Source organism: Notechis scutatus, chromosome 1, assembly GCF_049901735.1.
Source record: "Notechis scutatus isolate UNSWTSFEM ecotype Mainland chromosome 1, rNotScu1.2, whole genome shotgun sequence".
Classification (NCBI taxonomy): domain Eukaryota; kingdom Metazoa; phylum Chordata; class Lepidosauria; order Squamata; family Elapidae; genus Notechis; species Notechis scutatus.
Genome location: NC_142009.1, coordinates 188,077,473 through 188,336,530, shown reverse-complemented (window position 1 = coordinate 188,336,530; position 259,058 = coordinate 188,077,473). Strand labels below are relative to the sequence as shown.

At 38.6% G+C, this 259,058-nt stretch overlaps 3 protein-coding genes and 2 long non-coding RNA genes across 10 annotated transcripts; 1 reads left to right on the top strand and 4 right to left on the bottom strand.

The window, feature by feature from the left end:
- Positions 1 to 23,680: 23,680 nt before the first annotated feature.
- Positions 23,681 to 146,397, bottom strand: CHN1 (chimerin 1). Its single transcript, XM_087949690.1, has 13 exons — positions 145,957 to 146,397; positions 103,222 to 103,260; positions 89,160 to 89,215; positions 83,168 to 83,199; positions 80,088 to 80,201; positions 61,384 to 61,672; positions 51,024 to 51,101; positions 40,649 to 40,733; positions 32,098 to 32,271; positions 30,453 to 30,530; positions 28,912 to 29,049; positions 28,068 to 28,173; positions 23,681 to 24,563 (listed from the first exon to the last, which is right to left on the bottom strand). Exons 1-13 carry the CDS (start codon positions 145,973 to 145,975, stop codon positions 24,392 to 24,394), a joined length of 1,380 nt encoding a protein of 459 aa, XP_087805816.1. The 5' UTR covers positions 145,976 to 146,397; the 3' UTR covers positions 23,681 to 24,391.
- A 15,701-nt stretch (positions 146,398 to 162,098) lies between these two features.
- ATF2 (activating transcription factor 2) lies at positions 162,099 to 210,644 on the bottom strand. 6 transcript variants are annotated; one of them, XM_087949687.1, is made up of 13 exons: positions 210,286 to 210,594; positions 201,677 to 201,746; positions 200,612 to 200,784; positions 198,070 to 198,166; positions 195,796 to 195,914; positions 193,395 to 193,523; positions 192,129 to 192,307; positions 191,033 to 191,147; positions 189,430 to 189,516; positions 181,521 to 181,664; positions 179,877 to 180,083; positions 168,786 to 168,891; positions 162,099 to 164,975 (listed from the first exon to the last, which is right to left on the bottom strand). In XM_087949687.1, exons 3-13 carry the CDS (start codon positions 200,627 to 200,629, stop codon positions 164,749 to 164,751), a joined length of 1,428 nt encoding a protein of 475 aa, XP_087805813.1. In that variant the 5' UTR covers positions 200,630 to 200,784; positions 201,677 to 201,746; positions 210,286 to 210,594; the 3' UTR covers positions 162,099 to 164,748. The 6 variants fall into 6 exon arrangements, with proteins under 6 accessions (XP_087805813.1, XP_087805814.1, XP_026533460.1 ...); XM_087949688.1 differs by having other exon boundaries at positions 200,612 to 200,745; positions 210,286 to 210,514; XM_026677675.2 differs by lacking the exon at positions 200,612 to 200,784 and having other exon boundaries at positions 210,286 to 210,644.
- Positions 192,840 to 209,979, top strand: LOC148133137 (uncharacterized). Its single transcript, XR_015746508.1, has 3 exons — positions 192,840 to 192,928; positions 203,015 to 203,132; positions 209,912 to 209,979. It is a non-coding gene; the product is annotated as an uncharacterized LOC148133137 (long non-coding RNA).
- Positions 210,645 to 213,504: 2,860 nt separating the features above from the next.
- On the bottom strand, positions 213,505 to 221,892 carry ATP5MC3 (ATP synthase membrane subunit c locus 3). Its single transcript, XM_026677679.2, has 5 exons — positions 221,821 to 221,892; positions 221,540 to 221,676; positions 218,746 to 218,823; positions 217,820 to 218,016; positions 213,505 to 213,754 (listed from the first exon to the last, which is right to left on the bottom strand). Exons 2-5 carry the CDS (start codon positions 221,579 to 221,581, stop codon positions 213,640 to 213,642), a joined length of 432 nt encoding a protein of 143 aa, XP_026533464.1. The 5' UTR covers positions 221,582 to 221,676; positions 221,821 to 221,892; the 3' UTR covers positions 213,505 to 213,639.
- Positions 213,858 to 214,484, bottom strand: LOC148133136 (uncharacterized). Its single transcript, XR_015746509.1, has 2 exons — positions 214,383 to 214,484; positions 213,858 to 213,915 (listed from the first exon to the last, which is right to left on the bottom strand). It is a non-coding gene; the product is annotated as an uncharacterized LOC148133136 (long non-coding RNA).
- Positions 221,893 to 259,058: the final 37,166 nt, after the last annotated feature.

Here is a 259,058-nt window from a genome sequence, read left to right as displayed (position 1 = left end):
CCTTTGCAGCATCCCCATGAGTTACATTTGGATCACATTTATGACAGTTGCAGCATCCTGGAGTGATGTGATCCCCTTTTGCAACCTTCTGACAAGCAAAATCAATGGGGAAACCAGATTCACTTAACAACCAGGTTATTAACTTAACAACTGCAGTGATTCACTTAACAACTGTGGCAAAAAAAGTCGTAAAATGGGGTAAAACTCAACGAAGTTCTCAGCAACATAAATTTTGGGCTCAATAGTGGTCCTAAGTTGAGGACTACCTGTATAAAGCATCTCTCCTGAGGCAGCATGAATTATTATTATTTTAATTTGTAGATGTTTATATTTTCTGTCTATTCAATAACTTGGATTTTAAGTCCTGTGCTTTCAGTTAAATAGACCTCCATCAACAGAAAAAATTGTTTCCAATTCTTCCTAATTCTGATTCCCTGAAACAGGATGAGTCAGCTTGGAATTTTATTCCTTTATATTTATATCTATGCATATTTAATTTATTTTACCTCTCCACGGTGCTCCTAACAGCATTAATATTCCCAATCAAGCACTACAGAACTAAGAACCTGGTGTTCTCAGCATATAAATATAATCCAGTATTTTTCCAAGTTTAATTCAGAGCGTAACTGCTTCTGAGGGAGATCAAAAATACACTTATTCGATTTTCCGGTTTGTCGGCTTTGCGAGCGGTAGGGATTCGCGAGCTGCGCGATCCCTGCCGCGCTAGCCGCTTTGGGGCTCCGATCCGAAAGGGTGCGGAGCAAGGCTGCCCTGCAGGGGCAGCTGAAGGTAGGGGGATCCGGAAAAGGGTTTGGGGTATTGCAGACCCCTCCTGGCCGGCAGAACCTCCTTTTACCAAGACGGTGTAGCGGCGGTCCGTAATGGCCGCCACAAAGAAGCCGGCAGCTGGGCAAGTATGCGCAGGAGGAAGAGGAGAAAGTTTTTAAAAGTGAAAGTCTTCTTGGTCGCTCCAGGACTCTGAGATATATTTAATTTAATTCCTGGAAGTGATGGCTTTTGGATGATTCTTTCCACAAGAGAAAGTAAGCGGCAATTCTGAGGTGCTGAAAGGAAAGTTTACTCTCCCTCCCGACGGAATTAACAAACGGATATTGAGAAACCTGTTGTTTTTTTCAGGTAAAACTAGCTTTATGGGATAAGTCGGAAGGGAGAGGACAAAAATATATTTATCTGGTTGGATTTTGTTGGAGGAGATGTCTTAAGGATTTGGAGACAGAAATAAAATTTTAATAAGGCTTTAAAACACAGATTTGGATTTTCTTTTTTCCTTTGTCTGATACTACCCTGGAAGAGAAAGTGGAAATTTTGGCTTGGCTTGGATTGATTGAGGATTGTGGACTTTGGGATTGTTTTACTTTTCTTTTGGAATATTTTGGTTGGAGTAAGAAGAAAGAGGAAAAAAGACAAGAAAAGATTTATAATGGCTTTCTCCCTTGAGGAACTGAGGGATGAATATGAGCAAACAAAAGTAGCCTGTAAAGATGGTATGGAAAAAGCTTTTCTATTTTTAGAAATGGCGCTGGTTAACTATGAACAGACAATGCGGCAGATGGAACAACAGCAAGAAGAAGACAAAGACACCATCTTTAATGAATCCCAAAATTTATCTAAGGAAGAAGGAAGGAAGAAAGCAAGGAAAATGAAGGACTTAAGATTTAAAAAAATATTTAAGAGAGAGAAAAATATGATGCAAAATAAATACAATGATAGCAAACAAGAGAAAAAGGGAATACAACAGAGAAGAGATGCCAGCAAGACAGAGGTTAAAAGAAGGGGGTAGGAAGATCTGGTGGGGAAGAAAGAAAGGGGAAAGGCGGAGAAAAGCCACAAAGTTTTAAAATTGGATGGGAAAAGAGGAATCTTTTTCAGGGATAAAGGGTAAAACATAAATTTTCTTAAAAAGATTTTGCAAGGTACATAAGACGGTATTGTAATATTTGTATTAGAAATAGAAAATTAGAATGGCTTAAGAGTTAATAAGAAATTAAAATGTTGAAATGTTTAATAATGATTGATTTTTAAAATGTAATAAAATATTGAAGGGAAAGGCAATGAGAATGCTATAAGATTTATTATTTAGATTTATTATTTAACTACGTACTTAGGAGGATACTATGTATTTAAACATTTCCGATTTATTACTCTGTTTTTATTGTTATTAAACGTAAAAATTAATAGATAGAATGTACCAAGCAGAATCAGATTGGATATTAGGTGTCATTTTAAATGTTAATCTAATATTTAGGGAGAGGATAGAAAGGCATCATACTCTGATTAGAGATTTCAGGAGAATTTTTTTTTTTTTTCATTATAAGGAATGAGATAGAGGGATAATAAAGGATGGGCAAAAGATACAAATATAATGATTTAAATTAAGATGGATTGAATAAGATAGAATTATGAAGAGTGAAATGTGTGGAGAAGTATATAGAAGATACAGAATGGTAAACAAAATAGGTAATGATCTCTAAGATGAGCATGAATATAATTAAAGCCCCTATAAAGAGAGGTACTGGGGGCCAAGTTACTTTACTAAAAGATTTTTATATGTTTGTTTGTGTCTGTTTATGTTTTTGAGAAGTATTGGTGAAACCTTTTAGAAACACAGAAAGAGAATGACGATAATCAAGTCAGAAAGAAATAGAGGACAAGAGATGTTTTTATGCTCATTTAGAAATGGTTTAAAATAGAATTGTATTGTATAAGATAAGGGTTTATCTGACTTGTAAAATTTACAATGGAAAAAGGTTCAAATATGTAATGGTTGGTGATGATTTGTTTGTTTTTGAAATTAATAAAACTTGTTTAAAAAAAAATACACTTATTCATTTAGTCTCATCTGAAAAAAGAAAAGCATATCTCTTAGTGATGAACTTGGCAACCTGTTATCCAAGGACTGTATCTTGCCTACATTTCCTACTCAAAGGTCCACATGTGGAACACGATTCCAGTAATTCTATTCAGAATGGGGATGGATTTGAAAACTTGCAAAAAGATAAAAATTGCACCAAAGCACACTTATGCTGCTTTATAGCTAGAATCAAAAGACAATACAAGCGATTCTCATTTAACAACTGTCTTGTTGTATAGCAACCATTTACAGTTACAATAATGAGGAAAAAGTAACCTTACAACCAACCCTTGCAGGTCCATAAATCAAAGGAAAACTGAAGAGTGTAAGCACAGTTGTGGTTTCACTTAGTGATCATTTCACTTAATGACCAAGTCGCTGGTCCCCAATTACAGTCACCAAACATACTACTTTGTGTAGAAAAGTACATAAAACAATTGAGTTTATTAAGGAATAGTATAGCCAATAGATAAACTGCTCTTTCTTTACAAAAATAGATAGATGGTTCCCTCCCTCCTTACTAAGGAAGTATCTGTCATTGAATTTCTCCCTTTCCTGTAAACCCCTGATCCTCTCTGGAGAATTGGAAACAGAGTTGTCATTGTTCAAGGGACCTGAGTGATTTTTCCTTTGCTTTATTGATTCAAAAGGTCTTTATGAAGAATAACATTTTAAACATTGGCCAATTTTTTCTGCAAATCAAATGACTGTTAGAAGAGACCATGGAATGTACATGTTCCATCTATTTTTTGGGGGGGGTGGGGGGGGGGTTAAAAGAGAGAGGAAGGCTCTGGGCTCAAATTCCCATTATATAGCTTGAGTTGTTTTCCATAGGAGCAGTTGCATTGTTTTAAGTTTGTCCCTTACAAAAGACACAGCAAATTCAGACTTTCTGTTGCAAACTCAAAGCATTTTTTAAATTTTGGGCATAAAGTTTATAAGGGTTAGGGTTATACAATATAAATATCAGGGTTAATCTGCTTACTTAGCTTTGAGTTTCACCAGTTTCATGGAAATTACTCACAGGTAAACATGTGGAGAACTATAGGCATATTTTGTGATTGGATTTCCTTTTTAAATGAAGACTTATTTATAACATGTTTGTGTTATTTACTATGGTCTTCAAGTAGGGAGTCACATTCATGTTGCTTCTTTTAAAAGATCCTGATATTTCACTCACAGGAAACATCCTTTGCTTCTTCTGCCAACCGGATAGGTTTCCTATTTCAGAAAGCATGTAATGACCAGTTTTACTGGAATTAATAGCTCTCTTCAACATTTGCAGTTGTCAATCAGTACTGCTCCTTTATAAGAGTTCTATGCAAACAAAAGAAAATACTTTTCAATTCTGATTCATCTAGATATTCTTGTTGGGAAAGCAAATATAGAAGACAAGAACCAGCATCCTCCAAGCTATCATAATTCCTGTGATGCTGTGTTTTTACTCTTTATTCTTAAGAGCGTATTACTTCATAATTCTTGTCTGGTTACAACTTTTTATGAAGTATTAAGTCCTAGATTGCTTTAGGTTAATCTTAAACAAAAAATTTATTGAGTACCTGCTTTGTCTAAAAGCTATTACATAACCACTGGTTGAAAATATGCGTCTTTTCAAAAGGCCCGAAGGATCACTAATGAACTTCTATACCTTTTTCTTCCATTCACATATATGTGGGCTTGCAGAAAAGTTCAAGATCTCACTCTGGAGTAAAGGAAGCTTAGCAGCACATGTTTAATGTGAGAGATGGCAGCTGAAATCGAATACATCAGACTTGGAACAGGAACTGTCCATTTTTATCAAGCCATAGTTTCTCTGACTTCCTCTCAGGTTGGTTTAAGTTACATGCTCCATATTTATTGCTGTGGCAGCATTCATGTTATGAAGTTACATAGAGTAACATCTACTTCTGCTTGGAATGGATAAGTGCCACCGATTCCAATCATCTGCACAAAAATGCTGAACATGTTTGAGTCTGGAATCCATCACCTGTTTCTGGGTTTATGTGAAGTGCAAGTTCAACTCTGAACAGAATGGGAATGATCAAATGTTCTATAAAAATAGTTCTGGTTTTGTGTGTATTCGGTTTTTTAAATGCTGTAAGAGGAGCTACCCTGGTCTTCCATTCATTTATAAGTTCTGCGGTTCCATGCATTTGGAATTCCTGCAAAAAAAAACACCTTATATTCAATGATCAGGAGGAAAATTTCAAGTCACGGACGCATCAAGTACATCTCCATATACCACCACTGTCACTCCTCAAGTCCTCAAAAACATTTTGTTAAGTTACAATAAATACAATGTTATTTCATATTTATGTTATACTTCCCTTTCTCCCAAAAAACTTCTAACCAGTATATACCTATCTCAGCTTGTCATCATAAGGCCTTTGTAAACTAGGTGTTCGGGAGCACATAAAATAACTTAATGAGTTTCGTGGTTATACAGAAACTGGAGCTCAGCTCCTTCATATGAAACTTCATGTACTTCTAGACAACTAGCTTTCCAAAACTTCTAAATCCAGTTTAAACCCCATATGAGATTAATTGGATTTCTTTTTAGTATATTCAGAGTATTTGTAGACCAGGATGAATGGACATTGGAAGAGCAGAATACATGAACCCAGCCATAAATATGTTCTTGGTCTGATGCCTGATACTCAAATGAAACTAAATGGATAAACTAGAATGGTACCCAAAAGGCCTGTCATGGCCCCATCAAAGTCCAGTTTGGAGAAGAAGGGGGAGTTGGAAGCAGGACAATCCAACGGGGATGGCATGTTTTCCTTGGCATGTTTGGAAAGGCCAGGGGCTGAGGACAATGGTGTCCCAGAACCCTCAGCCATTGGGGGAGGTGGTTGACCAGAGAACTACCTGCCCTCACAGACACAGGGGAGGATCGGCTGCTGACAGGAAGTGCTGCTAATAGGCAGCAGGTCCCCTCTGCTGCCTCCCTCACTTGATCCAAGGGCACGAAGGGCAGAGCGTAGGCAAGCCCCAGAGAAGGGATGCAATTGTTACCTAGAAGGGATGCAATTGTTACCTATTTTCTACTGGTGGATTAATCTATAAAATGCAGTATAAACTGCCCCTTCATCACAAGGACACAGCTTTAAAGATACTAAAGTCTCCCCCCACAAGGAATTCTTGCTCCAGGCTACTTTATGCTTTCAAGCCTGGTTCAGCTCCAACCACGCTTCCTGGAACTTCTCCTTGTAGCACTGAGCTCCTTGGTTTTTATTTTGAAATCCAGCACTCTTGGGCTTCAGTACTGGATTTTAAAAGGCAAAGCTCGGTACTACAAGAAGTGCCAGGAAGCCAGTGAATTAGTCAATTAATTCTCTCCCAGCAATCTGGGCTGAAGCAGAATTAAACAATAGCTGCTCCTTTGTGTTGTGAATGGATTTTATAGGAAAGAGGCTTAAATTCGCACGCACGGACACCAGCCACTTCCCACTCCATCTACCTCATTTAGGAAGCATGGAGGACGTGTCATCAGCAACAGCAAAACTCAGTATCTTTCAGACAGGATGGGGTGAGGGGAGGAGAGAAAGGGATTCTTGCTCCAGGCTTAAACAACATACCTTCAGTCTCATCAGAGGCAAGTGGCCAGGAGGGGAAGGGGCGGGGCCAGCCGGTTCTCCGAACTGAGCAGAATCATAACATCCTGTTTGATCGGGTATGAAAGAGACGCGAGACCAGTGTACTTCAAGCTCTTTATTTCATGTATAGATCTGTACAAGATCTTGGAGCCGTGGCAGCCCTTCATATAGGGATTGCTTGCGGCTCGCCGGCCAATGACAGGTCCTTGAATCTCCCGCGATCAGCTCGGCCAATCGTGGTTGATTCCTAGCGAACCAATCCCTGCTGTTTAGTTGACCAATCATAATGCTGTATGTGTGGACCAATCAGAAGTCAGTATTTGGAGTATGTTAATACAGAACACATCCGGTTCTATAGGACCGGATGGAACCGGTAGAATCCCACCCCTGGATGCAAAGCTACTTGGGAGAAGGTCGCCCCACCCACTCCTCACAAGGAAAAACACCAGGAGTGGGACTGACTTAAGGAAAAGCCATAGGGAATTGGCCTTTGCCAGGAACAATTGTTTGCTTTGGCTGACACTCCCCCTGGCTATGACTCGTGCCTTTTGCCTTGCCTTGTGTTGAGAATGGCCTTTTGCCCTGTGGATTAGCTTAGTCAGGTGGACTGGACGTATTTATTTATTTATTTGATTTGTCAATTGCTTACAAGATAATAGATATAAGTATAAACATGAGTAAGAATACAGGAAATAGGTATGAATAAATGGGGACAATAGGACAGGGACAGTAGGCACGGTGGTGCACTTATGCAGGCCCCTAAGGGACTTGGGACCTTAGACCTTGCCCTGTGAGCATGCTCCGACTCAGTGGACTTCTTATACAGGCTGTTGTTTGGGGGACTGATGGTGGCTGCCTTCAGGGTAACATGGGGTGGAGCCCATGGGGTGGAGCCTGACTGACCATTGGAGGGCTGTTTGTTGGAAATACTTAGAGCAATAAAGGATTCTCTAGAGCAGAGATGTCAAACTCCAGCCCCACAGGCCGGATCAGGCCCAAGGGGTACTTAGATCTGGCTCACGGGGCCACCCTGGAAACAGTGAGGGACTGGCCCGAAGTGGCTCTGCCAGTGAAAAAGGAGCTTGGGACGGCTGCGTGCAGCTCTTCTGAACTTTGTTTTGGCTGTCAGAAGGTTGCAGGAGGTCGTCACAGCCAAAACGGAGCGCAAGAGTCTGTTTTCACTGGCAGAGCACTCGGGCTGCCACAGGCGCCCCCGATAAAAGTGATATCGAGCTGGCCAAGCCCACCCGGGCCACACACACCCTGACCCTCCCCAGGTCAAACACAACCCTGATGCAGCCCTCAATGAAATCGAGTTCAACACCCCTGCTGTAGAGGCCTGCATTGCCTTGATGACCTGGGTCATAACAAGGCCTTGCAGATGTATATATTAGAACATATGATAAAACAATAATGAATATAGGACTCTAGGAAAATGGGTCATAGTCTTCCAGTGCTATTGTAATGGATATTAGGCAATATATATTTGAAGTGTTATAAAATATAAAAGGAAAGTGTTATAAAATATACAGGTAATCTCAACGTATGACTATAATTGAGCCCAGAATTATGGTCGCAAGTCATGTGCCCAATTGCAAAACTATTTTTTGGTGGCCATTGTTAAGCAAGCACAGTGATCTTTGAGCAAATGTGATGGTCATTAAGTGAACCCATTTTTCCTAATGGGTATTTTTTTGCCAAAAACCTGAAATAAGCCCCGGAAATTGATAAAAAATCACAACTGCATGACACAGGGTTGCTGCAAATGGCTGCAATTGTGGGCTGGTTGCCAAGTGTCCAGAATGAGATTACGTGACTATGGGGAGGTGTGCCTTTGTCAGAACTTTAAAAAGGCATCCCAAGTAGTTCAGAGTAGGTCTGTCGTAACTTCTAACAACCACAAAGTGACCAGTCATTAAGGGAGGACTACCTATGAAAGACAAGCTTTGAATTCCAAACATATATAGTAGGAAAAAAAACCCTGAAATATACTAAAATAATTCAGTTAATATTCTAGACTTTACAGAGGTTGTTAAAGGTCTTCATTACACATAATTATCAACCTAATTTCCTGTCCATTTTAATGAAGATTCAATCTAATTGGTGCATTTTATTTACTTGATAGTAATGAGTATTTAGTCTTTTTTTTTAAATGCTTCCTTCTCCTTGAAAATCTCTTTTCAGATTCAGTTCCCTGATAATGTCCCAAAAACTAACCTGGAAATGTTCTAATCTAAAAAAAGAAGCCCATTTTAAAATGAGGAATTAACTCCTTACCCATCTAAGACTCAAAGGGCTAGCTCTCATTTCTAAGATGTACCTGATAATGAGAGGTATTGTCTACAGGCAATCTTTTTCAGAGACAGCACTGCTCTGGCCCCTTTTTTTTCTACATCCACTCGTTTGCTTTGCAATGCCCAGCTTACAATGTGGCATATAAAGAATGGTGCGCTTGTGGGGGAGATTATGGCTGAAGGTTGATTATCGCCATGGGCAGGACTCTAAGTGGTATATTTTTCTCTTAGTATACTTTGTTTTTCCTCCCACTGAGTTACAGGCGTATGCAATTGTAGAAATTTAAAAGGTAGCCTAGATCTCCCAAATTAAGCTGGATTCTGTAGTCTTTGGAACTAGACACAAGTAGTTTTTCCTGAATGCTATCACTCTGCTAAACAAATAATTCCCTCAACACTGTCCAACTATTTACAAAGTCTGCACTACTATTACTATAATCTTCTCATCACTCCTTATCACCCCTCTCCTCCCACTTGTGATTGTATGACTGTAACTTTGTTGCTTGTATCCTTACGATCTATATTGACTGTTTCCTAGTATGATTTGATTGCTTATTTGTACCCTATGACTATCATTAAGTGTTGTACCTTATGATTCTTGATGAATATATCTTTTCTTTTTATGTACACTGAGCGCATATGCACCAAGACAAATTCCTTGTGTGTCTAATCACACTTGGCCAATAAAGAATTCATTCATTCATTCATTCATTCATTCATTCATTCATTCATTCATTCATTCATTCGGGTGAGCATGGACTTAAATGCCAAATGGAAACCACCACCAATTTGAAGCAGGTCATTAAAGTGGTCTGAAAAGACAAAAGACAAAATATTGCAGCAAATACCTGTAGCTTACATTAACTGTGAACATTTGCTTGTATACAATAGCCCCTATTACAGTACTGTAGTTATTTAGTAATTACAGTAAAATCAACAATCAGAAGTGCAGTTAGCTTTGGTGATCACATTTATCACTTCTTCAAGTTGCTCTAATTGCTCTATACGTATTTGCTGAGAAAGAGGGGGGGGGATTCACTTGTAGGTTTATAATTATTTTAAGATTCACCATGTTTCCTTCATTCCCTTCTATTACACAAGTTTTCCAGCTATGTTTAACTTTTGTAAGTTGCAATTTCTTTGTTATTGCAGGAAAACATAAAATACTTAAAACCACAAATTGCTAGCTTCATTGGTGGATGTTTTTTCCTGACGTAAAAGCTATACCCAGATTTTTTTAAAAAAAGAAATTCAGAATCTTTTTACCATCCTACAAAAGCTAGTTTAGCAATTTAAAGGAATCAAACTTTTATAATTTAAACAATTGCAAAACTTAGTACCCCTTCTTCATAATCAAACTGCCTCTCCACAATTATTTCTACCTGTCCCACTAGTCTAACAAAAGGGGCACACTCTGAGTCCCCTCAATTAAGAATATTATCTAAGAGAACTTTGGAAATGTGTCTTTTCTTTTGCAGTGCCTACAATAACATATTTCCCGAGATTAGAACTGGCTTTCCCCAAAGCATTAAAGACTTGGGTATACTCCAGAGCCTGGGATCTGGAAGGTTTAATGGCCCTTGAAGGGGTTTCTGTTGATTGCCTTGCCTGGGTTAATCCTCAGTAACCACTGTAGCTGTCAGGGTTCTAAGTAACAGACCCAATGAAATCAAAACTCTGAGACCTGGAGTTTCCTCAAAGTAAGAATTTATTAAGAATGTCATATTGGCACAGCTGGTGAAAACCCAACTCTGAAGGACCCAAGGTTTTCCCCACCCAAATCAAAACCCAAACTTCTTGCCACCCAAGTCACAGTGTCCATCATATGGTTCAATCAGGTCACAGTTTCTTCCCTTCCGGCTGCCTTTGGTCCACGCCTTCCAAACACCTGATAGGGACGTCTTTAGCTCCCACGGGAAAGAATGTTATTTTGGCTACACTTTCCCCCAGGTATCTTTATTCCCCCCCCCACATTTCCACAGCTCCAACCGGCCTTGCTGTGGCAGCCCTGAAGATACTTCCAAAATGGCTTCAGCGCTGACAGTAGCTTTTTGAGATGATGAATGAATGAATGATAGGTAGATAGATGATAGATATAGATAGATAGATAGATAGATAGATAGATAGATAGATAGATAGATAGATAGATAGATAGATCATAGACAGACAGACAGACGATAGGCAGATAATAGATGATAGATAATAGATAGAGATAGATAGATAGAGATGATAGATAGATAGATATAGATAGATCATAGACAGACAGATGATAGACAGATAATAGATGATAGATAATAGAGATAGATAGATAGATAGATAGATAGATAGATATAGAGATAGATATAAATAGATAGATAGATAGATAGATAGATAGATAGATAGATAGATAGATAGATAGATAGATAGATAGATAGATGATAGATAGATAGATAGATAGAGATAGATAGATAGATAGATAGATAGATAGATGGATGGATAGATAGATAGATAGATAGATAGAGATAGGTAGATCATAGACAGACAATAGACAGATAATAGATGATAGACTAGACAGACAGACAGACAGACAGACAGATGATAGATAGATGCATGCATACATACTTACATACATGGAGGGAGGAAGGATGGCAGCTCTTGTAGATAAAAAAGGATGTGATGTTTTTTTCCTGTATTTACTTTTATTAAATTAGCAGCATAATGACCTCATTAAAACAACAAAATGGGATTTGTTTGGGAACTTCCGGTTTGTCGGCTTCGCGACGGCAGGGATTTGCGAAGCTGCGCGATCCCTGCCGCGCTAGCCGTTTTGGGGCTCCGACCCAGCCGGGTGCGGAGCTAGGCTGCCCTGCAGGGGCAGCTGAAGGTAGGGGATCCGGAGAAGGGTTTGGGGTGCTGCAGACCCCCTCCTGGCCGGCAGAACCCCTTTTCCCAGGACGGTGCAGCGGCGGTCCGTAATAGCCGCCACAAAGAAGCTGGCAGCCGGGTAAGAATGCGCAGGAGGAAGTGGAGAAAGTGATTGAGAGGAGAAAGTTTTCTTGGCTCCTAGGACTCTAAGACATATTTAATAAAATTCCTGAATAGTATGACTTTCTGAATAATACCTGCCAGAAGAGGAAAAAAGCGGCTGCTGGAAGGTGCTGAAAGGATAGCTTTCCCTCTTTTCCTACGGAATAAATAACTGGATATTAAGAAACCTATTTTTTAGGTGGAAATTGGATTTAAGCGATGAGTGGGAAGAGAGAGGATTAAAAAGAAAATATTTGTATGCTAAGATTTGTTGGAGCAGATGCCTTAAGGATTTGAAGACTAGAATATATTGTAACAAGACTTTAAACAGATTTGGACTTTCTTTCTCTTTGATTGATATCACCCCAGAAGGAGAAAGTGAGAACTCTGCCTTGGTTTGGACTGATTGATAACTTTGGGACTGTTTTATCTTTTTTATTTTCTTTTGAATATTCTGGTTGTTGTAAGAAGAAAGAAGGAGAAAAGAAAAGAAAAGATTTATAATGGCTCTTTCTGTTGAGGAACTGAGAAATGGTGTGGAAGAAGCTTTTCTTTTCTTAGAAATGGCGCTTACTAATTATCAACAAAAATTACAACAGATGAAGACAGCAGAGGAACAAGAAAGAAAGGAAGGAGCCATCTTTAATGAATCTCAGAATTTGATCCAGAAAAAAGGAAGAGAGAAAGAAAAGAAAAGAAGAGAAAAGAAGAAAACTAAAGGATTTAAGGACTTAAGATCTAAAACAACATTTAAGAAAGGGAAAAATAAAGTGCAAAACCAATATGATGAGTGTAAACAAAGGGGAAAAGAAATACGACAGAGAAGGGAAGCCGGTAAGGCAGAGGCTAGAAGAAGGGGGGTAGAAAGGTTTGTTGGGAAAAGAAAGAAAGGGAAAAGGTGGAGAAAAGCTACAACGTTTTGAAATTGAATGGAAAAAAGGAATTTTTATGGATAATGGATAAAGTATAATTTTTTTTTAAAAAAAAAGATTTTGCAAGGTACATAAGATGAGATGGTAGTATTTCAATGGTTTAAGAGTTGATAAGAGATTAAAATGTTAAAATGTTTAAAAATGATTGGTATTAAAACTTAATAATAGGAGAGGTTTAGAATATTGTTTTAATTAAAGAGTTTAATAAAATTATGGTATTGATGTTATTATAAAATTTTTATTATAGTATTTCTTTTTAATATTTGGATTTATTCTCTAATTATGCATTTAATTGTGTTGGATGTATTAGTTAGATAGAATGTACCAAGCAAAATCTGATTGGGTATTAGATATTATTTTAAAGATTAATTTGATTAACTTAGGGGGAGATAGAAAGGCATCATACTCTGATTAATGATTTCAGGAGAAACTGATTTTCTTTTTTTTTTATAAGGGATGAGACAAAGGGATGATAAAAAATGGACAAAAGATACAAATATAATGATTCAAACTAAGATGATTAATTAAGGTAGAATTAAGAAGTGTGAAATATGTGGAGAAGTTAATATAGAAGGCTTAGAATGGTAAATAAAATAAGTAATGATATGTAAGATGAGCATGAATATAATTGAAGTCCATGAAGAGAGAGACACCTGGGTCCAAGTTACTTTCCAAAAAGATATTTTTTTATGTTTTGTGTGTTGTGTGTATATGTCTTTTGGGGGAGAATTGGTAAAAACTTGTAGAAATATAGAATGAGAATAATGGTAACTAAGTCAGAAAGAAACAGATGAAATAATAATAATGATATTGAATAAGAGTAAAGAGAAGTAAAGAGAAATTGAATAAGAGGTTTTGGTATATTATATGGAAATGGTTTAAAACAGAATCATAATTTATCTGACTTGTTAAATTTATAAGGGAAAAAGGTTTAAACATGTAATGAATAATGATAATTTGTGTGTTTTAAAAATTAATAAAACTTGTTTAAAAAAAAAAAAAAAATGGGATTTGTTTTGTGACCTCAGCCAATGGTGACAAACTATATTGCTTAGTATAGTGTGAACACAGTTGCTGAGCATTCAAGAGTTTTCATAAATCCTTCTTTCCGAAAGGAACATGGGAAAGATACTATCATGTGGGTTGCATAGAACTGTATAACCAGCAATGGCAAATACCGGTAACTATTTCATTAGCTTTACATAGTCCTGGCAAAAAAAGAATTAAGATGTCCAAGACGATGAGATACATTTAAAGCTCCCATGATTGCAATTACACACTTATTAGGGAGTCAGTCCCAATGAACTATTAGGATTATACTATTAGACTCTCAAAGGAAGCATTCAGTATTATAGTATTTCTGAGAGTATTATCCTGGCAATAGATACGGCCCAAGTTTCCAGCAATCTGGCCTCTAAAATGCACACATTAGGGAACAAGAGGGTGACCATTTGGAGGAGTATATTGTTTAACATAAACAACAGCTGTGCTCTTGCAGTTCAGAGATGGAAAAAAAAATAGAAAGAAGTAAATAGATGAGGATCATCAGAAAAGAAATGCTGCACTCTAATCAACCACTTGCTCTTGTGCAGTTTCCAAGTTAGACTTTGCATACGGGAATATCAGATCACTCAGCCCAAAGCAACTCCTCTAGAAAACTGACTTTCTTCCCTCTTTAAAGATTTCTAGGCAGCGGGGAATGTTTCTGGTTCTAGCCAGTCAGATCCGTAAAAAGATTAATTATAAACCCAGCCCCCATCAAGAAGTTGCTCAAAATAACATCAGCTTTCCTTTTAAGACAAGGTCACTGAAGAACTTTCTAGGAGGTCATGGGTGTCAAACTCACGTTGCCATCACGCGACGTTTTGTGACATTTCCCCCATTCATAGAGCGGGGTGTGGGGGGCGTGGCCTGTGCACGACACATCCGGCCCACGGGTCACCAGTTTGACACCCCTGTCTATTGAAACATCTTTGCATTGGGATTTCATCGTCCTGATTTTGGATGGCCCCTTATGGCTGAAGAATGGACATTGGGAGAGCGTTTGGACAATTGGACCAGTTGGAAGAACTGCTTCTTTTTGGTCGGTTCTTATTCATTGTTTGGTAGGCTTTATCAGATGTCAGGGAGATAATGAGAAAAGGAGGAATGGCATTTGTGGTCAGGGAGCAAATATTAAAGTAATAAGTGGTCGGAGGATATACAGGCAGTCCTCGATTTATGACCACAATTAAGCCCAAAATTTCTGCTGCTAAGACATTACGTGAATTTTGTTTCATTTTATGGCTTTTCTTGCCACAGTTGTTAATTGAATCACTGCAGTTGTTAAGTTAGTAACATGGTTGTTAAGTGAATCTGGCTTCCCCATTGACTTTGCTTGTCAGAAGATTGCAAAAGGGGATCACATGATCCCCAGGCAGTGGTGGGATTCAAATTATTTTACTACCGGTTCTGTGGGTGTGGCTTGGTGGGCGTGGCAGGGGAAGGATACTGCAAAATCCCCATTCCCTCCCCACCTCACTAACCTGCTTTCCAGCTCCGTTCTCCTGTGCAGGGCAATAAAAGAAGACCCAGCCAATCAGCTGGGACTCAGGAGGCAGAGAATAGATGGGGGTGGGGCCAGTCAGAAGTGGCATTTGCTGGTTCTCCAAACCAGGGGTCGCCAACCTTTTCGACCTTGGGAATCACCAAACTCATAATTTTAAATCCCGAGGACCACTAATACAATTTTTTAAAAAAAGATAATATATTTAATATAAAAATTCTATTTTCTATTTTCTATTTTATATATATATACACATACACACACACATATATATATATTTGTTTTCGTAGATTTTCACGGGTACGGGTATGTAGGTCTAGGTGTGTTCGGGTCTTTTCACGTGTAAGATTAAGAGTATCTTGGCGACGTTTCAGCGAGGTCCCACTCGCCATCCTCAGGCTGGTGCTTTCGGCTTTGTGCCAGTGCAAGCAGTGTGTGATCGGAGCTGCCATCTCTCTATATATACTGGTGGTGGGGGCTGGTGTACTGGGCTGGTTGGCTGCGCTGCTGCCTCTTGATTGGTTGATGGAGTTGATGTTGCTATAATGGGCTGTGTGATGGCCTTGTGAGTTTTGTTGTGGAGATATCCTGGATCTTGTGCTGTAATCTCCTGGGTCGTTTGTTTTGTAGTGATCTTTTTTCATTGGCCTCTCGTGTTTTAACGGCTTGGGTAATGGGTTGTGTGATGGGCTTGTGAGTTCTTTTGTTGTGGTATCCTGGGTCCTGCATTGTAATCTCCTGGATCGTTTGTGTTTTGATCTCTTTTCCATTAACCTTCTGTGTAGTAACGGCTTGGGTAATGGGTTGTGTGATGACCTTTTGAGATTTATTGCTGTGGTATCCTTGGTCTTGTGCTGTGATATCCTGGGTCATTTGCTGTGTTGTAACTTCTTGAGTTCTCGTGGTGTAATTTCCTGAGTTTTCTGATGTGATGTCCTGAGTGGGTGGCTGTGATGTAGCATTCTGGGTTTTAGTCTGGCTTCGAGTTTGGGGTATGGGTCTGTGCTAATAAATACTGGTGGGGAGGTTGGCTGTGTTGTCATTTCTTGATTGGTTGATGGAGTTGATGTTTGCAGATTGGCTGGCTTTTTCGTAAGAACATGTGAATATGAATCAGATGCCAAGCGCCTGAATTTTGATCATGTGACCATGGGGATGTTGCAGTGATCTTAAGTGTGAAAATTTTTCATAAGCCACTTTTTTAAAGTGCCGTTGTAACTTGGAATGGTCACTAAATGAACTGCTGTAAGTCGAGGACTACCTGCATATTAGGAGCCTATGAAGTGGCCATGGCGGAGTAAGCTGCAGTCTAACCAAGTTTTAGTTAGAGGAGTGTCTCTCAGCCACAGCAACTTTAAGCTAAGTGGACTTCAACTCCCGAAATCTTGCTGGCTGGAGAATTCTGGGAGTTGTAATCCAGATTGAGTAACACAGGTTTAGAGTAATAGAGGGCCTTCTAGCATAAAAACTCATTTGCCAATACCATTTTGTGTAAAAAATAATAATAATCCAGGATTTAATGCAACATGAAACTGCTGGCCTGGTCTATATATAAATTAAAATTTTATTTTACCATAGTGCAGAGAACCACAGTAGATAGTTGACTGCATCACATGACATATTATATAAGACATTTGTAGTACTTTAATCTCCCATTACCCGGCCTGCGGTAAACATAAATTGGAAGATTTTATCATGCTTGACATGTTTTGTTTGTAATCATGATTAGCTACTGGAGAAGGATGGGCGGGGGTGGGGTGGGGGGGGAAGGAACAACAAGAATGTACAGCGAAGTAAATTCTTTCCTACTAATTAATTGTAAGAAAGGATGTAAATGGACATCAGGCAGAACAGATAAACTTTCCAGGGAATAATTCAGTCTGGTTTCCCTTAGTATCTTTTCTTTCTGTGCTACCTTTGGGCAGTTTACTCAGTTTCAGTGCTGAGAGGCTTGAGTTTCTCCTGACCAGGATTGGTGGTTGTCTTCTATTCTTGTTACCGGACGACCCCTCTTCTCTCCCCACACCCAGTTGGGGCTTCAGGCAAGTGGTTCTCGCTGCAAGAGGAGAAGAGCTCTAACCGGTGGTTCCGTTCATTAACAAGGCAGCTCCTATGATCACCTTGAGGGGGAAAAAGATAGTAATCCAGAGTCCAGAAGATGAAATGAAAACTCAAAGCACCTTTGTTTGATCACTGGCTGAAGTTGTAGACAACAAGAGCTACTACCCCCGCTTCCTTTGGGCAAGCAGTTCTGAGCAGTTGCCAGCTGTTGGGAAAGTATCATTAGCACAACAGGTTCACATTGTTCAAAATAAACGTTGCATTGACTTTGCAGCCTTGTGGTTGCATTTTGTACCAACCACAATTTCCAAGCAGATCCCAAGAATAGTCCAATGTAAAGCATATTAGGATACTCCATACCGGATGTCAGCAAGATGTGGCTACCTGTGGCTGGGTTTGACTAGCTCAAGAAGAGTTGCAGTTGGTATATTGTGGCGCTACGCCTCTCACCATGGCTTTCACTAGACAACTGCAGATCTGTTATTTCTGGGGTAGGACAGCCCTGGTCCAAAAGATTTTCCATTTCAGTCGAGTCCACCATTATCCTTGTCCAACAGTAACTCCATTTTATCTGATTTTAATTTCAGCTTGTTCTCCTTTCTCCAGTCTATTTAGCAAACTGAAGCAACATTCAGGGGTGTGGATAGCTTCCATGGAATTAGAAAGTAGAGAGCAATAATGCTGGGGATCCATCAACATACGATAGGATCCCACTCCAAAACTCTGAATTGGATCCCTGGTGATTTCCTAGAGATGTTGAACAGCAGAAGAACAAGACAGAACCTAGTGAGACACCATAGCATTACCTTTCTGGGCTCCTCCTGACAAGATGGACAAGAACTGCAAAAAAATTCTGACCCACAATCCTGTCTTGCTGACCAGTAGGCTATTATGGACGTGGTTAAAGTCCAGAAAAAGTCCATCTCTCAAGGCAAACAAAAAAGTGCAGAATCCAGAACATCCATTTCACCCAGGTGCCTCTAGAGCTGTGAGGCTGTCGCTTTCTCAATCACATTGCCCAAGAATGGAAAATCTGAGGCAGGCCTGCCGTTTGAGAAATCTTTTTTTTTTTTTAAACAAGTTTTATTAATTTTCAAAACACACAAATCATCATTATCCATTACATATTTAAACCTTTTCCCATTATAAATTTAACAAGTCAGATAAACTATAATTCTGTTTTAAACCATTTCCATATAAACATACAAAAACCTCTTTTCCAATTTCTCTTTACTTCTCTTTACTCTTATTCAATTTCATTATTATTATTTCATCTATTTCTTTCTGACTTAGTTACCATTATTCTCATTCTATATTTCTGCAAGGTTTTATTAATTCTCCCCCCAAAAAAAATATACACACAACACACAAAACATAAAAAGATCTTTTTGGAAAGTAACTTGGACCCAGGTCTCTCTTCATGGACTTCAATTATATTCATGCTCATCTTACATATCATTACTTATTTTATTTACCATTCTAAGTCTTCTATATTAACTTCTCCACATATTTCACTCTTCTTAATTCTATCTTAATTAATCATCTTAATTTGAGTCATTATATTTGTATCTTTTGTCCATTCTTTATTGTCCCTTTGTCTCGTTCCTTATAGAAAAAAAGAAGTTTCTCCTGAAATCACTAATCAGAGTATGATGCCTTTCTATTTCCCCCTAAATTAATCAAATTAACCTTTAAAATAACGCCAATACCCAATCCGATTTTGCTTGGTACATTCTATCTAAATAGTACATCCAGAATAATTAAATACATAGTTAAACAATAGATCTAAATATTAAAAACAAATACTATAATATAAATTTTATAATAACATCAATACCATAATCTTATTAAACTCTTTAATTAAAACTCACTATTCTAAACCTCCCTCATATTATTAAATTTTAAAACCAATCATTATTAAACATTTCAACATTTTAATCTCTTATCAACTCTTAAACCATTTAAGTTTTCTATTTCTAATACAATACTACAATATCATCTTATGTACCTTGCAAAATCTTTTGAAGAAATTATACTTTATATCCTTTATCCCTAAAAAGATTCCTTTTTTCCCATTTAATTTCAAAACTTTGTAGCTTTTCTCCACCTTTTCCCTTCCTTTCTTCTCCCAACAAACCTTTCTACCCCCTTCTTCTAGCCTCTGCCTTACTGGCTTCCCTTCTCTGTCGTGTTCCTTTTCCCTTTTGTTTACTATCATTATATTGATTTTGTACCTTATTTTTCCCTTTCTTGAGTGTTTTTTAAATCTTAAGTCCTTTATTTCTCTTCCTTTTCCTCTTCCTTCTTTCTTGGTCGCGTTCTGAAATTTATTAAAAATGGCTTCCTCTCCTTCTTCTTCTTCTGCTATCTTCATCTGTTGTAATGTTTGTTGATAGTTAAAAAGCGCCATTTCTAAAAAAAGGAAGGCTTCTTTCAAACCAGCTTTACCATTTTTTTGCTTCTTCATAATCTTTTCTCAGTTCCTCAATAGAAAGAGCCATTATAAATCTTTTCTTTTCTTTTCCCCTTCTTTCTTCTTACAACAACCAGAATATTCCAAAGAAAAATAAAACAGTCCCAAAGTTATCAGTCAGTCCAAACCAAGGCAGAGTTCTCACTTTCTCCTCCTGGGGGTAGTATCAATCAAAGAAAAAGAAAGTCCAAATCTGTTTCTTAAAATCTTATTGCAATATATTTTAGTCTTCAAATCCTTAAGGCATCTCCTCCAACAAAGTCTTAGCATACAAATATTTTTGTTAATCCTCTCCCTTCCCACTCATCGCTTAAAGCCAGTTTTCACCTAAAAAAAAAATAGGTTTCTTAATATCCACTTATTTATTCCGTAGGAAAGGAGGGTAAGCTTTCCTTTCAGCACCACCAAACTGCCGCTTTTTTCCTCTTCTAGAAGGTATCATTCAGAAAGTCATACTTTTCAGGAATTTTGTTAAATATGTCTTAGAGTCCTAGGAACCAAGAAAACTTTCTCCTTTCAAAAACTTTCTCCACTTCCTCCTGCGCATTCTTACCCGGCTGCCAGCTTCTTTGTGGCGGCCATTACGGACCGCCGCTGCACCATCTTGGGAAAAGGGGTTCTGCCGGCTGGGAGGGGTCTCAACACACCCCAAACCCTCTCCGATCCCCCTATTCTTCAGCTGCCCTGCAGGGCAGCCTAGCTCCGGACCCGTCCGGATCGGAGCCCCAAAAGCGGCTAGCGCAGCAGGGATCGCGCAGCTTCGCGAATCCCTGCCGTCGCGAAGGTTTCGACAAACCGGAAGTCCCCGCTTGAGAAATCTTTGAAGTCAGGCAAAAGTAACATTTAGTGAAATCTTTCCCCCTAAATATTTTAAAACTGCCTCCATTAAGCATGTCAGAATGCACCTGTCGTTCAAGGACTTGAGCACGCAAATGCATAAAACAAGATAAAGCATGGGCTTTAAGAAATGTCTTAAGATTGCATGTCTACCCTTTTTCTTTGAGTGACACATAGGTGGCCTAATTTAAGAATATTAAGTCTATTGTGGAAGTCTGAGGCAGTGATGACGTTGTATGCAGACCCATGGCCCAGCATTAACCTGTACTCAATAATAGCTGAAATATATTCAGCTCAACGAAAATCTACATTAGCCCAATGGAATTTTCCCTGCACAGGATTCCTCTTGGTGCATGTGCCAAGCTATTTGTTTCAGATATTCAGATGAAGAATTTCCTTTCCATACTCAGGGAGAGCTGAGGTCAAACTGGATGAAAGAAAGTTTAATTTTCCTTCTATTTATCATATGCTCACTGCAAGATGCCACCCAATTCCACTTTACCTGGTCTTTCCTTCTTGACAAGGCCTGTGGGAAAAACGAATGGTTTGATCCAGCTCTTACCTAAAATCTGCCTCTCTGCACTTAAAAGTAAATTTAGTAATATGCTGTTGGAACTTGCATGCAGAGAATACATCACTGCAGCACACTTTTGCATTTTTGTTCAATGCGTTCACATGCAATCTTGGGATAGTCACTTTCCATTTAACATGAGAAAATCTTCTGCTCTGGGAATAAGTCTGCACTCAGGAAGAAGGTGCTATTTCCGTATTTCTACGCCTGGAGTACTTTGACGCCAACAAACTCTTTAACATAAAATGAAGAAGACATAGAAAAAGGGGAGGGAAATGGGAATCACGTGAACACACTTCATGGTACTTTTATGCAGGACCTATCTGAAGGGTAAAGCATCTTTTCTATATCCATTTATCAAAAAAAGAAATTGGTAGCTTAAGTGCATAGTGAAGCTCATTTTAATTGATTTTTTTTTCTTCTGGTAGGCCACAAAATTCTGGACTGTACACCACAGTCAGGACAGAGAAGGGTAGCTTATAGTGAATATCTTAGCAGAGGAGGAAAATGTGTGTCCTTACTAAGGAGTTGATCTTCCACTGGGACCTGAGCTACTTTATTTGATTCGTTAACATAATGCAATTTCTCCCCTCTGGGATTTTGACCAGTATTAATTCTTCCTCTAAGGCATGTAACTTTCATTTCCAGCCTTTGAACAGCTGAGTCATAATAAAAGGGAGCAGAGTGACACGAAATGATTTGAAATGTGGGTGAAGGACAAACTTTAATGAAGTAGTTCTGTTATTATAGCTAGTTAATTATTTCGCAGAACTATGCAGTACTTCAATTGCACATGGCTCAGGTGTTCCTCAGTTTGGAAGAGAGCCAGTTTGGTGAAGTGACACAGGTGATGGTCTTGAAACCAGGAGGTGATGAATTCTATAATAGTTCTCCCTTGGAAATGAAAACCGGCTGAGTGATTTTAGGCCGGTCGCTCTCTCTCAGCCCAACCCATCTCACAGGGTTGTTGTGGAAAAAATAGGAGGTGGGAGCATTAGGCATATAACAAAACATAAAGACAGGATAAACCATAAATAAACTGGAGTTGGAGTCATGAAATCCTGCCTCTTTAAGCCCAACTACTGCGGTACTTAAAAGATTCTACATACAACCTTTAGAATTTTCAGTATTTCTACATACATACAACCCCCCTTTTTACCACATACAAATATATAGTTTTGGTTCATTTGATTTGGTTTGGTTCATAAATGAACAAGTATAATGTTTTGGACTTACTTTAAAAAAATAAAATAAACATTTTAGTCAAAAGTCATTTTTTTCGGTACTGCTGTAACTTCAAGCAGTTGGTAAACAAAGGTAATAAGTCTGGGTTTTTACCTATAGACAAAATCTGCATCCAGCTGCTCCCTGGACCAAGTCCACTATATCTGAAATAATCTGAATGAGTCTCTTAAATTTACATTATTTACAATATTTCTGAAAGCCAGAAACTATAGGCCAGTGAGCTTAACATCTGTAGTTAATGGAATCACTTTTTTGGGGGGGGGAAAAGGATTAACGAACATTTAAAAGCACACAAATTGATGGACCCAAAGTAGCATGGCTTTACCAAGTGCAGATCATGTCATACTAATCTGATTGACTTTTTTAACTGTGCCAAAAATGTTTTGGATGAAGAGGGTAGTGTAGAAATAGCTGAGCTGGATTTTAGCAAAGCATTTGATACAATTCCATGTAATGTGCTCATAAAAATGTTGTACAGGTTAAGGCTTAACCATCTGATGTTTGGGTGGATAGAAGTTGGCTCAGGGATTGATTCCAGTGTGTGATTGTTAATGGGGCTCGGTCTGAATAGAGACTAATCATACTTGGTGTACTGCAAGGATCAGTCCTAGATCCTGTTCAATGTATTTGTTAACTGATATACCACTTAGACTTATACATCACTTCCCGGTGCTTTTACAGCCGTCTCTGAAGAGGTTTACAGAGTCAGCATATTGCCCCCAACAATCTGGGTCATTTTACCCACCTCGGATGGATGGAAGGCTGAGTCAATCTTGAGCCTGTGAGGATCGAATTGCTGGCAGTCAGCAGAAATAGCCTGCAATGCTGAATTCTAACCACTGCACCACCACGGTTCATGGATACAACAGAAGGATTATCTATAGAGATTCTCAGTCATCCAGGTCACGACTGTCCCAAAGGTGCATTTTCAGGATGCAACTGGAGTCCAGGTTCTTCCTGAAATAGCACTTTTGGGACAACAGAAGGATTGCTAGACAAGGTTTGTCTTTTTTCTGATGACACAAAAGTGTGTAATAGATTTGATGTACCAGGGGGTTTTCATAACATAGAAAATGATTTGGCACTGCTGGAAAATTAGCCAAAAATGTGGAGACCCTAATCCTCAGTGTTGTTGCTGTGGGGAAAACAAGAGGATGGAGGAGCATTATGTATGTTTACTGTTATGACTTATTTATATATTTAAAAAAAGGTGGGATAAAAACCTAATAAATAAATAAAGCTTGGTAAGGTTCTAAAGCAAAACTTTAATAAATTAATATGCATGCCCAGCAGAAGTACAAAAAGACAACTGAAAACCACAAAGCCATTTTCATTCATTCAGTTGTTGCCATCTCTAGCTGGAAATACACTAAAAGGCTTTACTTAAAATGGCAATCGGAGTATGTTTCTAATACATGAAAATGCATTTCTGGCAGTTAAATAAATGTGATGAAATCCAACAAAAGTTATCCTTCAAGTAGGAAAAGAATGACAGGAGATGTCAATAAACACTTAGAGGTTCTGGTTCTCTGGAGTTTGTTCCCCCCTCCCCCTCTGAAAGACCATTTACAAAACAGAGCAGGAAACCACCACAGATTGACACTGAGAAACATGCTAAATCACAGTCACAAACTATTTCAGAATTCAGATGCTGACTCCTTCTCCTTCTACCCTTTGTAGGAGAAGCCTCACAAAAGAGGTGAGCAAGGAGCAGACCAGGTTAACAGAAATTCTGGACTAGGATGAAACAGCCCACACAGCGATAAATCCTGGGAAGCAGAGCATATGATCACCTCTCCCCAATATTTTCTGTATGGGCAAAAGCAACATAAGAAACACCTTTCACACAGCACAACCTCACAATAAAAATTCAGCCGCAGGAGCTGGCTCAATTATTCACAGTCCTCTGATTTTTCTCACCATCCGCTAAGAAACACTTGCACACGTACTCCAAGTTCAAAATAAAATATCTTCATTTTTTATAAGCATCTCCACCACCAGTCTCTGATAACGAATATCATTCAGGGCAGCCATTGCATCCAGCCCGGGCGCTCGCATCAGGGTTGGTCCGAAAACAATGCCAAGGTTTTCTGCATTCATGAGGTTCTTTTTTTCATGGAGAGTTACCCTGGAATAAGACAGAATGTGATTAAAATGCGAGCGAGCAAAAGCTTGAACGAGCTGCAATCGTGATCTCGTCGACCCAGAAATGAAAAGGGTCACGTGAAGTACAAATTAAAGATAGCTTGGACGGTCATAACCACAATCTTTGTGCAAAATTAGAATTCACAGTGTTCCCTAGTGAACAGTTATGGAAATGCTCCAATAAGGCTGAAAAAAGAATTATGGATAAGGCGAAAACAATAAGGCAAATTGAAGGGAAGAACAACAAAATAAAATATTAGATGTCTTATGAATAAGATACTGGAGGGTGATTCATTCTCCCTCCATCCCTCCCTCTCCCTCTCCCTTTCACACACACACACAAAACCTATCTTAATCTTGATAATGTTTGATTCCTTGCACATCATAGACAACTGCCAACATAGCAAGACATTTCTTCAGCTGCCCATTATTTGTAGTTAACAGGAATAGGTATTTATTTATTTATTTATTTATTTATTTATTCATTCATACATAAATACATTATTTATTTATTTGTTTGTTTGTTGAATTTATATTTGGCAACTCCTTCTTGTATTAATAAATGTCCCTTAAATCAAACTGAATGTCTTAATCGAGGAGATCTTTCCTCCTTGTCTCATATAATAATATTAGAATTCAGGATCATTGAAGAAAGATGAACAATGAGACATTTCATGATACAAGGAAATATTTCACGCATCTACTGGTATCATGGATTGGGCCAATTTGTGCCAGGTGGGGCTTTTAGTGTACTTGCAATGCTAACATTATCTGTGATTGGAAGCAAAGTAACTCTGAAGATCAGATGTTGGTAAAAATGGCAGAAAATTGCTATTGTTCTTTGGCAGAAAGAAGAGACTGAGCTAGGTGGTCTTTTATCCAACATTACTTCACCTTTATTTATCTAATCCATCCATCTTGTACAAGGTTCTTTCACTTTTTGATGCTGGTTATACCATGGTGCAGACATTCTCGCAAAATGTTAGATGTGTTGTACCCGTATACCAGCAGCAAAACAAATTACTGGGCTTCAGCACTCACTATTTTAGTTCCTAACAATGTTTTGGGGTCTAATATCCAAGGTATTACCAGAAATATTTTATTCTTATGACTGGTGCTATGTTTTGCATCATGGTAGCTTCCTTTTCATGAAAATTAAAAGCATTTTACAGAATAAAATTTGGCTGAGAGCTTGATCAACAAAGGTGGCAATGGTCAGTCCATTGCACCCCGATACCACAGCGGGGACTAGACAGACACCCCATTTTCTATATGGTCAGCTAGACTCTTTAAAGCTATGAACGAGGCAGGGAGAAGAGGGAGGGGGTCAAGGAAAGAAACCCCCAACTTTTGCTCTGGTTCTGCTTGGAGAATTCTTCCCTCCACTGAGTCACCTACTTTCCCGCTACACTTTGGAAAGGATCTTGATGATTCTTTATGGAATGGTATTGTTTGGTTTACTGTGCTTTAAAACACGTATTTGGATGTTACTTGTAAACAAGTTTGAAAAGATTTATGTTCGGAAAGTCAACATACAAACAAGTAAAAGCTATTTTGAGACTCTTGTGCCATTATGAATTCCATAGAGGAAGGATAAAAGTCTAGAAGTGAGTAAGACCATGTGCCGTTATAAAAGGTTACCCTTACCTCTTCTACACTCATGACATAAAGCAGTAAAATGTAATCCAACCACTTCCAAAGCCACTAAAGAAAGACGGACCTCCACAGATCCCACACCTTCTGCATCTAGTTAATGGGTACAGTACAAAAAAGCTGCCCCCTCCCTGTTTCTGTTTTAATGGCATAACATACATACAAACTGCTGTCTTGAGAGGCCATGATTTGCTTTATGGTGGCTAATTGCCTATTTCAGAAAAAAACCCTCACGTTTGTAAATTAGTTTTTGAGCAGACTAAACAAAAGCTCTAACGCATATTACTGATTTACAACACAAGAGAAATGCCATTAAGGATTTAGTCATTAAATAACTAAATTTCCATTATTGGAAAGTTCATGAATTATAAAGAAAACATTAAAAAAAACACCATCCCAGAGGCTCTGTTTAATGTGGAATTAAATCATGCCAGACACTTATAATGACAGACAGGAGCTGCAAGTTTGGGAACAAAGAATTCTGAAGTTAGACAACTCTGCCCTGAACTGACTTTTCAAGCTGGTATTTTAAAGGGACGGAGTCAGAACAGTAGCAGGATTCTGTCCCTCCAACTGCAAATTCAGATACCTCCAATTAAATAATTACAATAAGGAACACCCAAAATAAGATTACTCCCAACAATGAAGTGGAGGTTCCATGTTTAGAAAATGCAGCCAATACACCAGCTTAAGAATAAAGCAGATAGAGATGGTGAAGTAAGATCAGACAGAAAAAAATGCAAATACAGAGACAGATTATTCTATGAAACAAGCTAGGTGGATTATTGGAGATGCTGGATGCTGCATGTACCACCAGAAGGCATTAATCTGGTAATATTTATTTATTTCTTGAATTTATTTGATGCCTATCTCGCAGTGGGGCTACTCTAGGTGGCCTACAATAGTAAACAAGAAAACTAAAGAAGTGCAAACAGAAGTAGAATAATTGAACAATAAAATAAACAATGACAAATGTATACATCAATATGATAACAAAACAGATAGATGGGTGGATGGGGGGGGGGGAGGTGGAGTCTGCAATCACTCCCCCATTTGTTCCCCACTGATATGTGATAATATGAATGAATTTTAATCTCCTAGTACAGTTTCATGAAGACCATGTTGCAATTAACCACACTAAGTGACCAAGCCGTGAGTAACTATACTATACGAAGGGAGTCTGGATCAGAAAGGGCAATAATTGGCACACTGGATGAATTTGTGTGGAGACCTTCCTGGTGAGGCTGCTACATGCTTGTCAAGCACAAGCTATGAGTCTAGGAACGCCCCTAAGTTGCACACAACATTGAATGGAGGAGTGCAATCCCATTGAGTGCAATCCCACCTGAACTGAGAGCTAAATATCCAGTTATTTGGTCTTATCAGGTTTGATTTTGAGTCTATTCTTCCTCATCAAATCCATCCCTGAAGAGGCTCCAGGAACTGGAATGTGACTTCAATAGCAAGACTTGGTCAACTAGAGGCCAAAATATACAGCTGAGCATCATGGGTGCTCTGATAGTCAATAGGTGTCTTTGCCCAACAGTTTTATCAATATGTAGATAGGAGAAGTGAGAGCATCAGCATTTCAGGCACTCTGAAAACCAGGAGTTGTGTTGGACATGTCCTTGAAGGATACTAGGATTAATGGCATCTAGGGTTGCTGATAGATCAAGAAAACCTAGGATGGTTGCATTACGCCTATTCTGACTTAGCTAGAGGTTATCAGCAAGAGATCGTATATGTAGGATTTAAAAATGGAAGCAGTTAGCATAAGAACCTGGAACAATTGGTTGGTGGGCTTGAATTGAGGACAGATCCTTTCACTTAATACCTCTTTAAATGAGCCATAAGATAGCGTAATGTTTCGCAGTGCGCAGGCGGCAGTAGCTTCAGTGCTTCATGAAGTATTTCCAGCTGTTCATCAGGATCTGTGGTTTCTGAAATTGAAACATCTGATAAACTTTAAGCCAAAAGATGCACAAAATAAAGTTAGAGGAGCCTCTTCCAAGACCCATGTTTCCTGATATATCACATTCTCAATATTATCTGAATGAATTACATGCAAGGAAAGAAAAAGTAGAAAGCTTCATATTCAACATCAAAAAAAGGTGGCTGTCTTGATGGCTTGAGAGGTCTGTTAGGAGCATCTGGTTGGCCTCCATTCAAAGCTAGTAATAACTCATACATGCCCATGCCTAGGAAAATGCTCAATCTGAAAACATTCTGGTATTTTAGAGGTATTATTTACCTAAATAAGCTGACATACGTGAGCAACCTTGTTTAATCCTGTTGCTTACTAAATCTGAATGGCTGGCCTAGATATTAAAAATACCAAAGCTACAAGCCTATAACTATGAACTGCAGAACCAATGACAGGAGGATTAGCTGTTCTTCATAAATTGAACACACTGTCTTCAGGAATGCTGCCACAAAATCTCTGATAATCGATTGTCTAATATTGTGTACACTGGTAACCAACTTGCTATTTCACAATATCTTTTCTACTACTAAAAAAATGCTGATTTCTTTCAAAAATTGCAATATGGCTAGCTCTTCAAAGATGAGAAAAACTGGCTCTGCAATATACACATATCCCTTGTTTCAAACAAATATAACGTGAACAATTTAGACAAATAAAAGTACCCATTTGAGAAAGGATACAATTTAAGGCTTACTTGCAGACTCTATGAATTTGGGGTAGGCATCATATGTGATTAATGGAATTGGCAAGTCCCTGAAGTAGAGTTTAAGTGCACCAGTGATAATGTTGATATCTTCATACATATTCACGGAAATGTCTGCTTTTTCCCCATCTGAACATAAAGAGGGAGGGAGACCCAAAATATAAAATGTACATAATATCAATGAATGGAATTGTAATTTGCAATGATATTTAAGACAATACACATACTGTTATACATACAAAAGCAGAAAACAAGGTAAAATGCATTTTGAAATGAAAAATATATGTTCCATATGCAGCACTTTTCAAGAATTCTGTGGAATTCTTATCTGCAAAGAATAAAATATAACATAGAGAAAATTGCTTGTGGTCACAACAGCTGGGCTCTGTGATTCAGCTGCAGACCACCGAATGGCCACTTTAATTTCTATTCTCACAGCATTGTAACTGATTTCAATGAGATTTGGGCGGTGTTATGCGTTTCAAATGCAATTATTATTATTTAAATAAAAAGTGCCATGACATAGAAAGTCAGACATGAAACAATAAATTTCTTCTTGTTTTGTTATACCTACAATGAGATTGGTAGAATGAGAGGCTATGGTATCCATAACCTCCAACCATTAGAGATAGTGAGAAGCATAGTCGAACATACATTGAGAATGCCAGATTAGGAAATGTTGCACAAAATCACATTCAAAGACAACCGTCAACGTTTAAAAATGAATAGAAACCAAATTTTAGCCTCATTAGCAAATTAGCACAGATGAAAAAAAGTTATTAATTACAGTCACCTCCTATTATTATTCATAAAAATAAGTGCTACAGTCAGTCAGATGATTGTAAGTAATCAGAGCATGGTGGCTCAAGAGGTTAGAAGGCTGGGCTGGGAAGGCTCATGTTTGAGAACTGGCTGCCACTGCGGGGCAGGGTGAACTCCCGTCACACACCCCAGCTCTTGCTGACCCAGCAACTCAAAAGCAGGTGTGAGTAGATAAATGGGTACCACTTTGGTGGTAACCTTATGGGGACACGAAAGGAGCCCTCAACTGAGTGTCCCTCAGGAAAGGTGAGATCACTAGCAAACCCTTTCATCATGGAAGCATTTTGGGGTTTCCAACATGGAAGTTGTAGTAGTGGTATTACATCATCACAAACTATGTGCTTTAAAAACGTTCTGCTCTTAGAACTCAAATCTAATTCTCCATACTTTTTTTGGAGGGGGGGGGGGAGAATGAGCTGTGAAATGGCTGAGATCTAAGCAGCTACTTAAAGCATGCCCAACAGTTCAAATATATCGAGTTTGTTTTTAATTATTTCTTCCCTGTACCACCGATCTAACCTATCCACCACATCATGCCACAGCATTCCAAACTTATGCAGGTTAAAAAATGCTTCATATTTGGCACTGTTGAGAGAAGTGCTTTCAGAGAACCAAATCAACTTCCTATTAGCCATGCAATATTCATTCATTGGATTCTAGCAAATAGGATAGAGGTAATTATTATGGTAAGCACTGAGTAAAGAACCTACCTCGATCAAAAGCCATTTTGACATCTTCAATTAGGTCGCTGAATCCTGACACTCGGTAGAGTCCTTCAGAATTGAGTCCTTTTAAATTAAAGTCATCGCTAGATTAAGCAATCATTTTTTTCTGATAGACGTGTACTTTTCGATTAACAGTACATAAAACAGAGCTCATTTTTTTAAGCTGCAACTTTCTTACTCAGCATAATTTTATAATCAGCTTTCAATTATTCTGTGCAAACATATTTATGATAATGTTTCCGGAATAAAGATGCCATACATGCATACGTACATACTCATCATGCTTTTCCCTTTTAAGGTAAACAGCTTTACACAAAGTACAGATAAAAAGTAATAAACATTAAACCCAAGAAATTATGTGCAATCGAAGCCAAGATGGGTTCAGGCCCATCTGGTGACATGCATGATGTATAAAAGATTGTGACTGTTTAGGGAATGTTAAAAAAGCATGAATTAACAAAAGAAATGAAACTAACACAGCAGATACTTGGGGTGTCTTTGAAACTAAGAGAAAAGGAAGGGATGTGATGAAGGCTGTCTCTGCTTGTGAAACAGAGCTGATAAATACATATTTTTTTTCTTTTTTTTTTTTTTTTTTTTGTTTGTTTTTTTTTGTTTTTTTTTTGTGTGTGGGGGGGCGGGGGGGGGGGGGGGGGGGGGGGGGCGGGGGGGGGGGGGGGGGGGGGGGGGGGGGGGCCCGGCCCGGGGGGGGGGGCGCGGGGGGGGGGGCCCGGGCCCACGTTTTGTTTGGGGGGGGGGGGGGGGGGGGGGGGGGGGGGCGGGGGGGGGGGCGGGGGGGGGGGGGGGGGGACATAGTGAAATTGTAGGTTTAATAATGAATAAAAGGACTAAAAATATATAAAAATATTATTTGATGTTGGTTGGAATTACATGATCATAAAAAGGGAGGGTTTTTTATGTAGATAGATAGATAGATAGATAGATAGATAGATAGATAGATAGATAGATATAAAATTAAGAATCCACAAGCTGGTGAGAGTTGCATGTTATGCTCCAGGGATAATGAAAGAACCAGGAATACATTTGGGAAAACCAGATAATATTCTGATAGAATGTAATCCAAAGGGTGGTGAGGAATCTGTTAAGTGATATGAACAGATGGGTGAACATGTTATGAAAGAGTATAGAAAAACTGACCAAGCCATTTGTGGAAACCCCAAAATGAATGAGAATATTGACTTTGAGCTATTTGCTCAGAAAACCCCCCCTCTCCTATTGGATATTTATACTGATTTACATATATTTAAAGTTATGTAAGTAACGAACAAGCATAGCGAAGAAAGACTTGGTGGAGGAAATATACAGTATTTCTCACAAAAATGATTTCAAAAAAGGAATGTTAGTTCTCAGTAGCATAAATATCATCCAAATCTAATGGAACAATATTTTTCTATCTCGGTGCTATAGTATCAAAGAAAAGACAGTAATATAGAGATTTGCTATATAATACTATTTTCTAAATGAATGGGATTTAGATTTGTTTTTCTCCAAGGCCACTGATAATTTTAGGACACCCTGGGTAAAACTAGTTAGTTCTAGCCTCCAACTGCGTGAGATCAATTTAACAGGATGATTAGCAAGGCAACCAAATCACTTAAATATGCTTTACCTCTCGACTCAATTTCCCTAATGCACATGTCTACAACCATTGGTCTCTTTGTTAAGTGTACTTTTACCAGCGTAGTGAGATCACAGCTGTACACTTTCTTAACATGCTTCAAGTCCGGCTTGCAGTCATTCGGGACCATTTTGGAGCATTGTTTATGAACATTTAAGCCACAATCTGAGGAAAGGGAAAAAGACAAAAAAGAAACGTTAGCGTGAGATTCAGCGCAATGAAAGCTATACCTGTAAACTACGCAACACTCCCAAAGTTGCGGCTACGGTTGTGTGGATTTATGCAGGATGTGAATCAGAACAGCACAGAATCCATTCTCACTTAATCACGATGTCAGTCTTTGCAGATAACTAGGTGTGGGATACCTGTCGGTTTAATTTCTTAAATTCTACCGCACTAAATTAGGGGACCGGGTCATTCAACACTAGAGCTGGCTGATTTTGCCAGTGGCAAAATACACCTTTTTAGCTCTGAAGCTTTCAAAGCCTGGCAGCAGAACAAATAGGTTACATTTCTAGCTACCTATCATAAATTTTGTGGACACATCCAAAAGACATGTGAAGCTATGCTCAGCGAGCTGCTTGAACATCCTCTAGCTCTAAGCAGACCTTACCTACAGTTACCATAAAGCACGAGTAAGTGGGTTTTGGAAGGGCACCCTGTGTTGAAGTCACCCAATACTGATTCTGGAAAGCCCAACCCAAGGACAGGTCATTCCAAATCCTGCTACTGGAACTCCTTTGAGATTCTGCCAATGGCCTCTAGTCCTTTCTTGATGCAAAGGGCATGTTTTATCACCAACCTTTGTTTCTCTCCCCCCACCGCCCTGTATGTGTGTGCGTGCATGTGAATCAAAGCAGAAACACTATTATGAAAAGGAATCATCTGAATCCATTGCTGCTCTCCTTCAAAGCCTCTAAAACCAGAAATCCTCTTTATCTCATTATCAGGTTACCCAAATGTTTTGTAGTTTCCTCAGACCACCGAGGCAGAGGAGATTAGACCATATTTAATTTTATTAGGTGGCAAAAAGCTTCAAAAACATAAAAAAAAATGCGAAGTGGATTTTCAGATACATTAAGCTAAAACCTCTCAGACGAGCTGCTCTTTCTCTTTCATTTCTAGAGCACTACAGAAAAGGTTTTATATTTAGGAGCAGGGGGAAAAAATCGACGTCAACATTTTCCAATGAAACTGAAATAATGTGCTTTTATGAACGCATGAGCAAACACAAAACCTATAAGCACTGTATTAAGGCTGCCCCAAGAGGATCTATTTCAAATATTTGCTGAGAGTACAAATAAGCAGAGCTGTCACTTTCCCATCTATTGCTGATTTGATTTTTATCATTCCCTCACCTTCAACCTGCTTATAATTCATGAAAATATACAATTGCCAAGTACGCATTATAGAAATATCAGTGTGTGTTAAATACAGAACCATCCTATTTGTAAGTTACACTGGGGAAGAATAAGTACTGTGTCAGGTTTAAGAACTAACATAAATGAGGGGGAAAAAAAAGCTTAAATGCTATTCAAAAAGACAGCAAGAGAGTTCTAATAGTTTTAGGATTGCTGTGAAATCAGAATTGGATTGGAGGTTAAGTGTATGAAATAAGCCATTTCAGATATGCTGCATTCGGGGCGAATTCAAGGGCAATTTAGGATCTGGGAATACATTTACTTGCTCAGAATACAGGAAAAGATGTATTTGCTATTCTTTACACAAGCTTATCTCAATTCAAAAAAAAAAAAAAAATGCTATGAGAATAATCAAGATTTTGTTTCTTCAGTAGATATAACTGAAAACATAGATTTTCAACCAGACCCCAGTGTTAAGTTTGGCGCCTTATAGAAGAATTTCTAAAAAGAAAGCTCTACATTCTCATTTTGAAATAACAGCCTATCATTAATGCAATTCAGGAAATCCGCCTGGCTAACAATTCAGTCTGTTCTGAAAAGTGCAGCGTTTATATTTTTATAAAAGTACAAATGTAAAAGTACAGCTTTTTTAAACAGAGTTGCTTAAGATGGGAGGCCATATATGGATTGTCCTCGACTTACAACACAGTTGAGCCCAAAACGTCCATTGCTAAGTGAGAGTAAGTTGGTAAGTGAGTTTTGCCCCAATTTATGACCTTTCTTGCCACAATTGGTAAGTGAATCACTGCAGGTGTTAAGTTAGTAACACTGCTGTAAAGCGAATCTAGCTTTTCCATTGACTTTGCTTATCAGAAAGTCACAGAAAGTGATCCTGGCAGGATCCTGTAACTGTCATAAATATGAGCCAGTTGCCAAATGTCTGACTTTGATCACGGAATCACGGGGGATGCTGCAATGGTCCTAACTGTGAAAAACGGTCATAAGTCACTTTTTTCAGTGCTGTTGTAACTTTGGTCACTAGGTGAATGGTTGTAAATTGACCACTACCTATAAATCTTTGAAATAAATAAATTGGGGCCTCCCTAGCTTTATCACAAGGATGTGATTCATAGGCTGGCTGAAAGGAGGAGTGCTGACTGCCTGCAATTTGGCAGTTTGATTCTGACTGGCTCAGAGTTGACTCATCCTTCCATCCTTCCAAGGTGGGTAAAATGAGGACCCAGATTGTTGGGGGGCAATATGCTGATTCTGTAAACCGCTTAGAGAGGGCTGTAAAAGCACCGTGAAGTGGTATATTAAGTCTAAGTGCTATTGCTATTTCTTTCTTCCCTCTGTCCCTCCCCACCTCTCTCTCTCTCTCTCTCCTCCCCCCACCTCTCTCTCTCTCTCTATATATATCTTATTCTGATGGAGCTATTTAATGAAGATAACTAACTCAGCTAACTGTGAAAAAAGAATGGATTTCATGGTGTAGCCAATTTTAATCTACACTGGAATACCGTGAACAAGGAACAGTGCTCGCTCGTAGAAGATATTCACAATTTGTCTTAAATGCTCAGTTACCTCAATCTTGATGTTTCCTCCTAGAAACAGACCTACAACCTCGGAGACACCAAAAGGATCTCATGCCTATTCAATGTAGCATTCATCTCTCCTGAGTGAAAGGACAGCATTGGTGCCTTTCAGTGGTAAAGTAAACTACTTGGACTGTAAAACTTTCATCTAGCTAAACTTCCCTTCCAGATCAGTTACAAAGGCTGTCTATGAATCTATCTTTTCAGTGAGGGTTGTTTTTGTCTTTTTTTTTTCATAGACTTCTAACTCTTTAGCTCTTTGTGTATATGAACTGTTCTGGCAATCCTGTTTCCTTGCTCTATCCACCAGAGGTTAGCCTAAATGCAGCCATACTGGCATTTATCCCATTTGAATCCTTTCTCCAAGGAACCCAGGACACTGTTTTGATGCCACAACTATCCTGTAAAAAAAGAAAATGTGATTTGCCCAAGTCATTGAACAAATCTCATGAATGAGAGTGGGTATGAATCCCTACCTACATTTAGTCATTATCCCAATCTGGATAATCAAGTCCAAGGCAGGAAATGGCTGCAAATCTCTCCTCTTAAATATTCCTGATTAGAGATGCATGTGGTGCTTTGGAGGAGGGAAACATAAGAATGTGGAAATCCATGAAATGCTGCACCTTATAACCCAGATATAAGATGAAAATTAGCAGAGTTAAATGTACTTGGCCCAACCCTGGAAAATTTAAGATTGTGATGTAGAGGGACAAGCACATACTTCAAAATAGCTCATATCCATCAGTTTCTTCCTTCTCCTTAGCCTGTTGGTATTACTGAAAGAAAATCTGTGGCCTCATTGGTATGCTCCATTAGAAGAGAGGTGTGACAGAGGTCTTGCAACTTTGAGCATAAGTATGGTGTTTTTGTTCCAGTCTCTCTTCTACTTGCTGTTTCTCACGAAAGCAAATCACTAAAATGTTGAAGTCGATTTTTAAAAAGAAAAAAAAGTGTTCTAAAGTTTATTCTCTCTTTTGCTCAAAATGTATCCGGGACTTCAATTTTTCTTCATCCCACTCAAAGCTTTAGAAAACTCTACCCCTAAAGAATTATTTTAAAGTAGGTGGCTATATGCATAGAGCGTGAAAGTGTGACATTATATAAACCATATCTAAGCAAGAGACAAGCCACCCACATACGGTGATGGAGAGAAATTGCAAGCTAGTTACCATGGTAGGTTATGCTTTGTAGAAAAGATACCTATCATACAAGCTATAAATAAACTTTTAAAAAGGCCCAGTGCCCTTTTGTGTTATACATCTACCTATACCTTATGAGAAAATCTTCCTACAAGTAGTCCTTGAAACTAGCAGTTGGGATTAGAACTTCTGTCACTAAGCAATGTGGTCATGCAACACAACATCACACGACCGCATTGCTTAGCAACAACAATCCCACAGTCCTGGTGGCTTTAGTAGCTCCAGAACCACATTGGCCATTAAGTGGGAAGAAGCCAGAGCCCCAGAAAAGCAGGGTGGTGCCATGTGGGACGAGGCACTCCAGAGCATGGATGTGCCATAGGAGTTGCAACAAACAGGCAGGTGTTACATTAGCATGGCCAGGTGCACGGCTGGGCAAAAAAGCAGTGGCAGCAGGGGTGACTTCCAATTTCCTGTTGACTTTTCCATTGACTCTGCTTGCGGGGAGCTGACAGGGAACAGTGGAAAACACAATCAGGTGATTGCAGGGATGTGCACTGGCTGCAACTTTGCAGACTGGTCGTAAGTCCCCCTTGGTCAGTACTGTTGTAATTTTGAACAGCCGATGAACGGTCACGACTTGAGGGCTACCTGTATTAATTCCTCTCCCCCCCACCACTATTTCTTAAGAGATGCAGCGCTCTAAACTCAAAGAAAGTGGTCCTTCAGATACTCCTCTCGAACCACCAACAGCTGGATGAAAATGATGCAGATTTTATCTTACTCTCTGTTACAAACATAGTTGCTGGTGCTTAATATTCAGTTCTATGCCACCATAGTTTTGCAAACAGACCATCAGTCTCTTTTTAAGATGGGACATTCAGGCTAAACTAGAAAGGATCAGAAGGAGCCTTGAAGTTCTGTAATCTTAGATTGGTTCGTGGGAGAACTGTGCTTCACATTTTTCAGGCTTCCAAACATGGTTCACAAAGTGGTGGCGACCTCATTCTAGCATGGCTTCTCAGAGGGAATGGCTGAAGCAACGTTTTCACTGCTCTCTGTTTAACTGCACACATTTGGCTGTGGTTGTGAAATGCACCTCCAGCTGCCTCTGACCTTTTGGGCTGACTCGTACATAAATCAAGATAAGCTTTTGGGGCAGAAGTAAAACTGGGTTCAACCACTAGATAGATCTACTAGCCTACACTTGTCCACGTACGCTCCTTGTAAATGCTTTCTGCTGCTTTATTCTGTAGTCCAACAGTCCTCCTTACTTTATTCCTGCACAGGAGATGCAGGGCACACCAATGACACAAATAAACAGTTATCAGGTTTAAAACAGCATCTGACTAAAAATTTCTCATTAAGGCATCATGAACAGGGCAGGTTTATGTTTCAGGCAGAAACCGTAGTTTTCAAGTATCAAGTATCTATTATTTTGTATGCTTCCTAAGGCTGGGAAATTTTAGGCTAACTAAACATATTTAGTTTACTTTGCATCCAATATCTGCCAACCTATTCTAGAGCAGGGGTCCCCAACCGCCGGTCCGCGGACCGGCACCGTCCGCGGAACAAGTCTTACCGCGCTGGTTGTTGGCGCCGCCATCTTTTTGTAAAAAGTGCTTCCGTGAGCTTTTCCGGGTAGAAAGCTCACCGAAAGCACTTTTTCATCAAAAAGATGGCGGATTCAGCGCTCGTGAGCTTTTCCGGTAGAAAGCCATTTCTACCAAAAGCTCACCGAAGCGCATGCCATCTTTTGACGAAAAGTGCTTCCGTGAGGTCACCGGAAGCACTTTTTCGCTTAAAAGATGGCGGCACCCAGTTGATGCCGGTACGGGTCGCGCGCCCAGCTGATGCTGGTACCGGGTCGCGGCCAAAAAGGTTGGGGATCACTGTTCTAGAGGTTTTATTCTCTTTTGTACTTTTTATCATTACCACTGGTCTACAAGCTCAAATAAGAAAAGCCAGCTAAATAGAAGGACGTTAAGTGCATTCCATCCATTTTAATTAAAAGTGATCAACATGTTTTAATTTTCCCTTTGACATAAGAGATTTCAACACCTGCATTTCTTCCTTTCACAACTTAAAAATACCGTAGTGGACTTGAGTGAGTGGGATAAATGTAAAGGACAAGAGTACTCCATTTATATACTGCTTTCTACAGCAAGATGTTTTTGCTGAAGGGACTAGTAGACTAATTTATCTGAAATAATTAAATGGGCTAAATTATGGTGGAGTGTTACATGGGCAAATATGGTGAACATTGGCCTTGCAGATGCCCTTTCTTCCTGTCTTGTGTCTCAGGAAAAGAAAATGAGATGCATCCAAACCTGATTTTACTCTAGACACAATCACAGTTGATATCCAATGATCAACATCTGATTGGTTTAAAGCTGCTTGTTTACTATGAACAAGCCAGCCTCATAACCAGTGGTGGAATTCAAATAATTTGACAACCGGTTCTCTTCCCTAATGATTTCTTCCGACAACCAGTTCACCAAACTGCTCAGAAAGTTAACAACCGGTTCTCCCAAACTGATGTGAACTGGATGAATCCCACCTCTGCTCATAACCCACAGTTTCACCTTAGCTTCTCTGATTTAGTTGGAGTTTCATTTAACATGAGTTCCCCAATGACAGATGTATGGGGAAACTGGAAAGTAGTTGCAGCAAAACAAAATTGATAAGCAACAAGCACTACTACTACTACTACTACTACTACTACTACTACTACTACTAATAATAATAAATACATGCATATATATATATATATATATATATATATATATATATATATATATATATATATATATTCTCTTAAGTTTTCATGGTACTTACATGTATGGCATTCAGCTTTGTTCGGGTATTTCCACGTCATAGTAGTGGTGCTTTTAAAGTTGTAGCAACGCTTCAGCAGAATCTCATCTGCCATCATCAGGCTTGAAACGTTGCTACAACTTTAAAAGCACCACTACTATGACGTGGGAAAATACTCCGAACAAAGCTGAATGCCATATATATATATATATATATATATATATATATATATATATATATATATATATATATATATATATATATATATATATATATATATATATATATACACACACACACACATACATACATACATACATACATACATACATACATACATACACACACACACACACACATGCATACATACTTTCCTTGCCTATTTTTCAGTTAGATCATAGTTAGGGAGAACAATTGTTCCATGCTCTTTCAGAAGAACTGTTTTTAGTTCTTTTTGATATATTATGCGTAGATGTGTCTCCCTTCAAGTCAGCATTAACTCCTGGCGAGTGCCTGGACAGATCCTGCTGTTTTCTCTTGGCAAGTTTTCAGAAGTGATTCGCCCTGGCCTTCCTTCCTAGGACAGACAGGGAGAGTAACTGGCCCAAGGTCATCCAGCTGACTTTGTGCTTAAGGCAGGCCTAGAACTCACAGTCTCCCCGTTTCCAGCCTTGATGTCTTAGCCACTACAGTACAACAAACTGGATCTCTTTTTAATATATTATGCTCTATTAAATACTAAACTGCACATTATTCATGCACCAATTACATTGGCTTAAGAAATCAAAAAATATTGAAAGGGACAAAATGAACAGACATTCATTTCAACAATAATGGCTGTGCTACACAATTTCTGCAAGCAAATGATACCACATACCAAGTTAAAAGAAACGTCTTAATTATTGAGACAATTGAAGGATCTTTAGTTTTGCAGAATGAGATTTGCTTCCCCCTCCACCCAAGTTTCCTTTACTTGTGCAAACAGACACATAGAGCAACTACAGAAGGGCTGTTGTTCCATGCACACATGTGGAGAGATAAACAGGAACAGTCTTTAAAGTCTCTCCTTTCAAAGCACCTCTTTTCAATGTTTTGGTCACCCACATAAAACTATACTTATTCTAGACCAGAGGTCCCAACCCCTGGGCCCTGGGCCAGTACCTGTCCGTGGTATGTTAGGAACTGGTCTGTGCAAGTGGCAAGCGAGCAAGTGAAGCTTCAACTATGCATGCAAAGGATCTAGGTTGCGCATGAACACCCTCCCCCCCCCCCCGGTCTGTGGAAAAAATGTTTTCCATGAAACTGGTCCCTGGTGCCAGAAAGGCCACTGTTCTAGACATGTGTTTGTCACACATGGAATATGATGAGGATAAATAGGCTTGATTTGTCAACGCCATATCTTATATCTTTATTTTGCTTTTGCAATTTCAGAAGCTTTTGTCACTTCCAACTCTCTTTCCTGCATTTTAGCAACTGACAATCACACGTTATCACACGAAAGCTCTAGATTTCAGGATTTTTAATCCAGTTTTAGTATCTGCCACTTCAGATTAAATTTAAAGATTAAGGCAACAAATTCGGTTACTACATGGAAAAAAACATCATCTCCAATCTGATTCATTGTTACCTGCACATTTCACTCCCTGAGCAATGAGGCCCCACATGAAGTTGGCACAATATTCACACCAATGTGGACCTCTGAAGGTATGAACCTGAAAAACAAAAGCAGAAAACAATGAGAGAGGGAGAGAGAGAGAGAGGGGGGGAGAGAGAGAGAGTTTAGAAGCATATTTTTCAAAAGCACACCAGCTTTCTTCTCCTTTTCTAAACTATAGCAATAAAATAACAAATTAAACTTGCTTTATTCATTCTGACATTCAAGTCAGATTAACATGTTGCAGCAGAAAACAAAAAGAACACTGGAATAATCCTGTTCAAGGTTAACAATAATCATGATCTGGCCGAAACCTAGAAATCCTACATTTTCAGTCTATGCTTTAGAAAAAAAAAAAAGTATATGCTGTATATCTGCTTACATTACTATTCTAAAAGCTGTTCGAATCAATATTCATTTGGGGCGTCATCTTTCTTAGGCTACAGTTTATTTTACCGAAGATTAAGTGTAGTCAGGAACACTCTTCCCTTAGGCCCATTTTGTTCAAATACACATATTTTAGAAATTCAATTTTCCTTGATTAAAATTAACATAGTTACTTGAATAAGTAAACAGTCCAATTTTTTGTTATTACCTGCATAGTAATTGCCTAACAAAACAAAATTACTTCCTAAATAAAGCTAGTTTATTGAAACCTAAGGGAGAGAGTGAAAGAGAGAGAGAGAGAGAGAAGAGAAGAGAAGAGAAGAGATTGAAATAGTTATTTTAAAGGGTTGACAAGGACAAGGGTTGAATTTGAGTTAAATGACTCTGTTCTTTAAAGAACACAGCTCTTTGGAACAGCTGGTTGGCCTAGCTAGCCATTCCACATGTTTCTCTCTGACAATTGTGACATCCCAGTCTGCCTACATAGGAAGAAGATAAGACTCATTGTTGGTGGGTGCTTTCACATGGGAGATAGTAGCAACTGTAGATCTATGCCAACAGAGTGTATGCCCTAACAGAAAGCCACAGTCCTTCCATTTACTATAGTGATGATAGGGCAGAATAAGAGTGTAAGAAGGACTTGTATAGCATCAATAGGATGGCAGTTCTATTTTTTTTTGGTATTAGACCCCAAATGGGTTGATTATTTATAAACATGGAATTGAATTCATGATCCCACGGGGATAGGTTTCAGCAACGTACTTGGGATGCTGTTAATTTTGCTCTTTAGAAAACTGACTTTTTTTTTCCTTCAAAAGAAAGTTTGGCATTGTACTCAGCATGAGGCTGAATTGCACTGCATTCTTGTGGTACTGCTTTGCCAGTTTAAATTCTTAATATGAAAGAACAGTATTGTTTTACTGTGGTACTTTCCCAGACAAAAATTCTACCCATAACATTCTGGCAAAGAATCCCATATTGAGAAGCCTTCTGAATACACCGAAGCAAATCTTTACGCTAACCCATTATTAATAATAAATTATTTGTAATGAATACAGGACAGTTCATACATATAGAATGAGTACAATATTGTCACTGCAATTTCATAAATCACCTGTGCCAGTGAAAATAATTTTTCTAGTCCTTAGCCATAAAGCCTAAGATTATGTGGGTCTTATCATGCATCACTGCTGTACAGATAGAAAGGACTTTTTATTATTAAATACGTGCCACCATTATAAGCCAGAAGAGATATCTGTATTTATTTTAGCATCCTTCCTGACTTTCTGTATGTTTTAGAAATAGTGCTCTAGGATTGTTAGAATGGCTCTTTTGTTCATTCATAGCAAGATGGTGGATAAAGCTTTCACTCTGCTTTATGCTTCCCTGCTTTTCTGACCTAGGATTATGAGTCGGGGTGCTACTACTTGAGATTATCTTTGTTCTTAAATTACCTAAGGGAATGGAGTGTTTTTCTGTCCTGCATGTGAGGAACTAATTATAGCACAAAAGAACAGAAGCCAAATTAAACTTGAACAAAAAGAGTATGGTGGGAAAGAGATTACTGTTAATATTTCATATTTCGTTTGAATAACAAAAGATGATAGAGATCAAGCATTCTTTTCCTGAAACTATACTCAGATATTTTTGGCATATTGTCCAGCATTTACATTGGAAATAGGCTGGGGCACAATTTCTTTCTGGTTTTAACCCTAGTGAAAATGGAAAGGGAAACCGAGATGGGGGAAAATCTGATTTCCCTCCCCACACCCCAATCTCTGACCCTTTGGGGTGGGAGACCAGCATCCCATATAGTACTGGGGGAACTTAAAAACTGCTAACAGATCGTTTTGGCCTACATCTTTCATCACCCCTGACTGACAACCATTCTGTTTAGGGCTGATGGAAGTAAAGGTCCTACCCTGTATGAAGGGCCAAAACTTTTTTCTAGAGTTCATCCTCCTCCAGGTTCCTTAAATAGGTTATCTAGTCCAGGGATCTCCAACCTTAGCAACTTTAAGACCTGTGGACTTCAACTCCCAGAATTCCCCAGACAGCATGGCTGGCTGAGCAATTCTGGAAGTTGAAATCCACAAGTGCTAAAGTTGCCAAGGTTGGAGATACCTGATCTAGTCCATGTTTTCATATTCACCGAATAAATATCTTCCAGTCAGATATAGGGATTTAACACAGCCAGCTCTGACATGTACTTGCAACTCCTGAAAAAGACTTACAGAGACAGTCATTGCTTAAAATACGCTATGCACAGAATGAATAAACCTGGTCTGCACATCGCACCCAGTGGATGCAAACAATAATATGTTCCTCCTGATAATACCCCAAGATTTCCATCTCCCCAAGGCAGCAATTTTATTAATGCTTCCAGGTACCAGTTTTTCTTTCAGCTGTTTAGATAAGATTACCGCACTCTGCCTTTGCAGCTTTAATCTCCTTCATACAATCTCTGGGTTGTAAAGGAAGGACAAATAATGAGGACAAGAGATGAAAAATTACTCTCACATGATCTGCAGTTATATATAAAACAACACTGGTGGCCCTGGATGTCTTTTGGTGGAAGCCTTGTCAGATTCATTGGCTATGCAGCATTAGAGCGAGGCCAAATGAGCATTATAAAAGAAGGTTGAAGGAGAAAACTAGAAAGAGCCAGTGGCTAAATAAAAGCTGAAATCTCCTGAGGTACCCAGGAGCCAGTGCTACTCTTTGGGCTGTCTTCTGCCCAAAGCTGTCATAGAGTGGGGTTACATTCACGGCATAAGCTATAATGCAATAATACAGAGCATAAGGTGAGTGGGTGAGGGTTTTTTTTACAGCCAGCTCAAAACATGCCAAAATGCTGGAAAACAATCCATTTTCTTCCATGTTCTTCCATATTTCATGAAAAGCCAAGCTCCTACCAAACTCCTGGCCTTATTTTTTTTCTACAAACCAGCACAGAAGCCTAAATCCCAATGCATTATTCATGCTTTTGAAAATGGAGTGCTATCATTCCTCACATAAATATTTTAGAAATGTTTAAAGCAGAAATAGAACACGTGTAAGTGAACGTTTTATGAAGAAAACATTACTCCCATCTCATAAATGAGAAAAGAAAGGAACAAAAGATGAAAAATACTTCCCAAATGATTGGCAGAAATGTAAAGATTGATTTTTATTAAACAGAAACTTGATTAGCAGTCTCAAAGAAGGTGCATGTGAAGGTATAAAAACTTAATTTTTCAGGGGATCTTGATCTAAAACCCGATGCTGAACTTGAAACAACTGAGTTCTGTGTGCATTTAAAAAATTTGGATATGATATCCAGAAACTTTTAAACAATGCTGTTAAATTATAATAGAACCAGTAAAGCATTATATGCATCATTGACAACAATAATGCAAACTGTATTTTTTAAAAATAATATAGAAATGATATAAACTCAATTTTGGTATATTCTTCTTGCTTCAACTCTCCCCCCCACCCCCAATTTGGAGTGCAGTCCCTGGTATGCAGCTCAGTGCTCAAATGCAGTTCTTGATTCAGAGAAAGGTGCGCATTCTTGCTTTAAAATAATCAGCATTTGGCAGTATAATAAATACTTTGCTTAATCTGTTAGAACAGGGGGGAAAAAAAGTTCAGCAAGACTCTTCTGTGCTCCTTTTCCCTCTTTCAGGCAAGATTGAGCTAGCCTGTCTCTTGAAGTTGCCCAGAATCGTGGCTAAACAACTTGCTTGGTTCAGGGGACACTGAGGACATTATGCACCTGGCAGACTTCACTGCTGCATGATTATCAGAAAGGAGAGTGCAGACCTGAATGTCAAACAGTCAAAGTTTGTTTGCAACTCTAACTCATTCCTGGCCAGAAGCTCTTAATGGCTTTCTTGTAGGTATTGAATGTGTCAGCAGGAATGGGAACAAGCGGCAATTGTATTTCACTGAAGGGACCAAAAAACTACTACAGGAAATAGAAAACGATAGGAATCCCTCTCCTGTCTTTTTAAGGATAAATGGTGTTTTACAATGCAGTGTAGAAACTGTAATGTCCAATGTAGCTGAGACACTTGAATTTGCTGGGTTTATATGATGCTCATGTTTTCAGATGCACTTTTTAGCCACCCTTGAAAAGAGTTTTCTTAAAGCAGAATATACAGGAAACCATACAGGTAGTCCTCATCTTACGACCACAACTGAGCCCAAAATTTTTGCTGATGAGTAAGACATTTGATAAGCGAATTTTGCTCCTTTTTATGACCTTTCTTGCCACAGTTGCTCAGTGAATCACTGCAGTTGTTAAATTGGTTAACAGGGTTGCTAAGTGAACCTGGTTTTTCCCATTGACTTTGCTTGTCAGAAGGTCGCAAAAGGTGATCACATGACCCGGGGATACTACAGTGGTCATAAATGTGAGTCACTTCCCAAGCGCCTGAATTTTGATCACATGACCACGGGGACGCTGCAATGGAGGTTGGTGTGAAAAAAGGTAACTTTTTTCAGTGCCGTTGTAACTTCAAATGGTTACTAAATGAATTGTTGTAACTTGAGGACTACCTGTCATCATTATCTTCTTCTTTTAATGACCCCTTTGGGGGTGTAATCTGGGCAGCTGAATGGAGCTAGCAGAGTGTTTACTGGCCGGATGCCTTTCCTGTCACCAATGAGGAGATTTGTTCAGCAGATATATTCTCATTGTGCCCAGAGAGAGAAATATCTCGAGGACTACCTGTATAGGCTGCAAATTATTTTAATCAAGAAAAAAGTGCCAGAAGGTAGCAAAATATATAGCTACAGGATGCTGCAAAGTTGAATATGAATAGAATGAGCTTGGCTATGAAGCTCTAGCTAATCTGGAAAAAAAAGCACCTGCTGAAGACAAGAGGCTGTGACACACCGTATCATGTCCTTGAAGCAAGAGCTTTGGCTGCTTCAGTGCAATCTTTCTATATTTTCTCACATGGAAAGCCATGTGCATGCAAAGGCTGGAGACTAGAAAGCATCGATTTGTCAAAGATAGATTTACCAAGAAAAATATGGATAAACACAGGAGTTTTAGCTAATTGAGGGGAGGGGGAAGTCTATTTTCACAGTTTTGACTATCTTGGAATAGAGGGAAAGCAGTGGAGAATGTTCTTTTGTGTTATACACGAATATTTATTTTGTGTTGTACATGAATGTTTATTTTGTGTTGTACACATAAATAAAGAAATGAAGCGGTAAATAGTGCCATCTTGCCTTACAGGCACTTCCCCAGAAATAGGATTGTCTATACAGGCATAAGTATATGCATAAAAAAAAATCCTTCGGGAATCCTTTTACAAAATTCATTTCATAAAGGGCTGTAGAGAATTGTATCTGAGGATTCTGGGAGTTCTTTAATTAACTAATTAACTGAAGAACTGAAACTGTAAGGGACCAAAATAAAACCTTTCAGATTAAATTGCATAGACGCAAACAGTTACAGCTAATAAATACCTTAAAAGTAATTCCAACTATCCAGCATTCAATTTAACCTTGTGAAGAATGATTGAAAAGCATCTGGACTAAAACAAGAACACCTTTAATGGTTTTGTCACTGATATGTAAGATCATTCCAATTGATTGGATCACCTGAAGAGCTGGGCCCCAAAAACAGCTTGAAATTCAGAAAGAAATAGCTAGCTAAAATCAGATAAAGAACATTATTGAGTGAAGGAAAATGGAAATTAAGTCACCACAGAGCTTGCTCCAGTGGGATTGTCTGTCCCCCCTCACACACACACTTTTCACAGGGCCATTACCCATGAAACCTATTACAGTGGTCTTGTGCTCTCATTCCAGAGAGGAGTAATTACCAATTGCTCTATATCAGGGGTGTCAAACTTGATTTCTTTGAGAGGCGCATCAGGGTTGTGCTTGATCTCGGGGGTCTGGGGTGGGAATGGACAGCTCAAAGTCACTCGTGTTGGGGGCACCTGTGATGGCCCGAGTGCTCTGCCAGCGAAAATGGGCTCCAAGCTCCGTTTTAGACTGCAACGGCCTCCTGCAACCTTCTGCCAGTGAAAACATAGTTTGGGAAGACTGCGTGCAGCCATCAGGCGCTCCATTTTTGGCTGTAATGGCCTCCTGAAACCCTTTGTCAGTGGCCCTCCCGAGTTCCGTTTTCACTGGCAGAGGCACTGTGGCCGGTCCTTCGCTGTTTCCATGGTGGCCCTGCTGGCCAGATCTAAGCATCCTGCAGGCCGGATTCGACCCATGGGCTTTGAGTTTGACACCCATGTTCTATAGGAACAATTTAGGCTGAAAAGATTGTTGAGACCGTTACCTATAAGTTAAGACAAAAGGAGAGAATTCTGGGTGACAAATGGCTCAAAAAGTGGTTTAAAAAGTCAAATACCCCCTCAAACCCCCCCTCACTTTTTAAAGCACAGCTTATGGGTTCATTTTGGGTAATCAAAAGAATGTGTGTGTATGTACCTGGACCTCCATTCAAGGGTTATCATCCACTTCTCCGTTTTGTTCCAATGGTGTCCGTCCTGCAGAAACTCCTCTGTTTAGTTTCCTGATAAGCAAGGACCCTGATAAGGCTGATGACAGGCCTGGCTTATGGAGGAACCAATGGAGGAGTTGATTTGAACAATGTTGGGGGGAGGGTAGCACTTTTGCAAGTTTCTTTGCAAAGGACCAACTTTTAATCCTTTTATGTAGACTGTATCTTGCACACCCACTACCAGGCTTCTGAAAATTCACACGGTGAGTACCTCTCTGCTTTGTGCTACCCTAGAAACACATGCATGCACAGGCATGCCCTGAAACCCTGGGAAGCCCACCAAGTGCTTAAGTCTTCAAGCACTTACAGGCTGTTCCAGTTTTCAAGGAAAGGATGTGGAAACATACTTTGCTCACCAACAAAGGCCTGGCTGAATTGTTTACACAGGAAATACGCACACACACTTATATAACAAATACCACATGCCAAGATCTTTATGGAGTCTTTTGCAGGGCCGTGATTTGATGCTTTCCAAGTGTTTAAACATTACTCTATATAATAATTCTACATGCCAGGGAGCCTAATTTTATATAAACTGTTTATACTATAAGATCAGGTTATAGAAAACTGCATTACTGTATTTAAATGAGTTTTGAACTGGTTTTATTTATTTAGGTTCAAATTCGTCTTGCTATTTGCTTTTAATTTCTTGCCTTTTTTTACCCCAGAGAAAAGTGGATTGCAATATTCCCAAGAGTACTGTAACAGAGTCCCCAAGCTCCATATCTTAGAGACTCACTCTTCACTATGAACGATCATAATTTGTACAGTTAACCTAGGGCAGTTTTTGTGATAATGCCTCCTGTGTATCAGTGGAGTGATATTCTCTACTCCCTTGAAGATCTGCCAAAGGAAGCATTATTCAAACTGCCATTAAAAATAAATGGAGCATATTATTTGGTTGCCAGGGAGATTTTTAAAAAAAGCTGCAGTGTTTCTTTCTAATTTTAGCATTCATTTAAAATAAAACTTTTTGAAATATTGTAAAACAGCCCAAGAGGTTAAAATAGCTTTCACAAACCTAATGCCTTTAATATATGATGGGCTTCAGAAGACTGGCTGGATATAGGAGGTATAAATTTAATACATGTGGAGATTATCAGATTGGGGAAAGTTGAGTTGTAAGAGGCAAAAACATGACAACAATTATCAAAGGTGATGATACCATGTTTTTAGACTCTGTTTTCCATTCTTCTCATAGATTTCATAAATTTAACTGTATTAGGAGACTGCTTTGACAATTGTAGCATTAATTTAACAGGATTTTTGTTCAAAAATTGTATCAATTTGATCTTCATTATGCCTACTTTGATTTGGAAGTTAATGCTGATTGGTTTTAACTAATTATAGGATGGTGGTATGAGGTATGGTGAGAGTTTCATAGCAGAAAAGGCCACCTTGGCATTAAATCTCTTGAACAGCACTGGAGAAATTCAAAAAGCATTAGTCCCAAATTGGATTTTTATTTTTTTGCAGTCAACCTTTTAACTGAAAAGGTAATACACCAACAACATGTGTAATTCTGTCAGGTTTTAAAGCACTTTATATTCAACATGAGATTACAAATCCTTAAAATAATCATATATACTAAAGCAATATTATTCTCTACATGTTACCAATTATGATTGGGGGAATAACTAAGTGTGATTTGCCTAACGGTACTAAGCAGCTTCCTGATACAGCGAAGATTGAAATCAGGAAGCCCTCTAGACCAGGGGTGTCCAACTGTGGCAACTTTAAGGCTTGTGAACTTCGACTCCCAGCATTCTGTAGCCAACAAGGCTGGCTGGAGAATTCTGGGTATTGAAATCTACACGTTTTGGCAGCGGTTTGTTCTCTGAGCTTGCTGTGTAATTCCCAGACGTTTCATTACCACACTAGGTAACATCTTCAGTGGGATTTAGGGTGAAGTGTCCTGTTCAGTTTCCTTCTCTGTTTATAAAGGCCCTGTATGGTGTTGTGGTCAGTAGTTTGCATGACTGGTTGTTTGCGAGGTGTGAAATTCAACTGGCGAGGGGGTGGTCGGTTCTGTCATTGATTGGTAGTTCGGATGGTTCATTATCTTATTGGTTCATATGCTGGTTCTAATTCGATATGTTTGCGCCAAAATCTACAATGAGCTACAAATATTCTCCACAATTGTGAAGTCTACAGGTCTTAAAGTTGTCATGGTTGGACACTTTTTCTGTAGACATTAATACATATGAGGGCAACATGCATGTGTTTACTTATATATCTTGCTATCTTTTGATAAATTCATGTTACATGGTAGAAGGTGGAGTTCTTGTAAACACATTGAAAGGCTAGGACAGGAGTTGGAGTGGGCAAAATGGAGTGCAGAGCATTTTCTAAAAGAAGGAAAGTAGAGATTTGATTTAACTTACGATGTTGGCTAAATTGTTACCCTCACCATTATGGTCAGCATTTTTAGAACATGAGATTGCCTGTGGTATTCCCTCTCCAGTGATAACTGATTGTTCTATTTATAATAACTTATGCAAACTAAACAGACACACATTCAATTAAGAGTTAATTAGATGGGTACAACAAATGCTTACAACACCATTAGCTCAATGAAAAACACTAAAAAGCATCGTTTTTTCAGAGATCTCTCCCCAATAACAGGAAGAATGTCACTTTTTAAAAAGAGAATAGCAATAGACTACAGAAAAATAAGTAAAAACCAAACAAGCAAAGCCTGTATTCAGTGACTCCTTAAGACTTTACCAGCTTTAAGAGAATGGTTATAACAATGTGCCATTTTCAATATTAATGATTAATTAATAGACAGGAAAAACAATTAGTAAGAAAGAGATGTACAGATTATATTTTTTCAGTACTCAATACTATTTTAGAGTTTATAGTGAAGTGGGCCAAATGTTTGATTAAGTATTAGGGGGAAAATATAAAATCTTCTACCAGGAAATCTGCCGAAATATTTCCTAATAGCTTGCATTTATAAGCATATATATATATATATATATATATATATATATATATACACACACACACACACACACACACTCTCTCTCTCTCACACACACACACACACACATATATAAAACAGAGCAATATATAACACACACACACTCTCTCACACACACATACACACACACATATATAAAACAGGGCAATATATAACACACACACACTCTCTCACACACACATACACACACACATATATAAAACAGAGCAATATATAACACACACACACTCTCTCACACACACATACACACACACATATATAAAACAGGGCAATATATAACAGCTGTAGCAAATCAAGCTTGATGCCTTTTACATTATATTATGTGTAAGACATTAAATTTCTGACTTTTTGTTCAGCATAAGAACAACACAGAGACATGCAAATCCATTACATTTCTTAACAAGCTTTCAACATACGACCGGCTAGAAGCATAATGATGCAGTTGAGCATCTTACCTTGAAACTGTGAACCTTCTCATATTTTGGAATGTGTTCGTTTTCTTTCAGAGTTGCTCTTCTGACAAGGGATGTCAGCTGTGAATAAGCAAAGAGTTTAAGAGGTTGCCAGATTGTCACAGATGACTTCTGCAAGCCTAGCCGCATTCCCAAGGCTGCTATCAATAAATCTCTTTGACGGTTCTCCTGTTTCAAGTTGTGAACAGCAACTCTATTAGCTTTTTGCCCTGACCAAGACTCTTTGGAGGGCATTTTGAAAGAGGCAGGAGAGAAGAATATCCCACACAGGGGGAGAAAAAAAAATCACCGCACAAAACCCTAACCCTCTTGGTAATTATTTCAAATAGAACTAAAGCAAAAGAAAAGCAGTATCACCCCCCCAAGTCAAATTGCAGAAAGTATTGTAGTGCTGATGCTACAGTTTCTTTTCATTTGCAGTAGACGTAAAAAAAGGCTTTCTAATTTAAGCTTGAAAACTTGTAGGTCTGAATAGCAAGAGTCACTGTTAACAAAAGACAGGCCACAGTGTCTTCATCCATTTACAAATTCATGTAGTAATTGTCAAATAAAAAGAACTAGGCTCCCCTCTCTCCTATTCAACCATCCTGATTGTGATTTTGTATCAAAAGATGTTCTCATACTGCATATAATCAGTTTCCAGTTAATAGGTCCTTGCTAACCTCAGTCTAGCAAGGGGGGTGGGGGGGGGAGGCGGGCTTAAACTGGCAGCAATGTATCAGGATTGGTTAGATTAGGAGAATATGTAACCAATGAAAAAGCAGAAGAAGAATTTAAGCAGCGTACCACTCAACTCTCTCATTCCCCCTCCCTCATAAGGCTATCTTGTTCGCTCAAAAGAGAAAGAACAAAAAAATAAATCATCAGGAAGATTATGAGAAATAAATGAGTCATACATCATTAGAAAATGGCATCTCTGCCATTTAAAGACTAAGGAGATTGCAGTACACTTTTTTCAGGCACTAACGCTAAAGACCGAGCTGAAAAGCTTTGTATGATAGGGATGATTTACATGAAATTTAACAGAACTATTCTTAGCTTATTCATAGCTTCACACATGAAGTCATCTCCTCTGCTTTGTTTACAGTATACCCTTTCTGTGATATTCACAGCCCTTTCTTGCACTTCAATTAGTCCTTTTGTTATAAAAAAAAGTACTTCACCGTGGTTTTCCTAGCCATTATGTAATGATTCTTAATACTTTTAAAAAATGGGAAAGAAGGAATCTGACATTACTTGTTATATATTTAGCTAAACTAAATATATAAAAATGACTCTTGACTGAAATTCCCCAGACTTGTCAATAGGTTCCCAGGTGCTCAAAGGGAACGCTATATACATTTCCAAGTAGCTGAAGAAGAAAGGGTAGCAGCAGCATGATACTTTATTTTGCAAGCAAGCAAAAGAAATTAAAATAGCCAGAAATGGGATGATAATATATTAATAAAGAAAATTTTAGATTTTATAGAAGCTGTAATACACAGAGATCCAAAAGATCAACCAGGCAAACAGAAACAAGTTCTTTTTGTTACAATGTGATCACTAAATGGAAAAAAAACAACAACCCATGTGCTTTTCAGAGCTTTGTCTTGCGAATAGGATTCTTATGTGAAGAAGCTGATCATGGTCAGAGACTTCTAATCATGTAGAGTTAATCTGCTTTTGTCAAATGATACTTTTTTCCCTCATTGTAAGATGCCGCTCAAGACTACAAAGCAGAAAGCAACACACCAAATCTTTGTATTTGTGCACACACGTAAACACAAAATGCACCCAATCTAGATCACATTTAAATAGCATACCTATCTCTAAATTAATCCTTGTCCCCAAGAATAGTTGTAAGTGGAAGTCTAAGGGTTTGTCATTCATTAATTCTTCATCTATATCCAGGAATATACTGATAAGCATTCCTGGACCATTTATAACTAATGTAGTATATTATGTAAAGCATAGCAGAGTGAACCAATTTTAAAAAATGGGCAATACAGGTAGTCCTTAACTTATGATTGTAATTAAGTCTGGAATTATAGTTGTAAATTGTGGTGGTCATTAAGCTGTCACCATATGACCATGCTTGATTTGATGACATTTTTACGGCATCCATTAAGTGAACTCTGTGGTCATTAAGCTAGCCTGTTTTCCCCAATGGGTATTTTTTTGCTGGAAGCTGGAATTAAATGCCAGCTTCCAGCAAAAATAGGCCACAATCAGAGTCATGTGACTACGGGGTGCTGCAAACAGTTGTAAATGCAACTAGCTCAAAATGTGATCACATAACCACAAGGGGTATGTGGCTACTGGATCATTGAAACCAAGTCATAAATGGCTCTGTAGACATCCATCGTAACCTCAAATGTTTGTAAAGTCTGTATGATTTAATATCTGTGAACTGTGAAATCTCCAATCAGTTCTGCAACAAAATTTCTCCTTTATTTTTACATGATATATGGACAAGCAGAAGAATTCATACCTCCACCATAATAGAAGGGACACTGTCTCTTTTCAGATGGTGTTTGTTATATAACTTTTTAAAAAGCATTAAAAGTCATATAATTGATTTTTTTAATTGAACCCTTGATTAATTAAATGCAAATATTAGAAACTTGAATGTTTGTATATATAAACTATTTGGGAATTTATATTTCAGCTCAGTGCAGCTGGCAAATTAGGTAGAAGCATATGCACAGAGCATATTTGTGGATTGCATGTGATGCAGACAGAATATCATGGTTGAGTCTGTAGACACTGACCCTTAACTTCTACCCATTGTTCAAAACATGTGATTAGCAGTCTATGTGCATACATCCTAATGTCTGAGAAATCCAATATGGACATTCCTTTTCTGTAAGATGTAAAACTCATCTTTCATATGTAATAAAAGAAGAGATTGGTTGTAATCATAATTTCTCTACCACATTCATACTTCTATCTAGCTCTGTACATGGTTTCATAAAATTGCCCTCATTTTTCAGGATAATACACTATTTTCTAATTTGATAAGTAGGAACTAGCAAATTATTACCAAGGTATTTATGTAATTGGGCTGTGTGTTTTAAATTACTTAAAAATACCTAAAGCAACTTTCTAAAATACTTTGTTAGGTTCCTTTATTCCAATGGCAAAAACTATGTTTATATTTTGCTTGGTTTTTTTCCTTCTGTTTGTTTAAATATGATTATCTTCAATCATATTTATCTTATTAGTAGAAAATGTTTTCTGAATTCTGAAAATTAAATCTAGAGAATGCTAAAAAAATTGAACTCAACAATGCCCAGTAAGGAGGTTCCGGTTTGAGCTTCTTCAGCGACAGACTGAAATCTGTGATCGTGCGCAGTTTTGATCTGTGCTCGCTGCTGGAGCACCCCAAGCCAGCTGGTTTCAGGGCTAAGCCACCCAGTAGAGATGGTGAAGAGGGGGGAGACCACCAGCAGGGTCGAGGAGAGGGAGAGTCGCATTTCTCCTCCCCAGCTGGCCATTACTCCCTTTCCCGAAGGCAGTTGCAGAAATGGCCATCTCAAAAAAGAACTTGACCGGAAAAGAATGTGCAGGAGGAAGATAAGAAGAGAAAGTTTTGGCTGGCCAGGTCGAACTGAAAAAGCAACAATATAAGGTACCCTGGAATTTGAATGATAAAGAACAACATTGTTCCCAAAGAAGACTTTGAAGTGGCAAATGAGAGAGGGAAGGGAAAGGATTTGGTTTTTTTTCTTTTCTTCCCTATATTGACAACTAAGAAATTTAAGCAAGAAACCGGCAAAAATCCACTTTGACATTAACAGGTATTTAAGCTGAAAATAAAATGTCAAAGGGATAATAAAGATTTCTGGATTCTCAAAAAAAATTTAAAAGAAGGAAAAAACAAAAGGGTGGGATCTGGAAAAATGGAGGAGACCACCTGGAAGTAAAAGGAATTAACAGTGAAACTTTAACAAGAGTCCTAACAGATACATTTTAACTGAAACTTTGTACCAAGATAAGAGAACCCCAGGAAGAGAAAGTGGAAAAAAGAAGCAAGAAGAAACAGCTTTGGATTATTTGGATTACTTGGTGATTTTTGGATTTTTGGCTATTGGATCTAAAGGACTAAAATGAATCGGGTGGTTGTTTAAAAGTTTTTAAAATGGTATCACTCTTGGAAGAATTGAGAATGGAACTTAAAAAACAAAAAGAAGATGCACAAGAAGGAAGAGGTTCTTTTGGCTTCGTATTTCAATTTTTAGAAATGGAGATCCTGAATTATGAGAAACAACAAGAAATGCCTGTAGAACAAGAAGGGCGGGACAAAGAAGAAGCCATCTTCAATGACCAAGTATTTCTATGTGGGGAAAAGAAAGGAAAGGGGGGAAAAAGAGTGAAAAATTTAAGATCTGAAAAAACAACCCAAAAAAAGAATAGTTTGAAAAGTACGGTCTTTTGGTTTTTTCTTTCCTCCTTTGTTTTATTTTTAGTTTAGCTGTTCGTATGGGGGCGGGGGGGGGGGGGAGGGGCGCCGGATCCCCCCTCCTCTTTGGTGGAGGGCGAGGAGGTGGTTTTCCTCCCCCCTCCTTTTCCTTTTTCCTCCTTTTTTTTTTTTTTTTTTTCCTCAAATACCAATAATAATTACAACATTAGGAAGAAACAGAAGAGAGGATTACAGAAGAGAGAATCAGAATTAGAGAGAGAAGGGGTCAAAAAGGGAAGGGAGAAGAAGAGGGGGAAGAGGGAAAGGAAAAGAAATTATAAAGGACAGAAACAGGACATAGAGAAACAGGGAAAATGTACAAGGATTAAGGGTATAAGCCTATTTAGACACAGAGATAATGGGTGAAAACCCAATTGAAAGGGGGATTCTGCAAGGGTACACAAGATAGTATTGTTATATTAGAAATAGAAATGAACTTTGAAAATATGAAACAAATGTGATTAAAATGATAGATAAAATACTATTGTAATGGAATGGAATGTTTAATAAATAAATGAAATAAAGAGAATGAGAGAATGAAATTAGGAAAGGAGAGGAACATTTTAATTATTACAAATGTGTTATAAAAATTTAAGTGAAGAGAAATATGAAAGAAACATGAAAAAATTATGGAAATATTATAAGTGTTCCTAGAAGTATGATACTCTATTGAAAAGAAATGTTAAAGATATCAAAGATTATAACTAATATTAATGATAGAGCCAAATTGGAATAGAATAAGTATTTTATTTATTATTGTTATATATATATTATCTCCTTAAGAACTTAGTGTGTATTTTAAGAATGTACCAAGCAGAACTGGACTGGAAGTTATGTGTTATATTGGATGTTATAATTGTAAAGGCATAAATTGAGGTTTAAATAAAAGTTGAATGAATAAAAATTAAAAGATACAAAGGTGTCATACTCCAATTAGTAACTATAGGGAAAAATTTTGTTTAATGAGAAAAGAAAATATGAAATTGAAACAGGACAAAGTATAAATATAATGACTAGAAAGATATTGAAACTTAGAAAAAGATATATATATATATAAATATATAATTGAATTTAGAAAGGAATGAGATAATTTAAAGTAAGATTGGGAAAACTAAGGGAAGGGAAAATTATTGAGAAAATGTTAAAATAGTAGTAAGATATGGAATAGAACACAAAGATGAATATGAAATTGAATTTGTGTCTGTATGGAGAAGTGATAACCCGGGACCATGCTATTCTCAAAAACAGAAATTTTACTTGTATTATGTTTTGTGAAAATCCAAATAAAATTTTTTTAGGAAAGGAAAGATTGATGTTCTTTCATCAATCTAGGAAAGATTAGTCCAAAGCTAACAAGAATTTGCTCCACTTTCTCACAAAAAACGTACAAGTTTTGAGTGGAATTTTTCTAAGATGAAGCAACTCACTGTTACCAAGACTTTGCTACACCATAGCAAAATCAGCTCCTATGAAACAGCATCTGAGCCTATGGAATCTGCAGGACAAATCCTAATTGACAAAAGTCAAACTCTTCCCTTCTTTTAGTTAGTAGGGGCTCTCTTCAAATTTGGTTCCACCCTGATGCTGAATATGCCATTGATAGGCTCAACCTCATGCTGCTAAGTAGATCACGAAAAAATCAAGTTAGAAAGCAGAACAATGTGCTGGTGAAAGAGTGTGAAATCTTTGCCCAAGATTTAAAATGTCTGTGACTGCTTTATGGGGATACTTTTCCTTTCCAGATCAATTTTTCAAACTATTTGCCCTTGAACCAATATTAGGTTCTTAGTAGTTACTCCCATGATGATCATCTCTATTTATAAACTCTCTTGAAATCTGCTTCAAGTGAAATGAGAGTACACAAGATATCTGAGGGTAAGCCATAAGGTGTGAACAAGGCTTGGAAATAATTCAGAAATAATGTGACTTTATAACAGAAATATTAGGTTCTTAGTAGTTACTCCCATGATGATCATCTCTATTTATAAACTCTCTTGAAATCTGCTTCAAGTGAAATGAGAGTACACAAGATATCTGAGGGTAAGCCATAAGGTGTGAACAAGGCTTGGAAATAATTCAGAAATAATGTGACTTTATAACAGAAAGCCATAAGCAAGAAAGGAGGTTATAAGAAAATTTTGGGAGTATGGATCTGTACATGCAAGAGATGGAATCTCTCCCCCCCTCCGTATGTATGTATGTATGTATGTATGTATGTATGTATTTGTGAAGTCATTAGTTTGAAACAATAAAAGTGAACAGTTTTTGATCTACTTGTGTGCTATAATTTCAGAAACTGAAGATGATATGAGATGGGAGAGGTTTTGGGACTTTAGAAATAGAAATGCAGCAATTAGTGCTTTATGTATGTATGCCTGGAGCAGTAATTCAATCTAGACTCAGTGCAATTCTGAAAAATTAATATTTCATTCAAACTGAAAATGTTTCTTATTACACCTATATAACATGGCAATTTTAACACAATCATCTTGAATGTGCAGAAATCAAGAAAGCCACAGTAATGTCCACCAAAGTGAACTGCTGCAAATTAAACAAGGGAATTGGGCTTATTATTAAAAAATGCCATGAAATTTAACAGATCTAATATCATCTTTTCCTGTGAAGATGCTTCACCCATATCAAATTTTTGCAGTGTTTTTCACAAGCATATAAATGACCTTAACTAGGATAACATATTTCTATTGTAATTAAAATGGTTTAAGTAAAATTATCTGTTTTGTTCTTGAATATTTATATTTTGTCAGTCAATTTATCATTTGCTAGTGAGTGGCTGGTCTTCCCCAAATAAATGCATACATAAAATTATCCATTCTGTGTTGTATGAAATTGTCACTACGTTGTCATCTTCATTCTGCAAATGAAATGATCTTGTTCTGCCAACAGCTATTGTTTTAAATGATATCTTAAGTTGTCATCAACCAACATGATGAATGATTATGTCCTATTACTTTTTACAAACATCAAGTCTATGACTGCCTTCCATAGACAGATTCTATTGCCTAGTGGGAAAACAAGGTCATATGCACTCAAAAGAATCCTTCCTGTAATATGAGAAACTGATGCAGTGCATGTCAATAATATGTTGCCTAGATACATGGTGCAACTGCACGAACTGTCATACCTATTGGGATATCAATATGAAATGGTCACTTCCTTCTCTCAAATAATTATCTCGATGCTTGAATTTCAAGGGGATCAGGTGAGAGCCTGTGTAATATGTCGATAGGCTCTTAAATACCCTTACTTGATGGAGGAGAAAGAACATTAGGCTCTTACGGCTGCCTGGTAGGTAATTGATGGATCAAACACTTTGGTCCCAAAGAGCTTGAAATTATATTGGGAAACTCTGTATGCACAGAAGGTATCCTGTTGAAGGGTCATGCAGTAGGGTGCTGCTTTTAAAAGAAAAAACCATGAACAAGAATTGAACTTGGCCTTTCCTACTCTAGCACTCTGGTTCTATTTGAAAGCTCTATGCTTTTGTAACGAATCAGATTTGGACAACTGCTTCTCACCCCATCCCACTTTCTTCTGACTTTAGTCCTGGAAAACAAGTGACATCAGAAAGGTATTGGCAGCTGAATATTTTTTCCTTCTTAAGTGGCAGCATCCCTTTTGTCCTCCTTTTTCTCTGAATAAGAACCAGCCAGATTAAACTCTACATGAATCCAGATCCAAGGCTGACTTTTCCTAGGACTCAGCACTATGCTAAACAGGGATACACACACACACACAAACACACACACACAAACACCTGATCAGATCATTCCCCCCCTCCCACACAGCAAAGCCCCCTGTTTGATGAAACAGGTTTTCTCTTGAAGCAGCTGACAAACAGTGCAAAGCTGATTAGACTGCAAGGTGCTGCAGAGCTGGAATGTAAGTAGCTTCAAAGATAAAGGTGTCTCGTAATTAGCTAACAGGGCTGGGCAGAGCTTTGACGGAGTCTTCACTTCAGCAAAGCTCTGACTGAGACATCCCTTTGAAGCAGCTGGCAAAGCAACATGCCTTCTGCTTCTAAAGACTGAAGGAAAGATATTATGTGGGTTTGTTTTTGTCATATTTGGATGCTGGAACTGCTAGTCAAAAGAAGGCAGCATTGGGGCATCTCTCCTAAATTATGCCCCATTACCAAGGAGCAATAATTTTAGGCCCAAAGTAGACAAGTGTTGAGAGGATGTACAGATAATTTGCAGAAATAAGCAAACCAGCTTTAAAGCACATTTGTAAAAGTTATTTAATAAAAGAGTAATTGTTAAAAGTCAATATGCTAGCCAGGTATCCGTGTTATCCATATCTCTCACATCAGTTAGATGTCTAAAGACTCTAAACCATCAAAGAGGTTAGTAGTAGAACAAAAGAAAAATAAAGGACAAGATCTCTTCGACAAGGAGGACCTGCAACAGCTTCCTACAAACAGTCTGCTCCAATGTTTCCAAAGCATTTGCTTGGTTCCTGGAAGTACCAGAGAAATGTCTGTCTGTCTGTCTGTGTCTGTGTGAGAGAGAGATCATCCCTTGAGACTTTCAAGAAGAGATTGGATTGCCATTTGTCAGAAATGCTGTAGAGTCTCCTGCTTGGGCGGCGGGGGGTTGGACTAGATGACCTACAAGGTCCCTTCCAACTCTGTTAATCTGCAATCTCTGCAGCACAAAATTTTGGCCACCTCCACAGATCTGCTAGCTAAGCCGATCTCCTCTTATATTAAAAAAAATAGCTGATTAATTACATCTGCACGATTCTAAAGGATCACCTTTCCAATTATGAAGGTATCTAGATATCCAGCACACAAAGAGCTTTTCCTGGTCCATGATGTAAGACATTTATTTTGGGAGCTGCTCTGGTCCTCTTCCCCTTTTAGTAGAGTAGCCAAAATGTTCACTTGTCTTTTAATTGTTTAACCTTAGTTCTAATATCTGGTTAACAGTTTTAACAGTGGGCAACCTCTGGGTGTTTCATTGAACTGGAAGCAGAATGAAAAGAAAGATTTGCAAACTGGCATTTAATTTAACCTTTTGTCTGGCCTGGAAATTGGTCTCTACTTGTCAACCAGATCGCTGAACTTATTTATTTATTTGATTTTTTATCCCACCTTTATTACTTTATAAGTAACTCGAGGGGGCAAACACCCATAATACTTTGGCCCTGAAGCTCTGCCCCACCCCTTGCAATTGTGTTGCAGCATTTCATGTGCTCAGCAACCAGCCTGTGTTTACGGCCATTTGCAATGTACCATAGTCACATTATCATAATTTATGATATTTTTTTGCCAAAAATGCCCCATAGCAGACACAATGGATTTGCTTATTAACCTGAGAATTCATTTAATAATGATGGTGATTTGTTTAATAACTGCGGCAAAAAAATCATAAAATTGGGTCTGTCATGTGGTGACCTGCTCTATGACCATCAAGACTCATTACTGTAATGAGCAGACACCATTATGGCCATTAAGTCAAAAACTACCTGTATTTGCATTTTGCTTTTAAAAATTCTTATTTTGAAACCCCGTCCTGTTGGATCTATTGTACTTTGATGGCAAACGAATAGTAGTATTAGTTTTCCTTCATGATATTGGACACCTTTACTTCTACTATTTTTAATAAGTAGTTATTAAAATCAGTTTCTGACAATATCCTATGCTTTTAATAAAACAGTATTAAAGGGGGGAAAAGAATAAGGAAAATGTAGCTTTTGTGATTAAAAAAGCAGCAGTCAGAATGAACAATTTCCCCCCATTCTATTTATCATATGATTACATATGTATATCTTTCATCTTCAGTAACCTGCAGGAGAATTTACTATCTTTCAAGGCAGATGAATTAAATGATGAAATATTTTTAAGACTTGGAAAAGTATAACTTTAAATGAATTACTTACTCTTTTTTCTACTATGTCATTGTCTCCCGCAGAATCTTTGCCATCAACCATATCTCTCACAGCCACAGGATGTTTCTTGTTTGCTGGCTCTCTGTTTAAAGTTGTATATCCTATGTGTTCATAAATTGGATTTATGGTCATCTTGGCAATGTATTCCGCTGCCTTGGTTTCAATATAAAGGGTGATCAATCCATCTGTCACCAGGTCGTGGATAGACTCAAAACGTTTCTCTCCGACAAAGTGTTTTCCATCATAGTAGAGTCTGAAGTTTCTAGTTTGATTTCCAAATCTGCCTCAGTGGAACAGAACAATACATATATACATTAAAAATAGACAACTCTGGGCACAATATTTTCTAAAAAAAAAACCTAAGGCTAGTACATTCTCTTTATGGTTTTTGTATGCAGGGTACAAAATGGTTAGTTATTGCCCTCAATCATCAGCTTCTGTTACTTTGCCCAAATCAGAGTCTCATTATAACCATGGACCTAAAATCAAAGAGTTGTTTGGTTCTGAAAAGATGTGATTTGTTAATTAATGATCTTGAAAAGAAATTGACATGCATTTTTTAGAAAAATGTGTTTTGTTTTTCAATAAAAAGAAACATTGGCATAAAATTCTCTATTGCAAAATATTAGTGCTAAAATCTTATGTAGATTTATATTTATAACCCTGTTGTCTTTTTGTAGGGAAACTGGAAAAGGTCATATAGATGGGGTCAAATTCTGCTAGTGTGTCCAAAAGCAGCATACTGTAACAGACTGCTCATGGGACAGTCTAAGCCAGCGGTTGCCAACAAGTGGGCCGCGGCCCACTGGTGGGCCATGAGAAAATTTTGGTGGGCCGCTGAGAAATCTCACCCCTAGAGCACCCCCCAAAGCAATTAATCCAGGCTGCGCAGAAACACAAGTGCCTGCGCCACCCACATGGCCCACGGGAACCCTCCCCGCCCACTCACACCTTACCCGGTAAACTTGCCTGGTAAATTTCTATTTTTCCTTTTTCCGACCATCATCTGTTCTCTATGCCGGGAGATTTAGATTAGCTAGGAAGCAGAAAATGGTTGGATTTCTTGCTTTCCAGCTAGTCTTTAGATCTTTGGCTCTGCTTTTAAGTACAGTCAGACCTCCCTTAGGACTGAAAGTTTGCTTGCAAGCAAATTCAGTGCAGACTCACGGCAAGCAAATTTGAGAGACTGAGCTAGCCGATGGCAGATAGATAGATAGATAGATAGATAGATAGATAGATAATTGAATGATTCTGTGAGCAACTCAATCTGCCTGCTTTGCCTGATTTTGGGTAAAAGTTGCTCTTTTTTATAAAAAAAAAATCAATATTTACATGCATGGTGTGTTGTGAGTTAATTTTGTGAGTTTGCTTGCGAGCAAATTTTATGTCAGACTGAGCTAGCCGATGTCAGATAGATAGATCTCTGAATGAATCTGTGATTCTGTGAGCAACTCAATCTGCCTGCCTGCTTTGCCTGATTTTGGGTAAAAGTTTCTCTTTTTTTAATAAAATAATTCAATGTTTATATAAATATTTATAATATTTACATACAAGCCATGCCCAGCCAGTCACATGACCACCAAGCCACACCCACAAATAAGCCCACACCCACAGAACCGGTTAGTAGTCCTTGGTATCTAAAATTATGAGTTTGGTGGTCCCTGAGGTCCAAAAGATTGGCGACCCCTGATCTAAGCCCATGTAAGCTTATTGAAGAAATTTCTCCATTTGAACATAATATGCTTTTGAAGCTCTATCAAGAAATCTTATTCAGATTTTCATTCGTAGTTTAGAAGAATCTAAATTCTGTCTGTAATACTAAGGCAAATATGATTTAGGCTTTCAGATGGATTTCCAAACCTGAGCTCAGTAAATGTTGCCAACATTTCAAGTCATGAATGAACAATTTCATCAGCCGTTGATACAGGTGATGTTGTTAACCTGCTAAGAGGTTCCTTCAATATAGGGGTCTCCAAACTTGGCAACTTTAGGACTTGTGGACTTCAGCTTCCAGAATTCCTCAGGCAGCCATGCTGTCTAGGGAATTCTGGAAGTTGAAGTCCACAAGTCTTAAAGTTGCCAAGTTTGGAGACCCCTGCTTTAATACCGTGTTTCTCACAAAATAAGGCCAGGCCTTATTTTTTTTTTTGACCCCGAAAAACAGCTAGGCCATCTTCTCGGGGGTGACTTAATTCCTCACCTTGCATCCTCGGACGGGCGGTGACAGCTTGGATGTTGACCTCTGCGTTGGTGGGGCACTTTGTAACGGGAGACCTTCTGCCACCGTTGCTTTCCCTTCTCCCCGTGCTGCCGCGGCGTTTGGCGCAGCCATGCGCAGCCAGCCAGGGCTCCTCCCTGCAACCAGAGCCCGGCGGAGACACTCGGCTTCAGGCGCTCCTGTTGCTGCCTTCCCTTCGCCTTCGAAGGCAAAGCCAATTCTTTTAAAAACAACGCCCTACTACTGGTACGACAAAGCCTCCTCTGCCCGAGAGGGCAGCCCAACCCCACGTGGGGAGGCGAATCTCACAGGGCCGCAGCGCAGGATTGGCCCACCCCGGGAGAAGCGCCCAGCCACCATCCCTGCCTGGCACCGGGCAGAGCGTGAAGAGCTTCGCCTGGGGCGCCCAGTGCAGCTGACAGGCAGGTCCTCCTGCCTGGCGGCAGAGCTCTTGCCAAGGCAGTGAGCGCCTCCCTGCCAGGCCCTCCACTCATCCTGCCAGGGCTGCGCCAGAGCCATGCTGGCTGGGCAGCACTGGGAAAGCAAGCCGCGGGTGCACGCCTGCCTGCCAAGCGAAAGAGCTGGGTCGACCCGAGCTTGGCTTCCTTCCCAAGTCCCTCCAGCCCGAACCCAAAGGGGCCACCGGGAGAGGCCGCCCAAGGCCGTGATAGCGCCCACCCGTCCGTGGATAGGGAGGCAAGGTGACGGCCTGCGCCACGTCTTCCTCTGAGCTGAGCCTCAATGAGTGAGCGCCTCTGCCCGACGCTCGTGCCGCTGCAGCGTTTGGAGCTGCCAGTGCATTTGGAGATGCATGGGGATGGGGACGGGTTGGGCGAGGGGTGGAAAGGACAGGCGGCTTCGGGCTCTCTCCACTGGAACCGCCGGCCAGGGAAGCAGTGCTGCCGTTGGCTCGCCTCCCTATCCGCGGATGGGTGGGTGCTATCATTGCCTCGGGCAGCCTCTCCCAGTGGCCCCTTCGGGTTCGGGCTGGAGGGACTTGGGAAGGAAGCCAAGCTCGGGTCAGCCCGGCTCTTTTGCTTGGCAGGCGGGCGCGCACCCGTGGTTCACTTTCCCGGCTCTGCCCAGCCCACACGGCTCCGGCGCGGCCCTGGTGGGATGAGCGGAGGGCCTGGCGAGGAGGCGCTCGCTGCCTTGGCGAGAGCGCCACCAGGCAGGAGGGCCCACCTGTCAGCTGCACTGGGCACCCCAGGCAAAGCTCTTCGCGCTCTGCCCGGCGCCAGGCAGGGATGGCGGCTGGGCGCTTCTCCCGGGGTGGGCCGATCCTGCGCTGTGGCCCTGTGAGATTCGCCTCCCCACATGGGATTGGACTGCCCTCTCGGGCAGGGGAGGCTTTTTCGTAATGGTAGTAGAGCATCGTTTTTAAAAGAATTGGCTCTGCCTTCGAAGGCGAAGGGAAGGCGGCGACAGGAGCGCCTGAAGCCGAGTGTCTCCGCCAGGCTCCAGTTGCAGGGAGGAGCCCTGGCTGGCTGCGCGTGGCTGCGTCAAACGCTGCGGCGTTGCTCTAAATGCCATGGCAGCACGGGGAGAAGGGAAAGCAATGGTGGCGGAAGGTCTCCTGATAAGAAGTGCCCCACCAATGCCGAAGTCAATGCAGGCAGCACCATATCTGGGTATGCAACAAAAGTACTTCCTAACAGCAAGCCCCCCCCCGCCATTCCCCCCCCATTTTGCATGTTTAATATTGGCCTTAATTTGGGGGGAGGGGCTTAATTTGATTTTATGCCTATAAAACATGCTGGGACTTCCTATTGGGGGAGGCCGTATTTTTGGAGAAACACGATAGCAGGGATTGGGGATATATATTAACCACAAGTTTTGTGATGTATTTCATAAGGATAATACTGCCATGGTATTCTTGTTTATTTTATCACCTTAACTGGAATAATCTGTGGTCAATAAGCACGGTTATATTTTTTACTTTGCAACATTTTTTTCATATTTAATTTTTTTTAACATTGTATAAAAAGATTGTAATAATGTTCTGAATGTGGCAGATTTGAGGCACTATTAAGCAAGAACTTTGACTGCTGAAGAATAAAATCAGAGAAGGAAAAAGCACACTCTTTACTGACAATTACATGACAGTATCTCACTCCAGCACAAGCCTATGCATGCACATATATATATATATATATTTAGTGAAAATACTGTTTCTTCTCCAAAGTATTTCTTCTGTATGCCATTCAAGTTCCAAACTATAATTCCTGCTTTTTATCTACTAAAGTAGAAGCTTTAAAAAAAGTGTTTTTTGGAGATTTCCCCTCAGATAATTTACCTTTGATCTGGCTTATTATATTGGAAGATTGTAAAGAATAAGAGCATCCTCAGCCTATCCAGGAATACAGATTTCAAGTTACATATAAATAGTATGGACAATGCTATTATTAAATAATCCCAATAATGTTGCTATTTCCTAAATCAAATACCAATTTCCAGAAAGATTTAACGTTAATTAGTTCTGTGTGTATCAATGTGTATATGCCCCTGTGATTAGTTCATCAGCTCAGCTCAGAGATTTATATTTTCACTAAAAATATATTGGGGAGATGGCTTATATGTCTTCTTTAAAAATATTTTTAAAAATAGAGAAACAGGAACATAAATTAGCTGTGATCTTCAGATTAATGATTTAGTTCTTTAAGAAGATAAAAATGGATTTGGTAAAATAAACTATGTCAAACCATTAATCTATTGGAAAAGACATATGTCTTAGTAGACATGGCATTGAAGGACAAGTATTGGGCTGTGGTGTTTGGAAACTCTTGTAGGTATATGGCATATTTGTTTTGCTGTCCATATTGGTTATATCAATATGCTTTTGTATATTTGGTTTTATGCTGTGAGTCACCCAGAGTTAGGCTGTGTCCTGGTTGAATAAAATAAAATAATGAAATAATAAAATAGTTTGTATTAGTTCCCCAATTTCTCTCAGTTGATTTTCCACCCACCAATTTTCCACCCACCATTGGTTTACATTAGATTTGTTCAATGGATTAGAAACTATGATAAATACCCACACATGTACATATAAGTATATTAAATGTACTATAAAATATATATTACTACCAACTATTATTGACAAATTTTCACCATGATTAACACCAAATAATAACAGCTTTCACCATATTTTATCTGAATTAATTTAAGATTCCCCCCCACCAATATATATACGTGTACACACACACACACACACACACACACACACACGATGAAGTTTTATGGTCTGGTCTGTCACTTTGTTAATGAAAACAGCTCAAAACTTCAAGCAATCTATCAACAGAATGGCTTAGTCAGGCTCAGAAACAATTTACCCATTCTGGCTGTCCCAGGTCCAGATACAGAATAATTACTTCTTGTACTTTCAACAAGAGGAAGAGTTACTGTTGCTCATTTTAATACTGATGCATTGGAATGTATTCCATGTTTACTAATTGTGGTGCACATGGACATGGATTATATGACATACAAAAATCAACAGAACATGTATAATTATAATTCAATTTTTCACAAATGGCTAAAATAGCACTTTTTACATTGCAACGTTTCCTACAACATAAGTACTCTTTACTCTTTCATACTTTAGTGGCTGAGTACAGTGTTAATTTTTTGTTATTAAATGCTTCCCTTACAAATTATAAGAAAGCATTTGGGAGGAATAAAGTGGGAGAAATAAAGCATGGCAATATATCAGAAATTTGTCCTATTATGTTCATTAATGTAAAATAAAACATTTCATTTGAATGCCATTTATTAGATATCTGATAATTATCTATTAATTATACTTAAAAGCACAAAACAAAAGAAATTCTACTGAAAATCTGAAGTACATATATGTGAAAAAATGTGGGCTCCTTTTTTTTGCTAGCTATAAATGAATTCTACATTTAAAATTGCTGCCATACATACCCTGAGTTCTTACTTGGTACAGAGAAAAAGAACAGTGGAACACTATAAAGCTGCTCCCACTAAAAATAAACATTTTGTAATATCTATTACTACCACGTCAAGGCCTCATAGTCAGCTGGAAGAGCAAGGAGCAAGTGCCTAGAACAAGTTAGGTGAAAGTCAGCAAGACGAAATGCAGACTTGCAGATGAGTAAAGTAGATAGGTTCCAAAAGCTGGCAACCTAGGGGAGAAGAACAGAATGAAGGATGTCATAAAATTCTGTATAGCTACTCTTGCAATAACTTAACTAGGCTGAAGAACCAAGCCTGAACCCACAAGTATATGATGGCAGTCAGTTTCCTGTCGGTAGCCCTAGATCACATGACCTGGCTCAGCTTTGATGTGTTCTACCCAATCGTCCGTTATGGTACGTCACAGCTGCAAAGCAAGTATAAAGCCAATAGGTCCTTCTGCTTGAGAGCTTCCTTAGCAGGCATAAAGTGAAGCTGAGGCTCTGTTGCCAGGATGTTCTTTGGTTTGAGTCCCTTGGTGCCTTACAGTCCAATTCTTTTCATTTGTGGGTACTAACTACAGTATTTCCTGGCAAGAATATTTACTAGAGGAAACTGATGTTGCCAAAACCTCATAGCAACCCCACCATTTGTGCTTTCTCTGAGCTATACAATTCTCTTGACGTCAGTTGAAGTGGGCAGATAGATACTTGTTTTGCTGGAATGGATAACTGGATAAAATATGTCTTAAATGTCATGGGCATTTGTAAGAAAGCCAAATGGCTTGCCCTATTTTTTTTTTTTTTAAAAAAACACCTCGAATACACATTTATAAAATCGTCCCAGCAGAACAATAGAGGAACAGCTTACTAAATGCTTACTAAATGCTTACTGAGATAGAGATTGAGGTCCTTTTCTTCTTTGAAATATTCCCTTCTGAAAATGAGAAAAAAAACCCCCAGCAGGAATGAGCCTTGCTGAAATATATTATTCAGCCTCTGAATCTCTTTGCTAGTAATTGCTAAAGATGTGGGGGCAGGTGGAAGTATGTTGCTAACACAACAGCAAAGGATGATGTAGGAGTTCTGGCCGAAACAAGGCAGAAATTATAATAAATGACAGACTGAAGTGGGTGTCAGCAGCAATGGAAAGAAGAACACGAATGTAGCAAGAATCACATGTGAAGAAAAAGAGAAAAAGTAGTCAGAGGGAGATAACCGGACAGGTAATTCATTCTCCATTAACTTTAGAAAATCTTTACAAAAGTAGGCTAACACACTAGCTGTAATATTAAAGCTGTAATATTAGAACTCTCAAAGGCCTTTTCATAGATGACACATTAGCAAATCTGAGACTGCCACAAATTTGCACTTTTGTAAGGAAATGTACACTTAAAAATAGTTAAGCATTTCAAAATATGTTATTACCTATTTAATTTGTTATGCAGTTGATTAGTGAAGTATTGTGCTGGTGCAAAACATATGACATCTGACATGTTTAAGTTCTAAAGTGTCCTCAGAGCTACTTTCCGGTATATAATCTTAGGGCTCTGCTATCTTGTAGAGGAAAAAGATAAGAGAAAATTGAGAGAAAAGAGAAAGAATCTTCAGACTAACCTCTGAGAACATCAGGCAAGAAGGGTTACCCTATCAGCAATAGCAGCTATCATTAGCTGTTACCATATGAGCTATAATAGCCATCAGTCTCTTCTGCATACAAGGAGCATGTCTGTATTTTTTGGAGGGTTGGAATCAGAGGTGGTATTCAGCAAGTTCTGACCAGTTCTGGAGAACCGGTATCGGAGAACTGGCAAATACCACATCTGACTGGAGATTTTACAGTATCCTTCCCCTGCCACGCCCACCACGCCATGCCCATAGAACCGGTAGTAAAAATTTTTGAATCCCCACTGGTTGGAATATATCAAAATTGAATCCAAAATGGAAGATTGTAAGGGATATGCCAGAGATATAACACAAATGGGACATTGCAGTAATAACAACCGAAGACATATGTCAAATTCTTTCCTGCCAAATTACAGTTATAAACCCTCAATCGCCTGGGTTCCCTTCAGGAAAAAAAAATACAATTTGACTTACATATCACTTATGGCTTTATGAAGCCCCCAAGAAATAAGTGGGGAAAAATATTTTTGCGAGTTCTTAAGGAAGAATGGCTTGGGCATTGTGAGAAAGAAACTGTTGAAGTACATCCAGAGGCCATTCTTTTATTTCTGAATTTTACATTATCCAACTACCAAATACAGCCAGGAGAAAGAATTTGGGCCTGGACAAATAATTCTGACTTTTGTGCTTTTTACATGACACATCAGCTAAAAATATCAATACTTTTTTGGGACTATTATGGCCAAACACTGTAGTTGCCTGTAATCTTCCTAGATGAAGCAGTAGCTGCTTTAGGAAAATACATTTGATCTTTCATATCAAATATATCCAAGCTTTAGGATTCCTACTTTATTATCCAGACCCAAAGACCAATATTCTTTTATTCCTCCCTCCCACCCAAGCAAACAGCCACTTCTGTTCATGGCTGTTGCATCTTCATGTTATGTTCCCCTGCCCTCACCCTCCCTCCCTCACCCCAAATCATAGAGCATAAAGAGTTTACTTCTATGATGGCCTTCAAACCAAGCTTCCTTTTATAAGTAATCTCTACTCCCTCTCCTTCAGTTATTTTCCTGGACTCATTTCTCCAGCTCTCTAGCAAATCCACATCGGCACTTCTGCTTTTCTTTCATGCCCTCATAAGGACACAGTTAAAACTGTTCACATGAAAGGATTCCGCTCCAGCCAAAACCCTGTTACTTAACTCAGCGGTAGCCTATCTCCGCATCATTATCCTCAGCAGTTACTGTTTGCTAACATTCTGTGTCACTTGGGGAACAGCTGAGAGGAATCATCTGCAGCAAAAATTAATCAGCATAAAAGCACCTTGCCTTTAATCTCTTTACAAAGAAGTCTTGAGTGTCAGGGTACTCCTTATATTAAAAAAATCAAATGAAGTTTCCAATCAAGTGAGTTTTCCCATGTCACATTGAAGTGTTTCTCCCCCACTCCTGTAATGCAGCTGTAGGCCTTGAAGAAAAAGCAACCATGGTAACCAGCTAAACACTGTTGAGTTGAAGTGGCAGCGGCAGCAGCCATCATCTCCAAAGAACAGAGAGTGTTGCTGCCCTTCAACGCCTCCCACTTATATTTTCTCTTGGCTTTCCTTTTTATCTTCTCCCTAATTAAACAAGTTTCCAACCACAAAATTGACACTGGAGATGATGTACTATTGTTGTTATCATCTGTTATAGGCCTTGGCATTAAGCAGGCCCTACTGTTTAGTTGACTTTAAAGGCAGATTTAATACCCTCTGGAATTAATTAGAAATTTCCTGTCCCTTTTAGCTGTAAGGAATTTCTGATTTACATAAAATGTTTTCTCTTATACTTTTATTCTCACTTCTAGCACGGATACCTATGCAATAATGTGCTTGGGCTACATTTTCTTTTGTCTTAAAAAAACCCTTTTATTAAACCTTTCTTCTGGGATGCAGTCACTAACCTGCAATATTCTTATTTAATATTAATATTTAATAATACATATGCTCTTTTTAAAAGCTAAAAAGATACATTACTCCTCCCTGCTTCAATCATCTTTTGGGGGGTGGGAATCTGATCTCATAAAAATTATATTAATTTTGAATCCAGCCTGCAATGTTGAGATCTATGCACTTTGCAGCAAATATTCATGTCTGCTGACCCTATTCTCTGCAAAAGAGGATTACTAGATTTGCTCACCTAGTCTAGTAAAACCTGTTATTTGAAATACAATCTTATTTTTCTTTCAACTACAAGTGGATTTGGCTTCTCTTCTTTGGTTATTTTCAAATGGTCACTCTAACCATCTGATCTGCTTAAACTCAGTTGCTTGGACATACGGTACATATTTTAACACAGCATTGCTGTAATATGAGAGCACATAAAACTGAAATGAAAAACTATTTTATTATTATCAAAAGCTACTGTCTATGAAAGCTACCTCACACTAGTCACTAAAATCCATCTCTCAAAATAAATAACTTAAAACACTATGCTGGAATTTTGAAACTACTGGTTATGGGAGTGGAATAAGCACTTAATCTATAGGATGAGCACAAAGATGTAATATTAAAAAACAGGCTGGGGATAAAGAGGATACAGTGCTGCCTTATGTACATAGAACTAAAATCAGCATTTGGCTTTAGAGGCAGAAACTTGAATTTATTTAAGCATTTGTACTCCAGTTCTTCACAAAGCTTGACAGTTCTGAACTAAAATCCATAAATATATACTCTTCATAGAACAGTATTTCAACATTCAGTCTTAAACAACACTAAAAATATTACTAGCAAATCTGAAAGACTCCAAAGCCACGGGAGCTGAAGTTATGATGAAGTTAGCCTACATTTGACTGGTTTGTGAAATAAGGAAAAAAGCAAGTTTGGAATTCAGTAGGATAAAGAAAGAAAAGTACTATAGAATGTCTGTCTACCTGCTTATATCAAAATATAGTAGACATATTTATAGGAGTATGTAAACAGAGTATTTATTCATATTCAATATATATTCATATTGTCACATTACATACACATATTTTCACATAACATTACAGTCTAAATACCAGTACTGTAACATGTTCCTGTTGCTATAAATTATTTAAACTATAAGAAATGAAAAGATTGCATTGGCCAGGTCCCACCACTTTCAAGTACATTTTATTAATACGATTCCCAATATTATTAGTGAAATAATTTAATGGCAGAGTCTTATGAAGGAAGGAAAGGAAACATAAGACTCCAAAATGAAGAGAATCAAGTGGGGAAGTGGTGGAAGGGAAATGGTCCACACTGAAAGAAAGCAGATGTTCTGTTTCCTTCCTCTTGGGAGGGAAAGCGGATTTGAAAAGATGGACATTCCAGCTGCCAAAGAGTGTTGGCTCAATGATCAAACCTATTTATAATTCACTAATGCATATAAGAAAGATAAAAAAAATTAAAGAATAGTAGCCACTTAGTCAGCTTAGGTAAGCCCATCAGCTGCAAGAATATAAGAGTTTAGTTCTTCAATAACATGAAGTAAACTGATGGCAAGTAAAATGGCCCACATTTGATAAAGCAAATTGTTTTTTTTAAATTTAGGTCAAATTATTATGGTTGTCTATTGCAAATTAAGGATTCTGGGCAGCTAGAGAAAGCCCTCATCCCCACAAGCAACCCCCTTCCCCACATAAGACAGCAGCTGAGGTATTAGTGACAACATAACCAGTGTATGGCTGAACCCCACTTCCTGACCCTCAGGCCCAGGATTTTAAGGCCTTATGGAAAGGCCAACAGGGTGGGGCCAATCTGATCTCTGTTGCCTCTATAGTCTAATTATGGTACATTATTAGTCCTTGACTTACAAACATTCATTTACTGACTGTCTATGGAGATTCTCAGTCAACCAGGTCATGGTTGTCCCAAAAGTACTTTTTCAAGAGGCAACTAAACTTTCCGGTTTTTCTTTGAAGACATTTCGCTTCTCATCCAAGAAACTTCTTCAGCTCTAACTGGATGGTGGGAAATGGAAGGATTGATACTCTTTGCAGACAGCTGGTCATTTGCATTCTTTTAGCGGGTTACCTGGGTTTTCTTTTTTTTTTTTTTTTTTGAGATCAGGATCACCTGAGTGGTGCAAATGGATGTGGAGCCTTCTTGGAAGTGTTGAAAGGGCTGTTGTAGATTGGAGACAGATGATAGTTACCCTGATGACACAAATAAACCTCCAGGTAACCTTAACTTATGTCTGGTCCTCACATTTATGACTGCTGAGGTATTCCCAGAGTCAACATTGACATGATTGGCATGTATTTGTGAAGGTTCCAGCATCCTAGGGTCTTGTGATCACCCTTTTCAACCATTTTCAACTTTTCCAGCTGGCTTCTGACAAGCAAAGTCAATATACTTACAACGGTTCTTGACTTACAATGGTTCACTTAGTGACCATTCAAAGTTACAACCATACTGAAAAAAGTGAGTTATGGCCATTTTTCATACTTATAACCGTTTCAGCATCCCCATGGTCACGTGATTTACATTCGGATGCTTAACAACTGACTCACATGTATTTATTTTTTAATATATGTTTTATTAATATACTGACTCATTTATGATGGTCGCAATGTTCCTGGGTCATGTGATACCCTTTGCACCCTTTTTCTGACAGGCAGCCAATTGGGAAACCAGATTTACTTAACAACCGGGTTACTAGCTCAACCATTGCAATGATTAACTTAACAACTGGGGCAGAAAGTCACAAAATGGGGCCAAACTCACTTAACACATTTTTCACTTAGCAACATAAATTCTGGACTCAATTGTAGTGGTAAGTTGAGGACTACCTGCATTTGCTTACCAACCATTGTAAAATGGGGTGCAATTTTTTTAAACAACTGCCTTGCTTATTAATGGAAATTCTGGTTTCAATTGTCGTTGTAAATCATGGACTACAGGGGTAGCCAGTTGTTTATCTGTACACAGTAAATAATATACACATGCTTGAAATGAGTCATGTTTCACAGCTAGCTAGTAAAGTGATGTGCAGATGATCCTTCCTCCTTGAGAAAATCCAGAAGAGCTCATTCAATCCATACTGAGCCCAGGCTACCCAAGTATCATCAAATATTAATACATGAGTGTGAGCCCTTCTTTGTTTGGTTGAGCAAAAGGAAGAGAGGAATGTGTGCTTGCCAATCTACTTATATAACTAATGTCCTGAATTTTAAAGCAGGCAGCCCTTAGGGGGAGAAGATTGCCTAATTGTCTTAGAGCAGCCTTTCAATTTCTAAGGAATCAGTTCAGGAATGGTTGATCTTTAACAGGAATTGAGAAGACTTGGCTAGCAAGTCTTATCCAGCACTAAGCTATCCTATACATAGGTCTTTCCAAAATGAATCACATTCTTTTTATCCTACAGAGATCCAGAATATTTTTGAGAAAATTAAAGGCAGCAAATAGACATAATTTTCAGTCTTGACCTTAATAACCACAACTGGGATTGGCAAGACATTAGATGATTGTGATGGATTTACAGCCTTACTTCTGCCATGGTCATTAAATGAATGACCGATAGTCATAAAGAGCGACATCATATGACCACAATTCATAATTTTACTGCCAGCTTTTCCATTCATTCTGCTTGGGGGGGGAGGCAGCTATGAAGTGCAGAAAGGGTGATCATATAATGGTGGGACACTGCAACAGTTGCAATATCCGTTGTTGCAAAATATTTGAATCTCAGTCACGTGACTGTGGGGATGCTAGAACCGTCAAAAGTACAAGGACTGCCTTTAAAGTTACTTTTTCAACACTATGGGAACTCTGAATAATCACAATACAGCAGGGATGGGCAACTATGGCCCCTTTACGACCTGTGGACTTCAACTCCCAGAATTCCATGCTGGCTCACAAATTCTGGGAGTTGAAGTCCACAGGTTGTAAACGGGCTATAATTAACCATCCTTGTACACAGGGCAGTCATTAATAGAAGACTGAGTGTATATTTCAAGTTGGCCCCATATCTTTTATCATGTAGACCAGGGGTGTTACATTTGCGGTCCGCGGGCCAGATGCGTCACATGCTGGCCACGCCAACTCCGTTTTAGCGAAGGGGAAAATGGTTGTGATCCATCACGACACCCCTGATGTAGAAATTGCTGTAGATCATTCTGAATAAGTTCACTTATGTATTGAGTTATTGCTAATGTGACAAGATAACAGGAAATTCAGAGGTTCTTTTGAAGACCCTTTCCCCACAAATTTAGAAAAACAGGAAAACAAACAGGGTAATCATGAAACAAATTTATCCTCAGAGACCAGTTTGAAAGTAGGACTGGGCAGGATAGACAAATAAGTACAAGGGCAGGGGAATACAAGTCTGTCTATTCTTTCACTGTTCTTGCCCTTGCCAAGTTTAAAATGGATGTCCTTCTTATGACCACTCAAGTGAAAGTAAATGTTTTATAATGGTTAGGAATGTTGCTTTATTAGGGTTGGTAGTCAGGTGAAAAATTTAACCGAACTCAGGGGGTTTCCGGTTTGCTAGCCTTCGGCGGCGGCAGGGATTTGCAACCGCGCGATCCCTGCTGCGTTCGCCGCCAAGGTTCCCCCGATCCATTTGGATCTGGGGGATATAGCTGCCCTGTAGAGGCAGCTGAAGATAGGGGATCCGGCAAGGGGTTTGGGGGTGTCGCAAACCCCTCCCCAGCCGGCTAAACTCCCTTTTCCCGAGGCGGAGGAACGGCGGTCAGTAATGGCCGCCACGAAGAAAGCTGCAGCCGGGTAAGCAAGTGCAGGAGGGAGAAAGCTGGAGAAAGTGAAAGGTGCTTTTAACCGGGACAAGACGGGAGAAAGTGATTTGGAACCTTGAAAGCTGTTAAGGATATATTGTTCCTTGTGAGAGCCACAAGCTGCGAATACCCTAAAGGGGAAAGTTTTTTTTTTCTTTGTTCTACTCTCCTTCCTAAAGTGACAGCGGGAAAAAAAATCTTTTTGGCTGTGAGTGGGAAGGGAGAGTGAAAAAAAAAATCAGAGCAAAATTTGAAAATAAGGAGAAGATTGCCTAGAATTGCAAAGAGTTTAAAAACTTCCAAAAAATATATTTGAAAAGGATATATTTGTGATTACTTTAACCTCAGAAAGAAAAAGTGAAGAAGAAGAAGGTATTTAAAAGAAACAGTCTGTTTGGATTGTTTGGTGATTTTGGAACCTTTGGAAATTATTTCTGATTAAATCATCTGGGTGGTTGTTTGGAAAAACTTTTTCTCTACACAATGGCATCATCTGTGGATGGATTGGAACTTATATATCAAAAATATGAAAGAGAAAAACAAGGAGGGGAAGATGGACTTGGCACTATTTTTCAATACTTAGAAATGGCGGTTTATATTTATGCGAAGCAGAATGAGGATGATGGGGACAAAGAAGAAGAAGAAGCCATCTTTGATGAAAAAAGGACTTTGATTGGAGGCGGGAAAAAGCAAGAGAAAAAGGAAAAGAGGTCTTTAAGATTTGAAAAAACAGCCCAAAAAGAGAAGAATAAGGTGAAAAGGGACATTATGTTAAGAAACAACAGAAAGGGGGAAAGCAGAATAAAAGGGAGGTGGAGAGACAAGGGGTTAAAGAGGACAAGAAGAAGAAGAAGCAAAGGAGAAAGGAAGGGATGAGAAGCTCTAATGGTGGGGAGCAAGATATTAAGAAGCAAAAGTTTTTCAGAGATAATGGATAGATCTTATTGTTAATGGGATTCTAGAAAGGTACATAAGATTGCATTTTTATATCTGTATTTAGAAGTAATTATAGAAAATTAGAAATAATATGTAGCTTAAAATGTGATAAAATATCTAACATAAATAAGTGAAATTTTTGTTAAGAAAAAGAGAGTACTGTAATGAAATATGATTCAAGATTGTGATGTGGGGGTAATAATCGTGGAAAGCATAAGTGTTCCCACAAAGGCATGATATTCAATTGAAATGGATAAAATGTTTAAGATATAAATGATTGTTAAAATTAATGATTAGAACATGGTATACTAGCAAAATCTTTTGTGAAATGAGATTTGAAGTAGAAGAAGGAGGAACATTTCAACGAAATATTGAGCTATAATATCTGATGTGTGTGTGGGGGGGATAATTATGGAAAATAGGGTTCTCATAAAAGCATGTGATTTAATTGAAAAGTAATGAGTTAAACGTCTAAGATATGAATGAATATCAATACTAATGAATAGATTTGTATTATTTTTGATAATATAGTATAATTTTAGAATGTACCAGACAGAATCCCAATGTATGTTATGTATTTTATATTAAGTACTATAAATATAAGGGAAAAAGATAAAGGCATCATACTCCATATAGTGAAGTATTTCTTCTTTTTTTTAAAGAAGAAAAATAAATGATTGGCTGGAATAGAACAGACAAAGAATAATAAATATTAGGATATGAATTGAGAGGAGGAAAAAAAAATTGAGAAAATTTAAAGGAGAGGAGAAGTTATATAGAAAATTGAAAATGTTAATAAGATATGAAATGGTATGTAAAATGAATATGAAACTGAACTTGTATCTGTACCAAGAGTTTTAACCCGGGACTAAGCAACTTTCAGAAAAGAAATTTTTTATGCTTTTATGTTTTGCGTTTATGTGTATTTATGTATTGTTTGTCTTGAAAATAAAACTTGTTTAAAAATTTTTTTTAACTGAACTCAGGTAAATGCAAATATAAATTTTCCCCAGATCTTCCTTTCATCTTTTGGTGTCAGAAATAATATGATATTGCCAATGAAATAAAAATACTATATTGCCTGGCAGATTGTGCACAAAGATAGTTACAGTAACTTATGAAAAAGAATGCATTACAAGATTATACAGCAGTATAAGACTCATTTAAGATGAGAGTTCTATCAGTAAACAAGAGACTCCTGAATTTCAGTGACAAGCAAGTTTAAAACAAAGCCAAATAAAGCAAGGGTGACTGAAAAGAATTATAAAGCCAAAAGCATGTAGCTTGCAAACAGATAAATGACTTATTCAAGACTCTTTAGCTCACAGAACAAAACATTAAGTTTCACACGTGGATGTTCTAAAAGAAGTGGGCATAATTAAGATTTCTGGCTTTCACCCATGGAAAATTGGACCAGTTATTTTGTCTTGTGGTAACAATACAAAAATGGTGTGCCACACCTCACCTTCAGATAGATAGATATAGATAGATAGATAGATAGATAGATAGATAGATAGATAGATAGATAGATAGACAGACAGACAGACAGACAGACAGACAGACAGACAGACAGACAGATAGATAGATAGATAGATAGATCCTTTTAGTCATTGATAGTTTCCTGTTCAAGTATTCAAGTACAGGTAAGTCCTCGACTTACAACAGTTCATTTAATGACCGTTCAAAGTTACAATGGCACTGAAAAAAATGACCTAGGACCATTTTTCACAGTTACAACCTTTGCAGCATCCCCATGATCATGTGATTAAAATTCAGGTGCTTGGCGACTGGTTCATCATGTCCGAGGGTCACATGATCCCCTTTTGCAATATTCTGACAAGCAAAGTCCATGAGGAAGCTAGATTCACTTAACAACCAGATTACTAACTTATCAACTGCAATAACTTAATAACAGTGGCAAGAAAGGTCATAAAATGGGGCAAAACCCACTTAACAAATTTTTCACTTAACAACAGACATTTTGGACTCAAGTTGTGGTCGTAGGTCGAGGACTACCTGTACTTATCAGTAGGAGTCTGAAGCATTTCAGATTCAACCCCAAAAAAGCACTTTGGAAGAGAGGATATAGGAGAACAAAGGTGACATTTGTTTATTACTTTTTTGTGGGATTGTATGGCTGCCCTGCATAATTGTAGATCAGTACTAAATAGGTCCAGTCTAGTTTATTGTGCTTGTTTATTAACTCATTTATTTGGGTTTAACCAAGATACATACAAATATGGCCTTTAATTTAAAAAAAACCCTTTCTAATGGAATTAATTTAATTAATATTCAAAATTTCAGTCCTTACATTTTTTTGGCAACTGCATTGCAACTGAATAAAAAACCCAGCACAATGAATTCCCATCTGTAAGCTCAGGAAGAATCAGTGTAGACTTTCCCAGTACCAGCATGTGTCTACTAGGGAAGGAGAAGGAGATTAAATTTTCAGGATCAAAGCACTGGGAAGCTACCAAGCCACTTATAACCTATTCCACACAGATATTTGATTGTTATCAAGACAACTGAAAGGTTATTATGCTCACAACACACACACACACACACACATACCCCACAGAAGGACTATTTTTTTTATTTTTCCTCTTTTAAAAAATGCCGTCACATGCCAGTGCTATTTTTGTTTTCATTTTGACTGCACTATTAATGCATATTATTTTTCACTGGAAAACACAAGAAGAAAAAATAAGGGTTGCCTGCATCAAAAATGAGCTCAAGAGATGAAAGACAGGAGCAGAAAAAGCAGCAGCATTAGAGGAGGAAATTGAGTAAGAATTTTTTTCAAAGGAGTATAGCCATGTTAGTCTTTTCCAGCAAAAACAAGAAAGAATCTTGCAGCACCTTGAAGACTAACACATTAATTTTTCAGCCATTAAGTTCCCTTTGTTATTTTTAAATGACAGGAAGATTTAAAGCAGCTTTCCAAACAGATGCTTTCCAGAAGTTTGGATGACTCTTCTCAGATTTCTCAAACACATCTGGAGAGCACCAAGTTGGGAAAATCTGATGTAAGTTAACCTCTTGACTATTTTTTTAATACACCAGTGTTTCAACTGCCTATTAAGTTTAAAACCCTTTAAACATGCATTAGAAGTAAGTATTAATAACTGAATTTGGTTGACTATTTCAAAAAGTTCCATAAATAAAATCAGAAAGCAGTAATTTTAATTTTATCCCCTGCAGATGTATTCATAAATATTCTTATACTGTGGAAATGAAGATTAATTACTAACCTTAAAGCCAAAGTATATGTTCCAGGTTGTCGTTGGCTTTCACGAATAAGATAACTTCCCTCTGCTATGCTCAGTAATTGATCTGCTTCTTCTCTTGATATTATCCCATGAAACCTGAAAAAAACAAAGTCTATCTATATCAGGACAAAACCAGAGGAAATTTCTGTAAGAAAACCGTATTGGGGAAAAAAGGTAAAGTCTTATTTTTTCATTAAAAAAACACCTTATAGGTAGTTCTCGACTTAAAACAGTTCATTCAATGACTGTTCAAAGTTACAACAGCACTGAAAAATGTGACTTATGACAGTTTTTCACAGTAATGACCATTGCAGTAGCCCCATGATCATGTGATCAAAATTCAGATGCTTGGCAACTGGTTCATACTTATGACTGTTGCAATATCCCGGGGATCCTTCTCACAAGCAAAGTCAATGGGGAAGCCAGGTTCACTTAACAACCACGTTACTAATTTAACAGCAGCAAGGATTCATTTAGCAACCGTGGCAAGAAAGGTTATAAAATGGGGCAAAAGTCACTTAACAACCATCTCAATTAACAACAGAGATTTTGGGCTCAATTGTGGTCGTAAGTTGAGGATTACCTTTATTTTTAAAAAAATGCATAAAAAAGTAAAGTTCTTTCAAAATCATGTTACTTTATCTACTTAGCCTGAAAACATGTTGTTTATTTTCACCCTACAGATTAAATAAATTCTGTTTATATGAGGTACTTCTGATCATCCTGATTTATAGAAAATTGTCCATATTCTCTTCGATTCTCATCACCATTAACTCCAACATCAAGGCTGCATATATATTTCTCAACAGTGAAAATGTAAGAATCCCTGGGGATTCTTTCCCTTAAGGACAAGTGTTCAATCTAAAAATCATCTCAGTATCATAATTTACACATATTTTTTCCAGCAATATGCAAAGTCACGGAAAATGTGCTTCAGGAGGCAGGAATGAAGCACCTGTCTGAATTCTGCATCTTTTGCAAGACTTGTGTGCTGCTTCAAAAGCTATCCTCAGCAGATTCTACACCAGGGGTGTCAAACATTGAAGGCTGTTTCAGGGTTGTGTTTGATCTGGGGGGGGGGGTGTAGGCATGGGCAGGTTGGGCATGGCCAGCTCAACATTATTCGTGTCAGGCCGGGGGTGCTTGTGGTGGCCTGAGCGCTCTGCCAGCGATAATGACCTCCCAAGCTCCGTTTTTGGCTCCAACGGCCTCCTGCAGCCCTCTGCCAGCGAAAACAGAGCTTGGAAGGGGCACGTGCAGAGGCACCGCGGGCCGGTCCTTCACTGTTTCCAGGATGGCCCGGTGGACAAGATCTAACCATCCTGCAGGCCGGATCCAGCCCGCGGGCCCTGAGTTTGACACTCCTGTTCTACACATATGTGGAGGCAGAGTCACTTTGCTGTGAGCCCCAGCAGATGTACAGTCTTCTGTATGTATGCCCTCCAAACAGCCGTTCAATTCTTGTGAAGATGCAGATGCTTCGAAAAGGAATACTTTGCATGTACTGCTGCATATCGCAAAGCACCTCCTTCAAATACTTCACAGATCTTTAGTTTAGAATAGACCCTCTTTCACACAAACACGATTTTTTTTGTTTTATCCAAGAACAATTTCTTTTGTTTATGTTTGATACCATTTAACTCATAAAAGCAAATTAATCTTATAGCATGTTTCTCCAAGTTTATAAACACCACTACAAGAAATGCCAAGGCAGTGAATATCATGTTGTTAATGTGAAAATTCACATATAAAAATGAAGAATTTCTAGGTGTTGTCCTAGGAACCAGAGTTTCTAATTCAGCCTTAGGCATGAAAGTTAGCTGGGTGATCCTGGGCCAGTCACTCTCTCTCAACCCAACCCACCTCACAGGATTGTTTTTGTGGGAAAATAGAAGCATTAAGTTTGTTTGCCATCTCATTCATTCATTCATTCATTTTCTATAGCTGCTGAACTCAACCAAGTGACTCTGGGCAGCTTAAAATTCCAAAAATATAAAACAGTTAAAAAACATTGAAACAATAAAAACAGTCACAAAATAAATGGAAATGGAACATATACTTTGGCTTAAAGACTGGTAATTAATATTTCATTGCATTCATAAAATACATATATTTTTAAAAAGAGCTGTATATAAATAAACCAGATAAATAAATGATCTAAGTTAAAAATATCGTAAACAAAAAAAGTTAGGAACAAAGTATACTAAACAGATTTTTGGAGGAACTGGAAGCTAAATAATTTTCTCATTCAAGAAGCTTTTAAATTTTTAAATAGCTGATTTTTATTGCTGAAAATATATCTAAATTAAGAGTCTTCTTGATTTCTTGTGGTAATTCAAGAATTTAAAGAAAAACTAGAAAAGAGAGAAAAATAAAAAGCCCCCCTTCTTTGGCTATTATTTCTCTGGCAGTATAGAATTTTTCTTTTTTCTTTTTCAATTTTCTGTATAGCTTTCTTACAATAACAGGTTAAATACAAAACTGCAGTGCATTATATATAACATCAATGTACATTTAATATGCTATTCAAATGATATATAGTACCACAAACTATTTTTTTAAATATTAGTTTATATTTTAATAATAAAAATATTAAAAAGTGTTAACTTCAGGGTGGTAGGAAAATTGAAGCCTTGTTTCCAAACTTGCTATATGAAGTAAGTGTGAAAACGAGCTTGCTATATACTTTTCTAATATAAAGCAACAAAAATGATAGCTCCCCCCCACCCTTTGTTCTTAAAAATAGCACATTCATTTTTATGGAGGTAGTTAAATGGGCCAATAAAAAAATTGTTCCAAGCCCAAAACAGACTGGAAAGAAATCTGATTTGGTTACTGAGATTGTACATGTCAACATTTTATCCTGTGAGCTACTGATGGTTGAACAAGACTGCCTATGCTGAAACCATAAATAAATTATAAAATAATCCAATCTCTCTCTCACTAGCCTAAGATAAATTGAAACATTATGAAGAAAGAACGGAAAAAGTAGCCATTGGGCATATTTTTTTATATTTGCTTTACAGTTCAAGACAAAGATTTGAGGGAATCATACTACTTACTCCCGCCCATAGTATTTAGGTCTGTTCTCCACCTATTGAAAAAGAAAGAAGAGAAATATTTTACTTGAATGTATAGGTATTTTTAAAAAATCAGCTCTATTTATTATGTGATTTGATAAAGAATCAAGACTTTGTACTTTCTCCAATTGTTACTATATTAGGAAATTTGCTGAATTTCTCCAACCATTAATGTTAAGAATTCTTGTTCCATTTAATGGTATTAATTTAAACTATAAAGACAAATGTAGGGTAATTTCTAGTTCATTAAAGCTTTGAATAAAGCTGGATGCCGCAACTTTCTTCACAAAAGTATACTAATATTAAAATGTAATTTCATTTCTGATTTGTGTATAGAAAGTTCTATAGAAGCTACATTCTACCACTGTATAACATATTAATTTGTATGCATGATACATTAAATATGAATGATTGCAATGCGATCCCAGTGGGCTATGATAGGACAGCAGATGAAACAAGATGGGGGGAAAAATCAAACTAGTAACATAGTTGGACCTCAACCCTTCAATCCTTTCATAAGGGCCTCAAGACCTGATTCTACCAGTTGGCTGGGCCTGGGGCTCCAAGAGAGGAACAGCGTAGTGGAGACGGTTGATCGAGTAAGAACAGCTCCCAGCTCCCTCCACCCCACCCCCAGTCTCCCCATGCATCATTATATTTTAATGTTTGATTTTAATTTATGTTTTAATAAACTGTATAAGTATATTTTTATGACTGTAGGCCACCCAGAATTACCCTCTGATAAGATGGGCAGCCGATAAATGTGATAAATAAACAAAAGAGTCCTCTTTCTCTCCTTTGGTTCACATGAAACATTATGAGTCACGATTTCTTTGCTCTGAGTTTCACTCAATGTGTATTATTAGGATTTTATACATATACATGTACATTAGGGTTTAACTCAGATATGAGCTATGAATTTATGGCTTGTTTGTCAAATCATGATTTTAAAGAATCCTAGCAGAAGTCCTGTTATAAGGAATGAGGTCAGTACATTTAATTCCAAACAACAAAGAAGGTAGAAAGTGCTTTTTTAAACAGATCAAATGACAATTTAGTCCAACCTCATTTTTCCCTCTACAAAAGACAAGAAAATAAACTTCTAAAAGCCATCAAAGACATAAAGGCAAGAATCCTTTCCCATCCCCACCTCCCACTCCCTGCAGTATAAGGCATTCAGAAGCACAGTGAATATACCGTGGAGCCTATGAAATTTAAGTCTGAACCAAAATGCAAGTAAAGAGGGAGATAAATGTGTCTAGTGATAAAATCTATTTAAAAACAAAAACAAATTGATTTTTCTCAGAAGTTCACTGTGTCTTCCCTGATGACAATGATGTCCCAGATATTTGTGCTAAAGCTGATTAAGCTATGGGAACTGTTGACAGTAGACACCATGTAGTTTGCATCTTCACAAAGCATCATGAAAAGGTAAACTATGTAAGCCAGGATTGTCCTCTGACTTTGGCAGACCTGAGCTGCTTCCACTGAGGAGTAACTCACTAGAGTGAGCAGATGAACAGAGAACTCTATGCATGTGTGTACACATATATGTATGAAAAGACGGCGGCAAAATTGACACCGAACAGTGTTGAAGTATGCCTCCCTATATCGGTCTCAACTAGTTATTCTGATTGAGGATTCTAAAATATGTTATTTAGCAACACCCAGAGGGCTCCAAGTTTCTAGTCACAACTGCGGTGAGTAAGAAGCAGAATATACAGAAGACAAATATGTAGGGAAGTCAACAGCAGTGAAGTATCTAGCTAAACAACAACAACAACAACAAAACCCTAAAAAGCTATGAAAATAGTTGTAACTACAATCAGGTCATTACATTGTTTAGGAAATGTCAGCTGTTGTCCATTTTTATCACTTTTACACTATATATTTTCTATTCTCTTTCTCGTGAGATAGCACTATTTCATCTGGGCTGGAAAAATCCAGATAATCACTCTAGCCCAGTTTTGGTTGCTCTGTTTGATAACAAAACAGCATAACTGGATTAAAACTCAGCAGTTTACCAATGTTCTGGAGTTACCCAGTAATCTGATTTAATGCCTTGGGCATCATGCAAAAAGGATGTTCATAACCTAATTATCTTGATCAGAAAATAATCTCATTCTCCCAAATGACGAAATGGAAATAACCTATAAATTTATTTATTTATTTTTCACATTTCTGAACCATCTCCCTCAAAGACAAAAATATCTTAGCTACTTTGAAGATCTAGCCATTACATAATTCACCCCCAAATTGGCTGTTAGCTCTCTTTAAATGATAGTTTTACCTCTTATAGGTCTTCTTTGCTGTAATAATTTTTTATGCCAGAGATTAAATTCTACTCATGCCTCAGTCAGTCATGACATACACTGAATCCCTAAAAATGTAGTCATTTTTATAATCTCTTGTCTCTCCAGGTCCAACAAATGTTCCTTGTGAATTCTCAGCACCGGAATCAGCACACAGGTGTCTCTGAGGTAGCATTGAGTAGAAGTACCACAGCAGCTCTGAGGGCTTTAACAGGTCATTTGCATGTGTGTGTATGCATGCACAGTGAACACTTCCCTGTCAGAGAAGAAGCTGTCCCTGCAGCTGAAATGCAGAGATGACCTGGCATGCAAAACCTTTCTGGGAGGAAGGGTACCTTAGTCATTTGGGAAGCACAGCTTCAAATGCTTTGTGTAGCCCCAACTAACACCACATTAACAGATTGCATTCTTGATAAAAAGATGCCAGGACTGTTTTTTCTTCTGAGTGAGATTCAATTATTACTCCAATATATTTTCACAGTGGAACTATTCAATTTCTTTGAGAAGACTGTGCTAACTCGCCCCTCTCTAAGAAGAATGCTAATTGCCAGGCAAAGGGTCAAGAAAGCAAAGCAAATAGGCCAAATGTGCAATAGAAATAGAAGAAAGCTTCTTATTATTTTATCTTTGCCCAGAATGACCCAGGATTGCAAAGTTGTTTCTAAAAGAAAGGGCAGTCAAATTCAAGTGTACATATACAAATTCTATTTCCTTCCTGGAGTATAGTTTAATGCAAATTATTTAATGCAAAATATTCTAGACATTAATTTGTATTACAAATGCCCTTTGTAAAAAAAAGACTGGGATATGATTTTAGCCTTTTCAGGGAACTATTGGATGAAATTAGAATATTTAGTACCACAGCACTAAAGCTCCTGAAATATTCCAATAAGTATAATATAAATGTAAAAAAATTATACTGACAGCTATGGAATTGGGTTTTTTTAAAAAATGGCTTTCCTTCATTTGTGACAATCTGATGTTTTAAAAGCAGAAAACAGGAAGCATTCTGAACTGTTATTTATGAGACCACCTCAATATTTAATATTTAGAAGTGACATGTCAAAAACAAGGGGTATCTTTCCAAATTTGGGTTATTAAGCTTTTGAGAACATTTAGCATCCCCTCCAGATTAATGCATACACAAATCCAATTTCTGAGTAAGCATGCATTTAATTGCTTTCCTGACTTCAATCCTATGGGACTGACTGAACATGAACCAGAAATAAAATAAAGCCCTGGTTTTTAAAGCTACTCTAATCTGCATCTTAACACATTTTGGACATCCTTTTTGTATCTTTTCTACAGCTATAGTAGTCAATCAAGATCCACATCTTAGTGGCACCTCAGTTATCCAGGATATTTGAAAAGTGCACTGCCTGTATTACTTTACATTACAATAGGAATGAACATTAAATACACATAAGAAGTGATTTTGCTTCATTTCACTTCAAGGTATCAGCAAATGTCACACACTGTCAAAACATCATAAAACAACTTTATAATTTCAGTGCAACTGATACTGTGTCTCTGAGATATATTATGAATGGTGATCAGCTTCCACCACTACAAACTTCAAGTATTTTAAAAATTAGTTCTATAATTTAAAACAAATATCAAATAATTACTGGTCTTTGTGTTTCCATCTTAGATGTCTGTTATAACTATTGATAAAAAAGAGGCAGAAGGAACCCGAAGACACGAAGAAAATGATCTCAGAAAGTCTCTACAAAAGATAAGTAAAACTGATATTGAAAGATGCTATTGATATAAGTCCTGATTAACTGACCAGAGCCAAATACCATCTCAGTAGAACTTCTGAAATAAGGAAACCAGAACGCTACATCTAGGAGTACATATCTAGGAGTGCATATCTTTCTAATTATAACTAAGAACATAATATACACGAAAGCCTATACCTTTGTTAATCTGAATTGAGAGTAATGAATACAAACCACTTAATGTGATGAATTACTATTACGGTTAATTGTTACTAATGTGTTAAATTCAGGAATTAGAGTGAACAAGATAGTACGTTACACGTGAAGCTTAGTATCTTGCAGAACCAACTGTTATTGCTAATTTGTTCTAATCACTTTTAACCTTTATGGATGGGAACAAATATTTGCTGGAGAAATATTAAAAATGCTTGCAATGCTGGCAGCAACCTGGGCTTTCTTTAAAAGCATGGGGCTAATTCATATTTACTTGTGTTTTATTCTTCATTCTAAAGGCTGAAGGTATATTTGGAAGAACTGCACAAAGAAGCTCCTATTTAATTCAATAAATTAATCCTGTTTGGTATCTAAGTAATATAAGCTATTAAAATCGTAACAGTACTCTGCACCCAGGATTTAAGTTACATTTGAAAGATTAATTTCCCCTTCTCTTGGGTGTATGATGGCGGCATTGCAATAAAATTATCATTTTCAATACCTATTAATATAAACAGGAACTGCAGTAGAACAAGTCCAAACATGCTGAAAATTAAAACTGATGTTACTTTTTTATTAAGCTGCTTACTATGTAACAAATTTGTGGGTCAAAACTGGTGTATGGCATCTGACAAAAGGTAAAGTGATAATATTTAGCAGTAAAAGAGGCTGTTGGCTAAACCAACAAGTAGATTTATAATTAACTTTTTTTTTGCAGTAAATTTAGATCTAATGAGATGAGAGGAAAAATATTATATTCATTCATTGTATAAAGCTGCCCATCTCAAAGAAGTGACTCTGGGCAGCTAACCACAATTAAACAAACATAACAAAAAAACCTCAAAATTAATAGATACTTATATGAGAATTTTTAAAAAATCAACACAATAGCAAGCATCATTCTTATTCACTTTTGCATGTACACTGAAGATATCAGAGGAAAACGACTGGTTTCCGAAAACAAGCAGTCAGGATTAAAAGAAAGATCATTTGCTGCTTCTCTTGCAGCAATCTTATTATGCGTCAGTTCCTTAAGGATGATCTTGAGAATGTTCTTTGATATTAGTACTGGTAGTCGTTGACTTACACCAGTTCATTTAGCGACTGTTCAAAGTTACTATGGCACTGAAAAAAGTGACTTATCAACATTTTTCACACTTAAGACCATTGCAGCATCCCCATGGTCATGTGATCACAATTCAGACTCTTGGCAACTGACTCATCTTTATGACAGTTGCGGTGGTCACGTGATCCCCTTCTGTGACCTTTTTATATGCAAGGTCAACGGGGGAAACTAGGTTCACTTAACAACTGTGTTATTAACTCAACAACTGCAGTGATTCACTTAACAACTGTGGCAAGAAAGGTCATAAAAATGGGGTAAATTCACTTAACAAATGTTTCACTTAGCAACAGAAATGTTGGGCTCAATTAGGATCTTAAGTCGAGGACTACCTGTACTCCAGGATGGCAGTTTTATCTAGCTGTAGTACCACTGGTACTCTTCCAAATTACACTGGGCAATCATTATTTCTATTTCTCACAATATGACCAACGTCATGTTACTATGAAGAATTGAAATTAAAGTGGGTACAGGGGAAAATTGGGGAGAAAAAAGATTCAGTCTTTTTAAGATCTGGTAGATCTACACTGCAAACAAACAAACAAACGAATGATGATAACTATCACAGCAATAAGCCTGCAATATCTTATTTTCTTCATACCTACCTCAGACGTGCAGGTAATTCTTCTTGGATGTGGAGCTTCTTGCTGCAGCTGGTACACTAAGAAAAGGTAAACAGAGACTTCACTTTACATCTTAACACAGATATGAACTTAAATCAAGCACTTGTTTTGGGGTAGGTTTCCCTTTTCTTTATTTAATGAAGAAGAATCTTCATTAAGGACACAATAACCAAAGAAGTTGTTCCATGCCGTGAGATTTTTAAAGTGATCTGTGTAATGAACAGATGGAATTCTGCATCTGTGCAGTACTTTTGCTACAGCTTTTTAGAGCTGAACATTTTGTTGGGAACCTTTCCCAGAATTGAGTCCCTATTCCCTACTATATAGCACGCATTCCTCTTACTTTTCCTGAGACTAACACTTTGGATATCGCAACACAGAGGTTTGCTCATATTTAGCAGGGAAGTATAGCACAAGTGCACGAAAAAAATTTCAGAGAAAATCTTAGTAATAAGTAACCAGCTTTTCCTCACACTAATGGGAGAGTAAAACATTAGTAGCATGTGGCAGCTTATTGTTAAGAATAGAGATAGAGTACACTTTCAAATAAAACAAACCCAATGACCATGCGGGAGCTTTATAGAGTTTCCCTCTTAGGGATGCATCAAATGTCACCAATGCCATGGTAGTACGGCTTCAAATTTGTGAAAAAGTATTTCATATCCCACCTGGATAATAAGTATCACCAACTGACAAATGTTGGGAACAGGCCTCTCTTTCTTTGATCTATCATGACATACAAATAAAATCATTTTGTTCTTTTCAAGTAAAATGTTAAAGTACTCCAGACATGTTCTAACACAAAGGATAAACAGACCTCTTTACATGAAAACATATAACCTTGACATCAAATCAGATTTGTAGGAGGAGTGACAAAACCTGGGGGTGGAGTCAAGAGAGAGATCAGCCTAGAATCCCTATGTAGCCACAAGAGAACTAAGTCCAGCCTCCCTTAAATTCTGTTAGCCCTTATCTAAACCCAAGCAGGCTATTCTTGTGGCTAGGCATGATTAGCCATAAATCAGTTTAATTGGACTTTCATATATGGACCTCATCTTTCACACTTCACAATATTCCCTTTCTGAGAGATCCTATCAGGGTGAATCATTTGAGAACAAAGTTCCCAATAGCAAATACAAATGCTATTTTTCATGGTACTAAATTAATAATATAAAATGCCAGAGGCTTAAATTCATTTTCAAACTGAGGATGAAGGGAGATAAGTTCAGTTTAGGGAAAAAAAAGGCTAATATATTGGGGAAATTAGATACCATTAATGGGACCATAATATGTTAGAGTTAAACATGTAACAAAGCCACAGATCTACTTTTGGAAACCAATTTAGCAAACATTGAAAAAGAACATCTGAGGACCATCCCAAAACTTCCAGGTTGGCCTGGGTGAGGTGTCTTATTATCCCAGTTCATAATACTTACATTTGGGCTAATCAACCTCACATGATTGTTGTTTTAGGGGAAACAGGAACTTTTAAGAATCTTGTCTTGTCTAAATAAATGTTAACTGCTGTTAAGACACTTTAAAATGGCTCTGATATTCTGTCAGATGACTCCAAGATTGTACATTTCATATTGGATGATGGTGCTTTCTTTTGGTGATGGTGGGGAACACATAGAATCAGAGACTGAGCTAAGATACATATTTTGAAATAAACACACATTTTATCAATTTATTAAATAATAGAATATAACAGAACCACCCTACAATATCTGTATGACCATGGAAAGTCTCAGGAGAATGTCTAATCTCTCCAGAGACCATTGAAAACAACTTGGGCTTCTGGATGCCCACTGGCCTCACTGGTCTAGTATTCTATCAACTCACTGAAAAATGCTCCTTCTGCAACACAACCTCCCCTTCTGTTGCCTTCATAGATTCAAAGCAGCCTTTAATGCAGGGGTGGGCAAACTACGGCCCGCGGGCCACATCCGGCCCGTTGGTCTGTCCAATCTGGCCCGCCCCTGAAAAAAAATCGCTGGGCGTGGCGTATTGCCCTGCGCCACGTGGCCCCCAAAGCTGCAAAACAGTGCGGAGCGCTCTCGGGGTAGGAAAGAAAAGAAGAACTTTGCAAAGGCCTCGGCTGGGAGTTCGAAATCACCTTCGAGTGCGACCTCTCCGAAGGTGAGTCCCCGCCGATCCCCCTTTTTTTCCGGGGCTTCCAGGCTTAAACTTTGCAAAGTTTAAGTGGCCGAGGAGCGGGAAGGGTTCCACCCGGCGGGCGGGCGGGCTGCTTGGAGCCACCTAAAGCTAGGCCGCTGCTGGTGGAGCCTTGCCCTGCCTTGGTGCCCCGTTTCCCGGCTCGGCGGTCCTGCTCAGGCGGCACTTTAAAAGCCTGCTCCCAGCACCCGAGCAACTTCCCAGCAACTTGCGGCTTCCTTTTTCCTCGTGGGCGCTCGCGCCTGGCCCCGAGCCGTGTGGCGGAGGGGAAACCTGGAGCACCGCCGGGTCGCCTCCTCCAAGCAGCCCGCCCACCCGCCCGCCGGGCGGAACCCTTCCCGCTCCTCGGCGGGAAGACGCTCCCGCCTGCAAACTTTGCCTGTGCAAAGTTTAAGCCTGGAAGCCCCGGAAACCCGAGCAACTTCCCAGCAACTTTCAGCTTCCTTTAACTCGCGGGCGCTCGCGCCTGGCCCCGAGCCGTGCGGCGGAGGGGAAGCCCGGGTGGGCGGGCGGGCTGCTTGGAGGAGGCGACCCGGCGGTGCTCCGGCAGCAGCAACAGGCAGTTCCGCCCGGCTCCGCTCAGGTGTCCGGCTGGGGCTGTCAGGAGTTGCTACCGCCGGCGCAGCTCGCGCTGCTCCAGTCCCGCATTGCCTTGGGAAGGAAAAGGCAAAACCAGGAGCCGCTGAGCCTGAGCCTCCGGTGCCGCTGCTGCCATTGCAAAGCACCGCCGCGGCTCTTCCTTTTTGCCTTTCCCTTCCCGAGGCAACGCTGGGACTGGAGCCGCGCTGAGCCACGCCGGCGGTAGCAACTCCTGACTCAGGGGGCCTCCGAGGGGAGGGGAAGGAGGAGAAGATGGGGGGAAAGGGTGGGGGGGCGATTCCCAAAAAATCTTGTGCTGACCCGGCCCGTCTGTCAAATTTTAAAAGTCAATGCGGCCCCCGAGCCAAAAAGTTTGCCCACCCCTGCTTTAATGCCATATCTCAAGCTAAACTATGGGAAAAACTGGAGACCTGCTTGATTGATCAATATTTATTTCATCTTATACCTAGGTCATGAAGGATCCTCTAGGCCATTTCACCAGTGCTGCTGGAACTGAGAAAAGCATCAAACAAAGCTGCATAGTGGCCCCACTCTTTTTTTTTTTAAGTAAAGTTTTATTGAGTTTTAACAAAACAAATAAAACATCTTATTTGAGTACAGCATGGTTCCGGGTTATCACATTTCCATACAGACACAATTTCATATGCATATTCATCTTATGTATTCAACTTCATATCTTATTACTCTTTTTCCAACTTCTCACTATTTCTCCCTTTACTTCTCTTAATTTTGTTTTATGGTTATCTCATTTTCTTCTTATTCAATTGTATTTCTTTTACCTAAATTTCTATATCTTTTTATTCATTGTACTTATACTTTCGTCTGTCTTGTTTACAATTTCATGTTCTCTTCCAACATTCTTTTTTTTTAAAGACAAATTTTATTAGTTTTACAAAACAATACACAAACAAACAAGGCATAATAACATAAAAGATCTTTTCTGAAAAAACCAACAGAACATACAAAATAGTTCCAAATTGTAATATATATATTTACGTTATCTGTTCAACTTCGTATCTTATCCCAACTTCTCCTTTTCATTCTATTATCCAAATTATATTTCTTGCTAATTAAAATTTTATTGCCTTTCAAAAACAATACACAAACAAACAAAACGTAGAACATAAAAACATAAAACATCTTTTCTGAAAGTTGCTTGATCCCAGGTTAAAACTCTTCGCACAGACACAAATTCAAAAATCATATTCACTTTATATACCATTCCATATCTTATTACCATTTTCAATTTTCTATATAGCTTCTTCCCTCTTTTATCTTTCTTAGTTTTATTTTATTTATCTCATCTCAGTTCAATTCATAATACTTATCATTCTTTGTCTGTTCTATTTCCAGCTATCCATTCATCTTTTCTCTTTAAATAAACTTCTCCTGTACACTGATTGGAGTGACGCCTTTGACTCTTTCCCCTAGCTTAATAATACTTAATATAACACTTAACTTATATTGGGATTCTGTTTAGTACATTCTAAAATTACACAATAAATTTTATGAGAAAGGAAAAAACACAACAATAACAAAGAAAAAGCATATAAGGCCACTATCAATACCATTAAGAAACTAATCATACATATTAATACTCATTTATATCTTAAGCATGTTATTCTAACTACACATATAAAAACACAATCTTATGTACCTTACAGAATCCCTTTTTTCAATTAAATTTACCCATTGTCTCTAAATGAGTTTTGTTTCTTTAAATCTTGCTTCCCACCATTAAGGCTTCTCATCCCATCCTTTCTCTCTTGCTTATTCTTCTCCTTGCCCTTTTTACCCCTTTGTCTCTCCTCCTCCCTTTTCTTCTTCTGCTTTCCCCCTTTCTGTTGTTTTCTAACCTTGTATCCACCTTTCATCTCATTTTTCTCTTTTTTGGTTGTTTTTTCAAGCCTTAAAATCCCCCTTTTCTTTTCCTCTTTCTCCTCCTCCCCAAATAGAACCATTTGTTCATCAAAGATGGCTTCTTCTTTGTCCCAGTCGTCCTGCTGCACAGTCAATTTTTCATAAGTGCATACCGCCATTTCTAGAAATTGAAAAAGAGTGCCCAAAGTATCTTTTCCATCTTGTTCTTCTTTTTTATATTTTTGATATTCAATTTTTAGTTCATCCACAAGCAATGCCATCGTGAAGAGAATTTTTTTTCCAAAACAACCACCCGAGTGTTTTTAATCAAGAATAATTCCCAAAAGTTCCAAAGTCACCAAAGAATCCAAATAAACTATTTCTTTTAATAATTTTTTTCTTTCTTCCATTTCTCCTTCTGGGGTTGCTGTTTGATCAAAGAGTTCCAATTAAGATATATCTTTTAGAAGCCGTATTAATATTCAAAGCTCTTTAAAATTCTAGGGAATCTCCTCCTTTTTCAAATTCTGCTCCAATTTTTTTTCCTCTCCCTTCCCACTTACAGCAACAATTTTCCTTTGAATGTTCAGAAATCCATACCTCCAATGCGGGTTTTCCGATTTCTTTTAAAATTCTATCGCTGTCACGTTCGGAAGGAGAGTGAAAAGGAAAAAAAAAGCTTTTCCTTTAATTTACATTCGCCGCTTGACACATTCTGGGAACGATGTTTCTTTAACAAGTTTCAAATTCCAGGATACTTTCACTGTTACTTGTCCCGGTCAGCAAAGATCACTTTCAATTCTTCACAGCTCCTCCTGCACTTTCTTTTCCCGGCTGAGCTCTTCTATGTGGCGGCCATTACTGACCGCCGCTCAGCTGCCTTTGGAAAAGGGGGTTTCGCTGGCTAGGGAAGAGAGGTGCAATATCTCTCGACCCTGCCAGACCCCCCCTGTCTTCGCCACCTTCTACGGAGGTGGCTTAGCCCCGAAGCCAAATGGCTCGGGGCACTCGGGCAGTGAACACAGGCAGGAACCGCGCACAGTCACGGATTCCTGCCTGCTCCGAAGCGCTGCAGACCGGAAATCCTCTTCCAACATTCTTAAGAAGCAAAATTCCCCCTATGATTGCCAATCGAAGTGCAACACCTTTAAATCTTATTTTTATTATCATATGAAATCTCATTAAACATTGAATTTGTGCATTCTAAAATTATAACATTCAAATTGCTAATATCTATTTTATATCATGTAGATCTCATCATTCAGAGTCTGCTAGGTACTTCCCCTTGAAAATGTAAAAAGAAAAATTCTAAAAACATAGCAAAAACAATATATATATATCTTTCCCTTTCTATCTTTCCCCCCTTCTTCTCATCCCTTTTTTAAATACCCTTCTCTCTCTAATTTTCCCTTCTGTAGTTTTCTTTTCTGCTTCTCCTTGCTGTTATACTTCTTTTTCAGACTATTTTTCTTTTTGGCTGTTCCCTTTGATCTCAAACTTTTAACTCCTTTCCCCCTTTTCCCCCTTATTACCACACTTTGCATTATTTGATCATTGAAAATGGCTTCTTCTTTGTCCCGCCCTTCTTCTTGCTCTTGAAGCTTTTCCTTTTGTTTTTCATAGTTCAGGATCTCCATTTCAAAAAATTCAAATACGAAGCCAAAGGATCTTCCTCCCCTTTCTGCATCTTCTTTCTGTTTTTTAAGACTCATCTTCAATTCCTCCAGGAGTGATGGCATTTTAAACACTTTTGAACAACCACTCGATTGACTTTAAGTAAAAACAGAAAAAGAAAGAAAAAAACCAATGCCAAAAACTTTTTTTTAAATCACCAAATGATCCCAGACTGTTCCTTCTTGTTTCTTTCCTTTACTTTTCCTTTCCGTGGGTTACTGTATCTTTTAATAAGATTTCAGTTACAATGTATCCTCGGGAGTCTTTTCAAAGTTTCACTGTTAATCCTCTTTATTTTTCCAGGTGGCACTCCATCTTTCCATTATTCCAAGTCCCACCCTTTTGCCTCCACTCTTCTCCTTTTTAGGGCTTTAAAATTCTCCTTTTGACACTTAGATTTCAGCTTAAGGTTGCCTATTAGTGTCAAAATAGATTAATATAAATTTCTTTCCATACCATTTGTAATTGTTAATATAAAGGTAAAAAAAGGGTTTTTAACCTCCTTTTCTCTCTCCTTCGCTGCTTAAAGATCTTCTTTAGAAGTATCCCTCTAGGTACTTTTAGATTCAGGGTACCTTGCTTAGATGTTCTCTGTTGTTTGGCCCGGTCTGTCCTGCTTTCCTCTTTGTCTTCCTTCTGAACAATCTTATCCAGTCGGGTTCTTCTTTGAGGTGGCCATTTCTGACCACCGCTGCAACCGCGGATTTCGGTCTGTCGCTGAAGAGACCCAAACTCTTATTCAGTTTCTATATGAACTCCATGGTAGGCAATCTCCTCAATATGAACTTTTACTTTCCAAAACTTGCTGGAAGACACATTTATGTTCTGCTCTATGCAGACAATGCAGCAACTCTTTCAAGAACACCTATAGGTCCTAAAAGAGCACTAAAAGCACTAATACAATACTGGAAGGAAAACCAGCTAGAACTCAGAAAACTACAATCAGGGAATTTGTCAAAAGGCCCAAGAGGATACATCATAGATACTCTTAAGATTGAGCACGTCTCCTGTTTCAAATAACTGGTAGTAATCCTCCATTCTGCCAGCAGTAGGGAACCCAATGGGGACTGTGTTGCTGAAAATACACAGAGGAAATAATTTGGCATCCTTAAATTCCTCGACAAGAGGTGGCCACTTTATACCCGTAGTACTGAAATTATTCTAAACCAAGCCAATAATACAACTTTTTTATGGTGCCTACTGGGCCCCTTGTCTAATTTTGCACCATTAGACTTTTTCAATCCAATTTTTTGATTGGCCCTTCAAATCCTGAAATGTGTCTTTCATGCCACCCAGGGACTAGATATAGGCTTCATTAAAATTGAGGCTAGAGTATGGATGATCATACTCAACTATCGGCTCAACTATCCTTCCCCCCCACCCTTGTCTTTGTCCCACAAATTATGAGGGATGATTTTCAGGCTGCATAGAAAAAGACAGTAGCAACATCTCATCCTTGGGCTTCTCTCCTGGTCTTCTATTCAGCATGAGATATGAGTAGGCCAAAGCACTTATTTAACAGCAGGCAGTAGACATGCAGTGCCAACAGGATTTAGCAGATAGTGCCCTATCTTTATTGCCAGTGAATCCAACAGGTATTCTGCCTCCCCTATGACATACTTAACCAAACTCAAGGTACCTAACCACAGGAGGACCTTTATTTTGGCATAATGTCCATGCCCTCCTTTTGGGTATCCTTGAAGGTTGATACAGGAAGATTCCACACCCAATGAAACAATGCCCTTATTTCTAGACAGAAACAACAGAACATGTGTTTCTCCAGCACCCGTATTAAGAGACACTCATACTAGGCTCATCTCACCATTATTACATAAATATCCAGGGCACATTGAATAATTATACACGTCCCTGCTGTTTTCAGATACCAGCCCTGGTATAACATACAGTGCTGCCAGGTTCTGCACAACAGGCTTAAAATCCATCAGGTGAAGGCCTGGGCCATAAACTAGTTTTAATGAGCATCTAGTTCATTATTCCAGAGTGCTCTGTACTATGATAGATTTAGTTTGCCACAATATGTGTGTGTGTGTGTATAACACACACACATGCATATTTTCTGTGTTATATCTTTCAGGTTTTTATAATTATTCTGATGCTTTCTAATTGACTGTACCTACCTTCCTTAGGCTGATCTTTGACTATACTAAAGATTTGAGTTGAGTTAGTATGATTGTGTTCTTTACAAAGGAGGAAAGAAAATCCATTCTTTGGTTCTTATTGACCTCTTAGAACCTGCTCTGAACAGATTAGTTGTATAACCACAAATCTTTACAAATGTAAGAGAACTGGAAATAGTCACACACAAAGGAATAGCATCTTTTAGCTGCAAGCAAGATGTCATGATAATAAAAACCGAACATCCTTAGAGTATAGGTGGTATATAGCCTAACATGAACATACATGCTTTGCAAAAGGTTATTTTTCAGCCATTTATTATTCTTATTTGCAACTGGAGACAGCAGGCATGCATTTCTAGGTGACAACTGCAGGATGTGTGACTGTTGTGATTAATGAGCTTTAATATAAGCGACACAATGAGTGCCAATTTTTATCCTTTAATCATCGTTTTGAAGACAAAAGCCTGCTTCAAGTCATTTTGTGTGTTAATGGTTTTATATTAAATAACTGGCTTGGCATATGACAAGTGACTGATCGAGTAAGTTATGACTTAAAACCTGCACACTGGGGCTCTTAAGTTCTGAAGCAGACAAAGGTTCTGACAATAGCAATTATAAAAGAGCAGCTGTGGGCAGAAGATTTTTTAAAGGTACGTCTGTTCCTTTGAGACTCCAGCAAAAGGAAACCAGGTGCAAATGAAATGAAATGAAGGTTGGCATTGCATAAATGTCGGTGCAGAACTGACATAACTCGAGTTTAATTCAACTCTGATCATGATAGATAGATCTTAGGATTTTGGTACTTGGTTGAAACAAATACACTAGAATGAAAAAACCAAAAATGCACTGCCAACCGCATCTACTTCTTCAAACAAAATAGATGCATCCTTTGTTACAAAATTACCATTTCCCAGTTAATAAGAATAACTTTGCTTTCATTTTTAATTATTCTAAGTTCTGCCTTCATGTAACTATAAGAACCTGGGTTATGTAGCACAGTTTCTGAGGCTTTTTCTTTTTCACACGTCTTGATATTATCAGAGCATAGTCTTCCTCTTCCAAGCTCCCTCCCTCCCACCCCCCACTTTTCTTTTTATTTCTATTACCTCAAGCAAAGTAATAATACAAATCAGTTTGGGCTAATATTCACATACAACAAATAATACCACTATATAAAAAACTGCATACAGTGGAACCTCGGGTTGCAACCTTAATCCGTTCCAGGACTATGGTCGCAACCCGATTTAGTCGTGACTGGAAGCACTACTGACTGCACATATGTGGACAAAAATTTGTGCGGACTGCGAAGAAGGGGAAATTGGCGCGGAAAGGGAATCTGCCGTGGCTGGGTTTGTTCGCCACCTGATTTTTGAATTGTGACCTGATTCAAAAACCGGGTGGATTTTTTAGTTGGAACCCGTTTTGGTCACAAACAGAAGTGTTTGCAACCCAAGGTTCCACTGAATTTAGTAGCATCCTTCCCCACAAGTTCCGCCAAGAAGCAAGACTTATAGAGCAAGGAGAGGCAAGGTAAATATAGGGCCTTCATGGACAGGGCAGTGAGTAAACACAATTTCAGTCCGTATATTTAAATATATGTTTGGGGTAAACTGAGCTTCTCACAAGTTCATTATTTTGCATCAACTAAGGGAGCTAAACCATGAAAGGGAAAAAAGAATTTGATTTACCCCAGAGACTTTCACAACAGTATATTCAACCAAACTTTTGTTATTTTGATTCTTTGGTCCAGATGCAACTGCTGCTTCTGAGGTTCTACAAAGAATTTCTGAAAGAATTATTAGAGGTCCTTAGCCAGTAACCTAGTTGTATGAAAGAATCTCACAAGTTACCTACCTGACCATGGTAATGAATTTAAGGACCCTGTTCTGATAAATCAAGGGAGAATTGAACAGCTTCAAACTGATCCTCTTAAAGTAATTTTTTGTGCACACCTTAAGGATAGTTCAGTTATTTATAACAACTCTACTGTTGGATATGTAATTCAGGAATTGATCATGCACCCACCATGTGGTCTTAATTACATTTAATGTTCTATAATTGCATTTGGAGAGGAGGTCAATAAGTCTGTTGATATGATTCTGGTTACATATGTACCCACTACACAGAAGGATTGTCAGTTGTCTGACCCCGGGATTAACTAATAATTATTATACAATAAAGAAAACTATACCTGCACTTGTTTTGCAGCAATGAATTGTTAATATTGTTAATTTTTTAAAAAAAAATAAATAGCAAGGAAAAAGATTTTCAAACGATGTATGTCATTTTCTTTGAAACATATTTCCCAGGCTCTTTTCTTTCCCTCTTACCAAAAAATGCATTCACATTGGTTCATATCATGTTAGATGATTTACATAATGAAATAAATGAAGCATGCATTAAAATTGGATGATATTTGTCCACACGGATCTCTTATATATCGCTAGGACCTACAAGAAGCGGCAGTAGCATATGGCGGCAAAGAAATGCAAAAATGAAGGAAAACCAAAAAGTCCAATTACTTTTTTCATAGAACCATATGTGCAAAAATGTATTACAGGTAGTCCTTAATTTACAACAGTTCACTTAGTGACCACTTGAAATTACAAAGGCATTGGAAAAAAATGACTTATGACTATTTTTCACACTTACGACCATTGCAGCATCTTCGTGGTCACATGATTTACATTCAGATGCTTGACAACTGACTTACATTTATGACAGCTGCAGTGTCCTGGGGTCATGTGGTCACCTTCTGACAAACAAAGACAATGGGGAAACTAGATTCACTTAATAACTGTGCTACTAACTTAACATGTGGCAAGAAAAGTTGTAAAACTCACTTAACAGTGACATTTATGTCACTTAGCGACATAAATGTTGGGCACAATTGTGGTTGTAAGTTGAGGAGTACCGTGTTTCTCACATAATAAGGCCGGGCCTTATTTTTGACCCCGAAAAACCGGCTAGGCCGTCTTTTCGGGGTGATTAATTTCCCCCCCTTGCATCCTCGGGTGGGCGGGCGGCGACAGCTTGGATGTTGGAGACCTTCCATCACCGTTGCTTTCCCTTCTCCCTTGCTGCCATAGCGTTACAGCAACGCCGCGGCGTTTGGCGCAGCCAAGTGCAGCCAGTCAGGGCTCCTCCCTGCAACCGGAGCCCTGAGGAGACACTTGCTTCAGGCGCTCCTGTGGCCGCCTTCCTTTGCCTTCGATGGTAAAGTGAATTATTTTAAAAACCTCCGCTCATCCTATCAGGGCCGTGCGAGCTGAGCAGAGCTGGGAAAGCAAGCGCGGGTGTTTCCTGGTTCTGCCCAACCCGTACGGCTCTGCCGCGGCCCCTGGCGGGATGAGCGGAGGTTTTAAAATAATTCACTTTACCTTCGAAGGCAAAGGAAAGGCGGCCACAGGAGCGCCTAAGCAAGCATGCCAACAACAAAGGCAAATCCTCAAGGTGGGCTGGGGGAGGTGGCTACGTGCCTCCCGGGCTGCTTCAATGCTGAGGTCCTGACTTGCAGCATCCTGCCCGTTGCCGCCGCGTCCTTTTCGCCGCCGCCTCCCTCTCCGACTGCGAAACTCGTGTGCTTCGCCAAACGCTCCGGCGAGGCGAGCTCTTTCATACATAGAGAGAGAGAGGAAAGCCGCCGGCGTGCTCGAGGCTGGCTCTTTTCTCTGGCCGAGGCTGACATCTGACTGAATCTCTATCCGCTCCTTTATCCTCACGACGGGGTCGAAGCAGTGGCGCTCTCTGGTGCGGCCACCTCAGCTTGCCAGCCTTGCCCGCTATGAGATGATACTGTGACAGCCGCTGCTGCCGCACTCCCTTCTCTTTCTCGCCTCTCCACTCCTTCGCCGGCAGGAGTGTGCGTGCCTGCTGCCACTGCCGCCGCTCCTGAGGCCATCTGGGCGGGCAGGTGGGAAAGCAAGCAAGGTGGCTGCGCTGTCTTCTTTCCCTCAGCGAAGCGCCGCCGCTTACGCCGCCCGCCGCCACCTGCGATGGGCGAGGAGGCGGCGGAGGCACCGAAATGTCACCAAGGCAACGAGTGCCTCCCCGCCGGGCCCTCCGCTCATCCCGCCAGGGCCGTGGCAGAGCCGCGCGCGCTGGGCAGAACCAGGAAACACCCGCGGCTTGCCTGCCACGGCCCTGGAGGCACTTCCTGTCAGCCTCGGCTAGGTCTAGCCCTGGCGGGATGAGCGGAGGGCCCGGCGGGAGGCACTCGTTGCCTTGGTGACATTTGGTGCCTCCGCCGCCTCGCCCATCGCAGGTGGCGGTGGCGGCGGTAAGCGGCGGCGCTCGCTGAGGGAAAGAAGACAGCGCAGCCACCTTGCTTGCTTTCCCACCTGCCCCCCAGATGGCCTCAGGAGCGGCGCAGTGGCAGCAGCGCGCACACTCCTGCCGGCGAAGGAGGAGAGGCGAGGAAAGAGAAGGGAGTGGCAGCAGCGGCTGTCACAGTATCGTCCTCAGCGGGCAAGGCTGGCAAGCTGAGGTGGCCGCACCAGAGAGCGTCACTGCCGACCCGTCGTGAGGATAAAGGAGCGGGATAGAGATTCAGTCAGATGTCAGCCTCGCAGAGAAAAGAGCCAGCCTCTCGGAGCACGCGCCTTCCCTCTCTATGTATGAAAGAGCTCGCCGCTCGGAGCGCTTGCAAGCACACGAGTTTCGCAGTCGGAGAGGGAGGCGGCGGCGAAAAGGACGCGGCGGCAACAGCAGGATGCTGCAAGTCAGACCTTGCATTGAAGCAGCCCGGGGCACGAGCCACCTCCCTCCAGCCCACCTTGAGGATTTGCCTTTGTTGTTGGTATACTTGAGCTTCAGGCGCTCCTGTGGTCGCCTTCCTTTGCCTTCTGGTAAAGTGAATTATTTAAAAACCTCCGCTCATCCCGCCAGGGTCGCGGCAGAGCCGTACGGGCTGGGCAGAACCAGGAAACACCCGCGGCTTGCTTTCCCGGCTCTGCTCAGCTCGCACGGCCCTGATAGGATGAGCGGAGGTTTTAAAATAATTCACTTTACCATCGAAGGCAAAGGGAAGGCGCCACAGGAGCGCCTGAACTGCCAGTGTCTCCTCAGGGCTCCGGTTGCAGGGAGGAGCCCTGACTGGCTGCACTTGGCTGCGCCTAAACGCCGCGGTGTTGCTGTAACGCCACGGCAGCAAGGGAGATGGGAAATTAACGGTGGCGGAAGGTCTCCCGATATGAAGTGCTCCACCAACGCAGGCAGCACCATATCCGGGCATGCAACAAAGTACTTCCTAATGGCAAGCCCCCGCCATTCCCCCCATTTCGCATGTTTAATATGGGCCTTAATTTGGGGGAGGGGCTTAATTTGGTTTTATGCCAATAAATCATGCTGGGGCTTCCTATTGGTGGAGGCCATATTGTTGGAGAAACACGGTACCTATATATTCAAAGAAATGCACATAAACAATTAAGAGAGGCTTGAAAAATGTTACAAGTTCAGGTGGAAACTGGATGAAACAAACTTAGGTTTGATACATGAGAAATAGAGTTTAAAAAAAAGCTAACCCACCCATTCCCCATATCATGAATGGTAGATTTATGAATGGGGTAGACAGTGATAATATCTAATCAAATACTCACAGTAAGATTTCCAAACTGGTGGCCTGTATTCATCAGTATCTGGGGAGAAAAAAACAGAGGAAAGCAGACAGTTTGTATAAAATACGAAACAGAATGAAAATCAGCATTCAGCAGATTTATATGTAGAATAAACATTTAGATTCATTTAAGCAGCTTCATTTTTAAAACTGATTATGTAAAGTCATCCATTTTGCCCATTTAAAGAAAAAAATTAAATCTAAGACTTCAAACGGGAAAAGAAAAAAAGGGAAACTATCATTATAACAGTATTATGGCAGGGATTTTTCCAGGGAGTCACCAGGAGTCAACACTGACTGGAAGGCACAACAATAAATTTAACAATAAAAGATATATATTTTTTAAATGCAGCATTTACATTATTCACACACACAGTACATTGGTTGAAATAAATGCAACATTAGACAACTTGAATGTTTCTTTCACACCTGAATCGGAAACACTCATAAATACTTTTCTCTTACATGCTATTAGAAAATGTTTTACTTTGTGTGTGTGTATGTGTGTGTTTCAACATTTTATTAAATTATATAATAAAATGGAAAAATGCAAAACGTTTTACTGAATGGAATTGTAACAGATTTTGTTCAGCCACTTTGCCAGTTACCTTTACAAGTGACATTACTTACTGATGCAATCGGTCCTTTACAACGAGGGTCCACAAACACCCCCCCTCCAGGGTCCATGGACTAGCACCAGTTGGCGGCATGCCGGAAACCCGTCCGTGTGAACAAGCAAAGCTTCATCTGCAGGATGCAAGCAGCATGTAAAACCACCCCACCTCCACTCCATGGAAAAACCTGTCTCCATAGAACCGGTCCCTGGTGCCCAAAAGGTTGGGGACCGCGACTTCACAACCACCTGTTCAGCAATCATTTAAACTTAAGATTAGCACTGAACAAGTAGTACTTATGACCAGTGTTTGAAGCTGCAGCCACCTTAGTATCCTCATAGTCACAAGACTGCAATCTGGATGCTTGGTTAACCAAATCCAAATTATGACATTGGAGCATCCCACAATTGTCTGATACTATTTGTTGCCAGTTTCCAACAAGCAAAGTCAATGGATAAACCATTGAAGGGAAGTGGCAAATAGTGACTATGTCACGGTACCCTTAACAACAGCCCAGAACTTGCTAAAGAATGGTAATAGGAAATGCTAATCTGCTGATATTGAGCAAGGCGGTCATATAGCGCTGCATTTTACAACCACATTGCTCAGCTTTGGAAATTCTGGTTCCAATTTCTGACATTAACTGAGGAATACCTGTCCCTTCAACTATGGCCCTACACATAGCTTCTTTTATGAAGGTGATTAAAAGTCCCTTGATCAGATTCAGACCCTCACCAATTCATACTAATATATACAATATATTATAGTACATTCCTGCCCATCCATTGTTTCATTACGTTTTCTTAGTCTCTGCCTCCCAGTAGTAGAATGGCACAAGATGATGCATAGATGGCAGCAAAGTGTTAAGAGGTTTCCTGAACGATTTTATTGTCTTCCAGCAATCATGCTGATTTTTACAGCACAACTATGGTGCCCATAATATATGTTATGAACTGTATAAATATACCTATTATTGGAAGATGACTGAGCTTTTTTAACCTATTAAGCCAAACAGCCAGGGTCTATTTCAGAGGACTGTCTATCCAATCTTTGCTTGGAAACCCTCAGTGGGTGTTTCGGTGATTAAGCATAGAATTCTTTATTGGCCAAGTGTGATTGGACACACAAGGAATTTGTCTTGGTGCAAATGCTCTCATTGTACATAAAAGAAAAGATACATTCGTCAAGAGTCAAGAATCATAAGGTACAATGCTTAATAATAGTCATAGGGTACACTAAGCCAGGGGTCCCCAACCGCCGGTCCGCGGACCGGTCCTGGTCCGCGGAACAAGCCTTACCGGGCCGCTGGTTGCTGGCGCCGCCATCTTTTTGGTAAAAAGTGCTTCCAGTGAGCTTTTCCGGTAGAAAGCTCACCGGAAGCACTTTTTCATCAAAAAGATGGCGGCGCCACGCTTCGTGAGCTTTTCCGGGTGAAAGCCATTTCTACCGAAAAAGCTCACGAAGCGCTAGCGCCGCCATCTTTTTGACAAAAATGTGCTTCGGTGAGGTCACCGGAAGCACTTTTCGTCAAAAGATGGCGGCGCCCAGTTGATGCGGTACCGGGCCGCGGCGCCCAGCTGATGCCGGTACCGGGCCGCAGCGTTGAAAAGGTTGGGGATCACTGCACTAAGCAATGAAATCATACTAGGAAACAGTCAATATAGATCGTAAGGATATAAGCGACAAAGTTACAGTCATACAGTCACAAGTGGGGGGATGGGTGATAAGGAGTGATGAGAAGATTAATAGTAATAGTAGTGCAGACTTTGTAAATAGTTGGACAGTGTTGAGGGAATTATTTGTTTAGCAGAGTGATAGTGTTTGGGAAAAAATATCCTTGTGTCTAGTTGTTCTGGTGTGCAGTGCTCTATAGCGTCGTTTTGAGGGAAGGAGTTGAAACAGTTTATGTCTGAGATATGGGGGGGTCTATAAATATTTTCACAGCCCTCTTTTTGACTCGTGCAGTATACAGGTCCTCAACTGAAGGCAGGTTGGTAGTAATTGTTTTTTTTCTGCAGTCCTAATCATCATCTGAAGTCTGTGTCTGTCCTGTTGGGTTGCAGAACCAAACCAGATAGTTATAGAGGTGGAAATGATAACTCAATAATTCCTCTGTAGAACTGTATCAGCAGCTCCTTGGGCAGTTTGAGCTTTCTGAGTTGGCGCAGAAAGAACATTCTTTGTTGTGCTTTTTTGATGATGTTTTTGATGTTAGGTGTCCATTTTAGGTCTTGGGATATGATAGAACCTAGAAATTTGAAGGTTTCTACTGTTGATACTGTGTTGTCTAGTATTGTAAGAGGTGGTAGTTTGGGAGGGTTTCTCCTAAAGTCTACCACCATTTCTACGATTTTGAGTGTGTTCAGTTCCAGATTGTTCCAGTTATACCACGAGGCAAGTTGTACAACCTCCCGTCTCTATGCGGATTCATCATTGTCTTGAATGAGACCAATCACTGTTGTATCATCTGCAAACTTCAGTATTTTAACAGATGGGTCATTTGAGATGCAGTTATTGGTATATAGGGAGAAGAGAAGTGGAGAAAGCACACAGCCCGGGGGGCTTGTGCTAATTATACAGGTATCAGATGTGATTCTGCCTAACTTCATCTGCTGCTTCCTGTCTGTTAGGAAGCTTATGATCCACTTATAAGTGTGTTCAGGTACCGCTAGTTGGTTTAGTTTAGTTAGAAGAATGTCTGGAATGATGGTATTGAATGCTGAACTGAAGTCTATAAAGAGGACCTTTGCGTAGGTATTTGGAGATTCAAGGTGTTGTAGGATGTAGTGCAGAGCCGTATTAAGAACCCAAAACCTCAGGAGGCAAGCTACTCCCTTGCTTAATAGCCGTCACAGTTAGGAAATTATATTTTGCGATGTTTTACAGAAGCCTCTTTAAGGTTTCCACTCACCGGTTCCTGTCTTATTGTTGAAAATGGACGTTGGTAGAAGTTACCGTGAACGCCCTTTCTATCTATGCTGCGAGAGAGCCCAGGATGGGTTGACTCCTTCCTATGATGTCATTTAGCTGAGTCTGTACTAAGATATAAAAGCCAGCCCCCGGGAGAGACCCCAGCTTTGGCGAAGATACTTGACAGACTGAAAGGTGTCTCTGAAAGCCCAAAATAAATACAGAAATATGTCTTACCCTCTCCGGACGAATCAAGGGAGGGGCTGGGCTCTCTCGCAGCATAGATAGAAAGGGCGTTCACGGTAACTTCTACCAACGCCCATTCTCCTCCATGCTGCATCGAGAGCCCAGGATGGGACATACCAAAGCTTGCATGTCCACGGGCGGGTCCTCGTCTGGCTCATCACACTGACTGTGGAACCACTCGTTGAAGCACCTGTCTGCCGAAGGCTGCAGTCGCCGAGGCAAAAGCATCCAGACGGTAGTGTCTGATGAAAGGAGACGGGGATGTCCACGTGGCCGCACGACAAATCTCCTCCAAGGATGCTTGGGTCACCCAGGCAGCAGAAGTGGCCGCGCTTCTGGTAGAGTGCGCCGTCAGACCTCGGGGAACCGGAAGGGCCACAGCTTTGTAGGCCTGCTCAATGCAAGACCTGACCCACCTGCTAATAGTAGGAGAAGAGGCCTTGTGCCCCAAGTGAGAAGGGAAAAAGGAAACAAACATGGCTTCTGACTTCCTGAAGGAGGAAGTGCGCTTAATGTATATTCTAAGAGCCCTTCTTACGTCTAGCGTGTGCCACTGCCGCTCTAAGTCATGGTGTGGGAGAGGACAGAAGTCAGGCAAAACAATGTCCTGGGACCTGTGAAACCAGGTGTTAACCTTCGGAATAAATGAGGGGTCCAGACGAAGAACAACCCTATCATCGTGAAAGGAACAAAGGTCCTGTCTGATGGAAAGAGCAGCAAGCTCGGAAACCCTCCTGGCAGAAGTGATGGCAACAAGGAACACTACCTTCAGAGTCAGGAAATGGAGAGACACTGTTCTAAGGGGTTCAAAGGGGGGCTTTGTAAGGGCATTAAGGACCAAATGAAGGTCCCAGGAAGGATACCTGTGAACCACCGGAGGGTGCAGGTTGGAAGCCCCTTTCAAAAACCTCCTGACTGAAGTGTGATGGGATAAGGAAGGAAGCAAACCCCATGAAAGGACTGAGGAGAGGGCCGCAACCTGCCTGCGTAAGGTGTTGGGGGCCAAACCTTTCTCCAGCCCATGCTGAAGGAAGCTAAGAACTTCTGCCAACTGGGCTGAAGCAGGAGAAAGACCCTCCCTGAGGCACCATCGGGAAAAAGCCTTCCAGGTGGCATCATAGATGCGCCTTGTAGAAGGTTTGCGAGAAGCCAGGATAGTGAGGATGACCCTTTCTGGAAGATCAGCCTCCTCTAGCCACTGCCGCTCAAGTGCCACACGGTCAGCTTGAACCACTGGGGCTCTGGGTGGAGCAGGGCCCCCTGGTGAAGGGAGATTAGATGGGCAGGGATCCTCCAAGGAGAAGCCACTGATAGGTTGACCAGGTCTGCAAACCAGGGCCTCCTTGGCCAATAGGGTGCCAGGAGGAGCTCCGCACGTTCCTCCAACCTCTTCCGAATTACTGCCGGAATGATGGGAAGCGGGGGAAAGGCATAGAGGAGACCCTTGGGCCATCTGCACCGAAGAGCATTGGTCCCCTCCGCTCCCTGGCAAGGAAACCTGGTGAAGAATCTGGTGACTTGGGCGTTTTGAGGAGTGGAGAAAAGATCCACCTCCGGTGTTCCGAATCTGAGGGAAAGATCCCTGAATAGAGACGGAGGAATGGACCATTCTGCCTGGTCGACTAGGCTCCTGCTGAGCCAGTCGGCCTGGGAGTTGCCGACCCCGGAGATGTGGTCCGCCGAGATCAATAACAGGTGTTTCTCTGCCCATAACCCCAACCGTAGAGCCTCTCTCATGAGGGCTTTGGACCTCGTCCCCCCTTGCCGGTTGACATGAGCCTTTGCGGCCATGTTGTCCGTAAGGACTAGAACATGAGAGTCGGTCACTGATTGCCTGAAATGCTTGAGAGCCAGAAAAATGCCACTTTATGGGAAGGTTCTGTTCGGATCTGGACCAAATGCCCTGAGCTATCTGGCCCTGCATATGGGAACCCCAACCCAGGAGGCTGGCATCGGTGGTTATCACTAGCCTGTCTGGGTCCCTGAACAGGAGTCCCCTCCAGATAGATGGGGAATGCCACCAATTGAGAGATCTCCGGATTTGTGGCGGGAGTGAGACCTTGATGGATGAGTGGCTGGTTCCTGCTCATTGGTAGGGAAGCAGGAACCATTGGAGGGCTCGGGAGTGGAGCCGAGCCCACGGGATGATGCCAATACAAGAAACCATCTCCCCCAGAAGTTTGGACAGCAGCGACAGGGGGACAATTTGATGTTGCTGGATCTGGCTGATGATCTCTGCAAGGCTCTTTCCACGAGCTGGGGACAGGAAAACCTGGCACGACATGGTATCGATGACTGCTCCCAAGTGTTGCAATTTGGTTGTAGGAGAGAGCTGGCTCTTTTTGGTGTTGATGGAAAATCCGTGGCTCTGGAGACATGACAGGGTAATTTGCAGATCCCGATGGGTCGCAAGGATGGAAGAGGAAAGAATCAAAATGTCGTCCAAGTAGCATTGGATCCTCACTGGAATAGAACGCAGAGATGCCACCAATGCTGCCAGAACCTTTGTGAAGACCCTTGGAGCCAATGAGAGGCCGAAGGGAAGTGCTCGATACTGGTAATGGGTATTCTGATAACAGAAATGGAGAAACTGGCGATGATGAGGCCAAATTGGGATGTGGAGGTAAGCCTCAGTGAGATCAATGGAAGAGAGGAGGTCGCCCTCCCGAACGCTCTCTAAAATAGAATGCAGAGTCTGCATTTTAAATTGCCTGTATTTTACAAATTGGTTGAGAAATTTTAGATCAAGTATGGCTCGCCACCCCCCTGAGGCTTTGCGAACGATGAAAAGGCGAGAGTAAAGTCCACGTCCACGTTGAGAGGGGGGAACAGGTTGAATAGCCCTGATTTCAAGAAGGTGCTGAATGGCCTGATTCATGAGGGCTTGCCTGGAAATGTCCCGAGACACAGGACAGATCAAAATTTTTTTGGGGGGGTGGGGTTAGGAAGTCCAATTGTAACCCTGACCTAATAGTGCTGAGCACCCAGGCGTCCGTCATTGACTCCTCCCATTTGGAGGCAAAGAAGGCTAGGCGACCTCCGATGGGTGGGGAGAACGAGGGATTACTTAGAGCGACGGAAGGAACGACCCCCTCCCCCCGAAAGGGCCGTTTACCAGTAGAAGGTTGTTGCCTGCCAGATGTTTCCGCCTGTTGGTCTTGGCGTTGGGAGTATGGCCTGTGAGAGCGGGGGAAGCAAGATGAGGTCTCCGCTCAGAAGGCAGGAGGGCGATAAGGAGCAGGGCGATAGTTGGCTTTCTTCCAAGAGGAAGAGAGAATTTTACGTTTATCTCTGGTTTCGATGAGATAAGGTTCCAGAGCATCACCAAAAAGCTTATAGCCTGCGAATGGAACTGAAGCCAGCTTCCATTTTCGGCATGACTCTGCCTGCCAATTTCAGAGCCATAAAAGTCTTCTTGCTGCTACAGAAGATGCCATGGCCTTGGATGCAAATTTGGTGGAATTGAGAGTGGCATCCGCAGTGAATTCCGCCGCTGCAATAATCTTATTAAGGTCTTGGTGAGACTGAAGGTCAGAAGCAGGCAATCTATTCTGGAGTTGGTGCAGCCACCGTATGGATGCCCTGGTGAAGAAGGATGCTGCTGTTGAAGCCCGAACAGCCCAAGCAGCAGCCTGGTGATTGCGCTTGAGGGTCTGTTCGGAACGTTTATCATCCAGTTTCAGGATATCTTCTGGCTCCGTGGGAGTGCCAGAAGATGAGAACGAGGCCAGAACCAGAATGTCAACAGAAGGCACTGCCAGGGCATTGTCCAGAGCTGCGCTGACATTGTAGAAACGCTTATCTAGAGAAGATGGGCGAGGACCTGCCGAAGGAGAAGCGCACTGTTCCTTGACCATGTCCAGGAACAAAATGGGAGAAGGCAAAACCTCTGCATGCACTACAGGCTTGGAGAAGAGCGAATCCCCTTGGCTAGAGGGATTTCCTTGTGGCTCGGGAGCCACTTCCTCTGGCGACAGCTTGGCAGTGACCAAGGCCTTGCTGAGTAATGGTCTGAAGAGAGTAGGTTTGAAGACCAATGCAGAGGATGTCTGCTCTGGGCGAGAATCCTCTTCCTCTGAAAGATTTTGGTCAAAAATCTCACCCTCTTCACACTCTGAATGAGAAGAGTAACTGTGTTCAGATGGTGAAGGCCTTCCTTCCTCATCAACCTCCTCCCATTCTGGTAGAGAAGAATGGACCCTGAGGTCCTGAGGCCTGTGTAAATCAGGATGATGAGGCAAGGAACTTATAGATTGAGAAGGGAGAAGGGCCTGAACCCTTTCCAGAGGTTGAAGAATTTGCTTGAAGCCTTCAGCCAATCCCTGCCTAATGGCTGATGAGACTACATCTTGGATATCCCTTGGTCTATGCTCAAAGGTAGAGGCAGAAGGCCGAAGGCCCGCTGCTGTGGGAGTGAAGGTGGCTTCAGGCCTAGATTGAGGAGAGGTTCGAGGCCTGGAGGGAGGGGGAGGAGCATAGGGCACAGAAGCCTGTTGGAAATAAGGCCCAGATCTGCTTAAATCCTGAGGATCTGACTGTACAGCAAGAGCCTCAGGAGACCAGGATGGAGGATGGAAAGGCTCATAGATAACTTCTCCTCCCCTGGGAGGGCTTGGTTGGGGCCCATGAGTATCACCTGAAACATGCTGTAGTTGCACTCCCTTCTGTTGAATAGTTCTGTTGAACTGCCTCTCTAGAGCTGCATGTCTGCGCTTCTCTGCCCTCAATTCAGCCTGAGTTGCCTTCTTAGGGGCTAGAGCCTTAGCTTTGATTTTTGCAGCCACCTCCCTCTGGACTGATTGGGTGCGTTGCCTACGTCTTTTTCTCCTATTGGGCTTAAGAGACTGTTCCACTGGGGGGGAAAGCTCTGCCTGAGCCTTATCTTGCTCCATTTGTAAAATAAAGGCTCTTGCGTTGGAAAGAAGCTGTTTAGAAATTTTTCTATTAAGCCCCTTAGGGTATAAATGGCCCCCGGGCTTACAAAATGGCCGCTCACCTCGTGGTGGAAGGCTTGAATCCAAGATGGCCTCTGACTACAGGAAAACAGGCTCCAAGATTGAAGAATCGCTCCTTAGGCTATACAGAGCCCCGAGCGAAGTCAGCAAGGGAAAAACACAGCAACCAGCTACACGATCAGCTGGCTGGAGCTCTTATCAGTTTGCCGATCGTGTTTACGATCGCTCCAAACTGCAGGCGTGGGGGAGGTCTGCAGACGCTGCCCAGCTTGCCTGCACAGAGCTCTGTGACGCTGCTCCCAACGTTGCAGGGCTCTCCTGAAAGAGCAGCTGCCCAGATCCCTGGGAGCTGCTTGAAGAGAGGAAAAAAGTACTGAAGATCGCTGGTGATTGCTATCTAACAGAACGCTTTCAGAGACACAGCTACTGACTGAAAGGAGCTGAGTCAAAAGCTGGGGTCTCTCCCGGGGGCTGGCTTTTATATCTTAGTACAGACTCAGCTATGACATCATAGGAAGGAGTCAACCCATCCTGGGCTCTCGATGCAGCATGGAGGAGAATTTTGTAAATTCACATCCTCTTCCCTTCAAGTATTGGAGGGCTACTATCCAGTTTCCCCTTTGCCTTCTTTTCTTAGGTTATCCTTCTTCTGAAGATTTAGCCTCCAAGAACTAGCCATTTTTGCCATTCTTCCCTGTACTCTTAGTTCCTCAGCATTCTTCTTATATTGGGGTAACCAAAACAGAACTGGATCTTAAGTGTTGACTACCTGACAGAAGTCCCTAGTAGACTGACCCTTCCTGGCCTGGACTGTGACATTTACTCTCTAGAAACTCAATATCTGGAGCAACTTGTCAATTACTTCTCTATGCATTTCTCTGGCCATAAATAAAATTAAATGTTAAGTGCTCTATGTTTTTACTGTTTTAATCCATAATTTAGCCTAACATAGGATGCTGTTCATCTTTGATATGTATTCCCTTATTTCAAGGAAAAAAATCTGTTGGTCCCAGGATCAGATCATACACACTATTCACCACTCACTAATTGCAGTTATATATGTTGTTTAATATGTAGAAAGTACCACTGCAGATATTTTATGATTGGCATATACATTTGATATCGAATGCAATATTTTTCAATGGGATACTCTTCATTCTATTGCTAGATTTACACAATACACTATACCTAGTAGCTTGACTAGCACTGATGATGTTACCTAGTTTGGGTAATGAAACATCTGCAAGAAAACAACCAAACTCAGAGAGCACCAAGGACCCCTCATTTCAACCTTGAGCTACAAATATTCTCCTTTATTGGTAGAGTTTGCCAAGTTTCAGTTTAGTGTGTTGTATGAATCCAGCTGGTGTAGTTGATTAATGATGAATTAGTGTAATTTTTACTATCTGGGACATTCTGATCATGGTTAAACTAACCATTCTTTTGGACAATGTGTGAACCTAACCCAAAGATCATCAAGAAAAATGTCTGCACATGTCAACCAAGCTTTGTATTTAATGAAACTTGAATGGTTACTAATTAAGCTTCCAAAGATAACAGTTTTGCAGAACATTCCTCTTTACCAGTAACATGTATACTGAAATTCATTTTCAAGTATATTATTGTAGGTGGAGAGAGCCATGTGTTCATATGAATAAATACACAGTAAAATTACAAATAGTTTTTGTCTGGACTGGTAACACTATAGATGCATCTTCATTAAAAGAAATGAAGATGACTTGACTGAAAAACAAGACTATTTTTCACTAAAGTCAAAACATCTTGATTAAATCTCAACAAAGAAATGTGGAAACTTTGCATATAATGTAATATTTAAAATTCAGCTGCTGGAAGCCATAATTTATGCTATGCAGGTGTTCAGGAATGTTTTGTTTTATAATACTGCCTGTATATTTTACTGCCTTACTGTTGTATATGTAATCTTGGGCCATCCATATTAAGGAGCAAAATACCAAACATTATCTAGTAAACATATATCAATGACAGCTAGGTGAAAAAGCTGCACTGGATTGCTTTTACACTGTCTTCTACAGGATTATTGTCTACAGTATAACAATACAATTTTTATTTTATTTTACGTTCTACTCTGATGCAAAGGAAAAGCTGAAAGATAAGATTGGGTGCCAGGACCTTGTTCTCGGCCCAATTTTTTGCTCCTTAACTAAAAACAATGAAGCCCCAGCAAAACTATGGAGAAAAAAATCCCTATTGTACCAGATCTGAAGAAACAGTGTTACTTTTTGTATGGTAGTAATGAAAACAGCAAAGGAGAAAAGACCATTTGGTCATCATGAAACACTGTAAATCAGGGGTGTCAAACTCACAGCCCATGGCCCAGATACGTCACGTGTTGGCCACGCCCACCCCCGTTTTAGCGAAGGGGGGGAAGTCGTGATACATCACGTGACAATGTGACACCACGAGTTTGATACCCCTGCTGTAAATCATAAGATACCGTAGTCAGCAAAGGAGTAAACACCTAACCACAGATTTGGTTAGATAAAATCCAACACTAGATGAATCTGGTTGCCTCTCTGCTTCTGACTTTTTTCTCTCTGTGTTTTGTAAAATCCACTAATTCTAGGGAAACAAGGAAGAGGGAATGCTCCCCATTCTGCTGATAGACCTTGTGGCAGATCATCTCAGGTGTTTCCCTGTGATCCTGAAAAGAAACTGATAACTGATAAGGGGATTTCTGAAGACTAAAATCAATGCACAGATACTGTTTAAAAGACTTTCGGACAACAATTTTTATTTCTTTATTTCTATATTAAAAGAAGCAATCACTAACAAAATATCAGGAATTTTTTTTTCAGGTGGCAAAAAAGATATTTAGGCATTACCAAATTTATTCAATTGCACGTAGACTTCCATATTTATATACTGCCCCATAATGCTTTACGGCACTCTCTGAACGATTTGCAATGTCAGCTTATTTCCCCCAACAATCTGGGTCCTCATTTTATTGACCTCGGAAGGATGGAAGGCTGAGTCAACCTTGAGCCTGTCATGATCGTACTCCAGGCTGTGGGGCAGAGTCAGCCTGCAATACTGCATTTGATTCACTAGGGCTCTAACTATGCAATAATATAGAATTCCTTCCTTCCTTCCTTCCTTCCTTCCTTCCTTCCTTCCTTCCTTCCTTCCTTCCTTCCTTCCTTCCTTCCTGCCTGCCTGCCTGCCTGCCTGCCTGCCTGCCTGCCTGCCTGCCTGCCTGCCTGCCAGTGCAAGCACCCTCTGCTTGCATGACTGGAGCTTCATGCATGTATGCACTCTTGCCTGCCACTCGAAAAGTGGAGCTTCACGCACACGCTTGGCCATTTCTCCCAGGGCTCAGTTTTGAACAGGCTGCAACTAGGGTAATGGGCCACAATCCAGGAGTTGGGGAATGCTGTAAAGTTGTATAGGCTTGGCTACACTTTTACTGGTTAGAGTATAAAGTAGACCCACCATCTCTTCTATTTTTTCCTAGGTGATTAAAAATAAACATGTCTCTTTAGAATATATTTTAATTTAAAACAATAATAAATGCTAATTACAGAAAGAAAGCAACTTGGGGGTATAACATTTTAAGGCACTGAAATATAATATCAAATATTTTCTCCTACATTCTATCCACCAGAACTGAACCCTCTCTCAAGGCATCTAACAATTAAAATGCAATTCCAGCTAAATAGTAATTAAAACCAAAATTAATCAGTATTGAGCATAGATTTAGAACTCAGGGGATTCTCTTTATAGTAGGAGTACAAACTGGATTCAGGAGTACAAGCTAATTATCTTAAAAGATACAACAAAAGGTTCTAGGCTAGAATTTACATATTACCATATTTATTGTAAATGAAAGAACCAGATTATTTCTTGTCGAATATACAAAATAATTTTGTAGCAAAGTTATATAATGTTCTATTGTCCTCACAAATAGTCAGTTTGGTATACTGGTTAAGGCACCAGGCTAGAACTGTGAGGCCATGAATTTAATCCTGCTTGAGAGGTGAAGCCAATTGAGTGCCCTTGGGCCAGAAATGGCAAACCACTTCTGAATTCTTGTCATGAAAACTTCAAGGACTTGTCTAGGCAGTCACCTGGGGGTCAACACTGACTCAAGGAACAAGTTTAAAAAAAATTAAACATTTTTGCACTCTTTACCTAATAATAAGTCAATACTATTTCAAATGAAGCCCTAGTCTTGGTGATGTCAAATCCATGCAGTTTTCTTGGAAAACATACAGAAGGGACTTGCCACCACCTTCTTCCAAGATATATTTTCAATTTCCTATTCTAGCCTATGGCCCTAGGATTTCCCAGTAGCTTCCCATCCAATTACTATTACAGTCCAATTATTGTAAATTCCAATTACAGCAGTTAGCTTGAAAAATAATAAAACCATGTCACTCAGGTGCTGGCACTTGCTCAGGCCACAAAAAGCGATCTAGTCAGACTTATTAAAATGTCTCTGTCACCTTTGCACGTTGGAGATTATCCAAATGATTAATTACACTAAGAAGAACAAATTGTATGGCCTGAATGACAAACAAAAATCATGACTCATGCATGCACGCACATATAAATACACACATACATTCTAAGCTGATAAGTAAAATTTAATGTCTATATATCAGCAAGTTATTCATAAGTTGCAAATAAAGTAATATCCCTGAAGCCATAAATACATATTTTCAATGTTAAAGAACAGCAAGAAGAATGCAGACAATCTATTTCCTTTGTCCAGCTAAGAATTTTCAGACAGCAGATATCTGAATATATCAAATTAATACATATGACTTCTTCTCAGAGTATCTTATAAAAATCATGCATTTAAATGTTGTCTTATTATTCTCATGGCATTTCCAATAATGTAATTTAATCATTTCTTTTTTGTACAAATGTAATGGAATTCAGTAAGTCCGAAACAGTATTTTTACAGAAAAAGCCATAGACTAAGAACAATTGAAATTTATGATTCAGAATTTTTAAAAGTCTCCCATTGTCTAGACATAATGGAGATCTTCAATTGCTTACTCCATCCAGTCTTTGAAATTGCAAATTGATTTATTGATACCAAGTATATAACACTGTGAGATGTTTAGTCTCATAAGATAATACTGCTAATAATTTTAAGTACCTCCGAATCGAAAAAATCCCACTGTCAATAGATGGTATAAATTGTCTGTAGGCAGCAAAAGGACAAATATATTTGACATTTAATAAATATTCATAATTGCCCTTCAGTTAATTAGTATAAAGTAAAAAAAAATCAGAATCCATCAAAATCTTGCATATAACTGCTTTTTAAAGACCAGTTCTAAGGTCTATTATTACACCATAACTTCAATTTACCAAGGAAAAAAAAAGATTAAAATGATTTTCCAGAAACAGTATTGTATAAAATTCAAATTAGTGTAATTATGAAATGAGTTATATCTAATCTATTATATCCTGATCCTCAATAGACTAGTTAGCTAAATATGCAAAGGTATAACTCTTCCAAAAGGTCCTAGAACAGAATTTATAATGAATGAAGCAATCCAAAATTTGGTATTAGAAGTACCAAAATTAAATTTGTATAATTCAGAATTTGAAAAAAACATTCTTGTCTTCAATTCTGACATAGACCAATTAACAGAGAGTCCTGCAATTTATCCAAACACATTTAAAAAGTGCGTTAAGGTCAACATTAAAGTATGGACTTCTGGTTTGTTTGTTGTTAGAGTCGGAGAGGAATCCACAATTGTGCACGGTTTCACCCCGAGCTCACTTGCTGGGGGGGTCCCGATTGAGACCGGAACCACCCTGGAGGGATGGTGAAGAAAGGGGGAATCACTTGGAGGGTCGAGGGGAGCCACAACGCCCCTCCCTGACAAAAAAAATCTCCTTCCAAAGGCAGGTTGCAGCGGTGGTCTAAAATGGCCACCATGAAGACGAAGAGCAGTCTGGGAAACTAAGATTGTGCTGGAGCGGAGAAGCAGGAAGTGGAATGTGAACCAGGCAAAATACATGGACTTTAAGGTACCCCGGTATTAAGGAATAAAGGACTATTTTGGAGGAAAGTGTGTGGAGGAGGCGACCAGAGAGAGTGAGGGGAAAATTGGACTTTATAAAATTGGTTTGAATCATTGTAAAGGATTAATCTAGAGGAGAAAATTCAGAGAAAAATATTTGAACACAAAAGGCTTGGATATTAAATTGGATAACTAATGGACTTTGGGCAATAAAAAGGCATAAATAAATGATGGAATTGAATGTGTTGAAAAGAAATAATAGCTAATAATTGAAATTAGTGAACTTAATAAAAGTATTATAACTTTTAAAAAAGAAAGTGAAAGTAAAGGAAAGAACCTGATGGTACAGGAAAAATTTCAGTGACTCTTTGAAAAGTGCCTGGTCTTTTTAACAAATTGGATTTTGGAACTTAAAAGAAAATGAAAGAAACTCCATTATAATAAAATAAAAACTCTGGAAAGTGATATCAGAATATTATAAGGGGGAAGATATTTGAAAATATTGTTTTGGAACCACCCAGTGACTTTGGGAAATAGCTGGGAAAGACCAACTAGAAGACCTAGAAACAAAGATTTATGGATACTGACTGTTGAAAATAAATTTAAAAGACACTGTCTGAAATAATACATTGGACTTTTGGATTGGATACATTAATTAAAAGGAAAAAGGTGTAGACACAATGGAGGAACTATTTGCTGAAATAAGACTGGATTTGCAAGATATAAAGGAAATGATGAAAGTGAAACTTGAAATGCGCAACAATACATTACAGAAACTAGATATGGTGACTCAGCTTGCAGAAAGAACAAAGAGAACCAGAAGGGGAGGAGTCAAATAAAGAGGAAGCCAGTTTTGAAGATCAAGTGGAGCAACAATCATTCAAGAATGAGGGAAAAGGAATTAAAATTAAAAATTTGTGGTCTGATGTGATAACAAAAGGGGGACTGGTTCGGAAAATGAAAAAAAAATCGAAGGGGAAAAAAAGCAGAAGAGGGAAATACAAAAGAAAGATTGAAAGAGGGAGGGAGATAAACTAAATAATTCGAATGAGAAATGGAGGGGAATAATAATGGGGAAAAAAGGGAATTAAGAGAAAAGATCTGAAAATAAAGAAAAATAGGAAGGAAACAAGAATGAAAAGGAATTACATTGTTAAGAGAGATAATGGGTAAAAAAAGGATAGGGAAGGAGATTCTGCAAGGTAATATGTTGTGATGTATGCTTATAAGTATTGAAAATAGACAGGGTTGTAACTGATATGGTTTTTTCTTTAGCTATTTTATTCTTTTTTATTAAAGGATTATCGCTACACTAGATATGGAATTCAATGAAATAAATATGGAATGGGAATTTATAATAAGAATACTATATATTAATTGATGATTAGTGATGTATAAAAATATAAGAATTATTATGGAAAGATTAATATCAGTTGAGAAAATGTTATGCAGAATCTGATATAAAATATGTGTATGTGTGATATGTAGTAAATAGGGAGATATTGTTATTAAAGTAGAGTGAAGGTGGATTGCTCGAATTATTAACCAAAGGGGATAATTTTAAGAATTAATAGAATAAGGATTGATAAAATTGCAAATGTGACAGATAAAAGCAATATGGGAAATGAATACAGAAGTGAGATAAGAATCTTAGATAACACTGAAAAAATAAGATATGAGAATATTCCAAGAAAAATGAAATAAGTTATAAGATGAACTGAGATTGGATGAAATAAGTTTAATGAATTTAATATTAATAAGGAATAATGTGATATGAAACTGAATAAGTAAACTGAATAAGTAATTATGGTCATGTTTGTATTGAGATGCTTGCCAAATGAGAATTTTTATTCAAAAAATAAAAAATAAGAGAGGAAAGTGAATAATGAAATTATTAGGTATGTTTAAATGATATGGTGGTTGACTCTAGGAGAGAGTATTGAAATGTTGAAGCAATGAAGGATTATGATTTGTGAATATGTGTATTAAGAGATATGATTGGTATTATCAATTTTGGTTATACTAAATTGTATGATATATTGATGCCACAGTTTATGTATGGTTGTGTATGTGTAGATTGAAATTTTAAAAAAAACTTGATTTAAAAAAAAAGGTCAACATTAAAGTAAATAGTTCAGAAATAAACAATACAATATCAATTAACATACACTCTTACATTCTCATGACTTGTTAGAAAAAAAATTAAAAATATTAAGCAGAATCATTTCTGTTTTATTTAGTTCTGTGTTTGTGTCTATATGCAATGTATGTAGGTGTGTATGTTTGTATTGTGCATATATGATTAGCCAATCTTAGTCACATATGTATTAATCTACTTTGAATTGAATATTTCTGGTGAAAATTCATAAGCTTGGAAGATGACAAACGCCATCTTGTGGATTTTTAAGTCTACAGTGATGTCTGAGTGATACTAACTTTTTGTATGGAAATTCAGCATTTCTTATATTCTTCTCACTTAAGGAAATTATCTGGAGTTGTATCAGGAGACAAGAGAAAATTCACTGAGCATAAGCAAAAATGAGCACTGAGATTTCCTCCAACCTGTCACTCAAAGAGAGAAAATAAAATCTTCCTGGAAACATCAGGTAGCAAAATACGAGTAATTTTATGTCTTTCATTATAGTTCTCCAATATACAGTATAAATGGGAAAGTATTGGCTGGATTCAGTTACCAGAAAAATCACTTTGGGGTTTTGGCTAAGTAATTCTTAAACTAAGGATTGATAAAAAGTTTAAATATTTTAAGCACTTTGAAAGGAATTGGGGAAATAAAATGTTACTGTTCTCTGCATATTTTGCATGAAGCTCATGGCCTGTATCTGGACTTGTCTTGCCCCAGAAAGGATTAGTACAGGGGTCCCCAACCGCCGGTCCGCGGACGGCACCGGGAACGCTGAACAAGCCTTACCAGGCCGCTGGTTGCTGGCGCCGCCATCTTTTTGGTAAAAAAGCAATTTTTCATCAAAAGATGGCGGCGTTATGCTCGGTGAGCTTTCGGGTAGAAAGCCATTTCTCCGAAAAAGCTCACCGGAGCAACAGCGCCCGCCGTTTTTTTTGCGAAAAATCACTCCGTGGCGTCACGGAAGTGATTTTTTAAAAATCAAAAAATGGCGGCGCCGAAAGTACTTGTTTGATTTGCCAGTTCCCTCGATTAGTACACAAGCAACACTCTGTGTTTGTGTACAAACATATATATGCATGTATTGTGTGTTTGTGTGTGTAATAAGTACTCCCCAAAGTACTTGTTTGATTTGCCAGTTTGCCTCAGAGAGGAATTCAACATAAGTGTGTGTGTGTGTGTGTACGCCCTAAAATTCAATGTTAACTCCTTGCGACTGCTTAGCAAGTTCCTGCAATTCTCCTGGCAAGTTTTTCAGAAGTGGTTTGTCATTGCCTCCATCCTAGGGCTGATAGAGAATGACAGGCCCAAGGTGACCCAGCTGACATTATACCCAGGGAGGACTCAGGGTTTGCCGCTTTCTACCCTGATGTTTTAACCCAGTGGTTCCCAAAGTGGGCGGTACTGTCCCCTGGGGGCGGTGGGATGCCTTGGGGGCACTAAGAGGCAAGGGGGCCGGCAGGGGGGCGCTAAGAGGCGGCAGGGGGGCGTTCAAGATGCCGGTCCCGCAGGCTCACTGACTGCCGGCTACGCAGCCCATGGACTGTTTCATCGCTCTGTAGCTGGAGCCTCGAGTGCGGAACCCATGCGCGGTGAGCCTTGCCAAGCCGGGGGGAGAGAGAGGTGGGAGGTGGTGGAAAGGGGATGCCTTAGCTTGCAGGCTGCCCTCTCCGGTGGAAGCGGCAGAGGCGCACCAGAAGGCCCGAAAGCAAAACCCTCCCAAGGCTCACAGTGGAAGGGGTGGGTGGTCCAGTGTTAGGGCCCCCTTCCCCAGAGAACAAGGGAGCGTGCAGTGCCCGCCCGGCCTCCGCCTCTCCAGCCAGCCAGGCTTGCACGCAGGATGCGGGTGAGTGCAGCTGCGGCTCTCCGAGGCGCATGGCTCGGTTCAGTTCGGCTCTACGTGGCCGTCCCGGACCTAGAACCCTCTGCAGCCCAGTTCTTCCGACTGAGCCCTGCACTTGCTTGTTTGCTTGCTTAGTTTCCAAGTGATAGTTCCCTCCGCTTCCACCGGTCTGGTCTGCTTCCGCACACCTTCCTCCTCCCGGATGGAGCATAAAGATGGGCAGAACGCTTCCACAAAGTTAGGAGTCTCTGAGCGTGTGCAGAGTACCTCTCCTTGTTTGGCCTAATGGAAGTGGACCTTGGGTTGAAGCAAAGAGGGTGAAGTCGGCCACATTGCTGCCCCAGGGAGGTTGGCATTGCAAAATTGGATGCCAAAGAAAGAACTGGGGCAGGGGGCTGGAGAAGGGGCAGAGGGGCAGCTGCATTAAGGACCAGGAAGATCTTAGCCATGGTTTATTGACTAAGCTGGAATCAAACAGCATGCTAAACTCTAAACCAGAATGGCTGGGTTGATAAATTCAGCCCGTGTTTCTCAACCTTGGCAACTTGTGTGGACTTCAATTCCCACTCTGGCTTTGCTCTACTTTTCCAAAGTGCCACTGCTATCGCATTCTGTCTGTCTGTCTGTCTGTCTGTCCATCCGTCCATCTATCCATCCATCCATTCATCCATCCAAAAGGTCTGCCTGTCGGTCTGCCTGCCTACCTACCTACCTACCTACCTACCTACCTATCTATCTACCAATATAGATCTATCTATCTATCTATCTATCTATCTATCTATCTATCTATCTATCTATCTATCTATCTATCTATCTATCCATCCATCCATCCATCCATCCATCCATCCATCCATCCATCCATCCAAAAGGTCTGCCTGTCTGTCTGCCTACCTTCCTGCCTACCTACCTACCTGCCTGTCTTTCTGTCTACCTACCTACCTATCTACCAATATAGATCTATCTATCTATCTATCCATCCATCCATCCATCCATCCATCCATCCATCCAAAAGGTCTGTCTGTCTGTCTGCCTACCTTCCTGCCTACCTACCTACCTACCTGCCTGCCTACCTGTCTTTCTGTCTACCTACCTACCTATCTACCAATATAGATCGATCTATCTATCCATCCATCCATCCATCCATCCATCCATCCATCCATCCATCCAAAAGGTCTGTCTGTCTGTCTGCCTACCTTCCTGCCTACCTACCTACCTGCCTGCCTACCTGTCTTTCTGTCTACCTGTCTATCTATCTACCAATATAGATCTATCTACCTACCTACCTACTTATCTGCCGATCTACCTATCTACCTACCTACCTATCCATACATTCATCCAAAAGGTCTGCCTGCCTGCCTACCTACCTACCTGTCTCTCTCTGTCTCTAACTACCTACCTATCTATCCATCCATCCATCCATCCATCCATCCATGTTCTCCCCCCCCCACCCCTCGGCTGGCTTTGTCTACTTTCCCAATGTGCCTGGGTTTTGCACAAGAAGGGACACACATGTCAATGCAATTCAGCAACATAAAATAAAGAGATGCAAATAAAACAAACCAAGAATTGGCAAAGCATCTCTGATTAGATTTTATTCACTAATAGAATCTAATCAGAGATTCTTTGCCGATTCTAGTCCAATGACCTGCTCCAGCAGGGTTAGAAGGGAGTGTGTGTGTGTGCATGGCTGTCAAAACTCCAAAAACACACGCATGGCTGTCAAAACTCCAAAAACAGGTCAAGTATCTCTGGAGAGGCCAGTCATAAATTAGAACACTTGCTAAACAACTGGCCATTAAGTGAGGACCACTTGTTTGCCAGTCACCTGGCCATACCCACCTATTCACATGACCACCAAACCACACCTACCCAGTCATGTGACCAGCAAGCCACGCCCAGCCGGCAAGCCACACCAGCCAGTCACGTGACCAGCAAGCCACGCCCAGCCAGTCACGTGACCAGCAACTCAAATTAGGCCACACCCAGAGAAATTTGAATTCCACCCCTGGGTGGGAGGCACCGAGGATGAGTTTGTAGCACCAAGGGGGCGGTGGACTGAAAAAGTTTGGGAACCACTGCTTTAACCACTACACCCACCTGGCTCTTTTTAATAACATATAATTTTAGGATTTTAATATCTGACAAAGTGACTCCTCCCTTATATACCAGACTGTCAGCTAAGACTTAATGGATGCTGCATCTGTCAGGGATATGCTGTGTGGGAATTCAAAAAGAGGAATGCCATTCCACCTAGGCTCGGTTTTTCTCTTCTAAGTTAGTCAATGATTCCTCTAAGCTTTCGTGACACCTCAGTTTTCCTCTGTTCATCCAAGATTTGGGCTAAATTGGTGTTTCCACACCTTTCCGGTATGCAATTTGATACAGCTGCTATACTGATTTTAGCTATATTGGCCAGTTGGCTTGGGACCCCAGTGGAAGAACAGTGCAATGGATGTGGCTGATTGAATCCCACCTCCCCACCACTCCAACCCCCACTCCCTCCCCATATGTCCTTGGTTTTAATATCTGGTTTTAACTTTTTATGTTTTAACTGTGTATCTAACAGTAAGCTGTTCTGACCTAGGCTTCCCCAACAGCACGGAGCTGAGTCCTCATCCTGATAAACCTCTTTTATTTAATGTACAATGAATTTCCTCTCCAACAAAGTCCTGGCCAACAGTCTTTCAAAATAGTTCCCAATTACAGACCTTTATCAGGCTTGGAGAATGGCCAGGCCAATATCTTTCAGACACCGCAATACTTGGCAAGCATGCCAGAATGAACTAATTGTCTCCTGCAAAGCTCCACTCCCCTTTCGCTCCTCTTTTATTCTCCAGGGGAGGGGCCATTCACCATCCACCTGTGGCTTTACTCCCAGGTCGGCCCTTGTTTCTCAGCTGTTCCCTTCTTCTGGCAACTCTGCGCATGCTCACACTGGGAACAGGCTCCAGCTGTTCTTCTGCCTCACTGATGTCTGACTTCAAAGGCAGCTGATAACTGTCAGATGGCCCTGGACCCATCTTTGCCTGCGACGCAGAGCACTAGTCAAAGCCTTCCCCAGACTCCAGGACTGTCCCGTGTTCCTCCCCAACCTCTTCACTGTCCGAATCTGCTGCCAGCTCTGCTGGGCGCTGTCAGGCCACAACTTAAACTGCCCAGAGTTACCCTATGACAAGGTGGGCTCACAATGAATGAATGAATGAATTATTTAATTAATTTGTGGCAGACTCAGCTCTATGACATCAGAAGGAGGGGCTTAACCCATTCCTGGACTCTCGAGGCAGCGTGGATGAGAAGAATGACTGTTTAATCTTAGGTGTTTTTGTAGATCTTAACACCATCTCCTTCTTCACAATCATCCAATAGTAAACTAACATTTTTGAAATAGAAAATTTAACTGGTTAGCATGCTAATTGTGCATTTTTTTTAACTTAAACTTTCTGTAGGATCCCACAGTTTCTAAAATATTTGGAGCAGAGTATCATTTTGCTGTATTAGCAGAAATACTTCCTGAGCACAGATTGGTTCAAGCGCCCAGCCAACCATTAGAATACAGCTGCATGAAAGCTGATTCTTTCTCCCATTGGCTATTCCAACATCCCTCTTGTGCTGTTACAGGGGATCCTCCAGTCAGATTGATTCGGATGCGAAGAAACCTGCAAAGGAATAATTAATTCAATTTTTCCTTTTTTTTGCACATTTTGCCAACAGTGCAGCTGGATCAGAAGACATTTCCATTTGCAGGATATGAATTCTAGATCCACTTCTTTAAATCAATCTAGATAGAAAAGCCCTTTTGGACCCAAAGGATTTACATACGACTAGTTCATTGGTTATAAAATTGTGAATATTTATCATTTCCCTTGATAGTGAGAAGAGCAACATAAGAAATTTAATTAATAAACAAACAAAAATTCTAGATAAATATTATATTTAGGCACCATTTGTAATATTCTTATCGAAAAAGATGTCTTCACAACTCCATTTTTGCACTTGAATGTTGTTTCATAATTTCTATGTATATATAATTTTGCCTTTTGAAAATTATACAACTCTGACAGAAGAGAATGCCTTTAAACTGGGAAATGCAAGCAATCCTTTCATCCTTTTACTAATGCCTGTGGCAACACAACATCCTGTTATTTTGTGAACCATTTATTTAGATTTTTTTAATACTGTAATTCATCCGTGTTGATTTTAAAAGCAATCTAATGAACAGCTGTATTAATGCTAATTTATCACAACTGTTAATTTTGCATCCAGGCACCCCCTTTTTATTTACTAGGCATGAGTGGAGTGCTTATTTATTTGTTTGTTTTATTTAAAGGAACTGTATGGCTGCCCATCTTGAAACACAGCTGCAAGGCTCAGAGCAACAATAAAAACTTCAAACTATGAAAGCCATAAAACTGTAAAACGCAACCAAATCCTTAGTGCCTTGGTCATCTGCCTGGAATGCCCCAACAATCAACCCCAAATACCCTTACTTTATGGATGGATAAACACATGGATAAAGGGGCAGGTCTTGACAAGAGAAGGATGCTCAATAAGCTAGGAACAGTCATGAAAAAAACAAACACTTCTGAAGTCTCAATATAGATGGTAACATTTCAGGAAAGTGACCTGGAGTGTATTTACACTGTCTGATAAGGTCCTGTGCAGTGTAGGGCTTTAAAAGTGATCATCGGCACCATGAATTGCACCCAGAAGAAAACTGGGATTAGTGCAGCTTGCGCAATAGAGGTATAATGTGGGTGAATCTAGAAGTCCCCAGCTCTTGTACACACTTGCTGCATTCTGGATCAATTGCGCTTTCAAATGGTCCTCAAGAGACCATGCAAAGCACATTGCAGTAATCCAAATGGGAAGAGACTAAGGCATGAGCGACCATGAGCAAAGGCCTCCCAGTGAAGGAAAGGATAAAATTCATGCAGATGAATCTATGGAAAGGATCCCCTTAAGCCATGGAGAACGTCTACTCATTGAACAGGAGCTGTGAGTCCAAGAAGACACCCCCACCCCCACCAAATTGTGCATCAGTTCAATCTGGGAAAGTGCAACCTTATACAGAGTGAAAGATGTCCTATTACCAGATTTGGAAATGTGTGTGTGTGTGTGTGTGTGTGTGTGTGTGTGCGGTGATGGTGGTGGTGGGGAACAAAACCCAAAGCCACTCCATTTTTCCCAAGGTTGAGTCAAAGTTGCTTCCTCTCCATCCATATCCTCACAGCTTCCAGGCATTCAGCCAGCATTATAACAGCATCATCTTCCCAGCCAACATTGGAGATGAATAGCTGTGTATCATTAGTGTACTGATGATAACTGCATTCCATGCTATTGAATGACCTTGTCCTATACAATACTAGTTAGAAGTATTACTTTAAAAAATGCTTAGTTAATTGTATTTCCCTGTTTAACTGTCAGGGAAAGATTATATCAGAGCAGTGACGAGGTCTAGAATTTTGACAAGAATGGAGAAGAGGCTACAGTAAAGATCATCAAAAATCCTCAAAAGACCCTTCAATGGTACCTTTACTTGTGGGGCAGCTCAAGCTGTAAAGCATGGGAAATTCTAAGCAAAGCTTCTATTGTGTAATCTGACTGACCACAATTAAGAGAGGCAAATAATGGGAGAAACCCACTCTTATTTTTCTAACATATCTTACATCTTTTCTCTTCCCAGAAAAACACAAACCATTAAATGCCTTTTGAACAATAGTGCAGATAGTGCTTCACAGGGGAACAATTCATATTAAAGACAAGGAGCTAAACTTTAAATATAAATAACTGCCCTTTCCAGCAATATTACACAGTGTATACAAAGGCCTTTGTTTATAAAGTTTCCTCACTGTTTCTTGCTTAAAATTCCTGTTTGCTTATTATTCTGCTGCAGTTTGCTTGCTTTGCTATAACAAGCCAGGTTATTAATACAAAGGAGTGAGCAGTATCTGGGGGTCTGGCTGAACAATGCCACACTGGGAACTAAGCCTTAAACGGCTACCCCAGAATGTGTGTTCATTAGTCTAGATAAGGATGAGTGCACTCTGGCAGTTCCTTTCTTAGATTCAGGGTTGTTTTTTTTAAGTATAAAACAACTGTTTTTAAAGAGCTCTGAATCCCTCTGCTGGCTACGCTGAAACAAACGCAAGGCAATACTGTATACATGTAATTATGCAAAGTAGCCTCACTATATGAACATTTTCAAAAACCAAATGGATCAAAAACATGCTTAAGGCAGTAAGCCTACTGAAACCTTCTGCTGTGATAGTATTCTAATAGTATTTTCAGAAATTCCCCCTAAAATCTTTACAAACTATCACAAATACCTCTCTGGATTTATGGTTCAACATTTGCAGGCAAGTTTGCATAGAGCATCCACAAATTTAAAAGAAACATAGCACAGACTCTTGATTATTCCCTCATTTTTCAAACACACACAACTCCCCATTTCCTAATGTTAGATACTTCATAATTCCCCAAAAGAAGCTCAGCTGTCATATGCTCAGTGCTATATATGTTAACAGTGCAACATGTTAGGAATTAAGAACCAAAGTTTAAAATACCAGAGGTCTAGATGGAAGGAGGAATTAAATCTGTGAAAAGCGGTATTGATCCTAAGGAAACACAAAAACCTCATTTAGTCCCCCAATCCACAGATATAAGCAGAAAAAGAAAAAACGACATGGTTTGGGTGCACCTAGCTCAATAGTGTTCCCAGTGGTAAGGCAGTAACTTTCCAGCAGAGGCAGAGATCCTTCTGAGCCTTACCTGGAGATACCAGGAAACTGGATGTGATGCTTTCTGCATGGAAAGTGCTATGCTATCTCTCTTCTTTTATTTAATTGCTTCTATTCCTTAAGAGGTGTACACATCACTCTAAGTTAAATAATGCTGGGATATTCCAGAATTATTTGGTGCATCTTCTTGATACCAAAATTGGTATATATCTATTAGGAGACTGTCAGCTGTCTTAGAAGAGATTTTAAAAGCTACACATAGGCTACTCAGAAAGCACACATCTTTTGAACGTTATACTGTACTGTGATCTGTTGAAGAATCCAAAAGCTGTTATCTGCTGAAGAATAATTCAAAGCTGCCAGGTATTCTCCGTTTAAGAGAATCACTATAAGATTCGTGGCCACAAGATGGAGTAGCTGCCTAATGTTTCAAAATTTACCGGATTGGTTTAAGAACCAATACAGTTTCTAGATTACAAAAGATATAGACTATTAATGTTCTGTTTTGAGATTTTTCAATTTTTTTTTTTACAAAGCCATTCTTTACTGAAGAGCATGATTACATTAGCTATTTATTTTTCTGTTGGCTTCCATGTTAGATGCATTGTTGGTATTATCACCAGCCTACCTATATGGAAAGCTGCCAAATATTTTCCAACACTCAAATGTATTTTATTTCTTCTACTTGCTAAAGAAAAATTGAAAAATACAGGCATGTTTATTTTTCTGATGACCTACTAGTGGAAGATAAAGGGAGAAAGATGTCTCTCTCACACACAAACTTTAAAAAGGTGTAGGCCCCCGAATCAAAGCATCACAGAGAAGTTGTAGAACTGGCCAGAAAGCAGAGCTTTCCTGCTAACTGGTGTAAGTTACAGGAACTTATGATAGTAATGGAGCCTGCACATTATGGTGCAGCCATGGCAGTTGTTAAGCGAGGTGCCAACGTGATCGCCTCACTTAATAACTATAATCCCTGCTCTCCCCATTCAAGCTGTTAAGTAACCACACAGGTTGTTCAGAGGAGCAAGGGGTGCCTCAGAAGTGGGGGAGGCCCTAGGAGGCCTAATGTGGGCCAAGTTCCAAACAGGACATGGCCTGGTAGTGGGCGGTGGCTGGGGAGGTTGGGGACCCCGTATTAGAAAATACCTTTTACTCCAGTAACAAATGTGAGCAGGTATGTCTAATTTTTGCCAATTAAATAATGGTTTTCCAATTGCATAGTGGCAGATAGGAAAGCACTCCAGAGGGTTAATGTCATTGCCCAGAGGATCATTGGTTGCCCTCTCCCCTCTTTGGAAGAGCTTTATAGCTCCTGCTGCCTTAAGAAAGCTCAAAACATCCTCAAAGATCCATCTCATCCTGGGAACCCTTTTTTTGAACTATTACCATCTGGCAGACCGTACAGAATAATAAAAACAAGGACAAATAGGCTGAAAAACAGCTTCTATCCCAGGGCAGTAACTCTAGTGAATTCTGCTTTATAGTGCAGTGTTGGTGTGGTGTCATACCTCCGATTCAATGTGTGAAGGGTGAAGGATGTGTGTTTGTGTTTATTTTCATGTTCATGGTCATGATGTGCACTGAAGATGGTGTTTGATTTCGTTGTACGAGGTGCAATGACAATAGAGTAAACTAAATTAAACTAGTTAAATAAGGTAGTAAAAAAGTTCTCACAGTAAAAAAAATAGTGGGCATCATGGCCTTTGGGCAAAAAACCATCCACAGAGGCCCAAGGCAAGCAACACCTAAGGTTTCTTCCTACCAGAAACGTATGATAAATTCTGCTCCCCTCCAGTGGCTTGTAAGAAACCAATAAGTAGCTGCTTAATTCTAATGGTGGGGAGTTAAGAAAAACAATGCCTCTCTTGCTACAATAATATTTAGTGCTATTTCATTTCACTGTATAGATTCTTGCCTGGAAGAATGGAAGATTCTTTGCTGGATGTTGATGGCTTAAGGCAGGGGTGTCAAACTCAAGGTTTAGATCTGGCCCACAGAAAACAACAAAGGACCGGCCCGTGGTGCCCCTCGAGCTCCGTTTTCGTTGGCAGAGTGCTTGGGCCACCACACGAGTGACGTCAAACTGGCCAAGACCACCCTGGCCACACACACCCAGCCCCCCCCCCAGTCAAATACAACCCTGATGTGGCCATCAATGAAATTGAGTTTGACACCCCTGGCTTAGGGGATGGAAAATCCTGGATGTTTGGTATTTCCCCACCTAAGCATTAAAATAACTTCCTCCCTAAAGACTTCCCACTAAAAAAAAAAATAGAATTCTTTATTGGCCAAATATGATTGGACACACAAGGAATTTGTCTTTGGTGCATATGCTGTCAGCGTAGACAAAAAAATATTCATCAAGAATCATAAGATACAACACTTAGTGATAGTCATAGAATACTAAATAAGCAATCAAATCATACTAGGAAACGAAATAAAATAATATAAATAGTAAAGATACAAGCAACAAGATTATAGTCATAAGTAGAAAAGGAGATAGGTAATAGGAAGGATAAGAAGAAGAATAGTAATACATAAAATACATAAAGCATGGAAGATAAAAAAATAGTTGTGTCTTTATTGCACTTCTCAAGAAAATCCCTCAAGATATGACACACCACAAGCACAAACTTTTTCAGTTTAGAAACTGTGACTTCAGATTAGAATTGTGATTTCAAATTCCATTTAGGGTCTCTACAAGATAGAGAAACAAATAAAGAATCTTCCTTTGTAAATCACAAAAAACTGTTGGTTTCTGACCAGCAGTGACCAGAAATAAATGGAATATTTGGTATACCTGTAGGGAACATGCCCTCCATTCTCAGTGGTAGGTAACTCAATGGTCTCCAGATATAATGAAGTACAGTGACTAATAGCTGCAAACAGCGTTGCCAAGAAGCAGAGATCACTGGACATATAATCCAAAACATCTGTAGAGTTCAATACTGCGTGCCCCTATTTTAAACAAGCAGATTTAAACAAGCAGAGCCTGGGGCTCATAGATTAATCTAAAATGCTGAGCATCAAGGCTGCAGTTGAGCTTCCAGGACAGATCACATAATGAAGATAAACTACAATAATCTAGGAGAGGTATACTGAAATCTCTTGGCTACATTAGCTCCATGCAGAGACAGGTAAGAATATTTCCAAGTTTATTTAACCTTCTCATTCAGTTACTTTACTGAATGTAATGTATTTGTGCTGTTTTATAGATGGAATTCTACAGAAAAAAAACACGGAAGGATGAAGAATAGCCAAATCAAGGCATAGGATTTCTTCTCCCCACATCCATTACCCTGTAGATTTGCTATACACTCCAAAAGTTGTTATATCAGTGTATTGGGTTTCCCTTTCATACCTTTCCTCCAAGTCTATTCCTTATCATCTCCTTCTACAAATAGAGGACATGGCCAGAGATGAATATGAAACATCCAGATCGCTTTAACATTCAGCTTATATTTGGGGAAGTTATCCCATCCCTAAACCCTTCTCCACTGGAAAGATAACTCCAGAATTTTCCCTCTTGATCTTCCCCGAAAGAATGGTCAGTGAGAATTTTCTCAACACGATTGCTGCATTTACATGCATTAACTGAAGGAAACTAATACCTTCCATATTCTAATCAAGAGAGGGATGCTGGTCATGGTGAATTATTTCTAGTCAAATGTTTGCTTTCAACTGGCTGGTGCAGAATTTTAATGTTTTAATTCTACAATTAACAGCGAACTAAAGATGATCCACGAGAAGCAGAGCTGATGAATATGGGGGAAAGAGGAGCTGGTGAATAAACTGCCTTCCTGACTTCCTCTCTGGATGGAAGGAGTGGACTTGGGATTGTCCACAGGGCTCCATACAGATGCTCTCGAGACGAGACTTAAAATAATGGTCTCTATTGAATTTCAAAATTCTGGTTGGAAGTGTTCAAAGGGACACGGGGTTCACCCACTTCTTTTCTGAATCATTAATTGGAAATGGCTTGTGGACTGCTTTTTGGATATTAAGAACCCTCAGAAGGACAAGTTTTATTACACTAAATCAGGGATCCCCAACCTTTTCGACGCCTGCCCGGTTCCGGCGTCAGCTGGCGCCAGCGCCCGGTTCCAGCGTCAGCTGGCGCCGCCATCTTTTGACGAAAAATCACTTCCGGTGGCGTCACGGAAGTGATTTTTTGTCAAAAATGGCGGTGTTAGCGCTTCGGTGAGTTTTTCGGGTAGAAATGGCTTTCTACCGGAAAAGCTCACCAGAAGCGCTGCGCCCGCCATCTTTTGACGAAAAATTGCTTTTTACCAAAAAGATGGCGGCGCCCAGCAACCAGCGGCCCGGTAAGGCTTGTTCTGCGGCCGGTACGGTCCGCGGACCGGCGGTTGGGGACCCCTGCACTAAATGATTTTCTTTCAACCTGCAGCAAACAAGCTTTATGTACATTTAAAACTTAAAGGATTTAAAAAAAAAATTGGATATAAGTAGAAAAAGAGTGATTACAATGTTGATTTTGGAAAGCTTTTAAACAGACTAAGAGGTCAGATAAACTGGAAATAAGATTTTGAAATAATTATAAGAATACATCCTGTGATTTGCTTAAAATCTTATTAAAATATATAAAGCTTTTGAGTTTACATGTTATAATATTTTTCTTGGGAAAATGTCCGGGATGAGAGAAAAACATGATAGCAATAGCAATAGCAATTAGACTTATATACAGCTTCATAGTGCTTTACAGCCCTCTCTAAGCAGTTTGCAGAATCAGCATATTGCCCCCCAACAATCTGGGTCCTCATTTTACCCACCTCAGAAGGATGGAAGGCTGAGTCAACCTTGAACTGGTGAGGATTGAACCCCCGACAGTCAGCAGAGTTAGCCTGCAATACTGCATTCTAACCACTGCGCCACCACACCTTTAGATAAGAGGAGACCTTGAAGCCTGGCTACTACAGGCAACCAGAAAGCATTAACGGTTAAAGTGAAGGGAGTAGCCCCACTACAAATAGTGTTGCAAGCCATGATGGTTGTTAAGCGAGTCACCCACATGATCATCTTGTTTAACCACCTGCTCTCTTCCTGATGTGGTCATTAACAACCACGTGGGTCATTAAGCAAAGCATGGGGTGTCTCAGGGGTGAGGGAGACCTTGGAAGGCCTATCTGAGGTAGAGAAGGGGGGGGGAGAGTTTATATCTGGATAGATGTTCTACAAACAGCAGCCTGGTCATTTGTGATCTTGGCGTTAAAACCCATTCTTTTCCTTGAGGTGGGCCTAATTCAGATCTACTAGCTATGCCAGTCCTGTAGCTGATGTAGCTAAATTTCTGCAACTGCTTCAAAGGGAAGGAGAGGCATCTGTAAGCCCATGGATCAAGGGGATTAGGAAAATAGGTCTGTGTTGTCCTCACAGGTCCTATCAGTTTCTAAAGAACTACTTTGTAAAGTTTATGTTATCAAAGTAAATAAGAGAGCTATATGGAATACTCTTTGTCTTTTTAAATTTAGATTACTGTGCAAGGTCAAGATACCTTTTTAAACTGCAAAAGAGATATAAGAGTGATGAACTCTTCTCATACTGCTGTTTCTCCCCCTCCCCTTGAAAAACCTCCCCATTCATCTCACAGCAGATTTATTGGAAGCATCAAAATTTATATGAAGAAAAAGTAATATCATGGGAAGATAATTTTGAGAGGTAAATTGCTGACAAGGTTAGCATACCCTCCAATGTTCTCAGTGCTGCATTATCCTGACCTCAGCAGCTGTATTTACTACTTTTGCAAAATGCTACATTGATCAGTCCTTACTGAATTTTTTTTATCATCGCATGTGGGCTTTATTCTTCAGGTCCCTAATCATTTATTTGTGGTAACCAAATTACCAAACATCAGCAAACATCAAAAACAGTTACTAGGCAAAATGGACTAAAAGGTATTTCTTTATATCAAAAGGCAGAGAATTTTCTGTAGCCACTGAAAATTCTACTATGGATAATTAGTACGGACACTTCTGAAAGGGTTTTTGCCTATTTCAGCTTTATTTATTTATTTTTTGGTACTTGCAACAGGAGAATAACGATGGAAAGTGGGACATCATAAAGGACTATAATGTTATTAGTGATTGGACACCCCTTATGGACATTTTGTTGAAGAAAGAAAAAAAATGAACTGGTGAGTTATATGTTTGATTATTAGAAAGGGTAGACTATGGAATGAAGGAAACTGTATTGTAATCTTGGATCTGGAGGGCAAAATATAAATGCATTTATAACAGTGATTTTATCACTGTTAAGATCAGAAGTCACTTCTTGATCAACCTTTTTTCTATTGTCTTTTTTATTTATTATTTTTATTTTCTTTCTAAAATTTGAACTGTTTTTGTTATTTTTTTTAAACAAAAGTTATAATAAAAAAAGAAAAGTGGGACAATTTCGTGGATGGAGGGGTGCACCCATGCTCCAAGCATCAAACTATGCACTGTAATACATTGTGCCACAGTGCACTGGTTCATGCTCTGGGTGCCAATGCTGCTCTTAATCTATAGGAGTTATTTCAGGACAGTGGCTTGATGAGGGATCTGCCGCCATATTATTAGTTGGGTGTACTTCAGTTTTACTTGTCCATCTTGCATGTGCTTCACCTATATGTTTCATATTGGGTCTAGACTGCTTTGTGTCTAGAGTTTGAGCCCCTTGTCTTCCTCACATAACACGGCTGGGATTGGTTATTTTGAAACTGGGCAATGATTTCAGCAGCCTCACAAGTTTCCTGCATGCTTGTTCCTCATCAGTAAATGACAGGGCTCTCACGTTTTGGGTTTTTTGCAGTATCAGATGATCAGCTTTAACCCATGTATAATATTTGACAATTTATCCAACTGTTTTTCTTCCATTGATTCTTCAAAACATGGTGGCTGGTTCATGTGAATCTCCTCCAGGGACCAGTCCAGGCAATCCTCAGGAGTCAACATTGATTCAAAGGAATAGACAAACACACACACACACACACACACACACACACACATGTGAAGAGTTTCCCTAAAAATAGGTAATTTTTGTTTCAAGTATAAGACATCTTATGCTTTTATTCTTTCTTTCTACAACCCTGTTTTGCTCAGGATTACAACCTTTTTCATAGCTTCATCTGTTCTGCTTCTCTTGGTCAAATATTTTTCAAATTCCCAGTTGCAATATTCTTCCCCATTATCAGACCTTAACCTCTTAATTTTTCTGTTGAACTTGTTTTATGCATACATTTAATAAATTTTGAATTTCTCAATTATTTCACAGCCTATGAATGTAACTTGGTTTTCCCACCATTTATTCCGAATAACCATAAACCTCATGACTGGTTTGTTTGAAATTAATTCTTGGAAAATTGCTCAGTGTAATGTAGTGGCAGTTTGTAACAACAAAAAGTCCATTTTAAGTACAATTTTATAGAAATATTTCATAAGATGGCATAGACCAGTAGTTCCAAAAATGGGCGGTACTGCCCCCTGAGGGGCGGTGGGATGCCTTAGGGGGGCGCTGAGAGGCAAGGGGGCCAGCAGGGGGAAGCTAAGAGGCAGCAGGGGGGCGCTGGAAGTGAGCGGCAGGGCACAATTCAGGGGTGAGGAAAAATCCTGCTGCCGCCGCATTCGACACAAGGCCCTGCAGGATCATCCCACTGACTTGTACGTTAGGAAAGGAGAGCAAAGCCACAGTGGCTTTGCTCTCCTTTTCAAACATCTCACTGCCGTGTTTGGGGCGGCAGGGGCATTGCCCCAAATGCAGCGTTGGGAAAGGAGAGCAAAGAGCAAAGAGCTTTGCTCTCCTTTTCAAACATCCCGCCACCGCCATGTTCCACCCCATTGAGCCCCTTGCACCGGAGGCACCTGACCAAGCAAGTCCGGACGGAGCTGTGCACGAAGTCAATGGGGTGAGCCTGAGAGAGGGAAAGAGAGAAGGAAGAAGAGAAAGAAAAGGGAAAGAAAGAAAAAGGGAGAAAGAAAGAGGGTGTGTGTGGAAGGAAGGGACAGAAAGAAAAAGAAATAAAGGAGGGAGGGAGGGAGAAAAAAAATAGATATCTATTCTAGTCCAATCACCTGCTCCAGCAGGGTTAGAAGGGTGTGTGTGTGTGTGTGTGTTCTCGTAATTTACCAATACATTTTGGTTTTGCCTTCTTCAGAATTGGCACTGTAATACATTGGGGAAAAGTAATTTTTTAGGGTGGAGGTCTGGTCCAATGGATCCTGTTTAAAGCCTCAACAAAATGTGAGAGCTTCCTGATAGTTTTGGCCATGTTTCGTCCATAGAACCTTTAATTAATAGAAGCCAAAGATGTTTCAATGTGCTGGCAAAGATGCTGGCAAAGGTGTTTCAATGTGGAAAAGGGCCTCTAAACTAGGCCTCATTTCAATCTGATGCATCAGGTCTCTCTCTCTCTCTCTCCCCCTCCCCCCTCCATGCGCCCCTTTCTTTGTCCCTTTTTCTTTCTTTCCCTTTTCTCTTTCTTTTCTTCCTTCTCTGTTTCTCTTTTCTCTCTCTCTCTTTCCCTCTCTCAGGCTCACCCCATTGATTTGGTGCACCCCTCCGCTTGGACTTGCTTGGGCAGGTCCCTCCAGTGCAGCGGGCTCAATGGGGTGGATCTGCGGGGCCGGCACCTAGAACGCGGCAGTGCCGGCACGTTTGAAAAGTAGAGCAAAGCCAGAGGTCGGTAATTTTTGCTGCAAAGAATCACAAAAGCTTCTGGGTTGTGCACAAGAAGGGACACGCCAATGCAATTCAGCAACATAAAATAAAGAGATGCAAATAAAACAAATCAACAAGAATCGGCAAAGCATCTCTGATTAGATTTTATTCACTACTAGAATCTAATCAGAGATGCTTTGCCGATTCTAGTCCAATGACCTGCTCCAACAGGGTTGGAAGCAGGGGTGGGATTCAAATTTTTTAACAACTGGTTATGTGGGCATGGCTTAGTTGGTGGGCGTGGCTTGGTGGTCATGTGACTGATGGATGTGGCTTGGTAGTCATGTTATTGGCTGGGCGTGACTAATCAATATCACTCACATCGAGGCATGCATCCCCTTGCCTGGCCTCTCATCACTGTGGGGATGCTGCAAAGATTGTAAGTGTGAAAAATAGTCATAAGTCACTTTTTTCAGTGCCATTGTAATTTTGAATGGTCACTCCACACAAGCAAAGTACCAGCAAAGGAGGGGAAAAAAACTCCAAAGACGTTCCTGAGACAGGAAGTCTAGTCCTGCCAAAAATGTAATAAGGGTTAACGGAGAGGCAGTTTCTGTAAGCAACACCAGAATGTTTCCTTCCTGCCTTCTTTACAGGATTAGGCCAGTAATTTCTTCTAACAACCGGTTCTCCAAACTGCGTAGAATGGTTGTTGTTTTTTTGAAAATTTTATTTGGGTTTTCACAAAAACAATATACAAATAAAACATTTTTTTGGAAAATAGCATGGTCCCAGGTTATCACTTCTTCATACAGACACAAAACTCAATTTCATGCTCATTTTTATATTCTATTCCATATCTTATTACCATTTTATATTTTCTACATAGTTTTTCCCCTCTTTTAATTTTCTCAACTTTTTAATTATCTCATCTCAATTCAAATCATTATATTTATACTTTTGTCTGTCCTGTTTCAATTTCACATTATCTTTTCTTATTAAGCAAATTTTTCCCTGTAGTTACCAATTAGAGTATGACACCCTTATATCCTTTAATTTTATCCATTCAAGCTCTTATTTAAGCTTTAATGTATACCTTTAAGATTATAGCATTCAATATAATACATAACTTCAAATCGAGTTCTGCTTGGTACATTCTTAAAATAGAGACTATATTCTTAAAAAGTATATATATATATATATATATATATATATATATATATATATATATATATATATATATATATAATAAAACACACATTCCATTCCAATTCAATTCTATCATTAATATGCATTAAAATCTTAACATCTTTAACATTTCTTTTCAATTAAATATCATACTTCCTTGGGAACACTTATAAACTTTCCATAGTTAATTCTTTTTTTTCCATATTTCTCACTTATATTTTTATAAATCATTACTGATAATTTAAAATGTTCCCTTTTAATTCTCTCAATCATTTTAATTCATTTATTTATTAACAAACATCCCACTACATTACAGTAAATATTTTATCCATCATCACATTTTCTAAAATTATTTCTATTTGTAATATAACAATGCTATCTTATGTACCTTTGCAGAATCCCTTTTGCAATTAAATTTTCACCCATTATCTCTAAACAAGCTTATGGTTACAATCCTTATATTTTTTCTCCGTTTCTCCATTTCTTGTTTCTGTTTTTTACAACTTCTTTTCCTTGCCTTCTTCCCTCCTCTTCTTCTCCCTCCCCTTTTTACCCCCTTGTCTCTCTACTTCTAACTCTCTCATCTGTAATCCCTTCTTCTGTTGCTTTCTAATATTATACTTATCTTTCAAATTGTTCTTCTTTTTGGTTGTTTGTTCTAGTCTTAAACCTTTCACTCTCTTTCCCCCCTTTTCTAAACCCCCCCCCTTAAAATTATTTGATCATTAAAGATGGCTTCTTCTTTGTCCCAATCTTCTTGTTCTGCAAGCGTTTCTTGTTGCTTCTCATAGTTCCAGATCTCCATTTCTAAGAATTGAAACACAAAGCCAAAAGTACTTCTCCCTTCTTGTGCATCTTCTTTCCATTTTTTAAGTTCCATTTTCAGTTCTTGTAAGAGTGATACCATTTTAAAAACTTTTAAACAACCATCCGGTTAATTTTAGTCATCTAGATGCAAAAACCAAAAATCACCAAATAATCCAAATAATCCAAGGCTGTTTCTACTTGCTTCTTTTTTCCACTTTCTCTTCCTGGGGTTCTATTATTTTGTTACCAAGTTTCCATTAAAATGTATCTTTGAGGAATCTTGTTAAAATTTCACTGTAAGTTCCTTTTAATTAAGTTCCATTCCTTAATTCCAGGCAGTCTCCTCCATTTTTCCAGATCCTGCCCTTTTATTCTTTTTTTTTCTCCTTTCCTGCTTTTAAATTTTTTTAAATGTCCAGAAATCTTTATTATCCCTTTGACTTTTATTTTCAGCTTAGATGCCTATTAATGTCAAAGTGGATTTTTTTTCAATTTCTTGCTTAAGTCTCTTAGCAATCAGTATAAGGAAGGGAAGAAAAAAACCCTAATCCTTTCCCTTCTCTCTCTCCTTCGCAGCTTCAAAATCTTTTTTGGGAACAATGTTGTTAAGTTTAAATTCCAGGGTACCTTATTTGTTGCTTTTGCTGTTTGACCTGGTCAACCAAAATTTTCTCTTCTTATCTTCCTCCTGCACATTCTTTTCCGGTCGAGTTCTTCTTTGTGGTGGCCATTTCTGACCACCGCTACAACCGCCTTCGGGAAAGGGAGTAATGGCCAGCTGGCGAGGAGAAATGCGGCTCTCCTCAACCCTGCAGGCAGTCTCCCCCCTCTTCACCACCTCTACGGGGTGGCTTAGCCCCAAAACCAGCCGGCTCGCGGCGCTCCAGCAGTGAGCACAGATAGAAGCCTCAGAGAGACAAGGTTTCGGTCTGTCGCCAAAGAAGCTCAAACCGGAAGTCCCAAACTGCATAGAGTGTTAACAACTGCTTCTAGCAAATAGGTGCAAACTGGTAGAATCCCACCCCTGGTTGGAAGGGAGTATGTGTATATGTGTGTATATGGCTGTCAAAACTCCCAAAACAGGTCAAGTAGTTCTGGGGAGGCCAGTCATAAATTAGAACACTTGCTAAGCAACCGGCCATTAAGTGAGGACCACTTGTATTTGGTTTGCCAGTCACCAAACCACGCTCACCCAGTCACGTGACCAGCAAGCCACGCCACCAGCAAGCCACACCCTCAAATTAGGCCATGCCCACAGAAATTTGAATCCCACCCCTAGGTGGGGGGCATTGAGGATGAGTTTGTAGCACCAAGGGGGCGGTGGACTGAAAAAGTTTGGGAATCATTGCTTTAGAACATAATTTCAATATTAACATTAATAATGCTGGGAATTATCATTTAGCTATCAAGTTGCCTACCTGCATACGTGAGAACTTTAGTCCAAAATAACAAAGCTTTTTTGAAGGATGCAGAAATGGCATTTTCCTTCTAATCTACAGGTAATGCTCAAGTTACAACAGTTCACTTGGTGACCATTCAAAGTTATGAGATAAGCCCCCAAGTATTTACGACAGTCCCAAAATTACGAATGTTGCAGCACCACAGCAGTTGTTCACCTTTACAAATGAGTCACAAAGGCACTGCAACATTCACCCTGCCTATACCCACCCCATTCCTCACAATTGCTTCCCCCCCTCCTATTCTGCCGTGCTGGACTTACTTACCATGAGAAGATCTGTCTCCTCTCTGCTGCGGTTTCTTTGAGAAATCGCGCTGCTTCAAAGAGTCCCATCAGCTTACAAACATTTTGAGCGGAAGCTTCTGGGCACCATGATCTTGCAGTACTTCAGGCCCAAGATCACGGCCCTCAGAAGCTTCTGGTCTCTGTGCAAAACATTTGCAAGCTGACAGGACGCTTTGAGGCAATGCGATTTCGCTCCCTCAAAGCGTCCTGACAGCTTGCAATAGTTTTGCACAGAGACCAGAAGCTTCTGGAGGCCGTGATCTTTATGTGGCAGAGAAACTGGAGAGGAGACAACTTGCTAGATGTTTGCAAGGTTAAGTGACCTGGCGCAGCAGGGTGGTGGTGGGGAAACAATCACATGAGGTATCTCAGTGGTCAGGGGATGCCTTGAATGGTCTTCAGCAGGTGGCCTGTTCCATCACTAGCCCTTCCTCACATGGGCTTCCCCATCCTGAGATACCTCATGCATTAGCAAATGTGTGGGCGAAAGCAGAAAGGTTTCACATTCATTATACATGATTCACTCCAACGAATCCATGGGTTACGAATGTAATTGGTAGTTACATTTGTAACTTGAGGACTACCTGTATTCAACAAGCAATTCCAATGCAAGACTATGTTGCCAATAAGTGATGCCAGTATCAGATTTAGCCCTTTCTGTTAGTATTTGGTGAGGATGTTTAAAGGGCCTGTCAATTATAGCACTGGGCAACTGAAAAAAGCACTGAAACGTTGGCTTTCCTTCTAAGCCATAATCCTTCTCTTGATGTACACCTCAAGTTCATACCAGTTTTCTGTTCTATACAGTGTCCATAACCATTGCACAATCATCCCAAAGCAAACCTCCTAAGATAGCCTCCTGCAATTTAACCTTTCTGAACACACTGGGACTACACTTTCCAGAATTCTAGAATAGGAACCAATCCTCCCATCCCATTATCTTCACCATGAGTCTTTGTTCATAGTGCAATAGCCCTGATCAAGTTCTAGGAAAGAATATTTTCACAGCTCTTCAAAGCACTAAGATAATCACCATCATCCTGGGATTTCGAACTCTGTAGCAGGCTCCTCAGGAGAAAAAGCAGCAGGAGCGACTTGTTGGGAGTGACTTGCAACCTTCCCTGCCAGCTTCCCCCATTGTCTTTACTTTGTAGGAAGGCAGCAGGGAAGGTCACAAATGGCAATCACATAATCATGGCTTGCTGCAATTTTGTAATCATGAGTTTGGCGCCTGAGCACCTGTCACAATCACTTGATTATGGAGGTGTTGCAACAGTCAGAATTTCAAGGACTTAGCGTAAGTCCATTTTTATAGCACTATCTATCAATTAATGAATGGATATAAGCTAAGGATTGCTTCTATATGTTTGGATAAAGCTACAGGTATTTAATTATTAAATTTATATCCCCTCTAAAATTTCCCCTCCAAAATGGATTTAAGAGAACCAACAATTCTTTGACCTGCTTTTAACTGACCAAGACCACCACTCTTATCTAGTATTTGTTTTCTATCATCTGATTTATAACTGATATCAGACACTTTATTAAAAAGTAACATTTTCTAGAATAATAGCTACATGTATAAAGGTAGCATCTAGAGGTGTTACATTAGATGATAGGAAAAAAGTATGTGATTCACAATATAAAAGTGAAATGAACTCCATCATGCAACCAGCTACTGTTCATCCATTTCTCCTCATCCCCACTGCAAAAGAAATGCAGACTCTTGACTTTCTACAGAATGTTTATCAACATTTTCAAAATTGTCTGGGACTCCGATTTGAGAACACTGAACCGTTTCCTAACAGACCCCCTGAAGGTAAAAAATTTATGAAAAATCCTTTGTTACTCTGGTTTGTGTGCACAATGCCTGTTGTGCCACATCTGCTCATGTTTTCTTTTATGTGTCTTTGAACAACATATTCCATAGTAGAAACACTGTCATATTCCATGGCAGAAATGCTATGTAATAGTTTTAAGAATGTATTGAGCCGTGGTGGTGCAGGGGTTAAAATTCAGTATTGCAGGCAAACTCTGCCCACAGCTTAGAGTTTGATTCTCACTGGCTCAAGGTTGATTTAGCCTTCCATCTTTCTGAGGTCAGTAAAATGATGACCCAGATATGCTGACATTGCAAATCACTCAGAGTGCTATAATAAAGCATTATGGGGCAGTATATAAATATATAAGTCTAAGTGTGCAATTGAATATATTTGGTAATGCCTAATTTTCTTTTTTGCCACCTGAAAAAAAAATCATAACCTTTTGTTAGTGATTGCTTCTTATAATATATTTACTGCTCCCCAGAGCTTTATATAACACACCCAGCAGAGAACAACAGTAAAGTTTACAGATTTTCAGCAACACAACTGTAAATTCAAGAATGAAGGCCAGAAATAATAAAGTCCTGGAAGATTATTAAGACTTCATGGCTGACTCTCAAAGATGGAGTATATGACTGTTATTTTCTTAGTTATTAAACAGATTATTACTTAAAAGAATAACAGTGATCCTGTGAAAATACTGTATATATAACTTTCAGGCCAGAAGAAAGAAAATCCTCAGTATGTATTGAAATACTCTTATTGGTTCATTTCTGCTTGGCTATTCCCATTTGTGCAACAGGTGGGAATTGAGCATACTGAATGGTGGTCTATGAACATAATAAAAAGATTGAATTGAGCATAGTGCTTGAATCCATAGTCCTTGTCTTCTCGCACCACTTACAAGAGTGAATTGCCAATTAGGATTTATGAGGCAGTAAGAAGCCACTGACTGGCATAGAGAAGAAAAGAAAATAAGCCATTGGTCTTTTACTAGCTATGAGATTTCCAGTAATCATATGAGGTCTCTTCCAGCAAAGATAACAATGTACAACATTATGACACCATAATATACCACCACATTTACGATACTTAAGCTTTTACAGTCACAAGTCACACTGGGAATTAACCATGGACAATATTAGTGTGACTTAAACTTTAAAATGTTCACCCATATATTTCGAAGCACATCTTTTGAAGAAAGACCTTTACAAAGTGACCATTATTAAATTTTGTTGCCTCAACAGGTGGCAGCACCTGGCTGGAAGCTAAGCAGGGTGACCACTAGTTATACTTGAGTGTAAGAACCATCAGGGAATACTGGGCCTGTGCATTAGACTAAAAAATTAAAAAACACAATGGGTGAAAACAGTGACAATCTGTTAGTACTGTTGCCAAGAAAATTGCATGAATATGTCAAACTTGCTTGGAAGAAACCACCTGGATAGTTTTATTAATAAATCACTATCAGTACGCAATTCTTTCTCTCTCACCTCTATTCCTCTCCTTTTCAACTTCATCTTTGTCCAGAAAACATAGTCCTTACCAGTTGTTAGATGAAATAGACACTACTCCACAATAAAAAGGTGTCACAAGATATGTTTACTACGGTAACAATATAAACCCATTACAAAACTTCTCAGTCACAGAAAAATTCACCAAGGGTCATTAATTTATACTCTGCAGAATCAATTCACAATACAAGTCTGATGAAATAAATTTAATATAATCATCTTAGCCCTAGGTTAAATTATTTCCAAATATATTAATAATTTAAAAATACATTTCCATGGTTATGTTTCGAATCTCCCAAATGCTTGCTGGAAACATTCTGTAAACAGTGAAATTAAAAGGCTAGACACTCTTGTAAAGAGCAAAGGTAGAAATATGAAAACTATTGCAGCAGTTAGAGTTTGAAGATAAAAGATTAAGAAAACACTTCAATTGTTACTAAATTCTTCATTACTATGGTATCAAATTGATCATATTCATTTTTAAAATATAAGAAACAGAATTTTTACAACTTTATATAAAGACATATTTGGTATAAATTATAATTACACAAAATAAATCAATAGAAAGCAACCCAAATTTAGAATACTGTGAGTTATTTATGTAATGAAATTTGCTTCCCCAAATGATACGTTAGTGTCAAGATTATTTTGCTTCATTTTACTGTTACAGATTGCTTTTTAATTACTGTACTAAGATAGAAATGTGTGCCATTAAGCTTAATAATTAGTTTAAATAAATTAATGTGCCAATATATACAACTTGCCCAAATTAATATTTTATTTATAGGAACATTTTCTTGCTGCTAAAAACACACATAATCAAAAACAAATGATCCAAAACACACATCCTCTGTGTCTGTGCACACACAAACATAAACAGTGTGTTTTTACTATTTGTTTTTGAGAGATGCTTTTTAAATAATTTTAAAAAATAAATTATATACAAATATTTGCATTTTCGCTTGCCATTTATCACATCGATTATCATTTGTTCCGGAAGAAACACATTTAAAAAAAAAATAAAAGCCAGCTTTTTTGCTGCAGGGTCAACTTCTCTCTGACTTCTCAGAAAGGACAGAGAATAAAACTAAGCTAGCTAAGGTGTTTCAATATTGCTTTGGGGGAGAGAATGGATACCTTCTTACAAGCTAGATTTGGGGTGGATAGGTGGAAGAAATTGCTTGAAAACTCTAGTACTTCATACTGCAAATGCCTATCAACCACCAAACCCCGACAGTGACTGAAGAAGCGAGTACACACCCACAGGCTCTGCCTGGAGTAGAAACAATGGGTGAGGAAAAGAAAGAAGGAAGTCTTTATCTCGCTAATGGCCAACCCAAAAGAATCCGGAAAATCCAGCAAGAGACAGGAGAGAGAGAGACAGAAAGAGAAAGCGCTCTCTCCAGCCGCTTCCATCCTCCCTTCAGGGCTGCCTGCCTTTCTATTTATCTACCTGTGGAAGGAGGGAGGGAGGGAGGGAAGAAGGGTGTGTGTGTGAAGGGGGGCAGCGCTTACTCACCGAACAAGGTGAGAGCCATCGTCTCGGCTCCGCTACGAGCGGGATCGCCTCGGAGGTTTTACTGAGCCAGACCGGCGGACGGACCGGAGCTCTGCGGCGCTCCCATCAGCGGCGCGCGCCGAAGAGCAGCAGCAGCCAAGCAACAAAAGAGCCGAAGCAGCAGCCGCTTGCCATAAAAGTTATCGCCGCGATCGCCTTTGCCTGCTGACCGAGGGGGGCGTGGGAGGGAAGCGTTCGGGGAAGCTCGGGGCGGCGTTGAGGCTGCGCCGAGTCCCGGGAGGCCTTGGAGGGAGAAAACTTCAGGAGCAGCGGACAGCTGTTGCCTCGCCGAGCGGCGCGTTTGCTCCCTTTCGGACGGCGCTGCTCCCACCCCACTCCGGCTGCAGCCTTCAAGCTCTGGTAGCCATCTTGCTTCGCCACATGACCGGCTTCTCCTTCTCCCCCCCCCCCACCCCGTCTTCGCGGCTTGCAGTTCCCTGAACGGGTTCCCATGGCAACGGGGGATTGGTGGGCCACCACCTTCCTCCATCCCTAAGCCTCCATCACCCCTCGGAGAGGCAGGCGCCCTCAGCTAAGAAAGACGGGAGCGTGCAGAGAAGGGGTCAAGGCCTCTCGGTTGGGATTGCAGCCTTATAGCGGTTTTGTTTTGATCACTGAAAGGATGCAAAGAGGGGAGCCGAGGTCCCTGCCCCTCGCTGCTCTCTGAACTATATACTTCCTCCAGATAGCGGAGGATTGAGTTCCAAGCTCTGGCTATAGGAAACTGCCTCCCCCTACTTTCGTTTTGATTTAGCATCTTTTAGTTCCCCTTATATGTAAAAACACAGTTCCCATGCACAGCTCACTCCTTGCATCAGCACAATTGGTGGCATAGGTTGAAGTACCTTGCTTTACCTATAACATGAAGAATACATTGGAAAGGGGGAGTGGGAATCACTCTTAACTGACAATGCAATGTATGTATCAAATGAGAATTAACAAAACTTGGGAAGGTAAACTTGAATACATATTAGAACCTGATAAGTTCAGTCATTCGTACATGTTGGCCCAATTTCCCCTCTCTTGGTCTTGAATAATTATCCCCACAAAAATATAGACACTTGTGGTTTTAGGTACATAATCAGTGCTCAGTTTACCCACAGTTTAAAGGCTGTGATAAAACTTCAATGCCTACATCATATTTCTCCATGTATAGGGTCACCAGTGGCCTATTTTTGCCAATTTTTTTGTCTGGTGTCCATCATAATCCTAAAAGAAAATATTGTTGTTGTTTAATAATATTAAAGGTATTGTCACAGGATGTAAGTTGTTCCAAGTAAATGTGATTGATTGGGATAATGCAGAAGGCTCACAGGAAAGAGGAAGCATATTTCAAGTAAAGGAACAAGGCAAGAGACAGCATGGTCCAGAATTGGATTGTGGAAGAGGAAGTGATTTAGGATAGCCACTCGTAGAATCTCCCAGGATAGGAGAATGCAATTTAGGTTAGGGTCGTACTTTACAAGATTCTGTTCATATGGTGCACGCAAATAAAGAATTGTACTTTAGCTTGATTGTTTACGTGGTTCATGGGTTAGGTCTGACAATAGGCCTATCTTTTGCAATTGACTGAAGGTAATTTTGCCACTGCCGATGTTGTTCAAGAGGTGCTCCAGATTTTTGGAATTACACCTAAGGTGCTTACTGCTATTAGTACTATTTTTACTTTTTTTGCTATAATCGTTCTACATCTATTTGTAGACCTTTATATTTTCTTAATTTTTTTCCAGTTCTTTTTCTCTCTCTCTATTCTGGTTTCTCCAGGCACTGCAGTGACATTAGTATTGCTGTTATTGGTTGCACACCCAGCCAGATGTTTAGATTTGAGTCCTTCAGTTTTCATTACATTTCCCCTGTTAATGGTAAAAGTGGCACATTTACTCTTTCCAAATTCAATTACAGCATTTTGGTTACATATATGGACAGTGTTGAGCAGCAATTCTATTTTAGATGCCATTTTTCCATATGGCATCAGATTCACTTATACCTGGCAATAATTGGTTTCTCTGGTTCCTTTTCAGACAGTAAACTCTTAGACTTGGACATGGGATAGAGACAATATTGGTCATTCTTGTGGATGAATTTTGTTGACACCCAGATTAGGAAAGTCTATACATCCTCACACTGTAAATATCTTAGACAGCCTTCAGTACCATTCATCGTGATCATTTTGGGCATCCTGCAGAGTTTAGGCATTGAAGGCACTGTTTTACCGTGGTTCCAACTCCTGGGGAGAGGGAAAAGAGGAGAGATTAATTAACTCACTGGCTGTTATTTGTGGGAGCTGCAGAGTTCAGTCCTTTTTCCTATCCTGTGTGACATTTAAATGAAACTACAGAATGCAGAGGTGTGAGTATAGAATCATTAGTATACTGATGATACCCAATTGCACATTATTACCTCAAACTACACAGGCAATGCTGTCAATGTCTTCAATGTCTAAAGACTATTAAGAGTTTGGATAGGAATGAAACAAAATGAAGTTGAACCCAAGTAAGATGAAAATTATACATTCATCAGGATGCTCTGACAGCTTTGGTAATCGTTTCTTGAAGGGATGGCACTACTCATGAGACATCAGGTTCCTACGTCTCTCCTTGGCTGAATGGGCAAGTAGAGGTCATGGTTAATGGGTCTTTGCTTACCAGCAGCCAGTGCACTAGTTATGAGCCTAAATGGAATAGAAGGAGCTCAGAATGGTGATTCATACCTTCATCGCCACTTATCTGGATTACTGCAATGTGTCTGATATGGAGCTGCCTCTGAAGAGTACTAGAAAGGTTGTCACAGAATTGTGCAGCAGCTGTTCAAATGTAGTCAGAGATGCTGACATGAACTTGTAGTTTTATATAAATAAATGCATTCTACAACTATATATACCTCAAACTAGATGGTCAGGCAAACAGGAGTATCATAAAGTAAATCATCAGGTTAATCACACAGCTTAAAGAAAAAGGTAGGAAAAAGGGGAAAAAACCCTCCACACCCACAGCAACCAATCACAGTGCAGATTGCCTCATGCAGGAGTCAGCACTCTTCAACCAATCAACTACAACTGTGTGTTCTGGCTCTTTGCACAACCCCCACCATTCCAACTACTAAATTTAAATATCTCAACAAAGGTACAATTGGTCCAAAATGCAGCACGCTAGATATTAGTTGGAATATATCATCAAAAGCATATTACACTATTACTACAGACTTTGAACTGGTGCTGTTTAAAAGTTGAATGTTGGGTTTAAACTCAGAAGTCATACATGTGCTTCAGAGTTTAAAAGTCCACTAGGCATGATGAAATGACCTTTCATGATATCCCCATTTCAAACATAAACTTGAAGTACTGTTATACATTCTAAACAACTTTCATCATTTGTACATACAATTTCAGATTCTGTCTTCTGTTCAATTTCAAAACGTTGTTGGTTTTTCTTTAAAAAAAAACTAAGCTATTTTAAACAGGTTTTGTAAGGTGAAGTGATACCCCCTTTTTAGTTTTATATTGGAGTTTTGCTTACTGTTTTTATCACATCTGTAATTTATTTTACTATGGATGTTTTACTTTGGGGTGTTTGCATTGCAAAGTACCAAGACAGGTTCTGTGGGCCCACTGGCATGGGCCACTCCTGGAATAGGATGATAGATCATGGTAACTTTTTTTTTTTAAAGTGTGAATGTTAGCTGGCATATAAGATGCCCCTTTAACTAAATGAAGGTTCTCAGAGCCAATGGGTTTTCTTTATGAAAGACCAAGGACCAATTTTTTGAGGGCACACACATAGAAGGCGGGGAGAAAAGATTAATGTCAATGAGATATGAATACACTGAGCATTGGGAAGTTAGAGAAGGGGGATGTCAGTGTGACAGGAAATGCAGAAGAAGTGAGTAGTCATTGGGGAAAATCAATGATTCTTAGTACAAGGTCAAGGAATTATTAAATCTGCACTTTGCCAGAATGGGGAGAGAAAAAAAGGGAGGGAGAGAGAGGGAGGGAGGGAGGGAGAGAGGGAGAGAGAGAGAGAGAGAGAGAGAGAGAGAGAGATGGCAACCTGAACAAACAAGCTGATCTTGTTGCTTCACACTCCAATTTTGGAAAGGTATAAACAAGGTTATATTGCACATATCTTGAAGATGATCTGCTAAGAGCATGGAAAAGAAAAATAGTGACAAATCAATTGTGGGTGGGGATGGGTGGACCAGGAGGGAGGGCTAGCCAGTAAATGTCTTAGAAAAGGTTTTTGCTCTTATTTACTTTTCCTCTTAAGCTGGGCTCCAACTGTCCAATAAATCATGATAAGCATGCTATGCCTTCAGTGAATGTTATGTTAATACATTCATATGGAAAGGGATTTCATAACTAACGAAAACCAGATACATGTGTATAGAAGCAACCTGCACTTTTCAATTTTCTGCAATTTCCTTATGTAGTACAATGTTAGTCATTTAGCCCACTAGATATTTATTACCAAGACACTGTTGGGGTTTTCAGCTACCAATGTAGTTTGCAAGTGTTCTTCAAATGATTTACAAGGGACTTTTTAAAAGCAAATAATGCTTGAGTGAACCCGAGGAGCTATTTTTGCAAGACACATTGAACCAGGAGAAATTCCAGTATGACTTAATGCCTCTTCATTTTGCAGTAAAAAAAATGGTAGATATTCCTGTAAAAAGCTGCACAATCTTAACACATTGGTAGATATTCTAATCTTGTATAAATAGACTCTCCTGCCAAAGGAGACACCTCATTCTCTCCATATTCCACTTTTTTTGTGCTCTGTATTTATTTATTTCAGCAGTAACTTGTCCATGGATAATTTAAAAAGCAACAGGATAATGCGTTATCTTAGCCTATTGAAAGATTCACTGAGTAGCACAGTATCATACAGTAGCCTACCAGTGCTTGTATACAATGCCTGGCACAATGCTATAATACTGCTTTTTGGCAGTAGAGATATTGCATCCATTTCCTATTTTTAAAATTAAACTTCTGGATGACTAAGTAGGGAAAATGAATCTACCCACAGGATCTGAGCTAGGACAGTATTTAGTCCTGAAAATTATCAGTAATGAATTAGTGCTCCTTCCAACCTAGCAGTTTGAAGCAAATGCAAATAGATAAATAGATATCATTTTGGTGGGAAGATAACAGCGCTCTGTGATGTTATGTTGGCCACATGACCACGGAAATGTCTTCGGATAGTGCTGGCTCAATGGCCTTGAAATGGAGAGGAGCACCACCCGCTATAGTTGACAATGATTAGCATAGTAAAATCTGCAACAACTCCTTTTTTACCTTCTTACTTCAGACTAGCTTTAAAGATACCTTTCTGAAATCTGTTGACTACTAGGGAGGAAAGCAATGACCAAATTAGACAACTTTTAACACCTTGAAATTATGGTTACTGAGAACACCATGAACTATAAGAAATGCAAAGCAGTCAGGCCTAAACTACCTAAAACTGCTCCTTTGAAGGGATGATCAACAAGAAAAATACACAATGAATACACAGTACATTAAGAAATAGTATCTTGGCTTTGCTTCTTTATGTTGGGTAAACCTACCCAGTGTGGTATGTAAACAATGGTTCTAGGACTTGATAATTGTTTATTCAATAAAACCATGGCTTAGTGCAATATGTGAACCTTGGGGCCATATATAGATTTTTGAAGCATGAATTTTAAATCCAACATTGACTTAATAGAATTGTGAGGAGTAAAATCTCAACTCCAAAGTTGCTGGGATACAAAACGATTTTATTGAACTGTTTGCAATATATGCTAGTCTACATTATGGGAAATTACAGTTTATTATATATCTCACAATATTAACTATTAAAACCCAAACACTGAATTAAATCAGGGAAGAGACGGGAAGAGAGTTTCCATTCAAAATCAGAATATTTTATATTTTGATAAATATATTCATTTGGACTTTAAAATAACGAGAACATTTGTGAATGGAAAAAAGGAGTTATATATCAATATTGTATTAGTTTTTTCTGAATTTTCTGAGAGATATCTGTAGCAGTGGTAGGATTCAAAAATTTTTACTCCCGGTTCTGTGGGCATGGCTTGGTGGGCATGGCAGGGGAAGGATCCTGTAAGATCTCCCAGTCAGAGGTGGTCTTTGCCAGTTCTCCGAACTACTCAAAATTTCCACTGTCGGTTCTCCAGAACTGGTCAGAACCTGCTGAATACCACCTCTGATCTGTAGGGTATGACCTAAGTGCACTTTAGAAATATGTGGAACTGTAGTCATAATTTTCTGCTGGCTGTAGCATTTTGGACATTCATGGACATAGCCAATTCCAATGTATTATTACAGACGGTGTAGATATTGGTGCAGAATCATTAAAACTTCATCTAAGTCCATTCTCCAGTGTGAGAGGACAGTCTGTCTAGAAAATGGTCAGTACCAGTGCTGCTGTTGTCCTGTCCCTTTAAGTCCTTTTATAGCCAATAGTCCAGCAACTATTGGCTATAATTACTGAGCAGAGAGGCAGCTTGGAGTGTTAGTGTTGGGGAAGAAGATGTGTGTTTGTTTGTGGAAGTAAAGTTACCTAAAGCAGCTAGAAAAAAATACTGTTCTCCAGCAGTAGGGCTCACAAGGATTAGTAGTTGCAGGAGCAACAGGAGGAGGAGGGCTAGAAGTAGGAAAAAGGAGTAATGCAGTGAGTACTAGCCTCTGAATGCTTGTATGTGTGTTACCTAAGGACCTGTGTGGTTGTGTTGGCTCTCATAGGTTTTGGAGCCCATTGACTTGGGTATATGTAAAAGAACCTGTGATATCCAGAATAAAACTCACTTGGTGATTTTGTGCCTAAATTATTAACCGTTGAATCTCATAGAATTATTACTGTAGAGAAAAATGCTATGCAAGCTACCCTGAAATCCTAATTACAGTTTAGTACAACTGGTTCATAAGAGTGACTGTACAAACACAGAATTTCTTGTTATCATTCTGAACTATGGTGGATTAGAAATGTAGTTAATAAATAAATTGTACTTCCTTATTCCCATGTACATCCTTATTCCCAAGTCCAATGTTCAAGGCCAAAACTTTGGTGGCTTCTGCTCAGAATAGCAGCATATATTGTTTTGAAGAAGAAAAAAAATTATATTCAGGGGAAGATTATAAATACAATATTTCATCTGCACTATAAGAAAAATCCACTTTTTCTTCAATAGCAATTTGGCCATAACGGCAACAACCATAACAGCCAATATACGATGATACATTGGTTTGGTGGTATCTGTATCTTGCATACTGAGGCATTTGGAGATTTCACAAAACTAGGCCGAGGCAGATTACATTACCATCTTAAATCTTATGAGTTTATAAAAACAGCAAGAAGAAATTTACTCAGATCTGGTCCATGATGCTGTTGCTAAATCTTGGAATCCACTAAGGTTACCTTGTTCAGGGCTCTTCTGAATGGAAGCACCTTATTCAAGGGGTTTCAGGATTTTCAGCCAGACCTTTTAAACAGATTGCTTACAAGGAAAGCTAAAATGCCTGTCTTTATGATGAAATAGCCCCATGTAAGAAACTCCTAATCATGGAAAATGCCTAGAAATTTCAAACAAAGATGCATTTCTGTGGAATGTTTTTACTTGCCACTAGATGGTGCTTCATTTCAGAACATGGAGATGTAAGAATATCCAGTTTTCAAAGGAAGAAAACTCTTTAAAGAAAAATACTTTGGATTTATCATGGAGGTTGTTTTCTGCAATGAAAAATAAAGGACATTCCACAATGGGATATCTTCCTTCCTCTCATTTCAGAGGGTAAGGCCCTCTTGTTTTCAACTGTTCAATACCTGGGAGGGCTGGATGTCCTTCCTCTATTGTTTAAAAAAAAAAAGTTATCTGCGTAACCATTTTTCTATAATGGAGCCAGGACAGAGGTGGTATTCAGCAGGTTCTGACCAGTTCTGGAGAATCGGTAGTGGAAATTTTGAGTAGTTCAGAGAACCAGAAAATCCCACCTCTGACTGGAGATTTTACATTATCCTTCCCCTGCCACGCCCACCAAGCCACGCCCACCAAGCCACGCCCACAAAACTGGTATTAAATTTTTTTTGAATCCCACCACTGAGCCAGGGCATTTCACAATGGGATATGGGTGACCCTGGGGGTTGGTGGGACTTATATTGGGGTGTGTGATCCAGTGGTGAGATTCAATTTTTTTTACTACCGGTTCTGTGGGTGTGGCTTGCTGGGCATGGCAGGGGAAGGATACTGTAAAATCTCCAGTCAGAGGTAGGCTTTGCCGGTTCTCTGAACTACTCAAGATTTCCGCTACTGGTTCTCCAGAACTGGTCAGAACCCACTGAATACCACCTCTGGTGTAATCCTTTTTAGGAACAATTATTGGATTTTCTCTGCAACATTTCCAGCTGAAGGAAGCTGTTGCCAAACTATAACAATTAATTTTGTAGGGTTTAATAAATAGGGTACAGAGCAGCCTTACATATGTTCTATATTAACATACTCCAAAAGGTGGAATCTGATTGGTCCACACGGGCTGTTCCCTGATTGGTCTACAGAACTGCTGTGATTGGTTTTCTAAGAATCAACCGCGATTGGCCGAGCCGATTGCGGGAGATTCAAAGCTCTGTCATTGGCCGGCGAGCCGCGAGCAGTCCCTATATGAAGGGCTGCCGTGGCTCCAAGATCCTGAACAGAACTATACAATAAATAAGAGCTTTGAAGTACACTGGTCTCGCGTCTCTCATTGGGACCGATCTACCCAATCTAACAACATATGTCTCCAAAATGGTTATTACTGTAGAAGATGACAGATGTGGCTGTGTTTTTAGTTGAATGGGCCACAATTCCCTATGGTCTTGGTTTGTTCCATATCGCAGACATTTTTAATGACCCAGGCAAAAGGGTTGAAAGGCTTTTGGAAGTCTGTAGGTGATTTTTTCTTTTCTTTTCAGATCTGAATAGAATTTCTGGCTTGTGGATTTTAAATCATGGGGATGTCGGTGAAAAAAGAAAGGTTGCAGTGAAAGAACAAAATCTTTAGACATAAAGTTTGGTTTTAGACCCAAACTATCATTTAGACCCAAATGCTAGTTTCTTTTTGGATGGTGCAGAACTGACTCATAACTCACTTATTTCCAAACTTGCTTGTTAGAAGTTTTGGCTGTTACTATAGGAATACTACATGTTCAATGTTGCATATAGCTATTCCTAGTTTAGTGGCTACCATGTTTGGTGACTGTTTGGGAGTATGGCGATAATTTTTTTAAAAAAATCATTTCCCATCCAATATCTGCATTATGATCAAATTTTGTGCACCTGATAACACATGCCAGAGTAAGAGTAAAGCTGTAATAGCTTATATGAAAGAACTTTATTAAATGAGAAGGCAGCAAACCATGATTTTCTCAGTGTCTGTCTGCCTGCTTGCCTCACTTAGTGACCATTTCACTTCCGATTTAAGGAATGGATTGCAGTCACAAAACAAGCAGTAGAAAGTTTAGTTGCTTCCTGCAACTGGGAATGACAAACAGTATGGACTTAAAAACCCAATAATCTTTTCTCTTGTGGGACTATCTGGTTGCCTGTATGTATGCTCAGATGACTAGGCTTAAGGACCAGGTAAATACTTTGTCACTATGTTGAATCTCAAGGATGGTTGAAGTGAACTCAGGAGATCCTGGTGAATGTGAGATTGCTTGGAAATCCCCCATTCCACCATAATATGAACCAAAGCATGGAGATCGGAAACAATTAATTAAATTACCTAAAAGTGTATTATTCACTGGGTTCTCAGTCAAACTGATTGAGACCCCTGATAGTACATAGGCAGATTATATAGCAGATTTTAAAAAGTTGCATCAATAATCATGAATAATTAATTATATTTGCACAGACACAACTTTTCCTCCTCTATATCAATATAGGAAATTGTCTGAATTCAGACCTTGAGGCTGACACCCATAGTCTTACTCTCACCCCTGATCTACATTCCTTTAATATTGTATTTTGTAAAATAATCCCTTGGCTGCCTGACATTTCTGTGGCCTTCTTATCTGGCTCGCGGCTCCCTTCCTCGGGGTCACTTCAAACCAAGTTACTGGTCTCCAAGGGCACCCTGAATGCCTGCAACTGCTTTAACTCGGTGCAGTTTTTTTACTGCCTCACGAAACATGATTTCAACATAAAAGCCTAAAACTAAGAAAACCTACTTTGAGAGAATTTTAACTTTTAAATTCCTTGTTGTCTTTTGAAACATTCACCTGATGTAATATGGATTCCTTGGTGGGGGTAAATTTTGTCAGCCTCCTGATATCAGGAATTAGAGCCACTTTGGAGTCTACTTTAGGATCTATAAAGCAATTTTGTTTCCTATGTTTGAAAACATGAAAAATGTCCTGTCTTACTAAAAATACTGGGAGCAATAGCTGCTTTCATCACTTATTACCAGCTTTAAAGGGGACTATGGAACTGGATGTAAACTCCAGTTTCAAAGCTGTGTGTGCTGAGGGGTTGTTTTCTCCAGCTTCTTTTTGGAAGCTCTCCATATCTGAGCCCACAGCAAAGCAAGTTAATGTAAATACTGTCTTTTGCAAGATAATGTGTGTGGCATAATAAAAAACCCAACCTGTAATTATTCATTTGCCAATCTTCCCAAATGCCCGCTTTCCTTTTTTCTAAATCCATACTGACTAATTTAGGATGACAGTTGATGAAATGGTCTAATCATAAAAGCTTAGGCTACAATCTTTAAAGAGATTACTTAGATAAATAAAAAAGCACAGACAGCCCTGTGTTTTGTGGGATAAAATTAGGCTTCAATTTGTTGTAAACATTTTTGCAGACAAGCCCAAAGAACTTTCAGCTGAGCACAGGAACTTTGGTGACACAAAGTATTTAAAAATTGAAAACAAATTTAATCCCGTTTTGCTCCTATTAAACTGGCTTCTGTTCAAACACCTTGGCTGTGAGTCTGGCTGGCAGTATTGATCTCTTGCTCTAAACGAGAGCTATTTAGGGAAGCTTTTAACTAGCAAATTCACAAGCGATCTCACTGTCTTTTCTTCAAAAGGTACACTCTCAGAGGATAGATTATACTGCATCAGATACAATGTCAAATATCTTGGAACACTGCTTTATGGTTTGTAACCTTTCTGGGAGGGAAAAAAAGATTTATGACCTTTTAATAGGTGCAGGAACCATTTCTTACCATTTTATCTGACACCTTTACCAGTAGCTAAGAAAGTGATGGAATTATCGTGGAAGGCAAAACTCCTCCCTGACGCCATTTGAAAAGCGTGTAGAGCAGTGATGATGAACCTTTTGGACTCAGTGTGTCAAAAATTCAGAAAATGCCTAACTTGACACTGCTTGGCATGTCTTTCACACACACACATACACCGACAAAAGAGAAGCAATTTATAACAAAGTCATTGTAAATCATGGGTGTCCAATCTTTTGGCTTGTCTGAGCCACTTGGTCTGTATATAAAATATATAATATAGTTAATGTACATAAATGATGTATTAAAAGTTTATAGCCTTGTGGGGCTGCATTATTCGGTGTCCTGGTCCGCATGCATTTAAATAGTGAGATGGATGGCATATAAATTTAACACCTATGTATTTGTAAATACCCTATGACTATTATTGTGATACGATTCTTGTCTTTTCTTTTCTGTGTACTGAGAGCATTTGCACCAAGACAAATTCCTTGTGTGTCCAATCACACTTGGCCAATAAAGAATTCTATTCTATTTTTTTATTATCTGTTCCTCAGAAAAATGTCTATCCAAGGCATCTCTGGGCCGTCAGAGGCCTGGAAACTTCAGAGAATGCTCTTGCATGGCCTTTGCAGCCTCCAAGTGGATGGGAAATCGAACCCCTTTGTTTGGAGGCTCCATAAAGCATACAAGAGCAGGGTCCTCTTGCATGGCTTGCAGGGAGAGCAAAATCTGTTTGATAGCACCCCACTTTCTTGGGTGGCCTTTGGAGGCTCTGATGCTTTTTGGGAGGCTGCACAGGAAAACGATGTGCTCTTGTGCACCTTCTGGAAGTTGTACAAAACGGTCCTGCTCTCTCTTGCAGCCTCTGGAAACTGCGAAGAGCATGCAAAAACATTCTTGCTTGATTTCCAGAAGCTCCAGTGACCACTCATGCAACTTCCAGAGGGTCTCCAGGGACTGTGTGGCCTCTAGGTATGTCACCAAACTTCTAAAAAAAGTTTTGGAAGAAGACACTGGCATTTCTATGTTGTTGTGAAAAAAACTACATGAATGTGACCATGAAGTCATCAGGACATGAACTTGCCTTGAAAATTTAGATTCTTAGTTTTTAACTTGCAAACTTATTGGGGCAGGGTCACCCAAGCAATCTAATACATACCTATGCCAATTTTAAAGGACAGGACACACTGTCTAATTAATATGTTGCAAATACTGTGTGGCCTCTAGGTGTGTCGCCAAAAATAATACATGTCATAGGTTTACCATCATCAATGTAGAGCATCAAGACTATAACCATAAAAATTTATAGTTTCTTCCATGCTTAATAACATCCATTAACACAATGAATTTAAAACTCTGCTAGTTGATACCTTTCCAGGGCAATTTCCCTTTTTATTTAAACTGTGATATTATATCTATGTTACTATAATTTGCAGCAATATTACTATCAGTCTAAAACTAGACAGAAATGGTCCTCATTTCATATATCATCAGTATTAACACAATATTGTTGACATTGTGAAAGATCCTCAAGAGATTTACCTTTACAGTATGTTATACCAAGGAGCTTGGGGAGATTTATGGAATGTGTCATATAGTCTAGTCATTAGCTCAAATTTAGGACTTATCAACACACATTCCTTTAGCCCTGGAGCTGGTAGAAAAGCATGCCAGCATAAATGGTGCTGCCCCATCCACTGAACCCTATCTGGTCTCAGCAGTTAGCCTGATAAAAGGTGCTCTCTGTATAGTTTTAATTCATTTTATTGATTTACACAGCAGCCCCATCTGCCCGTGTGACTCTGGGTAGCAAACATAGGATTCAAAGTGGCACAGTGGTTAGTGTGCTGTACTGCAGGCCATTTCTGCTGACTATCGGCTGCCTGCAATTTGGCAGTTCAAATCCCACTAGGCTCAAGGTTGACTCATCCTTCCAAGGTCAGTAAAATGAGGACCCAGATTGTTGGGGGCAATATGCTGACTCTGTAAACTGCTTAGAGAGGGCTGTAAAGCACTATGAAGCGGTATGTAAGTCTAAATGCTATTGTTATTGCTATTTTTTTTCTAGATGAGCAAGAGTTCTATCTCATAAGAGTGCAGTTTTTGTGTGGTGCATATCTACAGTATTTGAGATGACAAATAAATGAAGGCTGAACCTCAGGATAGAGTTGAGCCACTCCGAATGATAAACTACTTTGACTGGAAATAATTATTGCTCAAATCCAGCTATATATCATTAATTGTTTTTTTCCAAGTGGTACAAATATTGATCTTTTTTATTTTAATTCCGTTTATTGACTGAAGTTCATTCTTTCATGTAAATGAGAAACTAGAGGTAAAAATGAATGTTATTTAAATTTTATTTTTATTTATTAAATTTATAATGCGGTTATTTCACTATCAAAGGACTCTGGGCAGCTTTAATATTTAGTCATCAAATGTTTCTTCTGAGGCCACTTAAATATATTTATTACTATTAGAAACACTATTTTTAAAGCTGGAATTATTGCTTATAAAATTTGCAAGACTTTATCTTCTTTGGCTTCCTTCAGATCTTATGTTTCATTATCTTTGATTTTTTTTCCTACCAATTTTGTGTAAAGCCTCAAATTGACATTAAGCAATGTACAAAAGCAACATTACATTTCACTGATTTAACTAGAATTAAATCATACAATTTGTTCTTAGTTTAAACATACTGCAATCACAATTCGTATTATTGAGTAGAAACCAAAGCAATCATCTGACTTTCTCAGGGGAAAATTGAAGACTAACAAACCATACAAAATATTTAAGTTTTCAGAGTCATTTAACTAACATTTTCTCAAGAGACTACCATCACATCTATTGTTAAATGAGAAATGTAACAATTTTCTCATACTAACACACCAGATTGCTTATCTATAATGGGAAACTCTGTGGTTCCTCTCATTTAGCTAAATTGTCCAATATTACAAATGCATACTTGAAAACAATCTATTTTTAAACCCGAAAGCACCTTTTATGGTTTATATAATGTTTTTTTAAATAGGAAGTCTGATACAGTGAATACTTTGCTCATTCATTCCTCAGGCATTTTGGTTGTCACTCTAAAATTAAGACATTTTAAAAAGTTGCATGCCAGATGATTAACAATAAAGGGAAAGAAATGGAAAGATAGATCTTTCTGTAGTTTAAGAAGGGTTATTTGGAAACAATTCAATTTTTGAAAGAAATGCATAAGTGAAGTATTTAATAACAGAACAGGGCAGTAGTGAAATGGAGCAACATGTACTACAAAGCCCAGCAAATAAAAACTATGCAGGCATGGCTCAGCCAAATTAAAAAAAAACCTTCTTGTTTTCAAAAAAATTTCAGTAGAGAATTATCAATTTGTTTTGATTGCTAGATTTAATTATTAATAAGACAAAGATAAGTATTCAGTATTTTCAAATACATAGCACAGTATTAAAAGAATTGCAGAAATAAACAATGAGATATTAGATTTAATTTGAAAAATCATAAAAATAGGGAACTCAGAAGATATGTTGGGCCATATTTATAGACAGCTGTTGAACTAGGACTCATAATCTGAACAGATAAATGATTGTACAATAAAAAAGCTTCATTAATAGGGATCCAATAGGAGAAATCATTTCAGCGGAAGAAAACGTTAAATTTCTTCAAACATTATTCTTTGAAAAAATTGTTATAAAATGCTTTATCATTGGTATAATACTTCAGGTTTGGTTTCTAAACTTGACAATTCATTTTCAATGACCAGCTTGGATCATTCTTTCATATTTGGTGGCAAAACTGTAATTCCAGAAATGATTCATTCTAGTATGAAACAAGTCTTAAAAGCTGCATTTGATTTCAACCTATGTTTTTATTAAACTTCATGAAACTATATGTCCCCTAAACTAGCTTTGTATATAACTGCTACAAGGATACTATGTGCTTCTTACTGGATCAGTTACCTGATCCTTTCAGTGGAAAAATGGAAAACCAAGTGGAAGCTATGTGCTTTGATACGACATTTAAATTGATAAGCACTGAAACCTTGATATTGATAGAGATTTCAACTCAAACTGGAAACGATTTTTATATCTAATATTCTTTTTTGTCCTTTTTCATATTTGTTTATATATTTTCTTCAAAGTATCCATAAAAAAAAAGAAAAACTTTGAAATGTAAAATGATGGGCAAAATATTGTACTTGTTGCATAACTGAATTGCCTTCCAGTGTTCTACATTCCAAGGGCAATGGTCTTTTACATTAATCCTAGTCTATACACATCTATATAAGATACAGGTAGTCCTCAATTTACGACCACAATTGAGTGAAACAATTATGTTGCTAAGCAAGACATGCTATGTGAGTTTTGCTTCGTTTTATGACTGTTCTGTTGTTAAGTCAATAACTGCAGTTGTTAAGTTAGAACAACCTACATGGTTGTTAAGGGAATCTGGTTTCCTCATTGACTTGGTTTGTCAGGTTGCAAAAGGTGATCACATGACCTCGGGATACTGCAACTGTCATAAATACAAGTTGGTTGTTAAGCGCCTAAATTTTAATCATGTGACCAGGGAGATGCTGCAACAGACTGAAGTGTGAAATATGGCCATGAGTCAGTTTTTTCAGTGGCGTTAGAGCAATAGGAATAGCACTTAGATTTATATGTCACTTCACAATGCTTTACAGCCCGCTCTAAACGGTTTACAGAGCCAGCATATGGCCCCCCGCAATTTGGTTCCTCGTGTTACTGACCTCGGAAGGTAGGTTAACAGCGGGATGGCTTCAGTCAAAATTACACAGGAAAGGAATCCTATTCTCTGGCATTATGCCATGTTGTAGAGAAACAGCAGGACTTGGTAAGGAAATCTCATATCGTAAATGCAAGACAGCAGATACAATGTAAAGATAAATTTTATTCTCTTGATGATTTACTCATGCAAACTGCACAGTGAAGAAAACGGTACAGTTTGTGAAACATGTCAAATTCAAGGAACGCAAATGCAAAGTACAGAAATAGTGACATACAGTTTAAAACGGAATCTATGGTTGTACAACTGTTTTGTTGAACATAGATAGGATTTTCACTAACCCCTCCATTAAAATCATTTTACATATCTCCTCACACGTACTTAGATTTACAACAGCAACACTTTTGTTACTAAAAACACCGTGTTACATTAAATAAGGTTTTAAAATAAGATTGGCTTATATTGCTCCAGGCATTTTTACTGAGGCATCACCATTTAATTCAGTGAGCTGCTTCAGGACAGAAATGAAGATAGTAGAGTACAACACAGCCCATCATATTTAGCAGAGCAAACACAACCAAATTGTTCTTACCCAGTTCATGGAATTCACAATGAGAGAGTAATCACTCCAATTCAGATAGGGATATGAGTCCAGATCCCTTGCTTTTTACATTGTGCCTAAATTGGAGGGAGCACAAAGCAGGTGCGTACATCAGGTGTTCACAAGAACATAAATGCCATCTATCAATGATGCACTGCTTTCAACTGGGGGCACATCCCCACCTCGGCATGGCTAGAATTAGATCAAAGCAATCTTCTGTGGAGGTTTCTTTCAGGGTTTGTATTCGCTCATGGAGACTCTCATTTTTGTTCTGTGTTTTAAATTCTGTAAGTTTGCTTTCAGTATTACAGTTCTTTTAAAACAACCTGATAAAGCAAAGGCAATTAGAGTATTTCTTTGCTAACTATGCAAAAACCTGCTCCTTGTAGTTTTAATACACAAAATATTTAAATTCTTATTTTCAGACTTAAAAGCACTGAAATGATATATACATAATTTAAATCACTGCATCCAGTTTCTGTTCAAGTTTGGTTGTACACCATAAAATTGTTTTCTGTCATTGCCACCACTTAAAATTGTGACTTCATAGATTGATGGCACCCCAGGTTAAAACAAAGCATAGAAGAAACAAGTCACACAATCCACAATAAATGCAATAAATGCTTGTTATATACATAATGGGTTTCTCCTGTTTTTTTTTTTTTTACTGCCAGATATTGCATTGTGTAATTTACTTCATTGTTTTACAAAGTTTTACTGATGTGAATGCACAGACCTATATTTTGAAATTTTACAGTTTAATAAAATAGTATACTGCTGTTGTTTTTAATGTAAATTCAGAATTAAAATAGATAATGGCACATTAAAAAAAAACCCTCCATATTCTACAGATGATTGGATAATGAGATGAACTGTACCTACATCATCTCATCAGAAACTACATCATGGAATGTTAATTATCCAAGTTCACACAGTAAATTACAATTCAAAATTGCAAACACCTATTCAAGCCAGCATCACATTGAAGGCATCTTTAAACATTCAAGCACAGAATGCCGGCATAAAGTACTGAATCATTCTCTTTCTCACTCATGTATCTACATGCACACTCACAAATGCATACTGCACCCACCCATCCACACACACACACATACTGTAATTGTTTCCAAGGTATGGTAAATCATTAATTTCCCCGCATTCAGGTATCAAAATTTCTCTACTAAAACATGACAGTGCTTACACAAGAATAAAGTTAAGTTACCTTGCAACCACAAGACAATAACCAAAAAAAGAAAGAAAAAGAAATCTTGAGTTGTTTGAGGAGAGAATTTAAGTTTTCTGGCACACATACCATACTAGAATGCGCAAACGCTTCTCATTTTAAGAGTCAAAACCCCACAAAGTATCAAGTTATGCTGATTTTGAAAAACAGTTCCATTTTTTAACCCTGTTAACACCTGTCCATTGTCTTTTTTGATTTTTGTAAACGGACAGCTGCAGAATTTATTTCCATGTCAGAAATGAAAGTCCTGATTTTAAAATGGAAGTGTTAGCTAAACTGGTATCAATTAAAAAGAAAATCTAGCTAAAATGACCCTGATCAAGATTATGTATGTGCATAAAAGTACTGTATATCATATACCGTACTGGCCCTGTTGAACAAAATTCTTTTAAAAAAACATCCAAAGTTAAAAAGCCAAAAAAAAATAATGCTACACAATATAATCAAACATATTCTCCCAATGTTTTCTTCTCATAATGTGCAAAACAATACAAAGGCAAAAAGACTAAAAGCAAATTTACCGTTCTGGTCTTTTCCTCCCTTGCCTAGTGCTTTATGATCTTGTCGACTTTACAAAGGAATCTATGTAGAACTTTGGTATAAAATATTATAAGATTATGATCACAGTTTTGGGATGAGTATTTAGCGACTGTTCTTAATTATTATTTTTGGAATACCATCAAATGAAAGAGGAGTACATTTCAGCTGTACCAACACTTTTACATGACAAGCACTGAAAATAACAAACCATCCTAGTTAGGAACCAAAGTGACTACAAAGAGACTAAAACCGGCTGTGCAATTCCTGTTTGCCAACTTCCAAAGCCAAATTCAAGTTTATATTTTACAGATGAGTAATTATTAAGCTACAGATGTTTTCTAGATGAAGGCTATTTCCTTGGTTTCCCTTTGAAGCTGCTAAGGAATATCTAAAAACAAAGTAAGTTTCTGATCAACTTCCTGAAGGCTGTGATTGGGACGGAGGAGCCATGACAATCTGTGACAGCACTGGCTCTGTACTCTGGTCAGGCATCTGGCTGAGAACTGACGTAGCCACTGCTTCTGCCTTGGAGGTGGAGCTCACTCCATTAGAAGTGCTGACGGAACTATGCTGAATAGCTTCGGTGTGAGGACTACTTGGCACGGAAATGTCTTCGGAACTGTCATCTTTATCTGTTGCTGAAAAGAGAAGAACAGCATTTCTATTCCTTGTTCATGAAACACGCACCAACCATCGTGTTATATCCAAAGAACTACAGGTTGAAAATTCTGACACAAAGTTTTAAAAAGTTTTAACAGGCAGCGCAGATCCTCAAGAACTTTTAAAGCAATGTCACGAAATGATGTGGTCCCTTCTTTTTTGAGAAAAGCAGCTGAATGGTTTCATTATGCTTTGCTTCACTCCTCGGACTCCTGCTCTTATAATAACTGGAAATCAAAAGGGGAGTTAGGTATTTACATGAAGGGCCTTAATGGGACAATCACACCTATGCATCTTGCTGTGAAACAGGCTAATCAAAACTGCCCCCCCCCCCCCAGTTTAATATTTAGCCAGTCATACAAAAGAGCAAGCTCCTGTTCTATTAAACTGCTTTAGCTGCTAGTCATATATATTGTGAAGAAATGTTTTATTTTGATAATCAAAAATAACCAGTTAATATCTTTTGCCTTTTTCTTCTCTACTTCCTTTCAAGTCGTGAAATCCTCCAATGAAGGAAACAACTGGCATAGGAAACTAGGGAAGCTAGGGAGCTAATACAGCTCTGTCAAATTCAAATAATGACTTGGAGAATGTCTAGCCAGTAGCATCCAACACAGCTTTGTTGTTGGTAGAACTGCTTCCATCAATGCACTGGGGAGTAAGGCCATTTCTTTCCTCCCTCTAAAAATCTGTCCCAGAGAATGAAGAATACTTTGAAGTAGGTGAGGTGGCTTGTACCAGAGAGAAGACAAAACTGCAGTTTGTGAGCAAGTTTCCACTCAACTCTAAATTTCATTGCCTGTTTCAAAAATGTTAATCATCGTACCTGTAACAAAGTTCTATTTAGCAATTGTGTGTCTTTATTTTAAAAAACCCGACTACATTAGCCTATCTCTTTTGTTCTATTGTAGCAATAAAAACTATAGTTATTTGCCTAATCAAGCATTTGTAAGTTTTATTATTTGATTAACCTTAGGCACAATTCACTCCAACTAATTTTAGATTTACCAAGTAACTTATACAGTAAATACTGTATATTATTTACCTGCTATTTCTAAAACATTTGCCTTTTTGTTCAGAATCAAATTAGGTTTACATTACCAATACTATGATGAAGGTAGTGAATTCAAAAGCACATCTCTGGTTCTCAACAACTATATATAATATTTTGGAATGAATATACAGCTTTACACATTTTTCTATTTTGCCTGGTAATACATAGAATTATATGTTGTGAATGGAAATATGACTGTATACAGAATACACACACACACACACATATATATATACATATATACATACACACACACACACACACACACACACACACACACATATAAAGATTTAAATCTGAAACTTATTAGTAAGTTTTTGGATCTGGAGTTTACAAGTCCTTACACAGCTAATAAACAGATATGGATTTTGCAGAAAAGTTTCCACTTTATGCCAGGTTCCATGTTGGAGAACTGGACCCAATTTACCAGATGAAATAAACAAGCTGGTTATGCTAATTTTATAGAAATATATATTTGGCCAATTGCCAAAAGTAATTAACAGAGATATTTGACTACAAAAGTATGTATAACTAATATAGTTTAAATATTAATTACACACAACTCTGGAAGGAAAAAAGGGTTCCACCGGAAGGCATGGTTATAAAACTAATAATAGATTGTACAGAGATGGACAGGCTAACAATGAAAATAAAAGACAGAGAAGATTCAATTTATTACAGGGCCTGGTATGCCTGGTATGAGTGGTTTAGAAATAAAAAGAAAATGGCAATTAGGAAAAGAATGAGGGAATATGTAAATATACCATGGAGAAGATTGAGATGTAAGGATAAAAGATATTGATTTATAGTAAGAGTAAGATGTAATGGTAAAGGAATAAATAAATACATATACTGAAAAATGTGAGAAGATGCAAAAGATGTCTTGATGTTGATAACAATGTATAAAGTTTTATTTTTTGTTTTTAAAATTTGGAAACTTAATAAAATTTATTTTAAAAAATAAATATTAATTTCAAATTCAGAACACAGGAAAAAGATTTTTATTGGAACATTTGTAAGTATTTAAGATAGAGCAGCTCAATGGACTACACCTTTTTTATTTTTGGTTTCTTTGTATCATTTAAAGACATTGAACACATACTTTTTAAAATGACCAAAGAACTAAGCAGCATTTGAAAAACACTGAAAAATTGTAAGTATTAATCACATAACGTAGATTTCTATTGTGCAATTTCATTCTTGGGAGCAAATGTTGATGCCTTCTGCTAGTAAGAGGAGAAAGTTTATTTTCACTGACTCCCATATTTCTGTCCAATACAGAAGTCTCTTCAAACCCTAGAACAGATTCTTGGGACATTTTATTGCATAAGATATAGGGAAGAATTAGGTAGCAACATTTTGTGATGTTCCTGCCATGGTATCTTTTGGGTTCTTCAAGACTTCAGTTAATTGTGTAGCTTGTGTTCAATTTTTAAATTATAATTTGGCCACTTTGATATGGATATATATTTTAATGGCATACACCAAATTTTTACTTGTATTTGCATTTGTATATTCTGGTTATAGTCTAACTATTTCTTTTGAGTGATAATGCTATTTTAATGCTATTTTAACTGCTGACTTCCATACAGAGTAAAAATAGCATATACTAATGTCTCTGAGATAGTTAAATATGCCAGAGGGGGAAAAGTTATTTTTACATTAATATTCAAGACACCTAAGCTCATTCAGCAAACTAGGCATACAGGAAGCTGTCCTATAGCAGCCTAAATATATGAAATAATATTGCTTTGTCAGATGGGAGCTATAATAGTATCATCCCTGGAACAATCATTGTTAATATAAATTCAAAATATATTTTGGTATGGTTTCAATTTGCTCCAAGATGCCACTTTCTGTCTTGTCAAAATGACTGGGGATCAAAAGGACTGAGATTTATAACCTCAAAACTGACAAAACCAATGTGCTAAATATTTACAGTCAGAGAGTTGCTAAATCTCCAGAATCTTTTAAATTAAAAAATATTGCCCATTCTGATAAAATTGCTTACAATGGCTACAAGTAAAGATGGTGGACATTAAGTTTTATCGCAAGCACCTGAGGAACTGTTCACATGCAATACAAAATGTTCTTTTATTCTCCTAAATTACTGACACTGGCAAATTAAAATGAAGTGGCTACATATGGCAGAAACAATCTTCACATTTACAAATACCCTGAAATATCACTAAATCATAAAAACGAAAGCTGTGGGTTATATATTATGAATGTTGCCTAATGCATTCCCAGCTCAGTTATTTGTTATAAATTTGTGTACAATGGACAAAATTGGCCATTTATTCTACTGCAGTGACTGGTTTCTGGACTTTTTATTATATCCCCAAATAAGATATACACAATTAACCTTTGAAGTGCTGAAAGAATCAGAAAGCCAACAATTTAGTTTCTTACATTTTACCCTTACATTGTTTTATCCATAAATATTAATATTTATTTTTTTCCTTCAACAATATGATACATTGCTCTTTTGGATAAAAATTAATATTCAATTCATCAAACAGATATTCAATATAAATTTATAACATTATCAAGAGGATTTATGAAAATATTTTTTTTAAAAAGAATTCTATGAATTACCGTGTTCCTGAACATATTTTGCCAAAACCATGTAAAACATTTCAGCATCATTTTTCAGTATTAATGTTTTCTTTGGTGCTTCTTGGTATTTCACTGGCACAACCTTAGAGCTATGAAGGAATGGAATATTACTCACTATGATAGCTAGATTTCTTCTGCATGGCGGTAACAGGACAATCTTTATGAGCCAGAAGAAGCTGTTTTAGCTGTGCCACTTCATTTCTCAGCAGGGTGACTTCATTCTAAATTTAAAAAAAAAAGCTGTATTTTAGCTGTATTAAATTATGTGCATTTCAGTCTGAGGTTTACAAGGTCCCGAAAAGGCAAATAAAAGACACACCAGCACACACGTCCGGTATATATTAATACCAAAAAAGTTAGTATTTATTAAAAGCAGGATATACTGTATATACTCGAGTATAAGCCTAGTTTTTCAGCCCATTTTTTGTGCTTAAAAAATCCCCCTCGGCTTATACTCGAGTCAGATTCCCCTCTGAAAAAAAATGGTGTGGAGTCGCGGCCTCCGGCGGCAGCGACTCCCAACAGCCCCAAGCCGGGAAGGGAAAGGCAAAAGCGCTTTGCCTTTCCCTTCCCGAGGCGGCGGGACTGGGGCCGCGCCGGCGGTAGTGACTCCTGACTCAGGGGGCCTCCGAGGGAGGGGAAGAGAGTGACTCCTGCCTCCCGCTGTCATCATCATCTTCTTCTTTTGGGTTAGTGAATCAATTAAACCTTTCATGATAGTGAGATCGTTTCCCAAATTAATTATTTTTATTTTTGAAATTTACCAGTAGCTGCTGCATTTCCCACCCTCGGCTTATACTCGAGTCAATAAGTTTTCCCAGTTTTTTTGTGTAAAATTAGGTGCCTCGGCTTATATTCGGGTCGACTTATACTCGAGTATATACGGTAAATTGAACAAATAACTGAAGTTTGTGGCCAGATAACTTCATTTCCATCCCTTTGTTACACAAAGCCACCCAGTCACTTCGAAGTGAGATGGGCTGTAAATAAATTTAATACATAATAAACAAACAAATCACAGTGGGAATTCTTTCTTCCCTCATAGTATTATTCATATTTGCTAATTATCTTTTTTCTTCATTTTATCTATTTCCTCTAATCTCTATGACTGTACAATATCTTGCACATTGCCTTTTGTTATTTAAAATCCTCACTTCTTATCTTTTTGAAGATTTCATCACCTGCATTCAAGTACAGTATGGCTTTCCTGTTCTTCCCCTTTCTTCACATATTTGCTGTGTAGTGTTACACAGTAGTACTGTGTAGTATACAATCCCATTACATTTAGTTTACTTATGCTTCTCCTTGATATGCCCACTCTCATTTCACATAACAAAGTAGGAATAAGCATTCCTTGTAGCAGACCATATGCTATCCACTACCTTTCTACCACAATGTTTATCTCTTAAAATTTTCCCATCTATTTTAATAAATATTTTATCAAGCTAGAAGCTGCACTAATTGCTCTAGTGTTTGTCATTTATATATAAATTATAACTGATAACTCTGTTTTGTTTTGGCATGAGAAAATGCCATCTCTCCATGCTCCTTTTGGCAAAATAAAGTCTAATATTCAGTGCAAATCATTCAATTTCTTAAACAAAATGGCATTGTCTGCATATCAAAATGCATTCACTTTCTAAACCAACAAGGTTACAGATGAAGTCTTCATGCACACCACACACACACTTTTATTGAACCTTTCATAAATAAATCACATCATATTTTAAGATTTCTCCAATTACAAATCCTACAACTTGAAGCTTGATGATTTTTCAATGTTGTCATAGCATCCACTGGAGTATAATATATTACTGAGTTATGATTCCTATCTTAATAGGAATCCAGAACCCAGATACTTTTATTCATAATTAAACAGATCCTATCACTTCCCTACATCTCTTAATGAACTTCATTCCACAAGCCTGAAAAACATTATTTGCATCAATTTTCTCTCAGATTTCAGAGAGGCACAATTTTTATTTATTAGTTCATATTCCTCTTAATTTCAAGTTGTAATATTTCATGATCATCATCTGATGAACCCCATATTGATGTCCGCTGTTCATCATTAATTGAAGCTTGCACATAACTTGTTAGTAAGACAGTAAAATAGAAACGATTGTGACTAGGTTATCACTATTATTTGCACCCATGCCACATGCACCCATGCCATATTTGTGCTAATTTATGTAAGTTAGGATTTACAATCCACATACTGCCTTATGAGCCTACATATAATCGCCTGAATTAATAAGTATATTCAGTGAAGTGACACAACCAGAGGATATATATGTAACTACTGGTACATATAACTACTGGTACATACAACCAGAGGATATATATGTAACTACTGCCCCCCACCAACAATATCTAAATGGTAGACCAGAAGGTTATATTCAGAATACATTTCCCCATTTAATTTAAAATAATCTGAAACTCTATTAAAGAATACTATATTCCTACTCCATATTACTCAAATTTTTAACTGTGTCCAACTAAAGTTACAGATCCAGGCTGCAAAGTTCAAATGACTCCTAGACGGCAGCAAAGTAAGGATGTGCAAAACATTCTCTGCCTAGACAATATAGTGTAAATCACTGGCAACTCATATCAAAACGCACATATTTTATCTGAGCATGAACCTGAAACACATTTCAGGCAGGACCTGTTCTGGAATAGGAACAGCAAGGAAAACAAAATAAGGCCTTCAGTGGCAGCACATGTGGTGTCAGCTAAGGGAGGTAGTGGAAACAAATATGTTGTGAAGATTGGAGAGGAATGGGCAGGCTGGCTGAATTCAAATGTGACGAACTATGGGGAAGAAAGAAGAAAGGTACCGAGAAGATGACAAGATGAGCAGGCGATGTAAATGTAAACGTGTCAGGGGAGTAAGAGAAGAAAGGTGCTGAATTTGGTAGGAAGGCAAGTACAATTGCCATGGAGGAAGAGAGAAAGGAGAACAATACTACCATTGACCATATTATATCCTTCTGGATTTTGTCTCAGCTGAAACTCCAAACAACTAAAAAGTTGTAGGTTTTGATTTGCATGTGCTTTCAAGCTGCAATGTCTTTGTTTTATGTACTAAACACACTTTCAGCATGCAATATTTGCTACCAATGGTGATTGTCTGGATTTTTGCAGTCCAGACCTGAGGTAGACCTAATTATGACTTTGTGATCAGGTTATTTATCTATCAATAGATATCAATATATATCTCAGCCTTTATAAGTTATACATAGCTGGCTTTTTTTTGTTCTAGTTTTAAGTAAAAAATTAATGCACAGATTTCCAGAACATTTCTGGACCCAAGGTTTTACTTCAGTATTGCAAGAGATAGTAAGGCTAGGACAAAAGCAGAGTTTTAATTTAATTTCTGTATACAGGTGAAACTCGAAAAATTAGAATATCGTGCAAAAGTTCATTTATTTCAGTAATGCAACTTAAAAGGTGAAACTAATATGAGATAGACTCATTACATGCAAAGCAAGATAGTTCAAGCCGTGATTTGTCATAATTGTGATGATGATGGCTTACAGCTCATGAAAACCCCAAACCCACAATCTCAGAAAATTAGAATATTACATGCAATCAATAAAACAAGGATTGTACATAGAACAATATCGGACCTCTGAAAAGTATAAGCGTGCATATGTACTCAGCACTTGGTTTGGGCCCCCTTTGCAGCAATTACTGCCTCAATGCGGCGTGGCATGGAAGCTATCAGCCTGTGGCACTGCTGAGGTGTTATGGAAGACCAGGATGCATCAATAGTGGCCTTCAGCTCTTCTGCATTGTTTGGTCTCATGTCTCTCATCTTTCTCTTGGCAATGCCCCATAGATTCTCTATGGGGTTCAGGTCAGGCGAGTTTGCTGGCCAATCAAGCACAGTAATCCCATGGTCATTGAACCAGGTTTTGGTGCTTTTGGCAGTGTGGGCATGTGCCAAGTCCTGCTGGAAAATGAAGTCAGCATCCATAAAGCTCGTCTGTGGAAGGAAGCATGAAGTGCTCCAAAATCTCCTGGTAGACGGTTGCGTTGACCCTGGACTTAATGAAGCACAGTGGACCAACACCAGCAGATGACATGGCTCCCCAAATCAACACAGACTGTGGAAACTTCACACTGGACTTCAAGCATCTTGCAGTGTGTGCTTCTCCATTCTTCCTCCAGACTCTGGGTCCTTGGTTTCCAAATGAGATGCAAAAGTTGCTCTCATCAGAAAAGAGGACTTTGGACCACTGAGCAACAGACCAGTTCTGTTGTTCTTTAGCCCAGGTAAGACGCTTCTGACGTTGCTTGTTGTTCAGGAGCGGCTTGACAAGAGGAATACGACATTTGAAGCCCATATCCAGGATCCGTCTGTGTGTGGTGGCTCTTGATGCACTGACTCCAGCCTCAGTCCACTCCTTGAGAAAGTCCCCAACATGTTTGAATGGCTTTTTCCTGACAATCCTTTCCAGGCTGCAGTCATCCCTGCTGCTTGTGCACCTTTTTCTTCCACACTTTTCCCTTCCACATAACTTTCTATAATGTGGTTTGATACAGCACTTTGAGAACACCCAACTTCTTTTGCAATTACCTTTTGAGGCTTTCCCTCCTTATGGAGGGTGTCAATGATGGTTTTCTGCACAACTGTCAGGTCCCATGATTGTGATTCCTACTGAACCAGACTGAGAGACCATTTAAAGGCCCGGGAACCCTTTGCAGGTGTTATGGCTTACTTAGCTGATTAGAGTGGGACACTTTGAGCCTAGAATATTGAACCTTTTCACAATATTCTAATTTTCTGAGATTGTGGATTTGGGGTTTTCATGAGCTGTAAGCCATAATCATCTCAATTATGCCACATCATGGCTTGAACTATCTTGCTTTGCATGTAATGTGTCTATCTCATATATTAGGTTCACCTTTTAAGTTGCATTACTGAAATAAATGAACTTTTGCATGATATTCTAATTTTTCGAGTTTCACCTATAATTAAGAACTAAATTAAATATAACCAAAATCATTTCTCTGTATGCATTTAATAATTATCTCCTTCTAGAAATTAGAAACTATAATTTGATGAGAACTTTTAGGAAGCTTTAGGGCTTCAGGATATGTACCCTTGCGGTATGTCGAGTTGAACAAATTAATTTAAATCCAGGTATCATTGTCAACTATTCCTGAAATAACTGATATTTGTATTTTTACATTTAAATTATACATAATTATTTTAGTTATTATAAGCCACTTTGGGAATAATTTGTCCCAAAGGGCAAATTAAATCATTTAAAACGAATATACTATTTCAACAAACTTTTCAGAGCCAACACCTAAAATACCTAGATAATAAACCCCAAAATGTATAGTCTTGTCAGTGTTGCCTGAATTCATAGGACAGCTTTTAAATGCAATAGGAAGAATTAGGATTGTAATCTTTCCTCCACTGCAACTGCTACAGAACTGAACTGAATATTCTAAATGTTATGAATTGTACCAGGAGTGGGGGGGATTTAGCCAGTCAAATATCCTACATGGCCTGAGTATATTCCAAGAAAATGTCTTGGACTCCAGAATGTCCTCTACTAAAAGATTCTCATGCAGAATAATCTCTACCTGCTGCCTGGGAAATGGCAGAATCTCCCCCTACCCCCCCACCCCTTTTCTTGCTCTTAGTTATGTAAATAGCCAGTTGGCAGGCTAATGGTAAGTGTGATAGATTCAAGAATATACATTAAATGAAGAAAAGAGGCAGGAAAACAGTTGGCTCCTTACTGCAACTTAATTGTTGAAGGTAGCAAAAAGTAGTTTTGTCAGCGGTTTCTCCCTTGTTAAATAGCTATTTGAATATATCAATCAGCTAGGCAGTAAGGAAAAACAGGAGTCACACCTGAGGCTGAGGGTCCCTGTAGGGCTTTTTTCCGCCCCTTTCGAAAATATTAATAGCAGTGAGCACATATTATATAATCAACACAAGGGCAGCATTTTTCAGCTTTAAATGATGTTGAGTGAATTTGCAATTTTGAGTGCCATGGGCACAAGCAGATTACTGTGGTACACTAAACCAGCTGCCACACCACATATGGTCATCAGGTGATTTCACCTCAAATTGCCTTATCTGCTTATTCATTTTTTATTTTTTTTTGCAGAATAAACCTTAACCAAATTAACCTGGCTGTTCATCTGAGCCTGGAAGCAAAACAAAAGCGATTGAGATTTGTTAAAAAATACTCTTCCCATTAATTTAGTTACTATTTTTCATAGTGGCTGTAATGATCCAGGATTCTTGTCTCTGAAGAAACTGCTACAGCTGAATCATTGGAATGTCAGCCTCAGGAGACATTAAGCCAGGAATCACCTGAGGCGGATCACAGACAGGCCCTATCAGAACGTCTGAAGCAGTCAATTGATGAGATAGATTCCCCAGGCCCTTGGACTGGTGAGTAGAGTGGAAAGCAGAGGAAAAATACTCAATGAGATGCCTTGCCAAGCAAGAACAATCCTAATTAAAGATAGTTAGTTTCAGCCTCAATTAAAAAGCGACACTGAAACAAGTTTCTCTGTTGGAAGTATCCATCTGATCTACTGCTCTGGTTTGTCAGTTCTGTGAATTGTGTAAAACAAACCTGAAACTTTGACCTTTGGACTGGATGACAAACCTGGTTTTCTGAACTTTGGCCTACATTTTGACTTTTCTTCTGCTTGCTGGAAGCAAAACTATTCAGGACAATTGTCTTTCTTGAGAGATTATGCACTGATTTGTAAGCTGTTTATCTACTCAGCCTTGAGTAAATTGTTGTTTTCATGTAGCAACTGTGTGCGTGTGGCAGATATTAATAACAACTTTAAACAGAACTGGAGAGTGCAGTTAACCAATATCTTCTTACTTTTGCTTCTAAATATGTGTTTGGATAGACTATATGGTTGATATTTTCAAAGGGCAAGAGAGGTGTTCATCAATATAGTAGTACTAAGTACTCATTGTTAATTGGTTCCGGGAGGCGTGACAAGAACTAAAACAACAAGTTCCAATTTTTCTCATAAGGAATAATGTAAATAAATTTAATGCATTTCCAAACCAAAGGCAATGCACATTTTAAGACAATATGTAAAATGATAGGGTTGTATTTCATTATGTGAGAAATAAACCTAAAAATGAACAAATACTTAGATTAAATAAAATAAAAACTTCACTTTACCTGTGCTGATGAGAAATAAGTGCAAAAATGCACAAAATAACAATAGAAACTAAGATAAAACTGCAAGGGGATGTGCAAAGGGCGAGAGTTACCGTTTGACTAAAGCATTACCCTTTGTTTTGGCTGGAAAGGGTAGAGAGTCATGAGGCAACTGACAATGACAAGTTTTAGCTTACATATTAAGTACCAAACATATGAAAAGTACCAGGATAAAATTTTCTTCTCAAAATATGTTGAGTATCAAATTCAACGAATTTAAAAGCAGTCGAGTACCAAGGTATGACTTTATTTGTATGCTTATGAATGCAGTGCTGGAGGTCTCAGCCTCAAAGACAGAAATAATTATATACTGTGTGTTTGCAATCCAAGTAAGCCAGAATCTTAATACCCTTTAATCAAAGTATCTATTTGATATTTTAAACATTTCATTTCCAAAAGTATGTAATTTTCTGATGTCCCAGTCCCATTGTTTTATGTTTGGACCAGTATTTCTTATTTTAAATAGAACCCAAAATAATTAATCAAATTACCGTATTTTTCGCTCCGTAAGAAACCCCTCCCCCCTCCCCCAAAGTCCTTTGCGGTCCTTTGGTGAATAGTAGCCAGGCCGTGGTGGCGGAGTCCTCTTACAGTGCTGAACCCCACTTCTTCTGTCTTTGTCATTGCCCGCCTCTTCTGTTTCTTTTCCGCAGTGCGGGAGTCAATAGGCAGAGCTGGCACATGAGGAGGTATCTATCCGTGGTCCTCTCAGGCTCCCCTCCTGCCCTCACTACACTGCTGCTCCAAATTTTTTTGCTTGTTTTCTTCCTCTAAACCTAGGTGTGTCTTATGGTCCAATGTGTCTTATTGAGCAAAAAATACGGTAATTGTCAAGGTTCCGAGTAATGAACCCAACCAATTCAGCACTCTGAGACTTTTAGCTTTCTCAAAGAACTGCTTTATTGAGTACATCATTTCGGCATGGTGAAAAACAAACCAGCTCTGGCTAATGTTAATGTCTGGTCTGACATTCCAGGCTCACTCCTCCCACCAAAATGTGTCAAGATGAGAAATGCAGAAAAACTCTGCAACAGGCCCAATCCATTTCAAAGTTGACATTAATATTACAGTTGACATCTTTTAGCTTTCAAAACAATAAAAAATCTATGTACATAGTATTTGTATTTTCCAATTACAGGCTTTTAATTATATTTCTGAATCTGTTTATTCTGTAGAATTGGCAAAGTAAAAAAAAAGTACTGAACCTTTGCATTATTTCAGAGTCAGCATACTGTGGAAGACTGAATTTATTATATTTGATACTGAATGTAAGTAATTGCAGATCATCATTGCTCATCCTGATCAGCTCTGCAAACTTGTCAAGTAAAGAATTACAGAAATCCAGGATTAACGTTTCTGTATAAAGCATGGTTTAATTATTTCGTTGACATTTAATTTTTTGACTATACCAGTTTTGCTGATAGCAGAATGCAAATTATGTATTTCTTTTATACATCTATTAATATGAAGGTAATTCCTGAGAATGTGAAAAAATAGTTTCACCTAACTACAGTTCTAAGTAGGAAAAATTGTTAACATGAGCAGAAACCTCTATTAGGTCACATCATTACTTATCACCCATCCCCTCCCACTTGTGTGACTGTATGAGTGTAACTTTGTCACTTGTATCCTTACGATCTATATTGACTGTTTCCTAGTATGATTTGATTGCTTATTGTATCCTATGACTATCATTAAGTGTTGTACCTTATGATTCTTTACTCTTGACTAATGTATCTTTTCTTTTATGTATACTGAGAGTATTTGCTCCAAGATTAATTCCTTCTGGGTCCAATCACACTTGGCCAATAAAGAATTCAATTCAATTCAATTCAATTCAATTCAATTCAATTCTATTCTATTCTATTCTATTCTATTCTAGATAGGTGTGGCCTATTGAGATATATTATTCACCTCCAAATTGTCTTAGATAGCTTTCTGGGTAAAAGTGAAAAAGACTGTTTTTACCATAAATCTATATATTACCATCTCACAGGTGTATTTATTTAATTGCTAAAAGAACCATGAAACAATAAACTCATGAATTTTGACCAATGTTACTGAGGCTCAACAAGATTATATGTATACAAAATTTTGTAATACTTTAAGAGTTTTGAGCTTTCCTAAAATTTGAAAATTTAGTAAGATCCTGGTATCTGAAGTTATTCTAGGTCTATTGTATTGCTAGATGATACTCTCCACTAATTATATTTGTTGGGCAAACTAGTTTAGTTTACTTTATTGTCATTGCATCTCGTACAACGAAATCAAACACCATCTTCAGTGCACATCATGACCATGAAAATAAACACAAACGCACATCCTTCACACTCCACACATTGGACCGAAAACCCCCAACACCGCACCAATACTGCACTATACAGCAGAATTCAAAAGAGCTATCTTGCTAGCATCCCTCTATAAGTTCAGCATGCTATTATGTTTTTTTTAAAAATACAGATAGTCCTCAACTTTTCTTAGCGACCATTTGAAGTTACAACAGCATGAAAAAACCCTGACTTATGACTGTTTTTCATATTTATGACCGCTGCAGAATCCCTATGGATTCTGATCAAAATTATGATCAAAATTTGGACATTTGGTAATTGGCATGTATTTATGATGGTTGCAGTGTCCCAGGATTGTGATCCCTTTTTGCGACCAGATTTATTTAACAACTGTGTTACTAAACTTAACAGCAATGATTCACTTAAGTGTGGCAAGAAAGGTCATAAAATGGGACAAAGCTCACTTGCTTAGCAATGGAAATTTTGGGCTCAATTGTGGTTGGAAGTTGAGGACTATCTGTACAAGTTGCTTGAACAAGAGTGTTCTTAACCATGGTTATTGTTGCTGTTATACTACTGTTATTATTGTGCATTAATATTCAGAAATTTCTCAAGATGGATGATTGGTTTAAAAAGGTCTGACAAACTTTTTCCAGTAGTCCAACTGATAATATCATTTTCATAATGCCCAAACAGACCAACTCCAAAAAATTATATTGAATGGATATTTCAAGAAATATTTTCTTCTGGTACCTTGTGAAAACTATTACAGTTTAAAGTCTCACAGTGTAAAACACCATAAAAAAATAAAAAATAAAAATCTATACTAGAAGTATAAGTCAACTTATTATAGCCTAATTTATCAATTAATGAGAACTAGAATAATAATCTTCTGAACAAAGCAGATGGGATCACCTTTTATGAGCCTAGCAATCAAAATGTGTAGAAAAAGACTGTAACTGCCATTTTCCATCTTGTCCTCTTCTACCTGCCTTTGTTACAGAAAAAAGGAAGTTGGCAATGGTTATCCAAACTAAGCAAGACACCTATTGCTCATATTTTCTTCTGTCTCTGTAAAATCATGCTCAGCTACTTTACATCTACTCCTTTCTTATCAACTCAGTTCCGTTCCAACAATCAGGTCATTAACCAAAATGGTCACTAAGCGAACATGTGACAGAGAGAGAGAGGCTGTGAAGATTACTGATTGCTTCTGTCTTATTCAAATAAACTTCTTGTACACCTACACCAGCATTATCATTCCAGCACGTGTTTTTGTCAGGCATATAAATTTGGTTGTGAGTGTGCACATTAGTCTAAAAAAATTTTTTTTATTACCATATTTGGAAATAGTCACTAATTGAGGTTGTTACTGAACAAGTGCTGAATCTTTTATTAGATTCAGGACATATAATTTTTATTAGTCAGGGGTTTTAGTTTAGTATTCATTGCTACTATTTCAAGTTGTACTGAAATAAAATATGTAACGATTAGGCTGGATTTTACTATGCTTAATACACCAGAATAGATCCACTGAGATCACGCTAGTTCAGATCACTAAGATAGATAAGCAACAGAGTAGCCCATTTCTAAAATTTTATGTTTATTGTTTTAAAAAAAAATACAATTTTTGATTTGACTAAACTTCTCAATAAGAAAACGTAAAACTTGCAAGTCAAAAAATCAAAATACCTGTAATTGACCATTTAGTGAGCTGAGGTCTTCTGCTTTTTTCTCCAAAGACTGGACCCAAACTTTTCTTTTTTGTCTGCACCTCGAAGCAGCTGCTCTGTTCCGCTCTAAGAATTTCCGTCTTTTTTCATCGGGATCTTCATTTGCTGCTCTTCTTCGCCGGCCTCCTGTATTTGGCGTTTGTGGTGCAGGCTGAGCAGGAGAGGCCTAGAGGTACCAGATTATCACAGTTTGTTAGGGCAAGTGCTGCATACTTTTTGATATAGCCACTATAAATTTTAACATTTATTTTGTAAAGGATTCTAGGATTGTCATTAGTCATTCTGTTATTTGAATGTCATGTCACTTAACTGACACTTAAGAATGAGCATGCCTAAAACACTTAAGATATTGGACAATGTGTGAAAGTAATGAACCCACAGAAAATTTAAAAGTTGTCTACCCAAAGCGAGAAGACAATTATTGTCTAATATATAAAACTATTTTCCAACCTAATATAGTTACACAAAGTCACAGTGGAATTCATTTTCATTCATTATCCTCTTCGCCCCAAGACAATAATAAATTTAAAACAGTTAGTCCCTTTTAATAATTTAAACAATACAGTCAAAAGACGAACAGAGGTGCAATAATAAATGTTTAACAATAATAAATGCAACAATGTTGCACTTACAACTGTGATAAATGCAATGAAAAGCAGGTAAATTTAAATTAAATCACTAAGTCCATCTTCATTTCTCCACAAGTACAATAAACATATTCAGCTATCTTACTTGCTTGTAATTTAGTTGACATATACGAGCATCTGTCCTCTTTTTTTATCTAATTATATACCAAGATGAATTCATCTCCTCTCCATATGTTTCAGACAGTGGTCAACAACCGGTGGGCCACGGCCCACTGGTGGTCCGCAAGAAAATTTTGGTGGGCCGCAGAGAAATGTCACACCCAGAGCACCCCTCCAAAGCAATTAATCCAGGCTGTGAAGAAACACAAGGCTGCACCGCCCACATGGCCCACGGGAACCCTTCCCACCCACTCACTCCTTACCCAGCAAACTTGCCTGCTAAATTGCTATTTTTCCTTTTTTTTCCCCTTTACCATCAGCTGTTCTGCTGTGCCCAGAGATTTAAATTAGCTAGAAAGCAGGAAATGGTTGGATTTCTTGCTTTCTAGCTAGTCTTTAGATCTTTGGCTCTGCTTTTAAGCACAGCCGAACCTCTCTTAGGACTGAAGGTTTTATTATTCATTGCAAACTCACGGCAAGCAAATTTTATGTGACAGACTGAGCTAGCCGATGGCAGATAGATAGATCACTGAATGATTCTGTGAGCAACTCAATATGCCTGCTTGCTTTGCCTGATTTTGGGTAAAAGTTGCTCTTTTTTATTAAAAATTCAATATTTATATAAATATTTATATTTACATACAAGCCATGCCTAACCAGTCACATAATCACCAAGCCACACCCACAAATTAGGCTACGCCCACAGAAGTGGATAGTGGTCCCTGGGATTTAAAATTATGAGTTTGGTGGTCCCTGAGGTCCAAAGGTTGGCGACCCCTGGTTTAAGACACATAGCATAAAAGAATTGTTAATAATTTTTTTGATGTTAATACTCCGTCAGAAGCTAAGTTTCCTACCGGTGTTTCAGTAGTAGATGTGGCGGGCTGTTGTAGTGATTGTGGTCGGGCTTCCTCTGACTGAGTTCGAACTAGTCCACTTGTTTGTCCCTTAGCAGTATCTCCATTTGTTACCTGAGAATGCGTCAGTGCAGCTTTTAATCTCTAAAGAGAGGGAGACAAAAACCCATACACACTCCATTTACTCAATGATGAAGGATGCCCTGCAACAAAAGGCATAATCAGTAATTTGAAAAAAATGTAAAGTTATGTTTACCCACATTTTTATCCAATTCTATTATAACTTGCTGCCACATTTCAGAGAATTTCATGAGATCACTGAATTCCCCAAACAGGCTTTTCTAAGATCAGAGACTTTGATGAAAAAGCCCTCGCATACAAGCAGAATTCTTTTCACTCAGCACTGCATACAATCCATAAACAGCCTACCAACCATTCTGCCATTGGTATATTAACCTTAAGACAATATACACGTACCCATAATCATATTACAAATTATGTTACAGCGCAACAGGCTTACTCGAGACCTCTTACTAAATTTATTAAACTTAACAGAGGTTTCCATCATTACACTGCACTAGAGATATAGTAATATATTGGCAGAGCAAAATCAAACATGCTAAAGTACAAGATATTCACTCAAAATGGACTTATAGCTTCTGCTAGAAGAGCAAGTAGCAGCTGTGGCTAGGACGGTTTTTGCACACACCTCTGGGTTGTGTGCCTGTGATGACCCAGGGTGGGATACAAAACAAACACAGTCACAGAAAACAGGTGAAGCCCCTTTTATTCCTTCACTTTGCTTCCAAGTTCCAAATATCTTTGACGGAAGACAAAAAGAACTCGCACACAAAGAGTTACACAAAGAAGGAAAAAAGCAACACAAACCAGGCAAGATAAGGGCTAGAGGATGTCCACAGATAACACACACTGGGAAGGACGCCAAACTCAGAGAGGAACTATAAACTAGAGATATTTATACGCTTTGTTTCCAGCGTTTGCCAGTACGTAGGTCCAAACTCTTATTCAGTTGTCACACCTGCAGCCCATGAAGAGGATCAAGGCCCTCTCTTCCTGAAGAGACCACATCTCTCCCTTATCCTCTCCACCCTGCATGCTCTAGGATGGAGAGGGGATGGGCCTGGATCCTCCTCTGACTGCTCAGCCGGCCTCTGCCCTTCCCCAGCCTCCTCCACAACCTCCGGAGCCACACTTCCACTCCCTGTGGACTGTTCCTCCTCTCCCTTAGAGTCAGTCTGCAACAGGGGCATGACAATGCCCGCTGAACACATTCCTAAACTGGGAGATGTTGCAAATTCATTCATGACCTTGTGACCTTTTGACTGGATTCCTGTAATGTGCTCTATATAGGGGGAGTGCCTTTGGAAAATATTTGAAAGCATCAAAGTGAAAACTGGCCTTGTCAGATGTTTGACACGTAATATCAATACTATGTGAGCTGTATTGGTGGCTAGAGTATTTCCGGATACAATTCAAGGTGCTGGTTGTCACTTTTAAAGCCCTTCACAACCAAATTACCTTTGGGACTATCTTCTTCTAGCTGTTTCTACCCATCTAACTCAGTATGGCTAATAGGACATTTATGGGTCCTATCAGCCAAGGAAAGTTGACTGGTGGAGATTAGGAGACATGCTGTCTCTGCCTTAGCCCCTGCCCTCTGGAACATTCTATCTTCAGAAATCAGGATGACCCCAACTCTACTAGCCTTTTGTAAAGCTGTGAAGATCTACTAAGGTTTGGACCGCAAATGTGTTAAAGATCCCGCTTCTTGGCTATCTTAACCTCAATAGTAATAATTTTATTTGGCAACCATATATATATTTATTCTCTATTGTTTTATTATGTGTTTATGATGTACATCGCCCAGTGTCACTGGTTGGGATGGGCGGCTATAGAAAATTACCAACTGCACAAACAAATAAAATACATTCGCAGTACATCTGAAATAGTAACTGCTATTTAATAGTAAACAATAAAGGTGTTTGCAAAAAAATGCCTCTATCATTGAAAATTAATCCCTATTACATCTTCCTGAATTTGTTGCACTAGATCACTCCATCATGAGTTCACAGAAACAGTATTATTGTGAAAACAATTTATGAAAAAGTCAGTTCCATATTTCATATCTGCCACAAAGCCTCATCAGAGTAATAACCTTCCTTCTCCTGGGTGTTATCTTACCATCTGCTACTCTATTACTTATCTTTATTTTGCAACTAATTAACAGCATAATCTTCTAAATTCAGCAAGTTAATTATCATTATTGTGGTCTTTGCAGCATCATCAGTCCTCCTGAAGTCTTTTCTCCCCCTCCCCCTCTGAGAATGTATAAAAATGAACTTAAGAAAGGGTCTGCTTCTTTACAGCAGGCTCATTAGGTGTTTGCTGATTAGCTTGGCATGCAGAGAGGCAGGTCAGAAGAATTCCACTGAATATAAGGTCCCATGTGGAGCTTAACCAAGTTAATGTGAGTTTCTGAACATTTGCCAAGCTACCCTCTGTCAATTCTCTGTAGTAACCCCTGCGGAAAACCTACAGGCTACCCACTATACACCAGATATCTCTCAGTTTGCCACAAAACGTTGCAGAGTTCTGGGGAATGCCACTTAAGAAGAAAAATGTTTTTCTATCACAATACTTCTAATTAAGATACCTTATTTGTTACCTCTTTCTTTTCCACAATAAATGTTAACTCTTTATTTGCTACAATTCTGGCATTTCAGAAACCATGATTATGCTTTATAACTCATTTGAGGACATTTGTATATTATTACTTCTAAAGCACCATCATTTTAGGTGGCAATTTTAAAAACTTAAATGCATAGCGTCTCAAGGAGTTTACAGTATAAAGTTTAAAAGCTTTTATATTTGTCCAGGCTTAGTTACAATATTCAGCTTGGTTGCTAATACTTTCTAATTTAACATTTTTCTACTTAAAAATATAGATGTATCCCTAACACTAATTTGCTCACAGACTCTTCCAGTGCACAATTATATAAATGTAAACAGGTTTCTAGAAGTTTTACTTGTAACAGATTTTATTAAATAATAAGTATTTTGAAATATTCTTTTCTAAATTCAAGTAACAACTCTAAAGTGGCACAAATGTTTTAGTGGCAATTTTTTGCATCAGGTTTTCACTATAATATTATTAAATTTTCAAGTAGCAAGGGCCACTAAACTAAAAAAAATCAAAAGCTGCTTCAAGTTTATTATTAAAACTAATATTCTACAGTTTCCTAACATTCTCGCTGTTGAAACCTAATTTAACATTACACATCTGATTTATATTTATGTTTATATTTTGTCTTGCATCCTAATAGGGTTAAGTTAATTGGATCAAGCTAGTTAACAACAATGTAAAAATGTTAAACAGAATAAAAATAACACTTAAAATATTTAAACATGCAATATAGCATTATACTCAAAGCAAAATAAACCTTGAACAGTTCAAAAAGACAAAATGATCTTGGACTTTTATTAGTTTAAAAAAATTCAAAAGAGTTCACTGATGAAATGTGTCTTAATTCCTTAAATTGGAGAAAATGGGAAAGAAAGTGGGATCTCAATTTTTGTAATAACGCAGGAGGAGATTTTCTCCCATATACACTTATAGAGAACCATCCTTAAAGAGACCCCAGTTATATATTTTATAATCCAGATAACCTTGTGTAATAACAAATGTTATTTTCAATAATCAGATTATAAACTGTTAGGAAAGAAGAATGGCTTTTTGTATTTGAAAAATGAGAACCAGTATTAGTTTTTTCACCAATATGTGAAGCTTTCATAAAGCTGCATCTGTGAAAAGTTCAGTGCAAGGCCTTTCAAACTCTTCTTCACTGAAGACACTTGTGCTAGAATTACAATTGAAGTCTAGCAACTTCCAGCTTTGGAAATGTTTACAGTAAAACTATTTTCTGAGCACTAAGAGCAGGAGCTTAAAGTAGGCATGCAGTGAGAATCATACTTCCAAATGGTTTGCACATCCCTACTAATTAAGACCAGTGTGTTAATGCTGAAGTCTGACCACAGCAGAAGCAGATGCATCACAGCTGGGCAACAACACTCTTGGCCGAAATTGATGGCTGAACATTTAAGAAAAAGCCTGGATTCAGGGGGATTCCCAATTCAACTCATTATTTAAAGACTCTGCAGATGCCTTCATGTGTAATAATAAAGCTTTAGTGTCAACATTTAAATCCCCCCACTTAACTAAAGCAAAAAGGGGAAAAAATAAATTGAGATATTTAGGCTGCAATGAATAATCTCTAGAATATTATCCTAGTAGTCATATATTTGATAAATTCATGCCTTTGATAAAAGTTCCTTAAACTTCGGCAGAAATTTAGACCAGCTTGTGAGAAGAATGGGGAAAAACCTATTGGGACTGATAGGCAGGATTACTCTGGCAGCCTTTTTGGATGTGGCATCATGGCTTATTTTTGTTTTTAATTTTGCACACTTCAAACTTCATAAAATATAAATTGCTGTAACATTTCTTTTTTAAAAAACAGCATTCTGATAGATATTTATACATCTGGGAATTGTTGCATAGAATACAAAAGTATTTTGAAAATTTAATAGCAAATTATTCTGAAATATATATATGTATGTATGTATGTATGTATGTATATGTATGTATATGTATGTATATGGATCTTTGGTTATTCGGGTTTTCTCCCGCGTAAAATTGGAAGTATCTAGGCGACGTTTCGATGAAGTCTCATTCATCATCTTCAGGCTTGTGTCTTCAGCTTTGTGCTTCTCAGAGTAATGTGAGCTTGCCTCATCCTTCCGACCCATACATGAAGCGAATTGACACCCACCATGAAGATGTGGCACGACCACGAACGCGAAGCCAAACAGCAGGATCACAGCTCACCAGCTCAAATCCCCCAGCAACTAAGACTAACCTGAGCACAACCAAGCCCCCACCTGAACAGAACACACCCCCAGCCAATCAGAACACAGCCAACCCCCCAACCAATCAGAACACAGCCAAACCCCCAACCAATGTGTGTTCTCATTGGTTCTTAAAGGACTCTGGCTTCCCCAATGACTTTCCTTATCTGAAGTTCACAAAAGGTGATCATATAGAATAGAATAGAATTCTTTATTGGCCAATTGTGATTGGACACACAAGGAATTTGTCTTGGTGCAAATGCTCTCAGTGTACATAAAAGAAAAGATACATTCGTCAAGAATCATAAGTACAACACTTAATGATAATCATAGGGCACAATAAGCAATCAAATCATAGTAGGAAAAGTCAATATAAATCATAAGGATACAAGTGACAAAGTTGCAATCATACAGTCACAAGTGGGAGGGGATGGGTGATGAGGAGTGATGAGAAGATTAATATGTCCCCAGGACACTGCAACTATTATAAATATAACGATTGTATTTTATCCTACTCTCATTTTGTTTGTTTAGAATTTTATTGGTAATATGTATTTGAACCTGTACGTTGATATGGCCTATAGGCTACTCTATCTATCTATCTATCTATCTATCTATCTATCTATCTATCTATCTATCTATCTATCTATAATATGAATCAATTGCCAAACGTTGAAATTTTGATCATGTGACCATGGAGATGTTCCAATGGTCGTAAATGTGAAAAATGGGCATAAGCCACTTTTTTCAGTGCCATTTTAACTTTGAACGGTCATTAAAAGAATGGTTATAAGGCAAGGACAATCTGTATATTGAGCTTATTTAGAAGCTTAGTCCTCAATGTGCTATTTTAAATTCTTTTAGCCCCTTTTAAATGTTTTTCTCTCCTAAGTTTCTTGGTTTGTGTGGGTTTTCCAATCAGGCAGAATCTAGAAGCATACTAATGGCCTCTCTGCTGTTTGTGTGTTGTGTAATTAGTCCTGTTATATAATAGAACACACCTACTATTGTTACTATTATAGGTAAGTAGGAGCTTAAACAAATGTGCTGGTAAACTACTCCTAGTCAAGACATTTTATTCCCCTGCTTCCCACTTTTTAATATTCCGTAGGCTATGTTTTTAATATTCATCTCCTTCACTCTTAGCATTTTAAAATATAAATCTGCATACATATTTTCAAACCTGCTTATTATCTTTCCCCTTGTGTATGGCCTGTGTTGATTTGGCTACAAGAACCAAAGAACTATAATTGCTTATCATTATACACGCAATACAGACAATTAAAGATTACAATAATTTATGTACTATGCAAAGTTAAGTAACAAAGGTTTGAATATATAACTTCAAAGGAATGTAACTTTCTAGTTTCTCATGAATAGTTTCATTTTTTGTAAGTACAGTAAGCTACTAACTACAGTCACATTAGTTACTCTGAAATTATATGGCTACCATTAAATTTTGCAGGAATCCCATCCACCATAATCATTTCTAAATGTAATACCTCTGGTATTATAATCAAGTGATCAGTTCGTTCATAAAGAACATCTAAGTTTCGGAAAAGAATCAGTTATTCTGCAAACTATTTTTACAAAACATAGAAACTATGGAATTCAGTGCTATCAAGGGTGATGATGGCCACTACTTTCCAAATTTTTAAAAGGAGAATCGTGTATCAATGACTACAAGTCTTAAAGATTCAGAATGCCTTAAATACAAGCTACAGCAAAGCAATAACAGCAAAGAAAGTGTATTGGCCTCCAGTCCATATTTATCAATTTCCTGACTGCATCTATGTGCACACAACTCTAACCTAGCAGGCACTTACGTTTCAACTATATATATTCATGCAGCTGAGAAAAAACAGAAACTACAATATATTTTACCTCAAGTTATACAAATGTTGAGCTGGTCATGGAATTATTTGAGTTGAATTTGAATTTATTGTAGTCACTCACCAATGCACACTAACAAAAATAGATAAGAATTAACACTTTCTACACTAAAAACAAATAACAATAAAATGAACTCACAACAATGAATTGCTAAATCAGAAACATGTAACAGAACAATTGCCTCAACTATAATTTTAATTTTTAAACTAGCAATTTTTCAGCCACAGCAGTTGATAAAATTGTTATTTTTACCAGGGATTTTGAGGGGGCTTACATTAATTTTCTCCAAATGATGTAAATTACAATACAAAATTACATTTAAATATGTAAATCGTGATCCAGTTTTCATGCTTCCATCAACAAAATCTGGAAAATAATGAGTGGGATTCAGTGTTTGGACAAAACTTGGTGTGTGTGTGTGTGTGTGTGTGTGTGTGTGTGTGTGTGTGTGTGTGAATTCATCTTGGACTGTCAACAAGTCAGTTTGTTCTGTGTCACTAATATGTTTTAATGCCCTGGAATTTTTCTTTAAATCTTCTACCTATGTCCCAAAGGTGCTTTTTCAAGAGGCAACTGGACTTTCTGGTTTTTCTTTGAAGATATTTTGCTTCTTATCCAAGAAACTTCTTTAGTTCTGGATAAGAAACGAAACGTCTTCAAAGAAAAACCAGAAAGTCCAGTTGCCTCTTGAAAAAAACCCTTTGGGAGAACCCTGACCTGGATGACTTGAGAATCTCCATAGACATTTTCTACCTATGGGGACTTAGAAAATGCATTAGCTAACAAAGCAGCCAATAGAGGTTCTCTCCCTTCTGCTATGGGCTGAAATTAATGAAGGAAAAGAAAATATGAAGGAGAATCGAGTTGGTAATTGGTAATTTAAATGTCTTGTTTTCTGAAACTTAAAACCCCACTGCATAATATAAAGGCTTCCTCAGAACTTTCATTTCATTGGAAGTAAAAACAGAGCTGTCGATGATCTAAGAATCAGAAAGTACCAGAAGACTTCAAATCAAAACATGATCAGCTTTGTACTGTTTATTAGTATTCACATACAGTTTTACGTCAGGGAAAATGATGCAGCACCTACCAATTTTGCCTCTGACTGCACCGGTTGTGGAGATGAGGGTCCTGGAATTCCTGGGATGCTAGGCACCATGGTGACAGGCCTGACAAGCTGTCCAACAGAGAGTCCGAGTTAAGAACAAATACAAACAAACTCTACTTCATAAGCAATTAGGATTCACACCTGTGTGAATGAATGAATATCCCCTTACTTTAACTATACCATAATGCTGCTCTACCTCAATGAGATTATTAAGATTTGACTCGGAGGATCTTTAATCCTATCTGCTGATATTAGGTAGGTGGTATCCAGGAAGAAGAACCCCTACCAAGAACAGCAGTCTGTTCAGGAAATAACCTTTCCAGACATGTTTATTTATTAATCAAATATGTGTGCTGATCCCTTGAGGTAGCTAACGAGATTACAAAAATACAATAAAGTATAAAAAACATAACAGTAAAATAAATACTGTTCAAACTTCCCCCTGAAAAGCCAATCACCAGATTTTTATGGAAAGCAAACAATGTGGGAGATGGAAAAATATCCAATGGGAGTTCCTTCCAGGGCCAGCTCTCAAAAACAGAGCTTGTTTTGTTAGTTCATAATAAGGTTTTTATCTGTTGAATTATTATTTATTAATTTATTATTACTATGATCACTTTTATTACTATTAGATTTACAACTCACTTTTTATTTCCTACAACTCAAGGCAGTTTACACAATGCCCTGCTTCCTATATTCTAATCCACAATATCTCCCCCCCCCCGCCCCACCTGTGAGGTGAGTGGCTGAGAATGATGACCCTGAAGTCCCCCAGTTGACTTTCATGACTAAAGGAGGACTGGAACTTATTGGTCCTCCTAGTCCAATCTACTCTTCAGCACAAAAAAATCCAGCATTTTCTCAACAGATGACTATCTAGACCTCCGTTTCACACCTTCAATACAGAGAAGCCCTGTCTCTTGAACATGTTGTGCACTTTCTTACTGGTTAATTGAAAACTAACCTCCTACAGCTTAAGGCACAGCCTATTCCCTAAGAAGCAAAGATGAATCTTTCTCCTCCCCTATCCAGCTGGCCTCCACCTATCATAAGTTATACTATCAAACATATCTCAGTAATATGGACTGCTACTTTTCACTTTTATTTATGGCTTCTGAAGATCCGGATATTCTTCTATATATTATTTATATATAATAAATAAACCTGTATCCAGGCCTTTGGCTACGACCAATTATACATAAGGTTGATTAAAAATGTCAAAAAAATACCAAGCCTGAGCAGAATACTACAAGCAGGGTATGCATTAGGGATGCCTGTAGTACTGTTGATAATCTAGGTAGGGGGGATAGTTAGAGTAGATATGCTACATCCTTCTTTGCCCAAATTAGTTTATATGAAGATTCTCCCCTTACTCCTACTGAGGAATGTCTTTCAGCTTTTTTCTCCATAGGATCCTGATTTAGATCTAATTTCAGTTTCCCAGTGTTAGTACAGTCTAATTATATGCTCCTTTCCTATCATCCTTATTGGTTTTGCCAGAGACAGATGTTCCCAATATAAGGATTCAGTGAGAGAGACTTGTCCAAACTTTGAAGGAAGGTATTGCATCATACAATAGACTTACAGGAACTGCAGTTGGTACACGCACATTAGAATTTGTGATTGAAGCGGGAATAGCAACAGGCATGGTTTGTCCATTAGGAAGATGCAACAAAAGGGGGAAAGGGCCTGGCACCGGTCTAAGAAAAGAAGAAAAAATAATTATAGCACTTATAGTAGAAAAAATATTGCAAATTTCATTAGCCCTCGAAAAAGGTCTAGGGTGCTGAAACATTTTAATCTCCAATGTTAGATTAATTTTAATTTGTAGTTTTGATTCTCTTTTCTAACACCAGAAAAAAATTATCATGAAGTTATTTTAAATTTTTGACCACAGATAAATTTTAAATTTTATTTCATAAATATTTGCAACAATCCTATACAATTACAGAAATTATTAAAATAAGGTTTGTTTGTTTTTTAAAAAAAGAGATATAATCATCCTACAGTCTGAGTTTCACCATTTTAGCACTATGAGATTTGTTTGAGGATCATTGGTATTGGTCATAAATTAGAAATGGTTTATGGAACACTGTAATATTATCTGATGGTTTTCTAGATGGTGGGATTAGTGGGGCCTTTCAGACCTGGAATGTCATTGTAAAGAAGCAGCAGGAGAAGAAGAACAGGAAGAAACAATCTGATCCAGATACGAAGTTCTGCAATCTGAATTAAGTCCTTTGGTTTGCAAAAAAAGACAAGAACCAGTAATGGAAGAAGAAATGTTTTTATCAATTCTTCTCTTCCATCAAAATACAATTAAAGAATCAAATTTCCAGATGGCACCCACAAAAAATGGAGGAATCAATGAATACACAATCTTCCTTTCAGCAAAAATACTTTAAGAGAGGAACTCTGGAGATAAGCCAGAGCTGTTATGTCTTACAAAATAAACATCAATATTTGTTTCCATCATGTCCTCCCTTTAGTCATATAAAGCACAAAACTAAATAAGACTGACAATTTTTATTTGAAAATCTGGATTATTTTTTTCCCAACTTTTCAAAATCCCAGCTAGTCCTTGCCATTTTATTGAATGCTTTGAAGATTATACCAGCAGTTGTGAGGATATATTTACAAGAGACCAGAACATTTTAGTATCTATTTAACACAACACTTACACTATTGGCCTATTGGAAGATGGAGCTTGTGTTATGACAGTGCTAGAAGTTGGTGAAGGTATGGCTTGCTGAATAATGACACTTGAGTCAGAACTTGCAAGCAACACATTAGGAACCTGTAGAGAAGCTGGGCGTACAATTGTGGAAGTAGGCTGGGCAGTTTGCTGCAGACACACTTCCTGCAAGAAACATGAAAGTTTCTCAATTTCCCAAGCCCCATTAGAATCAAAGATAAACAGAATTCTTCAATTATACTTAGGTTTCTTTTAAAGTTTTCTCAAAAATGTTAAAATCCCTCAAATTCTTTTAGTTGTAACTTACTACCATTTCTTACATTAAGAACTACCACATGGATCTGGAATAGGCAACCTGCAGTCCTAAGGCCACATGCAACCCTTGGCCCGATTTCATGCAACCCTCAGCCTAATTTCAAAAGTTCTTCACAACTGATCAATTCAGACCCCTGGCAAGAATCTGTCCCTTCCCCAGCAGTTTGCTGTGAGAAAAGAAAGAGAGAAAGGGGGAAAAAAGCGTCAGAAAGAGATTATGAAAGAAAAAGTATGAGAAAAAAGGGGAATTTTAGAAAGAGATTAAATGGGTCAATCAACTCACTTTTGCTCTGGTTTTCTCCATGACTTCTGCTCACCTTACTGCCTTATTACTGCCTACACCTATATCACTTTCATCTCCCAAAATAGATCACCCACCCCAGCAGAGATTGCTTGGTTGGGACTACAGGCAAAGACAATATTCTGCAAGCATGTTGTTATCAACGTTTGAGGTTTTTTTTCTCACACTTGGTAAGTGTCTCTACATCACTTAAATTTAAATTGTTTTTATCAGATTTTAGTAATAATTTGTGTCTGGAACTCTGATATGGCCCAAGGGCTAATCAATAAAGTAAATTAAGTAAGTAAGTATATCACTTAAATGTGTAATATCGGTATGGATTCTTGATGTGGATAGGTTTGTGTGCCTAGTCTGTTTGAGATACATAGCAGGAAAGATTGTGTCTGCATCACAAACATTGCTATACTGACTTTTAATAGCTATCCAGGATAATAAAAGTACGCTTCAAAAATGTAACAGTTAAAAATTTAATTTTAATGTAATGTTTACATTAGTGTGGGTTTAATTTGCGCTATACAAGGAATACAGATTTGTAGATGAAGTTTAGTAGAGTATTTATGATCTTATGATTATCTTAGATTTACTGGTAATATCTATAGAAATACTATACATCTGAAGTATAAAAAAATCTCTGACCTTCTCGTCACTGGTCGTAGACTCTGGATGAGGTAAGGGACTATCTTGGTGAGTTGTTTCAACCACTGTAGGCTCTTCAATTTTATTTCTTATAATTGGAGTTGCAAGAGGTGATAAATCTAAGGGCATCTGTAAGAATTAATGTTGAGATAAATTTTAAAACATGCAAATTATAAATGTCTCTTTAGAACAGGGAATTCACAATAATGCCAATGTAGTAGCTAAAATATGATTTCTTCAGTTAGTTACCGTGTTTCTCACAAAATAAGGCCGGGCCTTTTTTTTTTTTGACCCCCGAAAAAACGGCTAGGCTGTCTTTTCAGGGATGACTTAATTCCCCTCCCATGCATCCTTGGGTAAGCAGGGGGCAACAGCTTGGATGTTGACCTCGGCGTTGGTGGGGCACTTCGTATCGGGACACCTTCCGTCACCGTTGCTTTCCCTTCTCCCTTGCTGCCGTGGTGTTTAGAGCAACGCCGCGGCATTTGGCGCAGCCACGTGCGGCCAGCCAGGGCTCCTCCCTGCAACCGGAGCCCGGCGGAAACACTCGGCTTCAGGCGCTCCTGTCGCCGCCTTCCCTTTGCCTTCGAAGGTAAAGCCAATTATTTTAAAAACGACGCCCTACTACAACAAAGCCTCCCCTGCCTGAGAGGGCAGCCCAACCCCACGCGGGGAGGCGAATCTCCTGGGGCCGCAGCGCAGGATCGGCCCACCTCGAGAGAAGCGCCCAGCCGCCATCCCTGCCTGGCACCGGGCAGAGCGTGAAGAGCTTCGCCTGGGGCGCCCAGCGCAGCTGACAGGCGGGCCCTCCTTCCTGGCAGCAGAGCTCTCACCAAGGCAGCGAGCGACTCCCCGCCGGACCCTCCGCTCATCCCGCCAGGGCCGCTCCAGAGCCGTGCGGGCTGGGCAGAGCCAGGAAAGCGAATCGCGGGTGCACGCCTGCCTGCCAAGCAAAAGAGCCGGGCCGACCTGACCTTGGCTTCCTTCCCAAGTCCCTCCAGCGCAAACCCGAAGGTGCCACCGGGAGAGGCTGCCCAAGGCAGTGAAAGCGCCCACCCGTCTGCGGACAGGGAGGCAAGGCGATGGCAACGCTGCTTCCCTGGCCGTCGGAGAGAGCCCGAAGCCCCCCGTCCTTTCCACCCCTCGCCCAGCCCATCCCCGTCCCCACACATCTCCAAATGCGCCGGCAGCTCCAAACGCTGCAGCGGAACGGGCATCAGGCAGAGGCGCTGACTCGGTGGGGCTCAGCTCAGAGGAGGACGCGGCGCAGGCTGTCGCCTTGCCTCCCTGTCCACGGATGGGTGGGCGCTATCACTGCCTCGGGCGGCCTCTCCTGGTGGCCTTTGGGTTCGCACTGGAGGGACTTGGGAAGGAAGCCAAGCTTGGATCAGCCCGGCTCTTTCACTTGGCAGGCGGGTGCGCACTCGCGGCTCGCTTTCCCAGCTCTGCCCAGCCCGCACAGCTCCGGCACAGTCCTGATGGGATGAGCGGAGGGCCCGGCAGGGAGGCGCTCGCTGCCTTGGCTAGAGGTCTGCTGCTGGGAAGGAGGGCCCGCCTGTCAGCTGTGCTGGGCGCCCCAGGCGAAGCTCTTCGTGCTCTGCCCGGCGCCAGGCGGGATGGCGGCTGGGTGCTTCTCCTGGGGTGGGCCGATCCTGCGCTGCGGCCCCGGGAGATTCGCCTCCCCACGTGGGGTTGGGCTGCCCTCTCGGGCAGGGGAGGCTTTGTTGTAGTAGGGTGTCGTTTTTAAAATAATTGGCTTTACCTTCGAAGGCAAAGGGAAGGCGGCGACAGGAGCACCTGAAGCCAAGTGTCTCCGCAGGGCTCCGGTTGCAGGGAGGAGACCTGGCTGGCCACGCATGGCTGCGCCAAACGCCGCGGCATTGCTTTAAACGCTGTGGCAGCAAGGGAGAAGGGAAAGCAACGGTGGCGGAAGGTCTCCCGATACGAAGTGCCCCACCAACGCAGGCAGCACCATATCCAGGTATGTAACAAAAGTACTTCCTAACGGCAAGCCCCCCCGCCATTCCCCATTTCACATGTTTAATATAGGCCTTAATTTGGGGGGAGGGGCTTAATTTGATTTTATGCCAATAAAACATCCTGGGCTTTCCTATTGGTGGAGGCCGTATTGTTGGAGAAATACGGTAGAAGGTATCTACTGCTAACATTAAACTATTATAAAGTGATATCCATGAAGTTTAATCTTAGGAAAAACAAGTGTTTCTATTTATAAATAGAATGTAGAACTCTTAAAAGCCTATTAAGAGCTTTATGTTTCAAGCAAAGTAATATTGAATTAAAATAACATTTTTATGCTCATCCTCATTTTGTTAATAAAAAATTTCTAGGTGCAAGTAATCAGTATAAATTGATATAGTTTTAATCTGCTACATTTACATACTTTTTTAATATCATCTTCAGAAGCTTTTTTGAATTCATTTTCAAAAGGACTTGCTAATTCATTGAATAAACCCACTTCTTCACAATTCTTCAAAAATCGAGTTGGCGTTGGAGTTTGATCTGAGATTTAAAAGAGAAATATATGATTTCACCCCCTAATATAAAATACGTGTTTGGCAATCAAAATCAATATTATTAACATCACAAGCACTTTATAAAATTAATATGTTCAAACAAGAACACAGTAAGAACAAAGCTGAACATCTTGTTCTTAATGTCATCATGTTTGTTTTAACAACATTATTGAAAATTCAAACATAATAAAAGGACTTTAAAAATATGAACATTTGATTTGTAGAAATTCAGGATACTCTATATAAGGAAGAATAGAGAAACATTTTTGTATGTGAAGATGTGCTTCATCCATTACTTTGCTCGTGGGCTTTAAAAAAAGCAAATACTGCACTGGAATCTCAAAATTAAATGTAAATGTTTGCTTCTCCAAAATATCATAAAATTCAATTCAAAAATCAGATATTATGAAAAAAAATCTCTTGTATGAGAAGGAATGGCAGAACATAGTGGCGGAATCAAAAGAGAAGTCACCTAAAGTCTCTATTTTGGCACAAATGGACTAAGTCCTATATATCTCTTGAATTCCACTGACCCTTATCTAAAGCCAAGACAGCGCTAATGGTTAGTGGAGCAGTTTCCTGAGCATAGGTATGAGTGATTAGTAATCAATCAAGTTTAATCAGAACTTCATGTGTGGTCCTGATCTTTTCTGCCTGACACTTCTTCATCTATTGTTGAGGAATAGTATCTTTCTATGCAAAATAAATGAAAAGGGAGAAAATGATAGAAACTTTAACAAAACGTGATCAGTACAAATTTTAATTTCCACCACCACTGCAGAATATAAATACCCTAAAAGCCACAATTAATTTTGTACTGATGATAATGATAACATGGGATATTGGCAAGACCCAGATTTGAAGAACAAAATAATCAGAGAGTGGAGAGACACTCATCAGGATAATGTATTGTTCTCCAAACTGTGTATCAGTTGCAGTCAGCAGCACACAATCCTTCAAACACAACAGTGTTTAAAGCATCCCCTAGATATACCTGCCCACACATTGTCCAAATCTCATTTGGTCCTTTGAATCTCATATCTGACAGTTATAATGTTTGAGACTCAGTGATAGGACGATAACATATTTAGGAAGCTATGTTAGTATTTCATTGGTAGATAGTTCATGCAATCACAATTACACATCTTCATAGGGACAAAAGAATAAAATAATCCACATAATAGCTAAACCATAACATTATAAAATTATTTTGCTGTAGAAGCTATGGTCTACCTTTCATACAGGATTTGTGTAGGTATTTATTAAAATTACTTTTGGAAGATAACATTACATGTAACTCCATTGTATTCCATATTGTACAAATAACATAAAATACATTTGAATCAGGTCTATACAAACAATAATTTCCAAATAACATAATAACCTATGCCCTGGATCACACAGTACATTGAGCCATACATTAATCATGATTTACTGTATAACCCCTATGGATCAAATCATATAACAATCCAAATCCAAACAAACCATATTCTGGCTTAGCGCAATGTCAACATAGTCAATGCATAATTCTAGAATGTGAACATCATTTTGATTACAAAATATTTTTTTAAAAAACCCTAAGTCTGTTTACTGTGTTATGCGAATATTGCCTTTCAGACCTTTTTAATTTTATTTATAAACTTTTTTGTTCAAAAGCAAAAATGGAAAGATTTAAAAGAATATTATTGTAAGGGAAAAGACCATCAAAGATATAAAAAGATTAAACAAGAGTATATTCAATCAATTGAAATTTATTTTTAAAGTTTCTTTATCAAACATAATTAAGATCAGTAAAAATGTAAGAAATAATAAGAAATTATCTCATAGCAACATGTACAGATGACTTTGATAAAAAATATACTGTATGGATACGCATTCTCTATATCTATAATAAATTGCTTCTTACAACAATTTTGTGAAGTTTTGTATATTAGACTGCTCTTAATTACTAAGGCTGAAGCATATATAGCCAATAGATGGTTATTAATTTATCAACCAATCAATCTTAAGGAAAAGGACAATACATGACATAACTGTGTTTTGTAAAAAAAAAAAGCTCTTGACAGGATCTCAAGCATATGTAGAAAATACATAAAATCTGGGCATGTTCCAAGAGTTGGATTAATAAAAGATATACTAACCAGCTACAATGACACTGTCATTACGAGCTGGACCAAATTTCAGTGTCATCTCATGTTTATGTTTATGGACAGCCAAATGATCCTCGTTGGTAAAACGCTGCGACAAGAAGTTTTAAAATACAGTTATAAATTTGAATTATGACTAAACAGTGGGAAACATTTTCAGAATGGTTACAAACTATTTGCAATGAAAAGGCTGATTGATTTTTGTTTAATTAAAAGGTTGATACAATTACATACTTCTAAATTTGTTTTTTATTGACCATTTTCTTGAATATTTAAGTAGCATCATCATAAGTAACAAATGATACATATCATTTTAATGGTTTTCACTCTATTTAAATACAAATTTTGACACACAATAATTCAGAGTTTTAACCACTATGATAAATTGCAAATATTCTATAAGACTTCCTTCCTTCTCCTCTCCTTTATTCTGCCATCCATCTAAGAATTCTCTAGTTCAGGGGTGTCAACTCAATTTCATTGAGGCCACATCAGGGTTGTGTTTGACCTCAGGAGACTGGGGTGGGCTTGGTCATCTCAATGTCACTTGTATCGGGGGCGCCTGTGGTGGCCCAAGCGCTTTGCCAACGAAAACAGGCTCCTAAGCTCTGTTTCTGGCTGCAACAGCCTCCTGCAACCCTCCTGAGGCCCTTCCGAGCCCCATTTTTGCTTGCAGGACCGGGGCGGTCCTTCACTCTTTCCAGAGTGCCCCCCCAGGCCAGATCTAAGCACCCCCTGCCCAGATCTGCCCCCCGCAGGCCTTGAGTTTGATATCCCTGCTCTAGTTCTATTCCAGAAAAATTAGGAATTTTAAAAAATAGATTGAGAACACATATAGAAAATAGCCTTATTTTTCTGTGCTTTTTTTCCTTGACACAACTTTGCCATTAAATTCTATCCAATGCTCTGTAATTGCTTGGCACAATTAAATGGAAATTACAAGGAATAGATAATTTCTGTGCAAAATTCTCCAACTGTTATTTGCATTTAAGACTTAGCTTAACATGCATTCTAGTGTATGTTCTTCAGGCTGGTATATATGCTTCTAGCACATACTAGCATTTCTTAGAATAAGACTTTGAAATTACTCAAAACTAAAATTTGATATGTTATAGATCACACCTGAGGATATAGTCTCCTTCACTTAATACCATTGAACGTATCAGTTAAGCACTCTTGGACCATTAGATTATATTTACCTATTTGCATAAGTCTAATGAGCCACGCTCTTGCCCACCTAGCAGTTTCGAAAGCATGCAAATGTGATTAGATACATAGGTATCACTTTGGTGGAAAGTAACAATGTTATGTGTGCTTTGGCGTATAGTCATGCTGTCTATATGACCACAGAAATGGTCTTCAGACAACTCTGGTTTCTTGGTTAAGAAACGGAGATGAGCACTGCCCCCTAGAATCAGATATGACTCGATGGGAAAACCTTTATTTTTTTAATGAGCCTATTTCTGAATTTATATCCTAAGATTCCTGAACATTTTCTCTTCCTTGTCTCTTTCTATGATATTGGATAGAGATTAGATATCTATGATATTGGTTCACTAACTTATACCATTTTTAAAAGGGAGATGGCTTTCTGATCAGTTGTTTGCAAAGCATTGTTGCTATCACATTTTTCAAACTCAGAAGTGTAACAGTGCACCCTATGTAGTATGTGAATGCTACACATGCTTTAGATGAGTTCAGCAATCATTTAAACATTATGCAAAAAAAAGGCACACATATGAAAATAGAATGTTCCATTTTCCATGTCAATATTTCTAAATATATTAATCCACTAAATAGCATAGCTGCAATTTAGCTATCTGTAACACATTAGATCACATTAATTAATGTAGAATACAAAAGAAAACAAATCACAGAATTTAAACTGAAAAACTGCTTTAAGAATTGCATTTTCTTAAATTACTTCAGGGTATCAGAAAGAAGTTAGATCATGCTGAATTTTTCATCTTCCTACCCCCTCTTAGTGTTTACTGTTCTGTTATATTACACCCACGTAAGAAATTTTCTGGGTGTTATACACTCAATTAAAACATGTTATACAATAAATTTAAATATATATATAAATATTACAATTTTAAAACTAACATATTACATACATTTTGAAGCATTATTAAAGAAAAAAATAAATCTTCATTTGGCACCAAAATGTAAGCATCAGGCTAGCATCTCTGCAGAAAGTAATGTCCTGCTTAAGTAATAGAGGGAGACACTGCTTCTGGCAAGACTGACCTTAACTGATGATTAAAGGGACTCATGATCTTATCTAGTTGTTAATGAAATTTCTGCAAGGTAATAACCAAGCTCAGAGAGCATCAGTGATTCCACAGTCTTTGGGCATTATAGGCTACTACCACCACTTTTTTGCAAGAAAAATGGACTGATATGCAGACAGATTTCAAAGCCCTGACATAACATAGTTATGTCAGCCATTCTCAGGTAGCAGCCTAGCTTCTCTATTTTTAAACCAAACTTTCTGGACTATTTTCAAAGGGACATTTATAATCCATAATCCTACCTGGAGTGAAATCAGCATGAATGAGGTTGCTAGGCTATTTTTCTCCTGGCAAGGTCATAGTTGTTGTTATCAGCCCAGTATGGTAAAAGGTATCCTAAGTTCCTGAAGCCATTCAAGCTTTCAAATGAATAATGCTGGGTCCAAAAATGTTATCAAAACCATACCCTTGAACTCTAGTGGAAATACAATTCTTTCCTCAATTAGATGAACACAATTAATCAAACAGGTAGCCCATTTACAGAATGTTTGCTTTCTTTGTACTAAGTGAGAGCTATTCACCTTATTCCAGGCCATCATCTTGCTCAGGCCTATTTATTATTTATGATTATTTTCAAAATAATTCTTCAAGAAAAACTCCTTTTCAGAACACACATGTACTGCAAAATGAGTTCCTCAAGCATATTGTAAAAATATTTATATACACTTAAAAAGAACACAAGAACGGTGAAATCGTGACTTCATATAATTGAAAACATCACTCCATATGGGAATACATTAAAATATTCTTTATATTAAAAGAAGCTCTAAGGTAATTTCTTTTGTTTCCTCCTTTGTATAATTTAGCATGGCTATAGAATAGCTTTCAAAGTTAAGGTAAACAATTTAATAACACTATTTTCTGATTATGAAGCAATTCAAAAAATAAAGCAATTTGATAAAGGAAACAATTCTGTTAACAGAAATAGTTTTTAATATGCTTTTGTAATGTGTCTAACTTTCCACTCCTAAATTACCCACTGATCAGGAACAATTACAATTAATAAACAAATCAATGCACACGGATTGAAGCTTTATGCAGATCCACTGCTGAGGAATCCTGTTCAATATAGCAGTACTCATAATGTATCTTGAGAGAAGGGAAGCTAAACCTGCTGCTCATTCCAGTTCAAGAACCAGATACTGAACAAGCAGGAAGAAATGCATTGTTAGACTGTGGGACAAGTTTAAAAGCTTCTTGTTTAAAAGAATGAGACAGATGCTAATAGGATCGGACATAAACTACTTCTGATGTAACAGATGTTTCTCTGTTGACTTAGATGAACAGATCTAAAATACATATATTACCTGTCCACATCCAGGGGCAGTACATAGAAAGGGTTTGTCATCACTCATATTCTACAGGTTCTTGTGTTACCTGCATTGGAATAGCAAACATAATTAGTTAAGATTCTGCCAAGAATTTATCTTGCATTGATTTATATGACAAAGTCTCAAATAAAAAACAATATTTCAATACACTTAATTATTACAAGCATATTTCTAAAACAATATAATAAAAAATCCCAAATAATTTGGTGCATTCTTTGTCAAAGTGAAATTGAACCTTGAACACGCAATTATTAGTCAAGCTTGAAAACATTTTTATGAAGTACAGCAACTAGGCTTTATTATTTAAACAGAACACAAATGTGTCAATGTCTCCCTTTGGTAGATTCCACACCGATGCAGGTAGCCCTTGATTTATAAGTTGTTCAGTAACTGTTTAACATTACGATACTAAAAAAGTGACTTATGACCATTTTTCGCACTTACCAATGTTACAGCATCCCCATGGTTATGTGATCAAATTCAGATGCTTGGCAACTGACTCATATTTATGATGGTTGCAGTGCCCTGGTGTCATGTGATCACCTTTTGCAACCTTCTGACAAGCATAGTCAATTAGGGAAACCAGATTCATTTAACAACCATGTTACTAATTTAACAACTGTATTAATTCACTTAACAACTGTGGCAAGAAAGATTGTAAAATGGGCAAAATTCACTTAACAAATGTCTTTTGGACTCAAGTGTGGTTGTAAATCGAGGACTACCTGTATGCCAAAGGGATAAGGTGAAGAATCTACTGAGTACAAAAAACTCTTATGCCAGAGATGCTATATTTTATTTCTGGTTTTGGATTGGATGAGTTACTTTTTCCCATTTAGAGTTAATTTAAAATCTGGGAATCCCTGAAGAACAGGTGCTACCTATACATAGAACAGCCTTTCACAGCTTCATTCTGTGCACCAATTACAGTATGGCCTTTCCTGGATAAGAAAACCTTCCTCAAACCACTCATATCTTGATAACCTATTTGTGGGATGTAGGCATGGGACTGACTTGGAAAGTTACTGAGAAACTTTGGATGGTCCACAATGCAACAGCCTACGTTTATCAGCAGCTTGACTTTACAGGTACTAGTCTATCTGCACATGTAACAATGCTATTTAGCCAGTTCGTGGGATATCAGTTTGCTTCCGAGGCAATTCAAGGTGCTGGTTGTCATCTTTAAAATTCTATATGATCCAGAACCTGAGCATCTTTGTAATATCCTACTTAAAGTGGTTCCTTCTATATTGAACAGTTGGCTCCTTTTGGAACACTATTGCTAGGAAGTATAATCTATCCTCCCTTCTCTAGAACCTGGAGGTCAGACTTGGCTTGAATCTCTTGGCCTTTCAAAAAATGATCCAGAACCGGCCTTGACAACAACCCTCTGGGACCTAAGGAGTTTGTCCCTTGAGGAGTTTCCTGCAGAGTAAGTGTTTAATTTGTTCCTTGGTGCTTAAGAGTATATGATGGTGGTAATTTTGTTATTTGTATTTTTACTTCCATTACTATGCTCAGATATGTAAGGTGCTCAGAATCACTTGGATGGAAGCAAGATAAATATATAAACAAAGACATTACTAAGTGGTGACTAATACTAGTGCAACCTAATTGCTATGGAAGATTATAAAACTTAATGGAAACATAAACTGAGAGCTGATTAGATACCATTAATTCAGAGGTTCTTAGACTTAACAATGGAAATGAGGAATATATAAAATATCAGAAAATGTGTCGGTGGAATCTTTAATTAGATCAGATGGGTCTTGAATAATTTTTACCCTATTAAAACAGATCATAATTAAGCCTGACAATCAGTAGACTAAATTTCTATCTTAATGAATACAAATGGGACACTTTTTAAATAAGTTTAAATTTTAAAATGTTCTAACCCATTTTAGATTCTAACGGATTCCAATAAAAAGTGTTCATATTCAGTGAAGTGAATCTCTCTTTAATTGCAGGTGGGTAAGTTTATTTCCATTTATGAAAGATTATTATGTTTACTCTGACTTGGTAGAGTCAATTCTTTTCATGAAATATTAACTTCCATATTTTAGGAAAATAGTTCAACAGCACATTTATATCTTTAGCTGTTGTTTTTCTTTCCAAAATTAAACCATGAAACCAAACCAAAGCTCTAGATGGACAAGATTTAAGTTCTTATAACTGATATTATGATTCTAATTAAGCTAACTAGCCAAACTGAACTAGTTTTTGATGGCAATTCCACAGAAAGCATGATGCAGAAATCCAGATATGGTTAATTCAAATTGGCCTTCTGTGTAGGTAGCACTTGTATTTAAGTTGCTGCACATACACAATGTGAACAATGTCAGAGAATAATGCAGGTAGTCTTTGACTTACAACTGTAATTCAGCTCAGAATTACAGCTGTAAGTTGTCCTGGTTGGTAAGTGATTCAATGTATGACTGCACCTGGTTTTATGACTTTTGTGATAGTCATTAAACAAATATCACAGTTGATTAAAAAATCCACTTTCTGCAATGGGCGTTTGCCAGAAACCAGCAAAAAAATATAGAACATGTTCACATGATTGTGTGATATTGCAAATGGCTGTAAATGCAGTCTGAGCACCCAAAATGCAATCATATAACCAATCATAGTGAGGATGGGGTGGGGCATTAGCTGTAGGAACTTTGAATCCAGGATGTAAATAGCCCTAGGGACCAGTTGTAAATTGACAATTACCCACAATTTCCATCAAAATTGCACTCCGGTTCACCAAACAGTATTGCCCAGATGGACATTATACACTAGGAAGAAAAATCTGGACCCTTGTATACCAAGATAGCATGGGGATAATCAGTGTATGAATTTGTCCTTCCCAACAGGCTACTGTCATATGAGGTCCTTTAAAATAAACATATGGGGCAATCTAATTTCATTATTGGAACATTGACCACAACATAGCTAAATAACAATATTGAAAAGTGCCAGAGTTTATTAACCAATCATAATTGGTTTCATGCCTTCTGAGCTATTGAGCACACCTCAACTCCCTCCAATTTTTTAAGGAAAAAGTCTAATCCCATCTAGAAATGGTTGAAGAGCTTTATGAGCTTTCATCCAATTACTACTTTCATGCAATCAGTACTATCATTAAGCTGCCAAAAAATCAAGAACCCATTTAGTCACAATTTCCTTTTCCCCCACAACCATCCACATCAGGGTAGCTGAGAAAACTTTTGGCCTGAAGACAAGTCAGCATCAGAAATGAAGGCCATTACTTCCAACATAAATTTAGTTTTTGTTTTCTGTTTCCACCATAGATAGAACAAGAAAAGAATCCCATGCTGCTACTTGTTCCATCAAATCAATACATATTTGGTTTCAGACACAAAATACTAAAAAGTATTTTATATGAACCACTTCTTCCTCAGCAATAGATGTGTCTTTTTAAGCTATGTATGCTAATGAAAACATACATCTTGCTCTTTTCATTGAAAAAATATATATCTCAAGACAAGGCATATAATAATTTAAAAGACATCTTTCTCTCTCAAGAAATTCTTCTTTTTGGTCCAGTAGTATAGACAATAAAGTATTGTTACCCATTGATGCAAGAAACAACTGAATGATCACATTCATTAGCTTTCTAGGCTTTTAAAAACAATCATGACAGGTAGCACTATTCTTGCAATTGTTTGAAAGGCACCTTCTCTAAATTGGACAATTTGGAAAAGAAGTCTTTCAAATGATCATGAGAATGGCTCCTGTTTGTAGAACATCACAAGGCAGCTTCTATATAAGGAGGTCACACTTCACGTTGGCTGAGCATGCTTGTCAGCAGCTGCAGAAAAAGGCAAAGGTAAGTAGAGAAATATTGTATGCTGCTGGGCTCTGTAACTGGCAGAGACCTCCTGGGTATGCAAGAGTGGAGAGTAGGCCTGAGTCTCCAGAGCCATGGCAACATTGTGCACACTGGGGCACCAAAGGTTGGCTGCGACTGGGGTAGATATAGGTGAGTGTGTAAGAGGAAATTACAACAGCCTGAAGTTGGTTATGAGGATGAACTGACTGCCAAGTGTCTGAATTTTTATCATGTGACTACAGGGGCTTTGCACATCTATAATTCTGACTACAGGTCACATGTCTTTTCATTCAACATCATTGTAATTTCAAATAGTTGCTACCACACCCTAATTCAAACCTGGGAATTTTACAGTGTCCTAGCCATTTTCTTTGGCTGACCCTATCCAGCCTGTGTAAAGTCAACTGGAAATTAGAAATCAAATGTAAATAAGATGTAATATGTATTACCAGTAGTAACTAATCAAAACCACATAATTTACTGCTCTTTATAAAGTGGTAAAATTAATGTTGAGCGCAATTAAGTTCAGCCTATTGGTTCAGCCCTCAGCAACAGTTCCAGTCTCTCATGTGGCCCCTTGGGAAAATCGTATCCCGTGCTCTAATCAGTCTATTTGAAAAATGAATGCAAATAGAAACTTTTATTCAGTCACATGACACATGACTTGGAGAATATATTATTATATCCATAGCCTGGAAACAAGTATTTCTGAGATGATGAGAAATAGATTTTATTTATTCTTTGAAGACAGAGGTAAATGCATTAATATGTAGTTGTTTCAGGACTTTAGAATTCTTCCTTAGAACACATACATTTTCACTGTTTTTGGGCAACAACTCCAACCTGCAAAACTAGATATTCTGCCAAACATATGGTATTTCATGAATAAGCAGTTTTACAACACAAGGACATTCAAAATGGAATTATCTAAACAAGGTGTTGGTAAACATGTACAGAGGGGAAATAAGTTAATTTTATGATATTTAATAGCCTATTTAATAGTCTATTTCCAAAGTTTAAATCCAAATTCCTATGACCCCCAATGGGATTGATAGGGGCCCATTCAAAATTCTTTTCATAGAAAAATTGAAAACATCTGAACTAGAGGAATGTATTTCAGTATTTCAAAATTACGTGTACAGAGTAACATTTATAAACTTCTTTTTAAAGTAAGTATTTTAAACTACAGGTAGTTCTCACTTAACCACAATTGAGACTTGCAACTCTACCATTCAGAAACATGGTCATTAAGTGAGAAATCACATGACCAAGACTTAGGAATTTTACTGCAGATTAATTCACTCACTCTGCTTGTTGGAAACTGGCTGTGAAGTATAAAAATGGCGATGAAGTGACTATGGAGCACTGCAAAGGTTATAAGTGCCACAACCAACTGTAAAGCTATTTTCAGCACAGTTGCAACTTCAAATGATCGCTTAATGAATGAAGAATATCTACATAATTTCAAAAGAACATATCAAAATCTTTCTTCTTGACTTGGCAATCTTAGTATACAAACATTCAGTATACAAACTACTCAAGGTAGGTTTCAGAACTGATTTGAAATAAAATGAAAAATTAGAGAAAAATGTCACAATAGTAACTTAGTAAAATACACACAGGTAGTCTGCCTTACTGACCACTCATTCAGCAACCATTTGAAGTTGTAATGGTCCTCAAAGTTGTGGCTATCACGCTGTGCTCACGGTCATGTGATTGTGATTCAGGTGCTTGGCAACCACTCGCATTTATGACAGCTGCAGCATCCTGCGATCATGAGACTGCCATCTGCAACTTTCCCTACCAGCAAGCAAAATCAATGGGGAAGATGGCAAATGTCACAAGTGGTTCTGGTAAATCTCCCCCTTTTTGCACACTGCACCCTCCTCTCCTGGCTCCCTGCTCTTGACCCATTCCCTCCTTCCCTCAGCTTCCCTATGTTTGCACTGCACCTATCACATACCCCTGCTCTCCTTACATGGGGCTCCCACCGCTTCCTGCTTAATGACTCACACGTCTTGAGAGTTACAACAGCAACCGTTACTGTTTGGATTGCTGTTGCTGAACAATATGGACATTGCACTTTATGACATTACTTAGTGATGCCAATCCCAGACCCAACTGCCATCACCCATGGACTATCTGTAATCATTCTAAAATAGGGAATAAATAAAACCATGGTATCAAGAAAATGGAATACAGGTAGTCTTCATGCTTGACTACCTCAGCACCCTCACAGTCAAGTGATCAAAATTCAGAATCTTAGCAACTGGCATGTATTTACAACAGTTGCAGCATCCCAGGGTCATGCAATTACTATTTTGCAACCTTCCCAACCAGCTTCTGACAAGTCAAAGTTAATGGGAGAAACTGGATTTGCTTAATGATGCAATTCCCTTAAAAACTGCAATAATTTGCCTAATAACTGTGGCAAAAGGGTTGTAAAATCAGGTGTGATTCAGTTAACCACCTTGCTCAGCAACAGAAATTTTGATCACAATTGTGGTCATAAATTGAGAACTATCTTTATACAATAAGAGACTATGCACTAAACATCTTGATTCAGTTCAGACTAAATTACAAGCTTAAAACTTGACATGACTGTGATGAGATAAATGTCATAAGCATATATAAACATATTCTTTATAAATAATTAGCAGACAGATTCTTCATCTTCCACTATAGGTCCTCTATATAGAATAACTTTAAACAGGACATTTCATTCCAGCTCAAACATTACCCAACTAAAATTTAGGCTTCTTTCAGATGGCCAAATTATAAGTGCTATCCATCAGTATTTGAGCCAGCAGAAAAGCATGTCACATGAATTGTGCTGCCCTGATTGCTGATCCTTAATCTCCTTCTGTAACAAGGCTTTAAAATGGTGCTATGCAAACTTAGTTATTACAGGTCAAGTTTAAAAATGTGATTGGTAAACTCCTCCGGATTTGTTTCTTCTCCGACCCAGCATCAACTCCAAGCAGGAAAAAAATTCTTCTTACTGTGGAGAGGAAGACATCTAGACAGATTTATTGGATTTGTAGGACACTTGACTCCATCATGATTAAGATGCTTAGCATTATAGACCTAGCTACCTGTCAATTGTTCTAATAATAAATGGTAAGCACTTCCCCATGGAAATCAGATTGGTGGCTACTCTGGTTTCCAAAGGCAATCAAGGTAGAGTTAGTACAGCCTTTAGAATCTTAAATTACTCGTTAGACTGATGAAATAATTGTGGCAGATCTCAATCATTACCAAGCAAACTGCTGCATTATGCACCAGTTGTAGCTTTCTAATCTTCAAAGATAACAATACTGGTCCTAGGTGTTGGCATGCTTATCTGTGAATCCTCCAAAATAAAAGTATTAATAATAAAAATCCAGCAGCTGACCTAGCAGAACTTTTGTAATACACCCAACAGTGACTGAGCCAACAACCTATAGTTGGCAAAACACTGTTCACTTTCTATGTTAAAACTAACCCACTGCGCAGCATAGGATTACTAGTCTTTCAAAAGTATCCTAAACTTATATTTAGAACATAAGATTAGCACTTGTGTTTTTTTAAGTCCTAAAACTGTATGTAAAAAAAGCCTGGATGTAAGATTTGAAAATGCATTTTATGAAAGATAACCTTTGCTGGAGGTCCAATATTTTCTACAGCCCAAATCAAAATGGTCATTTGATGACAATTCCCAAGAACCAATAAAATCTGGGCAGACTTAAATTCCTAATTGTAATGGTTACCAATTAACCTATTAACTACAATTGTATCGGCAGAAGAGAGAAAAGTGTTTAAGAATTGAAATGGCCAAGGTCAACCAACCCTTGCTACAGGGATAGGGTGGAAATCAGATGAAGGCAATGTCAGGAAGAAAAAGTTACTTTGGTGTCAGGATTGGAATCCAATGAGAAAGTGTTGATTGGATAGACTATCTGTCCTACAAGAAGGAATAATAGTGACACAATAAAACACCAGCAGCCTCTGCTACAGTTAACTCTCACAACCTCCTTTTGCAACTGAAAAAAAGGAAAGCCTTCTGTGGGCCAAGAGCTTTATTTTGTTCTCAATTTCATTTAACTCCAGCTGTCCAGATGTTTTTCCTTGCAGGACACAGTGGAGTAGATCTGTGGCCATTGCTCTTCAAAAGCGACACTTAAACCATCAAAAGCCAACAGGACCGTGAGGAGGGAATATATCCGGATCCTGGAGCCTTCGGAGCTTCCCTCCCTGCGGTCCCTATATATGTCCCTATGTCTGTATCTCCATATATGCATGTACTTGTCTATCTGCACTCCCAATGCTATATAAGAAAAGGAGGCGGCGGCTCGGGCCCTCCGTGGCACCAGCTCTCTTCTTTCCTCCTCCAGGATTCCAGGAAAAACGGGAGACGGAGGCGTCCGGGCCAAGGCCCACCAGGAACGACAGGAGAAGGTAGGCTGGTATCGGGAGCAGCCAAAACCGGCTCCCGGGAGCAAGGGACGGGTCGAAGGAGGGAAAAAAAGAACACGGAACGGCGGCGCCATGTTACACTTCCCCAGGTTCCCTTCTCTCCTATCCTCCGCCACCAGGGCCCGGCTCTTCTCCCTCAGCCTACCCCCGGGCTAGGGCTACAGCCACACCCCGAGCCGTTATCCTACAACGTCAAGGAGGGGCACGGCCTTCCTCTCCGCCTCCATTAAAACAAAACCAGACCGCCGCGCGCGCGCGCACACACACACACACTCACACACAGCCAACTCACCCCTCACGACCGCCGGCCGAGCCGCACATTAAAGCCCGGGTTTTTTGTCCCCCCCCACTTCCCACCCGGTTCTCGTCACATCTCGCGGGAACTCCGTGACATAGCGGTTTCTCTCTCTCTTTCGCGTTGCCTTCTTTCCCTCCTGCTGGATCAGGAGAAAACGGGGTCACGGGCCGCGCGGAGACGGACCGGGTGCAGCACAGACGGAAGAGGAAGGAGAGGCACGCACGACCGCAGGAGGGAGAGGCCGCGTGGTTGTGGGCTCCGCGAAGGCGGGGCCAGTGCCATTCCGCCGGTGCCTGGGTGGCCGGAAGCAGCCCCGTCCTTCCTTCCTTCCTGCGCTCCTCCTTTTCGCGCCTGCGCGCAGAAGAGGAAGGTGTCCTTTCGAGGGGGATCCTGGGTGTTGCCAAGTGCCGGTGGGGAGGGGCAGGGCTGTTGGATTTGAAATGCACGGAGGAGTGTTAGCTGGAGGCAAAAATCATGGCACATTGATAGTCTCTGCAGCCAGGTGGCTTTTATTTCATAGGGCAGTCTTTTATTGCTTTTGTAAAAATTTTCTTGGTTTTCCCCCTGGATTTTTTTTTCGTAAAGTGAATTTATAAACAATTAAAAATATTATCCTTATGAACCTTCTACATTTGCCCTTTTCAGGTTTACCCTTTTCCCCCAAAATATGGTCACTCTGTATATATATATATATATATATATATATACACATATATACACATATATATATACATATACATACATATACATATACATACATATACATATACATATATAGATATATATAGATATAGATAGATAGATAGATATAGATGTATATATACATACACACACACACACCCCTTATATATTTAGCATAAAATGCACTTGTAAATCATTCCAGTTACAGTTGCTAAGTGAATCTGCCTTCCTCGTTGACTTTGCTTGTCAGGTGGCCAAAGGTGTTCACAAGGCCCCAGGACACTGCAACCATCATAACTGTGAGTCAGTTGCCAACCATCAAAATTTTGATCATGTGACCACGGGAATGCTGCAGTGGTCGCAACTGTGAAAAATGGAAGTTATTTTTTTCAGTGATGTAACTTTGAAGGCTCGATAAATGAACTGTTGTACTAACTTGTATACTTCTCTTTGTCTGATAGGAATTATGGATGTTGGAAATCCAGCAGTTCATCCATACAGGTAATTAACAGTAATTGGAACTGCTATTGTCAAATGACACAATCATAAAGCATGTCATCCTATGACTGCAGATGGCAGACCTGGCTATGGCAATTGTGGCAGTCCTAGTTATCATTAAGCAACAATTGTCTTAAGCAAGGACTTCACATGAGCAGGACTTCCATCTTCTTGCCAGTTTGATTTTGTTTGTGGGAAGGCAGCAAGGAACATTGGAAATTATGATTGTATGACTGAGGATGCTACAATGGCTGGGACTCCAAGGACCAGTCATTAAGCCCCCACTTTATACACTTGAGCAGTCACTGAGTGGACAATACCCAAGGGCCACCTGTACTGCTTTGAGGAAAGCTAAATTAATGCTTGTGGTATAACATGAGTCTTAAATGTTGACATTCATTTTGTAGATTATGCAAACTTTAATACTTGATGCAAGTCTTCTACCAGTTTAATGTTATTAGCATCATCATAATCAATTCTTGGTTTTTTTTGCTTTTTTTTCCAATTGTAAAATCAATTACAGCTAAAAAGAATGCAGACCAAATTAGGCAATTGCATAAATATCAGCCACGTTCCAGTTGTGATTTTCAGTAATGTTCAACCATTCTAACCTATCAGCCCCCCCCCATCCATCTTGAATCGGATTTGGGGCTGCCACAAGGGAGGATGGGTGACCTTGGGAATGAAAGTAAAGTGAGAAGGGAAGATGGCCACAACATTCTTTCGCCAGAGCTCAAGGCCGAGTCACTGAATTTGGAGGGGAGTGACTGGACTGCGGGACTTCAGAATGGAGGCGGATTGGACAGTGTGACTTGAGGGTCATCAGTAAGGGGGTTGGATGTGAGTTTAATCTGGCAGGGGAAAACGCGGGATTTTAGATTTGGGTTTTCCCAGATGTGCCAATATGACTTCTCTAATAAATTCTTACTTGGATGGACATTGTCACTGAATGCTGAATTGAGATGGAGTTTGGTTGGAACGCTGACACCAACATGTTATGTGAATCGAGAATTGTCTACCATACATCATTATCTAAGGAAATGAGATTAAAAAAGAGCAGCTGAAACCACAGGACATGTTATTCTAAAACTCACCTGGCAGCTATAAAACATACCTTTTAAAACATGATAAGCAATAGCACTCAAAATTGCTCATTGCTTCTACCTGATGGAAGGGGCAGTTGCTGAACTGAAACCCGATCAATATTCTGCCAGGAAAAGTCATGGATGACAAGATTGGAAAAAATTAAAATGGTTTCCATTTCCTAAAATAGTAGTCCTTCTTGTTTACATCTGTATTGACTAATCCAACTTCAAGCTTTTTGCACAAATGTAATTTGCATGCATGATCCTCCTGACTTTCCTATTTAAAATGTCTTTCACTTGTCTTGTTTTAACGCATATGCAATTGGATTTGCTTGGCAATTCTCCATTCTTGGCATTATATTGATACTTTATTTTGAATATGAGATATTTTGTTTGTTGCAAGTATGCATTTGTCTGGCTTGTAAGTAATGGATGAACTGATATTTACGAGTTGACATTTTACTTCACTATGTTCTCCTTTAAATACCTCCCTGATTTTTTATTTCATCATTGAAGAGCCATAAGATAAATCTTCCAAATGTTGTATAAAAGGCATTTGTTAAGTTACACCCTTTATTAAATATTTCAGGTAGTCATTTATAATCTGAAAAGCAATTTCCATATGAATATTCCCAGTGGTCCATTTTTGTATTTCTTTAAAGTGTCACACAGGTGTAATTAATCCTCCCCCAAATGATGACTCTACTGGTGCTACTCACACAGCCAACAGCCATTCACCAAAGGGCATTGTTTCCAATTGTGGATATAATTTAGGCCCATGTAAGATAAAGCAAAGTCATATACGCAATTTGAACAGATCACATTCACAATATTATTCCACTGAGCTTCAATACCAATTTTCCTGGCACGAGCTCTCAAAAGATGAATGTCAACCTCTGGTCTCTCAATAGATTTTGAAAAAGTCAAGTAATTAAAGAACAAACCATGGTAAGTTTAAACTTGTTACCATCTTTAATTAAGCTGCTTTGGAAGTAGCATACATTTCCATGATAAACATTTTCCAAGCTCACTTTCACAGAATCACATTGTAGTTCATTAGTGCCAACACTGGAAACAAATCTCTTCACATGGCAAACAGAATTAAGAATGCAACCATGAGACAGAAGAGACCCATGGCTTCGGACAGGGCAAATCCCAGAATAGCATAGGAAAATAGCTGCTGTTTCAGAGAAGGATTCCTAAACAGAAATACAAAATAAAAGTCACATTTGTACAAATAGTAGAAAGTAATTTTAATTTTACAGAGTAGGCATCCTTTCAGAACATATGCTCCTTCTAATCTTTAAAGACCTCGTAGGTAATCAAGAGTAATAGGAAGATCAACAATGTATTTCAACACCTGTCTCTCACATTATGAGGGATGGCCACAAAGGATGATATGATTTCATTCGATTTTCATTTTGAGTTCTTAGAAAAGTAATGGAAAAAATAGCAACCTGTTCCTTGCCTATTAGCTAATAGGTGATCAGCTAAGAAGGGTATAACATGGGTGGAGCTCTGGCAGGCCAATGAGAGGATGGTTGTGGGCCCATGCTAATGAGACCTTAAAGCGAATAAAAAAAAGATGCAGTTCATTTAAGGAGGGGATGACACATACCATGTGCTAACCCACACAAATCTGGATAGCAATGTAGCCTAGGTATATAACAACAATTACCTACATCAAACTTTTTCCAGCTTTCAATAGTCTTCTGAAATCATACATCTGGAAATTAGCACCATGGACAGCCCTAATGATTGCTGCCCACTCTTGAAGGAGATAGCTCACACTTTCTAGTACAGCTGATTACCATTAAACCCATTGACATTTTAAAAAAGAGATGGTGGGATTAGCTTGCTGTAGGGTATGGCTGCCCTTCCACATGCCACCTGTATTTCAAGACAGATCGGTCATTTTGAGATCTTAGCTCAACTGGATGTGGCAACATTACATAGCTCAGGAAACTGGAAAACTTGGAAATTTATTTAATGCTTATATTTCTGATTAAGAAATCAGTTTCTCAAAAGCTACATATGATGATGAAAAGAATCCTAATCCTAGTTTAATGAAATCAGCCATTTTTAAGAGATTTATTTCTATTCTTAAGTGTAACTATCAGTCTCATAATGGCACCAATTTCATACTCTTCAGCTAGGTAGGGAGAGGCAACCTGATGCCTTCCAAAATCTCGGAATATTGGCACATTGGTTGAGATTGTGGAATTAAAATACTAAGAATAGACTTGTTTGACTATCCTAGTCCTGAAGATCCACTGTTTGGTATATTTTTCAGCAGTGTATGTTTTGAAGGTTCGCTATCAACAGATGGCTTCAAAAAAAACCATGACTTGCTGAAAGGACTATGACATTGATTCTGTAACTAGATGTGATGTAATATAGTAGGAAGGAGGGCATATATTCCAGAAGAATAAGGCAATCCAAATATTTTGAATGAGAGAAAGGGTGAAGATAGCCTCTTGCTAATAGTTGAGTACATTGTAGATGCAGATAGTTAAGTTCTCAGTGGGATAAGATTTGTCTATATGTGTGAAACAATCTCCCTATGTCACTTGGTTTTTGGGTCTGGCACAGCTGCTTTTTCTCAAGCAGCCTGTTAATATCCTTGAGGCCCATAAATCTTACTATGAAAAACTTATTTTTAGCTGGAAAGATGGGGTCTATTTCTCTAGTTACTGAATATTACAGGTTGCTCTCACCTTCTGACTTGTTCAGTGACCATGGTCCAAATTACCATGATGTTAAAAAAGATGACTTGTGACCGGTCATGAAAGTTGTGACCATCACAACATTCCTATGGTGATATGATCATCATTTGGGTACTTAGTGCATTTACAATAGTTGCAGTTCCTGCAGTCACATGACCACCATTTGATCTTCAGTCGGTTTCTGACATGCAAAGTCAAGGGGGAATTCAGCAGGAAGTTGCAAGTAACATGATTAATGATCTATGGTGATCTGCTTAACAATGGCAGCTGGAACTGATGTCATACATCCAGTATGGTCATATGACATCTCACTTTATGATGGTGTTGCTTAGAGTTGGAGATACTAGTCCCAATTACGGCCAGTTAATAAGGACTATCTGTATATCTCATTATTTCAAAATCCTCTGACATGGGTTTTATGGTTAATTTACTGCTTTATTTTCTAAATCATAGCCATATTATTATAATAGTTTTTAAACATGAAAAATTTTTGATTGGCATTTAGGAGACATTTTTCCTTCATATCTGTTTTTATGGGAAAGGGAGAAACAACATATTTTAGTGATTATTGGATAAACTGGTATGTAAAAAGAAAGGACATGGATGACAAATTAATCAATTATATGGGAATTTTCAGTCTCTAAATAACTGAAAACTGATTTTTTTCAAAGTTAACTGAATTCTAACTTTGCAACTTTCTATATGGTAGTATACTTGAAGTTCAAGAAAATACAGATTTGTTAAGTATCCACTTTTATCTTCCATTACAGTTTACATTAGTATGCTACAAATACTTATTTTTCCTACAGGTAATCAACGTATCCTATACTCTGTATGAAAGTATGGAGCTTTTTCAATTTTAGAGGTCACTCCTTTTCAGTCAAATACACTACAATTTAAACACTTATTTGAGTTTTAGCTGAGATATATTCTTCTTTATAAGCTTTCCTAGTCCTTGAGGGACATTTTTCTTTCAGTTCTTTTAGTTCTGAGGTATGTTTCATAAACGTGACCAAAGGTCGTCTTAATAAGTGTTTATACCTTTTGGGACTCCCTGAAAAAGGAAATCAGGTTAATATCCTTCTTCACAAGGCTAGTAAAAATGTTAATTTAAAGAAGATTTAATGTCCAAGAATGACTAGTTTAGTTTAGTATGAGAGCTAGTTATGATTTTGCTTGTCACTTTCATGTTTTCCTTTTCAAAAATCAAAGTAAAACCACAGATATAGAAATATATGTAATTTGATATATGATGTGATGATGATCTATTATTTTATGCAAGACTTTGAGACCGACGATAATCATTTGCTATCCCTCATATGGTGTCATAAACAGATAATAAAAAGAAAATTTTCACCTTCCACACATATCCTAAAACTACTGTTTAAAAAATAACCAGAAAATGCAAAGAACCAGAGCTGCTAGACCCTTGCATAGGTGTTTTATTTTCAGCTTGTTCTGTTATGATTCAAACAAGGCCAAACTGTTATGACATATAGACTTTTTAAAAAGTGTGATATATACAAATGCCGGAAAGATACCGTGTTTATCATATAAGGCCGGGTCTTATTTTTTTTTGAGCCCCGAAAAAATGGCTAGGCCGTCTTTTCGGGGTTGACTTAATTCCCCCCCTTACATCTTTGGGCAGGTGGGCGGCGACGGCTTGGATGTTGACCTCGGTGTTGGTGGGGCACTTCGTATCAGGGTCAATGCAGGCAGCACCATATCTGGGTGTACCACAAAAGTACTTCCTAACGGCAAGCCCCCCCATCATTCCCCCCCATTTCGCATGTTTTAATATAGGCCTTAATTTGGGGAGAGGGGCTTAATTTCATTTCATGCCTATAAAACATGCTGGGACTTCCTATTGGGGGAGGCCGTATTGTTGGAGAAACAGGGTATTACATTACAGGTAGTCCTTGACTTATGATCATACTTGAGTCCAACATTTATGTTGTTAAGAAATGTTTAAGTCAGTTTTACCCCATTTTACGACCATTCTTGCCAGAGTTATGTGAATCACTTCAGTTGATAAGTTAGTAACCTATTTGTTAAATGAATCTGGCTTCTTCATTAACTTTGCTTGTCAGGTCACAAAAGGTGATCACATGACCATGGGACATAGCAACAGTCATAAGCATGAACCAGCTGCCAAGCATCTGAATTTTGATCATATGATCATGCTGCAAAGGTCATAACTGAAAAAGGGTCATAAATCATATTTTTGAGTGATGGTATAACTTTGAATGGTCACTAAATTAACTGTTGTAAGTCGGGGACTCCCTGTATCTTCCATTTCTGCATGCAGGTTAATGTAAAGTAGTAGCTTCCACAGCAAGCCAAGATTTCACCAAATCGACAAAGTGTGTATTAAGATGTTGGGGTGCAAAGTTAACTCCTCCTACATCTGTGAAGCTGCAGTGCAACTACGAAGGGGAAGATTATGTATGGGACACTTCATCACACATTTCACCATTCGCCATTGCTCCCCAACAGATAGCCCAGAGTTACTTGAATATCAGGTAAAGGGTAGGTTACCTGGCATAACCAATGATTAGACTCCCAAAGACTGTTCCAATACCAGCACCAGAACCAGCCACTCCTACTGTGGCTGCACCTGCACCAATAAATTTGGCAGCGGTGTCAATGTCCCTGTTGAGAGCACTAGTTTGGAACTCCCTTAGTGCTAGTTGATTGCCAGCATTCTGAGAACCTGTAATGAAAGTAGTATTGCCCTACAAAAAACAAAGAGAAAACTCCAAGGATTAATTTCAGTGTAGTAGCCTGCTATTTGTATTATAAAATTTAAAAAAGCATTCTAGATGGAAGGCAGCAACATTTTTTGAGGTAATCAAATTTAGGAAGTGTTTTTACTTTCTGGATTTAGCCCAGAAGCCCTACCTAAAATAAAATCTGTATTATTAAAAATAGTCACCATCACACCTCTGATGACCATTCATTATTTCTGCCCATATTAGGATATTAATAGCAAGATAGCTAGAATGGACAACTAGTAAGAGAACGTTGTACTTCAGCATTTTTCTTCAATTTTCCCTTTTGCTATTGGGAACCAATAAACCAGATTCTGCTATTCAATGGGCAGTTTTAGAAGCAGATACAATGCTGAGCAATCGGAAAGCACGCATAAAATTTAAAGAATCTGGGTCTGAATAGTAGTGCTATGGAGACCAGTGAGGCTATTACGAGAAAAATAGAGTACTAACTTTAACATAAAACATAAATTGGTTAGTGCTGCTGCTTAGATTATATTCTATTCCATGTTCATTAATGAAACTAACTTGTTCAAAGCGAGTAAAATGTTTAAGGGAAGGAACAGGGAGGTGGGCAGAGAAGGTGGCCTGTAAAGGCAAGGTCAAATTTACAGCTTTACTGTGAGTTATACTAGCACAAGAACACATGGGCTCACCAGATAACTTAGGAAGCTACAGAATTGTTTAAGGTACCTCTCCAGTCCTGACATCCGGCCTAGATAACATCGATGCAGAAATTGGTCTGTATAGGATCCTTGATCCAGTACGCATCTAAAGATCAGAGAAGATTAACGTAATCAAGCATCATAAATCTTAGACTCAAAAAACCTTCAGAACTTTTGGAATTAATTCTGTTTGGGACTTCAGAATAGCCACCTCATCTAGAAAGAAAAACGTATTCTAGCACCAAATCTTTTTACATATTTAACCTTTAACTGATTCTAACACTTTTTAATTGCTGAAAAAGGAGTTGATTGCCAAAAGATATGTTACAATAAATATAAAAGGTTTTTATTCAAGAAAATATTGCCACTCTGTCCACAAAATACAATTGCTGACTACATGGAAATGTCCTGTTTATAATGTACAGATGGATGGATGGGAAAATATATGGTTAAAGGGGTTGAAATTTACATGTTATGATCTCAATTTTTTAAAAATAAAATAATGTATCATTGGTACACATCAGAGAAACTTTATAGAATGTATAAAAAAATTTCAAATGTATGTTGAGAACGTGAACATTTCAGGAGATTTTTCTTCATACTTGGTGGAACTGCAAAAAAGCTAAATAATAATAATAATGGATTTATACTTTCAGAATTTTAATTCAGCTGAAGCCAGGATTTTTCTTTTTAGGATTATTGTATAAAATTAGGGAAAAAACATGGAAGGTTATTTAAACATACTATTATTGTGGTATGATTATTACATACACAGAGTTGGAAAGATTCAACATTATCCACTATGGAGGAATGGTTGCTGGAAGTTGGCAGATTTTGCTGAAATGGAAAAATTGACTTTTCTTTTCTAAAGACATTATCTAAATTTGTTGGTAATTGGAAGCTTCTTATGGACTTTTTGTGTAAAAATTAGAAAAATAAACTTGTGATTTTAGGTTTTGATAGATTAGCTTATGCAATATGATGTAATTTTATGGAGATTAAAATATATTTGTATTTATGACTTTCATGAAGAATAGCAGAAGCCATTTTTATAACTTTTTATACTTTTCTCCAATTCCTCTTCTTGCATTTATTTTTGTTTGACCTTTTTTCTTCTTTATATTAGTTTGTGATATGATAGTTTTTATCTTAACGTTTAATATACATAAAAATATATGGGAATCTTCGTATAATTTTCTTATCAGCAATAGAAAAGTAATTTACACTTCTCACTTTAGGAACATTTAACTTCTCTTTCTAGTTGACACCCCACCCCTATGATTTCCTGTTGGTCTCCCATCCACATACTCAACTTTTTTCAACAAGATCTGCAACCTAAACTGTTTGCCTGTGAAGATATATCAACAACTGACTTCTGTCCAGCGTGTGAGACATCTAATTGCCCGTTGAAGTGTCTTTCAGCATAACTTATCTCTTTTAAACAAATAAATCACCCTTGGGAAAATATAGAAGTGTTTTAGTCAAAACAGAATGAGAAACTATTTGGGCTGGGTCAAAATATGCTTTATGCTTCAAAAGCTCTACCAGAATTTCAGACAGACTAAATCCCAGAATACTTTAATTATTCCAGATTTTGGCTGAAATAAAATTTGCAGTGTCTTACACAGCAAGTGGAACACAGCTGGTGTCTCTCACCCCTAAACCCTTGCATGACCTTTATGCCTTCCTTTCCTTACTTGCTGTTCAGGTGCTTGTCTTTTTCCCATTCTCTCCTCTCGGACCACTTCTGCCTAGATATTAGTACATAAACCAACCCCATGTTTGATTGTTCCCTGTGCCAGAATGGGCTGTACCTTCCTTAAAGGATTTTGCTTCATCTTGGCTTCTAACTCCCTCTCTAAAATGCAGTTAGTTGTGTGTTTTTAGGCTTTCAGTTGATCAATTTGAAAAACACCCTCAGGAAATCCAGTTACTTTTGCACGGCACCGACTGCCTCCTACTGTCTAAAATTCCATCCGAACAGCCTTCCCCATATGGTGCCCTTGAGGTGTGCTGGATTACAAATAATCTATCCCCTGCATTGTCACCCACTACTGGCTGAGAATAACCAACCCATCGAAAAGGCACCCACATTGGAGAAACCTTCCCTAGGAAAAGACTACTACAGGATTACCACACGTGGTGACCTTCAAACGTTCTTCGGGTTACCCAATCCTAAAACCACTTGCCTAAAAGACAGCCCCCGTCTCCTCTCTTGCAGTGCTCTGTCAAACTTGGATCCGAGCAGAGAAATTCCGATTATTTTAAACAGACCCCATCGTTGCAGGGCACCTCACCCCCCCACCCGGCAGGTTTCCCCTCACCCCACTCCCGATTTCCCTGAAGGTAAACAGGCGCCTTCTGAACCCCAGGAACAGTTCACTTCCGACAAGCGGCCTGTCAATTTCAAGGGAAGGCCTAATGAATGAATGAATGGGAAGCGAAAGGGCCCGGCCGCCGCGGCCTGCTTGGTGTCCTTGGGCCTCTTAAGGTCACGCGGATTTCTTTCCCCGTCTGCCTCCTTCCAAAATCAGCTGGGAAGGGGGGGGATCTCGCAAGGCGGGACTTTTCCCCGCACGGCCATGGACCCGTGCCCCGCAATAGGTGCACGGCGGCGGGGAGGTTAAAAGGGGCAAAAGCGACCGCTGCCCCCCACTAAGCCCGCCTCGCCTCCCCCCTCTCTCTCTCTGCCTGATCCTCGCCCGCAAAACCCTCCCAAGGCGTCCCCGTTTCCGGGAGGCCACATCCGAAGGGCAAACGACCCTAGGGAGAGCCACGCAGGCGGCAAGGCTTAAATGCAGCCTCGCCCTGCTGCAACTCACCAATGCGGGGGAGCCGGCGGCGAGCTTGATGCACGCGAACATGGTTGCTGCTATAACGTTGCGCTGCTGGGAGAGAGCAGGGGGCCACGGGAGCTCTGCAGCTCCTTCAGGATCCGGGGGCTGGGCCTGGTAACTCGCTGGGGGGGGGGGAGGAGAAGAAAAAGAGAACTTTAGGAGCCGGTTTTAGAGAGCGCTTCCACGGCAGACGGCGGACGATGGCGCCCCCGATGGAGACGGATCCGTGACCTCCCCCACCACCCTCCGCCGGCCGGATCACTCACGGGATGGTAGCGGCAGCAGCAGCGCCGGCGGCTTTTCCGCCTAAGCGAAGTACGGCTGTAGAGGTCGAAAGGACCGCAAGCTCTTTGCGCAGGCGCAGTAGCCGGAGAACCGGAAGGAGGAGAAACAATTTTAAAAAAAATAGCATCGGGGCGGGGAGGAGGAGAAGCGCGTGCCCAGCTGGGGAAGGTCACTTTGCGGCACGCGCGCCGTCGTTGATATTGGGCGAGGGTCCGAAAGGCGGCTTGGGTGCTGCTGACGGGTGGAAAGGGAACCGGGGAAGGGCTGTAAATAAGGCGCCGTCCATTTTGATCGTGAGGGAGAATCAAGTCCGTGGGGCCTAGTGGGACTAGTTCAAGGTCTTGGGGGTCGGGGGTGGGGGGAGACGCTGCAAGAACCAGTTTTCCCTGATTGGATTTCAGTTAACTGCCTCCAAAAGCTTTCAGTGGGCATACTTGACCTTTGGTTTATTTCAGCTGCAATTGTTGCTTGCTCTTGGAGGCGAAAGGTTCACTTACAACTACTTTCTCTCTTTTCTGGGATTCTGGTAGGAAAGGCAAAAATTAAGTAAGTCCCAGAGTTTACTGGACTGATAATTTGTCACATGAAACTTTCCTCCCTAATGCTGGCAGAGCTTCATTTCCTGGATATTTGCTCCTCAAACAGGCTGTTGTTAAAGGTGCAATAATGCTGACTGGGAAAAGTGGCAATATTATGCGTTAGGAAGCTAGTGATGTCTTGGGCTGGATCGAAGGCTAAGGCAGATTTGGCACCAGCCTTAGGGTTCTGACTGTTTTGGGGAAGAAGGCACCAAAATTGAAAAGACTTCAGAGGACACACAAGAAAATAGCAAAAAGCAATATTGCTGCACTCTGTTGGCATATCCACCCAAACTTTCAAATTGTTGATAACAATGGGTGTTGATGAAATTAAAAATAATTACTATGTAAATAGAGTAAAAATGTATAAGAAAAGAAACAAAATGTTCGGTGGTCAAAATTGTAAGTATACGGCTCTGAGACTCAAAAGGGGGAAAAAAACAACAAGCCACCTTTTTGAAATTCCTGTCTCTCAGCCCAACCCACCTCACTGGGTGGTTGTGAGGAAAATAGAGAAAGGAAGGAAGATAGACAGAAAAATAGACTGATAGATACTGGCTCAGGAGCGTCAAGTTTTAGGGGAAGGGGCCCTAACATTGAGAAGACTTCTGAAAAAGTGAAAAGCAGGAATGGCACATTGAGCCAGCATGCTTGCTCAAGGGTTTATATCTCACTTTATACACTGCTCAAAAAAATAAAGGGAACACAAAAATAAGACATCCTAGATCTGAATGAATGAAATATTCTTATTAAATACTGTGTTCATTACATAGTTGAATGTGCTGACAACAAAATCACACAAAAATTATCAATGGAAATCAAATTTAGCAACCCATGGAGGTCTGGATTTGGAGTTACACTCAAAATTAAAGTGGAAAAAAACACTACAGGCTGATCCAACTTTGATGTAATGTCCTTAAAACACATCAAAATGAGGCTCAGTAGTGCGTGTGGCCTCCACGTGCCTGTATGACCTCCCTACAATGCTGGGCATGCTCCTGATGAGGTGGTGGATGGTCTCCTGAGGGATCTCCTCCCACACTTGGACTAAAGCATCCCCCAACTCCTGGACAGTCTGTGGTGCAACGTGGCGTTGGTGGATGGAGCGAGACATAATGTCCCAGATGTGCTCAATTGGATTCAGGTCTGGGGAATGGGCGGGCCAGTCCATAGCATCAATGCCATCGTCTTGCAGGAACTGCTGACACACTCCAGCCATGAGGTCTAGCATCGTCTTGCATTAGGAGGAACCCAGGGCCAACTGCACCAGCATATGGTCTCACAAGGGGTCTGAGCATCTCATCTCGGTACTTAATGGCAGTCAGGCTACCTCTGGCGAGCACATGGAGGGCTGTGCGGCCCCCTAAAGAAATGCCACCCCACACCATTACTGACCCACTGCCAAACTGGTCATGCTGGAGGATGTTGCAGGCAGAAGAACGTTCTCCACGGCATCTCCAGACCCTGTCACGTCTGTCACATGTGCTCAGTGTGAACCGGCTTTCATCTGTGAAGAGCACAGGGCGCCAGTGGCGAATTTTCCAATCTTGATGTTCTCTGGCAAATGCCAAACGTTCTGCACGGTGTTGTGCTGTAAGCACAACCCCACCTGTGGACGTCGGGCCCTCATACCATCCTCGTGGAGTCAGTTTCTGACCGTTTGAGCAGCCACATGCACATTTGTGGCCCGCTGGAGGTCATTTTGCAGGGCTCTGGCAGTGCTCCTCCTGTCCCTCCTTGCACAAAGGCGGAGGTAGCGGTCCTGATGCTGGGTTGTTGCCCTCCTACGGTCTCCTCCACGTCTCCTAATGTACTGGCCTGTCTCCTGGTAGAGCCACCATGCTCTGGACACTACGCTGACAGACACAGCAAACCTTCTTGCCACAGCTCGCATTGATGTGCCATTCTGGATGAGCTGCACTACTAGAGCCACTTGTGTGGGTTGTAGACTCCGTCTCATGCTACCACTAGAGTGAAAGCACCACCAGCATTCAAAAGTGACCAAACCATCAGCCAGAAAGCATAGGAACTGAGAACCACTCCTTTATGGGGGATGTCTTGCAGAACCACTCCTTTATTGGGGATGTCTTGCTAACTGCCTATGCTTTCCACCTGTTGTCTCTTCCATTTGCACAACAGCATGTGAAATTGATTGTCAATCAGTGTTGCTACCTAAGTGGACAGTTTGATTTCATAGAAGTGTGACTGACTTGGAGTTACATTGTGTTGTTTAAGTGTTCCCTTTATTTTTTTGAGCAGTGTACAATGATTAAGTTGGCATTGGGTATCAGTGTTGAACAAAATACTGAACAGCATCCATAAAAGGGTCTACATTGCAGATGAGATCTCAGTGGAAGTAACTTCCACAATGCTTTATAAAGGTTCCAACCATGAGATCTAAATGTTCAAGTATGTACAGATTGTAGTATAGCAGGCTGGACTAGTATCAGGGAGGCATTTAGTTTATGTATTTGCTTCTCACTGGAAGTCAAAATTGTAGAACTGCATCTCACTTATTGTGGCCATGTTATTTGTGGGGAATTCACTGGAGAAAGCAATTATGTTTGGGAGAGTTAGTGGGACAAGGAAAACAGGCCGCCAAAGAACACTGGTTGGACATCATCAAAGCTGACACCATCCAGAGCATACAACTAAAAGAAATAGTGCAAGATTGGAAAATGTGGAGAGATCTGGCTCATGGAATTGCCAAAAATTGAACACAATGGATAACATAAATCATGTTTGCTGTGTCCATCAGTGTTTCATAACCTATACTTCTTCACAATGGAGGAAGGGATTATGGAGAGAAAGGTGATTGGGTGGCAATTATTACAGCATGATTAAGTTGAAATTGAATGACATGGAAACATTTAATGAAGCCTTTTGCAATTAAGGGTCAATTTGGTCATTACAAAGAGTACAATGGTAAAAGTTATATATATGCTGGATGATTCAGGATAAAAAAACAGAAGAGGTTTTCATACAAGTAATCCTTGCTTACCTACCTCATTTAGGAATCAAAGTAATGACTGCTGAGAAATACGAACAATGACCAAATTTAAGATATTCGCAGTGTCCCTCGGTCCCTAATCACATCACAGTCAGTATGTGACTGACTGTCCTGCGTCTGACCTGTTCCTTCCTTGCAGAGCAAAGAGATTGGAAAAGAAGGATTACAGGAGAGTAAGCAGGTACACAATGGGGAATAAATATTGAAAGTAATGTAATGGCGCCAGAGTTGCAAACATGCTATGCAAACAGCATGGTGTGTTACCAATGTGCGCCAGCCTGCATCTTGTACATTCCTTTCCAATCTTTCTGCTCTGCTGGGGAAGTAGGAGAGATGGATCAGACACAAAAAAATTGCCTCCAAAAATTGCTTCTATTATATAAACTCCGCCCCCCCAGGAAAAATTAGAGAGGAAGGAATTACAAAAGAGTAAGAAAGCACAATGGGAAATAAGCTGGGTTGTTTGCGTAGTGTGCTCTGAGGTGCTGGCACCAGTACATTGCTTTCAATGTGTATTCCCCATTGGATGTCTAGTTACTCTCTTGTAATTTCTTCCTTTCCAATGAATGTAAATACAAATAACAATTCCATTCTTAATTATCCTAGCACCAGGGTGAGCAATTCTTAGGATGGGGGAATGATAGGTGCAAACAAAAGCCAAATGTAGTTTGTAATGTAATGTAATGTAGTTTGAAATGTAGCCAAATGTACCCGACTCTGTAGTCTCTTCCCCAAACCCCAAAAACTTTAACCTTAGACTGTCTACTATTGACCTCACCCCTTTCCTAAGAGGTCTGTAGGGGGCGTGCATAAGCGCACCAACGTGCCTACCGTCCCTGTCCTATTGTTTCTCTTATTCTTTTATTTTTCTTATATGTACCCATTTCATGTATTCACAACTATGTATACACTTATACTTATTATCTTGTAAACAATTGGCAAATCAAATAAATAAATAAAATAAATAAATAAAATGTGTGAAACTGAGTAGTCTTGTTAACTTCAGGCTGGCTATCCTAGTACTGCTGGGTGAGCACTCCAAAAGGCAGGGCAATAGGAAAAAGCATAGCTGCAGATACATGATTCCCAACTTAGCAACTGTTTTGCTTAGTGATGGAACTGCTGGTCTCAATTGTCACTAAATGAGGACTAAATACCAGTATTTTGTTTGTGTTAAATTCTGCCTTAAGCAATTAAGATAGTTTTCCATAATCTGGTGTTCTTTTGTGTTGAACCACATTTCCCATTACTCAGCTAGCATATTGGCTATGCTGTTAGACAGTTATAATCTAAAATGTGTAGGATATGAGGCTGAGAAAAGTTGATTAAGTTATCTTCCTCTATCTGTGTTCTTCAGTGACAATAAAACATTTCTTTTTGCATATTGTTTATTGTATTTTGGGGGGTGACCATTCTGACAATTTATGTTTTGTTGTTTATCTTAGATGTCTTTATGCTTTTTATGCTGCACTCTGTGTGATTTCTTTTTTGATGGGAAAGGTGGCATAAATTAATAATTAAAAACTTGTGACATTGAGGTGTCTGAAAATCAGATAGGTTGGAGATACTTTGGACAGGTATTTTTAATATCACTTTGAAAATCATGAAAGCATAATCTTTGCAGTTGCATAACTTCAGGCTCCAGCCAAATATTTCCATCATAAGATTCATAATATGAATGATAGCTTTCCCCCCAACATACAAATATTTCACTTTTTAATTCAAAGATCTAACACAATCACTTAACCCACAATTTATTTTAAAGCCTCATGTCTGCCTGCAATTTTTACTTTCCTGGAAAGGAACTTGTCCCTAATGTTCACGTTTGATGAACATTCTTGTTTTCTGGCATGGCTAGATTCATTTCCATCTGTTTGTTTGGCATGGTTCCCACTGAAAATGTGTGGTGCCCCTTCAGCAGGGCATAGGTGTTAACTAAACATGATTTTAGAGGGGGGCCTTTATAACACAGCAAGCACCAGTTCTATTGCCAGCAGATCCTGCTGTGTGCAAATAGCTCCAGCTTAGGGCCACATGCTTCATGGCAGGAGATCCCATTTGTAGATGCCTGTAGGCATCATAAAAGCCATACACATGTACTGGAGAACTCTTTCATTCTAGCCTGGACATTTGGAATGTTGTGTGGGAAAATGTCACTGAGTCCGGAGGCAGGAGATTTTTATACATTCAAACACTGATAAGTCTCTCTTTCAATTTGGGAAACTCTTGGAGTCAACATGGTTCAGTGGATTTTAATTGGCCAGGCAGCCTTATAAACCTTATAAATGTTAGAAAGAAGGGAAATATATGACCACATTCCTAATACTGCATCTTGGCTTAAGCTGTAGAACTAATATAAATTTTGAGCAGAGCTGGCATCAAGTAATAATCATGTATGAATCCTAGACATTATTTCTCTCAGTTTTCTGTGTTTATAAACTGATACAATTTGTAGTACCTGTAGTACTCTGAGATTTCAAAGAACAAAAAGAATCATTGTAATAATTTCAAAATTCAGTTTCAGGCTTGAATTCAAACAAAAAGATATGTGGATTTAGGAAGTTTGATAATTATTTGAGGTGATTATTAAACTGTGGGAGTGAAAAGAAATATATTGTAAATAGCATTTGCTGCATTCAAAATGATGCTGGCAATGAAAAAAATAGCCACATTATCTGTATCAGAATAAGAAACGGAATAATGAAATAGATCTAAGTGAAAGAGTCTTGATTTTGTGGAATAGAGTAGATGAATACATGAAAGAAAGGGAAGATGTAGATTTAATTAGGTATGAAAGGTCTAAAATATATGCCAGAATTTATAAATTTCTGTTATTTAGGCTGTTACGAGTACATACAAAAGTAGAAATCCATAGAAATACATATTGTGCTCGAGGTAATAGTGATAACATAAGAACCACATATGAGTTTTAAGAATTGTGCAACTATCTAAATGTGTGCAATCCAGGAGGAAAAATATTTTCCGAAGTGATATTCATGGAAGTGTGGGAACAGAGTACAGAACAAAAGATTAGGCTGTTTGTAGAACAGTGAGAATGGTCACTGTGTTTTGAATAACTAAGAAAAAAAAACCCTTCCTTCCTTCCTTCCTTCCTTCCTTCCTTCCTTCCTTCCTTCCTTCCTTCCTTCCTTCCTATTTTTAACAAATGTATTTGCCTCCCATCTCATGGTTTATTTCTCATACATGAGTTAAGTATGCACCTGTATTATGGACTGTTGCAACTTGCTCTACTTGGGGCTACCCTTGAAAAGTATCTGGAAGCTGCAGTTGGTGCTGAATGTAACAGAGTGGGCAATTACTGGCATCTCTAGGGCTACTAATGTAACATTTCTGCTGCATGACCTGCATTGGGTGCCAGCTTGCTTCTGGGTCCAATTAAAGGTGTTCGTTATGACCTTGAAAGTCTTTCATGGCATGAGCCCAGGTTACTTGTCCTTATTAAGTTGACTCATCCCTCCTGGTCTGGCAAGTACAGCATATTATGGACCCTGTTGGCTAAAGAATTTCAGCTAGTGGTGTCTAGGAGAGTCTTGACTGATCTAGAAAGATAAGCAGGGTAGGCCCTGTATCGTAGTTGGATGGGATCCACCTGAAAATCATAGGGCTATTGGCTGGATGGAGAATTAAAAAAAAAAAGCTATTTGGAAGGCATTGGCAACTATTTCAGTAACGTAAGTAAGATTGTATAGATATGATTACCGAGGACCAAACTTAACATGATCTATTTTCTTTTGAAGGTCATCCCAAGTTTTCTTATAAAAACTTTCAAAATGTATAATAGGGAAGTATAAGGTGGCATTATATAGTTCTTATACAAGTTTTGCATAATGATTGCAGAAAAAATGTAATGTTTCTATCTTCGAATAGTAGTGTATCCAGAAAATATATTCTGTTCATATTTTGGAGGGCAGTCCTACACATTGTTGCTGTTCCTGTTTAAAGACCTTCCATCCTCCAAGAATAGTAAGTTGACTTAACATTAGCTGCAGTCCATGTTTAACACACTACAACAATACAGAAGAAACAGAGAGATGCTCCTTAGAGTGCTGTAACTTTCCTCATTTTTATTATTATTTTAATGCCAGGGCAAGTATCTGATGATTCCCAGATGTTTCTGCTCCCTCCTGCTCCTTCAGCAATGAGTCTGACCATTAAGGTGGGCAGGAACCATAACGGAGGTGATCTCTGATTTCTCATAGACCTCACTTTTAATAGAGCACCAAGCTAATTATCTTCAATTCCTGGAGGAGTCCACTCAAGTATTTGTGTTGACTACCTTAATTTTCATCTCCTCTAATCATTCCTTGCCAGATGGCAGTTAAAGTTTATTGGTCCCTGTAAAAATAACCCCCTCTTTCTTTTTCTTTTAAACTTTTTCTTTTAAACCATTTGTTTAGTAAAGTGTTAACTGCTCACAAATCATGAAAGGACCACCCAAAATAATTATTTCAAAGTTCACTTCCATATCTTGGTTTCAGTGGCATGTGAAGAATGAGTGAGGTCACATTAGAAGAAAAGTTAGCTTAGGGTTCTGTTGCTGTGAAGTATGCTAACTACATGTTGGATACGTATTCCTTTAAATGCAGTGCTGCAAATGTGTGAATGGGGTTATGGCTTGTCTGCTTTTGACTTAGGTATATGAAGATTAATAAATTTGGGTGATATTACACTAGCAAGCAAAATGCCCTGAGTTCATACATTAAGCTGACTATTTTATTTGGTTCTCATTGTAATGTTTTCTTTAAATTCAGCATATATGATTTATAATTCTTTATGGCTCACATGATAGCTAAACCAAGTGATTTTTGTAAGTTATTGAATTGAATATGGCTTAAAGTATGACATAGAGAAAATTCATGTGTGTGCTAGCTTGTTATGGGTACTGACCTGTCATATTCCGGTAGTTAAGATTTTTTTTCAGAGAACCTGTGGAAAATGATATTCTTGTAATGCTCCGAAGAGCTTTCTTCACTGACATTCATTTCATCCTAGAGGAACTAGCTGATTCTGATTGCAATATGGGGATGGAGGAATTGATTGGTTTCTGTATGGCTGTGACATTTATTTCAAAATTATGTTTTATAAACCTTAATGTAAAGAATTTGCCACAGGTTCTGCATTTTAAGCCCAATGATATCTTATTTCACTAATGTTGTTTTTTTCTCCTTTTTTATTGCAGAGGAAAGCAAAAAGTAATAATAATTTTGTATTAAAAACAAAATTAAATGGAAGAGTAATCCAACAACAAAAAGTAAATATTTAAAACAGGATAAGTATTAGGAGTATAGTCATAACATACACATTTTATAATTAAGAAACTCTCAGTTTAAATTTATTCCGATTTCTATTGGTACTTCAGAAAGCCAGCAGATTGGAAATTAAGTTTTAATAGTTGCACATATAAGCTATAAAGACTTTGTTAAGCCTCATAAGCTGTTACGGGTTTAGAAATAACACTCCCTCCATCACCAAATATTGCACTGGTATTTCAAGCCAAGTTTTGGTTGGAGACAGAGTCACATTCAATCATAATAACTCATGGAAAACCTGGTTCTTGCATAATACTATCCCATAATGGGTGGACTCAAACCTTATTTTAAATATAGGTTTCAGATTTAGTACTATATGTACAGTGACCTTATATCCTTTATTATAAAGGATAGTCCTTTATTTCAGAAAGTTGTCCTATAGTAGAATACTGTAAGCATTTTTGCAAAAAGATCTTTATTTTGCTCTTGAATTTTCCTTTGTAAAACAAAGTTATAAACAATTATTTTTTTATCCTTATGAACTTCTTTTAGATATCCCCTTTTTTAGATTTGTCCTTTATTTTTTCCAAGAAAAACATGGTCACTCATGCCTGGCTCACACCTTTGCTTGATAGTACTAAGAAATTTTGAAATATCTTGCACTCTTGGTTTTGGCACCAGCTTTTGTAGGGTATTGTAATGGCATGGAAAATTCAGAAGAATTGACAAGATCAAGCAAAGAGAGGAGATAGATTTGACCTTGGTCCATCAAAAGACAGGAAGGAAGGTTATGCAACAGTGGTGGGATTCAATTTTTTTTACTACCGGTTCTGTGGGCATGGCTTGGTGGGCGTGACAGGGGAAGGATACTGTAAAATCTCCAGTCAGAGGTGGAATTTTCTGGTTCTCTGAACTACTCAAAATTTCTGCTACCAGTTCTCCAGAACTGGTCAGAACCTGCTGAATACCACCTCTGGTATGCAACCTCCATTTTGTTTGTTACATCTATGTTTCTCCACTACAGTAGGCTCTATTCATATGAAATAGTGTTGAGTGTTATCAGCTGTTTTGAATAGAGGGCCTGACATAATGTAAGGCAGGGCTGACAAACTCCTGGTCTGTGGGCCGGATGCGTCACGCACTGGCCACAGCCACGCCTGGTTTAGCAAAGGGGGGAAAGTCCCAATACATCATGTGATGCTGCCATGATGACATGAGTTTGACACCCCTGATATAAGGTGCACAGGGCTACTTCAGTAAAAGAAATGCGTAAGGTAGTGTTCTTGAAGTTTCTTTCAAAGCAATATCTTATCCTTCAGTATTTGGTTTATTAATACTGTTGGTTTTTTTAAAAGTAACTGTTGATACAATGAGCCAAGTATGAGAAAAGTGACTGCAGAGAGGAGATAAAACATGGCAGCTGTTATATTCTGGGCATGGGTGCAAGTAATTGAGACGAGTCAGTGACTTAGTGAACTTCAACTCTTTATTATAATAAGAAAACAGAGAGCAAAAACCCTTGGCAGCAGTAGCCCTTTTATAGAGCTAGCTACTGTCTTGTTAACCAATGACCTGTGTCCACATGCTTAACTTTTGCCCAATGAAAGATGTTAAATTAATAGCCAATCAGATTGCTCCGTGAGGACCAATCCCAGCTAGCTATCTAAGGGCAATCCAAAGTGCAGGATTTCAAGCCTGCTTAGCATAATGTTAATAAGTTTTATTAAATGGTTATTTGTTAGTTCATAACAGCAGCAAACAAAAATGGGTTAGCAAACTTGCAGCTGGTTGACCAGTCATTTTGCTGAGATTAGTGATTTTGTTTTTGCTGCGTGTAAAAAAAAATTCCCACCATTTTGTACCTAGTTTGTGTGCCAACTTTAAAAATGAACTTCCATCAAATACTGTATATTATATTTTGAATTTGTTCATTCCAGAGTAAAGAATACCCAAACAAATTCTTGTTTGAGGCAGCATTGACAGGTGTAATAATTACCAAACATGATATTAGGCATAAGGAATGAACATCGTAAGCATGCTAGATAGTTCAACACAATAACAAGTAAGTGCTAGGAAGACACAGTCCTTACTGAAGTTGGTATTTATTGTTAGGCAGTCTTATCTGGATGCTTTTTCCATTGTAAAAAAAGAAGACATTATATTCTTCTTTTACCTTCCCCTAATGGCATTGTTGCCATGGTGGCACAGTGGATAGAGTGCCGTATTGCAGGCTAAATCTGTTGACTGCTAATTACCAGCAATTTGGTTGTTCGAGCCTCACCAGGCTCAAGGTTGGCTCAGCCTTCCCTCCTTCTGAGGTTGGTAAAATAAGAACCCAGGTTGTTGGGGGCAAGAGGCTGACTCTGTAAACCGCTTAGAGAGGGCTGTAAGGCACTGTGAAGTGAGATATAAGTCTAAGACTATGTTACTTCCACAATGTTTTTCTGTCCCTCCATATTCTAACTTTAGACCATATCTATATTACCTTCATTTTTTCTTTGCTAAAGTTACCCATAATATCTTATTCTAATGAAGGACTCCATGCACACAGATATAAAAATTTAGCATCCCCATGGTTAAGATCAAGACTGCAAAATCAGTTTATCAAGTGGTCCAGCAATGTGTACTTGTGGCTAACAGCTGATTTTAAAACTCATTTGATTTCAAAAACTTGGCCTACAATTGGATGTTATATTAAATTCTGATTTAGCAAATCCTATATACCCTAATCCTAGCCTTCTCCTCCTACTTGCCCAGAAACAGGAGTTGGAAAGTTTTTGATTCTGATTAATAGCATATCTGAAACTTAAACTGAAGTTAATCTTAATCTTAACTATGAATAGTTGAAACAAGAAGTCAACAACCTTAAGATAACAAATAAGTAACATGCTATTTTATTTTTAGTGATACTAATGTATATTCTAACTTTATCAAAATTTAAATGTCAGTAAACTTTAGTGTTTCCAAAGAATTATGTTAATCTAAATAAAACAGCTACTGAATTTCAGTAATACGTAAGCAGTAGATTCCAAATGCTGCAACATATTGTGGATGTTTATTGTCAGTCATGGATTTCTTTCTTAGAACAAACAAATCAGCTCAGTAACATATTAAGCTTGTTTATTTAAAACTTACCTTAAGAATTAACCACATTTAACTGCATTGATTAAGACATCATAAGTGTGATTAATGAAATCTGGAAGCAAATGTTTCTACATTCCTTCCTGTGCTTGTGGACAGAACAGTATATATGTCTGCGTGCTGGAAAGACCAGAGTCAGCATGCCAGGAAATTTAATAATCATTGTCAATGTGTCATATATGCACACATCAGTGAAATGTTGCAGGAGAGTGGAGAATTTCCACAGTTAATCCAGTAATCAGACAAGGTCTGTGATGGGACGAAAGCAAACTTCACAATGTGTGTTTTCTGCTTCTTTGTTTTTTGTTCTTTTAAGCAAGTATAGGAGAATTGATAAACAAATGGGGAAAATATAACTTGGAAAAGTGGCATCCCACTTACCTGCTGTTCATATGGACCACTGTCATCCAACTCTCAGTTTCCAAATCCCGATTCTCCTTTTTCTTCTTCTTTTGGCTAATGGGCAGAATCTTAATTAGAGGCAGAAAAACTGGTTGGAACCATGATTAGAAAATAAACTGGAACCTTTTCATTTTCTTAATTGAAAAAGTTTCCTTTACAAAGCAAGGCTAAGTGGGTTCTTGCCTCACAATATTTACTTGTTTTCTTTTATTACTTTCCCAAGATCCTGAAACTACATCCTTGGGCAGAAGATGTACACTTACAATTAAAAGAGCGCAATTACAATTAATTACAATTACAATTATGTAGAGCGCAGATGTGCTTTAAACTAACAATGAAACAAAGCTTAGAAGCTTCCATTCAAAACCTGTTTTGAGGCCTTCGTGTAAGCAGTGTTAAGCATTTTGTTGCTGATGTTAAAATAATGAGTACCACAACTCTAGGCTGATCTACTGCTCTTCCCTCAGAGATCTAGATATTCCTTTTTTCAACCTCTAACTTAGTGTCCAGTGTCTTGAAAAAGTGATTGCTTAGCTTTAACCTTTCACATGCTCAATTTGTAATACCAAAATAACACTAAATGCCAGGATCGTGAAGATCATATATGTCAGGGATCCCCAAACCCTGGGCCACAGCCCACTACCGGGTCTTGAGCCCTTTGGACCTGGGCCGCGGAAGTGGTAAGCGAGCGTGTACGCATCCCTACTTGCGCAAGCAATGGGCAAGTGTGGGCGCACATGCTCCATTCGCACGAGTGATGGGCATGCTTGTCCATTACTCGTGCAAATGGAACTGTGTGCATACACAGGCTTGCCTGCTGCTCCATGGCCTCTCCCGTCCCCCTCCCCTGGTCCGGTCCACAAAGCCAGAAAGGTTTGGGAACTCTGATGTATGTGATGAGCCCGCAAAATGCTTCACACTATTATAAGGCAAAATTTTAAACTGACTTTGTGCAGTGCGGTTAAATCCCATGCCTCATGAGACTTTGAATAATTGCATGCTGTCCTATTGCCAGATACCCCCACCATAAATTCACTGCCTGATACAAATTTGTGCATTGGAAAATTTATTGGACAAGATGTTACAGGAATAAATATTGGTGTCTGTGTGTGAGGTTTGAGTGGGTAGCAACTGAGATGGCACGTTATAATGTGAGATCCATTTTAAAGATGCTATCACAGTTGTGCAATAGGAAGAATTATAGAAAAACATCAATAAAATTTACCCAAAGTTATAATTAAAGGAAAAATTGGTATAAAATGTTTTACAGATGGTACATAACTCTGTCAATGATTGCCAAGATAGATAAAACATACAGCAAATGTTGAAAATGCCACAACAAAGAAAAGACACCCTACCACATGTGAGGTTATGTAAAATGCTCAAAAGTACTGGAAAGAAATGCATCAAAATATTCAAATAGCCTTAAAAATAAAATTTGAACTGAAACCGCAGATGCTTTAATTAGACATAATTCCAGAAAACATAAATGAAAAATACCACAGTTTACTAAGATACATGTTGGCAGCTGCATGAATAAATCTAGACAAGGGAAACCTTGTTGATGGTTTCAGATTAAGAGACTAAAATTGGAGAATATGCTGCAGTGGCAAAATTGACAGTGTGCATATTCATAATAGAAGTTTAACTAAATTCAAGCAGAAATAGCTCCTGTATATATGACACATTACAGAGCAAGGCAAATTCAGACATCTGGAATATGGCTTCTAGGATTTTCAAAAACCCCAGTAACAATGTCTAATGTTTAATAAAAAGTCAGATATCTAAATTGTGGTTTGCGGTTAGGGACACAAACAGAAGGGAAGGGGAGATGTGTTACTAGAAAGTCTTTTCATTATGCTGTTTGTTGTTATGCAGTATCGTAGTTATTCTTTCATTTCATCGTATTCTTTTTCCCATTCTCTTTTGCATTTCATTATTTTAACAATAAAATATCAAATAGAAATATACAGTATGTACATGTGAGATCCATCCTGTATAAATTGTCTCTGTATTATGAATGATATACATAATTCTTCTGTTATATTGAAGGTAATTTCTTTTTCAACTTGAGCTTGACTCCTTTCTTTCTGATTTTGGCAATGATGCTTGCCGTAGCGCTTGCATTTCTTTCTTCCAGGATGTTTTCAATTTCCTAATCTACTCTAAAGCCTAGGATTGTCAGATGGAGTCCATCCAAGTACTAACCAGGACTTATCTTGCTTTGCTTTTTTGCAACTGAAGAGCTACAGTTGCCAAATTGATCTGGACATGTATGAGAAGGGACTGTATATCGACAGTTCTCCTTTCTCTTTCGGATGGAAGTTCATTGCATTGCATGGAATATAATCCTTGAAAATTCCTGGAATTTTCTTCCTGGAATGGTTTCTACCAACAGATGGACTCATCTCAGCTATCTTTCTTTAAATTACAACTAAACTGATACTTATTGATTAAGCATAACAAAGTTACAGGCAGGAAGGGAAGCAATAATACTGTATATTCATATTATTTATTAATTTTTTGCAAGGCATGCACATCAAAATGTTAAAAGGGCACCCCCCCAATATATATATATAAAGAATTGAGAAATTCCTGGAGGTTTTGCCCTGGAAGGTCTTGATCAGCTTCTCCAATTTGGTATCCTCCAGATATTTTGAAAAACACTATGCTCAACATTTGGTACCCACTGCTTTTGCTTTTTTGTGTTCTATGTCTATGATTTTCTACAGACTTGGAGAGATATTAGCAAAACAACTTTAGAAATTAAGGTAAAATCCCTGAGAATGAAAGTAAAGCTAAGTGTGTCATTTACAATATTCCTGATCACTATATCAAGAATAATGAAACACTAAGAGTTTCTGGTTTTAGCTGTGAAATTTATATTCATAATACTGTGCTATTCAACCAAAGTTAAACTGTTTCTGGGAATAGTCTGTCATACATATTAAATTACCCATGCAACTATGATATATATGATTGTTTTTCCAAGATAACATTTTTTTCAAAATATTTTCCTCTTGTTTTCTTAAAAGGGGAGAGAAAAATCAGGAGGTATCGTTTGTCACATTTCAGACTAAAATTGGCTGATGCTTGGGGAAAAACAGAGCTTTTTATATTCACAGGCATACAGCTGATAGGAGACATCAGGAATTCACATTATAAAACTCTAAATGAAGCTGCTGTCATCCTAAAGAGCAGCCTTTGAAGAAAATGGCAATTTGATTTTTTACTGAAAAGCAAACATCTGCAGAATAGATGACTATCCCACAGGCTATCTATCGGGAAGAGAGAGAAAGAGAAAAGCTAAGTAAAACCTGAGGTCGCATCCATAACCAAAATTTTTATGTTTTGTGATGCTTGGGATTTGTACTTCTTTGCTTACAAGAGTGTTTCTATTATCCAAGCAAAGTAAATTTGTGCCTTCATCCAAAATATTGCATTTTCTCCCCCACTATGCAATTCACTGCACTTCAGATTGTAGGGGGACCTGAAGAAAGACTTCACAAACAGGTTTCAATGCATGATTTTTATGGGAAAGATAGCTCCTTCCACTATTCTAAATTGAACGCCATTCAAAAAAGAACAGATGCCTTTAAATGTATATATTGATAACTTTGCCTAGGATGGATGGATAGATAGATAGATGGATAGATAGAGATCAACTTTTAACTTTTAATATTATTAAATCTAGCCATGTGAGCCATCTACAGTATTATGCCATCTGCTCAGTTTTAATATAGTATATTATTTCAGTACAATCTATTATATAATAGATTTTTAATATTCCATAGTTCAGGTGCTTCAGAATAATGTATATAGATAAGTAGATATTCTATCAACATTAATTATAATTTCAGATATAAATTGCTACAAGCTCTATGATAATTTGGCTTTTTCTTCAAAATTAAATATAACATGGGAAATTAATGAGAAAAGAGGAAGAACGTGCATCGTGGTGTTTATTTTATTAAAAGGATTTAGGTCTTAAGCTAAATTGGCTGATATAAAATCTCTATTGTGTTATTACTTGGTGTTTGTGTATATGTTCTGTATGTGTATGTATGTGCATATATATGGATATGATACATTTTTATATGTGTATAAAGGAAGAATAACTGAAGAAAACAAAAATAACTTGAGATACTAAAAAAAATTAATACTTGAAATACAAAGAAAATTAAATGAAAGCCAAAAAAGAGAATCAAAAATTAAAGTGAATAAAAAATAAATAAATAAGGTGTTGAGCTTCAGATTTCCCCACTGTTATGCATCTGCTAGTTTGCGATGTGTGCAAAGGTTCGGACTCACTTAAAAACCAAATAGCATGTGATTATATCTGCAAGATTGCATGATGTATATTATACATCATACGTATATGTGTGTGATCCATTTTTGCTTAAATTTAAACTTCTATTGTGTAAATCAGGCCTGTCAAACTCCCTTCCCGTAGGCTGGATGTGTCACACGCTAGCCATGCCCACGTCCAGTTTAGCGAAGGGGAAAAAAGTCCTGACACGTCACATGATGCCGCCGTGACAATATGAGTTTGACACTCCTGGTTTAAATAAATTGTTAATTTTGGCATTGCTGCATATTCTCCAAGCTTGCCCAGTCAGATGTTGTTGGTTTTGTGTCTTTCTTGCAATGTTAAGCATAATTTATTCTCGCTGCTGTGAGGATTTATTTCATTAAATTACGATATTTCTTTCCCAATAAAAAGTTGTGGTTTCATTTCAGTTTTATAGTCCAAAGTTTTCTGTATTGTCGAACGTGTATCTTTTTTTACATGTCTACCACATATGATAAGGCATTCCTTCTGTTCAAGGTATTTCCAACATTTATTACTGTGTGATTTGTCTCTTATATATTATTGCTGGAGTTGTGTACCATCTGTAGAACATTTTGTACCAATCTTCCTTTAAGTTATAGCTTGGTACAAATTTTATAGATTCAGACCATAATTCTTCTCATTGTTCTATAGTAACTGTTTAAAATTTTGCATCCGTTTTATCATATAGTTTTTTGTTCATTCTGTTTTTGTATTATGTCTAAGTAAAAGTTTATATATGTGTACTAACAGATGGCTTTGGCTTTCTATGAGCATTTCAAATTCAGCCTTTTTTCTTAATATTCCTCTTTCCTCCCTGCAATTTGTAAATCCATCAACCATGGCATCTTTCAGCCTTCACAGATAGTTCTTGCTGTATTTTGAAATGGATAGGTCAATGCTTTGCAAACTTTTTTTCCTTCATTATCCAAAACCACGTATCAGAAAGTTTTCTTTACCCAATGTAGGTAAAATACTTTAAGTCAATTTAAATGTCCCTATTGTAATGGGTTTGTGTGTTGTTACCCAAAGAAAAACTGTAGGAGAAGGGAAGGCAGGATCTGGGGCAGAGTGAAAAGGGAGATCAGCCTAGAATTTTATGTAGCCACAAGAGAACTAAGTCAACCTTCCTTGTATGTCATTGACCCTTATCTAACTCTAAGCAAGGACCATGTGAGTTGAGAAGATTAATGTCAGGAGTGAAAGACCAGGTCTACAAATTAAGATTCAATTAAACCGATTTATTGCTAAAAACTATGCATAGGAATCATCTCAACTGATAGTCGGCACCTGCTTAGAGATAAATAAGTTTCAAGGGCACTCTAGGAGGGGTTGGACTTAGTTCTCTTGTAGCTATGTAGGGATTCTAGGCTGAACCCTCTTTTCATTCTGCTCCCAGGTTCTGCCACCCTACAAAAAAAAATCCATTTTAAACTAAATTTTGGGTAATTTATCTATGTTTAGGAACCAGTGAGTAGATTCACTTTTCACTGCTCAGTAAAATCTCTGGTAAGGAAAAGAGGGGTGGAGCAAAGGGACTTATAAGTCTATGTTGCTTCAAAGACTCTACAAACATCCGCAGGAAACTCTTTCATCTGCAGCAAAGTACAGTATAATTTAATTCTGCCCAGAGGAAAAAAAGGATTCTTGAAGTAAAATATGGTACTCTATGTATATGATATTTTCCATTGATCCATTTTCTTAGTTATTGGCCCAATGAAATTATTCTTGGGAACTGCCCTGATTGAAACTGAAATTGCCTTAAAAGTGATAAAAATTGTATTTGTCCATAAACACTATTTCAAATAAATGAATAATTGAAAACTGTAAAAGAAAGAAAAGGATAAAAATGTGGTTATGCATGCTTTTAACTTATCAGCATTACTTGATAAGTAAATCTACTTAAGTGATTGGGGAAAAATATCTAACAGTTCCATATATACTATTTCTATTTTAAGTATACAGGGCATTTCATTTGTAGCCTAAAACCTGTAAACCTAATGGTGGAAGGAAACCATTTCCTTTACATAACACTCATGGAGTTTAAAAACTAATGGATCCAATATGGCAACATTAGTTTTTAGCAATGCCATTTTGTCAAACATCCATTTTTATCTGCCACAATTCCCCGTGATCAGTACTTCTGCCTGTCTGGCAAAACTGATCCATGGAACAAATAAGAATATTAATGAAATGCCTCTTTTTTATCTTCTCCACCCATTTCTTCTTTTGCACCGTTGATGTAAAACAGAAATAAGCAAGTTTCCAAATATTTTTCCCCCAAACGTATTTGTGGAAGCTGTTAAGAATGAAGGTCAGCATATGTTTTAAACAGGCTTGTCACTTTACAGAATCCCTTGTCAATGTAAGATATGCTGAGGTTAATTTCTGTTCTTTCAGAAGGAATCATAATTTGTTGGCAGTTCCCTCCATAAGTAAAGATACATCTCAAACCTCAGAGTTACCTCTCCTTTGGATTTTCTTCATTTAGAAGAAATCATTCTTTTCGTTCTTTGACTGATAGTTACAGTGCAAATTGAAATCTTAAGATGAACGCTTTCTGATAAAAGGAAGAGTATCAATACCTTGGGAGCAGCCAAAAGCTCTGTGTGCCTGAAATTACTAAAGACAGTATTCTAAATGATTGTCGCTTCCAATCAGGGGCTTCTAAGGTCCAGTTGTTTCTGATTTGATCTTTGTCACTAGTAGCCTAAGGCTGATATAGATACTCTCTGTCTTGTTGGGTAGATGCAGGAATAATTAAAATAACTTATTAGTTATTTTCCTGTCCCATCTACCAATACTTATCTATTGGCCTTCAAGCAATGAAGTAAGGCTTCGTTCAAGTTCTCTTCTTCAGCAGTTTGCAATATTTTACAAGGGAAATGACAGATCCAGAATGGCGATGCAAAGAAAAATGAAGCGCTGTCAGTGAACTGAAAGATAGTAGACTGGTTAGAATGAAGGTACTGATAGAGTTTGTTGGTGGTCAAGACAAATGTCTATCATCTTAATTCTTGTTTTGGCAGAGTGATGTCAAGAGCAAAGCATATGGGAAGAAAATATGTTCCATGACATCATATCTCTACGCTGTCATCTCCTGGGCAGAATTGGATAGCTGCAGTTGGAAAAATTATATCTGGGTTACAGCTCATTAATCCATATCATGGATTACAAGGTCCTTACTCCAATAACAAAGGCTAAGTTATGTTTAATTTTGCTTAAAGATGTAAGATATTTCTTACTACTGCAGTTAAGTGAATCAGTTGTTCTCAGTTTTTTCACTTTGTGTATCTATTCAGTTCAGTTCGTTGGATCATTCTTTTTTGTAAAATTCACACCAATTTTCCTAGTGTATTTTGGTGCTCCTCTTATGAACACATTTTGTTTGCAGTTTTGTGATACAAACAAATCTTTCTAATATTCCCACTGAATTTCAGAATTACATTGAATTCCATGCATTTCAGAAGAGATATTTTTCTAGTGAACTTTTTTTAAACAGACAATCCACATGGCAAAATTTTGAGAAGTATGAATTTAAAATGAGTTCTAAATTTTGATTTATGTTCATTCAAATAGGCAAAATAATACATAATTATTTTCTTTAATTAATTTCTTTACCATCTTTATTTTTACATAATTATTTATTTGGGCCACCAAATGTCAAGCAGTATGGTATATAGCTAGGTTAATAGTTTTCCAATGTTTGTACCACAATCTAATGCAAGCCCTACTTCATTTTCTAGCCTAAAGGACTATAGGTACTCTCCGTGACTTAGTGTTGATAGTAGAGATGGACTTGTATTACTTTGATGTTCTCCGGAGTATTATTGTGTCTGTCTAAATAAGGTCTGAAAGGAACAATAGCAGATTTTGGTGTCAGTTGGCTTCTCTAGCTTCCTCTTCCCCATATTCAGTGTTTAGCTTTCAAGAATAATATCATAATGACCACAATGATTCGCTTGAAATGATATGTTTTTTTCAGTTTTATGAAAGTCTAATGAACTTTGCTGTTCTTTTCTAAAAAAATTACACATCCATTGTAGTTGCCTTCCATTTTATTAATAGGTAAAGAATTAATTGATTGATGTCCCACCTTCTTATCCAACAAGGATGTTCAAGGGTGGCTAATTAAAGAAAATACGGAATAAGCAAAATAATAACACAAACTATTCCTGAATTATGACATCAGTAGTTGGACAAGCCAGATGGTAGAGGTTTGCAGTAACAGGATATGAGGAACTAAGGGCAATCTCTGAGAAAATGTTGTAATAATTTGGGAGAAAAGAAAGGTTCTGTCTTATGCTTGGCATATGGAGCTTTCCAATTGTCCATATTCAAAACAGACTTTCCTGCAGATTTTAAAGTCTGATTTGTTTGGAATGAAAGACATGGGTGTCTCAGAGAGACTACAGCTTTAATGATGAAAACCAACACAAATCATACCTTTTAAAAATGATACATTATTTCAGTTTCAGTGTCTTCTTTTTCAGTACCAGGAGAGGGTGCTATGAGGATTAAACTACATGACTCCCAGCCTGATCAATCTACTAAAAAGGAAAACAAAAATCATAACTAATTTATATGGATTTGCCTAAAAAAAATGAAATTAAGTGCATCTCTTCATGGTCCTGTAGTTAATGATATCTTCACACAAGTTGTTATGCAAATTATGTAAATTTGTAGCAAATTCCAATATTGCTTGTTAAACTTTAATCTACACAGGGAGAGCTTTATGTTACAACATACTACAGTTTTTAAAAATGTCCTAATTCTTATTACAATAAAAGCTGCAGTAACTATATGTCAACTAGTATTATAGGTTTGGTATTAACTGTGATACCTTAAACAAGGGGTCCTCAAATTCAGTTAATTGAACCCTTCATACTGTTTCAGATTGTTCATCAGCCTGCAAACATTTATTATATAAAAATAATTTAATAAATACTAGTTTAATTAATGATACAATGAATAATAATAATACAGCAACAACAATGGGTAATAATGGACCCTCTCTCCCGAAGGTTGATATTGAGTAGTGTGGAAAACCCTGCTCTAGACCGTTCTCCTCAGATATAAGTTATATTTTTTTCAATGAGATTTATTCTCAGGTAAAGGCAGCTAGAAGTGCAGCCTCAGCAATGTACCTAAAGGAAGAGGAGGAAAATATAATCCAGAATTTCCATTCATTTGTCAAACAACCAACCTTAATATAAATTATATATTAGCCTAGCTAAGGGGTATCAAACTCAAGGCTCCAGCCTGCGGGGTGCTTAAATCCGGCCTGTGGGGCTGGCCTGGAACTATCAAAGGACTGGCCTGCGGTGCCTCTGGTGGCTAAAACAGGCCTCATGTGGGCCCCCTGTGCCTCGTTTTCACCCTCCATGGACTCCTGCAGCACTCTGCTGGCCAAAATGGGCCAAAAAAGCACCAAAAACCGGGCTGAAAAACAGATTAAAAAATGGGCTGAAAACAGGCCGGAAAATGGCCAAAAAATGGGCCACACGGCCCATTTTTGGCCAACAGAGGGATACAGGAGGCCATGAAGGGTGAAAATGAGGCACCGGGGGGGGGGGCTGTGCACGGACCCCCCCGTGCCCTGTTTTGGCTGGCAGGGTGCTGCAGGAGGCATCTGTCCACAGATACCTGTATTATTAGCTGAAAGTACATAGTTTAAACTGTTACATAAGTGCAAATCCCACTGAAATAAAAGATTCTTCTTTTAGATAGTATAGCTTAGTATTCACTGCTCTAATCCCAGTTAAACTGAAAAGGTAAGAGTATACTTGATTAGAGTAGAGGGATTGCAGCACAAAATATTTAAAATGTTGGCTTGGGTCCAATGGCTAAGGCATAATTGGATTGAATGTATTAGATATCCCATCAGTCAAGGAAGAAACCCTAGAAAAGTTGAATGATCTCATTGTCACTTCCTGTTTCTTAAATGCCATTGAGGAACACTTGCATTAATTATGATATTGGTTGTCTTTATTTCAAGATTAAGAATTCAGCAGTTGTTAATTTGTGTGTTCTTCACCTCATAATGGCAGTACATGTGTTTGAAGCATTTCAGAATGTGATTTTGAGATGTTAAAATACAGCCATTCCCCACCCCCTAAGGCTAAGAGCTGTCCATTAGATCGTATTTACTTAAGTAACCAATCGTTTGATTCGTCCCTTGAGAGCATTTGGTATGGCTTCTTTTTATCTTCTCCTCAGTTCATAAATGAATCCTTGAAAAATTTAGAGGTAATATTTGTGTTTATCAGTAAAAGCCTATACAGTCTATGGTGAGCTAAATGGAAGCAAAGTTTATAAACTTCAACTTGAAAAGTCTACATATAAAGATACAATTATTACTCTTTATTTATTAAGAACATTTATATGGTCACCCAACTCACACATGATAACTCTGGGTGGCTTACAGAAGCAAACCACAAATACAAAACTCTACATCCCCTCCCCCAATACACACTTGCATACAGTGACAAAAATCAAATAAACCACTTAATGGGCTCCATATCACCCTGGGGTCTGCAGCAACTTTTCTAATAAAATTTATTAAAAGGCACAAAATTTTGTGAGTTACATCTCACTTCATTAGATGCTCATGAACATGACTTCTGGGGAAGAAATGGTAAATTGAAGATGGCACTACAAAAAGTGGTGGAATGAAGAGCCGGCAAGTAGATTGCCTCTTCCTAATTTCTTTTTGGACAAGGAGAAGACTTGAGATAACCCACAAATGCTCCAGACAGTTGTTCCTCAGGAGGAGACCACTTGGTCTCAGGTGGATTTAGAGCTCTGGGAGGTGAGGAAATAGCCATTTTCCTCAAAATGTAGGCAGTATCTTTAAAAGTACAATGGGTTCACATACTTCCTTTTCTAATCAGGTTTGGAAATTGCTTGTTAACTACTTTTAGAAACTCTTGGATCAACAGGTTTTACAGCACTGGATTTCTTTCAATCCTTAGCAAAAGAAGTTTTACATACAAGCTTAAGGACGTTTTTATGGAATAAATAGCAAATAAATGATTAAAACGTTTATTTTAGGAAATTACAAATAGACTGGACTAAGGATCCAGTTAAATTTGAAAGATGATTTTGGAATTATTTATAAAAAATTCTTCCCATGGGAAAAAAGCTTTTGTTTTGAATTCTTTAAAAAGAAAAGTGAAGATTTTAAGAGTTGGACATTAGAGAGAACTAGAAGAAACTAAATATTACAATTAAAGAGTTGAACACTCAAACTTGACTTACTAATTCCAAATGAAGCAAAATATTTTAACATTGGCCCTACTGAAAGTATTTTTGAACATAGACCTAAAAGTTATTTTTAAGAGTGTTCATCGATAAATTGTGTTTAAAAGATGCTGTTGAAGAGGAACAAGTATTACCTGACACGATCAACATGTTACATTGGCCATACATAAGAAACCAACTGATGTTCTTAATAATTAAAAGGAATATACAAATAACAAACAGAGTGTCCTGGATAATTTTCCTATAATAGATTTACAAAACAGACTTAATGTTTTGCAGAATTTTGTGACAAGGGACAATGAAAAAAAAAATCAAGTTCTAGGAGATTATTGAAAGGGACTAAAAACAAGACTTTTAGAAGTAAAAGGAAGGAATATGAAGTTGGTATTAGATTAAGGTTAATACTGCAGTCCCCCTGTGGATTTTACTGTGCTAGCCATTGCCGACTAAAATATGCAGTGCTCATCTCCCTTTCAAGGCTATTGAGCCAGTGTGGTCCGAAGACATTTCTGCAGTCATGTGGTCAGCATGATGTCATGGAATGCTGTTACCTTCCTGCCAAATTGGTACCTATTTACTTGCATTGGCATGCTTTTGAACTACTGGGTTGGCAAAAGTTAGGGTGAGCGCCTTCGCATGGTGCTCAGGTCTTGAAGCTGGGCTGCCGACTTTGCAGCCAACAAGCCCAGCTTTTTAAGTGCTGAGCCACCATGCTGCCAAGTTTAAAACAGATATGTTGTTATCTCTGGTAACATTTAATGGAATTTTTGCTGAGCAGGATTGAATGATGAGGCTTTAAGGATTTGTTTATAGATAAGAGATGGGATATGGGAAGAAGAGATTATTTGTTGTATTTTAAGAAAAGGTGATAAGTTACTAAAATTGTTTAGACTTGTTGTGATGAAATCATTTCTTTATACAGTTCTTTTCTTTTTCTTTACTATATTCTTATTTTTCTCTCTTTTCTATTTTTCTTTTTCTTTTCTGTACCTTCTATTTTTTTTCTTTTTCTTTTTTCTGTTTTAGATTGTATTAATTTTATTGTAAACTGTAATCTTACTATAAAGACGTTCATGAAAGAATTTATCTTTTAATAAAAATAGTTAGTTGAAAAGGTACTACCAGACTCTGATTTTTGGCTACTATACTGTAGATTAATATGGTTTTCCTCTTCCTATTATGTCTTCTATTGGCTTCTGATCTCTCCCCCCACTCTCTCTCCCCCTCTCCCTGTCTCTCTCCCTCTCTCTCTCTCTCTCCCTCCCTCTCTCCCTCTCTCTCTTCCAGCTTTGGTAATCAATTAGGAATGTCTCCCATCCCCTGCCAGCATTCTGAGATCCTATTAGTCTAACATACTAACATACTTACAGATGTAAAAGGGTTATGTTATAGACTACGGTACAGTTTTATGTTTTATAACCAGATGGTTTGGCATGCATCTTTATTCTTGCACTGACAATCCATTAATTCTTTACTTTCAATTATTATATATTTTAGTAGGCACACTGATTAATTGAACTATTATCAGACAACTGTTTCTGTTGAGCAAATGGACATACATTTTCCTCTGAAAAAAAAAAAAAGATCCATGACCCAAATTGCCAATTAAAAACAAACATAATAAATAGAAATTACAAAATCTCAGAAATGTGAAAAGTAGGATCACAACCTAAATTATTCAACTTACTTTGATCCCTCTTAATAAATGATCCAAATTTCCTATTTTTATATTTCGATGCAAAACTATACATATTCTATGCATATACTCCAACAGGAATCAAGGAAATGCCTTACAGATCAGTTATTTTCCTAATATCATAAATAACAAAGTCAACCAATGATAGAACCGGCACCCTGATGATTGTTTTGCAGGGAAGTATTTCTTTGATCATCTTCAAGAACCTCCAGATTTATAACCTTAAGCACTAGCTTCCTTAACAGGATGTATTTGAATTTCATTAAAAAGGAAAAATAAATAGCTGTGTAGCTTCGCTAATGAAACACGCTTGACCTTTTCACTTTACTTGATTGTCTCATCTAGGATTTTGTTGATGTGACTAAACGCTTTAATAAAGTGCCTCTTCATATGTTCAAAGAGGTGGGGCAATTTTGCATGCCTGCAAGTTGGAATCAGAGATGGTGGGAGGATGATCTTTTCCATCCCTTCTTAGAGCTGAATTAATTAACCTACCTCCTAGCTCAGGCTGCCCATAAACAAAAGCCTTTGTTGTAGGCCCAACAGCTGTTCTATATCAGTAGCAAGTAAAACAGTCCCAGAATTCCAGAATGTTGGAAGACTTTTTATAAGCACTGTAGTAAAAGACAACTGAATTTATCCCCCCCTTCTTCTATCATACAACCCACCCGTTCCTACCCACTCAACACAGAACATTTGTTATTGGTTTTTAAAGTTAAGGGGAATCATTATCTAGATGTTGCCACACAGCTAGAGCTATAACCAAGAAGTGGGACTTTTCAAATTTAATCAATGCTGAGGAGAAAAATAAAACTGAAACACGTACAAACACAAGTTATTTGAACATCTTGCCCTGTTTTTCCGTGTAGTACATAACATGTGCAAAACTGTTTAAGACTACAGGTAGTCCTTGACTTACAACAACTCATTTAGTGACCATTCAGAGTTGCAACAGCACTGAAATATGTGACCATTTTTCACAGTTGTGACGGTTGCAGTGTACCGGGGTCATGTGATCACCTTTTGCAACCTTCTGACAAGCAAAGTCAATGGGGAAGCCAGATTCACTTAACAACCATGTTACTAATTTACCAACAGCTATGATTCACTTAACAATTGTGGCAATACAGGTTGTAAAATGGGGAAAACTCACTTAAATGTCTTGCTTAACAACAGAAATTTGGGGCTCAGTTGTGGTGGTAAGTCGAGGACTACCTGTACTATATTAAAGTTAAATCTGTATTATAATTCATTGCTAAATTCCAGTTAAATTTCAGAATTACAGCCATGTTAGGAACTCAGAAATGCACATTTAGTTGAGTATTTGATTCAGCAGCTGTCGTGTCCTTGTGGGAATATTTTTGGAGTGTCCTCCTCCCAACTTTTCCTATACATCTCACCAACTGAAACTGATTTAGCTGGGTCCCCTGTTCCACTTTCGTCTGAAACCACTCCATTAGCGGCAACTGATGAGAGAGCAACCACCAAGAGTCACTGAGGTAGTCGCATCCTCTTCTACCTCCACTGAGTGAATTATCTCCACTAACATTTGCTCTTATACAGCTGTGGAGACTGAAGGTGTATTTTCAAGTCCAGGAATTTAATTGCCAGTTTATTGCTCTACTAGCCCATCTCATTTGGGAAAATGGTGCATGGAAAACAGTTTCTCAAAGCAATCACTTTTCTTCTGGGGCAGGAGTTCTAATTACTTCCAGCTTAAGGGCGCCTTGTATATCAATTCTTTGATAATATCTTCCAGTGACTCAATAGAAAGTGATCCACTTTTTCAAATCATTTTCTTAATCCTAATAAGTGGTATCGTTTCCATATCTGCCGGCTTCTCTGTTCATGCAGCCCTGGGTATCTACAGGAGTCATTCTTCGTATTTCGGATAGAGGTTGTTAGGGATAACATTGTTTTACCCTAACTGTTTTGGGTAAAGATAATAAAATGATGAATCATGGTTTGTCACATAAAGTGTATGTGACTTTAAGCTAAAGGAATGTAATTAAGGGTACAGCTGTAAAGTACTATATAAGCAGCAAGGCACTCTCTGGCTCTTACTGGCTGGCTTATTGAAGACTGCATTCTTGCTGGATCGGGAGGAGAAGAAGTGTTGGATTACTTTGAAGATATTTCTCAACGGAGAGAAGATAAGTTTTGGACAGATTTATTATATGTGTACTGACACTGGCTATTCAACACGGACTTTGCAATTAGAGTATCCTCGACAAGACTTGACTGAATTTGGTATTTGACTAATGGACTGTTTATTATGACTATGCTATAATTCTTAAATGGAATAAATTATAATTTTTGATAGCACAAGCGTATCTGTATTTTTACTGCGTGTTAACTAGAAAACTTATCTCACACATTTACCTGTCTTCCTATCTGACTTCGCTGTACATTCTGTTTAGTTTGTTTTCCTTAACACCCATTGGGGAATCCAGGCTTAACACTGGTTATGGGCCCAGAGAGACTGCAAAGTCAGTTTAACTAGGATAAAAACAGGTTTATGTAAAAAGTGAGATTTTGAGTTGTTACACGTTACAGTAAACAGACAGCTGTGTTTTATCAATTATAGTTTTATATCCATATAGTGAAATATGGCACAAGACAGTCTACAAAGTTTGTCCCTTATATCCAAGCTGGATGGAACAAACTATGTTTCATGGTCTATGAAATGTAGTCTACTTCTACGAAGAGAAGGTCTGTGGAACATAATTGAAAATCCACCTAACGTAGAAGAATGGGATTCTGAAGATGAGGAAGATAGTAAAAAGATAGAAGAATTTAAACAGAAAAATGAGCAAGCACTTTGCATCATAGGACTATCATTAACTGATCAGCAGCTTGTTCATATACGTGGAGAGCAAACTGCAGTTGGGTGTTGGCAAAACTGAAGAGGATTTATGTCAGAGATAACGTTGGTGCTCACATAAATCTAACACGGAAGCTTTTCCGCACGTATCTACAAAAGAATGGTGATATGCTGAGTCATTTGAATACTATGAAAAGCATTTTCAAGAACTTCATGAGAAGGAGTTAATTTTCTCTGAACTACACCAGGTCTACATAATTCTATCTTCATTAGACGAAAGTTTTGATGACTACGTAACTTCCCTTGAAATATTGCCTAAAGAAAGTTTAACTTTAACTGATATCACTGGCAGATTGATTGAAGAGGCCAGAAGAAGGCTTGAAAGAGATCAGTTAAGGAGGGAGCAACGTCAAAAGGAAAATAATGAATCTCCTACTGCATACGCAATTAAAAAGTGTTTTAATTGTGGGGGAGAGGACATTTTGCAAGATTTTGTAAGAAACCAAAGCACAAGAATGCAAGCCACAATGCTGTAAGACATCAAAGAAGAAATAAGAATTATGAGTTAGCAATGTTTAGTAATGGAGTTGTAAAGAATAATTTATGGTGGTTGACAGTGGTGCGTCCCACTGTATTACAAATGATAACAAAAATTTGTAAAAATGTCCATGAGTTCACAGCATATCTCATTGGCAAACGGATGGAAACTGAAGGCAAAAGGTGAAGGTATAGCTCATTGTTCTAGTATAAATGAGAACATAAAAATGCTTTATGTACCTCAACTTAAATTTAATTTGCTTTCAGTTAGAATGTTGGTTAGATTAGGATACATAATTACCTTTAGGGGAGATACTTGTTTAATTGAAAAGGAAGGTAAGAAAATTACTGCAACGTTAAGAGGTGACTTATATGTGTTAAATGATAATGGTTTAAATGTGGCTAACACGGTTTATGAAAATAGAAAACCTCATGATGAATGTATTCATTTGTTACACCGAAGGTTAGGTCATTTAAATTTTCAAATGATTAAGAGAACTGTTCAACTATCTAAAGGAATAAGTTTGAAACCTTGTAATAAGTATTTGCAATGTTCTGCTTGTAATCAAAACAAAAGCAAAGTTATCTGTCTACTTTTGACCTCACCCCTTTCCTAAGAGGTCTGTAGGGGGCGTGCATAAGCGCACCATCGTGCCTACCGTCCCTGTCCTATTGTTTCTCTTATTCTTTTATTTTTCTTATATGTACCCATTTCATGTATTCACAACTATGTATACACTTATACTTATTATCTTGTAAACAATTGGCAAATCAAATAAATAAATAAATAAAATAAATAAATAGATTTGATGGATTTACTACCAAAGAGCCTTTAGAGGTAGTATTTGCCGATATAATAGGTCCTAAAAAGCCAAGTGTAGGTGGTGCTAGATACATATTAAGCATAATGGACCACTATTCTAGGTATGGTTTCTGTTTTTAATGAAGAGAAAAACTGAAACGTATATAAATTTCTTTAATTGGTTAAAATTTGCAGAGAGGAAAACTAAAAAGAAATTAGTAACTCTTATAACAGATAATGGTGCGGAATTTACAAATAATAAATTCCAGAATAGACTTAGAATGGCAGGTATTCAACATAAAAAGTCTGCACCATATAGGCCTCAACATGATGCATTTATAGAGAGAAGAGGCCAAACACTGCAATCAATGGGAAGAACAATGTTATCTGATTCTGGATTACCTGACAATTTGTGGGAGAAGCTATAATGTGTAGGAATCACATATTAAACAATGTTGTTAATTCAACAACAGGTGAATTACCATTCACTCTGTGGCATGGTAGGAAACCTGATTTGAGTTATATTCACACATTTGGTGCACCAGCATGGGTGCATATCCCTACACAACTCAGGCACAAAGGACAACGTAGAGCTAAAAATTAATTTTTGTTGGATATCAAGCAAACCATAGATCTTATAGATTCTGGGAACCAGGTACATCTAGAGTACACTGCAGTGCTAGTGCACAATTCCTAGAACATATAGGATGGAATAGATTAGAGCAGGATTCAGATAATGATGTTATTATAGAACCCTATAAGAGGCAGAAAGAAAAGAATAGTTATAAGAAAAGTCCAATTAAAGAAGAAGTCCATGAAGAGCAAATAGAATCAGATCAAGAGGAAATAATTGATCAAGAAGAGATAGATAGTCAAGAACAGGAAATAAAGGAAAGTCCACCTGTTAGTCCAGTTATACCTAGACGCACAACGCATTATAACCAGACTACCTGATAGATATCAGGCAAGTATTGTTTGCCAAGTAAATAAAGTTCCTACTAGTATAGATGAACTTAAGATGTATCCTGCTAAGGATCAGGAGAATTGGCAAAAGGCAATGGAAAAAGAGTTAAATTCTTTAAAGGAAATGAAGGTTTATGAAGAAACCAAATTACCTCCAGGAGAAAAAATCCATTGGGTGCAAATGGATATTTAAAGTAAAGACTGGAAATAATGGGCAAGTAACTTATAAGGCTAGGTTAGTAGCACAAGGATTTAACCAAAATACATTTGATTATGATGAGGTATTTGCACCAAATCTTAAGGCTACAACTTTAAGAGCAGCTCTAGTATGGGCAGCTAAGAAGAATTATATAGTTAACCATTTAGACGTAGAAACTGCATATCTACATGCACCATTGCAGCATACAATATATTTGAAAAAAACCAGTTGGTATAAAAGATAATAAAGTAAATAGCAATGATTGTTGGAAACTCAAAAAGAGTTTATATGGATTGAAACAATCTGGCTATGAATGGAACCAATATATTGTAAAAGAATTAAACAATATAGGATTTAAATCTGGTTTAGCAGATCCATGTATGTTTAAAAGAGAAAATAATGGAACGGTGCCATTATTGTTATTATTTACAGATGATATTGCTTTGATTACTAAGACCAATAATGAAGCTACTGAGATTATTTCATTATTAGCCAAAAGGATAAAATTAAAGCATTTAGGTGAAATTAAAAAGTATCTAGGATTGACAATTAATAAAACCACAAAAGGATTTAAGATATCTCAAGAGGATAAAATTTGCCAATTAATTAAATTGTATAAATGGAACTTTGTAAGCCTGCAAAGACTCCAATGAGTCAGGAAATTTGCAAAATTGATGCTCAAAGTCCCAAATTTGATAAGACCATATATCAATCTTTGATTGGTAGCTTATCATATATAAGCAATTGGTCAAGGCCAGATATAGCTTATAGTGTGAATCAGCTGGCACGATATAATAATGATCCACATCAATGTCATTGGCAAGCATTAAAGAGAATTTTAAGATATCTTAAAGGAACAATGCACCATACATTGTATCTAGAGCCAAAGGTGATTTGAATCTTAGTGCCTATGCAGATGCAAGTTTTGCAACTGACATAAACACTAGAAAATCAACATCTGGGATGGCTATATTATTTGGTAAAACTTTAATAGGGTGGAGGTCAATCAGACAACAGCATGTTAGCTTATGGAAGCAGAATTTTCATGTCTGTCATTACTATGCACTGACTTAATTCTGTACAAACAGTTATTATTAGACATGGGTATAACTGTTAAAGAATCTATTATTGACATACGAAGACAACCAGGCAGCTATACAATTAGCTACTAATATTGCTGTAAAGACTAGATCAAAGCATACTGATTTAAGATACTTAAATGTTAGAGAATCTGTTAAAATGGTCTAATTAAACTTGAGTACTGCATGACGGAAGAAAATATTGCAGACCAGTTTACAAAAGCACAAGGTATTGTAAAATTTAAAGAGAGTTGTGACAATTATGATTTGAAAGTGTAAATGGATATATTATTGTAATATTTATTATTATTACCCAAAAGGGGAGAATGTTAGGATAACATTGTTTTACCCTAACTGTTTTGGGTAAAGATAATAAAATGATGAATCATGGTTTGTCACATAAAGTGTATGTGACTTTAAGCTAAAGGAATGTAATTAAGGGTGCAGCTGTAAAAGTACTATATAAGCAGCAAGGCACTCTCTGGCTCTTACTGGCTGGCTTATTGAAGACTGCATTCTTGCTGGATCGGGGAGGAGAAGAAGTGTTGGATTACTTTGAAGATATTTCTCAACGGAGAGAAGATAAGTTTTGGACAGATTTATTATATGTGTACTGACACTGGCTATTCAACACGGACTTTGCAATTAGAGTATCCTCGACAAGACTTGACTGAATTTGGTATTTGACTAATGGACTGTTTATTATGACTATGCTATAATTCTTAAATGGAATAAATTATAATTTTTGATAGCACAAGCGTATCTGTATTTTTACTGCGTGTTAACTAGAAAACTTATCTCACACATTTACCTGTCTTCCTATCTGACTTCGCTGTACATTCTGTTTAGTTTGTTTTCCTTAACACCCATTGGGGAATCCAGGCTTAACAGAGGTGGTTTTCCGTTTTTAAGTCAGAATGAACATGGCTGTGACTAAACGTTTTGCTTTCTATCTAGACTATTCACATCAAGTGGGAAAGCATCTGAGTGCATACAATTGCAGTTTTTCACCTGTCATTTTGCAAATTACTTGAGTCACTTGCAAACAAAATTAAAATTGAAAAATTTAGAATAGGAACAGAAATTGTATTGTGGGCCTGGTTTATAGATGTCTCATTTCTGGCTGCTGAACATAATTACTTGCTATTCTACTCAGTTTTTAAGCAACTGGGAAACATTATATAGAACAATCTGAAAATTGCCTGTTAATGCCATCAATTTTCCTTTATTGGTTGTCAAGGAGGCTAGCTTATAGTAGCCTAATGTAATTTTTTTTTTAAAAAAAAATACGATTCCTACTTATCTTTTAAAGTCTAAATTGTTAAAATGTCTAATTAGTAGTGATATACTACTGTACTGTCCAATCCTAAGAACTCGTGTTCCCCCGTTAAGGGGAGGCAGTAGTTGTGTGTGTGCTAGTGTTTAATATTTCCTTGCTATTGAATGAACAATACTTACCCACACATCTCTTTCCTGCCCAGAAAATCTGAAGTGTCGTCTTTGACAATGGCTCATAATCCTAAGAAAACCAGAATTTTATCTATTTATTTATTAAGAAAATGTATATGGCTGCCCAACTAACTCACAGTGACTATGTTGCTAGAAATAAAACTCAAATGTAACCCTTCCCAACCCCATTCACCTCACCACAACAATCAAACAAACCATTTGATAGGCTCTATATGGGCTCTACAGGCTTCCTGACATTTTTTCAGGGCTTTTTAAAAGAGGGTATCAAGATGAAGGTCAATCTCTATGGGGATAATGTTCCACAGGGAGGGAGCCACCACAGAGAAGGTCCTTCTTCTTGGTCCCACTAGAGATGGAGAGGTGACCCATATACCTCCCTGCCTCCCTGCTGTGGTGTGTCAACTGGGAAAAGATGGACCTTCAAATAACCTGACCCCAAGTGATGTAGGACTTTAAAGGTGACAAGCAGTACTTTGGATTGGATATGGAAGCAAATAGACAACCAATTTCATGGCCTGTTGCAAGCTGCTTGTTCTACAACATATCCTGCTACTTTTAGGAAGAAAGGTTTTGGATCCATTTATCTTCCATAATATGCCATGTTTGTAGATATCCGTTACAAATTTCATCAAGTGCTTTGGAATTGCATTTAATGAAATGGGCTGCAACTCATTAAAGTGGATGCTCTTTGATAAAATGTATTAGTCTGAAAATGTGCTAACAGACATCTATCGATTTTTGTCCCTCCCTTTGCTTCCCATTGCAGAACATGGGCAGGGCGGGGGCATTTCCTTTGCTTATTATATAGGAAGTGACAGAGAAGAGATTTTAATTTCTCTAGGACCATTATAAACCCAGATGTCTCTGTTTGAAGGTCTTTTTGCACTGTTTTACTGGTTAACTAAAGGGAGCATCGACTGGTTCATAGTGATATCAACCTGTTCCATACATTTTGAGGCCAGCAGCAATGAATTCAATTAAAGAGCATCAGCAGATTTGGGATAATTGGAAGTGAACATTTTGGTTTTGAAGAAATATTCTCTATTACTACCTCTGTCTCTGTTACTGTCCCTACATCTACAATTCTTTTATAACTATTATCTGCTGGAATAAATCACAAGCCACAAGGAAATATTTCAGATTGGTGTTAATTCTAAACCTTTGGCTAGTAACTAAGTTTTAATATTACAAGTATTCAAATAGTCAAGTATTAATGAGGGTTTGATAAACTTCTTGGTTTGAGTATCTGCCTGGATTTGAAGAAATGGGAACGGACTTACCAAGCCTCTGGGGAAAGTTTGGATTTGCTGATAATGGCAAAGTCACTGTCATTTTTTTTAAAGAATTCCAGCTGAGGATTGCTAATCAAGAGTGAGATTGAAGAGATTTAATTTTTATCTTTGCAAATTATCTGCTAAAATTGCCAGCTGCTATAAAAGTGTCTTTTGGCACTGGAAAAGAGGAAACTCAAATCTCCTTCTGTGCCACATTCCCAATTCAGAACAGGAACTCCTGCAGGTATTCCTTAAGATACAAAAACAGAAATAAAACGCTCAACACCACATTGTGGCAAGATCTACATGAATATTCCTTTCTGTATTTCATCTCCGTCCCAACAATACAGTTGTTCCTTGGTGGGCACATGCTAATGACAGCAGTGCAAGTTGGTTGAAATCAAAAATATAAACAGGTTTGAATATAGCCAGTACTTGTATAGCGATCACCTGCAAATCCTAAGGCTCTGAGCTAGACAAATGGTTTGGGTTTTTTTAATGCCAGAAAAATGTAGTGGTAAATCATTTCCATGTTGTTGCCAAGAAAACATCATTGTGTATATGAACTACTAGGAGCTGAATTTCACTCAAAAAGAACCTTGCCATGAACCTTTAAATTGATAAGTGCCCTTATCTAGTGTAATGGAAAATTCAGAAGTATGGAGCACAATACTGTGGACAAGAACCATGTCTATTGGAACAATTATTGGATGCTGCTTTTGGAAGATGGGAAATTTCAGTGTTAAAGGAGATGAAACATTAAGGTCATCATCTGATAGAGAATGGAAAACCAGGCTCCTATTTTTCCAATTAAAGTCATTAAACGAGGACTAGTGTAAGTCAGTGTGGCCATGTGATTTCAATTTATGATTTCACTTAGTGGTGGAGTAGCCAGTCCCAGTTGCAGACGGTAAATGAGGACTACTGGTAATTGCAAATTTTCTTATGCTGCTTCAATCAGTCTGATAACCTAAGCACCTTCTAAGCAAGATCCCCAATAAAAATAATATCAAAAGCATCATAAAGCTTTTATGATGGAGCTCTGGTGGCACAGTGGTTAGAATGCAGTATTGCTGGTTGACTCTGTCCACAGCCTGGAGTTGGATCCTGACTGGCTCAAAGTTGATTCAGCCTTCTATCCTTCTGTGATCAATAAAATGAGGATCTAGATTGTTGGGGGCAATATTTATTTATTTTGATTTGTCAATCGCTTACAAGATAATAGGTATAAGTATATACATAGTTATGAATACATGAAAAGTATACATGTAAGAAAAATAAAAGAAACAATAGGACAGGGACGGTAGGCACGTTGGTGCGCTTATGCACGCCCCCTACAGACCTCTTAGGAAAGGGGTGAGGTTAATAGTAGACAGTCTAAGCTTAAAGTTTTTGGGGTTTGGGGAAGAAACCACAGTCAGGTAGAGCATTCCAGACATTGACCACTCTGTTGCTGAAGTCGTATTTCCTGCAATCAAGTTTGGTGTGGTTAACCTTGAGTTTGTATCTATTGTGTGCTCTTGTGTTGTTATGGTTGAAGCTGAAGTATTCATTGAGAGGTAAGTCATTGCAATGTATGATTTTATATACCATACTTAGATCAGACCAAAGACGGTGTAATTCAAGGTTTTCTAGGTCTAGAATTTCAAGTCGGGTGGCATAAGGTATTCTACAACGAGTAGAAGAGTGGCAAACTCTTCTTGTGGAACATTTCTGGACTTTTTCAACTGTGCTAATATCAGATACGTAATGTGGGTTCCAGACTGATGAGCTGTATTCGAGTATTGGTCCAGCAAATGTTTTGTATGCTCTAGTTAGTAGTGTGATATTACCAGAGAAAAAGCTACGTAGGATTAGGTTAACAACTCTTAATGCCTTTTTGGCTATGTAGTTACAGTGGGCTCTAGCACTTAGATCATTAGAGGTGAGTATTCCAAGGTCCTTTACAGAGCTTGAGTCATCAACAAGATCTTGACTATTCAGCTTGTATTTTATTTTCTGATTTTTTTTTGCCAATATGTAAGAGAGCATTTATTTGTTGAGATTTGAAGTTGCCATTTGTTTGACCATTCTGATACATAGTCAAGATCTTTTTGAAGGGTAGCAGTATTGTCTGTGGTATTGAACAGCTTTACATCATCAGCGAAGAGAACTCAGTTGCTCTTAATATGATCACAGAGGTCATTTATGTAGAGTATGAAGAGAGTTGGTCCTAGAACACTGCCTTGGGGGACACCACTATTGACAGGTACAGAATTTTATAGGACGCTCCCAATTTTGACCATTTGTTGTCTGTTTGATAGGAATGCTTCTATCCAGTTGTGCAGTTGTCCAGAGATACCATAAGATTTTAGTTTTAGGAGTAATTTGTCGTGTACCAC

Bases quoted from the DNA above. Each gene is read 5' to 3' on its own strand.
- CHN1 (XM_087949690.1), bottom strand. The intron at 51,102-61,383 runs GTAAGTAATTCA...GCTTATTCACAG, and splicing joins ATGACATAGTAGAAAAAAGA to CTGACATCCCTTGTCAGAAG. The intron at 30,531-32,097 runs GTAAAGCATATT...TTAATTTAAAAG, and splicing joins TAGGGAAATTGAGTCGAGAG to GACTCAATTCTGAAGGACTC.
- ATF2 (XM_026677675.2), bottom strand. From the start codon at position 201,724: ATGAGTGATGACAAACCCTTTCTATGTACTGCCCCTGGATGTGGACAG. The intron at 193,524-195,795 runs GTATGTAAATGT...TAATTCTTACAG, and splicing joins CTGAAGATGATATTAAAAAA to ATGCCCTTAGATTTATCACC. The intron at 191,148-192,128 runs GTAAGTGTTGTG...TTCTTTTCTTAG, and splicing joins TCTTCCAATAGGCCAATAGT to ACCGGTGCCAGGCCCTTTCC.
- ATP5MC3 (XM_026677679.2), bottom strand. From the start codon at position 221,581: ATGTTCGCGTGCATCAAGCTCGCCGCCGGCTCCCCCGCATTG. The intron at 218,824-221,539 runs GTGAGTTGCAGC...TCTGATCTTTAG, and splicing joins CCGCCGGCTCCCCCGCATTG to ATGCGTACTGGATCAAGGAT. The intron at 218,017-218,745 runs GTACCTTAAACA...TGTTTTTTGTAG, and splicing joins CGGATGTCAGGACTGGAGAG to GGCAATACTACTTTCATTAC.